The sequence below is a fragment of the Hirundo rustica genome, chromosome 12 (assembly GCF_015227805.2).
Source record: "Hirundo rustica isolate bHirRus1 chromosome 12, bHirRus1.pri.v3, whole genome shotgun sequence".
Classification (NCBI taxonomy): domain Eukaryota; kingdom Metazoa; phylum Chordata; class Aves; order Passeriformes; family Hirundinidae; genus Hirundo; species Hirundo rustica.
Window position 1 is genome coordinate 18,128,811 of NC_053461.1, and position 286,696 is coordinate 18,415,506.

Genomic DNA, 286,696 nt, shown 5'->3' on the forward strand with positions numbered 1-286,696 from the left:
TCTCTCAGTTATGACTGGGAGCTGTAATTTATCAAAGGCACAATGAGAGGTTATCAAAGTCTTGTTTCAGTAGAAGAAAGAGGAACATTACCCTCCAGAGATAAATCTTTCATTAAACTTTACAAAGACCTTAAGCAGTTTCTACCCTATTTATCTTCCCTGTCTTTCTTCCTCATGCTCCAGCTGCCAGTGTTTAGAAAGCAGCTCAGGGCAGAGAGCCAAAATAGGAGCTGATTTCTCAGTCAAATGGAGAAACTTCCCCTTCCACAGCTAACGTTCGACTTCGTACTTAAAATTGGCCTTCACTTTCAAAATTATTATTTTTTTCACACCGTGAACTTGTCCTGCACAGGACCAGTGTTTTTAGGGCCCAGAGAAGGTGAAAGAAAATATTCCTAGAACACAAAAGATGAATTTGGTGAGGAATAAACTCATCTGGGTTTTTTTGTTGTTGTTGTTGTTTTGGGGGGGTTTTGTTTGTTTGTTTTTGTTTTTTTTTTAATTTTTCTTGTTTAGGAACTTAATATCGTTTGCCATTTTGTCAGAGAGATATTGGAATATTAAGGAATTGGATGAGGAATTTTCTCAGGTGGATCATGTTGGAGAGGAATTAGAGAGGCAAAGTAGAAAAGTATTGAAAATAAAAACCTTCCCTACAGCTTCTGGGAAAAGACATTGATTATTTATATATATATATATATATATATATATATATAAAAATTGTAGTGCCTTTTTCTCTTCCTCCCTTTTTAAAAGACGTTATTGAATAAGAAGGAAAAGTACGAATAAACTAGACAAGAGTAAGGATTACAGGGGAAACAAAGTTATAGAGTTGTGACTTGTGCAATACCACGGTTGCGATTAAATAAGATTTTGATTTTTTAAGGAAAAAAAAGAGAGAGTATTTGTCCAGTCCTGACTCGGGCAACGCCAAAAAGCAGATTTTTTTTTTTAGGTCTGTTAAGTTCTCATCCCGTGGATATTCTCAGTAGGAAAAAAAGCACACGTTTCCTTTCCTTGGAGAGTGGTGGGATTGGGATGGAAATTGGGATTGGGATGAGATTGGCTCTTTCCACAAGGACCATTCCTGATTTCCCACCAGAATTCAGATTTCTGTGGGGTCCCCCTCGTTCCCCTTTGCACTGAATCCAAGGTGACTGTGCCTGACAGGGATCAGGAATTGCAGGAGCTCCCTCGCCTCTGCTGCCAGCTCTGCTCACACACCTGATCGAAATTCCCAAGCTAATGACCTTTCTTTGGGAAATATATCTCCCATCCCCTCCCCAAAAGATGAAATATCTCATGGATCTGTATCTTACCCCTATATGGGCTCTGTAACAAGTGTCTGAAATTGTATTTAGTTGATTAATTGGTTCTGTCATGAAGTTGTATGAAATTACATTTCTTTTCAAAGTCTCCTCTTTTTCTCTGTGAAACAGTGATTTATTTAATGGCTGTAATGTGCTCGGGCCAAATCCATTTTATGTTGTTATATCTATATTGAAATCCCCTAATTTATTCATAAAGAAGAAGGTGCTCTCCCTTTTATTCAAGAATTTCAGTCAGAAGACAAGCGAGGCTTGACCTCTGCTACTGCACTGAGCCTTTCCAAAATGTGTAATAAATTTTAATATTTAAATTCAGTAATATTTAGTTTTATTTTAAAAAAAAAGTTAGTAGGAGTTAAAGAAGAATCACGGATATTAAGTAATTTTCAGTGCTGGTGTGTAGAACAGCACATTTATTTCATCAGGGGGAATTCCAAGGGTCACGTTTCTGAAAAGGGAACCTTTTAAAGTGAGGGTTGTTCTTTGGGATTTCTCTCTCTCCATTTTCCCCAAATCCAGTCTGCTCAAGCTGTGACCTTGCAGGAATTGAGCAGCTCTGGATTTGCCCAGGATTTCGGGGAGCTGGGTCAGAGCTGGAATTTGGGCTGGGACTCAGGGCAGCCCCTCCGTGGGAGCTGGGTGAACTTTACCTCCAGGCTGCACTTGATGGTCCGGAGCCACAGGAGAGGTAAAATAATTCTGAGTTTGTTCACAAGCAGCAGCTGCAGAACGGTTCAGATGAACCCTCTCGCTTTTCCTTTTTTCTTCTTTTTTTTTTTTTTAGAGGCTTTAATACATTTTTAAAGTGTCCCTACATCACAATACCTTCCAAAATAACATTTCTGCCCTGGCTGCTGCTCTCCCTGCACTTGTCAGGATATTTCTGAGCTGGTTTTGGTGCCATGCAGACAAAAACATGTCATTGAGGGTTGTTTTTTTCATTTTCTCCTCTAGCCTGCCGTGTTTCCTGGCCAATGCTTGTCTCCTGGATGTCACTGTAAAATCTTTTCTCTGTCAGATATTGTCATGAGTGTTCCAGAGAGCCTCTCATCCCAAAGAGCAGTTGGGAATGGGGAGATTTCTGGAGGTGCATCTGTTTGTGGGAGATCCCGGTGCCAGATTTAGGATTCTGGGACTGGGAGCTGAGACAACAGTGCTAAAATATAAGATACTGTGGGGTGGCTGTCCTGGCTCACTGGATGGCACCTGAATAATGATGATTTTACTATTTTTTTTTGTCCCCAGGGAGTAAAAATCTGGGAAGAAGATCATTTGAAGAGGATTCAGGATGGAGGAGTGGTCCTTGCTGTGGTGGCAGAGGGCTGCAGTGGTTACAGCATCCTGGGAATCTGCTTTTTCCAGGAGAGGACACTCTGGATGGCACCTTCAGCTGAGAGCTCTGAGATCTGGATTTTGGGGAAGGTAACCCAGCTCTTGGCATCAGGGAATGGTGAATCTGGGGTGTGGAGGGAGGCACAGAGCTCCACGGAGCCTGGCTGGGGAGCTGTGAATAAAGGGGATTTCTGCAAACAGAAGGAAAGCGATTCTAAAAGATCTTGGGAGGTTTTCAGCCACATTGTGCCTCGTTCCCAAACTCTCACAACAGCTCTAAGGCAAAGCAGGTTGCAGAAAACACTAAAAATTTTGGTTTAATATTTTTCTAGTCCTTTACTCTGGGCAATGAGTGGCAAGGCAGCCCTGACTCCATCCGAAGTCACAGAGCAGGGCTGAAATTTTTGAAGATTTTTCCCCCCAGGAGCCCAAAGCAGGTGGAATTCATCAAAGGCAGCTTTGAGGTCGGGCTCTGTGAGGAGCTCCCGTCTGTTTTTCAAACATGAAGTGGTAACAAGGAGCGGAGCTTTGGCTGTCACTCATCTCTGCAGCCACAGCTCCTTTCCTTAATGACTCCCAGATAAACACAGGCGTTAATTCAAGCTCTAAGGACATTAAGGGCAGCATGATAATCCTCAGCCTGCTCTGAACCTTCTTCGGTGATGCTTTGATTTAAAGTTTGCTACTTGGAAATATATATATATATATATTTTTTTTTTTACTCTGGGATTGAATGTGTAAAGCTCAAATTAAAGGAGAAAGTCATCACTCCTCAAAGGAAGCTGACAAACTTCGTGTACCTTCCCCCTTTTTTTTTTTTTTTAACTCTAATTTTTAACTTAAATCCTTCTTGTCTTGATGCTGCTGCAGTGCAGAGTTCCCAAATAAGCTGAGAACAGCCTTATTAATCTCTGATTAGACAGGCAGCTCTTTAGTTTTTACCAGAAAGACTTAACAAGGGCAGGAAGGCAGCAAAAACTTCAGCTGAGCTCAGAGAACAACTCGAAAGCTTCACATAATGAGCTGCTTAAATAATGTCACACATTTTGCCATTGTCAAATTAGGCTATTTTTTTTTTTTTTTTTTTTCTTTCTGTGCCTTATTTCAATTGCAGGTACCTAAAATATTGAAGGTTTCACTCACTGAGTTATTTTCATTTCTTTTTTTCCCTTAAAAATGGAGAGGGGATTTACCTAAAATAGGGAGAAAGATCACAACAAGGTTAAAGGTCTGGAAGTTAAAAGTTACACAAGGGAGTGAAATTTCATTTATATCAATTAAACTTCCCTGACCTTTGAGGTCAACGCATTTACAGCTGGTTTTTTTTCCAGCTCAGGTGTTTTCTTCAATAAGAATGGATGTTGGGGTTTGAGAAAGCACGATTCCTTCTCCCAGTTTTGGTTGGCTGAGGTTTGTGAGAGAAGGATAAGCATCAATCCCTCCTATTTTCAGGATCACTTAGGAAATGAAGGCAAAGAACTGAAATTCCTCTGCTTGGCTCTGAGCACCTTGGTGTAAACCACCTGAACCCCGATCTTTATTTTGGGTTTCCTGGATCACATCAAGCTGCCACGGAGCTGTGGTGCTGCAAAAGTGGGGTTTGTTCTCCCTCTTGTGTTCATTCCCAACCCTTGTTCCACTCGGAGCCAGCAAAGCTCATTCCTGAAGCTCTTCCCACTCTAATTCTTCTTGTCACAGGTAAGAAAATCGAGTCAAAGTCCTGGTGAGTTACTTAAATTAGCTTTCAGAACGGGGTGTAGAAAACTTACAGGAGATTTTGATTTCTCTGCTGAAGGAAAAGAATAGAGAGAAGAAAGGGGAGGTTTCTCTCATGCTAAGAATCTGCTCTTGTGGAAATTTTCTGTCCTTCCTTGTGTTTTTCACTTTGTTCCCGCACCACTAATGGTTTGTGGAAGTGAGAATTCACACAGTAAATGGAGCAATGTGCTGCGTGTCCAGCATTTGTGATAAATAAAATTCTCCCAAATACAATTACTTGTATCATTCCAATTTCAAGTTTCCATTGATCATTTGGGATGTCTGAGTGCATCACTTCACCCTCATGTATTTTCTCCTGCAAAATCTGGCACTGTCCTGAATAATTATGGAAATGCAGCTTGATTTCCTTATTACAGGAGAGTGAACGTGGCAATGACAATAAAAAAGGTAAAATCGGAGGAAAAGTACAGATATGACCTTAGAGACTTGTCTGTAAATATTGACCAGGGTGTAGTTCCGTGTATGAAAATGAAACACAGCCCAGAGCAGTGCCTTGCTCTGCCAGCAGTTTACTGACCCCAGCCTGTAAAATGCTCTGGGGCCGTTCAGGGTCTCAGCTGATTTCCCTGTGCTCATTCCCTGAGTCACAACATGGATTTCTGCAGGTCCTCTCACGTGTGCCTTGCTTTTTACAAGCCTTGGGACACAATTCCTGTTTCCCCAGGTGGTGCAAGCCCCATCAGCAGCGACAGCTGGTTTTACCCCGTGCCCCACGCGCTGGGTGACTTTTCCTGTCGTGATGTTCTCGCTCTCCTACCTGCAGCCTGGTAGCTCTCAGGGCTGTGTTTGATGCTGCAGGTACCCATGGCAGCTGTATTTTCACGAGATAATCGGGTGTTAAGATGCAGAGGGGAACTTGCAGGCAGCTGTGAGGAAGTCCCAGCTGGTTCCTTCCCCACAAAAGGGTTTAGAAACCTCATCTGTTGTAAATTGTACCGGAGTGATGGGAGAGCACAGCAGGGAAAGTCACGAAAGGGCAAAGAGAGAGAGTTTAAAAAACAGCCAGTTCATCAAGTTTCTATTAATTACATTTTTCAGGGAAGACTTGCCCTGCTGAATTGAAGAGAGGTTTGATAAGCGCGGTGCAGTCGGCACGCTTGAGGTTATTCTTGCTCCTGGACATCGAGGGGTGGATAATTAATGACTCTGCATCGTTACTGGGCTCCAGCAGGGATTCAGGGCTGAGCTTGCCTGGTTTGGCAGAGGACTGGAGCAGGAGGAAGAGGAGGAGGATGATCTTTTCCTGGTGAATGACCTCTGCAGCTTGAGGAACTTGTGCTGTTCCACCTGTGCAGGTGTAGCACAAAGGTGCATTTCCCCAGTTACTGATCTTCCTAAAATCATGGAATGGTTGGGGTTGGAAGGGACCTTAAATCCCACCCAGTGCCTCCCCTGCCATGGCAGGGACACCTTCTGCTGTCCCAGGCTGCTCCAAGCCCCAGTGTCCAACCTGGCCCTGGGCACTGCCAGGGATCCAGGGGCAGCCACAGCTTCCCTGGGAATTCCACCCCAGCCCCTCCCCACCCTCACAGGGAACATTTTTTTCCCAGTATTCCATCTAACCCTGCCCTCTGTCAGTTAAAAAAGGCATTTTTAATTTTCTCCTGGTTTTCTGTGTTTCCTTTCCTGCAGAGGCTGGACCAGCAGCATCCCCAGGCCAGGGAAAGGCAGTTTCTCCATTTCTCTGCGTTCCAGCTGCTGTGATCGAGGTTCTCCTCCTCCTCTTTGCTGCCAGTGGTGCCAAAATGAATGTTGGAATGTTGGAAAAGAAACCAAAAGAGGGAAATTTTTAAATCCACGGTTCCTGAAATCATGGGTGGGCTCCTTGCATAAACTCTGAGGTGTAGTTTAGAGGAGCCTTCAAGCAGCACTGGATCACCAAATCACTTAAACACGTGCAAGTCATCAAATTATCTTTATGATAATTCCCCTTGATTCAAAGCCCACACCAGAAAAAAATAACCTATTATTAATTCTTTTTTTTTTTACTTTTGCAAACTGATGAGATATTTTCTTGCTTTAATTGACAAAAATATGTTTGATAGTTTTGAAGCATTTAATTATTTTGCTGCTATCTTTGAGCTGTCATTTGCTTGGTTACCTCAAATTTTGAAGGGAAAGGTTGCTTTGAAAATCTTCTTAGTTTAATTTTGAAAATGCCAAAAGAAGATATTTTGGTAATTTTACCAACTTAAGAAATATTCAGGTTTGCGGAACTTGCTGAAACTGCTTTATTTTTTTCTTTTTCTTTTCTTTTTTTTTTAAAAAAAATTTTTTTTTAGGAGCTTTGGTTTTGAGGTTTATTAATTTTTCATTAAAAAGGGATGTTTTTTTAATTGTTTTCCAGACTGATGACTTCTGTTCTCTTGCTGATGTGACACACTGTGAGGTTTTAGAGAGAGACCTCAAAAACTCTCTTTAGGGCAAGTGAACTTGAGAGTTTTATCAGAGTCCAACTTCCCGACAAATCCATGTCTTAGCACTGTTTTCCTACAATTTCCATGCAGTTATCTGGTTTGCTTTGTTCTCAGATATTCAGTGTACTCTTCAAACTCCCAGCGACTCTCATCAGATTGCCTTGCAGAAAGAGCTGAGGAACACACAGAATTATTTTTGGAAGAGAAACACTTTCTCTAATTGGTGCTGCAGAAGGGCCCAGGTTTATTAGCATATGATTGCATTTGGAAAGTCTGAAGTGCTGCTTTAATTGGAAACTAATTTGACAAAGAGGAGGGCAGACACGTTATCTAAATTAAGACACAGAGAAATAAATATGCCCAAAAGAAAGTTTAAATTGAGTGGGAAATACAGAGATATCCATCTCGGAATATTCCAAAGAGCAGGTATTGCTGTGAAGTCCCAGCTGCACCATAGAAATAAAACACTCTGTCATAGCTGCACATCTCAACAAAGAGTGAGCTGCCCGGAACACAGAGGCTTCATAAATTTGATTTTTAGAAATAAAACGGGCTTGATTTAGAAATAAAACCTACCATTGCTATGGAATATTTGCTTCTCTGGCTGCTTACCAGGCACAGCCTGGATCTCCCCTCCTCCTGCTGGGATCACTGAAGCTTTTTTTACTCTTGGAGATGTTCCAGGAGCTGCCCTGGGGCCAGGAAGGTGATTCCACCTCTGGGGTGCAGTGGGCACAGTCTCCCCATGGAGTTTATCCTATGGAATCAGGCCCAGATAAAGGAAAAAAACCAAAAAGCCCCCAAGTCTTTCCTCTGCTGCCATAAATCCATCGTGAACCTGCTGCAATCAGTGGGGTGGGAGTGATGGGAAAATGGTGAGACAAGCTGGGAAATTCAACGGCGTGGCCGAGAGGAATGTGCCTCCAAACCCTGGGGCGGGGTTCATCCAGCCCATCCAGACATGGGATGCAGGAATGCACCCCCACACCCCAGCAGGAGCTTCCAAACGAGGGAAAGGGGCTTCAGTTACACCCCTGAGCTTGATGGAAAAGCACCAGAACTTTCTGTGTTTCTCTCACCGTGGTTAGTCCAATGCCAGCACAGGGACACTGGCTGGGCTTTGGAAAGGTTTCTCAGAACCTGTGGCTGTTTCCAGTGACAGCAAACCAAAAGCCCCCCTTAAAACATTAAGTATTTAAGAAGGAGCTCAGAAGCGTTCAGTGCTTTTGGGGTGTCTTAGCCTGGTGTCAGATGTTTCTCCAACACCTGCACATGGTTTTGTTCTTTTGTTTCTGTATCGTTTGCTCTTTTCTCATTTACTGAAACCTTTTTTTTATAAAACACACCTGAAGAGCTCTCTCACAATATTATTGATCCACTCTGGGAGGTTGCAGGTCACCCCTCAGAGCCTGATCCATCCTCAGAGGGATCATTACACCCGGCCAGGTGTAAGGCTGCATCGATGGAATACTGGGATATTGTCCCTGGAGAACGGCACAGCCTGGAATGTCACCAGTACCAATTCACCATCCTCAATCCAGGTAAACCACCTCCACCACAGGGCTTTGTGGAAAGCTCTCCTGGAGTTTCTGAGCCGTGGTGGATGAGGAGATGTATATAAAATATATCCTCCCATCCATACATTTACATGTGGAGGGGTGTGTGAAGGGAAACTTCTCAGAGTGGTTGAACTATTCTGGTTTTGTTGTTCATCACACTGGTAACCAGAGCACACAAAAACTCAGGGTTTCCTTTAAAGTCTGAGTTAACTGGGTTTTGGTCATGTCGATATTTTCTATATTTGTTTTCCAGGCATCCAAAACATCAGACAAAAAGGGTGAGAGGCAATATTCAGAGTATTCCATAGGAGGGAGGTGAAATGAGGAGCAAGGTTCAGTGTCTTGCAGGCAGGCTCAGCCTGAGGCTGTGTTTGAATTTAGAAATTCAGTGTCCCCCATGGCTCTGGAGTGGACAACCACATCCTTCCCTCTGTTTTTAAATCTCCCTGAGACCTATATTCACAAATCCTCACACAAAGTTTCCTCACCACTTACCTTCCATCCATTTCCTCACCTCCTTTTTCTAGCCCTGATTTGGGTCCTATAAGAAGAGTTTTCAATTTTAGTGTATTTAAGTCATTTAATGTGAAAAGTTAACTTGAAAAACTGATTCTGATTCATCTTCTGTGCCCAAAGAAAATCTCTAAAAATTACCTAAAAGTAAAAATAATTGCCTTCTGCCTTTCCAGGTCTGGATTCATTAAAGGAATTGATTGACTTTGAGTGGCTGTAGAGCTGTCAGCATAGTCTGTTAATAGATTCACCCTGCAGAGGTCCTGCCCTCCGTTAAACCACCACTGCTGCCACTTGATGGGACCCGTGGCCTTGTCACGAGCAGCAAAAAGAGACCCTGGAAGAACAAAGGTCAAGTCAGCTCAGCAGCTGGGATGCAAATTGAGTTATTCCTCATAAATGACGCCGGTTCCACCTGCCAAAATCGGCTCTTGTGGGGCCGCTGCTCTTCCTGCAGGGATGTGTGGGAATCATTCCAGCTTCCAGTGCTGTTGGAGATTTGTGTGATGTCTTAATCCAGTAAGGAATAAGAAAATAGCACAGCAATGAGCTCCCAAGCGTCATTAGCAGAGGATAGGAAGGAAGAGCTTGGCCACCTTGGAAATGCCAAAGCTGGGATGAAGTTGGGTTGACCTTCAAGCTGCCATAACGGCTTTCTCCACCCTAAGATCCGCAGAAGGGACTGGAAAAGGGGCTCACAAACCTTCCTTTTCCTCCAAAGCAGCTGGCTGAGGTGGGGCTCAGTCTCTTCTGCTGTGGCACCAGAGGAAAGAGGACAGGAAATGGCCTCAAGTTGTGCCAGGGGAGGTTCAGAGTGAGATTTAGAAAAGGATTTTTTCACTGAAAGGTTGGTCAGATATTGGAGTCAGTTTCCCAGGGAGGTGATGGAGTCACCATCTCTGGAAGAGTTCAAGATGCTTCTGAATGCAGGTTTTGGGGAGAAGGTTTAGGGGTGGTTACGCTGGTGCTGTTGGACTTGATGATCTCGAAGGTCTCTTCCAACCTTGATGGTTCTGTGCTTGCTGCTCGTGGTTATTTTGGGAGCCCGGGCATGGAAAATATCATACTTAAATAATTCTGCATCCGCCCTGCAAATGCAGAGCATGACTGGATAGAGCTCCAAGGAGTTTGCACAGGAGCCAACAGCATTGCCCATTTCCCTGTTCCTTGTTTTCAAGAAAAGAAAGGTTTAAAATTTTCCAGATCTTGCAAACTTTATGAAGAATGCAGGCAGACACGGAATGCTTTGAACTCCCATAGAAGAAGGCTGTTAAAATCAGTCTCTGTTATAAATTTATTCTGATGTAGTGGCTGTGAATGTCCAAAGCCAGACTTGGACTAGATTTATGTGGAGTCATACATTATGTATTAGCTATAAAAAAAAAATAAATTAAAAAAAAAAAAAAAAAAAAGAAAAAAAAAAAAAAGAAAGGAAAGGCTTTATGATTTAGCACTAAATTTTTCAAAAATAAAAATTCTGCTGAAAAAGGAGCTGTGCAACATTAAAAATGCCAGGACTGTGATCAACACCTCCTCCTCCTCTCAGCTGTCTTTGATGCATTTCTATTTGGCCTCATGCTGGTAGGGGTTGTTAAATTTGCATTTAATGTCAGAGTCAGAAGTCAACTCCAAAAGCTGTGGAATTAGCATTTAATTACGAAACAGTTATAAAAACCAAGAGAAGCAGGATTTTGGTCTTAGCAAAATGGAAGACTAAAAGATCAGTTATTTGTGAAAAGTTGATTGCTTGGATTCCGTTAGAAAGGTGTTCAGCACTCGGAATTTTACACTGCATGAACATCCACCAGGATGGGCAGAGGGGTGGAGCAGCTCTGCTGGGAGGAAAGGCTGGCAGAGCTGGGATTGTTCACCTGGACAGGAGGAGCTTTGGGGTCACCTCACTGTGGCCTTGCAGAGCCTGAAGGGGATACAGGAAACGTGGAGAGTGACAGCTGGCAAGGGATGGAGGGATAGGAGAGTGAGAATGGTTCACACTAAAAGGAAATAGGTTCGGATGAGATATTGGGCAGGAATTGTTCCCTGGGAGGGTGGTGAGCCCTGGCACAGGGTGCCCAGAGCAGCTGTGGCTGCCCCTGGATCCCTGGCAGTGCCCAAGGCCAGGGTGGGCACTGGGGACAGCCTGGGACAGTGGGAGGTGTCCCTGCCATGGCAGGATGGCACTGGGTGGGATTTAATGTCCCTCCCAACCCAAACCATTCCATGATTCTGAGATCTTTGATTCCTGAGAGTCTTTTCTGATAAAGATTTTTTTTTTTTTTAAATAAATGCTTGAGAACATCATAAAAATACATTCCCAAACAGCAACAAGTGAAGATGCTCCATACATGGATCAGATAATTCTCTAAGTACAAACAAAACCATGACTGCTCATTTTGAACTTTAGGGCAGAGCTGGGAGCTGCAATGAGGTTTGGAAAGAGAAAAGTGTCTCTGCTAGGAGTTTGACTTGGGCTCGGAGTGCCTAGAAATAAATAGAAATCAATCACTGCTATAGGTCATGTTTGACAGCACTAAAACTTAATTAAATGGTGTAATTTTCTTTCCAAATTACAAAACAGCCCGTAAATTGGGTAATTGTGAAACATTTCTGCTGTGCTGATTAGGAAACTGAATACACAAAGGGATTTGTTTTAAGCTGAAGGAAGAAAAGTGGAGAAGGGTGAGAGGACAGCGAAAGTGAAATGCATTCAGTGAGGAGCGGGATGTGTGAGACTGAGCAGGTCGTGGTACCCCAGGGTTGTGTGGCTGTTGTGCTCTGCCAGCAGCACTTCCACAGGGTCTTGGATCTGCTTGGCAAATCTGGGATAACATGGTCTTACTGTAAACAGTGAAACCGGGTGTGAAAACATGAAAAAACTCAGCTTTATTCTGCAAACAGGCACCAAAACTCCAGGTTTTGCTTCGTCTCCACAAAAAACCCCTGGAATTTTCTGGGCATCATCATGTCGCTGTCTTTAAGGAATGAGCCACCGTCCTGTGGGCTGTTCTTTCCTGATCGTTTCTGGGTGTGTGCTCCTCAAGAAATACGAGTTTGAGGTGGGCCAGGCACCAGAGCGTAACTGCTCCTTTCAGGGGCAGAACACAGCCTCACTCCTGTAGGAATATGTGAAAACAAGCTTACCTTTAGAGAGTTAATTTTTTTTTTTTAAATTTATTTTTTTCTGAGTAGGACTGAACACAACGATCAGCACTTTATATCAAAAGGTTTGGATGATTTAGGTTCAGTACTAAAGCCTAAATGCAAAGGTATGGACTCATCAGCCTCAGCCCTGAGTCTCTGGTGACACCCAGGTGTCTCAACATCAGAGCTGCCGCAGTGGTTTCAGCCTTAATTTTTGAGGAAGGATGACCTGAGCCCACAAAAAAATGGGTGGAAATCTATCTGGAAAAAAAAGAAAAAAAAAAAATTGGTGCTGTTCATCTGTTCTGCATCTCATTTACCTAAACTGTACACAAGATGGGAACTTCAGGGAGCAGAAAACTGTTCAGAGGCTCTGATGAGCATCTGCACTTCAGGCAACCACTGAAATCCTGAAATCCAGATTTCTTTTGAAGCACTGGCTTTTATCACCAAAAGGACGTGATCTTGCCATCTTTTTTTTTTTTTTTTCTCCTGGAATATTGACTATTTATGTTACTCTGGGGTCAATTACAATTAAATAAGTCCGGTTTATCTTTGCCTCATATGTGCATAATAGTGAGAAGGTTGAAAATATTTGGATTAATGTCCCACCAGTTTTGTACATGAGAGATATTTACTAACAATGTGTGTAAATGAATACTAAGGAGAGTTTAAGCAATTTGTTGTGGAATTGCTTTGAAAAAGGAAAGAAGTAAATAACCTCAGAGTGTTATGCTTGGAAGCAGCTTTTCATTGGGAAGTCCTAGGAATCTTCCCTGCTCTTTATTTAACACAAAGGAAAGTTATGTTGGATTTGTGACTGTCTAGAAACTTAAAGTAATGAAAATAAAGCTGTAAAAAATTATGTCTCTCATATGTAGCTGTTGAAAACCTTAACTAATTTCCAGTAGTTGTTGGGAAGTTATGCCACAGAGCAATTACTACATAATTTAATGCTTGGTTCTAATTAATTTGTACAAAATATTACTTTCTCAGCCTTTTTATTGGTGTGGCAAATTTGCATTGCTTGATTTTTTAATTTTTTTTTTTTTCCTTGCACCCTGTATATTGCTCATGTAATTACTGCTCCTCCTGCTGAGCAATTAATGGGAAGGAGTCCCAAAATTAAACTAAACTGAGCTCTAGAGTTGCCTGTGAATTTCTGCCGGAGATTTTGAGCAGTGCCGTACATGAAGACATCAAATCCTTCCTACTAAAACTGTGGGCTTCAGTTTTAGAGTTGTCAATCAATTTAATTGATTTAATAGGCTGTTAATTGATGTAATAGGCTGTTAATAGGCTAATTATCAGCATTTCCTAAGCAAGTTGGGAGAGTCAAATCACTGCATTCCCTTTTAGTGTTCAAAGGCTTGGAGCAGCTTGGATGGTTTTTACTTCTTGCTCTGTACAAAAAAAAAACCCAAACCAAACCAAACCAACCAACCAACCAACCAACCAAACAAACAAACAAAAAAACCCAAAACAAAACAAACAAACAAAAAAAACCAAAAAACAACCCACCACCAAACAACAAGAACCAAAAAAACCACTTATTAGGCAGATAAAAATAGAGTGAGAAGTTCATTTTAATGTGTGTCTTTAAAAAGCTTGATTATTCTCTGCATGTTTACCGTTCAGCTTTATGGTCCTGTTTTCCCCAGTTTACTGTCTGACACCTCACTGAGCACCTCGTGCAAGGAATTTTATGGGTGCATAAAAGCAAAGCTGAACCATTTCAGTTCGAACTGGTTAACTAAACAGGAGCTGGTATCTCCTGGAAAGTTTCAAAATTCACACGCCTGTGAAGATCCTCATAAAATTTATTCTCTTATGTGTTCTCTGAGTTTCGTGGTGCATGGAGAAATCCAGGTTTCCTTTTGTTCCACCACATCATTCCATTTTCCAGCTGAAAGCCTCATCCCCATTTGTGATCCTGGGCTTCCATGATGATGCCCCAGACGGAGAATCGCTTTAAGGTGAACTGTACATTCTGAAGAAAGATGAACTCCACACTCCAAACTTGATTCTTCAGTGCTTTCAACACAAAAACAAATATTAAACCCCCAGAATACTTTAAGGCAGAGCTGCCAAAATTTTCCTATAAGGAATTCTGCATCTCTGTCATGTGAGTCAGCCCAGCTGGGTATAAATTTAATAAAATGCAAGCTTACATTTTGTTAAAACCAAGCTGTTATTTTATAATTAATACTGTCAATTGATTCCTAAAGATGTATTAAAAATGCCTCCTTTATGTCAGAGCAAAGCCGTGTATGAAAGTAAATTTATGGCATCTAATTTTTCAGTGGCAGTCACTGACGTTGGATTTTGGTTTTGCTGGGGGCTGAGATTCGGGAATATCAGGAACATCCATCCACAGCAGGAAGTGGCTGTTGGAGAAATTTGGGATAGGGACCCAGGGGTATGTTGATTGCATCTTGTTGTCCATGTTTATGGTTTCTTGATTTAGCTCCAGCTCAGGAGTTTGCAGCCCCAAGGGTGTGACCACACCCATCCCTCTGCCTCAGGAGGGTGTTTATTTGTAGAGTTTGATCTACCTGTACATTAGAAATTCATCATTCTGGCTCATTAACGATCGTTCAAAACCAGCCCAGAGTGTCTCAGCCTCTGATTAGAAGGAACATGAATGTTTTCATTCAAACCCCCTTCGATGTGGGGGAATTTTGGATTCATCCCCTTCCCAGTGAAGTTCTGGGGAATACAAAACTCAGCAGCCAGTTCGACATGGAGATAATAAAACAATGTATTACCCAACCAAATGATGCTGTTGCTGTAGAAGAGGAGAGCAGAGGGACACAGACACTGGGGTGAGGTGACCCGAAACCTGGAGCCAGCTCTCCTGACCCCTGGAGCTGTGCAGGCTTGGAATTATCCGGGCACCGGGTGCTGTTTCATCAGAGAGCGCCGAATCCCCTGGAGACAAATCCTTCGAAATTGCCCCGTTAGAACAGGAAATTGTTTTGTTATTGCCCCGATTTTCTCTGACAAACTACTTTGTCTAATGAAAAGGATCTGCTTTCTCGCTTAGGAGGGAAGTATTAATAACCTTAATTGCCACTTATTAGCAGTTTTACAAGATGCTGAGCACATAAGTTCACTTTCTAACAGTCCATAAAAAAAAGAACAGAATTAAAGACAATACCATCAGTACTAACGCTTTTCCGGCTGGAAAACAGGATTTTTACAGAACTGTTTGACCTTTTCACATATGGCTGTACTGGGATGGGGAATGAGATCAGCAGCATTGGTATTTTCAGGACAGAAGGGGAGAGGAATCATCTGGTACAACTAAAAATTCTCCCTTTAAGTTCTTTGCAGCCTCGCACGATTCAAAGTCAAGATTTGAGTGTTGCCTGGTGCTCTTCTTGACAGAAGCAGCTGTACAGACAGAAGCTGCAGGTAAATGAGTTATAATCTTTAGAAAAGCAGCTTGGCAGCAGTATTTCTGCAGGGCAATCTCTTCAGGAGTGTTTGCTCTTGTTTGGGGATGTTCTGGCTTCATTTTGCACTGCCAGGTTCCTGTTTCTTCACAACAACTCTGTAAAGAGGCTTTGCATGCAAAACTTGATTTGTTTTAAAAAATGTTCTGGATTGGCTAAGAGCTGTCGTTTTAAAAGTTCAAATATCTAGTTTTTACTAAAGCTGCCTGCTTTTGCATTGGAAAAAAGAGATGTAGTAATAGGTGTATGTATGTACACAGAGAATCACGGAATCACTAAGGAAGAAAAGGAACCGGTTCTGCTGCCACACTCTTCCTGATATTCCGTATTTATTTATTTCTCTCTCTCAGAACAGCAAACTCCACAGCACAATGTCCTCAGTGGATGAATAGGCTCTGATATAGATCTTTCCTGAATGGATTTACTTTTTCAGGAACAGCAGGCACGGGAAATTCCTCTGGACAGTGATGAGCACAAAGAAGAAGAAAGTGTGATCAACACAAAACCGCTCCTCTGCCACCAGTGAAGGGTTTTTGTCCCGTTTTGATCCAGCGTGTTCAGACCCGCTCCACTGATGCCCCAAACACTCCTGCACACCAAGTTTTGAGAGCTTTTCACACCCAGCCTTGCCTGGGTCTGACAAAGCCCTTTTTGTCTGCGGAGAGAACCCTTCCACTGGAACAGAGAGCATAAAGCACCGCGCTCGATGGGCTCTGAGAACTGATAAATGTGACAAAGGACACTTCACATCAAAATGGTATGGCTGTGTTATCATTAGAGAAAAATGTATTTTCCAACACTCCTTCAAGTCCAGGAGGGTTTCAGGGAACTTGTGCTCAATCAGATGGATGATTTATTCTGCGCCGCATTTGCATGGGGCATTTCCAAGGGGCATAGAGGAGGTAGGAAATCAGGCAGCGAGAGCTGAGTGCCTGGATGAATTTAGCCATTCACATGTCCACGAGTAGCTAAATGGATTACTTAGGAAAATCAGCGGCGCTGCTTGTAGGGATGGGTAATAAATTCTGTTTCATTACAGGGACTGGTATTTTAAGATTTAAAACGAGCACTGATTAAATCAAGTGAAATATGCACGTAAGTTGTCATTATGTGGATGGATACACCTGACTCTATTAAAATTGGATTTCAGATTTGCTCCACGCTTTATTTTGCAGCTCATTTCTGATGACAGTTCATTCCTCCCACGTCACATTATAAATTCTGCTGGATTTTAGCTTTGGATGGAACAGGGGGGTGTGTGTGGGGGGGAAACTTTGTTTCTCTTTTTCCCCTCCTATTTTCCTGTGTCAGTATTTCACACAAGGTCAATAACAAGCTCCAGTGTGTTTACAATTACCAAGAGGATGGGATTTGTTATTGTGCCCCGACAAATGTGCTGATGCTTCCATTATTTATGGAGAGGAGATAAAAATGGTGCAACGTTCTGAGACAGAAGTAAGATGTGTGTGGTTTATATCTGTATTTTTGATGAGTTCTCTTAATAGGCATTGGGCAATGCACGGACCTGTGACCGTGGGATGTAAATTTTTCTTCACAGTAAAACTGTCAAAGGTTTGTGGGGTTTTTTACGACTCATATTTATGCAACTTGAGGGGGGGAAAAAGGGGAAAAAAAAAAGAAATCTGACTTCCTGTAGTATTTAAAGCCAAAACTGATTGGTTTGTAATGGCTGTGGTCTCAAGAGGTGTGAACATAAGACAAACATATTCACTTGGTACTGAGGGCACTTTTAGGAAAATTTTATTGTGAGAATTGATTTTCTCTCTCTCACTTTTTTTTTTTTTTCTTTTTTTTTTTTTAAGGGACGCAATTCAGATTTTAAAATCCCCAATAATATCAGTATTCCTGTGTTCACCTGGAATCGGTGAATTACACCACGAGCCTTTGGCATGAGTCCCATGGAGAGGAACAGGATCCACCACTGGGCAGGGTTTTAGAGCCCCCACCCCACAAGGGCCGTGCCACAGCTTTGGGACTGTCAGATTGTCACCTCCTTTCCCTGCTGGGACAACGTGGGATTGGTGTCCCCTCACCTGTCCGGGGTTTCAGGAGCCATCCGTGAGTGTGTGCCCAGTGAAAAGCCTGATTGCCACTCCTTGGAACGGGATTTATTCCAACTCCTCCCGAGCTGGGGGTATCCACGCAGGATCCCTTCTCCTTGGTGCATCCCTGCGATGCCAGCCCCCGTTTCCAGCTGCCACCCTGCTGTGACAGCTCTGTCCCTGCTCCCCTGTTCCAAAGGCTTCATTGGGAATGAGCTGTGCCTCGGGCTGGCACAGGAGGGAGGGAGACCTGTGTTTGCCCCCAGCCCTGCTGTGGGGGCAGGGGGTCCCTGCAGGGCTGGCTCTGCTGCTCTGGGATCCTCCTGAGCGGCTCCTCATGGCACATGTCCCCTCCCTGCACACAGACATGTGCAGTAAAACCTCTAGTAAAAACTGCTGGTAGGTTTTCATCCACATCTTTGCACAAAACAAGTTTACAAGATGTATATTCCTTTGCTTTTTCAGTCTGGAAACTCCTTTATTCTTCTCTCTCCCCTGTCCCCAAGCTGTGACTGTGGAACCATTAAACCTGCAGATGCTGAAGGCTTTCGTTTTAACTGCTAAGAGCTTAACAGACCCTGAGTGTCAGCACATCCATCACACTGCTACTGTGTGCAGCAAACTCAGAGCTGTTCCACCTGGGAATGCCCAGGTGTGGGAATGGCAGCAGGAGTCACCTCCTGCTGCAGCTGGAGCTCCCAAAGAGCCATCACAGCAAGTGTTCCTTCCTAAGGGTGGCATGGGAGGGATTTTGTTTCGGGAGTAACTCAGAGCACCTGTCTGAGATTTTAGATTGCCCTCGGGGGAGGGTGATTAACCTCTCCCTTTTTCCATGAACTCAGGGGAGCAGAGAGTGCTTTGTCTCCTCCTGTGGCTGGAATTTGGGAGCTGTGGATCCCTGCTCGTGTTTCTGTGTGAGGAACAGCTCCTGAAACAGGTAAGAGTGGGTTTCTTCTGCTCTCCTTGGCTGAAGTCACTTGAATATGGATTTTTCCCCAAGGATTTGTTCCTTTACTTCCCTCCAGCTCTCGCCACAAGCTGCTGGTTAGATTCAAGCAATGCTGCTCTTTCTGTGTTTATTATGAGATGTAAAAGAATTTAATTTGTTTCAATTCTTTTCTTGAGAGAATTGATTTTTACTGTATTTTAACAGCTTGGTTTAGATGGAAAAACGTTTGAAAGTGAAATTTGATGGAGTTTTGCTTCATGTTCATCTCACAGCTCCTTTATTAGTTCTTTAGCTAACCTGGGTACTGAAAACCGCTTTGAATTCCAGACTGGTACAAAATTCTAATCAGTCTGTAAGAGACTCCTGAATGTTTTATTCCCTGGTGGGAAGGGAATATTTGCCAAGGACATCTTTGCTGAGGCTGGGAGAGCGCCTCTATGACTGAGCATGGGCCTTTAGTGGGATGTGAAGTCTTTTCTGTGGAGTTGTTTTAAAGGTCTTGAGAGCAGCAGCTTTTTCACAATTGGGTGCTAAGTGTGCGTTTTGTCTAGAACAAGGCTCTTTATGCACCTTTGTATTTTCTCTGCTGCCACTGCTGTGCAGTTCAATAATTCTATTCGTTTCAACACTGCCAAACTACTTAAATTTTAGTTTTTTAATTTTTTTTTTTTTCTCCACCACACACTTCAGATGTACCTCAAATGCCGAATACCTTGTGCAGGAGGGCTGGCAAAGTTTCCTGCTCACACACTCAGAGTTGTATTGTGGATGTAGAAATGATTCCTGAAAGCATTTTTGATGATGTGCTGCTCCTTTCCAGAAAACAATGGACTTTTAAACACATTATTAATAATTTCTGTGTTGCTCTGTGTTATATGTTTGGTTGTAGCTGAGATACGAGGGGAATTCTCGAGCTAAGTTTTGTTTGGGACAATCTCCGAAGAAATTCTTACTGAGGGAATGCAAATCTTTATTTCCTATATAACTTCTATGGACATCTTGGTGTATTTAGGATAGGGATACAATTGGATATTTAAGCTTTGAGTGAGAGGATTAGATTCTGCCTGGTGTGAATATGAATCACAGAGTCTTCAATAGTTTTTTGGGTGGGTTTGGGCTTTGTTTGTTTGGGTTTTTTTCTGTTCCTGGTTTTTTAATGCTCAAATCCCAGAATGGTTTGGGTGGAAAGAACAATCCCATCCCACCATGTCTCAGGGACAATCCCATGTCCCAGGCTGCTCCAAGCCCCAGTGTTCAGTGTGGCCTTGGGCGCTTCCAGGGATCCAGGGGCAGCCACAGCTGCTCTGGGTGCCCTGCGCCAAGACCTCAACACCCTCCCAGGGAAGAATTTTCCCCAATTTTCTCATCTGATTCTGCCCTTATCTCATTCTCCATTAGACATTCTTCTAACACTTTCTTGTAGTCAAAGTTCTGTTGGTATTTAGAGAAGCTTTGGGCAGCACTAGAGATGGCAAAGCAGTCAGAAAACCAGAAAATAGATATTTTGGATCATGGTTGCTTTTCCTTTCGGTACCGTGAGTGTTTGGATAAAGGGTGAAGGTGAAGCTGAATTAAGCAGCCATAAATGACAGGACAAGCCAGGTATAATCAGCACCTAAATTAACCTAAACAAATAGTCAGAATAATAAAGACTCTTCTGACTTGTTAACAGCTCTTAAAGTTTAAAGAAGACAAACAAAAGTCAGAAAAAAATCCGTAAACTGCTCTTCACTACCCAAGTTATTACCCAGATTCCACTTTTGCTGAGCAGGGATGGGACGGGCTCTTCGAAGACTGCCACAAATTCCATGCCTTTCACTCTAGGAAATGTTATTTATTGTTTAAGCCTTTTTTGGTGTTTGTTTGTTTGTTTGTTTGGGGTTTTGTTTGTTTGTTTTGTTTGATTTTTTTTTTTTTTGGTTAGTGTAGCAGCAAAAAGGGAAAGCAAATATTCACTGTAATGAAGTTCATTACAACTTTCTCATACATGGGAAAGTTAGTGACAAACTGCCAGGGGTTATAAATATCTGCTTATAAATATTTAAAAAAAAAATCAGCCATTCAAGCATCTCCTTGTCATCAGCAAAGCAAACTCTTTAAATTTACAAAAGCAATTCCTCTAATAAAACGATGCTTCAGAGCCACCATCAGCTCCTGCTGGTGATTTGTCACTTTCTGCTGATTCAGACGGTGCAGTGCTGCTGCTGACATTCTTTGGGAGGGAAATCCGGCCTCATTCTGGGCAGGGGGAATATTTGCAATGAATATTCCTCACTCCTGGGCAAGCAGAGGATGCCTGGGACTGGAATTTGGGAGTTTTATCCTGTTTTGCTTCGTGGTGAATCAGGTGCCAAGCGAGCCCTGCAAATTTCAGGGGTGGCAAAGAGTTTGGTACATCAGTGAGTGAAGTGGAATAAGAATCTGGGAGAGAAAAATGAGAATTTTTATTATTATTATTTATTTTGGGGGGTTTTTTTCCTGCACCTTTATTGCCATAGTGAAGTTTATGTGGTTTCAGAAAAACAAGGAAATTACCCTTGATGTAAAAAGTGGATGGAAATAGAGTCAAGAATTCCACTGCCTACTCCTCACCCCCAGAAACTCCCCAGGCAGCCTCTGCAGGCTCCTCAGATGGAGTTGAGCCCATATTGCCTTTAGAGCCGTTTTAAAACTTGGGGGCCTAAGAAATAACTCAGCTCTGTGGCTGTAGAACCAGAAAATACCTCTCCTCCAGTGCTGGGTTTGCGCAGGATCCAGCTTGGGGGTCAATCAAATTAAATCATGGAGTCATTCCTGAAGAAACCTGGGAACTGCAGTCCCAAAACAATGGTGCAGGAATCAGGTGCAGCTGCCAGAATTTCAGAATCATGCTCTGTGATTGTGCTCACAGGATGCTCCTGAACATCCTCATCACTGACCTGAACCTCCCATCCTTCCAGGAGCTCCTTTGGAACCACAAAGTTGCTCCAAAGCTCCTGCTTCCAGCTCTTGGGGCTCTTCCTTTCCCCCAGAAATTTAAAGCGATGGAATTATTCTGCTCCTGCAGTCTCTGCATTTCAAAACCCTCTAACAAACCCCAGCCCTGCCACGAAACCTGGGGTGGCAGAAAAACCACAGGGTCACCAAAATAGAATGGAATTTTAGCAACATTCCACAATGTTTGGGGAAAGTTCCTTAACAAAAAAAAATCCCCGGTGTCGTTAAGAAGGGAGGATAACTCCAAATATGGGGATTAATCCTTCAGTTTTAAGTATGGAGGGGTTGGAACACCTTTACAAATAACATCCAGCGTGTTGTTGCTGTTCCATAAAACATCCTCATTTTCCACACTCTCGCCCTGTTTCATGGTGTTGTTTTAATTTACCTGCTTTGCCCCTGTGTTCAGCTCACACACAGGTGTTTTTGGGGGTTCCTTTTTTTACTTTTTAATGTAGGGGGACCTCTGGATGCTCTATAAACCATAAGAGAGAGTGATGGGGGGAAATTAATATCTGGGGAAGGACAGGGCTGCTAAAAGGAGGATAAAAGTAAAATGTGGCACATTTGAGTTCCCAAATCCAGTAAATCTGGGTAGAAGCCGTGCAGCCTTCCATCCAATTTGTGCTGCCAGAGTGGCTCCAGCGAGCTTTTTCTCAACAAAATAAATGGAAAATCTTGGCAAATACTGGAATTAAGTGCATGCAGAAGATAAGATTTATGGAAAAAAAAAAAAAAAGAGATTTTACAAAAGTTGAGTCTGCAGTTGTTCGGCGCCCGGCAGGAGGGCAGAGGAGCTGTTTCCTCCTGGCATCACGAGAGGGCACTCAGCAATTGCATTTCAGCGCTTTCCGCAGTCACCGCCGCGCCGCGCTGCCCTCGGTCAGAGCGAAGGCGATTCCGCACAAAGGGCTGGCTGCCCCCGGCAGGAACGGGAAATAAATGCTGGGTGCGAGCTGCGCTGCGAGGCGGCGCTTCGGGGAGCCAAGGGAGTTTTAACTCCAAGGAAGAGGAATTGATTTGTGTCTGGTCAGGGGCTGGGGGTTCTCGAGTGGTGGCGATGCCTTCTGAACATTCCTGCAGCTCACCTGAGCAGGGCAAGGAGCAGCTCCGAGAAGAACACTCTCTGAAAGAAAAACAAACAAACAAACAAAAAAACACACACACACAAAAGAAAAAAAAAAAAGGGGGGGGGGGAGCCACACACAAAAACCTCTTTAAAAAAAAAAAAATCTGGTAGAAAAGAGAATTTTCAGATTTTGGAAATAGGGAATGTGTCGAGGAAAGATGAGGTGGAAGAGAGAAGCAGCCTGACTTTGGTGCTCCGTGCCAGGGAGGGCTGATCCCAAACTCCAGCTCTGCCCCTGCAGAGACAAACATAAACCTTTAAGTATAAATACAAACAGTTAAACGTAAGTCTTTAAGAAAACTATAGAGATACAAACTGTTAAATGTAAGTCTTTAAAAAAACTATAGAGATACAAACTGTTAAATGTAAGTCTTTAAGAAAACTACAGAGATACAAACTGTTAAATGTAAGTCTTTAAGAAAACTATAGAGATACAAACTGTTAAATGTAAGTCTTTAAGAAAACTATAGAGATACAAACTGTTAAATGTAAGTCTTTAAGAAAACTATAGAGATACAAACTGTTAAATGTAAGTCTTTAAGAAAACTATAGAGATACAAACTGTTAAATTTAAGTCTTTAACAGTAGAGATACAAACTGTTAAATGTGAACATTTAAGAAAACAGTAGGAATACAAACAGTTAAATGTAGACATTTAAGAAAACAGTAGGAATACAAGCAGTTAAATGTAAGTCTTTAAGAAAACAACAGAAATACAAACAGCTAAATATAAGTCTTTAAGAAAACAATAGAGATACAAGCAGTTAAATGTAAATATTTAAACATCAGTACAAATACCAACAGTTAAATATGAACCATTCTGGGGAATAAATGCAAAATCCTCCACCACTGTGTGTTTTCCCTCCTACCCAAGAACCACGGAATCACAGAACCCTCGATGATGGAAAATATACCCAGGACCACTGAGTCCTGCCAAGAGGAAAGAGAGAGGGACAGTGTTTGTCCGTCGGGACAAAGGTTTGGTTTTCATTGTGTGGCTGGAGCTGTGTGTAAGTGGTTTTGGCAATATTTTGTGGAGAGTGTGGAGCTCTCCAACTCTGCAAGGCTCTCAGGAAATCCCGGAGAGGATGGAGGATCCTGTGGGACACTGGAGCATCCCAGTGCTGAGGCAGCTCCCATAAACGCTGTGGCAGGACTTTGCCTGAACTCGTCTGTGGTTGTTTGGATGAACCAATTAATCCCGTTGAGATTGCCTTTAGAGGTTTTTGGGGGTTTTTTTTGCAGGTAAATTATTTATTGGGAATGCCGGCTGAGGTAGAGCCCTGTATCCTGCTGTGCTCTCAGCTCTGAGCAGGGCTCCAAGCAACTCCTCTTTGAGGCTTTCCAGCAGTCCACATCCATTTTCCAGCTAAGAAATTGGTACTGAAGCATTTGGAGCTTCTCTTATCTCTGGTTCCATGTGCCATAAGCTCTGTTGTTTAAATTAAGCCCCTCTATTTTCATCAGAAGCTTTCCCAGTGAGAGAACCGCCCTGGCATCCTCTGCCCGCCTCCTTCAAAGGGGAGTCCTGAGCAATTCCGTGTGATCCAAGCGCTTCTTCCCTCCGTGCTATCATCAGGGAACACAAGGCTCTTAGCAGATGAAAGGTTGGGAAGTTCTTGGCTGTTCAAGCCAGAAGCCAGACACAGCAAATCTCTGCACCTGCCTCTGAGCCTGGCTCAGGGTCCTTATGGAGGTGGCTTTGCTTGAAAGCAAAGCTGGAGTCACAAACCCAGATTTTCCTACAGGGATGTTTTTTCTCCTTCTGTTAAGAGTCCATAATTTGGCTGCTACCAAAAAGGAATCTGAACTTTATCACAAGAAGCCTGTTTTGAAGGAATTGCATCCTTCAGACGAGTGCATTCTAAAAGGACAGATATTCTGTACAACGTTCAGAAAGTGCTAAAAACCCGGGCCCTGACCCTAGAAATGAGCGTAGCTGTTTTCCTTGCTGTGCCATTCCTTTTGCTTTCAAATCAGCTGTAGTCAAAACAAGGATGTGGTTTCTCTTTTTAGGAAAAAACGGGGAGCAGGGAGCTTATTTATACTGAATGATGGTAACGGCACAAAACATTTAATGTTTTTAAATGACCTAAAGTGTTCTAGATCTGAGTTAGGGTGTTGTTCGAGGGCTCAAGTTTGTGCCATCCTAAAACCCACAGAACCCCGATGTCCTGCGCAGCTGCAGCATCACAGATGGATGAATATACAAAAGATGTTGGAACTGTAAGGTCATGAACCAGGAAAGTTGCCCAAGGAGAGCGCGGAGAACAGCGGGTGCTGTTCAGATCAGAAATGCTGTGGTTACAGCCTGGAAATGCCAGAGCTCTGATGGGTTCTGTCACGTGGAGTCACTTCATGCTGATGGAGGATGTGTCATTTTCTTCAGGGAGAGAGCCAAAGGTCAGGCAAATGTTCAGGGGAAAGGAACAATTCCGAGAGCTGAGTCATTCTGTGCCAGTGCTGAGAGCAAATGCTTTGTGCGCCGGGTTTGTAGGATTTGTACGGCAGAACATCAAACACAGGCACCAAAGGACAGACCTGGGGAAGCACAAAGGAAAGGAGATCAGGCGGGGAGCTGGCAGGGAAAGGCTCGTTCTTTTCAAGCCCCATTTCTGTGAGTGAGCTCTGCTATGATTTTTAATAGGAAATAATGAGAAACAAAAGCCAAATGTCTGAATCGGCCAGAGGAATATTGCTGTGGTTAGTTTGGGAGATTTCTCTTTGTGACAGTGGAGGAACCTCATTTGGTGGGTGAGGGAGAGTGAGTCAGACAACTGTGATTCTCCTGGGAAAAGGTTTAGTGAGAGTGTGAGGAGAAAGAAAAAGCCTAATTTGATGGTTTGCACGCCTTGGCATCTCTCCACATCCCTGAGATGCCACGTGTTTGGCGTGAAAAGTCTTTAAAGTTTGGAGTGTTCATTTCACCCATGGTCTGTGACTCTCCAGAAGGAGAATTCTTTTTTGAGATGCAGAAACTCATCAGCCCCTCGACTCTCTCCGATTACCCAAAGCTGGTTTTTCTGCTGTAGCTAATAATCAAAAAATGAGGGAGAGAACATTGATTAGGGAAAATGCCTCACGGAAAAATCTTACTGAGGCATTTGTGCCTCCCTCTTCCATGTGGGCTGTAGCTGCTAAAAGTAACAAGATAAAAAAACTAATTCCATGATGCACCAATGAAATTTCCTTTAGCTTTCCTGGGGATTTTGCCCAGATTTGACTTCTGCTGTAATCAGAGGTTGAGGTCTCACAGCACTTGTTACACCAAATTGCCTGATGCTGCAATTTGGCAGCTTTGGGCAGAGCTGTGGGGGCTGCTGGAGAAGGTCCCTGCCAGCCTGAACAGGGACACCCAAAAAGTGGATACCCAAAAGGCTTTCCTACTGAAAACAACAGAGAAACAGAGTGTTAGATTGCTTTAATAAATGCTGCTGGCCACTGGGCCATCCTGCTGTTAAATACAACCTGGGAATGTTTAATGCCTTCAATAAACAGATATTTTTGATATATTTGTGGTACCTTCTGCAGGCTGGAGGAACCTGGCTTTAGGTCTGCAGGCTCCAAGGCTTTGGAGCAGTTCCAATGAGTGATGGTGGATAATTTAAAGGAATATTTGCAATTACTATAACCCTCTCATTATATTGTGTTTTACATCCCCCAGCAACAAATTCCAGTGGTAGCAGCAATGAAGTAGCTGAGAGTAACATTTCCTAATAAAGATCAGGGAAATGAAGATGACAATTGCTTCCCATTTTTCCTGCATCCTGGCACGATGTGAAAATTTGCAGTAATTTCACTGCATAGAAATCTAATTAATCAATACATTGGAATTGCAGTTGCAGCAGCTACTAAAGCAGGGCTCAGGATTAATTTTTCCAGCTCTGAGATTCAAACAGCCTTTCTCTTTAATGCCGTTACGTATTTCAGCGCACAAAGTGCTGCATTTAAATAGGAGCTGGATTATTTAATTATTCAAGTTGATTAAGGTGGTTAATTAAATGCTTCTGCTAATATATTACTTATTTTACATTTTATTTCCATTAAGAGTGATTTTTAAGCACAAGCTGAAAGGATTATTTGAGTTTCCAAATCCACTTTTCTACTGCTTTCTCTGAATTGCCCTATTGCTCATCCCCCAGCATTTCCAGCTTTGAACCAAGAATCAGAACAAGTGTTTATGGAAGCCAACACGGGTTCCCACATTTGCAGCTACTTGTTTTAGTAACTCTTTTAGTCTGGCATTTTAATTGAACCTTTTCTAGTTGCCTAAAACACTGTGAGCAAATTCTCCTCAGCAAGTCACCCATATTTTCTAATTCAAGTAACCGTCTTTTGATGCGCCGCCTGTTTCTCGTTTGGGTGAGGGTTTTTGGTGTTTGGTTGGGGTTTTTTTGTTTGTTTGTTTGTTTTTTTTTTCCCCTTCATTTTCTGCTTTCAAAGTAAGACCATGGAAGTGTCCAAGGCCAGGTTGGACAGGGCTTAGAGCAGCCTGGGACAGTAGGAAGCATCCCTGCCCAAGGCAGGGGTGGAACACAGTGTAGCTTTGGGTTTATCTGTTTTTTGATGTCTTTTCTCTTCCTCAGCTCTTTGAGCAAAGCACCAGGATTGAGGGGTGAAGCTTCAGAGCAGTTTTTGCGTCTGGCTTCCCTCTGGAAGTTGGGAACAACCTGTTAAAGTCAAGCAACTTCCAGCCGGGAAATCTCCATGGCTACCAGAGGCTCAGGATGGTTTTCTAGGGACAGTGCAAAATTGGGATGTGAAAATATTGCAGAGATTCTTTGTGTCTTGTAGGTGGGGCAGTGAAATCCCTCCATAAAGAAATCAGTGTTTATTAAAAAAAAAATATATATAAAAACATAGGGTGGGATGGAGGGAGCGTTCCACAGAACTGGGAACAGTCCCTGGATCTGGTGTGATACCATCACCATCCTGATGTTTTCTTCTGGGCTTTTCCTGCTCTGGCAAGAGGCAGTGTGGTTTCCATCCAGGTCATTATAAAGCTGCCAGCCAGCTGCTCTTTGGCACTCAGGACCTATTTTGGGAAGAGCGTGGGAAGCTGGGTGCTTTCATTGGAGGATATGCTATGATGCCTTGGGATTTCAGCTTTTGTATTTTCCATACATTTGTACCCCTGCAGTTCTTTAGTGTGTAACTCCAAACCCCACACACAGTGGGAGCTGCTGCTTCCCCATTTTGGTCACACACAGCAATTCCTCTTCAGGCTGGGGATCAAGGACACCTCACTGCCTCAGGCCTGAGAGATGGAAACAAAAGTGAGTTGGGGCAGCAAACTCGGGGTGAATGACTTCATTACCTGGAGCTGTAATTGGGAGATGAACCCCAATGTGCAAATGGTCCAAACTGATCAAAGTGTGAAAACCCCTGAGCCAGGGTCCATTTTGTGTGCAGCCCCTGGGGGGCTTTGTCTGCTCTAAATGTGCCTGAAAGCCCTGAAATTAATAGAACAGTTTTTATTCCCTTAATTCTGCCTGGCCTCTGTTTTTAGGTTGCCCCAAAGACATCAGCTGTAGGACAGGTTCCAGAATCAATCCCCTCTCAGAGCATCCCAGCAGAGATCCCATCCCACCCTGCTGGTGTTTGCTCTGCCCTGTGCAGGGATCACCCCCTGGCTGACAGAAGCCCTGGTGACAGAATGGGCTCTCTCCAAGTTTCTGGGCTGATCTCTTGTGCATGAATCGGGTTTCTGTTTGAATTTTGGCCCTCTGCAAAGCTGGCTGCTCATTTTGCTGAGGCAAACCCAGAATACTAAACAGGTAATTAGTTTCTGTTCTTTGCCAGGAGTCAAAAGGCAGCGCTCCCCATTGAAGGCCGTTGAGGATTTTCGTGAAGCTGAGCATTTAAAAAACACGTAACTAATGCATTGCTAGAATTTCTATGCCGATAACACAACCAAATCTCGCTGATACTCACAATTTATTTTATTAGTGCCTGTGTTTTCCTTCTGGCTTATTTAAAAATGCTCTTTGTGGCGCAGTTGTGTTTGTTAAGAGGTCACAAAGCTCTCTAATGAGGTTGGGATGTCTGACTCGCTCGAAGCAGAGCGGTTTCCTTCTTGCAAGTGGAACGGAGGGAGCCAAGCAGGATTCGGGGAAGGCACTGCCCGGGGATGAAACGAGACCTCTGTGTTTCCCTGGGAGCAGCAAGGGGGAGATGAAGCCAGCCATTCCAGGCTGCCCCAAAAGCACCCTCCTGATCTCATTCCGGCTCTTTGGCTGTGTTTTTCTGTTGAAGGAGGGGAGAGAGGGAAGGGGCTGTGGCCAAGCAGCTCTTTGGAGAGCAGCTCCTGTTCTCTGCTCAGGTCGTGAAGGGAGAAACGCTCCCAGGCAAAAAGAGAGATCTTAGGGACCTCCAGGCTAGCAGGAAAAGAAGCCTTTGGGAGCAGAGCAGGAATTCTTGAGCTACGTGATGAAGGAAATCTCAGGCTGAGGCTGTGAGCTGAGGAGTTCTTTGCTATTCCCAACAAAAGAGTGGAGAGGTGCAAATAAAGATAAATCACCTTGTTAGTGTGTAATTGAGAACTCCAGCCCTCTGAAACGGGGAATTAAAAAGCCTGGGCTGGAGGAGGACTTCTTGTCCAACACACAACTTTGAAAAACTCGTTAGGAGCTGTCCTGGAGAGGAGCTCAGCCTCTTTCACTGATTCCTCCCTGATCTGGTTTTCCCAATAAAGCTTCCCGAACATCTGCCTGCTCCTCGCCATCTGAGCTGCTACACAGCCACCAGGCATGTGGGATTTGGAAGGATAAGGGAGACCTGGAAGCCCCAGACCTGCAAGCGCCCAACTTCCCACAATATTTTTCTGAGCCGAGCAAGAGGAGCTGACAAGACAAAGGCTCTTGGGAGCTCGAGGCATCCCAGAGGGGCTGTAAAACAAGGAGCCTTTGCAGGAAAATGGTAACTGAGAGAGCCCAGACTTGTTTTGCTTCTCAGTTCAGATGGCAGGCTGCTGTTTCTGAGGATGTGTCTCCACGTGCTTAACACTCGGGATGGTTTTGACATCCTCCAAGTGCATGTGGATATTTTAAGGGCTGTACTTTTTATCCAAAAAAAAAAAAAAAAGCTCCAGTAGGCATTTGTAGCCACCCTGGCATGAACTGCAGCCAAAAAAGAGAGGCAAAGGCAGTGCTGCAAGGCAGCATCACTCCAACCCCATGTGTTCAGGAAGCACAGCGGAATTTCAGCCAAACCCAGCTTACCTCTCACCATTTTAAAGCACTAAATGTCAGGAGAGCTTGGCAGCTGTCAATAGAAAGCATTTCCGCTTTCACACCGGCCATTATCTGAGTTTTATGCACACTAAATTATTTATTAATTTGCCTTAATAGAAAGAAAATTGCCTTTTTAAACCCCCCACTAAATACCTGATGGAATATATAAACTGAGTTATGTCCAATATTGATCTGATCTTGTGTATATATACCGACTTCCAGTCACTTAAAATGAACATAATTGACTATGGAAGTGCTGGGCACGTTCCTAGAAGGCAGATTAATGATCTGGTGGAGTGATCAAGCACTCAGTGGCTTTTGGCTGATAAATCATTTCAGCCCCTTGTTACGTAGGGCATTTAATTACGGTCATTTAACCACTGTTGACAGTGGTGCCACTGTATAAACTAAAGCAATCAAAGCATTAACTTGAGAGTGGGGCTGGAAATTATTGTATCCACAGCTTTGCAGCTCCTGTACGAGCAATGCTGTCAGTTAAACCTGGACAAATTTGGCTTTTTAAAAGAAGTCTCAGCTATTTCAGAGAACTTAGTTCTTATTTAGCTGTTAGTTTAAAGAGGGTTACTAGGTATTTTCATTTAACATTTCTCTGCACACAAAGCAGAGATGCAGGGCTGTGCAGCAGTACCCAGACTGCCCAGGGAAGCTGTGGAACCACAATCCCTGGAAAGGCTCAAAAAAGGCACCTGGGAACGTGGTTTAGTGGCGGATTTGGCAGTGCTTGGTTTTGGCAAGTTTGGTTGAACTTGAGGGTCTCAGAGAGCTTTTCCAGCCTTAAGGATTCTATGTTCAAATCAAATAAGGAATGAATAAATGCCTCCTGTCCCACTGGAGCAGCTGGGAGGAAGGGCTTCCCTGGGGATCCCACATCACATCCCCTGCAAGTGCAGCTAAACCGGTTGTTCTCTGGCTGCTCAGGTACGAATCTGGGAGCATTCCAATGTTTTCCCAATATTCTTCCTTGCCAGGGTCCCTTGCAGTGAGAAACCTCACAGGGGAGCCACAGGCCAATCAGTTTAGCCTCAGAAATAGTAATTTAAACCTGAAGGCCCAAACAAGATTCTTTTCCTCCCGCTGGAAATCACTTTTATCTGCAGAGCAGGGCTGGCAGCAGGTTTGGCCCTTCCCCAGGGAGAACCTGCTTGTGCTGGAGATGGAAAATCCTCCTTCCTCCCTGATTTCTGCATTCATGCTTGGAAAAATTGCCTGCCTGCTTAATTTTACTGTCTTCTTTCTGCTAATCTCCACCTTGGAAGGACTTTTAAGGGGCTTCAGAGGAATGAGAGGCTGAAACCAGCAGGCTGAGCCACACTGGCTCTGATTTTTGCTGTTGTTTTAGTAATAAATGAGACGAAACAGGGCTGGTGGCTGCAGGAGCAGCTTGGTGTGGGTCAGAGAGAGCTTGGGATGCTCCCATGGTTGCAGAACCACACCTGATCACCCTTCCAGGGCTTTCCCTGGCTCCACCTTCCCTGCTCCCTGAGTTGGGTGTGTGATTTTTGGGTGGGCTTGGGGTCCCTGCCATGGCAGGGGGTTGAGTTTAAATCAGATTTAAAATCTCTTTGTGCCCAAATCATTGCCATTCCGCCACTTCTCGGGTTTCTGAGCTCACACCCAGGGTCACTCAGCTCTCTGCACACAGCAGCCACACAAAACAAATCCTGCTCCTGCTGCACACCAAGGACAACTTTCAGCCCCAAAAGCACAAACAAGGGTGGCTGGAGGGAGGAACAAGAAGGATGGGAGCTCACAGCCTGGAGCTGGAATGGGACAATTCAACCCCAAAGTGCAAATGGACCAAAACTGATCCAAGGGTGAGACCTCGTGACCCTTTGTCCATTTGGGGTTCATTTTGTGCCAATTTTGGTTCCACCTTGGGTGCAGCCCTGGCCAGGCTCTTGTCCTGCCCAAGGTGGATCCTGGAGGCCTTTCAATAAATATCTGCTTTATTCTCCAGCTCTGCCCAGTCTCTGTTCCAGCTCTGTTCCCAAGGCATCACAGCCAGAGGGAATCTTTTCCCACTGCCTCAGTTCCCTGTTGGAGCCACGGCTGGGAGGATCTCCCTGCTCAGTCAGGGACTTCCTGACAGCCCTGGTGTCTCCAGGCAGCCACTGCCAGATCCTCAGTGTCCCTTTGTGTGGAGCGGTGGCCTCGGGTGACCCTCAGCGGTGGCACTGGGCTGTCCCTGGCTGTCACATCAAGGGGAAGAGGGGCTGCTCCTCACCAGCCCCTTGGCAGGGAATGTGCCCACGGAGCTCCTTTCCATGGGAAAGCAAACGCCGAGCGGCTGCAGCGGGTTCAAAAAGCACCCACTAATTAAATTAGGCTTAATGGTTAACCTACGAGACTTAATTTACTCTTTTCATGTTCTAGTCTGAGTGGAGAAATAGAAATAAAGCCAAAGAGGAAATGCCACCACAAGCTCTCACGACTTTGTGAGTCCAAAGCTGCTGAGGTTGGCCAGGAGGTTTGGAGGGCACCAGGGAGGGAGGATGGGGATGAGAAGGGGTCTGGCAGTGAGGCCTTAAAATGGGTTTATTTGGTGATGTCTTACACATCAAATCATGGATCTATTTGCACAACCTTCTGCTGAACAGGATTTTATACCATTTATGCCAGAAATGAGCACTTGGCACTTCAGTCCTGGTGATGTCAAGGTTCTCTCTGACCCTTCTGGGGACCCTCTGGGATCTGGCAGTGAGGCCTCAAACTGGGTTTATTTGGTGATGTCTTACACATCAAATCATGGATTTCTTTGCATAACCTTCTGCTAAATACAGCTTTATACCATTTATGCCAGAAATGAGCACTCAGCACTTCGGTCTTGGTTATATCAAGGTTATCTTTGATCCTTCTGGGGTCTGGCAGTGAGGCCTTAAAATGGGTTTATTTGGTGATGTCTTACATGTCAAATAATGGATTTCTTTGCATAACCTTCTGCTGAACACAATTTTATACAATTTATACTAGAAACGAGCACTCAGCACTTCGGTCCTGGTGATGTCAAGGTTCTCTCTGACCCTTCTGGGGTCCCCACAGAGATCTCCCTGTTGGAGTTAATGCGCTGAACTAAAGATGACAAATTACAATTAAACGTTTGATGATGGGAAAAAAAACCATCTCAGGTGCATCTTGGGCTGGACTGAAATCAGGAAGGTCAGACAGGAAAGAGGAGCTCTGTCCCCTTTTCTGCTGCTTTGGGTGAGTTTTTCATGGCTTCTCCTAAGTGGACTGGGAATTCCTGCTGGAAGCAAGGGGAGGAGCTGCAAAAAGAGCGTGACTTTTGCTAAAATGTCATCACAAGCTGTTCCTGGAGGAGGAACGAGGGAAAACAACGCCGTGGTGTGCGAGGCACTGCGACGCCTTTGTTCTGTGCCAGCACAGCTCCCAGAGCCCGAGCAGGATCTCAGCCCTGCCGCAGTGACATTTGTAAATGAGAACATGGCAAGGCTGAGTTTGGCCAGGATAAAATGCTCTTTTTAAGGGTGGGGGATGAAAAAAAAAAGGAAAAAAAAAAAATCTGGCTTAATGGAAAAGGGGAATCAGTCTGGGGTGGGGGGAAAAATATAAAAAGGTTTAAGAAGCAAAACAGAATTTAGAAAGAGCAGAGCACGAATGCCAAATCGCACAGGAGAAAGGGTCTTACAGAGGTAGAATGAGGAGGGCTGGGAGAGAAGGGACAGGGAGAGGGGGGAAACAGCTTCTGGAATGGCACAGAGGCTTAGAAAGCTAAAATGGAAACAAAAGGCCAAGGGGGAACATTGACATGGATATAAGGAAGAATGAATGGCTGTAAGGCATTTGAAGAATGCCTCTTAGAGTCTCCGAACTGAGGATCCTTTTAAATTTGTTTGTTATGAATTTTACCCTGTGTCCTGTTTTGGTGTTTGGTTCGAGGCTGTTATGTGAGAAATACAGTTCCAGGGAGCTGCCATTATTCCCTGGGATTTCATGGATCTTAGCACTGCTAAATGTGTCCTTTCATTGTGCCGAGGAAGTGACAGATTGACTGGGGGTATCTTTGACCCCCTGTTTGTGCACCACGTCCCTCTGTGCTGTAACAAGGGCAAACTCTGAACCACAACATTTAAAAAATGCTATTTGGAGACCGAGAGGAGCAGCAGAAGCAAACCCTGTCCCAGCACAAACCCTCAGCAGCAGCTGGTCAGGACTGGTGGGCAGAGGTGGGCTATCACCTTTGTTTTTCCATTTCCACCTCCTTCTGCCTCCTGCCTAATGAGGCACCGGCTATTTGTGAGCACAGAGCTGGAAATGTGCTGAGAGCTGTGCAGAAGGACGGTCAGCAAGGCTGAGGAGGAATGCCAGCACATCCATCCTGGAGGCCAGGGTACAGCCCCTGAGCTCCACCAGGCTCCACCTGGAGGGGGGAACACCTGAGGCTTGGTTTATCCCTGCCCTCAGCCTGTTCCCATCAGAGGACAGGGCCCAGAGGAGACTCTTGCCCTCAGGCATGGACAGAGGCACTGTCCAACAGCCCGTGGGATGATGGAATGGATGATGGAATGATCCGGAGGTTTCTGGAAGGACGTGGGACACAGCTTCAGGGCACCCTGCATCACTTCTCCATCCTTCCAGCCACATTCTCCCATGGTGGAGAGACGGGATTTAGACAGAAACGGAATTTTTGACATTTTTCTCTCTTAATGGGGATGGGAAGCCACGTCTTCCAACACTATATATTAAAAAAAACACAGGCTTTGACTGGCAGTATAATTATAGCCTGGATTGATTATTAAGCTATTACATTCTCTGTCATCATTTGATGTTGGCGTACAAGAGCTGGATGTGCCGGCAGTGGCTGGGAGATTCCGTGAGCAGCTCTCGCAGCTCCATCCCAGAGCTTTACACATTCACCCAACAACAGAGTGATTTCGTTAAATACGGGGTTTAAGCAAACCTGCAAACTGAAATTCATCTGCTCTGGCATCGGAACAGCGCGAAAATGAGACACATGGAAAACGGCGTGCGGATTGGGCTATAAAGAATAATTAATACCGAATTTAATTGACAATTACTTAGCAAGAGTGATATTTGGCTTTCAAAGGCCATCTACATTTATGGTGCTACACAGAACAATAAAAAGAAGCGATCTGTTTTAGGGAGATGAACATAAAGCGGGGGGAAATGCAAATGCTGTGCTGCTTTATCCTGGGCTGTGCCTCCTGGAGCAGAGCAGGTACACGACGGGAGGGGCTCACACCTTAATCTCAGCTTCAGAAGGCATCTCCTAATTGTTTCCACGCAGGTACAGGCTGGATTTTAATCCTTTTGGGAGAGGAGGAGAGAGCTGTTCTAGTTGGTGTTATTTACATATAAAAGATTCATCTGTTGGGTTAACGGGGCTGTAGAGCAGTGAGCGTTTACCCACGGGCAGGTGGCTCACAGCCCTGGATAAATTCACTTTTCTACTCAATCCCCAGTACTTTGTGGTGCCTGGGAGTATTTTTGATCTTTCTTTTTTTCCTGTTTGTAGTTTGAACGCCGATCTCCTACGCTCTCCTTTGTTCCCATGCTCATCTTATTGCCACTTTCTCACCCTTTAGGCTTTTCCCCCCTTCACTTTGTGAAGCCTTTAGAAAGGAAAGGGGACAGAAATGAACAAATTAGCAAAAGAATCTGTAATGGAATGAATGAAAAAGCCGTGGCACCATAAGGAATCAGTAACTAATGAGTAGGAAGTCCTGTACAGTATGTCATTCATTTAGCCCTCCCTGCTCAGGGTAGGAGCAGATGGTGCCCTGAGGGACTTGGATGTTCCCATCCATGCTCCAACACTACTAAAGAGGTGAGATGAGAGAAGGAGACGAGATGGATCACACCAATCAGCCCAGCAGAAAAATGATTATGATTACATAACTAATGACCCAGGGAATTAGGCGGTATCAAAAATAGGAAGGATGCCAATTTGTGCTGCGACACGTCTGAGCAGCCAGAGCAATATGGGGGCTGTGTAGTGAGAGTTGTGTGGTTAAGGAAAAAAAGGGGGGGATCCTCATCAAGCCTTCAAAAACAATCTTTTTATTTGACAAACCCTTGATGGTTTATTTACCCTTTTCTCTGGATGCTGAGAAAACCCCTCTACTGGGTACTCCTGCAATAATCCTCACTAGGTTGTGCACTTGCAAGTTCTCTTTTTGCCATATTTAGCTCAGCTGGAGACTTGTCAGAACCTGGTTTTGCTCCAGTTTTGTTACTGAGCTTTGCTGTAGGAGTGGGACTGAGAGCCCAGCAGTGCAGCTGAGGAGCAGCAGTTGAACAGGGACTGCCAGAGCGGTTCCTGCTCCTGCTGAGGGCACAGGGAGTGTGCAGCTCCTCCAGGGACAGCTGGGACCTGGAATGTGCCATGGAAGTGTCCTCTGTAGGACCAGGCAGAGCTCTTGGTCACACACTACGAGGATGGCATCACCACCCTGCAGGAAACTGAAACTTCCCTCATCTAAATACTCCAGGGGAAGGAATATTGGATGAAATCTGAATTTACTCAGGAAAAAAACTTTTGTTTAGCTGATCTCCCTCCCCCAGTTCTGATCTATTTTCTTTTTCAATTTATTAATTTCTTGATGGAAATGTCTGGGTTGAGATGGCAAAACTCTTCCTGTCTGTGCTGCAATCCTGATTCCAGGATCCTGTTGGTGGCTACATATGTGCCTGCCAGCCACTCTGATTGAAAAAGCCGATTTTGTTGTCCCACAGCTCAGAGGTCTGCCTACAAAACGTGGAGCAGCCCCACAACGATATGAAACGCAGCTTTTTGCCATCTGCTGGAAAATGTTAATGAGCTGATGATCTCATCCTCCATTTCAGACAGGTGCCCACATCCCCAAAAACTGCGACGAGAGATGACATCTTTGTTGACAGCCTCATCAGATTAATTGGGACTTGAGGAGCGAGCTAATTCTCACATCAAGAGGCTTGAGAACACAACTGTGGGAGCCGCGTGGAGAACCTTGAACTCGTGCTCCTTGTGCCGCCGCCAGATCAGAGCAGCTTTGATGGACTGGATTAGGAAATCAGTACCCACACACTGAACGTGCTTAATCCCTCCAGGGACGCTCATTAAACACCGTTCAGAGCCAGGGCCGTAACAGCGTGCGCGCAGTCAGGAGCGCCACGTTTCATTTGGGTGCTTTCAAACAGCTTCATGCAAACAGTTTAACACATTAAAACACGTGTGAAACTCCCCAAACCGTGGATTTGGGGCATTAAGTGGAACCTGAGGTGTTGAAAGCGCGAGGGAGGGTCAGGTTTTGGGGGGACACGTGAATTATTGGGGAGAAGCTCTGAGGAGTGGATGGGATCCGCTGGGTCAGGGGTTCAGTGCTCTGCAGCAGGAGATAGCTGTGCCATGGAAAACCTCCCGTGAGGTGCTCCAGTGCCGCTTGAAAATGAATTAGAATTTTCCTCCTCTTGGGACTCTCTTCTGTGACCTTTCCCCAGTAATGGGCAAGAGGCTGTCATCTCATTTCAGAATAAATCTATTCCTGGCTAATTATTTTTTCTCTTTTTCTTTTAAAATTACAAATCCTTTTCTCCTCGCTGAGTACATTTACTAGCAGGAATATCTGCTCTCTAAATAGATAGAGTCTTTTCCCTCTAAGGCTTGATTGCCACAGTTGGTGGATCTTGTCTCCTTGGAGCATTCTTGGCCTTTGCTTATCTCTGTATTCCCATTTTTTGCACTAATTCCTGCAGGATTTTTTTTTTGGCTTTTGGGCGTCAGGGTGATGCAGTGACATCACTTTTCCTGTGCTCCACATCACCATCATTCACCAGCTTCCATTGCTTGCCTTGCACAAACCTTCCAGTCCTGTTTTGGGACAGCAGATGTTTTTTCCAAGGAGCCAGCTGGGGAGGGGGCTGAAATCCTGCCAGGACAAGTGTTCTGGTGGTGTTACACTTGCCTGAGGGAAGGTGGGGGAAAAATAGTAATTAAAAAAAGAACAATATGAAATATCCTGAGTAAACTCATTTATATTTTGCTCTTTGGACTTGATTTTCTGTGAGAAGATGCTGGCCCTGTAATTAAATAAATAGAATTACTTTTGGTTTAGGCCATTCTAGCATTCTCATCAGAGATTCAAATCGCAGTCAATATTTAAATGTTTTTTAAAGAAGAAATAAAGCAGCAGCAGCATTTCAGGTTGGTTATTTTAACCCCTCAGAATATTTTTGTGGACATAAAAGTGTGCATGATACTGAATATATCAGTTTTACTCCATAAATCCCTTACTATTCTTTTTTTTTTTTTTTTTTAATATATTTCTGTGGATAAAGACATCACTTTCACAGCTCACCTGAAGCCCCCAGTTGTGGTAATTTGAAATTTTTAAGGATTATTGACCAAAGAGACCCAGCGGGGCTGCTGTTACCTCTGTTTAATGCTTTGTCTGGTAAATTACTTCCTGTGGGGTAATGACTACTGCAAACCCCAGCTGAATGAAAAAACAGGATTTAAATATTTTGGGAATCAAGCAGAAAAAGGAAGGCCAGCAAAAAGATTTTAGAGGTCTTCATTCTCGTTCTCTATCAAATCTCATGCTTGTGTTTATTACTTGAAAAATGTGATCAGCCAACAGGAATGATGGCAGAGGTTTTGGATTTGGTGGGCTTTTAGGTTGGTTTTGGGGTTTCTTTTTTTGTTGTTGTTTTGGGTGTTTTTTTGGTTGTTGTTTCTGGGTTGTTTTTTTTCGGTGTGTGTTTTGTTTTGGGGGATTTTTTGTGTATGTTGATTGAAATGTTACAATGACATTATACTGATTATTCTAAGTACTAAAAAACCCATCATCTCACCCATCTAGAAAAAAAAAAAATAGGTTACCCCAATACACAAAACACCTAGATATAAAATGAAATAGAACCATATTTCTTTCCAGGTTTTGTTTTTGTAGCTGTCTTCCACCAGATTTTCCTGAGTTTGCGAGATGAAATGAGACAAGGATACTTTAACTCCTTCTCTCCTCTGTTGCTCCCATTACCTTGTTTTACCCCATCGTGATTTGCTGCAGCTTTCACGAGTCAAAGGGCTGCTGTCTTCTCTTTCTTTCCCTCTTTTTTCAGTTTCCCAGGTCACTGAACCCAGACCCTGCTGTGGCTGAGGGTCACACCCAGTCCTGCTCTGGGAGTTTTTGGCTCATGAGGCTCAGCCTCATCCCTCCAGGATGCTGAAGTCCCTGTTTCGTGGGGTTGTGTTATCAGTTTGGACTTCAAATAGAACATCCTACAGAGTTTCCCTGACTGTAAATTATATTTTTTTTTTCTTCATTTGATCTCCCTGCTCTTTCTTGATCCTCAAAGCAGGCCTTGCAAGGCTCTGTTTAATTGATTATTTGGCTGTTCCGTGTTTCATCTTGCACGATTATCAAACGCTCTCCGGGCTGGCTTTGGAAGGTTTGTTAGCAGAGGGATCAGCTGGATCAATAGCACAGAACAGAGATGTTAATTGCTTTGTCTACAGCTACTCTCACTTTTAGTCCCCCTTGTCAATCCCGCACGTCACGGTGGCGTGAACTCTTGAGAGACTCCAAATACGCTGGAAATTCAAATTAATTTTGTTGTTTTGTATTAAGTGTGTAAGATTCAGCCTCAACTGACAGAACCTCTGGGAGAAAGCCCGGAGTTTCTGGGCTCTTTTCTGATGTAACAGGAAATTGGGCCGGTCCATGCCGTTGCATTCTGACTCATTGAAGTGTTGGCAGAAGGTTGTATAGAAAACACGTGATGCTTGTTCCTTGCAATTCTACCCACTCCATTTGTACAGGTCCCACAAAAATTGCTTTTGTAGGCTCAGAGTGGGTCAGAAAGTCTTGGTGGGTGTGGAACCCGTCTGACTCTGGGTTTAAAGTGACTTATTTTAATGAACAGCTAGGAATTTACACTTGTTTTCAACATGATGGAAATGAAAACCTCAGAACCTTTAGAAAAGCTCTCTTGGTTTGCAGATAAGTTAAAACTTGGAGGTTTAAAGTAGATATCAGGAAGGAATTGTTCCCTGTGAGGGAGGTAAGGTCCTGGCACAGGGTGCCCAGAGCAGCTGTGGATCCCCCTGAATCCCTAAAAGTGTCCAGGGCCAGGTTGGACATGGCTTGGAGCAGCCTGGGACAGGGGAAGGAGTCCCTGATCATGGATGGGGGTGGAATTAGATGATCCTAAAGGTCCCTTCCAACTCAAACCATTCTGTGGTACCACAACTCTACAACCTTCCTGCACGGATTACTTTCGAGGCATTTAAAAAAATATTAATTATACATATTTCATGTGAGGTGTGAGTGAAAAGAATTATACATGAAGTTTCTAGCAAGCTGCCATGTAAATCATAAAAGCTCGTTGTTACCACTGGTGAGAAGGATCCCTTTATGAAAGAGATTATTTTATTTATTTCATGTTTTATAAGGAGATATTTGTCTGGTGAGAATAGCAGAGCTGGGAGTGAAAACCAGCAGATTATTTCAGGTGCAGGTGACAGGATGACAGAGAATTACATATCATTTCATGATACAGAGAAATTTGTGGAAATATTAATGCAGAAGAGGAGAAAATAATGGGAAAAGTTGAAGGGGGAATGTGGAGGAGGAAGAACAGACACGTGGGTCAGGTCAAGAGCTTTTAGTGCAGCACCAGAAATGTTTTAACGTGTCGAACAGTGAGGCACTGGTGGAATCAAAGGGGAGGTGATGCAGCCATAGGACAAGAACGTGACTGGTTTGGCAGCTCAGGGGTCGGAGCAATTCTCCTTCTGTCTGGATCTCCTCCCTTCCACGCCTCGGCAGGAAGGAATTGAATTCTCAGGAGAAGATTTGTTATATTAAAAAGGATTGATTATGCTACAGACCTTATAGAAAGCAGCTGTTTGAGCTGGAAATGTTGCAGGATGATCTGATGCCCTTTGGGATGTTGGCTTGGACTGAGAAATGCCCCTACTTTGATCTTGCCTTCTCCTAACAAACCTGGGATCACTGTGGGAATATCAACACAGCCAACACTCCTCGTCTTTTATTATGTTTGTGTTGTTTAACCAACTTATCTTTGTCTGGATCCAGAACAAGAGGGAGCTTTTAAAGCCACATCATCTTCCCTCGATTTCCCCTTTTTCTCAAGCCTTAGGTTTGAATAGAAATGTGTAAATAATTGGTCAATAGCAGGAGGAGGCACTTACTGACAATCACGTGAGGAGTCTTCAAGGTCAGATCTGGAGAGCAGCCAGGGAGATCTCCTGTGAAGTTTGGTTTTTCTCTGTTCCAACATTTTTCTCCATTAATTTTTTTAGCTGTCGTGGGGAAAGGGCAGATTTAATGTGTTTATATATCTATTTTGTGTGTGTGTTTGTGCAGCACACTGGAGGCTGTGCATGTGCACACTGGAGACACATCGAAGGCAGTGATTGATTTGGTAGACAATGACCAAACGTGTTTAAAACACTCCTCGTTCTTGTAAATGATAATTGTTCCCTTTTTTTTTCTTTTTTTTTAATCTATCCTGAATAAATTGCCCAGACACAAAGTGTCATTAAATGCTCCTCTTTTACAGCTTACCGTTTCCCCATGTCCAAATTTCAATATTAACACTGTGTTCCTTTGTGAATTGAGCTTTTATTCATTATATTCCTTTTTAGACTAATAGTTATTATTATGCTGCTCATACTTTAGCTTCAGAGCTAATTATAGTCTTTGGCTTTCTCCTGCTGGAATATAGATACTGATATATATTAATGCCACGTACCTTGCTCTCCAGCCAGCACTTATTTCACAAGGATGCTGTGATTTTGTCCTCTTACTCTGACTAAAATGCCCCAATTTTATTTTATTTTTTTTATTATTTCTTTTCTCCATTATCATTTTGTTCTGCTGAAAAAAACATTATCTGGGAGAAATCTCTGCGAAGAGAGATCACACCCCTCCCTGCCAGGGTTGGAAATCCCTTAATACAGCCATGTACTGTCAACTCTCACATAATGAAAATGTCAATAGTGCTCAGATTGCAGCAGTTTAAGGCACTGAAACAGATGTAGCTCCACACAACATAAATCTATTGAGCAGAGATTGGGGGGGAGACTGCTTGGTCACACAGCCATTAAAAAAAATAGAAATAAAAATAAAACCCAGCCTCTAACTGGAATTAGCCCTGAGAATCCAGCCAGCAGCCACACTGCAAATAATGCAGAGGGACAGAGTCCAGCCCAGCAGAGTCGTGGTTTGGGTGGTGGATGCAGGGGGATCAAAGGGAGTGAGATCCCAGCTCCCTGCTGATGGCATTCCAAACCCTGCAGCCCCCACTTCAGCTCTCCTGGCTGTAACACAGCAAAAAAAATTATAATTTTGTTCAAGCTTCAGCTCGCTAAACCCTTTGCAGGCAGGGTAGAAGGGGGAGAGAGAAGTTCTGGTACCATCACAGACAATTCCAGCAGAGCAGCTATGAAAGCCTTGGATAAAACCCTGGAGTCTGTGGGATACACGCTTTTCTTGGTGCCTGTCCCTGAACCATGCAGCAAAACCTGAGCTCCTCCTTTCATTTGGCATTCCTGCTTTTGGACTGGCTTCTTCAGATTTAGGTGGTTCTCAGTCAAGGGGCAAAGGCAACATCCAAATCCACTCAGGAAATTCAGTATGCTTTAAACAGTGCTTTGAATTTTCATTTTTACTTCCTGTCAAGTCTTTTTGGATCAATGTGAGTAATACACAGCTTGTTAAGAACAGCAAAATTGTCACAAAATTACGTGAAAACTGCTGTTTGATAATCAGTGGAAAAAGAGCTGCCATGGAAGTGAGTGACTGAAAGGTCACACACATCCCAGGATTTATGAGCAGGGTAGCGTTCACACAATTTGTGCAATTTAGAAATTTCAGGGAGTACAGAGCAGACTCAGAGAATGGTGAAGCGGTTGGAAAATTTGCCTGTCAGTAGGAGACTGCAGGTGCAAAGAGAATATTAACAATTCACCCAACGAGGCTCTCTGCCTTTCCCTGTGAGAACCCAAATGTGGATAATCAGCTCCTTCAAAAGTTACTGTGAGATTCTTGTCAGGGGTAGAAAAAAGAGTCACAGTCTCAGCAGGCAATTAACCATTTCAACTGCTGAATATTTGTTGTGGATTTCCTCTCAACAGCATTTTCCTTTGAGAAAATTATTCCACCTCCCATAAGATCTGCTTTGCTCCAGCCAGGATTTATTCAAAAAGCTTCCAGGAGCAGTGAGAGCCTGTGAGGTAAAATTAATGACAGAGTGTAGATATCTGCAAGGTTTCTAAACTATCTGTAGTCCTGGAGAACTTAACAGCGCTCCTGGAAATAGTTCAGGCAGGACTGGAAGGACATCCTTTAAATTCCAGAGGATCTGGAGGATGCTGTGGTGAGAGGCATGGCTCGTACCTGTGTTTGCAGGGTTTTTACTTGACAGAACAGAGCTGTGATCAGCAGAGATCTCCTGGAATGAATGCTCCTCAGCCTCACGTCTTGGCATGCACTCAAAGGGAAGAGGGAACCCTGATCCCATTTTTCCACACGTTCATCATTTCCTCGCTTGCCTTGCCTGCACACACACACACAGATCACGATTTTCCTCTGCATTTCCTCCCTGAGATCTATGAGCTGTTTGTATTTACCTCCTCAACGACTTATTCTGCATTGTTTATGATATCTGCTTGCCTTTGAAACCGCTCTTAATTCAAAATCCCATTAATCCCGTTTGAGGGGTGGCCACTTTGCGTGGCATTGACATCCTGCAAGGACATCGAGGAAGGACGCGGGCAAGATCTCTATTAATGGGAGATAATCTTATTAATGAGTGAAAAGAAATCAGCCTGCTGTTCAAAAAGATGACAATGAGAAGGGAAATTATGCCACAAGGAAATGTAACCGCACTGGGGAGTTTTCCCTTGTTGTCTGGAAATTCTCTTTTTGAAGAGTATTTACAGGACTAGGAGACAAAATGCCTACAGCACCCAATATTTCAGTGCTGTGGGTGGGATTTGTTACTCTTAGAGCAACATTGTCGTAAATTAGTCCTTGCCAGATGCTTTGTCTTGTGGCCTAAATTGCTGTAAAACCCATCAGGGTGTATAATGCACATAAAAGGGACAGAGGAGCTGCAGAATCACTGCGATAAGGGATTATGTGTTCCTTGATTGTTATCCATTAAACAAAAGGAATTTCATCATCCCACTTGAATCTTGCCTTAGATGCTTGTGTTTGAATCCTTAATGAAGATTAAAGGCTGCAGCTGCAATCTGCCGATGGAATTTCTCCTCTCTTACGTTATTGTTCATTAAATACCAGTTATTCCTTTCTGCTGCTGCTGCTGCAAAAAAATAAGGTGCCAGGGAAGCACCTGGGGTGTTTTAAATCACAGATGCAGATGTTGGGGAAGGGGTGATGGGCAGGGAGTGTCCTTGGCCCTGCCCTCACCCCTGGGGCTGTGCCACTGTCCCCACTCCAGGCTGAGAGGGACACAGATTATTTATCAGCCCAGAAAAATGATGAATTTACTCTGAGATTGAAGGCTCCAGCCTGGCATACATCACATGGCCGTTCCTGCATTGCACAGGCTTCACTGCAGGCTGCCGTGGGCTGGAGTTATTGGGGAATTAGTGGGATTTAGGTATTCTGCCATCAGCTGAGTCAGATATCACTGCTAACCCAGGGTGTGTGCACCACAAAACTGTAACCAAGCAACAAGCTGCCCGTAGTATTTTATTTTTAGCGGGTTGTTTTTTTATTATTTACACTCTTGGTTTGTTTATCTGCTTGACGTGGACAGCAGAAATACAAAAGAAAATTTAAGAATAACTTTCAAAATTATTTCCCAGCACAATTTCTGTGGATATGGCCATTCTGCTATGAAAATCCGCGTGGAATACATCCTGTTATGAGTTTTGGTTTCAGAGCTAAAAAGCTCAAAGGATTGAATAAGTGACCTGTGATCTGTTTGCCTCAGCTTTCCTTCCATCAGTTCATTTTCACTCGAAGATTTAAAATTTCCTTCCTTACAAGCTTGGCACTGGGGATCATCTCAGGGAATTTTCTTTCATGTCAGCAGCTGCTGAACGTGTCACCAGCTGATTCTGAGCTGTCCCGAAGTCGGCTGAGCTCCAGCAGATAATGATGAGGAGGAGATGAAGGTCTGGCCCTTTGCAGGCTGTTTTTGAGGTCGCTTCTTTTGGTAAAAAAATCTGCTTCTGAAGCTTTGACGGGCTCGGATTTAACTCGTCCTACAGGCTCTGCTTCTCGTGTGTTCTGGTGATGGTGGAGAGCTGCATCTCACAGAATCACAGAATTCACAGAATCACCAGGTTGGAAGAGACCTCCAAGATCACCGAGTCCAACCCAGCCCTAACACCTCAACTAGACTACGGTACCAAGTGCCACATCCAGTGTTTTTAAACACATCCAGGGATGGTGATTCCACTACCCACCCTGGGCAGCCCCTTCCAGTACTTTATTATTCTTTCAGTGAAAAACTGAATATCCAACCTGTATTCCCCTTGGGGCAGCCTGGGGCTGTGTCCTCTCATTCTGTCAGTTTCTGCCTGGAGAAAGAGACCAACCCCAGCTGATCCAGGCACATTTCAGGGAGTTGCAGAGAGTGATAAGGTCACCCCTGAGTCTCCTTTTCTCCAGGATAAACAACCCCAGCTCCCTTGCTGGGGAGGTAATTGCCTTGTCTGGGGAGGATAAACCTCTGCTCAGCTCAGCCTGGGAGTCGCTGCCTCCACCAGGACTGGGGGCTCGAGTTCCTGGGTGATTCAAGGGTGAAGGATCCAGCTGGACTAAAGCCACATGCACAGACACCTGATCACATCACCCTGGAACAAGTGGGCATTTCTCTGGCCTTTTTTTCCTCCTGGAATCCCTGCTCTGGTTGGGGTGAAGTGCAGATACTGAGTTTAACATCCTGACTGTGAATGCTGAAGGAGATGAAATCTCATTTTTCTTTTTCCTATGGTTCTCTTCTTTAAACTCAATTTTCCTTCTCTCTCTATTTTTCATTAGACAAATTATAACTGCACCCTCCCTGGGGTACCTGCAGAGCCAGGTCTGGAGCTCTGACAGTGTCACCTGTGAGTCTTTGACACTGCTGCCCGTGAGTTTTGTTGTGATGGTCTTGTGTCACTGCAAATGGGAAGGAAATGTTGTGAGGAGAATGTAGATTGAGCCACCTTCCCGTTCTTTCAGGTAGAAAGCAGATAACACCTCAAGGCTTTGTTGTTATTCTGTTTTTCTGAAAGCAATATTCAGGGAAAGGTCTGCATCTGCTGAGCCCACCTCCTTTCCTTTCTTTTCCTAGCTCAGAACTCTGTTTCTTTGGGGAGACAACAGGAGTGTGAGGGTTGGTTTTAATATTAATTTCAAATCCCAGTGTGGTTTCTTTTCAAACAGAAAATTGCTCCCAGTGCTGAATGATGCTGATGCATGCAGGACTCAGAAAACAGCCTCGTGTCTTGTTTAAGGCTTGGAAATTGGAAAAATTTCAAGATATGATGAGTGTGTAGATTTCCTGATTCTTTTTTGTCGTGTAAGACCCTTGGAAGATGAGGTGCCGGAGTGATTTCATGCTGTGTAAGATCCTGTCATTGGCAGGGTCTCTTTGGTAATGGAATTTGGGTTTTTCAAAGCACAGAGGCTGCTAAATCAGCCTGAATGAAAAGCCAGGGTTTGGGGCTTGTAATTGTGACACTTCAATGAGAAACTTAAAACTGATGTTAAAGGTAGTGCTGCTGCCTGGAAGCGTCTTCCAGAATACAAAGGTGTAGGACAGAATTTTCCAGCGGAGGAAAAATACCTTAGAAATAAAATCTGGTTCCTCAGGATTTAAACCAGCTCCATCTATAACAGCAGGATAAGATCTTTCACTCCACCTGAATGATCAGGAGGTAACACTGGTGTCTATTCTTTATTTCATTTTGCTGCCTATTAAAAATCTTCTTTTTAATACAAACATAAACTCCTTCCAGTAATCTTTGATGGGCTTTTTTGCAAAATGAAACTTTTAATCAGAGTTTGGGCCCTTTATGATAAAGTTCCCTTTTGGGGCAAAATAGATTCCACTTCAACTTTCAAAGAGTTTGGAAATCTATTGAATGTGGAGACAGGTGACTTTTTTTTTTTCCCTAGTATTTTTCTCCCCAGTAAGGCACTTTTGTCAAAACAGCAGTGAAACTGCTACGGTCTTTCATTAATATTTTTGGTTCTGTGTTGATTAATCATGGAAGCTTTGATTGGTTTGGATTAGAAAGGATCTTCTCATCCAACTCTCCTGCCATGGGCAGGGACACCTTCCACTATCCCAGGCTGCTCCAAGCTCTGTCCAACCCAGCCTTGGACATTTCCAGGGATGGGGACTAAAAGCAAAACAAGCTATTATTAAAATAACTGCCAAAAAAAAAAAATCATAATTCTTAGGGATTTTTTCCTTTAAACAATGATTCGCAATGCCTTTGAAAGAGGAGCTGAGGGTATTAGTGTGTGTGCTCACAATGGAACCATGAGACAGAGATCCTGAGTTTGGCTCCAAGTAGAAAGAAAGAAAATTTGACTAAGAAAATGTTTATTTCTACCATTTTCAGGGCGATGGAATTCATCCACCTTCTCTTAAAGAAAAAAAAAAAAAAACAAAAAAACCCAAATAAACAAACAACAACAAAAACCCCAAACAAACAAACAAACAAACTTCAGTCTGAATGGGACGGGGTTTGGAATGCTACAAAGATGGAAGGGGTGTGACAACCCTGGCCAGTTTGGTGGTGGATCCATGGGGTTCTTGGACCGCACCGTGCCTGGCAGAGGTTCCCCATCCTGTCCTCGCCCCTTCTGCAGCTGAAGCTTCTGAACTCTGCACATCCAGATTGCACAAACTTGGATGTAGGTTTGGGCGTTTGTTCTCAGGATAAATATTTGTTATGGCTCCCCAAGGCCTCAGCCTTCTGTTTCACGCATCCATAAACTCTCTCTGCCTCTGGCTAAGGACGTGGGCTGAATTGGCTTTGCCCCCGCTGGTGCTGTTCAACTCCACGTCACCTGAGCTCAGCTCCCTGCTCCCATTCCTCTTGGTTTTTTTAATCTTCTTTTCTCCATGTTAAAGCCGGGATTAATGCATGGGAATGACAGTTTTTGTGTTCGGACTTAGATGTTTATTAATTCTTATCTAAATTACAGTCTCATGAGTTGTGAGCTCTGGCCAACAAGGTAGAAAATTGCTCCATCTCTGTCTCTTTCTGAGGTCTTTTAGGAACTATTTATTCAATAACAAGATGACACCTATATTATTTATACTTTTAACCCAATAATCAAATACTGCAGGTTGGCAGTGCCTGCTTTTTCATCCAATCAGGGAAAAAAACACCCAAAACCATGAGGAAGAAGGTGAAAGAAGAACTTAGCCAACGCCCTAAATCCTCCATATTGCTCTCTCTATATTACTGTATACTAAAATCTTAAACTCTAAGTTTTCCACCCTGCGATTTCACAAAATTCCATTCCAAATACACAACCCCGGTGCTGTCACTCGATTTTGGAAGCCTGTTCCACGGCCTCAGGCCAGGTGCGGTGCTCGCTTGAGGGTCAGTGCCTTTTAGCACAGAAAGCCTGAAATTCTCAGTGCCCAAGGTTCCAACACATTCCCACTGCCCATTTGAGCTGAGCCAGGGCTGCACACGGTGTTGGTGCTGCCCGTGGGATCTGTTTCCATCCCCCTGCTCTGAACCCCGAGCAGGAATCCTCACAGTGAGGAAAATTACCGCTCCCGGGAACACCAAGGCTGTTTTATTTTCATGGGGTTTAACCCGAAGCGGGTCTTCGTGGCTCTCCCTGGTGATGCACGGCTTTTCCCTGGGGGCTGTTTTACTTTTTAATCTTTTCCCATCTCCTGCAGATGGTCGTGTGGGCTTCCAAGGGGATGAGCCAGGTGTTTTCCTACACAACCACTGAGAGAGTTATTGCCTCGCGCAGCAAATGGATGTGGCTGGACTTATTTTTGCACTCTGCAGATGAAACCGTGGACTTTTTCTGGGCTGGTTGCTTAAGCTGAAATCCTCCACGAACCCTTGAATTGTGGTGCTTAAATATTTCTGTGGAGGGCTGAAGCGGAGGTTTTCTAGCATGTAAAATAACACTTGTGGGGTGATGGCACACCATCTCTGCCCCTGTGAGAGCAGACGAGAGGGAGAGGGGGGCAAAAGTCTGAGATCTGGAATATTTCTGTAAAATCCTGTAAAAAATATGTTAATCATAGGAATAAGAGAGTAGCTACAGCTTTTCACTTACACAGGACCCTTCTCCCCTGGGTTGGAAAACAGAGCCTGGGCCTCATGGGCTCTGAGAACAGGTGAGAGCAGAGCTTTGGGTGATGAAGGATGAAAAAAAAAAGAAAAACCCTATTAAACCCCTTGAGTTCCCTCTTTCCCCTAATAATTTCTGAAGGAGCCTGGCTTAGGAGAAGGTCTTGGCAGATGAACTCCTTGTCCTCCCCCGGAGGCTGTGCCGGGAAGGGGGGATGAGAGCGAAGCCTGTGGTTCATTTGAGGTGCCCTGAATGGGCGCTCACAATCCGCAGCTGAACGCACCAGTGCCCGCAAACAGCCTGGCCGCCGTCATTCACGGACTCACAAAGAGCCGCCGCCTCATTAACATTTGGTGCAGCTTCAGCACCGAGCCTTTTTTCCAGATTTCGGGGGCTGACTCGGGCAGTCTGTCCCTCTCCCCTGTTTGCAGGCTGGGGATGGATCTTTGGGAGGAGGGACGCGAGGCTCGGCCGCTTGGATTTTGCTTGGCACTGAATTCTCGCAGTGACCCAGCGGAGCTGGGATAACTCCGGTTTGAGGGAGCTGGTCCCGTGTTCCAGCCGCTGAACTCTGGGCACAGCGCCGGGCGAGGTGCAGCAGAGGGGAATGTCAATTTTAAATGGCTTCACACGGACACAGAGGTTTAATTCAGCGGAAGAACGTGGATAACAAACCTGCCCCGTTCACTGGCACCGCGACCCGTGGATCAGATGGATTTCATGTGTGACTAAATATTCCTCTACGAATGGCAATGGCCTGGAATCAGAATCCTGCCCAACACGGAACTACATCTGTGCCCTCTCTGCAAATTTGAATTAAATGGGGAAAGCAGCCATGCACTAGGGGAAAGCGCTTGTTCACAAATCAAATTAAACATAAAAAGATGCATAAATGCTAAAAATCAGGTTTTGATGAGACAGTTTTTTTTTTTATTATTATTATTATTTTTAACAAGGTCTGTGAGGATTTTGGGGATTGTGTTGCTACATTTCCTGTAATGAAAGCATTCAGGAATTGAGGCAATTTTTTGAGCATGGCCATTTATTTCCAATGAATGGATTAAAAAAAGCTTTGGGAAAGCAGAAGGTGTGAGTCTAAATGCAGAATGTCAGAATTGCTGCTGTGAAATCTATAATTCAATCTTGCTTTATCATCCTAAGAAAAAGATGGATTTCTAGTAATGGGTTGTCAGTTTTAAACCGCGCTGTAGCTTTTTGTAACAAGCACAAGTAGATTCTTGTCAACCAGACATGCAATATTTTTCCACATAAATATTTTCCCTTGTAACATTCTCTCCTGGTGCCTGGGATTTTTAACAAGAGACCCCTCTTTGGGAGGGCATTTTCTCACATCACCCAGCACGAGGGGTGAAGGACTGAGAGTAAAATCCTTTTTTTGTTTTTGCAATTAAAATTATCCAGCTTCGGCTGAAATGGTCCTTATTGATGCAGGGCATCCGCTCATCATAATTTATTCAGTGATTTCTCTTTCTTTTGTACCTGAAGACAGGCCTTGCGAGTCAGAGGTTACAACCCTGCAAAAAGGAGCCAGTAATTACCCCTGCCAGCATCTCCCCCGGCCACTGGCACAAACACCCATCAAGGATAATTGACAAGGAGCTAATGGGATAAGCTTTCTTTTCTTTGGGTTGTTTTCCTGTGTTTTCCCCCTGCTTAGCAAGGGGAAATCCATTAACCGGTGAGGCTCCACCAGGAATGCGCTGCTGGGCTCACAAGGACCGAGCCCTTGAAGGGATGGGGAAGGGACAAACATCTTCAAGAGGCGGAGAGAGATGTCTTTCATCTTCTCTCTGACGCCTGAATTCCCATCTCGCTGGCTGCTGGAGCTCAGCTCGTGCTGGGGCTGTCCCAAAGGAGCAGCAGCCATATGGGCTCCACCTGAGCTGGGCTGGGCAACAGGTTTTCTCTGGGGCCAGCTCAACAAGGCACAGCTCCGGGCTTTTCATCCGAGGAGCAGACAGAGCAGCTGTGTGTGGGCAATGGGGGGACAGGAGGAGCCCCCTGAAGCTCTGGGAAGCACAAGAATCCATACCCTGGGAGCTGAGGGATGGAGAGGAGCACCCAACATCCTTTCATTGCTGCAGCAGCATCCGTTCACAGCTTGGTCAGAGCAAGCAGCGCTCACTGCTCGAGGCTGTCACAGCAAAGATGCGAGTCCTGAGGGCAGGAAAAGGGTAAAAGTCGGGGGGAGAGGATAAATCCCAGCTCAGGACAGACAGGGGGATGTGGGGGATGAGGATATGCAGCTCCAGCACTAGCACCACTGACCGGGTTTGTGGTTCGCACCTCAGCCTGGCCCATGAGGCTGCTCTGATGCCTGTCAGGTCCTCCTCAGGCAGGGGGGAAAGGGAATGTGGATCTCTCCCCTCTCCAGGTCAGATCCACAGCAATTCCTCTGCATTTCTGTCAACTTCTAAAGATGAAGTTGAACCCAGAATTCCCCAGGTGAGGGAGATCTTTGTAGGTCAGAGAGCAGTGTGGTGTTCAGACAACGCTCTTGGTGTTCAGTGTTTGCTGATGGCTGACTGTAAACCCACCCCTCCCTCAGCCTGGGGAGGTTTTTAACATCTTTTACCAAATGCCTGATTCCCCTTCCTGCATTTCCCCTTCTAGAGGTACCTCTGGCAGTGCAGTGCAGTACAGCTGATGCCTTGTTTTATCTTTGCTGTGTTCCAGGTTCTGTGCTGCCCAGGGTGCAGCTCTGAGCTCACACTCAGGGTCACTCAGCTCTCTGCACACAGCAGCCACACAAAACAAATCCTGCTCCTGCTGCACACCAAGGACAACTTTCAGCCCCAAAAGCACAAACAAGGGTGGCTGGAGGGAGGAACAAGAAGGATGGGAGCTCACAGCCTGCAGCTGGAATGGGACAATTCAACCCCAAAGTGCAAATGGACCAAAACTGATCCAAGGGTGAGACCTCGTGACCCTTGGTCCATTTTGGGACCATTTTGGTTCCACCGTGTGGGAAGACAGAGATAGTGCTAAAGGCAATCTTGTCCCCCATAGATTGCAGCTGTGTTAATTATCCCAGAGTGGGAACAGCTTTGCCCTCACAGCTATGGGTGATAAAGAGTGAATTAAGTGGGAGAGGAGTCAGTTGGAGTCTGCTGGTTGTGCTGTGAGGAGGAAGGGACAGGGGACAGGAGGTTGTGCAAGGGACAGAAAGGGGAAGGCAGCTGTGCTAGGGATAGGAAGGAGTGAGCTGGAAATGCAGAAGGAAGGAAGAAAGAAGGGGGAGTGAAAGAGCCAGAGCTGTGTGGATTTACTCATGGGACTACAACTGAGAAAAGGTATGAAAGACTTTTAAATAAAAAAGTATGGATGCTTGGAGCCCCCTGAAGCTTTGAAGCAGCACTCTTGAGTGCTGTGGCCATCTCAATGATGACACACCTTGGGTGCAGCCCTGGCCAGGCTCTTGTCCTGCCCAAGGTGGATCCTGGAGACCTTTCAATAAATATCTACTTTATTCTCCAGCTCTGCTCAGTCTCTGTTCCAGCTCAGCCTTCCCAAAGCATCACACGTGTGGCATCCTCTGTTCAGCTGCGTTTACTGGAGTGCAGTGATGCTCTTTGGATCCACTTCAGGGCTCTCCAAAGTGCCACATCTCTGCTGTGCCTGTTCCCTGGGGATTTCGGGTTTGCCCTCTTGCAATCTGCCCTGCACAGCTCAGTGCCTGCGTATCAAGGTGTGTTAGAATTTCTGAAAGGGATGCTATTAACTCGTATTATTTGTGCTTAAAATATGCAAGCCCATTAAGTTGAATCACCTGCTGGTTTCCTGCTGGATTTTGTTTCCAGACCGAATCCTGTTACCTTTGAAAGAGCACAGAAAGTGGGTTCTAAATAGCTCCTGTTAGGAAAAAAAAAAATCAAAATTATGAATAAGGGTGTTTCAAACCCTTTAAACCATCTGCATGCTGCCAGCTTACCTATTGTGTCTTTAATTTAAAAGGAATGCTAAAATGAGTGCAAACACTGGAAATTATGGCTCTCTGCGGAATACTAATCCATAGTATTTGCATATTTCTGACATCTTAAAATTCCCTGGGCTCTCATTCCTCTGTGCTCCCATCAGGGCAGTTTTGAGGCCATTCTGTGGTTCTGGGTGAGGAGTGAGAGCTGAGAGGATCCCATCAGGGTGCTCTGTGTGACTTGGGGAGCCTCCTGTAATTTTGGGATTTGTCTGACTAAAATCAATACTCCACCCCTTAACATTTAGGGGGGGCTGTAAGAACCATGAGTCCATCAGGAATGCAATGGGATTTTCTTTCTTCATCCTCTTTCTGTGTCCTGTTTCACGCTGCCGGTGAGAAGAGCATTTGTCCTCCAGCCGGTTCCTAAAGTCAGACGTGGCCAGCATCAGGCTGAAGGTGTGCTCAGCCCTTTATAAAACACCTGGATAGGATGGGCTGGATTCCATAAGGAGAGAATTTTTGGAACAACAACTTGGAATTTGTACTTAAGGCTGGATTTTCCACAGTTTCTTCTGCCTCAGGTGACTTGACTGAAATGCTCTTATCTATGGGTGACAGAGAACACAGATTTTCTAACAGGAATGGGAAGGATTGTTCTGCTGCTCACCTGTGAATGTGTTTTGAGGTCTGTTGCTGTAATGTGCTAATAATTTTGGTCCTGGGAACTGTGTTTTGGGTAGAAACCAGTGGTGCCAGTCATGTTTTGTTCTCAGGTCAGCCCTGCCTGTCTGCACTGAAGAATCTTGCCTAAAAATCAAGGCATGAATAAATCAGGTACATAAAATAAAAATCTATGTACACCTGTTTCAACTTCCGAATTGCTATTTTGGATCTTACTCCAACACTAATTCCACACTGTTGCAGATATTCCTCATTTTATTCATTCATTTCCACTGCAGAATTACCAAGGCCCAGGACTTCTGCTGGGCTTTATCAGACCTTATCTCCATCACCCTCTCCACTAGCTCAGAAGGATGTGACTGCAAGCAATTAACATTTTGATGCACTTCACCACGCAATTGCCAGCCTTTATTTTCTTCCCATTAAAATCATTGGCTCAGTTTACAGCTGGCTTGGTTCTTAATCTGGTTTTTGCTATTCCTATGGTAATGGAATCCATTCAATTAACACTCTGTTGGCTGGAGGGGAATACCAATCATTAAGCAATGCCTATTTGCCCTGGCCAGGCCTGGAGGAGGGGCTGCTTTTTGCTCTGTCAGGAATAAAAAAAAAAAGCAATTTGATGCCGTTAGGACTTCACTTTGTGAGGAATCCAGGTAATTTTTGGGTTTCACTGGGCTGTTAGTGTGGGGAACCTCAGTGTTAAGATACCTGAATGTAAAAGAGAAACTTTGGCTTTGGGCTTGTATTTGCTGGTTTGGGGTTTTGGGTTTTTTTGGAGCGAGAGCATGTAATATTTTGGAGGTTTGGGGTTTTTCTGGTTAGTAGTAGAGTTTTGTTTATTTTTTTGTTTCTCTTGGATTTTCACTGGGGTTTTGTTGGGCTTTGGGGATTTTTTTTAATTGAATCAACCTTGTTTTGTTCAGCAAAAGAAGCCTGGAGAAAATGTGTTTGAACTGTTGCATCCCTGCATTGTGAGATGAATAGCATGTGGGAACAGAGCAGAAACCAGTGAACCTGGGGTAGACTTGAACTTTCTGGACTTCTTTTGTTGTAGATTTCTCTTTATTGCCATGGGAGGCATCTCACGGTTGGCCAGTGCTCCTGAACTCATAACAACCCCCCTGGGAGGCGCCTGGAATTGGGGCACAATTCTTTGGGGTCACTGACTGTCACCCAACAGGTCTTCTCTGGCTGCCCCCACATCCTGTTCTTCGCTTCCCAACTGCTCCAAAAAGGATGAGGATCATGGCCAGTGTCCCTTCTTCATCTCTAATAGTTCTGTTTTGCAGAGAAAGCAGATCTAGAGGCTCAGATATTCTGGTTATGTGTTCATTCAATGGTTGGACTTGATGATCTCAGAGGCCTTTTCCAACCTTAGTGATCCCATGAGTCTGTGAAAAGAGTAATAGGCTAGACAGGAATAAATCTGCCCTGCTTGAAATCCTACTGCAAATCATGGTGTGATCCACTGTTTCAGTAACCATGTGGAAATTAGGATTTTTTTTTTTTTTTTTTCCCCTTGGGGAAGAAAAAAAACAACAGCCAAGCCTAAGAAAATCGACAATGCAACATAAAATGCAAAGTAAGTTTTGTTTTCCCAAGTCCTGTTCTAGAAAACCTCAATGCATAATTCACAGCAGTTTCACACTCAGACCCACCACACAACTGGTGTGTGTTTCAGGAGGAAAACACACCAAATGTTTCCTGTTTGCAAATCTCACTAAATCCGGGGTGAGTTTCAGTTTCACCACAAAAGAGGAGAGCCACACTCCCATGCTCTTGAATTTTGTGGTTGGAATGTTTCACTGCCAGAGGGAGGAGGGGAAAAAAAAAAAAAAAAAAAAGCTGAACAGCCTGTTCAATTAAAATCAATGGAAATTTTCCCAGGGACTTCAATGAAACAGAACGTGGGCACCAGATCTGTGAAGATGGCTGGAAATGGTCCGTGGAGAATTCCAAGGCAGGCAGCTTTGAACTGGATATGAAACAAATGGGAAACCAAGTGCAAGTGGCTGCCAGTGGGGCTGTGATAAGGCAATGTGCAAAGCCTTCCTCTGATAGCCATGGAATTAGCTGCAATTAAGTGTGAATTTTTTTTGATGAGGAACGCATGGAACAGCGCTTGTGCAAAATTCCTGCAGCAAACTGGGAGTCTCTGCAGGCATTCCCTGAGGCTGGCTGTGTGTACAAAGGCTGTGGAAATTCTGAATTTCCAAAAACTGGAAGAAGTTGGGGCACACTGGAGTGAAAGATTGGCCAAATTGGAGTTTAATGAGAAACTGGAAATGGAGGCATCAAACCTTCATGAGAAACAGAGAGAAGAAATGTGGAGGGCTGCAGACTGAAATGAGGAGTGTCCTGAGCCACCTCCTCTCTCAGCTGGATGCTGTTTGCAGGGCAATCCCTGAGCTCACCAGGGTCTATTTTGCTTTTATTTTCAGAATTCTGCTCTGGTTCACTTAGTGGAAAAATCAAGGATAACAATCAGGTAGCTGCTGGGGCATTTACATGCACCATAAAGCTGGTGTACACTGTAAATATGGTGCTAAAAGAAAAAGATTTTCATCTCACTGTTCCTTTGTTTCTTCTCTTCCATCTCTGTTATTTTGAGCATAAAAACTCTTGATCTTTCCTATTTCAGCATGTGGAGGGGCTGAGCCTGTCTCTGAACATCCCTATATGTGCTTGCCCTCATAAATTGTGTCTGTGCAGAACATTTTCTCCATGATTTCGCTTCAGGAGAGGGCAAGAAGCACATGCACTCAAAACCAGCTCCAGCCCAGAGCTGACCATCACATCCTGGTTTTCAGACAGCCCCACAGAAAGAGCCAGGGCATTTGCAGGTGGAGTTTAATCCAAATGAAAGCAGTGGAAATGTGCAGTGTGAACGAGCCCAGGGCTGGCTGGGCAGAGCAGGGGGGAGCTCGCCCAGCTGCTGGAAATGATTTCTGCCCTCAAGGAACTTGTCAGGAAGTGCTGTCAGCTGCCTGTGCTTTGCAGTGACAGGATTTGTCTTTATTTCCCCCAAATAACAGGCCTGCCTGCTTTAAAGTGGGGTAGAGGATTGTATTTTAGCTCACAATTGATAATTTTTTTTGTTGTCAGGATGGTGTTTTGTTTTGTTTTTTGGATTTTGGGGTTTTTGTGGGGTTTTTTTTGTTTTTTTTTTTTTTTTTGGATGAGGAATACAACAACAACGATGATGTTGTTTTAGCCCAGGTTAAGCCTCTGGGCATCAGGCGCTCTGGAGCTGGGCTGTGACCACACTCCCGCCAAGTTTGGGTTTGATGAACCTGCTGGCATCTCTGGATGTCCTGTGGGACCAGCAGCTCTTCACTCTCTCTGCTGCTGAGCTGTGTGGTGGTGCTTTTATTCAGGAGGGGGGCTTTTATTGAGAGTGTTTGCTGGTTTATAGCTCTGTTTCTTTTTCCTTTTCCTTTCCTACCCATGACAGTGCCTTTCCCTTGCTCCTGTCATGCTGGAGGTGAGCTCTGCTGTTAATTAAGCATGGATCAATGCAGAATTCCCTCATCATCACCCTGTACATTTCGACATGAGGACAATTTCTGGTTCGATTTGCCATCAGCTCCTGCAGCTCAAACCGCTCCAAAGGTGGGAACACTTACTGTGGTCGTGGCCTTGATGGACTTGACGTGACATTTAATTCTGCAAATGGCAGAAGTGCTGAGGAATTTGGAGCTTGGGTGTGCCACAGATGGAAATCTGCATGTTTGTACTGGAAAAAGCCTTCATGTAAATGCACTTATTCTTTAGTAGGACTTAATTTGGGCAGCTGAATCTACCTGAACTGGAGCTGGGATGAGCCATATCCCTGCTAGGAAGGTCTTTTAGCAAGGTTTTGTACTTCAGACAGCCCTTACATAAAAATGATGAGTTAATAGCATTACCAGAATGTCATGCCTTCATGCCCACAATTTAATCTACAATTTATGGTGGGATCCAAACCCTGCAGCTGCTGCTGGGAGAAAACCTTTGTTCCTACTTTAGGAATTTCTCAGCATTTCCCTTTTGTAACTCAGCGGGGTGAAAACCACTGTAGGAAGGTTCCTTTATAAAGGGCTGGAGAGCAGCGTGGTCACTTTGGTTCCTCTCTGCAGGAAGGGAAGCAGCACCCCACGTCCGCAGGGTTTTTGGAGTTTTTGTAGAGCCATTCCAACAGGAGAGGGGCATGGAGGGTCCTCAGGGAAGGTACTCAGCACTTTACCCCAAAATTCCTTTCAGGGATGTGTAATGAGGAGCTGGATCCCACTGCTTCGACTCTGAGGTTACTCAAGTGAGTAAGAGCTTTGAGATTTATTTTCCTTCCTTTTCCATGGCAATGGAATTGTATCTGTGGCAGGAGATCCATGGGGCGACATTCAGAACAAGAACAATATTCCTAGACTGGAAATATCTTGGCAATAATTAGGAAAAAAACCCCTCCAAACAGAAAAGTAATGAATGGTGGTGTCCTAAAATAAAAAAGAAAAACATACACATTTTTTGACAAAACTCTTCACTTAAGCCATGCAAAGGAGAGGGAATGTTTGTCAGGAGACTTTTTTTTTGGGAAACAAACGTTTCAAAGAGTCAGAGATGAGGTCACCCATTAAAACTGGCAGGCTGGCCATGTAATTTCGGTGCACTCCATGCACACCTTGCTTCTCAGAGATGGATCACTCACTCTTCCGCAGCATTTCATTTTCCTTGGTGTAGAGGTGATCCCAAGGCAGACGTGAGGGGCATCCCTGTCTTGAGCAGTGTGGAATTCCATGGGCTGTGCTGCTGGGAGGGTCTCATTTGCTGCTTCCTTAGGGCAGGATAAATTCCAGGTCCACCTGAAGGGGTTGTGCCAATGGGAAAAATGTACAATGGTCACTGCTTTGAGAAGATGGATGATAAATTATAGAATGAGTTATTGGTTTGTGTTGGAGGAGACCTCAAAGATCATCCAGTCCCACTCCCTGCCATGGCAGGGACACCTCCCACTGTCCCCGGCTGTCCCCAGTGTCCAGCCTGGCCTTGGGCACTGCCAGGGATCCAGGGGCAGCCACAGCTGCTCTGGGCACCCTGTGCCAGGGCCTCAGAACCATCACAGGGAGGAATTTCATCCCAATATCCCATCTAACCCACTTCTAAATGCTTACACCTTTCCTTTTCCACCAGGGATATTGTAGAGAGTCCTGTTCAGAGCCAGAGTTCCCCCTAATAAATTTTAGAGACAAGGAGCTGAGTCTCTCCTGGAGAAGATGCTGAGAAGATTCCTCAGAGAAGGAGAACATTGCAGGTATTTCTTACACTTCCTTTACTCCCTGTGAAACGACACAGAGAAATTTATGGCCAAACCCCCCAAGCCCCAAAATCTGATGGTGTGGGGATGAGAGCAGGCTGAGTGTGTGCAGTGGGGAATCCCAGCACTGAACTCAGTCACGCTTTTCCAGTGCAATACTTTGGATTCCCTTAGCATGAGATTGATATAAAATGCTTCTAGAGAAGGAAAATCAGCTGGTTCTCAGAGCCCCAGCACATGGCATCCCAACAATTTGTACTGATAGCTCCAGGCTAACTATATTTTTTTTCTTGACAATTTATGCTGCTCAGCCCAAAGTAGGAGATGTAATTTGTCTGTAGATTCATGGGCAGAATGAAAAGTGGCTTCCAACTGGATCTCAGGGCTCCACAGAAGGACCCTTGCTGTGGTCTGGTGCAATGTTGTTCTTTTATCATCAGATTGGAGCTCTAAAACTCTTCATTATGAGAGGCATTACTTCGATTTCCATTTTCAACGTTATTTATTGTTATTTCTAAGGCTATTATTTGGTGCACAACATTATTCCTTAGGCAGTCAGCAGGTCTGAACACGAAAACGTTAAGGTGCAAACTGCTGATATCTGGCACTGAATGTGTGTGTTTGAAACCAAAATCTGCTACTTGTGAATAGTCATTACTCTTAGCTCTCCGGTCTCCAACTGTTTCAAAGACAAAGTTCATTAAGTTAATTACAATTTCTTGATGGCAAAACATCTTGTTGGCAAAGTCACTCTCTACAGGAAAGCAAAAAAAGCTGCGATATAATCAGATGCTGCTGCAGAAAGCGGTTTAAAAAGGAAAAATGATTGAAATTAGTGCATTTTTAAACTCAGGACAAAGGCAGTGTGTGGCAGTCCCAGGTTGTCTGCGTCTTTCCTTTAGTCAAACAATTGATTTTTGTGTATTGTTTTTAAGTCGGCCACGACAATGGGTAATTCATCATCACTGGGAGATAGAAACTCAAGCAGTCTCCAAAAATAATTGAATTTTTCAGAAATTCTCTAAGGGGCTGAAAAATCCATAACAGCCATTAAATCCTGCTCTTTGTAGAAGGAATATGAAATACTACAATTATGTTCAAGAAGAAAAAACCCTCTTTAATTCCAGTTGCTGAATCTAGAAGGAATAATTCGGTGTTTTGCTACGCTGCTCCACAGTTTCAATGGAATTTGAATGGAAAAATGTGATAACAATATCAAAAGATGTCATTTATAAGGGGAGAGAGGAAGCTGTTTGAGAATTCCAGACTGAGAAATGCAGGAGATGACAGCCTTGATCTGGAGCTGTGCTGGGATCTGCACATGAATTGGTGCTCCATAAGTGAGGAAGCGTTTGGTGCCTGCCCTAATCTGGCATTTCTGTGGAATCTTCATTTTTAGGACATTTCCAGAGCTCCTTTTACCTCTGCCCAGCTGTGATTCCCAGGATTCACTGTGAAATTTCAGGCCGTGGGAAGGAGAAACATCCACTTTGGAAAACCATTCTCCCCTTGGCAACATCACAGCACAAAAATGGCACCGAGAGCACGAGCAGGATGTGGGTTTGAGCTCTTTATCGAGAAGACATTTCAAGGCAAGTACTATCAAGGAGGTTTCCAAAACACTTGAGGGGAATTAAGACAGCTTCTCGAAGGTATTTTGTTTGTCGCTTTGTAGCTGTAGGATTTGAGTTGCCCATCATCTTTAAATATAGACCAAAATTCTTTACAATTCTGGTGTTTATCAGCAAGACTTGAGATCTAGTGGTCATACACCGAATATTTGCCATCCAGGAGAGATATCACAAATACCTGTGCTTATAAAGGGCTCGCAAAGATTGGTAGGGGGATCCATGTTTTTGGAAATGGACCTACACTGCCATGGGTTAAATGGGAAAGGAAGCAAATATTGAGGAGTAAATAGAGCTGTGATAATTTATTACAAGAGATTTTTTTCTATATACATAATAGCATGCTGTAAAGCAATAGATCATGTGAGATGAAGCCATAGCATGACAAGATGGATCATTTAAGATATTAAATGGTGTTTTTCTGTGTGCTGTTGCTATCCAAAGTCTATTAAAAAAGTATCGGACAGGGTATTTTTTCCCATCATTCTTGCATGCTTAGGCCTGGCTTAGTAAATACATTGCATCATTAGCTCCTGCCTGTGTTCAGCTTTTAGAACAGTTTACAGTTCTGAAACCACTTCATTGAAAATTGTCATTTTATTGGTGTGTATTAGGGAAAAAAAAATCATTTGGGAACAAAGGAGAGGAGTGTCATGCTGTGTTGTAGGATCCATACCCAGATCTAGCTGGAAAATGGCATTGCTTGAGTACAGGTACAGAGATATGATTTTATGCTGGCTCTTGAGATGCTTCCCCTGGCTGCTGTGGGGGTTTGCTTTCTCTCAGAGAGGGCACAAACCCCAAACAGTGTGGGTGGGGTGGGGACAGGAGCCCTGCTGGGGGTCTGCCCCAACAGAAGGACGAGCAGCTCCCTTTGAAGTCCTCTGACAAAGCTCCAGGCTTAGTTCTCAGTGTGAACACACCTTTAAGGCAATAAATCGCAGAATCCCAGAATGGTTTGGGTTGGAAGGGAAATTAAAGATCACACATTCCACCCCCTGCCATGGGCGAGGACACCTTCTACTATCCCAGGTTGCTCCAAGCCCCATCCAGCCTCGCCTTGGAGACTTCCAGGGATGCATCCAGGACATTTATTTTAATTTACACCCAGAGTTATTTCTGTGGTAGCCGAGAAACTATTCACGGTGTTTGCTATTGTCTGTCAGATTTTATCTGAACCCGTCCCTGCCAGTGACTCCCAGCTCTGGTTTGAGGCACTGTCACAAAGGAAGGGTCACTGAGTTGCCACCCTCGCTATCCCCCTTGGAGAAAGGGAAGAGTGACTGCCAGTAATACCCTTGGCTTTATGAAGTGGAAACATCTTTATTTGCAAAGGGCACGGGGATCATAAATTCGAGGCAGGGTTGATGGGGAGCTGGGTTATTACCCGAGGGGGGAAAGCGCCGCTCACTTCCAGCCACCCAACACCCAGCTGAGCTTGGCTCTACGACAGCCAATCTTTGCTCTTAATTAAACTGCGAGCCCTCATTTTTTTGGCTTTTCCCAGATTTTGTTTGGAGGTTGTTTTGCACTTTGTTTTCCTGCTTCTTGTGTCTTGCAGCATTTTTGTGTTTCTGAGGAGCATTACGAGAGGCTGGATTGTCTTCCAGTGAGGAATTAACTACTAGCCAGTGTTGAAAGAAGGATATAGGATTTCATGGACCAGCGGGCTAATACGATGTGAAATCCTATTTTCCTATCATCCAAGTGTCTACAGAATTCCAAGTTAATGTACTTTATATTATATCGTTGCCACCTGTTTATATTATCGGTAGTTTGAATATTTAAGCATGACACACTCCATTTCCTACCAGTTTGCCTGTATTTCCAGAATGGATTCTCCCAGTGTTTCCACACTTAGTTTTTGGTCTCCTTTTTCCCCTTCAAAATGAGTATTGTGGCCTAGCATGACTCGTTTAAATTTTCATTAAGAAATTATATAGTTCACAGCACGGATTTAATTGATCACACCCTTACCTGGTGTAAATCAACCCAAGCAGCATTAATCCTAACAAGGTTTCTCACCAGCTGAGGATCTGCTCCGGTGGATTTTTTGTGCTCTCAAAGCTGAGGAAGAGCAAATCATCAAAAAAACCCCCATCTTTGAAGATGGGCTCCCTTCTGGCCGAAAATCACATTTCGCCATCGTGCGCACATTGAGGGAACATCGTAAATCTCACGTAAGCAGCCCCCTGGTTTCGATGCATACATTTAAATATCTGATGATCCCGGAGCCCGTGGAGCACAGCCGGGTGGGTGGGTGGGTGTGGGCACCCCGACCCACACGGGGTCGTTGGATCCTTCCCGCATCTGGACTAATAAACGACAACTGCAGTTAATGGGGAACAATGAATCTTGGAACAAAGGGGGGAAAAATCGCGCATCTGCTGAGGGGAAGATGTGCCGAATACTGATTAGGAAAGAGATCTGGGAGTTGTTGGGGAAAAAAATCTCTAAAGCATTCAGCTTAATGTGCAACTGCAGAGAAAAGGGCAAGCGGAGCGCTGGCTTGTAGTGCTGGGGGAAGGCAATATAAATCAAAGCAGCTGCCTTTGTTTCCATCAGGCATTGTTTTGACATCACCCAAAGAACTGAACTTTATTTGCTATTGGCCACTCTGGCTTCAGAAGAATGTGTTTCTTACCGGAGGGGATTTGCTGTGCCCTAAAGTAAATTACCATCTTCTGCATTTTAAGATAAGGCAGAGGAAGTAACAGAACAAAAATCAGCTCATTAAGAAGTAAAGCCACCACTCTGATTGGGGCAATTGCTGTCAGAGAAGAGCGGTCTACAACTTGACCTGAGGTTCAACTTCAGGAGAAAGAGAGGATGTGGAAATATTACCTAAAACATGGTTAATTCAGATTGAGAAATAAGTGTTTTGTTGAAAATCTCATTTTGTGCAACTCTAAAATGATGTGAGCTACAAAGACAGCAAACGATAGAGGGAAATGTGACTGCTGGGGAGTGAAAAGACCAGAATAATGAGCTCAGTGCTCTTATCTGCTTACCAGAGTTTGGATCTTGTCGTGTTTTCATTTTACAAGATTCCCAGACCAAAGGAGGGACGATGCTTAACCCGAAACTTACAGCAGGACCTGCTGCAGATTTTGGGGGCCATTCCCTCCACGTTCCCATCGCAGCCCCTTGCACAGAGGAGTTGTTTATTCAGCCATAAATAATCCCTGCTGGTTGGAAACCTGGAGTGCAAAATTCCAGCTCAAATTCAGGCACAGGGGCTGTAAAATGGGGCATAAAGGAGGTGTTTTAAACAGTAAGAATTTGTCCTGTCTATTCCTGCATTCAGTGGGGGGATATGGGAACCTAACATGCTTTGTTACAGCCTCCAGGAGAATTTTAGATATTAGGAAGAATTTCTTCACTAAAGGGAAGCCAGGCATTGAAACAGCCTTCCAGGGAAGTGGTGGAATCACCATCCCTGGGGGGATTTACTGGATATGTGGATGTGGGGGCATGGGTCAGGGGCGGCCTTGGCAGGGATGGTTGGACTCAATGATCTTAGAGGCCTTTCCCAGCTTTAATGATTCCTTGAATTTTATTGGATTTGGGGGAAAAAAAAAAAATCTAGAATATTTATCTTCTTTTCTCCTTGATACACTTTGAGCTTTAAGTCCCTCCCACGAGCTTGTTAAAAATGACTCTGTTTTCTCCAAAACCTTCTTTCTCCATACCAAGAAAACTGAAGGTGTGGTGGGAGCAACATCTCTGAGCACCCTGTGTGGTTGTGCTGTGCTGGCAGTGGAGATGTGACAGCTGCCCTGATGTGTCCCCCCATCCCTGGGGAAATTCTCACAGAATCCCAGAATCACTGAGGTTGGAAAATCCCTCCAGGATCATCGAGGCCAAGCTGTGTCTGCATTGAGGACTGAGTGTGATGTCCAATTCCTTGGACACGTCCAGGGATGAGCACTGAAAACCTCTCTGAGCAGTTCCAATTCCTGAGCACCCTTTCCATGGGGAATTTCCTGCTGCTGTCCACCTTGAGCCTCCCCTGGCCCAGCCTGAGGTTGTTCCCTCTCCTCCTGTCCCTGATCCCTGGGAGCAGAGCCCAAATTCCCCCTGGCTTTCCCCTCCTGTCAGGGAGCTGAGCAGAGCCACAAATCCCCCCTGAGCCTCCTTTTCCCATTTTCCATTTCTATCCAGCCCCAAAACCTCCCAGAACATCTCAGTATCACCAACCAGGCACTTCTCACCTTCCCATCTATCCATCCCCTGTCTCAATTTCTGACTCTGATGTATTATTTTTCAGAATTATTCCAATTGAAGTCAAACAACAGGAATAAATTAGAGAAGAGTGGTGAGCTGAACAGTTTTCACTTTAACAGTATTTTAATAATCAGCAAAGTCACCCAAGTATAGTAATGATAAATTGCTTTGCTACAGGCTAATATAAACTTTACAAGTATAATAAATATTTCTGCTTGTCCAAGAAAACTGAAAAACTGGAAACTGCTTAAATGTGTGCATCAGAACGGATGAAGATGAAAAACTGGGGAATATTTTAAAAACAGCTTACGTTTTTCGTAAATTAAATCTCAACCTGTCTTCATGGAAACAGGGATTTGGCTCCCTGATGTGTTTATGGTCTAGCTGAAATCAAGGAGATTTTGGTATCACATAGGTACAAAACTTAGATATATTTCTTTTCATGTTGTTGTTATTGAGATGGGATTAAAAGATTCAGGGTTATTTAAAAGAAATATGTCCATTTCAGATTTTTCAGCTAGAGATTTGCTTGTGGCACACTGTGTTGTTGAGTCAATAAAACCCACTTTTTAATTTTTTTTTTTCATAGGAGAGCCCTTTCTTTGGAGAGCTACAGATGAGATCCATACCAAAGACAGTATTTATTAGAGACAGAATGAGATTTTTATAACAGCCCTGCAAAATTAGTTTTTAGAAGTTCCCACTTCCCATCGGCAGCCAAGGGATGAGGGGACTTCATATTGTGGTACCAGGAGCAGCCTGATGTGAAAACACAGGTAATAAACGCAGAAAATGGTAATAATTTTGTTCGGTCCTTTAACCCTGTTTATGGTTGGTTGGAAGGTAACAGGGAGAAAAGGAAGAGTTTCACCCCACTCAAAAACTGGGATTCCAGCTTTGTTGTCAGTGCTTGTGACACCAGCCTCTCACTCATTCCACAGAGGACAGTTTCCAGCTTTATTCAGCTTTCTTTCCAAAGTTATTACATTTCTCTCCTGCTAAGAAGCATCTCACTTCAATCAGAGCATCCAGCTGCAGCAGCCTGGTTTTCATCTGTCTCTTTCTCCCCTGGATATTGTCAGTCACTTCCATCTCAGCAACCCTTCACATCAGACGTTTCATCCAGGCTTTCCTATGTTTTAAAGAGGGATGCAGTTTTTGATATGACTTTAGAATAAATGCCAGGGTGTTCCTGCACCTCCCTGTGCACGTTACCAGCGTGGGTTTTTTTCTTTTCACTGGCTTGTATTGATTTTTTTTCCTGTGCATATTTTGTTTTGCTTTGTTGGGAGAACTGGCGGATGTGGGGGGAAAAAAAAAAAAGCTTTCCAGTTTCTGCTCCTGATTTTATTTCTTCATCACCTCTTTCCCTTCTTTCTCTTTGCATCCCAGCTCTGTCTCCACGGGAGTGACAAGGCACTGCTGAGGGTTGATGTCACCAGTATTTGCACTTCCTCTGTGAGGGACAAATGTCACGGAAACAGGTGCAGAATAATCTTCTGCCAACACCATAATCCCCATTGTGAGAGATCTTTGCAAGGTCAAATCGTAACAAAGGATTTGTATATTTTCCAGATCTGGCCCTGGAGAAGAGTGGCATCACTCAGCTTATCCTTAGGACAAGGAGAGCTGGAAGTCTGAATTGACTTTTTGGTCTCAACTGTAAGTTTGAAACAAAACCTTGCTGATGGTCTCCTCCAATTTTGTTTCATATTTCCTTCTGTATTCTTTGATATATGGGTATGGCTCCTGGAAGTGCAACTCCTGCCGGGAATAAGCAGCATTCTGTCTTTGCCCCAAATAAAGGGAGGATGCTGTGCTGCAGGAGGGTTTTGGGTGTCATTCTGGTTCATTGCCCTCTTCTCTTGACTTTTCAACTCTGCTGAATAACTTGTTTCTGATTTGTGTAAACGCTGGGGACAAAAAATATTCTCTGAGACACAGCAGCTTTCCAATTCCTGTGTGGGTTTGCGGCAGATAAGACACTCAGAGCTGGGAGGATAAAGATGAGAGCAGGTTTGTGTGCTGGGGTCACAGCTGGGCTGACCCCTTTCCATGGCCCTTTTGGAGAGCCAGTGTCCCAGTTTGTAGCTCAAATTGACTCCAGTGCAGGAAGGAGCACATTCAGGAGCCTAATATCCAAATAAAGATGATTAAAGGGAACAACTGCACCCTGTTGACTCCCTCATTTTGTGAGAGTACACACAGACTTGAAGCTCGATTGCCAGGGATGCTCAAGGGGCACTTACAGCGCTATAAAATGGTCTGTGCATGTCATTGATGCTCCAGGGATCAAACCAGCTCCCTGCTCCTCCCTGGGCAGCCTGGAGGTGGCTGCAGAGGGAACCAGGAGGTCCTGCCAGGTGTGGGGCAGTGGTGGTGACCTGATCCTGCCCCTTCCGCCCAGTGGTCACAGCTCCCTCCTGCTCCATGCCTGGAGAGGTGTGGGGAAAACCCACTGGAATTTCAGTTTGGGACCAATTTTGATGCGATTTGCGAAGAACACAAAATTCGGTCAGGAAGATGAAATGATTTTATGAAGTTCTCATTTGACATAAAACACAGGGAACTGAAGTTTTTTCTTTCTGTTTTCTTAGCCGAGAGTGAATCCACGGCTCCGTTGCTCGGAAGGGAGGTGGGTCACACCCTGCTCTCTCTAGAAAGGCCTCTGATGATTCTTCCAATTGTTTTTCTGCTCAAAACACTCATTTCATTGCTCTTTCTGCTTGGCACAGCACAAGCTTTTCCTGACGGGGCAGCAAGAGATTCCCAGAAGAAGGAATTCACAATTCCCACCCACGCTGGGAGCACCTCACGTCCCTTCCCTGTGTGCACAGGAGAATGGTGCGGGCTGTGGGGATTAATTAGGATTGATTCCTGCTGTCTCAGTGGCACACATGGATTCTCCTATAATTGAGAGAGATTCCAGCCATGGAATTGAGCTGATTAGGCTGAACAAAGTAATGTTGCATCCACATGCATGCTGCCTCTATGTAATTAGAATTGTTGGTCTTCCAAGAACAACTGGGAGAGGAACACCGGGAGCTAAGGGATCCTGTTCAGAACTTTAGGAGCACATGGTTCCTTCTCCAAGGTCCTTCTGGTCTAAAAGGAGAATTAAGAGGTAAGAACAGCAAGGGAAAGAAGGAGGTGAAGGATTTTCCTGAGGTTGTGTCACAGGATAGCTGCTGTACTGGGTAGAATGGAAATATCCAGGGTTTTTGCTCCTGCATTTTTCTCGCTGTGTTACGTTCAAAGGCTTTAAGCCACTGGAGCACAGGAGGCTTTTAATTTTTTATTTTTTATTTTTTTTTTAAGTTCTCTGTGCCTTTAAAGCAAAACTAAAACACTAACTTGTAAAGGAAGGGAAACTGAGAGGATGTCAAGTACCCGTGCAGGTGCACCCAGCCCCACATGACATCACCTTGCTTTGAAAATCAGCGAATTGTCAGTGGAGCCATAATGGAAGCACACAAAAGTTGATATTTTATTTGCAATTTGCTGTCCAGGAAAATTCTAACAAATCTCTTTGTTTATTTATTTTTTTTTACCCTGAAGAGTGCTGTCCTCAGTCCTGGACTGGTGAAATCTCATGGCAAGCCTTTTTAAATTACAAATTTCTTTTTTTCCCCCCTCATGATTTATTGAGGTATTTGAAAGGTTTATGGCAAAAGGAGCTCTGCCATCCCACATTTACATAAGCTTCTTATGTCAGACAATACCTTTGTTTGTTCCTGAATACGCCACGTATTTTTTCCTCCATGTTTAAATGTGGATTCACATCAGGGGATGATAAAAGCATCTGAAATTAAACAGTTCCTGAGTTAACCACAGCACCTTCTTTCAATTAGGCCTTCCTACATTATAATAATCCCTATTTTGAGATTATTCTGCTATGTAAATGGAAGATTATAAGCAAGAATGCTGAGAAAACCCTTTCCCCCACCCAATTAACAACTTATCCTCTGAATCTTTCCATGTAACACCTTTCAACCTACTTGGATCCTGTTCTGCCTTTACTGAGTCTCATAAGTGTTGCACCCTGATGAAAAATTTCTGGGCACTGATTTTAAAACAGTTGGGTTTTGGCAAAATATTTCAGTCCTCGTCAACACCTGGGGTTCAAGATTCAGTTGGATGAACTGTTAGAGCAAGATTTGTCATGAGCAGCTGAAGGGTGGGGACAGGGCTCCCTGAGGATACTTTGATTTTTGTCAGTGTTTTCTGGAAAATGCTCAGACCTGAATTTACCCTGAATACAAAAAGGAGTTTACATGCAATACCAGCCTGTGCATTAGTTTTGGTTCGAGTCTGAGTGATAAAGGCGAAAAAAATACGTATTTGTTAGAGATACTGCTTGGTAGTCACGGCCTTTCGGAGCCCTGCGGAGGGGAATAACGCTCTGCATCACCTCGGATTTCTGCTTTGCTAATTTATTCCTTCCCTGCATCCCAACAGCTCTCGTTGGAGCAGCTGTAGACTGGAGTCTTGCATCCCCTGATTGGTGCAGGTGAGGCTGGGTGTGCTGGACCCTGAGGCACTGCCCTGCAGGGGGAAAAAGCTGCAGGGGATGCATGAAGTTGTTCAGGGTGATGAGAGCTCCTCGTGGAATCTGAGGGTGGCTGTGTGTGAGGAAGGCTGGAGGAGTCATGGGGAGGGGATGAGACCTGGAGGGTGATTTTATTATTTTTTTTTTTCCCACAGACAGGCAGTGATGGATAACAGGGAATGAGTTAAAACTAAAAAGGCAGAGATTTGGATTAGAGGCTGGGAGGAAATTCCTCCCTGTGAGGGTGGCACAGGGTGCCCAGAGCAGCTGTGGCTGCCCCTGGATCCCTGGCAGTGCCCAAGGCCAGGCTGGACACTGGGGACAGTGGATGGCAGAAGGTGTCCCACCATGGCTGGGGTGGCACTGGGTGGGATTTAAGGTCCTTCCAACCCAAACCACTCTGGGATTCTCGGACTCTGCTCTCTTCCAGGTGTCTTGCTGACCCAAGGACTGGCTGATTGTCAGCAGAGCAGCAGGACATTCATCCCATGCCTTACAGGCAGATTCTTGGGAAGGCTCAGGTCACTCTGAGTGACACGAACGGCGAGGAGATCACGAAACACCGCACATCTTAAAACACCTCCTTGTCTTGTGCACAGCTCTGCCTCCCCAGCCCTTGGTACTTTTTCTAAATATCTATTTAATGTCAGCTTCATTTGTTTTAATTCACTCCAATATTCCAGACCAGCAGCAGCTGAAACACCTATTTCTGCAATTAGTGCAATCTTGCTCCTGCATGATAATCTTTTCTCCAAGCTGCTGCCAGCTCTGAGAAGTGCACTTAGAAGAGAACTTGACTCTCAGTTGACTTCAGGATAACTGGAAGTGATGTAACCTTCAGGAGCAAATGCTGGTGGAAAAAACATCATGTAATTTAATTTCCAGGTGGAGGGGCAGACAGTAGAATTCCAGATTTCACCTTTTCTGCACTGAAATTCGAGGTTTGAGCACTATTCAGTAATAAAAAGCTGTCTGCTCATCACAGGGCTTTGTTCTCTCACTGTGCCAAGGTGACCCAATGTTTTTTCTTGTGAACTCAGGAGTTATGAAGAACTCAGGCTCTTAACTGATCACACCAAACCTTTGAACCATCTCCAGACTGAGAACACTGCTCGTGCGTCCTGTAGGGAAGGACAATTTTGCAAAGGAAAAATCTTCTCTGGGTTTTGTTTTGTGCCCCCAGGACAACTCTGACACTGAGATCTATTCTGAAGGTCTGATCAATGTGGATTGATTTATTTGGGAAGCTCCCACAGTGACTTTGCCCACGGAGCCAGGTCTGCTGTTCATGAGACTCCTTCCACAAGAAAGGGCTTTTGGTTTTATCCACCTCAAGCGATGCAGGGCAGCACAAAGGAAGAATCCAGCTTGACATCCAAGGAATTGGTGTCAGCTAAAAATCTGAGACGATTTCACAGACCAGGATGTGTGGTTGTGGTGCTTCCAGAAGAAATGATGTGCTCGTGTGTCCCTGCAGCATCACTCACAGCCTGGCCAGCCCTGGCACAGTGACACATCTCGTGGGTTGGTGTCATCCCCACTCTCCCAGCGTGTGAGCTCTGCTGGTTGAATTCCGAGTTTTCACAGACACATAAATAAACGTCGGTGCCTGGTGTCAGTCCAGCAGCAGCCAGACCATACTGGTGGTGCCACTGCCATGGAGGAGCTCTGGCACCGGGAGAGGGCATCACAAGCCCTGAACCTCTCCCAGTGTGGCCCAGGGCTGGGATTTCCTGCAAGCCAAAGGTTTCTCTTCCTTCATTCCCATGTCCAGCACTACCTCACAATCTGACTTGGGAACTCTGGGGTTCTGATGCCTTGGGAAGGCTGAGCTGGAACAGAGACGGACAGAGCTGGAGAATAAAGCAGAGATTTATTGAAAGGCCTCCAGGATCCACCTTGGGCAGGACAAGAGCCTGGCCAGGGCTGCACCCAAGGTGGAACCAAAATGGTCCCAAAATGGACCAAGGGTCACGAGGTCTCACACTTGGATCAGTTTTGGTCCATTTGCACTTTGGGGTTGAATTGTCCCCTTCCAGCTGCAGGCTGTGAGGTCCCATCCTTCTTGTTCCTCCCTCCAGCCACCCTTGTTTGTGCTTTTGGGGCTGAAAGTTGTCCTTGGTGTGCAGCAGGAACAGGATTTGTTTTGTGTCCCTGTGATATTGAATGTGAGCTCAGAGCTGCACCCCTGAGGGAGTGAGATTTTCCTGCAGGTGTTACTGAGTTGACAAACACTCCTCCAGAGGCTGCCATCCCAGGCTGGCACCACCCAGAGCAGGGATCAGCAGAGAGCTGAAGAGCTGCCCGAGAGAAGCAAACCACGGACAATCCTGCACAAAGGTGTGAGCGTCATTAGGGAAACAGCGTCAGGGAATTTGCCTGTCCTCTTTTCTCCTGCCCAGACTGTGTGAATTAGCTCGCGGTGGTTTTTTGTTCTCTGCTCAAGTCTTGCAATCTGATTTACAGCCCTCGAACAGGCTGAGGAAAACTGAATAAAGAGGGAGGGAGCAGCGAGCGAATGGAGGACGGAGAAGCAGAGAGGAGCTGCTCCATGGATGGACTGCAGAGAAGGTGGGATAGAAAGCCCCTGGAGAATTTAATCATCTCTTGCCCTTTTTGCAACCAGACACATTTTCCTGGCCTGTTCACACCAGTCCATGTGTCTGCCAGCTGCCTCTTGCAGGCTCTGAAAGAGGGCATTGAGCCTCTCTGAGAAAATGCCTTGGCTCACGGGCTCAGAGCATCAGACTGGCTCCACACAGGGCTGGAGCTCCAAAAAAACCGGTCTGGTGTGCCAAGCAAGGAACTGGGAGCAGAGGTTTGGAGGATTCGTGTTATCCCAGGTGAAATAATGCATCATTATCTCCAGCCTTGGAACACTGAGAGCTGTTGAATTTCCTCAGGTGTCCTTCCCCAGATCACCACTGTCATCCTTGGCACGTGTTTATATCCTCATGTCTTTGATCCTGCGACTTCAGGAAACGCATGAAATGAAATCTGAGAAAATGAAATAAATTGCAGAAGCACAAGGAATGTCCTAACAAAAGGTGCACCGGGTGAAATTGGGTGTGATGAGGCGTCCCCTCAGGCAAATCCTCGGGTATTCCCTCAGCAGGGTGATGCTGCCTGCAGGTGGGGACAGAAATTCACACCAGCAGGCTTTCCTGTGGATGTGGCCATCCTGGGAACGCCTCTGTGGCAGCGCTTTTGGCTCTCTGTGCTTATTTAATCTGTCTCCAAAACAGCGTCCTCCTCTTTATTCAGCTTGGAAGCTGCACGGAGGGGTTCCCTGTCTACCTGCCCTCCTCGCACAGCCAGCGTTCAGGAGCTCAGCAGCCCTTGGACAGCTTGTTTCCATAACAACAGAGGAGGAAAAACCTGACGAGTCCCTCGGTAACTGCATGCGGGGCTGCCTGGAGCAGCCCCCCGAACCCCCAGAAAATTCCCTTTTCCTCCCACCAGCCTCTCCTCCCACCTCCCTTGAGGGAAACTGAAATTCTGTCGAGGTGGGAGCTGGGATGAGCAGCTCAGCTCTGACCCTCACGCTGGCATCGTGGGACCACGGGACGGAAGCACAGCCTGGTGAGAAACCCTCCTCAGCCCATGGAGCACACACCTGTGCTGCCAGCATTCCCATTCCACCGCCGCTGTTGGCACCAGCCCCTGCCTGGTCTCTGCAGTTTTGGATCTTGTCTCAGGAGTGAGCACACAGCCCACGCAACACTGAACTCGTGGTCATCACTGCAACAGAAATAATAACAATAATAATAGATTATCCTGCAGGCAAAACAGACCCTGTGCAAATTGGACAGCCAAGATTCCGCCCTAGCCGCTGGACCTGAAGGCAGTTTGGTGTTTTTCTCCTGGTTCAGAAGTGACTTGTTCCCCTAACGGGCAGGGGGCTCATCCTGACCAGCGGATCCCAGTTTCACAGGGCTGTCACTCCCCTGCCCAGCAGCATCACTCCTGATTTATCCCAGCACCCAGGACACGCTCCTCTCTCACTCTGTTGTCCTTTTTTTATTAATCCCAGCTTGTCTCTGCCCTCTCTGGCACTCATAACTCCAGAGGCACGAGTGAGAGCACTTACTCAGCACAGGTGAAAAGGCAGCTGCCAATTAAATCCCTGCACTTCATTGTCATTCCCAGGCCAGGCGGAGCCCTGGAGTGGGAGCAATCCATTTATCCTCTCCTTGGGTCACACTCCAAGCCAATAACCTCATCAGTGTAAACACCCTTAAGCTTCCTTATCCTCTCCATCACACTTGAAGCCGTATTTCACTTTCTCTCGCCTTCTGCGCGCTGAACTTGCAATTTCCCCACGGCCTTGCCCGACTTCTCCCACCGACTCTGCAGTCACCCCACAGCATGAGTGGGAATCTCTGGCTTCCCACTTTTCCACCCAGTTACCTCCTTTTCTTTGGTGGAGCAAAAATAGGTTTTTTGGGTGGCACATAAGCTAAGGTTCCCTGGTCATGAAGGGAACTAATGATTAGGACAAAGACAAATATTTATCTTGAAGGATAAATACTGGCCATAAAACTGTAGGGAAAATATTGTATTTCACCTCTTCCTATGTCATGATCTGTTTCTAATGAGCTAATACACAATTTATTTTAAAAAGAAAAGAGTTTCTATCTAAAATGACTCGATTTTGAGCTACATTGGTCAATTAATATGTTAGGAACCATCACAGGTGCCCCATGGGTTTATCTTGGCTTTATTACAGCAATTTAATATTTAAATATGATTTATATAATATTTAAGAATTTATAAAAATTAATAATAATGTTTAAACCCAGACTTGACTGGTGTGTGACCACATCTAGGCCTGGTTTAAAAGAGGCTTTGTCAGCACCAGGCTTGTCACAGCCCTCAAAACCCTCTCTGGAGATCCACAGCCATAAATCTGCTGCAGCCTGCTCAGGCTTTTAAGTTCAAATAACAGCTTTTAATGAGAAAACATGAGAAAACATGAGTCAAAACACTAACAGGTAAGTATTTCTCTCTGATTTTTGTGGGGTTTTTGTTTTATTTTTTCTTCCCCACTTTATGAATCACTGGCAGCATTCACACCTCCAGCCATTGCTTTGAGTATTTCAGGGTTTGTTTGTTTTTTAATTTGAAGACGTGATTTTTTTTTTTTTTTTTTTTTTTTTAAATTCTCTCTCAGCTGCTTTTGACAAACACAACTCCTTATCCCTTTTTACATTTTGATGTGGAACATTAGAAGTGCTCGAGTGTTTCAGGTAAGTCAATATTCTTTTTAAATACATAACCTGCTTGGAAATTCCAGTGTATTTCCAACTGCTTAAAGTTTTTAACCAGCGCTGCTAACATAAAATCAAAATTTAAATAACATTAAACAGCAGATCATTCTCTTGTGAATTTCTTGTGCCGTCACCACGTCACCTTTGGACACCTGGTGACATTTTTCAGGCCATGTTGAAGTGGCACCTAAGGGTGGCACAGTGGGGCAAAAAAACCCCACCTGGGGTTGATTTGCACCCCCAGCCCGGCAAAGCACCAGAAGGAGCTGAAACCTCCCCAAATTTTCCCGACTCGCTGGTGTTTGCGTGCCTGGCTTGGAGGGCTCGGAGCTGTGCCAGGGAGCAGCGGTGGCAGCAGAAATCAAACTGCAGCACGTCCCCGTGCCCATCTGCAAACAGCAGCTCGGGCTCTTTCCCACTGACCTCACCAGATTAATTGGCAGCTGATAGATTTTATATTCTAATTTTCCACCTAAGGGCCCTGTTGTGCTTCGGCCGCTGGGCCTGAGGAAGGGCAGCTTCGTGTGGAATTGAAACTTGTAGGAGCGAAACAATTCTGGCCAGGGGCACCTGCTTGTTTTGAGGTCTTGTTTTGTCCTTTCGTCCCTGATTACTCCAGCTTTGGGAAGGCAGGTTAGCTCACATGGGTTTCCTTTCTCGGTGGTTTGTGTCAGGGGTTTTTGGCTTTTCTTTTGCTGCAGCTGCATTATTTAACATCCTTCTCTTGCTTTTCAGTCAGTTCAATCTCTTGGCAATGAGGGCGGAGGAAAACAAATTGATTTTCAAGAGCTGTGTAAGATTATACGACTGACTATTGCAAGAAGAGAAAATACAGTCCCTTAGTCCCTCACAAATTAGGAGATAATTAACAATGCTGCAGCTATTTAGACTGGAATGAGATGTAGTCAGGTAGAAAAGTCAGAAAAAAGTCAAATTTGAAAGAGACTTTTGTTTTGTTTATAATTTGAAAGAAAATGATAACTTCAGCCTTCCCGCTCCCCCCACCAAGAAAACGTGTAAAGCTTTCAATTTATTTTAGATGGCACAAGGAAGGAATCTCATTTTAGCAAAGATAACAGAAACATCAAGGGTTGGAGTGGCCAGAGCTTTAGAGAGGATTGAATATCTCTGTCTGGAAACGATTCCTTTCAGAAAAGTTCCTTTGGTGCAGTGGTGATTAGTGTCATCCTGGGAAAATGATGCCTGGCTGGCATTCCTGCCCAGAGGTTGGAGGTTGGCATGGGGATTTCTTTCTCTGCCGCTTCTCTAAGGGATGTGTGCAGCTCCTCGAGGGTGGATTATCTGCAGGGCTGTGCCATGGACCTTGGAAAGGCGAGAAATTTGTGGCCAAATGTAGATTATTGGATCTGCCATTTGTTTTAATCGTTACCCATTTGTGTTACGCGCGCACTGGGCTCCCAAGGGAGGCAGGACACTTTTGAAATGTCCTTTCTGTCACGCATTCCACTGCTTTAGTGTGTTCTGCACTGCCAGAGAAGCTCCTGGGAGCCCAAGGTGGCAGAAGGACTGAGAGCAGAGTCACCAAAGCTGGAATCTGGGAGCTGTTAGAGGTGATAGAGACACATAGGAAAGGATCCAGGATGAATTTCCAGCTGATGGCAAGTGTCAGAACCAGATTAACTTCGAGGAGCTGGAAGTCAGCTCAGCTTGGACTTCACAGTGACTCTAAATCATTAAATCAGAGTGTACCTTAGCAGGAGCCTGAACACAGGTGGATTTAGCAGGGGCTTTTTCCTGGTTTGCCTCCCCTCCCTGCTGGAATTACCCAAACAAGGATTCATCTGTAGGATGACATCTATCTACCTCTGCTGTCGATTGCTGAGGGAGCAGATGACCTCCCTGAGGACAATTTGAAGCCCCCAAGCAGGAGGTGGCTGCTGTAACAGGACTTTTCCTGCTCCATCCCAGAGCTGGACTGTGCAGCGGGAGCAAGATGGGAAGTTTGCCACAGCTGCAGCCACTTCAGAGTCAGAAAAAGTCTCAAACTCAGTTTCCTTTTGCTGACAGCACTTGGATTAATGGGCTTCTTTTGGGGTCACCTTTGTGCATCTTTGGCTCATTCCAGGCTCCTCTTGGCCTGGATCTTGTGCTGAGTTGGGCTTTTGCCACTGCTGGGCATCAACTTTTGTGATCAGCTGACAGGAGCTTCTCACATTCTACATCCCCAATTTAATCTTTTTTTCTTGAGCTAAAAAAGCATTTTAAAGAAAAATATCTGGTCTTGGTGTCATAATGGCCTGCCACAAATGATTTACCACAAGTAGGAAAATTTTGCTGAGGGGTTAATTAAACTCTCCGCTTTGAAATGAAGTCACAAAATACAAGAGCAATAGAGATTTTTTTTTTATATACCTATTTCATATTCTCTGCTCATTCAGTTGTGCCTTTTGTAGCCTTCACACAGATGAGGTTAAACCTGTGGCTTTTAAATCCCCCTCAGATTTATGTCCCACTCAGAGCTCTGCAGGGATCCCAGTCCATGACTTGAATTCCTTGCCCTTGCTCCATCCCGTCACATTTTCAGGATACTCTGGAAGAATCTCCTGCTTGTTCACAGCCAGCTGACCAAGGGGTGAAAGTCACCTCAATACTCTCAGGTTTGATCTGAAAGTTTTGGAAGTATTTATCTTTTTTATTTAAATACTGGGAAAAAAAAAAAAAAAAAAAAAAAAAAAAAAAAAAAAGGGGAAAAAAAAAAAGCTGGACTACCTGCACAGTCTATTGAAACTATTGCTATGTATTATCATTCTTTACAAATATAATTCTGAATATTTGGGCAATCCTCAGCACTTTTAGTCCTTACTTTCATTCTTGCAAGAACATATTTTTCGACCCACACTCATCATCTTGCCTTGGTGACAATATTTTCAGTATTTACTGAGTGATTCTTATTTTTGATACCGTTTCTTGGCTTCCCATGATGTGAATTTATACATATGCATTAAAAAGTTGAAGCGTTTGCTTTTTTAACAGTGTTTTCCCAATTATTCTATTTGATATTCCCATTACTAATTTTATTTTTATTTAATTTTTCTCACTGAATGTCTTGTCTGAAGGACACTGAAGAGGGATAAATAATTTATGTGCTCTGTTACGTGAAAATCGCCAATATTTTTAAAGAAGTCTCGCGCTGTTGGTCAAGCTATCACTCCCCTGCTTGCATAATAATGTTCTATAACTGCTCATAGCTGGACTGTGCAAAAAAAAAGAAAAAAAAATCACTTTAACATTGAATTATTTGTATGCCGTTGTTTCCTGAGCCCTCTAGACTTCCATAACTTTGTCTGTCTGGTGGAATTTAAAAGCAGTCTGGGTCGTAATTGGAAAATGCGTATCATAGCTGGTAGCGCTGAGAGGCGAATTGTCTGGGCAGAAATTGCTGATGCAGGTGACCCATGGAACACCCAGCCACATTACATTGGTGAAGGAGCACAGGCAGCGCCAACGGGTTCAGCAAACACCCGGCTATCGTTTTGTTTTGTTTTTAATCTGGATTTCAGTGCAGGTTATTGTAATAAAACCAGCTCCATGGATGTAAACAAATGGGAGAATACAAATGAGAGCGTTCGCCAAGCCCGGGTTTGTCCCTGTCTTAGGAGATCAGGGCCATTTCCTCCTCTCTCATGAAAACCAAATGAAGCCCAGGGCAATCATGCTGTCCACGTGTCTGCAGGATTTGGGAGGGGCTGCCCGGTGATTCTGATTTAGCTGTTGATGTTCACAACTGTGACCGCTGGGTTTCAAGGGTAGCTGCAATAATTCTGGAAACGTTTGTTCTCGCAATCCAAGCGGGTTTGATTCGCAGCTAAAAAAAGCGTGCACAAACCATCTCTTTACAATCCCTGATTTGATTTCCTGTGTTGTACCAGAGTCGGGGTTTTTGCAGTAGAGATTTCGTGGAATTCGTGTCAGTTGACCTTGACGGGAAGAAAGAAAAGGAAAAAAAAGTTAAAATTGCCACAAAGCATTTTATTCAGCAGTTGGTGAGCAATAGGTCACTGGAAAAACACGACAGCGCTCATGGATTATCCAGGCAAAGGCTCCACTCTCCACATCCCACCTCCACACCGGGCAGGGATCAGAACCACTGCGGGACCTCGTTGCTGAGGTTTTGTCCAGCGAGCAGCAGCTTTTGTTCAAGAATAGGAAATCTTTATTCCTGGCGCCCTTTCATCTCTCCCACAAACGAATGAGATCGATGCCGTTGTCCTGGCATGAGTCACGATTCCATTTCTCTAAATATTGCAGCTTCCTCCTCCTGGGCTTTGTGCCAGCTCTCGCAGGGACCGCAGAGGCGTTTTCACACAGCTGTTTTTGTGAGGTGCGCTCGCTTTTCCTCAGAACTGCCCTCGTTCCTCTGCATGGACAGGGGCTGCTCTCCCACCCTACCCTCAGGGTGGTGAGCCCTGGCACAGGGAGCCCAGAGAAGCTGTGGCTGCTCCTGGATCCCTGGCAGTGCCCAAGGGTGGCTTGGACTCCCCTGGGACAGTGGAAGGTGTCCCCGCCCATGGACTGGACGAGCTCTAAGCCCCTTCCAGCCCAAACCATTCTGGGGTTCCATGGAAAACCAGGAATGTTCTGCTGTGCCACCACTGCAGCTCAAACCGCCCTTCCATAAATTCTGTAACAAAAATCAGGCCCAATTTTGCCCCAGCTTGAGTCCAGGGAACCTTCAGTTATTTCCTGCCGGGTGAAATGGTGAAATGTTCTCCAGAGCTCAGTCTGTCTGTCCTGAAGCACGGCACAAACCTGTGTGGAGCTTTCTGGTCCAGCTGGGAATTAAACCGAAATCCCCATCTCCAGGCTGAGCTCTCTCATCTCCTGCTGTGCCTGTTTTTCAAGGAAAAGAGACCACGACCTCCTTTTTTTGATGGAAGCATATGGAAATATGTGGTTGGCCAGAGGATACCCGAGTCAGCCCACTATGTGAATTGTTTTCCATGCTGATGCTTTGGAGCTGAACCTGTGGATGAACCCCCTTGCCTAAATGATCTTTCAGATGCACTGTTACATTCGTGCTCTTCAGGGTTGTGGGGTCGTTTGGGTTTTTTTTTTTTTGGATTTGTTTTCAACCTAGCTCTTGCTGCTTTCTTTCAGAAGGACTGTAGGAAACAAACTGGAAAATAAGAACCAAATATTTCCCTGAATTTGAGCCTAAATCTCTTTGTGTTTGCACAGCAGACAGACAGCTCGCTGTATTTTGGTGTCAGATTTGTTATTACAGATTAGATCAATTGTCTGGCTGAAGTAGCAAACCCCCCCTTGTAATGCACTTAGTCAGTTGTGAAATCATGGACTCGGTGGTGGGAAAACCAGAAAATTCTCCATAAACCCTCCAAGCCATCAATTTATGCCCTGAAGCATGAGATTTGATTACCATTGTTATTGTCTTAGCTTGCATAGTTACAAATGTTATTAGCAGTCATAAAATCATCCAGCCTTAAAAAAAAAATCAGATTAGGAGGGAAAAAAAAAAAAAAAATCCCAACATTTCACTCTGGGTTCTTCAAAGCCTGAATTCCTGGGATTGCTTTGAACTGGGAAAAGTGGTCATTCCTTTAAATCACTTTAAATCTGCTGTCCTTTGATCACGTGGATTTCTCCTGGACCCTCATTAGGAAGGGATAGATGAGCATTTTCTGGCACGTCTGGAGTTTCTCTCTGGTCAAGACCCATCCAAATTTCAGCAATTCAAAGCTATGTGTTGATGAGGTGTGTTTATAATCAGATCACTCAGATCTGTGCTCAATAAACCATCAGCAGGTTACGCATCTCCCTCTCTCTCATCTATGTTCTTCCCTCAATGGTTCAAATCTTTTCCTGTGAGCTCCAAGCTCCTAAAGCAGCTCAGTTCTTCTCAAACTGCATCTCAGCTGGTATAACTTAAATACTCTAAAAATTCAAAAGTTAAGGAAAAGGCTGCAAAATATTGCAGCAGGGCCTGATTAAAAAATGGCATCATGGCAGTTATTTTAGCCACTTAATTTGTCCGGGACCAAAACAGATTCCCAGAAGCTTATCCTATTTAATTATCTTTTTTTTCTTTACTCCACATCAAATTGTGGTTCTTTATTTTCAAATGCATTCCCATTTTTGCATATCTACCCTTTCAGAAAATCACAGCATCTTTATTAAGGGGTTCTGCTGCTGGGATATGTGCTGGCAATTACAAGCAAATTGATTTCCTCCACAGAAAATCTGGCCAATCTGTTCTTTTGTCCTGAGTATTTCACGTGTCTTAAATGGCATTTAGGGTAGGATTGGGAATTTTCTGAGCCTGCCACCAGACTCTGCTCTGGGTTTAAAGTGGTGGGTGTGTCTTGAGAGATAACGTTCAGGGAATCAGGTAACAAGTTACAGTTGGGGTTGGCAAAACATACACGCAGTTCTTTCTGACTCATTCAGTCAATGCCCAAGATAAATATTCTGAGGGGGTTTTCTCACACTTGATTTCAGACAATATTATGCATTTAATGTGTATTTTAAATATGTGATCAGTACCAGCCTGGAGAGAATTATTTTTTTCCAGCATTTCCAGCGGTGTTGCTCTCTCGTTCTCGCATCGAGCAGAGGGTCTGATGAAAAGGGCCCTTGACTTTCAGCAGGAAATCCCAAAATAAAGAGCAGTTTTGTGAGGCACAGAGAGGACCACACTGAGCTTCTCTGTCCTTATTTTTGTTTGGTGCAGACTCAAGTGCGGTGACATTTGCCCCATTCCGTTGCCCAGTGAAATGTGAAGCACAATTGATTACGGCTATTTACACTCGACTTAAGGCAAACCCTATTCTCAAATAGATTTAGCTGGTGCCATGTTATTGTTATTAACAGGAACATGTTTTATTGTGAGTGTGGAGCAGCTCTGGGGAAGCTGCTGTACTTGGGCTTTGCCATCATCTGGCTCCCTAGCAGGAGCAAAATTTCTGTGCAGGATTCTTCATGAAAAATGAAAACCATTTATTGCTTTCCATATTGTGAACATGGGGGAAGACCTTGGGAAAATCACATTGACGGAGAGGATTTAAGGCCAGCTGAGCAGGGAAACGAAGGTCTAAGGGGTGGCTGCACTTTGCAAGCCCAGCTTCCCTCTGTGGCACAGGGATGTAGGGATGGGCAGCCTGGGACATGGCTTTGGCAGTCCCTGGAGGTCGTTAAATTGGTGTCTCTCTTCCTCCTGTCAGAGGCCTGCAGAAATCAGCCTGGAAACTCCTGGCACTGCCGAGGCATCCCGGGTGGAGCTCAGGATGGGCTGGGGAGGGTGGGAGCCTCTGGCCCCGTTTTTCATCCCCCTGGCACTGGCAGGAGAGGCAATGCCAGCTCCCCCTGGCTCTCCCAACTCTCCTATCTCTGCTCCCAGACAAGCAGCTTCCCAACCTTGGCACTTCCAGTTATTGCCAAGGCTCCAGTGAATTTCCAAACTTCTGGGTTGGAGTGAATCTCGATGGCCCATCGCTGCTGGATCAAATGGCTTCTCAATCCATGGGCAGCCCTCAGCCTTTCCTCTGGAGCTACCTCCATGTCCATTCATTTCCCAAGTTTCTGCTCACGGGGCACAGGTCCGTTGCTTAGCTGTCGGTTGCTTTGGAAAGCAGTGTGCTGCAAATACAACATTTTATATTTACTGTCTTGGGATGGAAAAGTGCCTCTGTTCAGGATCTGGGGTGGAGGGCAGGATCCAAAGGGAACATTCCCAGTCCTCTGCGTGTGCTCTGGGCTGGGTGTTTGCCACACAGAAGTCTGCCCAACTTCCGAGCATCCTCAGCAGCTTTCCATGCTTTGCTCCATACATTGGTGCCAGTTCACTTATGCATAGTTTAATATAAAAATTCTATCTTTGCATGACTGCGAACTTACCATAGTTTTAAGTGTTTTGCATTTACTTATTTATTATTAAGTAATTTATTATTACTTATAATTTATTAACAAATAAAATAAACTCTTCTGCCCTTTTCCCTTCCAGTTTTCAGGTCTTTTTTTTTTTTTTTTTTTTTTTCTTTTTTTTTCTTTTACCACCATCTTTATAACGCCTCTCCTTAAATTTAATTACTCACTTCCCATCCAAAAGGCAAGCTCACCTACTTCAATCTGATGGAAATAAACAACACCGGTGGGCCGGTTCATCCACAAATTCCAATTGCCACTGTCCCAAAAATCTTTAAGCCGAGTGCTAATGATCGCCGGGAGTGCCGCTGTGATTCGGTAGGGTGGATTTACGGTTTAATGTCCGTGAATTGTTACCGTGCGATTATCGTTCATCGCATCAGGCGGGGCTCGCAGGAAAGCAAAGCACCCAAAGGTCAAGCAGCGAGACAGAAACGTCTGAGGAGTCCGAGCCCTCATGGAAATGATTGTCTGGCCTTCCCCACCTCTCGGGATGGAGTGCTTAAGACGATGACTGGCAGGTTTGTGACGACTGTCTTTACCAATCACTTACAAAATTTATCCCGTTCCAGGCGGGGCTCAGGGAATGAAGCAGCCGGGCAGGGTCCGGGCGCTCGACCACACGTGAACCTGAGCTGGTTTTGTGGCCATGTGCAGCGAAAATCACACAGGGGGGCATTGCCAAAAATAAAGATCAAGGAAAAGAGGTTTTTCTGGGCTTTGGTGTTGGGATGATTGGGTACATGAGGGTTTAGTAAGGGGGAAGGGTTAAACCCAGGTGCGGCTTTCTTAATCTTCATCCTTTCCCCTGAAAAGCAGCGACAGTTCTGCACCCGAGAGAGGGGCGAGAGCAGGCGGGGGCCGTCCCTTCCCCGCCCGGCAGCGCCTCCCTCCTCCTTGCCTGGATTTTGGCGGAGCCCGTGCCCGGCGAAGCGAGAGCATCCCGGCTGCTGCCGGGGCAGCGCCCTCACTTCGGCCATTCCTTTCTCCTCCTCCCGCCCGGTCCTGGGCTGGCCGGCACCGGGGGTCCCTCTCCGGCACCGAGGGTCCCTTTCTAACACCTGCCCGGCTGCGGGACGGCCCCCCCGGGCTGGGGGCGGGCAGGGGCTCCCCTCGCTCCCTCCTCTCCTCCCTCCCTGCGTCCCTCCGGCTCCCGGCGCATCCCCAGGTGCCGCCCGGAGCAGCGGAGGTGTCGCTGGCAGCCGGCTCCTGCCGAGAGGATTCGGATCGGGCAGGTGGGAGCCGGAGCGGGCCCGGGGCCGGGGCGGGGGTGGCCGTGGCCCGGGGGAGGCTGCGGGGAGCGCGGGGGCTCCCGTTGCCATGGCTCCCCGCAAGCTCCGCCGGAGGAGATAGCGATGCCAGTCACGGAGGGACCCTCTCCCTCCTCGTGGGTGTGGAGCGGGGCTGGCTTTGGGGTGGTTGCGTTGGGTTTTTCCGCTCCCCCTCCTTCCCTACTCCCCCTCCTTTTTTTTTTTTTTTTTTTTTCTTTCGGGGTGGAGCGATTAATTCGGAGCTCCGGGACGGGGCTGCGGAGCCGCCGCCGCCACCGGGACCCCTCCGCCCGCCTCAAGGGCTCAAGGTAGGGCGGGGACACCGGGACAGGGGAGGGGGTCCGGGGGTGTCCGGCCTCGGGGCTGCCCTGCCACAGCCCCGGCTCCCGAAGCGCTCTTTAATTATTCTCGCTCTGATGTGAAAACTGCTTCTCCTGCTTCCCGGCGCCGCACCTGGTCCCTGCGGAGCCGTGAGGAAGCGGAGCCCGGGGGCAGCTCGGGGGGTCCCGGGGGTCCCGAGGAGCCGGTCCGGCCCCTTTCCCTGCCCAGGGAGCCGCTGGGGTCCCGCGGGCGGAGGAGCCGCTGCCCGAGGAAAGTTTCGGGGATGCGGAGCCGGGGGACAGGAGGAGGATGCGGGGGACAGAGCCACGGCCCCGGGGCTCGGCTGGGCACCGGCGGCTCAATCCCCTGCGCCTTTAGGTGGCCTCAAGTTGGCGAGCCCGCATGTCCTGCGGCAGTGGAGAACACTTGTTTGTGCTTTCCGAGCCATTCGGGCTGGTTTCGCTGCAGCGCCTAGATAAATACCGAAATCCCCAGGGTTTTTTGGTGGTTTATTTTCGCTCGTGTTCCACTGCTGGGGTCTCCGAAGCTCGGTGTCTGAGCTGTGTGCTGCCGATTTGTGTCTCACCATCAGAGCATCGGTGAGCTTGGCAACGCGACGCGAGGAGATTCTGGGGTTTTTTTTCCGGTAGTCAGACACAGCAAATAAATGTACGTGGGCTTTTCATCTGCCGCTCCTACTATCAGCGACGCTCGGCTTCTTTCGGGGTGGAAAGGGTCAAAGCTGTGTTTTGTTGGATTGTGGACAGGAACTCAGCGCTATCTGGGAATAGTTTTGCTCGAAACGTGGTTTTTGGGAAATTTCATCCGAGCGGTGACAGGTGGCATTTCTGTGTCGTTGCCAAGGGTTGGTTCGGTGTGATCCGGTTGATGTGCGCTCTGTAGCTCCCCCAAATCCCATTTCCATAAGCAATAAATAATAAGTGTGATAATTTTAGCTACAGGTCCGGGGAAAGGAGAGGAGGTGAAAAAGCTGTGCTTTAAATAAGTATGTGGGGTTTGGCCTTTGATGAACACGAAATGTTCCCTCGTTGGAGCTGTGCTTGCCATCCTCTGGCCATTGCTTCCCACGTGCCTCTGCTCACCTTGTGATTGAATTATCAGAGTGCACAACTCCTGCTGTGTTAACACTTCTCTCTTGCTTAAAAGTAATAAATTTTCTTTACCTTAAAAAGCCACTTTTTTGAAAAAGCACACCCAACCAAATAACCCCCTGTCTCAATAGGTCATTAAAAATTAGGAAATTAGGAAATTCTGGTTCCCCAGTTTCTGGTCCTCACTCAGGCTGAGCATCTGCTGTCAGTGGAGTCTGGCTTGCAGAGGAACTACAAGTCCAGATCATGTGACATCAAAATAACAGGCACAGGTTAGGACACCAGGATGTGCAGAAGGGAATTACTTTAGAAATGTTGCCCGGTGTGTGTGAAATTATCATTAAATATCTTTAGTTTAAAAAAAAAAAAAAAAAAACAAAAAACCACCAAAAAAACCCACAAAAAACCTGACAGCAATCAAGAAGTTGGAATTTTGCCATATGCAGCACACAGCTTGGAAACCAATTTGTTTCTAAACTCTTCCTGTTTATTATTGATTTTTTTTCGTCAAAATAGGGATGGGATGACTCTTGAATATGAGGCTGAAATAAAGAGACTGTACTGCAGTAATATACATTTAACTCAGAGAGTGCAATTGTTGTGGGCATTTAGTGTGAGTTACGTCGGTATTTAAACTTCGTGAGTGAAAATACAACAGTCCACTTCTTTAGCCCAAGAAAGCCAACAGATAAGCCTTCATTTAAATGAAAGATTACATTATTCACGGCTTGCTTGTGTACCTCGAGTGGCTTGGACCGGAGCCACCTTGTTTACCAGTTAAAAAAAAAAAAAAAAAAAAAAAAAAATTACTTTATCACTTCTGTTTGTGAGGGGGAAAAAAATGGAACAAAAAGGAATCTCTTTACATAAAACGATGTTGGGGACAGTTGCTTCTGTGATAAGAAAGGATCTGCTCCTTTCCCCAGTGGGAGAGGACAGGGACTACTTTAAACACTACTAATTAGTTCAGTTTATCTTGCACTCATTACAATGGTGCAGTTAGTTAATTATAGCTTTTGCCATTAGCAGTACGTTAAGAATAATGAATTAACATATCACGCTGATCAAAAGAACATCCACGAAGTTTATCTTGGGGGAAAGAAAGTGTTTTTGTGTGTCAGGAAGTCCCTCTGGCTCTCCCAAGGCACAGATTTTGTTGGAATTCCTGAGCTGGTGCTTCAGAGCCCTATGAATGACTTGAATTGATCACAAACAAGTGACACTGGAGCTCTTGGTTGCTTAGCAACCCACCAAGATGCCACGATTTCTTTTGGTATATTTGTCCAGTAAAGTAGAAATTCGGTTTTGTTACAGGTCGTGGGTTCTTTGCTAGCACAAAGCCCACCCTATAACGACCCTGAATCACGGAGAAGGGAAATTGATGTCCCAGCACGGGGTGTGGGAGCAGCAGGGGCATGAAAACAGAGCAGGAATCTTGTAACCATCTTCTGGTGGTGATGTGCTCAGGGTTTTGTAACAAGTTTTAACTGTCCTTTCTTGGTTGGACTCCTAAAAAAACCCCAAATCATTAATGGGACAAGTTCTATCAAAGCAACTCATCTAGCAGGTGCTGTTTGAACAGTTCCTCTCATGCTCTCACAGGCTGTGAGATCTGTGGGTGCGAGTGCAGCCTGGGATGTGTGGTGTGACTGTGGCTGGAATCATCCCATGGCCTGAATTATCCCATGGCCCATGGGGCTGGGGAGCTCTGCTGGCCTCTCCCCACAGCAGACTCTGGCTGCTCACCAGATCTTTCTGTCTGAGGGAACAACAGGTTTAGTGCTGGAAGATAAATGTTGTCACGATTATCTACCTGAAGTACCAGCATCAGCTTCAGGGGATTATATTTTGGTCAGTGAACTCTTTTTTTTGTCCACTTGTGCTGTGCCTTAGCCCTGGAGGGCATCTTGGGAGGGAATCCTGCATCAGCCCATCCCCTCTCTGCGCTTTTGTTGGGGTTTCAGGGGACCGGCAGGGTGAGTTCGGGCTGAACCTGCGCCAGGATATTTCAGTAGCTCACCCTCTGCACTTCAGCTGATCCTGGGCTCTCCATCCGAGGCTCCTGAGCTGGAGCAAAGCTGTGCTGTGTGTGTGGGTGGACCTGGGGCTCCCAGCACTGTCTTGCTCTAATCCCCACCCTTCTGAGCTCTGCTCATTGCTCACAAATCCTCATCCTGCTGAAGCTGTGCCTAGGAAAAGCTGGGAGAGCTGCAGGGTCTCATGGCATTCATTCTTCTTAAACAGCAGTGGCATTCTGGAAGATTTCTTCCCTCTGGATGAGAAAAAGGGATCCAGGTTCTTCTCTTTATGGAGCTTGAGTATTGAATAACTGACCATGTACGGGGCTGGAGGGGGATGTTCTAGCAGTGCCCACAGGAACTGAACCCCACTGACCCAAATCCCAGCTCCTTGTCACTGTTCCCAGGCTAAGATCATTGTAGTTCATCATCTGTGTACTCACAATTAATTACCTTCCTAGGCTCAGACAGACTTAGGTGAAGAGCTTAGGTGAAGACCTGTGAGCTTGGCTGACTCCGTTGTGATTTTTATTTTTTTTCTGCTTAACAAAGTCAGCGCTCAAAACTCAAGGTTGTTGTATTTGTATGTATTTTTTTTTTTCCTCTTCTGTTTTATCCACTGATTTCTGTAAGTGCATTTGCATTCCCAGATGCTGATTAGTGATTGCCTCTGCACAATAAACAGATGAAGGTGCTTGGTGATATTTGGTGCCTCGAGTTTCTTCTCCCAGCATGTCCAGGCTCCCTGAGTGAAGCACACAGTGTGTGATGGTTGTGGTGATGTTATTTTCTGGGGTTTCAGCACTCCCTAGCAGATGTTTCCTTCTTCCCTCATTGCACCTGGACGCATAAAAATCAAAAAAAAAAAAGATGCAGATGGAGAGCAGTTTGTCATTAAAAGTAGTGTTTATTGGAACAGCTTAAGTAGCTTGTGGTTTTCAGCGTGATTTCTGAGCGCAGATCCCGTTCCACGTAAGAAGGATGAGAAATATATTGCTTTCTTCATTAGGACTTATCTTTTTACCTTGCTAGCCCTCTTTTTTCTCCATTTATGAAGAAAATGACCAACTTCGGGTGATTTTCTCCTTTTGTTGGTTTTTTTCTCTCTTGCAAACAGGGCGGAGTTAAAGCAGAGGTGTGGTGAGGATGAGATTCAGGTTCAGGGAGGGTGAAGAGGAGCTCGAGGAGGACAAGCCTGCTTGGATCCATGCCCATCTTTGCTCCTGGCCTGTGGCACAGCAGGACTGAGATGTCTGGGTGCTGGAGCCTGGGCAGGGCTGATGTGTGACAGGGCAGCTTCTGAGGGGGTTTTCCCCAGCTGGTTCCCGGTCTGGCTGTGAGAGCTGGGCTGAGCTCCAGACAGGTGACCTCAGCCAGCTGCTGTCCCTGTGCCAGTAACGGAGCTCCCAGCGTCCCTGCTGAATCCTGCCCGCGTCTGCAGCCAGGGAGGTGAGGAGAGGTGGCACCTGCCAGGATCTTTGTCCTCAGTGCAGCACCAGGGAGCCTTTGTGCTGCTCTGGGGGTGCTCTGGGTCCCCAGCCTGGCCCTGTGTCACCGTCCCCTGCCTGCTGCAGCACTCACTGCCTCCTCCTCCTCCTTAGAGCATCGAAGGCAGCACCTGAGCTGTGGATTTCTGTGTCTGAGGGGGTTTCAGAGGTGGGATGAACCCACGTGAAGGGGCTCTGATGGCTGGGGAGTCTCTGTGCCCTCCTGGGGAATACAAAGTGTAACTACAAACGAGCCAAGCACTGAGAGCACGAGGCTGCAGTCCCAAAGAGCTCTGAACATTCCAGCCAGCCAAAGCCCTCTGATCTCTCAGTACAGCTTAGATAGAAGATTTTTAGTGCTTTCAGAAACCTCATTTCGAGCTTCTGCCTGTTTTTGGGAGGCCCCACGGGATGACTCTGCAAGGTTGAAGTCACTACTCAGAACAGCATCCTGGCTGGAATGAATGGGAAGGGCAGAAATCCACTCAGAGGAGTAGGGAAAAGAAAAACAAAAAGGCAGAATTGGGCCCATCCACCTTCCAGTGTGTGTCTGCTTTGGTGACTTCTGGAGTGTGACACAAGCAATTCCCTGTCAGCCTTCCCCGCTGGCTGACACAGAAGAGGTGGCTTTGAATGCTGCCTGCTGCGCTTGTGTGGTACTTGAAAGGAGAGAGGGCTGCCTTGAAGGAGAGTGTTCCCACAGTTTAAAGGATGTTTGAAAAATGCAGCGCTCCGTCCCGTCACGTGCTGCTCCAGCGTGAAACCCGACGGAAACCTGGAACAATGTCTCAGTAAAAACTGCCTGGTGCATCCCCAGTGCTTCTTTTTTTTTTTTTTTCCTGTCAGAAAACAACCCAGCAATGCTTCCAGCTAAAGGAGAGATTAACTTAACGGCTTTTTTTCTTTAACATGGTTACAGAATGCGTCATTATTTTTTGCAGTTTACTGAAATCAGAGAATGGCTAATAAGAGAAAATTGTCTGTAGGTCTGGAAGCACCCATGTGTTTTTCCCAAGGCTGATCTCGTAGGTCTGTCTGTCCATCACTAAAATCCTTCCCTCTGGGGCAGTTTCTGTTGGTTGAGTCAGGTCTGTATGTACACTTGCATCCAGGGCTGTTTGTCTAATTTTTTTTATTTTACTTCTTCGTAAGCAAAATACTCCAAACCACAATCTGTTTGCTGAGTTCGGTGAACTTATTACCAAAAATTTGGGTTTTAGCTCAAGTGCTTTACTGAATTAGGGCCCAGTGCTTTATTTTTCACAGGTTATTCTTTCATATCACTCCACGGATGGGTTTGTTCCAGCAATATTCCATTGAGAGGATAGATTTGAGAGGATTTCTGTTGTAAGTCAGAGGAGGTCCTGTCTGATTTTTTTGTTTGTTTTTAATTCTTATTACTCAGTTTTATGGGAATAAACTGTATTCAGTGCTTGCTTTGAGTTATGCCAAGGCATTCTTGTCAAAGCTGCAGCAATATTGGTCATTCCCATCCACATTCCTTTGGGATAAATATTCCTTTTGTTGCATGTGGGCAGAAGAAAACGGCACAGGACTGAACCACTGCTATCAGCCAGTTCTAGTGGCAGATTTTATTTAAGGTATTTCTCCAATAAACCGTGGTGACTTCCAGGCTGGATGCTGCCCAGGCAAACCACTGGTGAAGTCATGGCGCCGCTGAAATGGATGCTCAAACTCCCAGTGACCTCAGCAGAGCCAGGATTTTGTCCCGGGAGTGATGAGAATCTAATTTACAGCCTAAGCAGTTTGAGGAGGAGGCGTAATGGCTCGGGCCCTTGGCTGATACAAATGAGGGTGGTTCAGCTGAGGGTGATGGAGTTACACCGACTGCAACCACCGGGGATTTTGGAGAATCCACCATCCACGCAGGCTCTGCAGGCAGGAGAGCTGGGAGCTCTGTGGCTCTGCCTCCTCCCCAGTGCCGTATCCCTGTCTGGTGTTTCGACTGGGAACAAACAGGCAGGAAAGAGCAATGAATAATTCCTGTTTTCCGAGCCGCGCCGACGACATCTGTGGCGTGCAGGGTGTGGAGGAGCAGTGATTAAAGGGCTGTCCCAGCTGCACACAGCTAAGCCATACCTGCTCCATTAAACTGACACTGAAACCCACGGTAATTGCTCAGGGTTTTCCACCTGCATGACAAATGCACCTTTCCCTTATTGACTGCGTGGGGCTGCACTCAGGCTTTCGCCTAAATCTGGGATTTTTGTCATCTCTGCTGAGCCTGTGGAATTGCAGCCTCCCTGCTGTCCGTGCGTGTGCTCGGCCCGGGGTTCTGCTCATCCTGATTTTTGGCTAATTCCTGCCCAGACCGTGCCTGCCTGCTGGGAGAGGCTCAGCTCGCCTTTTCTGCTTGGCATCATATCCCAGGGAATTGCTGAAGATTGAGCTGTTTGAGGCGTTTTAGGGAACAAAGCTTTATTAAAGGTGGAGTGCAGTCAGTGCGGCGGCACCAGAAGGTAATCACAGAGTGGCAGAGTGGTTTGGGGTGGAGGGAATATTAAAGATCATCTCATCCCACCCCTGCCATGGCAGGGACAACTTCCACTGTCCCAGGGTGGATATTCCAGTGTCCAGCCTGGCCTTGGGCACTGCCAGGGATCCAGAGGCAGCCACAGCTGCCCTGGGCACCCTGTGCCAGGGTCTCCCCAGCCTCCCAGGGAGGAATTCCTCCCCAATATCCCATCAAAAGCTGCTGTTTCAGTTTGAATCCATTCCCCCTTGTTCTGTCACTACATGCCTGTATAAATAGTCCATTTTTTTGTAATAGTTATTTGGTGGTGCAGCCCCTTTAGAAAAGGGAATTTCTCCTTTTTTTTCCCCCTGTGAGCAGGATGCTGCCTTTTGGAGCATTGTACCTCATTATCCTGCCAGAGCAGCACATATTCCCTGTCAGCCATTCCCCCTGTCAGCCATCCCCATGAAGTGAAACCTCACAGAATTCCAGCTGCATACCAAGGGGAAAAAAAATCATCTTTGGTGCATTAAATTATGCCTCAGTGTTTATTAAAAACAAAACAAAACAAAACAAAGCAACCATGAAAACCACAACAGGCAACAAACCTGGAGGGTTATTCACAATCTTATTAAAAAAAAGGAATAATCTTTGCATTCTGCAGATAAGCAGTATTCTCCCTACAAACCTATTCCACTGTGATCCTCCAAAATGTATGCTGAGCTTGTCTGTGCACAGAGCTCCCCAAAATGGGTGGTTAGACCAAATTTCTTATCCCTGGCTGGGATATAGTCAGGAATGTTTTGTGTTTTCCCTGCTAATTACATAACGCACTCACTGAAAGGAATAATGTATGCAAAGTTTGGATGCTCAGGCAATGACAATTCATTTAACCATTTATAGCTTTATGTGCTCTATAATCCCTGAACCCAAACGTCCCCGGAGAGGGAACGTGCCCTTAAAAATTTTAGGCCTTCAAATTAAGTGAATTTAAATTCGCTCATTTGCATATTTTCCCTTTCTTTGTTCTGCCCGAATGAGATATTGCTCCAGTAATTGAAGTGTAATTTCAGCACAGGTAAATGATGTAAGACAGGCGAGGTTCCGCGGCGCTAATCCGGCGATTTGCAGCACACCTTGGAGAGGAGAAGCTGTCCAGGCCACTTAGGATCACCCAGCGTGGGGCTGGCGCTCGAAAGTCCAATCAATCTCTGATGCTAAATGTGCTCTTGGAGCAGGGACTCGAAGGGATGCGGTGTGGGGAGGGAATTCCTGGGAAACCAACTTCTCAGTGAGCCGGCATCAGACAGAATTCCAGAGGGGTTTGGGTTGGAAGGGACCTTAGAGATCATCTCGTTGCAGCCAGGCCAAGTCCAAGCTGGCTTTGGGCACTTCCAGGGATCCAGGGGCAGCTACAGCTGCTCTGGGCACCCTGTGCCAGGGCCTCAGCACCCTCCCAGGGAACAATTCCTTCCTGATATCTCACCTAAATTTCCCCTCTTTCAGTTTGAACCCACTACTCCTTGTCCTATCACTCTGGTTTCTGATGAAATACACAGATGGGTCAAAGGTGAATTCTCAAAAAAATAAAATTTTTCAGCTGAAACAGAGCACTGAAGCTTCTGAAAGGGTTTTCATGAGCAAGCTCTCCCTGGTGATGGCGTTTTGGTGTGTGCTGTTTGGTGTGTGATGGATCTGGCATGTCTGAACCTGTGGGACAGATAAATTGGGATGGGTGGACAGGAGCGGTGTGGGAGGGAGAGGTGACACTGTCAATATCAGTTGGAAAAAGTCTTGGTTATGATCTTTGGGGAAGATGGATGGCAACAAGGATGGCAGAGTGGTTTTGGCTCCATTATCCTGCTGTAATGGCGTTTTCCCCTCTTCACTGACTGTCACCCAATGCAAAACCCAGCACACCTGTGTAACTCCTGCAGGAATACAGGAGAAGCCCACGTGCAAAGGGGGAAAGCAGAAGAGGTCATAGATGATTGTCTGGAGAGCTTGGCACCAATCCCAGGAAAAATAATGGAAAAGTTGATAGAGGACTGAATTAAAAAAAAAGGTAGAGATAATTTAGGCCTCTCTGGAAAGGGAGGAGTTACAAGTTTGGTAAATGAGGGTAACCGACGTTTGTGTCAGAGTTTCCTGGTGTTAGAAGTGGTAAGTTGCAAAATCTCAGTTGAAACCAAACAATCCCAACAAAGCTGCTGCGTGGAATTAACAGCAATCTTGTTTTATAGAATTATGGAAGGGTTTGGGGTCGGAAGGGACCTTAGATCCCATCCAGTGCCACCCCTGCCATGGCAGGGACACCTCCCACTGTCCCAGGCTGCTCCAAGCCCTGTCCAGCCTGTCCTTGGGCACTTCCAGGGATCCAGGGGCAGCCCAGCAGGCTGAAGGACAAATGGGATCATTTCACACAGGGATTTTATCTGAATCCATGAGAGTGCTGGAAAGCCAGGGTCAGTTTTGGTGTCAGCAGCTGAAAGAAAGGGTTTACAAACCTGGAGAGTGAAGGAAATAACCACAATATTGATTTGGAGAGTAGAGGAAATTCCCTGCAGTGAGAGATTTAGAGCTCAATCTGCTTAGCTCATCAAAAAGAGGATTGAGAGGGGACTTGATTACAGGGACAAGTATTTTCATGGGGAAAGCATATCCAGCTTTTTAATCAAGAAGAAAAAAGAAAAATCAGATCCAGTAGCTGCGAGATAGAGACAGACAATTTTAAATTAGACATTAAAGACATTTTGTTGCTGTTGTTGTTTTATCTGTGATTAACCACTGGAATGAACTGCGATGTGTTCAGACAGAGACTGGATACCTCCTGTGACGCAAGCAAACATGAGTTGATGGATATAATTTGCAGGGGATAGGGAAAAAACCCACAACAGAATGTGCTGTACAGAGAGATGAAAAGGCCTTAAAATCCACAAGTGCTGAAAGGGCTGATGAAGAAAAAAGAAAGGAAAGTGAGGAATCGACATGGGCAGCACAGAAAGGAGGGATAGAAGCACTGAAAGGACAAAGAAAGGAGCTTCAGAGCTTCTGTTTGGGAGCATATGTGTGAGCAAAGTGAGTTTTGGCATTGGGAGCACCTTGGGTGCTGGCAGAGCTGGAGTCATCTGTTTCCCAGTCAGAACAGCAATTTTGGATTCCGGGCTTTGTTGATGATGATAAAGCAACCTCCTATTTGTGTTCTGGGCTTTTGGCAGCGTGGTGGTGCTGGGGGAGAGGCCGGTGCTGCCAAGACGGACCCGAGGGTGGGATCCCACCAGGAGAGCTGTGCCACCTTCCCCTGGAGCAGAGGGCACGTCCCCTGTCCCTGGGCATCCTGTGATGTCCCACTGCAGCACCGAGTTGTCACCGTGGGCTCTCATCTCCCACCTGTGTTACACACACAAGCGTTAACAGGAATTAACGACTTCATATTTCTACCATTGAACCAAATTTTCAGGAAATCCCACAGGGAAATCTCTGTGGTCTCAGGATTTTTGGTGTGCTCTCTCTGTGTGTTTGTCCTCTTCAAGTTGTTTCACCAGAGCAGTGACTGAGACTTTTTTTTTCCAAGAAGCATAACTCTATTACAGCTGCTTACAGTGCCTAATAATGAGATAATCATTATTTTAAACCTAATATTGGGGGTTTTCTGTGGGGTGGTGCAGAGGTTCAGTCATGGCCGTGCTCCGGGTGACTTTGTTGCTGTTTTGTTTCCCGTGCATCTTCAGCTATAACAGAAGTGAAATAGACGCCTTAAAGACTGTCGGTAATTTTGCTGTCATGGGAGCTCTTTAGCCAGGACCGGAAATCACTTTTCCAGCTAAATTTCCAAAACTCTTCCATAGCTCCACAGCAGAAAATATTCTGTCATGGTTATGTGGAGGGAAATCACTCACAAATCCTCTTTTTTTACAACTCCATCCCAAAGGTGTTGCCTTTGTTTAGCAACATTTCCTGCATTGTTTTTGGACTGGAAGAGAGTGGCTGTTTTGGGATCTTTTCAGTGGAAATAGGAGCACGTTTTCTTTGGACTGTTTAACAAAACCATAAACTCTTTGTGATCAGTTAGAGCTCCAATTACCTGCAGCTCTGCTTCTGCCTTGGATGGCCGTGGAGGTTTTGCACTGCCAGCAAACTGAGTACCAGAGCGTCGAATTTGGGCTGGTTATGGCCATATTGTCCTTGGAGCTAGGAAAGCTGATACATGGGAATAAACGGATTTATTGGGGGGAAAAAAAAAATACAAAGCAAAGGATGTGTGCCCTACCTGTAAGAACTGGCTGAGTGGGCAGTAATTATTCCAAAATCCTGTTGGAATATATCACCTTGATGATCGCTTTCATTCTCAATGGACATCCCAATAATGGTCTGTGCCTGAGGATCCCCTGCAAGCTGCTCTCAAATCAGAGCAGCCCTTCAGCATTTAACTCCTGACACTGTGACATCCATTAGGAGTGAAGAGAGGTAGGAATTACCCTATTCAATCTGATTAAAGATCCAATTAAGCTGGAATCCTCTCTCTGTTAGTAACTAGGACCACATGACTCAACACCCCGGGAAAAGCCCCAAACCTTCCTCCCTCCTCCCCTGAACTCTCATCACAATTAAGGGGTAAATTGTCCCTTAAAGATTATTTTATTTAATTTTAGTTTAGTTTAGTTTCGTTTCCCTTCTTCCCAAGCATTTCCAGCTTGGCTTCCATCCTGAAACCTGAGATCAATAACCCTTATAAACTCCTCTCCTGCCTTGGGAAAGCATTATTATCAGCCCTTTAAATACCTGTTCATTCTCCTAATCATCCTGCCCTTTGTATCAATAACTTTTTTTTTGTGTCAGACAGGTCGCAGAGTTAATTATGGTGTTTTTCTTTCTTGTTTTAAATGTGCCGTGTCTTAATTCCAGTGTGATCACTGGAGTGGCTGTTTGACCTTGGCTCACCTGTTCTCATGAATACTTGTGTCTGTCATGTCCATTCCTTGAAGCACTTCATCTGTACATGAAATCCTGAGGATTCTTCTCATTCCTTTCTTAAAGGGACTTCTAATGTTTTCCTCTGTTGTTTTTTTTCCCCCCTCATTTAGTCCTTTTTACATCTCTAATTTTTGAATGCAGTTCTGCTTGGTGTCAAAGGCAAAAATAAGTCAGCACATCTCAATTGCTAATAAATATTATTAATAATTATTTTAGCCCCTTCTAAGGCGTTCTGTACAGAATCCTCGTCTCAGCTGCATCTTGAGCACCTTGGGCTGCCGAGCAGATGCTTCCTATTGAAGTGATTTTTATTCATTTTTGTGGAAAGCAAACAATCCAATTGAAGCCCTCCTCTCCTTCAGCCTCCTGAAGGCCAGGGGCTATTTGGTGAATTTAACTTCAGTTACATCAAATGAAACAAATCCACTGTGACCCTCGAGGAAGCCTCATGTTTTAGATCACAGGTCGCTTCTAAATATAGGGATGGGAAATAATTGTCTCCTTGGATGGATGATCCTGTAACTGCCTCCTGCAAGGGTTTTTGCAATTTCCTTTGAGCTGAGTGGCCTGGTCATGTCTGAACATCCTGAAATTTGAGTGGATAAAATGCTTAAAATATATATATTTATGTTTATATATACGTGTGTGTGTGTGTGCACAGGAAGTTGAATTACTATATTTGTATGGTTTTGCACAGAATTGTTTAACCATTGTGGAAGTTCACAGCAAATGAAATAATTTGGGAGATATATCTTTAAATAAATGTCTTTATTTTTATTTCAAAACCGTTTTGTGCAACAGGCAGTAGCTTTAGCCTTGGGCTTTTGAATCTGATACTACATTTATCTTCCCTGAAAATAATCAGAATACAGCAACATCTGATGTGCCTGAAAGGGAAACAAACTCAAGTGAAGCAGCTGAATACAGAGCAGATGAAATATTTCAATTTATTCCTGAGCTGTGAACTTTGAAATTTGATATTACACACCTATAATATGTTTTCACGAGTGTCCCCATACAAGTGCATTTATACCTGCTATTCATAAATAAAGATAATGGGGTTTTTGCCTTGTGTGGGCACATGAGGAGTGATGGAAAGCTCACACACCGGTGTTTATTTCTTCCTAATAATTAATAATTACCCGAGAGCTGGTTCAGATTCCCTCTATTTTGGGATACTGTTTTATTTGGGTGCTCCTCACCGAGGAACAACTTCATCCTGTCTTTGGCACTGGCACTCTCGGTGGCAGATGTTGTGACTCAGAGCAGACAAGAAGATTCAGATTTATATTTTCTTCTTCTTCTTCTTCTCTTTTTTTTCTTTTTTTTTTTTCATATGTGACTTGCCCTGCAGGCGTGTTTTGACAGGGAAGATATAATTTCAAATTAAATGTGGAGGCTTTCCAAAGCTCCAAATTGCAGAGATTTCTCAGCATGGCTCAAGGAGAAACAAAACTCTCCATGCTGATGGGCTGCTGCCATGGGAGGGGGCAGCTCTGCTACCAAACCCTGGGTTTATTGCTTTGGTACAAATTTGGACACCAGAGAGGCCCTGTCCATCACTGAGCTGCTTTCACTTCACTCTTCTAACAACCCTTTCCCTTCTGGAAACTTCAGGAAGGCACAGCTGGATTTTCCCTTCTGCCTTTTCCCTTTCACCTCCCGATGGTTTAACATCTTATTTATCAGTCTCTAGCCCCAGTGAGCCCAGGTGTTCTATTTAAGAGGAAGAATTTGGTGTCTAAGCAGGCTCTGCAGAGGGCCAGGAAAGGCTTTTTGTCCCTGCCAAGGTGTTTGCTCTCGTTTTGGATGGGGAGAGGTGCAATGAGGAGAGGATGTCCCTCCTCGTTGTGGTGGGGTTTTTTCACTTGGGGTCTGTCACTGATTTTTGTGTCTTTTGAAGGAAAAAACCCCATAACACTCCAGATCTAAAATGTGTGAAAGGATATCCCAAATTTAAGAGCCGAATTTTCTTCCTGATGAAACGGAGCACAGAGGAACTTCTGTGTTCTTTGCGTGAATCTCCAGATTTCTGTCCCAGCCCTAACGAGGTCAGGTTTGCATTGTCAGGAGCTGCTCGTCTTTGTGTGGGCTCTGCCTCACTGAGGATGTGACATCTCGGTTTGCCTCTCATTTCCCCACTTTTATTCTCTTTCCCACCTTTTGTTCCAGCTTCTGGACAGTGTTTCATCCCTTGCTCTGCTCCGGGAGCTCTCCATCGCTCCTGTCCCCACCACTGCTGGCTCTCAAGCAGGGGGTGGTTCTGCAGCCCCTGGAACTTTCCCCACCAGGATGTTTTGGGATCAGAGTGGTTTGATGCTGATCAAGGACGGTTTCCATCAGGCATCTGTTAGTTCAGGAATTCTCCTGGAAATTGTGGAGTTACAGAAATGAGTGTGCAGGCAGGATCTGTCCCTCCGCTCCCTCTGGAGTCCCTTTTGTGGGACATGGCCATGGATTTCCTCTGTGCCTCCACCTTCAGGAGGTTTCTCCTTCCGTGCTGAGGATCCAGCCTGGGAAAGGAGTGAGAGCCAACTCGGAGAGCTTTAACCCATAATAAATCTGATGTCCTCGGGGAGGAGGGAGATAAAAGAGCCCAAATTCTCCGGGAGATTGTCACTTGGCTAATGATGATCGTAGCCCATGGCAGTCGGGGATGATAGGGCTGACACTTAGCAGAGGTTGTGAACCAATTAGTCTGCTCAACAAAATACTTGGTCCATTGGGTGCAAATGTTAGGAATATTTATAGGGCTGGCTCCGCAGTCAGCTAATCAAAACTGCAGAAGAAGCTCCTTAAGAGCGTGTCCCGGGCTCTACAGAGGCCCTGAGATTACACAGCTGACAGATAAACAAATGTTTGCCCATGTAAATATTGCGACTCAAAGACTGCGTTTGAACCCTTTCTCAGTTTCCTGGTGGTGTAAAATCAATTAGGGGTGATTAAATCACGCTGGAGAGCCGCTTCCCTGTGGAGAGCAGGCTCTGATGGCTCCTGGCCATGGGCAGTCTCCTGCTGGCCTCTCCCAGCTTGGCTTTTGGGGTGTCCCATGCTCCAGGTGGGGATGTCACATCGGCTGGCCCAGGAAACAGCAAGAGTTCAGCGTGCTTTGCGCTCATTAACTGCCCGGTGCTTCAGCCCTGAGTGCTCCTATCCACTCCCGAGCCTGCTGATTTTCCAAAATTGGAAATAAACGCTGGTCTGCACCTTCTGCTACTGAAGCAGAGATTTGGTCCTTGCATAAAGTCTAATAGTAGAGTTGGAGAGAAAATAATTAATCTTAATTTACAGGCTGGCTAAAATGTTTCCAAGGGTTTCTCCGTTGGCTTGTTTGTTTATTTGCACTTCATTTCAAATTTTCAGGGTTTTTTTTTCTCTCTGATCTCAGGCCTCAGTTGCAGAAACAATTCTGTAAAACAGACGAGAGTAAGAAAAATCCACAGGCTTCCCTGGAAAAGCTTTTTGAAAGCTGAGAGTATTGATTGCTCAGATTGAAGGCATGACTGTGGTTATACATGTCTTTACAGAGAATCTGCAGATAGAAGAACAGCTTCTAGCCCTGCTACTCAGCTCCTCACCAAAATACTCTGCCTTGCTGATTTCCAGCTGCTACTTTGCAGCAAGTGATCATTTTGAAATACAGCCATGTTGGGTTCGAGGCTCAAGATGGTTTTCTCCAGTTTATTTGAAAAATTACATGTTAAACTGCGGCATTTATTACACTTGGCAAGGTCTACACTAGGTCTTTACTTAAAGAAAAATCAAATTTAAAAAAAAAAAAAAAAAAAAAAGGTTGCAGATTGTTCTGGCCAGCACAATGTGATTTTGTTATTTTTATTATTATTACGTTTTTTTACACCTCCCGTGTGAGTAAAAGCTTTCTTTATGCTGCTGCTATTCTGGCTGCAAATGGCTTTAAGTGCACTGGGGTTTAATATACAGATGCTCTTTCTGGTGACTCCTATATGTTGAAAATGACATAATGTCTTTTTTGAGCTTGAAAAGCACCATTCTCATTGGTCCTGGTAATTGTGTTAACACTGCTCTTTATTTGTAGATTTTCTTCAGGGTTTGGGTTTTTGTTTTTTTTTTTCTTTCTTTCTTCCTTTTTGTTCACGTGTATATCAGAGATGCAACACACTGGCAGTTAAATGGGGTAAAAATGATCTTTTGGAGAGGACGGTCCAAGTCCATGGAGACTCTCCAGGGATCTCATTAAAGCATTCTTTCCTAATCCAGTGTGCTGCAATATCAGCTCTCCGAATCCCCACAGTGTGGCTTCCTGATAGGTTAGTTTACACAGAATTAATTGTCTAATTTTGCAAACAACCAGTACAGTGCACATTGATTTTTTTTTTTTTTTAAATTTATTTATTTATTTAGCTGCCTGGTTTTAATCTGGTGTGTTGCTCTCGTGGATTCTGCTTTGTATTTCAATTTTTACGACACTTCTCTACTCACACCAGTTTTTCATGGCCCATATCGCATAGGAATCATTATTTATCATTCTTCTTTTCTTGTCCTTCCCATAGATAAGAATTGCTGGTAAATTTAAGCAATAATTTTCTGCATTAAAAAAAGCCCAAGTGTAAGGAGGTTTCAGAAAAGCAAATTGAGGTTGTTTAAGGCTTCAGTGGTTTAGATGCTCCAGAGACCACTCGTGAATGAGGAGCTTGGATTTTCCTTGTCCTCAGAGGTTACCTGGTTGCTTTGGTGGCACTGGAATAGCACAGGGAAAATGAGACTTGCCCAGAACAAAGGACCAGCAAGAGTAAATCAGTCGACAGAAACACAGAAAAATGCATTTCAATAAAATCTCATGGGCTGGGCTGCGAATTTGGCTTGAACAGTTTTTAAAATATGTTTGGAGGATCAGTTTTAGGCTAAAGTTCTTGAATTGTAACTTGCTGAGAGAGGATTTTTGCTTTAGAACCAGAGGATTATTCAGGTTGACAAAGACCTTCAAGATCATCAAGCTGAACGTACTACCTGTGGTTTTTAACCACATGAGAAAAATGAATTTATTCACAATATCCTTCAGCTTGCTTTGGCCAGGGTGGCTGCTAAAAACCTGCTGCTCCCAAGCACCTGCTCCAGACTGCTCCCAGCTTGGCTCCTCATTCTGCTGCCCTCAGGAGACAGATTCCTTTTCCTTTTTTACTTTCCTTTTTCCCTTTTCCACTTTCCTGGGAAAGTTGAGCTCTGCTGCTCCCCCAGCCTGCTGAGAGCTGTGCCCTGAGGAACAGCTCTGCTCTACAAAGCTCATCACAAATACAAACCCCTCCGTGAGGCTGGGGCTCTCCACTGGCATCACCAGTGGCTGCAGGAGTTGGTGGCTTCATCCTCAGCTGTTGTAACCTGGAGATGTTTTATCCTAAATCCCAGACTGGTTTTGGGAGGGACCTTAAAGCCCATCCAGTACCACCCCTGCCATGGCAGGGACACTTTCTACTGTCCCAGACTGCTCTAAGCCCTGTCCAGCCTGGCCTTGGACACTTCCAGGGGCAGCCACAGCTGCTCTGGACACCCTGTGCCAGGGCCTCAGCACCCTCTGAGTAAAGAATTTTTCCTGATATCTGATCTAAACCTGCCCTCTTTCCATGTGAAGCCATTCCCTCCTGTCCTGTCCCTCCATGCTCTCACAAATAGTCTCTCCATCTTTCTTTCCATGTGGGAAAGGGAAATAGGCAAAGGGAATAGGAGCGAAAAGGTGCAAAAATGAGATACTTTGGTTTATGTAAGTGAGGGAGATCAAGGCAGTAGGATGAGAGGAAGGACAAGTCAGGATAGCTTATTTGGAAGGGAAAAAAAAAAAACAGCAGGAAAATTATCCTTAAATCCTTCTGTAATACAGAAAATATGTTAATTGAAACATTTGCCAGTGAAAACTACAACTTCTTGTGTAAGAAGAGGACATCTTGGACAATGTTCATGTTCTCTATGTTCCCTCCTTTCCTGGCATGTCTAGGACGGTGAACAGAAAAAACGTCAGGGAAAGTTTGCTTTGCCATCTCATTTATTGTCCTTTTAACTCTTGCTTCTCTTAAAGAAATCCAGGAGCAGCGTACAGTGGGGATTTATATTGCCACAGCTGTCCCAAACTCCTTTTGCAACAGGGATTGTATCTCCCTGTTACACACTGGATCTGAAGAATGCAAAAGGTCAGTGGGATTTCTCCATCACCCCCCAAAAGTCCCCAGGAACTGCACACCGGGCATGAGCAGACCCGAGGCTGTTCCCTGTTAGGAGGAAGGGTGGCACGACCCTGCCTGGCCCTGTGACAGGGCTGTGACAGCGAGCAGAGCCCCCGAGAGCCGTGTCCCAACCCGGCCCCACCGGCAGCACGCACGTTCTCCTCCTGTCCGTTGTTATCTCGGGCTGTTGGTATCATACACTAAATAACACTTAAGGCAGGTCTCTTCCCGTTCAAAGATGAATTCCCAGCACAACTGAAATCTCCGGGGCCCTTTGTCACCGACTTCAATGGGCCCCAGCTCCCACCTCGTGGCTCCGTGGGAGGAAGGAATAAATTGCGGCGGAGAAGGCGGCTGTCGGTGCCGTGCGGGGGGAAAGGATAATTAGCAGTCAGTCGTGGAGCTGCCGTCGTGGTTGTTGTCTGATGAATAATAGAACTGAGTACAAGTGAAACGCTGCCTTTCCAAGTGGGTAAAGTGATTTTAGCAGATTAACATGAGTGTAGGCAGCCAAGAAATATGGCATGAAAACCAAGTGTGAGAGGAGTTCTAGACAGAAGACATCAACTTTTCCTGCTGTCTGGCGTCCAAAACAGGATGTGGATCTTTATGTAAATACTGCTCCAGGAAGTTGTTGGGGATCAAGAAGACAAAGTCTTGTGCAACTAGGATTTGTCTTTACTTTTTTGCGGAAGTGGGTTGATGGAGCATGAGGGAGATTCCAATGAACACTGTTCTCCCTTTTTGCTTCTTGTCAAAAATACCTTTGGAACTTGTCAGAGGAGCTCCTTTGTTTTGTAAGGCGTTCAAGACCAGCTCGGATAGGGATAGAGGCAGCCTGGTCTAGTGGAAGGTGTCCTTGCCCATGGCAGAGGCTTGGAAAGAGTTGAACTTTCAGGTCCCTTCCAAACAAAACCATGCTGTGATGGCACGGGAATGACGGACCAGGATTTATTGGAAACCCTGGCTTGGAAACCGATTCCTGACAGAAAGATGGTGAGACCAGCTGGTGCAGCGAACCTGTGGGACACAGATAGGTGCTGGATTCGCAGATCTCTTACCTCTGAGCAAAGCAAGCAACAATTAAAGCAGAAGAAACGCAGCCCAGTGTGGTTTTAATCATTAGTCTCAGTTTGTCGTTGGTCTTAACGCTGCGTGAAGCTTTGTGAGAGCATAAAGGCAGCTCTGTAATGCCGAGCCTTTTAACCAGCCCTGTTTGTGCATTGTGATTGGCAAAGCCATTGACTTCATATTCTTTCATGTTCTTTCTGTTCCCTCCTGTTTTGATGTTATCCTGCAGTCATCTTAGCTGCGTATTAAACAAGAGACTACTTCAATATAAAATGATCAAAGGGCTGAGGGAACACAGGGCCATAAAGAATATATGGAGAGCTCGGGGAGAATGGTGGGTTGAATTTAAAGGCTTTTTCAAGCTGCTTAATTCCTGCTTAGATTTCTGGTGTCACCAATAGGCAACAGTCCCTTTCTTTAAATCTTTTACTAAAGATTGACTGGCAGAATCGCTGTTTTACATGGGGTTTAAAGAGTAAAAGGCCACCCTGAAGGTCAAACCCTCAGAGATTTCCTCTGAGAGCTCATTGATTCTCCTAGATTTTTGACTTGGAGAGAGACCACTCCTTCCTAGATGTGCAGCTTGGATACAAGTGCCTCAGTATGCCAGCACAGAAGGCAGGAGCCAAAGTGTAAGGGCAGGAAGAAAATTAGAGAGAAAGATGCTGTGGGGCAGACAGACAATGATCTCAGTCTTGTATCATTCAAACTGGTGACATTATTAGCTACTGGCCCATGAAAAAAAAAAAAGGGCAGTATTATTTTATCTGTCTCAGAAATGGATTATGTTAACAATGAAACTGGGCAGGATAAAGATTTATGGGCCCATCCTCAGCTTGAGTAAACAGGCAGAGGACCTGAGCATGTGGGGATGGAAAAGCTGGGATTTAAAGGCTGGGGATCTGGTTTTCTTCACGCACAGACACAAATTCAAGGGTGCTGTGACTGCACAGTCAAGTAACTGTCTCTTTTTTATACCAAAAAATTCAGATGAGCGTGTTTTGCCTCTCTAACCTCATTAAAGTGTTGGCTTTGTGAGCTGCCCAGTGCTGTGGTAGTGATTAGCAGAAGCCTACCCCATAAGCAAACTCTGTATTTGTGCTATTACCTACTCCTGTGATATTTCAATCTGATTCATTAGAGAAATTAGCATTTTTATGGACTAATTAGGGGAAAATGTACCCTTCCTGATATACAGAGATTTTTCACGTAACAAAGCCACATAGAAGAGAAACATGATTCCACCCCCTCAAGAAAGGAAGAAAAGCAAAATGGTTATCCTAATTAACACAGAATATTGGGCAGGTTTGAACTTAAAACAGGAATTAAGAGAAGGTTAGATTGTTGCACTACTGGCGGCTTGTCCAGTCTTTTTGAATTCGAAATTCCAGCTCTCTTTCAGCTATTTTGGTTCTCGAGGCATAAAAATATTTTAAAAGCTGTCAGTCAGTCACTGTATTTTTTGTGACAGTTGCAAAATGCACAGTAATGAGAACGAATAGTAATGAGTGCATTATTCAGCAGCTATAAATACCAATTGATTTCCACTGCAAGTTCATATATTTCAGTCAACATGCATTTTTAGCCGTATTTTTTCCTTCTCTCTAAAACCAGGCTCAGGTTTTTATTAGACTGTAGCTAACAATCATTCAGACACGTCTTGGTTTCCCTAATGAACTGCTTGCTTTTGAAGTTTAATTCTAAATCTGCCTGTGTGTCGCTTGCTCCTGCTCACGTTTTCTGTTCGCCAGGAGGGTAAAAATGGGTGTCTGGGACAAAACATCTGAGGTCAGCTCTTTGCAAGGGAGGTGGGTTTTTTTCTTCTTTTCTGAGAGGGTGGAATAACATTTTTTAAATCAATGCAGACATCCCTTGTTTTGATGGTTGTGTTTTGATAATGATCTTGCTTTGCAGAGGCTCAGAGCAGCGAACCCCTCATTCTGGGCGGCTGTGGAGAAGGCAAAAATCTCCATCTTGCACAGAGGGGAGAAGTTCAATTAGGCCTTCTGGTGCCAGGGGAGGCTGATCAGGCTTTAATTGGCTCCAGCTGACTGGTTTTTAGGCCACGCTATTCCTCACCTGCAGTTGGATGCTTCTCAAATATGTATGGAATTTTGTATTGCGTTTGAAGGCGTCGCACAAAGTCAGAATAATTATTTGAAATGGTGCTTTGCATTGAACGCACTCTGATGAGCACAAGGGAAGGGGAAACAATTAACATTGTGGAGGAATATAAGTAGGAAGGGACCTTTGGAGGTCCTCCTGTTGAATGTTGGCATGGCTTTGAACTTAAATCAGGTTGCTCAGGGCTTTGTTGGGTTGAAAACAGGAACTGGGCTTCTCTCTCCAAGTTGGGCAAACCCAGCTCTCCTCCTAAGCCATGTGCTGCATCTCCCTCATCATCCTTCTCCCCTCTGCCGAATTTCTGCCTGTTTGTCGGTGTTTCGTCACAGGAAAACCCAAACTGGACGCTCTGTTCCAGCTGCAGGCTCACAAGTGCTGAGTGAGGAGTAAGAATCGCTGTCCGTGACCTGCTGGCTGTGCTCCTGCAAGCAGAGCCCAGCCTGAGGGTGGCATTTGTCACCATCGCTGCCAGCTCCTGTTCAGCTCCCAGGCTGTGTTCCCTGGAGCTGCTTTCCGCACTGTGGGCTTCAGTTTGTGTGTTTTGTTGGAATGCTGGAAGGTTTCTCTCAGAGGCCTTCTCCCTCAGGCTCTGTCGTCCCTGGATGGCCGCCCCACTCTGTATTTCTGGTGTCACCTGGAAACTTGCTGATCTCATTGTCCAAGCTGAAGATATGAAGGGGTTAAACAGGTTATAGAGAGGAAGATTTGCTCCACAACTTTTGGGATTGAGCTGAGAGTCACCAAGCAGTCGGATGTGGGTGTTTCCTCCTTGCCCATCTGGAGGATGCACATGGCAATTGCCTTTTCCAGTCACCAGAAGGATCCACCAGTTGTCCTAGCATTTCAAGGACACAAAGAGCAGCCTCAGGATGATGCCAGTGCGTCTCCTGCACGCCAACAGACCTAACCAAACTCACAGCTTGATTAGGTGATTGCTAACAATGGCTTCTATTGAATATCAGACTTCCCTGCCCCACACAAAGACATCAGAACCCTGGGGCTGGGCAGCCTGAGGTGAGGCCTTGCCAGTGAAGACTGAGACAAAACCCTCGCTCATCCCTCCCTTGTCCCCTTTGTCAGTAGTCTTGGTGACATATTCACGAGTGACTCGCATTTCCCTGGTTGTTTCCTGCAGCTGTAGCTGTGGGTGAACCTTTCTGACCAGCCACAGCGTCCCTTCAGCTCCACCTGGGATTGGATTTGCCTTTCCTCTTTTTTTTAATCTCTGCAGTTCAGGCCAGGCTTCTGTAGTTTTCCTGGACAGTCCCCACTTCCACCTTCTGTTCACTCTCTTTCTGCCTTGGAGCTCGGTCAGGGATTCCATGTGCAGCCAAGTCAGTCTTCTGCCGCGTCTGCTCCGCTTCCCGCTCATCGGGGCGGGTTGTTCTTGGACTTTGAGGGGGTTTTCCATGAAGATCACAGAGCTTTGTGCCCTTCTGCCCCCCGGGCAGTCAGCCATGGCCTTACAACTCCTCCCTCCCCGAGCAGGCCAGACTGCTCCCCTGAATTTCAGTATTGTCAGGAAATCTCAGTCACTGGTGCATCACCAGTTCTCGTATTTTGTGAAGGCTGACTCAAGCTTCATGCACTTCCAGTTCTTAACGGGCTGATAGGCAGCAAACCCCCAGCAGTATCTTCCTTGATGGCCTCTCATTCTGGCCTTCGAGAGTTAACCCCAACAAACCTATTTAACAGCATAAAATCCCTGAGAATTAACCCCAACAAACCTATTCAACAGCATAAAATCCCTGAGAAATAATTCTGACTCACTGATCTCTTCTGAGGAGAATTCTGTTGTCTTGGCATTGGTTTAAACTCCTTTCAATCCTACAGAATTCCTTTTCCAGCAGAAACATGTATTTTTCCTGACAGAAAAAAAGAAAAAAAGAAAAAAAAAAAAAAAAAAAATTCCTTTGGACTCCAAATACTTGGAGTGCCATATTAAATGAAGCATCTTCTTGATGACCCTCCTTGCTGAGGGATTGTTGGTGTGAAGTCCTCGTGCACGTCTGTGGGCACGCTTCAAGCCTCGAGTGCCAGTGTAAAGCACTCGTTGAACTGATGGCTTTTTCCAGCTGCACGTTTCCTCCTTGTGCTTCCAGCAGTTCAGAAGTTGGGATGCTCAAATTGCCCATCTCGACCTCAGCTGTCTCCTGTGTTAATAAAATGCCCTGTGCTGCTACTTAAGCCATTAGCTGGGACTCGGAAGTTTTATTTCTGGCCCTGCAATTATCCCACTGCTGTAATTTCCTTATCTGGATTGGGGATAGATAACAAAGATCTCCTTCTTCGTAGAAGGCTCGGAGATTTGACGATGAAAAATGCTATATAAGGGTTCAATGTTGTTATGGGAACAAATATCACTTTGTTTGCATGGCTTCACCATCTTAACAAGCAAGCAGAGAGTTGATGACCAAATCAAGATAAGAATTGAACAAATGAAGGATAATGAGCAGCTTCAGACTACAGGCTTCATTTTTCCCTTCTGCTTGAAAGTCATTCACTTTTATGTCTGTCTGTAGAGGATTTTTTAGTCTGTAAATCATTTGCCAGTTGGGTGTAGAAATCTTTCAGTTTGCTCGTTTCGTGATTTGCTTATCATTTTAGATGCCAAATAAGTTACTTATTAGTTGGTATGATCATTAGCAATCTCAGCATAGAATCACATTTTATAAGGTTAGATTTCCAATTTTAATGTTGGACAATTTTCAAGTGCATTTAAAGGGCATTTCCTGGTGGGGGGGAAAAAAGTGAAAATTATAGTTTACCAGTGAACTATCATTATAGTAGTAAGAAAACCATCCTTAAAACTGTGCTCTAAATCTGTTATGAAAAGGGCAGCAGAAAACTGATAATTTGAAAAATATTTCCAATCTTCTTTGCCTGTTATTTTCACTCAGTTCCATGGGTTAGGTCCTTCTGGTCTTTCAGAGTTCATGCTCGTGACAGCTTGCATGGGATTGACTTCTGGGTTGTAGAGTGGAAAAAAAAAAACCTCCTCAATTCAGTTTGTATAAAAATTTTAACCAGGAAACATAAGGTAATGGTTTGTCAGGTGGGGTAAAGAAATTTAACCTCAAAAACCTACACTGATTTATTTGAGTTGAAGACTACTTTACCTTCAATCTGAGAGAAGGTTTAGATGGGATATTGGGAAGGAATCCTTCCCTGTGAGGGGGGCAGGCCCTGGCACAGGGTGCCCAGAGCAGCTGTGGCTGCCCCTGGATCCCTGGCAGTGCCCAAGGCCAGGCTGGACACTGGGGACAGCCTGGGACAGTGGAAGGTGTCTCTGGATTTGTCTTTAAGGTCCCTTCAAATCCAAACCTTTTGGGGATTCTGTTTCTCCATGCTGAAAGTTGCTCCAGAGTGCCTGAGAATGACCATGGCTTTGGGTGTGAATAGCTGAAAAAATCAGTTTTTTTAAAGTTTTTATATCTTCAAAAATGGAGTGAAGTTTCCTGGCTGCTTTCATCCCCGAAACCCCAACATTGTGATAAGATTCCATGGGTCTCCTGGAAAATGGTGGCTGTCTCTCAGCTGGTGTGCAAACACTCAGGATGCTGCCTCCCCACTCGGAGAAACCCTTTTGTCAGCCCATGTGCTTCCACATCCTTGGTGATGAGGAGCTCAGAGCGGGGCTGTGAGGAAGGTTTGAGCAGCAGGAGGCTGTTAAACCCAGTGTGAGCGCTGCCTGTACCTCGGGGACATTAAATCCAGAATGATTCTAACTAACAGGCAGGTACCGAGCGTGCCAAATTTTACCCCGAAGGGCTCGCGGGCTGCTGCGCGCTGTCGGTTTTGCTCGCTGACTTTTATGGGCTATCAGGATATATTGACCCAGCGAGGGAATATTGACAGAGGTGATTCTGCTCCGCTCCCAGGTTCCCTGAAGGGGCAATAAGAACACCTGGTGTGCGCTGTAAATTTAAACTCAACTCGTGTGTGTCGCGGCACGGGGTTTAACTGCTGAGCGCTCGCTGGCGGCACGAGCATGAAACCCGGGTGATTCTGCACAGACCTTGACATTTTCTTTAGGGAAGAAATGGCTCTGCTGTCCCTGGGTAATGACAAGGCTCAGAGAGAGACTGTGCAGCAATGAGGGTGCTGGAGCCAAGGTGATTTTCTCCTGGTAACTATTCTAACAGCTTTTAACGCCCTACATCCAGATTATTAAGTTCACCACCTGAATTATGTACTGGCAAAGAGCTATAACATTTCTTATGCCTGAGCAGTCAAGGACCCAAATCTGGCCCAATAGACTCGATTTACAAAAATTTGTTCACGGCTGCCTTCTTTTACTGGTGCAGTAAATCCCAGGAATTGTCAGCCAGCATCACGTGATGGGCCCAGACAGCTGTGATTAGTATTGCAAGGCTCTCTTCATATTCTGATGGCACTTCCAGTAATAAATAAACAGATATTTGAGCAACTTGTAGCACTGTGCTTGAAGTATTTATCAGCCACCTTATTCTATATGTGCCACAGAGTAGAAATATATTTTTATTAATTTCTTTTTCCTGGTGGGAGAAGTTGAAATATGGGCAAGGAGTGTCTACTAAATGAGACTTCTTCATTTTTATCCCTGTAAAATTAATACCTCCTACTGTTGCTAAAAAGAAAATAATCATATTAATTAAGGAACAGAAAAATGCTTGTGCTGACTCCTCTCAGCACACTGCGTCTTTGCTGGGTTGTGCTCAAAATGCAAGTGGGTAAAATTACATGGAGAATGTTCGTTTCCTTGTTAAAGAGTTCCTTTTCTCTCTTGCTGTTCTTTTACTCAACCCATATTATTAATTTCATGCACTTGGTGTTAGTCAGGAGACACCACTGTAAATACTCCCCTTAGCACATTTGCATTGATGTGGGATCCATAGGCTGTGAGGACCTTGACCTTTCGCTGGGGAAGTTCATCCACTTCATCCCGTGCTATTTTCTGAGCTGGTTAAAGCATCCTTTTATTGCTTGACAGAACCTCCTCCTTGAAAACCCCTCAGCTGTTACCGCGCACACGTGCAGCTCGTGCCTCGCTGCTGCTGCTGGAGCTGATGGGGACAGTGCCCAGCCCTGCGTGCTGGGATTTAGGTCCTTTCATCCCTTTGCCACCCACACCTCCCTGAAATAGGATCAACCTTCGTGGTGTGCACTGAGAGCGGCGTCAGGGCAGGTTTGATGTCCAGAGCACGGTGCTGGGGGAGCAGGTTGGCTTCAGGAGCAGCCAGAGCAGTGCCAGGGCTCCACCCTGGCCCCCATTCCCCTCCTCTGATGCCATTCTGCTTCCTCAAGCCCTCCGGGACAAATCTGCGAATTACCTCCCTCTGTTTCGCAGGGATCTGCAGCAGGCACCATTCAATTGCCATTTAAATATTTATTTGTCCTTCCCAGAGCATCATCAGAGCCTGACTGGCAGGTTTTTCCTTTGTCATTTGTGCCTCTGTTCGGGAGCAATGCACGGATGGAATGTGAAGGTCACATTGCAGCAGGGGCTGCTCATCCCTCTTTGTTTGCTCCTCCTGTGCCATCCGGAGGGGCAGGAGCCTGGGAAGCTGCTGGTGCCATCTGTGGCATGGCCAGAGGCAGAGGGTGATGCCAGCCCTGCTCCTGGCCCTGCTCAGACACCGAGCAGCCCTGTGGCATGGTATGTTTCCAAATGAGGCAAAGGGGCTTCAGTTACACCCCTGAGCTTGATGGAAAAGCACCAGAACTTCCTGTGTTTCTCTCACAGTGGTTGGCCCAGTGCCAGCACAGGGACACTGGTTGGGCTTTGGAAAGGTTTCTCAGAACCTGTGGCTGTTTCCAGTGACAGCAAGCCAAGTTGTCCCTCCTTGATAGCTATATACTTACGAATGAGCTTAGAGGTGCTAAGTGCTTTTTGGAGTGTCAGCCTGGTGTCAGATACTTCTCTGGCACAGCTTTGTTCTTTTGTTTCTATATAGTTCTTTTCTCTTTCATTAAAACCTTTGCTTTACAAAACACACCTTAAGAGCCCTCTTGCAAATATTAGTAAGTCACTCTGGGAGGTTGCAGGTCAGCCCTCAGAGCCTGATCCATCCTCACAGGGATCATTACACCTGGCCAGGTGTAGGACTGTATCCCAGCCCCAGCTGGACGTGGGGATGAGGGATGTGCCACTGCCATCTCTGTGCCCTGCTGTGCCACACAGAGCTCACTGCCAGGCAGAGGCGGAGGCAGGAGTGAGCAGCTGGCTGTGTGGAAACGTGAACTGCATTTCCTCACCTGCCAGCTCCCTCTGCCCTTTGGGGAAACTGAAGGACAGAGTGGCTGTATTTGTGGCACATCAGAACAATAAAATGCCTTTGCAGCACTGGGAACCCGGAGACTTTGCCCATGTCCACAGGGGAAAAGATTCCATTTTAATTCCTCAGCTTTAAAAATCCCAGCAGATTTACCCCACTAGGGCACCTAACTTTGATTCAGGCCACAAGGTTTCTAGGACAGCCATAAATCCCAGTTAGGAAGGGTGCAGGTTTTCCCCTTGTAATACTCAAGGCATGAAAAACCAACAGCAGGCTGAGTTTTCAGTCTGGAGACAGGTGTTCTCATTAAGACAGACCTGCTTCCAGTTATTCCTCTGTGAAATAAGCCCCGTGGTTCATTTTTAAAACTGAAGGAACTTGCTGGAAGCAGAGAGCCCCCAGCAAGGGAGGCCAGAGCTGGCTGTACCTGGTTGTTCCACAGGAGGAATGATGGTCCTTCCCCTTCCCCTTCCCCTTCCCCTTCCCCTTCCCCTTCCCCTTCCCCTTCCCCTTCCCCTTCCCTCCCCTCCCCTCCCTCCCTCCCTCCCTTCCCTTCCCTTCCCTTCCCTTCCCTTCCCTTCCCTTCCCTTCCTTCCCTTCCTTCCCTTCCCTTCCCTTCCCTTCCCTTCCCTTCCCTTCCTTCCTTCCCTTCCCTTCCCTTCCCTTCCCTTCCCTTCCCTTCCCTTCCCTTCCCTTCCCTTCCCTTCCCTTCCCTTCCCTTCCCACTGCAGGGAGCATTGGATTGGAGGAGGAGGAGGATTCATGGAGTTCTTTAAGGAAGGCAGTGGAAGGTGTCCCTGCCCATGGAAGGAGGGCTGGAATGAGATGACTTTAGGGTCTCTTTCAGCCATTCTGTGGTTCCATGGTTCTCTGCCAGCCCTCAAAACTCTGAGCTGAGGCTGCAGTGGGTGCACTTGAGCACAGAAATCAGCTCTGCCCCTGCTCTGCCTTTGTCATGGGAAATATTCCCAGTGGTTTGGGGGAATTCTTGTTGTTTGAACTCAGCCTGAAACCACAAGAACTGCTATGAATTAACTGGCTCTAATAAACTCAGGGCTAGAAATCAGCTGATTGATACTTGTAGAAAGCTTGTATTTTTTCCCCCAAGTTTTCCTACGTTTTTCACGTGAAATGCTCTTGACAGAAACCCTTCCCTTCAATCTGACAGCTCTTTTTTTGCCTGTCCTCTGTCCATACAGTCCACTAATAACTTCAGCCCCACAGACCTTCTCTCCAGGAAATGCCATTAAGATTTTCTTCTAGCAAAAGTGAGCAGCCCTTCAGAAATCCTCCAGGCCTGGTTTTTCCTGTTGTGGTTTACCTCTTGCCTTTTTTTTTTTTTTTTTTTTTTTCATGGATAGCTGTAGTTTAAAGCTTATAAAATCGATAAGTCCAAGATGCACAGCATAAATGGGAGAAGCAGACAAACCACTGGTAAAGATAGGAGACAGCTGATGAAAATGAATTCAGCTATAAAGCATTTGAGTTACTGTTCTCTGCCGTGATTTCTGAGAGAGATTAAAAAATAGGAGGAGGGGGAGATACAAATCATCATTACCTCCTCCCTCAGAATCTTACGTTGAAACAGTGTTGGATTTCTTCTTTTTTTTTTCCCATGCCTCTAAGTAAACAGGAGATTTTTATTTATTTGAAGAAGAGCTTCTAATCAATTGCAGGAGAATTGGCTTAATCCAGAGCTGACTGGGGGCAGTGTAATGGCAGGAAGTCTGGAGCTGATGTAATAACAGCATCTTGTCCTGAGCTCCCCGAATCCAGCCCCGTGACAAACTGAAATCCTGAAAATGGCCTCTGTTCCGCCCTGGTTCGTGGCAGAAGGATTTTTCCACTCTGCTTTGCAGCCCTGGCGATCCTGTGTGGGGCTGGGTTGGGTTTTGCTCTGTTTTCCAGCCCAGGCATGTCTTGCAAACCTTCAGCCAGGCTGGCAGGGCTCAGTTGGGCAGTGCCCAGCTGGCACAGGCTGTGGCTCAGGAGATTTGCATTTGGCATTACAAATTGCAGTCACATTGCTCTGGGGAGGTGGAGGCTCTCTGAAAGGCCGGGTGTAGTGCCAGCAGGAGGGCAAACATTGCTGAGCTAAAGCCTCAATAGAAGTCAAGAAGGATTAAGGTGCAGCTGAAAGGAGAATCGGGGTTCCTAAATCACCACAGAGCTTTAGAAAATGTTTTCTGTTCACATCAAAACCATAATTTATCGACAGAGGGCTCAAACTGTAAAATATATGTGCTAGTGACTTATGTTCTAGTGAAACTGCAAACTTCTGTTGATGGGGAATTCTTACAAATGTTCCCTGTGCGCCCATGGCCACAGAAACTCCCTGAAAGGCTCAAGATGTGCGTGGCAATAAGCACTGACATTTTCTGTGTTTGCATCTGTGCGTGCTGAACTTGCCTCTGTTTACCCCGAAAGATCAGGGGCACTTTGCAATATGAATTTGAAATGCTCGGGGAAAGGAGGTCCAGGTGCACATGGGCACCTCGGAAGAGGGACTGGGCCTGTCCGTGGGGAAATAAATCTGTCTGCACCTGGTGAGATGAGAGCAGATAAAGAGATTATCCAGCAGTGACAAGAAAGGAAATAGGTTAGCTGAATTCCTCTTGATCGCTTCTTCTCCCTCAAGACGTCTCTCTGAATATTTTGTCATTCATATCGAGAGGCTGGGAAGAAAATCACTCTTAGAGGTGACCCACAGAAGTAAAAGCAGACCAAGATGGTGCCTGAGTGCTCCTTTTGCTCCTGGGTGATGCAGGAATTGGTCTGTTGTTCACACTGTGTGGGTTTTAACGTTTGGGAGAGCAGGAAAAGTGGGATTGGAGCTCCAAAGTCTTTTCCATGCTTTTGCTGCTCCCAGCACACCCTGGAGCATCCTGTGATCCAGCTAAGGTGGGAATACCGAGGTCAGTGGCAGAGTTCTGTCCTGTCCTTGTAGTAAAGATACAGAAATGCAGCTCTTGGTCAATGTGTTTAAAACAGGTGGAAAGTATTGGAAAAAAACAAAACAAAACAAAACCCAAACAGTTAAGGGATCTGTTTCCTCTTGGTTGCGCTTTTCTTTCAAGAGCCTTTTTTATTTCTTTGCTTTAAAGGAGAGTAACTATTGAAAAATCACTTTGAAACGTGTTTCATGTTAGGAGAGCAATAATGTAGGTGGTGATTGATAAGATTTATTGTTTCTGGGTTGGTGTTATCTTGTGATTGTGAGGAAAGCTGAATCTTATCTGTTTGGTGCTGTATAAACACTTAGCAGACTTCAGAGAGCTTGTACTGTAAGCAGGCAAGAAAGGCAAAGCAAGAGAGGGAAAGTGTGCAGGAAAGTGCCTCGTTCCAAGACCACAAACCAGATTTAGAATAGAAATCAGATCTTCTCCCTTCAGCCCATTTTTTTTTTTTTTTTCTATTCCATGGGGTATGCTGCTTCTGTTATTCAAAAATGGAAAAACCTCTCCGTTTCCAGGTAAATGAAGGGCAAGGAGAATGAGATCAGACAGCAACTCAGCATACAGGGGAAAAAAATAAATAAAGCGAAGGAATTGCACTGATAAAGGTGCTGATTTTAGATAAATTCAACGTATGACATGCCATTACTCAGTTCACAATTCTGTCTTTATTTCTAGATGCGCTAACGTGGGGAGAAGGATTCAGATGTAAAAACCACAGCCTGGCCATGCACTGATGAGGGAACAGCCACAGGTACTGGTTAGAAAAATGCATCTTTTTCTGCTTAATTAAATCTTTGTGCTTTGGATGTCGATTTTATTTGCCTCTCTCTCTGAATCATCGCGGTCAAAGTCGTTGTAACCATTTTGGACCCGTTTGGTGCCATCTCTGTCTGGAAAAAAAGCTCTCTATAAAAGCACAGACAGGTGTGTGAGGATGTGTTTGTGCACGTAGGTATGTTCTGGAATGATTCCCTGTGGTTTTAGTTCCTTGGAGGATGTTGACATGCTTTCAGAGCCTGACAGCTCCGAGGTCAGACGGAGCTTGTTTGTCTTCTCTTTTTGCAACTCAAGCAAACATTCATTTGTTATTGTGCGTGGGGCTGCGCCCTAAGCCAGGCTTTATCCTCTTGTAGCGACTAATTGGTGAGGAAATTGTGATTTTACATTTAAAAAAAACCCCTCAGTTCTGGAGAGAAAGGTGCTGCGACCATTCCACCCTGATTGTTTCGAGGTCAGTGTCCCATTCTGCTCTCCAGCAGCTGCTGGTGGCCATCAGGGCAGGGAGGGGCTGGATGGATTTCCTTGGATTTCCTCAAAGTTGAAGAGAAACAGCGGAAGAGCAGGGCCTTCGTGGTGGCACTGCCAACAACTGTTCAGCAGGGAAAAAAGGCTTTGGAGCCCTGGAGTTATTTATGGCTTGGGCTTCTCGAGGACAGCTTGTTTCATGGGATTTTAGTGCCCATGGACCCTTCCTGTAGGGAGATGTGCCTGGAAGGAATAATCACATTGGCAAGGTTCTGTCTATTTATTTAACTATTTTAAAATCCTATTCAGGAAAAAAAACCCCAAAACACAAATCCTCCTGTAATTCTATTTTCTTTCTCTTTGTGGCTGCTCAAAAGGGAGTCTCGGCTACCGATATATTCATTTCCCACCAACTTTTATTACCAGGAGCTTCAAGGTGAAAGTTTTGCCTACAATGGGAATTATTTGCACCATAACTCCCATTTGAGCTGCCAGTTTTTAGGATTTTGTGTTCTGCTCGCCGGCCTTGATTACTATAGAGAGCAGACTGCTTTGTATCTGCTGCTGAATTTCATTTTGTGAACTTTTGTGGTCTGTGAAAATCAGGATGAGAAAGTTACTGGCAAAATGTAGTTTGTCTGAGTAGTGTTTAACATGTTTTAGGAATTTTTCAAAAATTCTTTTCTTATACCCACGGATAAATTAATTTTTTTCCATTACAGCCAGCGATTGTTCCAAGTAGAAAATAATAGACTAATTTCTGATTAACCCCAGCTAATCAGGCAGGCAGTGGGAAACCAGCTGCTGTCTAAGTCCAGATCTCCACAAAATCTGGTTATATTTTCATTTATCTCATTGTGGGAGCAGCTCTGACCTGACAAGCTGACTTCCTTGTGTGTATGTGAGTTAGCTGATGAACTCTCCCTCTGTCAAGACCATCCAGCTGGAAAGGCCACCATGGAAGGCTGGCTGGTTTTTGGGTACAACTGAAAAAGAAGAAAGATTTACTCTGCTTTTCTTGGGGGACAATCTTCGTTGTTTCCTCTTGCAGACTTCCAAAACCTTCTCCTACCATTTATCCCCCGAATCTTCTCTCTGGGAGGGTGACCCATGGGCTGAGCTCTTCCATTTCCAGGGAGGAACACTGGAAAAGCAGGTACAACCTTCCAAGTGCAAACTTGGAGCAGCTTCCTGCATGGAATCACAGAATCATTTAGGTTGGAAAAGACCTTTAGGGCCACCAAATCCAGCTGACTGCTGCAGCACTGCCGAGGCCACCACTAACCCATGTCCCCTTGTCCCCAGGCGCCACATCTCCGTGGTTTTTGGATACCAAGGAAGTCCTAAAGTGCTGCAGCCTTTAGAGCTGGAGCTGGGCTGTGCCTGCAGTGTGGATGTTCGGAACTGGAGCATTTCTTCCCTTTGGATCCCCACCCAAACCACCCACTTCTGTGTTTTTGTGCTGTTTCCTCTCTGACTGAACCCTTTTCAGGGCAGGGATCAGCCTGGTGACCTCCTCGCCCTGCATGACCAGAGAATGAACCCAGAGCCATTCAGATGGGGCTCCAGGCTGGAGTTCATCTGTGCTGCCCCACAAATAACTGCATTTGCTCACACAGGGGCTTTTTATTTAAATGCGTTTCTCCTCTTTGTCGGAGGGAGGAATTGTAATTAAGATTCCATCGTGTGATGAGCTCCCTATATTTAGAGCGTTTTTGGTGAATCCGTTACCTTTTAAAAGATATTTGTCAGTGGGGAAGTTGGTAATCATTTTCATTTCATTTTCATTTAAAATTCAAGGCATGATATGTTTATGAGGAGGGTACATGGTCCTGTCATTTTCTACTTGCTTAAAAGCTCCGTAAGTGGTTGAGGAAGCTCCCATCCTGAGGAGAAGAAAGGGCTCATTAAAAAGATTAGCTCATAGGGAACAAATTAAACTTCAGTGCCCTGCATAAAGATTATAATAACTGTAATAATAAATGAATTAATAATGCATTAAAGGAGAATTCCTCCAGTCAGCTTGTCACACGCTTATCCTTGAAAATTGACTTCAGTGAGTTGTGTCACATGAGCTAATGACCTTAACTGATGGATTTGGGATTTTTCTACACTCCAAAATCCGCTCAAACCTGTATTTTCTGTATTTTTGACAGTTAGTATGCTGGATAGACGTGCAGTATGGTGGGTCATTTGGTGCTGCAAGCTGGGGGAAAGTTCTAGTTTTAACCTCAGGTAATCAGAATCGGTAAATCCTGAGAACTTGGAAGGGGAAAAAATCCTGAGGAAGGGGGGAAATTGTTAATCCAGTGCTGGAGGCCGCACAGCTGCTCCAGAGGTGAACATCTTGGGCTGATGTGGGATACAAAATTTATGTGGAACTGTCAGGGAGTAGGTTTAGATCAAATATTAGGAAGAAATACTCTCTCTGAGGGTGGAGAGGGCGACCCAGGGTACCCGGAGCGGCTGTGGCTGCCTCTGGATCCCTGGAAATGTCCAAGGCCAGGTTGGACATCGGGGCTTGGAGCAGCCTGGGACAGTGGAAGGTGTCTCCGGTCATGGCAAGGATGGGAGAAGATGTTTTTTAAGGCCCAGTCTAACCCAAACCAGTCTGGGATGCTCTCTGGGGAGCTTCCATAAATTCGAAGGTTTTGTTCCCACTGTTATAAATATGAATTTTTCAGGATTTAGGAATAAGTTAGAGGGCTCAGCACTGAAGTAAGAGGCATCCATAGGGGTTTAGCTGAGGAACTGTAGGTGCTCAGGCATCTCTAGACAGCAGAAGAGTGAGAGTTTGGGGATTTCTGCCGTCTCCCCTGTGTAAGGGCTCAGTTTCTAATGGTTGTTACACTGGGGAAAAATTGAATTAAGGGAATTGATTATCCAGACATGGTAAGCCAAAGCTGGTTGTAAAATGCATCTTTAGGCACCTGGGTACCTTTAAAATGAGTCCATTATTCACTCCTGAAGCCCAAACCTGCTCTTCTAAACCCAGGCACTGCTGAAGATGGAGTTTACGCGAGCCATGAGGTGGTTAATAATTAGAATCTTGAAAGAATTGAGGCTGGAAGGGACCTGGGGAGGTTCAGAAAGGAATCTGTGGGCTCCGGCGATTTTGGGGAACGCTTTCCAAGTTCCTACAGAATCAGGGAATGGTTTGGGTTTGAAGGGACCTTGAAGATCATCTCATTCCAACCCCTGCCACGGGCAGGGACATTTTCCACCAGCCCAGGTTGCTCAGATTACAATGATTATGTCACCCTGGTGCTTCTCTGTGTCCTCAGTTACACCTGCACACAGGTATTTGTAGATGTTGATTCAACACTGAGTTTCTCCTCTGAAAGACAAGGAAGCAAATTCCTTTTGAGATGCTTTTTTTTTTTTTTTTTTTTTTTAATTTGAAAATAATCGAAAATTCATCTCTAGTGTTCTGTTGCTTTTATTGGAAGGGAATTTTCATTAAAAATCTCATTCAGCATAAAAAGGACAACATCAGTGGGGTTCTTATCAGTGCTTTGCATCATGTTAATACCATAGCCAACAAAGAGCTGTGCAGGTATTATACCAGAACAAAGGAAATTATTCCAGGGATTTTATCGGAGGATATTTTGAGTTTGCTTGTCAAGCCGTGCAATATCTCGCTCTGCTTTATTTGCTGGCTGGTGTCAGAGCAGCTCAACAGTTGCTGGAGTTTGCACAGGGATTCTTTTCTCTCCCTGCACTGGTTTGCTTTGGCACATTATTTGATCCACGCCGGGAAAATAGTGAGATATCAAATAAAAGTGATGCTTTAATACCTGGAATTGTTACAGCTCAGAGGAGCGTTGCCTCTGCATCATTTGAAGTGGTCACTCGGGGTGCTGCAAGTACAGCCCTCTTTTTCAGCCTTCCCAGCAGTGAATTCTGCAGAATTTTGGAGCAGAGCAGGGAGAGCCTGGGGCTGGCTGTGGATAACGAGGGAAGCACAGCTCTGCCTCCTGGGCTGGATCTGCTCCTCCAAACCTCCCTGACTTCCCTCCCAGGGCAGCAGAATGCTGGGGTGTTCTTAAATTTCCAGTAACAAGGCTGGGCTCATTAGCACTCTCATCAAATAGCTTTCAGTTGCTATCGGTCTGACTTGGATTTGAATTGATGACCTTGAGATAAAAGGCTTTTTATTCTATTACCCATCTCCTGAGCCATCAAGTCTTTAATATGCCGTGTAAAATCAGTTTTCAGATGGTGTTTCTTTTATATAATATCGTCATTTGTTACTAATGATGTCTGATTTTGGGTGCTACAAGCTATAACCGTGCACAATGGTACTTTTGTTATTCCTATTATTTCAGATTTATCTGCTGTATTACCAGATACTTGTAGACACAGAGAAAATAGATTGGCAATATTGTGTAATCCAGTTTTATATAAACGAGTTAATAAAATCACATAAAAAGACAAAGTTAAATTCAGCATCAGCAAAGCTCATTTGTTACTTCAGTAAATTGAAGTATAAAATTCTGCTTTGATGATGAAATAAGCTTTGCTGCAAAGTGCTGGATGGGACCAGCAAATGTATGGAGAATCAAGGAAAGATGAGGAAGAATATGTTGTACAAATATCACAATGAGGGAGGTTTATTACATGCCGCCCCTTTCCCCCTGAGGGCTTTTCCTTGAGGATAACATGGAGAAGATCATGTTAAAAACCCAATGTTTGGGGGTTTTTTACCCCAAGTGTAACAAGGGAGCTTTTCCTAGTTTGTTTGATGCCACTGTGTCTGTTTGGAAAAAACAAAACTGGGAGCACTGGGATGAAGATGTGCTTTTAGGGGGAGATGCTTTGGGAACTCTCAGGTGTGGACAACAACAAGGCTGGGCTGGCTCGAAGGTATCCAATATGAATTTGAAAAGGAAGATATCACAAGGCTGGTGCTGCAGCAGTTAATTGTGCCAAATTAAATGGTTTTGTTCCAGAGGAGACAATAATGTTTCTATAAGATGTTGTTTATTTGGGTTTGACGCTAAAAATAAGGGGTAGAATGCAAATTTGGCACAGATTTAAGGGGTCAACCAGCTGAGCCCTCTGGACCCCAGTGCATCCCCTGCCTCCAGCAGAGGTGGTGGTGTCAAGGTCATTTTAGGAGCTCCCAGCAATGGGTCACAGCAGCTTTCTTGCAGATAATTTATGAAAATGATTAACTGTATAGCTCAGACAGCTTTCCATATTATCTGGCCTCAATTTCCCTCTCAGTGAATTAAGGCAGCCGCTAGTGGTGTTCCCAAAGTACAACTGATTGGAGCTTTCTTAATTAAACCCTGTCACGTGTTGGAATATTGCTGCCATGCCCCTTTTCCAACCCTCTCTCTTGCTGGAGTGAGCAAACATCCTCCTTTCTGGGTCATGCTCTCTGAATTTCACGTGGATAATTACCTCCTGTGTCCTGTGGTTAACATCTGGTAATTTTTCCCCAAACACCACTTGTGTCTGGCAGCAGCCTCTCCTTGCTGACTCACGCTTGGATTTTATCCTTTCCAACCTCTGTTCCCGCTGCCTGTTTGAAAAAAACCCCCCCACATATTTTAAAGCTTGCCCTTGGTTATTCCCAAAATAAGCAGGACTATGAATATCTTCTTATTAAATTGTCTTCATTATTTCAGATTGTTTTCCCCCGTAAGTGTTGTCCTTTAGGGTCCTGGTGAAACCCTCACACTGCGTACAACACATGAAAATACGGGGCCAAGTCAAAAACCTGTGCAGGTGTGCTGGTGTGGGCCCTCAATTTGGAAGTGGACGGACAAAAAATAATCTTTGAGTGTGTTTATTGTCAGTGTAATAATATTTGAGAGTGTTTATTCAACCAGTTGTTGAATGGACCTTACTGTGACAAACATATTCTGTCTGTCTATTCAAAGTATATCACAACCAATTCCCTCCTGTGATAGGGTAATTATCCTGATTTAAAAAAAAAAAAAAAAAAAAAAAAGCCTGGGTTGAGGTGATTAGAACTTCACATCTTGGCAGTTTCTTCTCACTTTATATTCCTGGAGGCACTTATAATTTAATTGTTTATCCATTTGCTCCTGTGTCTTCCAGTGATCTGAATTCAGACTTAAGGAGACCTCCTTTTTCCAATTTGTAAAAACAGCTGCTCTGTTTGACCATCCCTTGCTCTCAGTCATTCCAGAGAGCGCTAAAAACTAATTCCTGGTAGTTCATAGAGAACTTCAGCAGGTTCAGAAGCATTTCAGGAGGAATTTAACCCTTAATGACTCATCCAGCTGTATCTTAGCCGCACAGTCCTCAGCTCTCTGCTCAGATTGTGGTCCAAGCTCCAAGTTAAAATGAATCCTCTTGAGGATCTGGTCACTGTAAAACATCTTTTTGCGAAGAAAGAGGTTAAAAAAGATGTAGGAAAAATACCAGCCTTTTGTGAATTGCAGTTCTTTCTCAGGTAGATAATGGACTAATGTTTCCCTTTACCTTTACAATTCCTTTTTGCAGGCAAGGTAAGATGAAGGGATCTGTCACCAAAATCAAAAGGTTCCTTTGTAAGTGACCATCTTTATTTTTTTTCTGATTAATCATGGTTAATTCAACTACTGAAGGGTTAGAAAAACTCATTAGGATTTATATGAACGACTTCTTATTGCTTAATTAAGTCTTCATTAGGTGGTTTGGAAGACTTGAAGATCCACATTTCTGCATTACTCACCCAACCCACGATAACCAGGCAGCTTTATTATTGTTTTTACAGGTGTGGTTATGTTCTCCTATAGCATTTCCTGCCCTTTTTTGCTGTCCTGGTGTCTGATCCTCACTCAGGTCAGCCACTCTTGGTGGAGCAAATCCAGTTTAACAGCAGCAGCAGGGGGAGGAAGGGTTGGTTTTGGGCAGCTCAAGCATCCAACACAGAGGACTTAGAGGGGTGGGAAGGGTTAAACTGGAAATCTTACCCATCTTGGCGAGCACTGGGATTTTTAGAGCTTGGTAGCAGTGCACTGCTTCTCATGATGATGGCAAAAGGCATATTGGAACAATAAATCCATGGTAAATATGATAAATGTATTAAAAAAGGGTGATAAACCACACGTTCTGAGATCTCAAAAAACTGCAGCTTGGGGGTTATTTTTGTTATGCTTCAATAGTTTATTCCAAGTCCTGCCCCTGCAGATTTGGAATGTTAATGCATTTCATTCTGCTATGAAGAATATTCCTCTTTTCTGCAATACCACCTTCCACTTAGGGATTTCTGAGACAGATGTGATATTAAAGTACCTTCAGTCCTGTGCTTTGGAATAAAAGAAATAATTTAAAAGCACAAAACAACGCAGTACCCTTCAGAAAATGGAAATATAATTTCATTTTCTGAAAGTGACTGAGCTACTATTGAATTATTTTCTAGATTTGTTATTTGACAGAATAGCATAAGGGAATGCCAGAGAATGGAAAGTGATTAAAAATGTAAGAATAAGTAGCAAAAAGTAGATAAGCAAATGCTATGTATAGAGATTTGGATCCTGTGAAGAGGATTAGAGAAATAATTTACCAATGGCATTTATTTTGGAAGCCAGTTCAGGTAAATAACACAGCCCTAACTAAGTCAGTGGAGCAAACCCAGAAATGTTGGTTGAAAAATAAGAAAGAAAAAAAAAAAAAGTATATTTTTTTCCTTACTAGGTAAAATATTAAGTTAATAAAAATTAGGAACTGACAATCAGTCTAGAAGTTAGAAAATGAGAAAATTTTGATTTTTCTCTGAGGTTGTGGTAACGTGGAAGCCGCAGAAAGCGGCAGCGTGCAGATGGGATTCTGTTGGCACTGCCAGTGTTCCATCTGGAGGCAGCGGTGACTGGCGTGGCTGTGCAGGAGCTGCCTCCTTTCCTGAGACTCCGAATCCCAGTTCTGACGCTCTGACCCCTCCCGGATTCCTGATCCCCACGGGATTCCCGGAGCGGAGGTTTCTCCAGGAGAGAACAACCCAACCGCGCGTCTCCCGCCAGGGCAGAGGTGGCGTTGGCCATTCCGTCCCTGCCCTGGGGAGGTGCCAGCTCTGGGCAGCACCAGCCCTGCCCTGCTGTCCCCAGCCAGCGCGGGGTGCAGTGTCCGTCTGTCCTGTCCGTGACAAACGCTCAGGGTGGTGACGAGGACACGCTGGCACAAGTTGCCGCGCGCTGTTGGCGCCTCTCCCCGCCCCGGCGTTGGCTGCTCCTTAGGGATGCCAGGGATGGATCCCTGCTTTCTGTGCCACACCTGCGGGCTGAGGAGGCTCCCAGGATTGTGCCCTGCCCACCCAAATCAGGCAGCTGGCAGCAGCAGGAGGCTGGAAAGCCGCCGCAGCTCCCGTTTGTAAGAGCTGCTGTCTCCTCACGGAGCGCCTCGCCCGAGTCGGGCCTGACAGAGACGAGACAAATGACTTGAGGGTTTTCTTTAAATGCTGCTGAGTTATTGACATGTTCTCTCCAAACCCTTCCTGTCGGGCCACATCATAAATTGCTGCTGTAGAAGTTGTTCCTGAGCAGCTCTGAGATGGATCGTTGTTCAGTCGTAGCGACAGCCCGTGGGTTTTAATCTGTTTATTTGGTGGCACCATCTCCTGTGGCTGCCTGGAAATAGGATTTCCAAGCAGGCAGACATCTCTTGGAGAATTCTCACTTTGCATATTTCCTCACTGCTCCGTTTGAAAAAAAAAAAAAAAAAAGAAAAAAACCAGTTTCTTCTTAATGTTTCCATGCCAAGCTTAACATTTTTTATCCTACCAAATCCATTGGTTGTGTCTGGGTATGGCAAAGCAGGGCAATGAGTTATTGCTCAGTGCCCTGATGCACCTTTTCCCCTCAGTGTAGTTGTTCCTCTGTCCCTGCACAGGGCAGGGGCTGTTCAGTGCCTGGGATGATTTGGATGGAATTTATTATCATTAGAGGAAGGGCAAAGCCAGTTGCCACAGAGTTCATTACAAGGGAATTATTTCTGTATATACATTTAGGAAGAGTCAGCCCTAAGTGCTGTTGCCTCATTAAATTCAAGGACATGAGTCCTTGAATTAAGGCTGGGTTAGGGTTAGGCTTGGGTTAGGATTAAGATTTGGGTTAGGGTTAGGCTTGGGTTAGGGTTTGGGTTAGGTTTAGGCTTGGGGTTAGGGCTGTTCTCGCTCTCCCAGACTGAACAGCCACAGCTTTTCCAAAGGCTTGTTTCCCTGGAATCTGCTGCCTGGCAGGCAGACACATATTTTTATTTTTTTCTCCAAACAAGTGGAAAAACAAACCACAAAAAAACCCCTCTTGTCATGAATCCACTCCATTTCAACATTATAACCCGTATCTCCCCAGTCAAGATGTGTGGTTTTTTCCAAAGCCCTGTTCATCACCCAGGATTTTCATCTCTAAAGGGTTTATATTTGAATTTTTATCTTTGAGAATGTTGGTGACTTCCCAGAGAAGGGCTGTTTTGGGGTCTCCCAACACCTCTGGGTGCTGCTGGGTGAGGATGGGTCAGTCCCCAGAGCTGCTGGGGCAGAGACTGGATAATCCAGCATTTTTCAGTAAAACTCTGAAATACAGACACTTCAGTCGGAATCCTGGGTGAATCCCTGCTTGGGCTGAGGCTGGATCTCTCCTGCCTGAGGGAGAGGAGCTGCTGGAAGGTGTGAGGGCACTGGGATGGGGCCAGGGCGGGTTTTTCCCTGGGAAGAGGCTGCTGAGGGATAACCTGGATCCTTTCTGGCGGTCAGTTTGCGCTGGCTGGAGCTGCCCACGAGGTCTCTGTGGTCACAGCACAAGTTGTGTCTCGGGGACAGGGGTGAGGGGACACCCACTAACGAGGGACTCGGCTGCGAGACAAAGGGACACTGTCTGCGCTCGTCATCCCTCATTTGGGAATTAATGAACGGGCCAGCAGCGCCATGAAACCTCCTCCGCTGGGCAAGGAGAGCTCTTCACCGAGTTCTTGCTGCTTAATGATTTCATTTCGGGCTTGAGGGGCTCTTTGTTGCTGTGCAGTGGTTCTGGGCAAACTGGTTTTGTGGGGGGGATCGATATTTTCAAGGATGCCTCATGCTTGCATTAGAGAAATGCTTATTCTTCTTAATTCTTTCACAAAATCCTGCAGATAAATGATGCAAAAAAGGCTTTTTTGATCATCTATTGAGCTGCTGCGTGTGTCCCCACAGGGTAGTTGTTTTCATTAACCAACTCGCGTTTGCAGCTCTACAATGCAGATTTATGTTAAAAAAGTTCCTAATAACCCTAGAGCACAGAATAACAGGGAAAGCAATTCCAGGTAATTAAAAATTGAGCCTTTCTTACAAAACAAGATGTTCTGTAACCTGTGAACCTGAAAGGCAGTCTTGCTTCCTTACTGCCTGCACGGGGCAGAGCTGGTGGCCGTTCTGCCCTCCCCAGCAGGCTCCTGGGTTACTCACAGCCTGCCCGGGCTGCCAGCAAATGCGCTGAGATTTGCCAGTCAGCTGCTCTCCAACTGAATTTGCAATGTCTTTTTTTCTCAGTGGAAGCACTGGCTGGGGTTCCTTTCCTTTGCAGCTCCCCCGATGGAGGGGTTTGGATAGCTGGGACAGGCTGCACAAGCGTAAAGAGCCTCATTTCCTCAACAGGCTGTCCCAGAAAAGAGCATTTCTTTTTTTTTCCCTTTGCCAAGGGAAAAACAAAACAAAACAAAACAAAAAAAACCACCCAGTTCTCATTAATCCAGTCGTTTTCAACATTATAACCCGTATCTCCCCCGTCAAGATGTGCGGTTTTTGCCAGAGCCCTGCCCGTCACCCAGGATTTTCACCTCTGAAGGGTTTATATTTGAGTTTTTATCTTGGAGAATGTTGGTGACTTCCTTTAGAAGGGCTGTTTTGGGGTCTCCCAACACCTCTGGGTGCTGCTGGGTGAGGATGAGTCAGTCCCCAGAGCTGCTGGGGCAGAGACTGGATAATCCAGCATTTTTCAGTAAAACTCTGAAAGCCCAGCCTGGCACTGAATAAACCATTATTTCATCACAAAGGTGATAACAGAGGCATTTTTACTTTCAGAAACATTTTATTGGGAAGCAGTGCCTTTACCAAAGACTTCCCTATTTCAGCCTTGCCAAGGCACTCCAAACACCAAAGCAGCCACACATTCAGAAAGCACTGGCAAAACTTGTTACTCGCTTTGCAATGAGGAGCAGTTCTCGATGCCACTCACCAAAGGATTTCTTCAGCCAAGGGGCTGGAACACGGACATTTGTTTCCCTCAGGGCTGCTGATGCTTTTGACAGGTTTTTTTTTTGAAGTTCCCATCACCAGCCTTTGGACTCCCTGAGGATTGCTGGCCATGGCCAGCCCTGAAACTTTATTTTCCCTTCTTGTAGGCAGTATTAAAGAGCAGTGAGAGAAGGTTGCCTGATGTTAGGATGAACCTGAGCTTGGGTCTCTCGTGGCACTGGTGCTGTTCAAAGCCATTCTCCCACTTGCAGGACAGGTGAGCTGGGATTTAGAGCTGTGTCTGAGGGAAAAGTGCCTCTCTGGATCCCACAGGGGACAAGAACCAAGGTCTGGATGCTGCTGATGGAGGATGATTGTGGCACCTAGGGCAGCAAAGGAGTGTTGTGCCACCATTTGGGGGAGAAATACATCAAGAAAAGAATCAATGTGTTGAAGGAATTGTTTGGTTGTTTTTTTTTTTTTCCTGTGTGTGTGAAAAGGTAAGGGAGTGTTTTGCTGCAGAGTGGCAGAACTGCAAAGAACAGAGATTTTCAGTATTGAAATATAGAATTAACATCACTGATTCTTCACCTTGCTGTGAGTTAAGTGGCCTTTACAGACCGCAGATGTGTATTTATCTGTAGAAAAAGTAAATGTTGTGTTCCGTGTGCTCAGGTAGGAGATCTGACAGCCAGATCCTGGGCTGGCACCCTGCTCCTCAGGGACTGAGCTGGTGCTGATCCCTGCTCCGTTACTGACCAGGAAATATTTAATAAAATAATAATTCAGGAATATTATTTTGGTGTTAATCTCTCCAGACTTCCATCACACCTCATTGAGAAGTCTAATATAAGGAATTGGCTTAATTAGCAATGGAGGATGTTAATTTGTGACTTTCTGTGGAGGAGGTCATCCAGTTCCCAGCTGAGTTCTCCAAATTAGTGACCTGGATGCACTGGATTTATTTATTTGTTTTACAGCAAGATATGGGGCCAGATCTCTTTCCTTCCTCTTCCCATGGGTTTGGATGAATCATCAGATTTCTCTGACTCAGCTGGGTTGGGGTTTTTTTTGTCTCCAAGACTGCCACTTTCACCCATCTGCAATCCATTGAAAAGATGGATAAAAGTAGTTCCAGGCTTTTATCTCACCAGGAAGTTGCAGAGGAGCAGCAGCTTGGTGACGTAGCAAAGGCAGGTGCACACTGACTTCTGCTAGAAGATTCAGAATAACCAAAAATGGTTTACTGTTTGGAAATGTAATTGATAAAAAAGCTGCCATACATCATAAATTGGTGCAGGGTCTTCTGGTGAATCCTGAGACCCTCCTGGTCCTCGCTGTAATTTGCAGGTTGAGGGTGGGAAAACGAAGGTGTAGAAACATTTCATGGTGATCTAAGAGAAATTGTGTGAGAGGCCTTCATAGCCTAGCTATGCTGGTAGTGATCTTACTTGAGTGTTAATTATTTACACACTAATTACTCAGAGTTTCATGTTGCTTTCAGTAGTTTGGCTGCATAAAATTTATTGTCAAGCTGATCTTAACAGAACACCCCCCAGAAAATGAAAGCAGGTGTGGGGGATAGGATGCTGGTAATTGAAAACAAACAAACAAACAAACAAGCAAAAATCTTTGGAAAAGTTTCAGATAGCTCTGAGAGTCAGAGACAGAAGTGAGCAGAGTTGAGGAATTATGTAAAAAAAAAAAAATTAAAATGTCATTTGCTCAGCTGTGACAGAAGAGAGAATTTATGTCTTCCTTGGCCAAGTTCAGCTGCCTCCCTTTAAAAGAGGAGTTAATTGAGATAGGGCAGAAGGACAAACTCAGATATTTTAGGATTGCCCTTTGCAAGTGCCACATCCAGCAAAATCTGGTGCTAAACGCTTTTCCCCTGATAAATGTGGTTCTGCTGCCATCTGATCCACATTTCCAGCTCCGGGATGTATCACCCCGCAAATTGCAAAACTCGGGATTAAGAAACGCGCCTTGAAAATGTGCCAGCCCAGCTCCTTAAAAGGCTCCCAGAAAAGATGAGTCACTGCTCGAATGGCCACTCAGTGCATCTGCAGAGCATTTCAGGTTAAACTCCCTGGAACTGTCAGGGTTCCTTGGGGAAGCTGCTCCGGGGGGCAGAGACAGCGGAAATCCTGGAGGAACAGAGGTGGCATCAACCCAGGAGGAGCATGAGGGCACGAGAGAGGTCCCAAAGCCATCCAGAGCAGTGAGGAGGAGGAGGACCACAGAGAAGGTCTGGAATTTCTGAACTGCTTTGGGGGTCTCATGGCTGGTTGATGGCTGGTGTCCCCAGAAAGGAGCAGATGTGAGATCTTGTGGGGTTCGTGGTGTGCAAGGCAGGGTTTGGGAGTTGTGGTGGTGTCAGAGCACCTCGGGGAGATGTTTGGGATGTGGTTCCCCAAGATTGAGTTGGTGTTTTCTGGTTTTGTCTGTCTCCCCACCTTCTCTTTGTCTCTGCAGTTGTGCAGCTCAGAGCCTTGGTTGTTGCACAATCTCGGTGTAAGGTCAGGATTTTTGTCTATAAAGTCGGGATTTCTGAATTCCGGTCTTAGCCCAGATGTTTTGTGGGTTTTGTTGTTGCTGTTATGATTTTTTTTTCCCTTTTGTTTTCTTTTATCTCTTGACAAACGCTGCTTTCTCAATCTCCCAGCTGTGCCTGACGTCCCCTCAGAGCTGCTGGGCAGAGCTGAGACATCTGAGTTTATTCTCAAGTGTCTGGTGCTTTCTGCTTCTTACAACACAACTTTTACTGGAACACTTCCTTTTACCTTTTCTGTCTTCTGGGTCAGAGAGGAATGAGATTTTTTTAGCCAGATGTTTGCTGAGCAGACGCACTGGGTTTCCTTCGCTGAGTGTGTCTCTGATACATTTGAGCTTTGAAAAACTCGGGCTCAGGTGTTTGTGGGCACCTTTCAGAAAACCCTCGACTTCCTCTGCTGGAAATCAGGTTCTCTTCAGCACTGCTTGGATTTTTAGAGTATCCTTCCACAACCATTTGGGCTGAGCACTCCCAGCTGGCAGGAGGAGGTGCAGTCCCCAGGAACTCCCAGCTAATGAGCTCCAGCTTTGGCTGCTCTGGGATGTGCCAGGTTTTGCCTGGCAGTTTTGTTTTGGTTTTTTTTTTTTTTTTTTCTTCTTCTTCTTTTTGGCTCCTTCTGAAGAAAGGCAGCTTCTTTCTGTCTCTGTAATAAATGGGGACAGCTGCACGTCGAGGCAGCGCCCTTGCAGATCCTGAAGATTTATCCAGACCGTGCTGGAGTTTCTTGCAATTCCTTCTAGAGGTGAGAGTCAAACTCTGCTGGAATCTCTTGCTAACTTTGATGTTACCTTGGTGGTGATTCTGCCTTTGGCTCTATATGGACAGTAAGCAAATGTCGATTATTTCTTCAGACAGGGGTCCTTGTAGGGATAAAAGTTTCTGATTTTCATCGGGAAAAAATAGTGATAGGACAAGAGGAAATGCTTTGGACTGGAAGAGAAGAGGGTTAATGGGGTACTGGGGAGGAATTCCTCCCTGGGAGGGTGGTGAGCCCTGGCACAGGGTGCCCAGAGCAGCTGTGGCTGTCCCAGGCAGTGTCCCAGGCCAGGTTGGACATTGGGGACAGCCTGGGACAGTGGGAGGTGTCCCTGCCATGGCAGGGTGGCACTGGGTGGGATTTAAGATTTCCTCCAACCCAAACCATTCCAGGCTTCTGTGCCACATTTAATAGGACTCTGTCCTAGCTTTTTGTCAGGAAAGCTGAGACTGAAAGAGCATAAATAAAAAATATAATATTTTAAAATATTTTCTATATCCATTTTTATATCTTGTTGATTTTTGTTCCTTTTCTGTTTCTTCTCCACTGTTACTTTGTGTCTCCTTTTTACTTCTTTTTTGTTTCCCTTTTTTTTTTTTTCCCCTTTTTGCCACAAAGTCACAGCTTTCCCTAATCTGTGAGGTACAGACCAGAATGTTCAATTAATTTACTTTTCTCCTTTGCCACCTGCATTATTTTTTGCCAGTTGTTATTACCAAGTTTTGTTCTTGCTCTTCCCTCCAAGCTTTGCTCCACCAGAACTTCCCAGCCCGTTCAGAGCATCTCTGCTCTATAATTACTTTACATTTCTTTATGGCTTCTCTTTAGGCAGGGGAATTGCACAAGTTAATGTGAATAATACTAATTATTTTGGATCTGCCACTGCACGACTGATGATGAATAATGCAGATACTGCTCTGCTGCTGGATGCAGTTGTTGGGGAGTTTTGCCTTTTTCTCCTCATCACCTCCCTTGAAGTATTGTGACATTGGATGACACAGATAAACCCGGGTTCTGTAATTAAGGTTTCTTTTAATGATCCTGGAAAACACTCAGCTTTGCGTGTTCTCCTGGTTTAAATGTGGTTTAATCAGTCCTTCAGTTTTCCTTTCTGCTCAGAGCTCTGCTGACATTTCTCCAAAGGAACAACAGGATAAATATTCTCCACAGGAATATCAGTAGGGTGAAGTTTCAGGATGTTGGATGTCCAGAATTGGTATGTTTAGGTTTTCATATTGATGGTGATCATTTTGTGAATTAGATCAATGATTTTTTCCCATCTATCTGTGGAAGGCCTGGCAGATACCACTGAGGAGGGAATTTTAGTGCCTGTTTGACTTTCCTAATAGAATTCACCTTCTTTTCCATGAGCATTGGGGTGATTGGGATTTTTTTCCACTCCTGCTTCCATAAAAGAAGCTTTCATTCTCCATGTACAGGCTTTTGCAGCTGCAAAAAAATGAAATTTGATGAAAGCAGCAACAGGAGCCATGGGTCCCTCACCCCCTCACGGCACACTCTGCCCAGAATCCATGGAATATGTACAGGAAAAGCTCTGCTTGGGTGGGATCTTATCTTCCCCCACAGTTTGCCAGCAGAGCTGCTGCTTGCTGGGCTAAAGAGGAGTCATTTCTGAGTGGTGGGTGAGGAATTTGTGACTATCCAGCTCATCTGTCTGAGCTGACACTGAGCTCTGAGAGCCCTGTCCGTAACTGGCCAAACTGATATTTTCAGACTGGATTTGATCCCTTTCAGGCACCGAAACTCAAGAACTTAATTTTATTTTTTTTTCCCTCTCATGCCCTCCCTCTTTTTCCCCCCCTGTTGCTGTTTAATATTAAAATGCTGCATCTCTTGGTAGGGAAGTCAGCAGGGATGCTCCAGCTCAGGGGGGATGTTAATTATCAGCGGTGCAGGTTCCCAAACCCCTCTTGGATAGGCACAGAAAGCTCAGCCTTGCATTCAGAGCTGATTCCTGGAAAAGGAGGGCATGGGAATGCAGCTCTTTCTCAGAAGGATGCTCCTGCAACTCCAGAAAGGTGGTTTTATTCTGTCTCAGGCTTGGAAATAAATCCGAATACATCTTTGGGTCAGCCAGCTTTCTCGGAGTGTTTGGGAGTAGGAATGGTGCATTTCCAGCTGTAGCTTTCTTCCTCACTTGCAGGTGAAACCCTGTGGAAAAGGACCAGGGAAAAAAAAAATGGACTGTTTGTTGATTCTTCCTATAGCAGAATCTTTTGAAATTTAGCAACTCAGCTTCCCAAAGTCACAATTCCCACTCAGGGATGATGTCTGTTGTAGTAAAAAAACCCCACCTTGGTGTTCCCAGAACACAATGAACTCAAAATGAATTTATTGACTGTATGGCTTGAATTCAAAGATCTTTAAATGAGAAAGAAAGAAAGAAGCAAGCCAATTTTCCCAGCAGAAACATTTATAGTGGGAAGAAATAGTTTGAAAAATTTAATTTTTCAGCCTGAGGCCAAACAGAGCAATCACATATAGGATGAATCAGATGGATTCCATGTGCAGAATGCTGGGAAATCTGCTTTGAAGCATTAATCAACACTTTCATGTTGTGATTTTTAACTTTGTAATTACAATCATGCAGTATTTACCAAGTGTGAATACTTACATTGCAGGGATTTGTTATCAAATTGGACGTGGGGCTTAATTTAGATTAAATTCAGGAACTCTGTGTCTGGAAATCACTCAGTACTTTGCGCCTTGTAGGCAAAAGAAGTTCAGAGGAAGAAGGTGAGAAGGAGGAGAGGAAATAAACACCCCAGCTGCAGAGACAACAACACACTGATTTTTCTCTTTTAATTAGCAAGAGGGGTGCAGGTATGAGAATAGAAACAAATCAGCTTGATGTAAATTCATGGCAAATCAGAGGTGCACTGCAGATACCAAAGGATTAAACACTCCAAGCAGAGTCCTGTGGAAGCTGGGTTTAGGAGCTGATTATTGCGAGGCTGAGCCTAAGTAATAAGCATGAAATGTTAATTAGGCTCCTGGTATCTCATGAAATAAAGGTGCTTTAGCATTAAGAAATGAAATTGAACCAGATTTAGAAGAATATTTCAAATTGTTTTGCACGATAAGCTAACACAAATATTGACTCCCTGGTCCATTAATGCAAATAAATTAAATTATTAGGGACTAATGGCTGGTTTAAACTGGAGAGGATCCAAAGCAGGAAGCTTTAACCTTTTCCCTACTCATCCCTGACGCTTGGGATGAGCAGCAGTTGTGTCTCCTGCACCGGAGCACTGCTGCTCTCCAGGGAAGTCTTTGGTCAAATCAGTCCCTAATCTTTGATAATGCGCTCTCCAGAGGGGCCTGTGGCTAAATGCTGTGATAAGTAATAGGATATGCAAATCAGATCTGCCCTGGTGGGGCCTGGATGTCATAAATGAGTGAGTTACAGCAGGGAAGCTGAAACCTCGGCTGGTATAAGAGCGTTCTCTGGAACTCAGGTGTGTCCCAAGGCCTGGTTATCCACACCTGGCAAGGTCAGGTTTGAGATTTGCAATCCACGTCACGCTGCCCTGGGCTCCTGTTCCTCCTCCACAAACGCTCCAGAGCGCAGAGCAGTGCTGCTTTGTGACCGAGGCTGCCAGAGCCCCAGCCCAGGCTGCCATGGCCCTCAGCTGCCCGCTCCTGCCTTGCTTTTGGCCCAGCAATTTTCCTTGTGCACCACAGAGATATCACTAAGAACCTCTGGCCCAATTCCTTGTTTCATTATGGATGACAAAATAAAACATTAATGGGTTTTTTTTTTTTTTTTAATGTGAACTGGGAGTTAAATATTCATTGTTTCTTATTACTTCAATGTCACTAAGCCTTTGATGTGCTGCAGCTCACAATCTCTTCTCCCTGCTCTCCGCTTGTACCCTTTTAGCTCCTGAGTGTGAAGGGCTTTGCTTGTGGCTCCTTCCAGGGCTCAGCAGCTCCTGGGGCTCTCGCTGATGGATCTGGGATGCATCCTGAGCTGTGCCTGGCTCCTGGCTGAGCTCTGGCTCTGGGCTCACTCCTCTCCAAAGCCAGGCCACCTTTCTGTCGCTGTTTGTGTCAGTGTCACAACAGTGCCAGCTCCTGGGCTTGGAAGGGACATTAAATCCCACCCCTGCCATGGCAGGGACGCCTTCCACTGTCCCAGGCTGCTCCAAGCCCGGTCCAGCCTGGCCTGTGTTTAAAGTTCATGGAATACTGGGGAATGGCTGTGTTGGGAGGGCAGAGAGAGGCCCTGGGCGCTGAGTGTGGCATGAGGGGGATGTCCCATCCATGCTGAAACAGCAGCCCAGGCGAGAGGGATGGCTTTGCATTTTGTTTCGTGGAGCTGCGTGTGTCCTCTCTTTCACCTTCAGAGCCCCGTTGTGTGTCTGGATTGTTGTCTTGCTCCTTTACATCCCAAATCAGCTTTCATGCAACTCGCCATCCCGAATTCCCCCTTCGGATTGAATACTTCTGTGCTGTGATGTGCTCATAGAATCACAGAATGCTTTGGGTTGTGAGGGACCTAAAGATCATCTCTTTCCACCCAGGGACACCTTCCAGCATCCCAGGGTGCTCCAAGCCCCATCCAAGCTGGCCTTGGGCACTGCCAGGGATCCAGGGGCAGCCACAGCTGCTCTGGGCACCCTCAGGGCCTCCCCACCCTCTGAGTAAAGAATATTTTCCTAATATCTAATCTAGCCCTGCTCTTTCCCGGTTTGAATCCATCCTCCTTGCACTGCCTCCACATGCTCTTGCAAACAACCCCATTTGTTTCTAAGCGAGTGTGTTCAAGCGTTGAGTGCCCGCTGTCCTTTAATGGCAAATATTTTCCAGAAAAATGACATTTGAATGGGTTCCTGTGGCAGTTTCCCCAGAACAGGAGCAGAATCTCTGTAACTGTGTGTGAAATATTTGTGTCTTGTCCTTACTCAGAGCTTAGTTCACACCAAGGTGCCACAGTCACCAGATGTGTAACTCCCTGAGGGCGTGATCTAAGTTCTGTTGAGGGAAATAAGCAATAATTTGAATATCAGTGTTGAAAAGGGATTTTTTAAGGCGGGGAAAAGTTGTAAAAGTTGATTTTATTTATTAAGTATAACCGTTAATTATGAGTTTTGTGTACATTGGCCGGTTATTATAGATTCTTGTCATGGAAGTCGCATCCTATGGGTCTGGGCATTTCCAAGTCCAAAGTTCCTCACAAGCAGTTTAAAGAGAATTCTTTGTCAGAGACATGATCTCCCCTGAAGGAAACAACACATTCTGCTTTCTGGGTGATTAAATATTTTGCAAAACGATTTAATGTAAAGTTTAATTTGAAAGCAGCTGTTAGGTTTGAGCGAGGGCAGGTCTGCAGTGCAGCAGACACCTGGGGAGGTGATCACTGTTCTCTAATGGACCGGAATTTGGCTGTCAATAATTGAAAAAGAAAAAACAATAGAGGTTGAACAAGTGATAGAGTGAAAGATATTGTAATTTCATTCAAAAAAAACTTCCACAAAGTTCCAAATTCCTGCCCCAGATTCTGATTTCTCACTCCTGGGTGTTGTGTTTACATCCTGGAGCAGGGTGTGGGTGAATTCGGGGTGTAGGGAGGAGCTGGAACAGCACCAATCCTAGGGACAAACTCCAGCATTTGATGAAAAAATAATACAATCAATTAATAGATAATCAAGTGTTAATAATTGAAATTGACTTGGCGATGAGGGTTTTTAATATTTAAAGATTTTTCTGATAGATGAAAATGAATCACGGTATGACCTGTCTGTCTGGAGGGAGGGAGACAGAGGATCTGAAACCCACTTGAGCCTCAGCTGATGTTTTGTGGTTCAGAAGAGGCTCAAAATGTATTTCCAATGTGTTACCTCCATCTTTACAAGCATTCAGGGAAAAGAACATCAATATCTGCAATGAAATACATTTGAAAGGAGTTGGGGCTTGCTTTTCGTGGGGTTTTTTTTTTTGGTTGGTTGGGTTTTTTCTTTGTTTTAGTTTGGTTTTTTGTTTTTTTTTTTTGTTGTTGTTTTGGGGTGTTTTTTTTGCCTTTTTTCTCCTTTCTTGTTTTGTTTTGAGGGTTTTTTTTTAGTTTATTTGGGTTTTTTAGGGGGGTTTTTTGGAGCATTCAGAGAATGTTGCTTTTATGTTGCTGCTTCAGGTGAGAGGGCAGCAGCAGAGGCTGTCCTTGGCCATGACCCCAGGAGATTTTGGGGTGCCTGGGCCAGTCTCAGGTGTTTCTGGTTCTGATCCATGGCAGTGCATGGAATATTTTTCCACCTGCTCTGGCTGTTTGAGCCGGGATGAGCCAGGCGGGCTGTGACACCTGAAATCTCAAAGGAAAGAAGAGCAAGTCTGCATGAAGTTGCTCCTTGAGGTGTAGGAACGGAATAGTTGAAAGATGAATTTACAAAGTGATGACTCTTGGTTATTTGTGCTATTTCTCCAGAGGTTCTTCAGCCAATGTTCATTTAAAATTAGCTTCCTTGCAGCTTTTCAGTTCTATAAACTGCTTCAACTAACACTGCAAAAAATTGGAATTAGAATTCCTCACTAGACTCGTTTTTTGCTGAGGGCAATGAACAACTTTGGAAAATTCAGTAGGTACCAGGTCACCAAAGGAAGCAGAGCATAAACTACACGAGATTATCTTGGAATAAAGAGTAAAGAAGGAAGCATCTTAATCTTAGATTCTGCATTTATACGTGCATGACTTCTCCAGATAATTTTAGCCTCATAAATTCATAGCAATTCATATATTTCAGTCTCGAAAGTCAAAGGTTTTCCAACTCCTTAGAAAAAAAACTGTTTCTGTTGTCCTTGGCCCCTTTCCCAGTTCACCCTTCAACTCTAAATTTATTGGCAGCACTTTGGCTTCCAGTAGCTGGTGCTTTATTCGGTGGCTCTGCAAGAAGGTCTGGGATAAAAATCTGGACCCAGGAGAGAATCCAGAGGTTTTTATCCCCCTCGTGGACAGGAGCACTACACTCCTTCTTGGAGAGATGCTCTTCAAGACATCTATAGGAAAAGGTGGTAGAAATAGTTTGGAAATGAGGAGTGTGGAAAAGGGGGAAGGGATCTGAATCTCTGGGAAAAAAAATCTTTATGAAATGCTACCCAGTTTTGTGTTTCATGTTTTCTCTCCTGAGCAGTTTTAATCTTGTTTTAATTTTGTTTTAATGTGTTGGGGTTTCTTTTAGTTGGTTTCTTTTAGATGTGTGCTAATGGAGGCGAGTGTGTGGCAGACAATAAACCGCGTAATGACTGTGATTAACATTCACAAAGGTAATTCAGGTGGGAAAAACCTCGGCAAGCCTCATAAACGCTTCCAACAGGAGGATCTGCCTCTTCAGTTCTTGAGGGGAATTGCACAAACCGCAGAAAGAAAACCCAAAACCCACTCTGGGATTTTCAAATTACCCTCGGAGATCGGGCTCAGAGATTACTGGAGGCATTAACGCGAGCAGAGCATCCACATCCCTGGGAATGTTGGTGCCCATCATCCCAGATGCCTGGAGAACCCGGTGTCCTGCAGGGAGAAGCTTCTGCCGGGCTCGGGGACTTTGGGCTTTCATCCTGCCGAGTCCCGAGGTTTGAAATGAGCTGTGCCCAGTGAAATTTGTGAGCGAACTGGGAATCAGGGAGTGTTTCCTGCGCTCTGCAGGAGGCAGGGCTGGGATGGGGAGGAGGATGGGCTCTGATGTCCAGACAGCTTTTAGCAGGGCTGCCCCTGTGCTGGCTTGTACAAAGTCACCTCTGATTGCCACTTCTGGGCACGTCATCTGTCACAGCTGCGCTGTCTGCTGGCCATCGATGTCCTTTTGGACACATTAATGTCACACCCCGTCCCTGCGCCGTGACCAGTATCGTAGGAAACAATGAAGGAAGCAGATGCACGTTATTTCTTAATTATTATTATTTTATTGCCGTCTATAAATAATTTCTCTTTCCCCCCCCCTCCAAAACCAGGTTCCTATTTGTTTTCTTTTTTCCCCTTTTCTTGTTTTTACTCTAATGGGCTGTCTCAGCTCCATAGCCATCAGAAATCACGGCCTGATGAGGCTGCTATGAAACATTTAAAGGTTTAAATTATAAACTCACAGGAAGAAAGCCAGTGATGCATGATTAGCTGAAAATTTTAAAACATAATGGTCGTATTTTTCATCTGCATGTACAGAAATGGCTGATGCCAACTGTAATGTGATTTTTAATACATATTAATAGAGTCTGTTGCAGTGTGGCTGGTTTGAACACCTTTTGGCAGATGGCTGTGGTATGAGAGAATGCACAGTATAAATTTGTCTTTTAGGGAAGGAAAACAGTGCAGGAGTGCTGAGGGTAACTCTGCTCAGAGACGTGGTTCCAGCACATCACTCCTGCAACCAGAGAGACCTGAGGCAGGATTAAATTTGCCAGGGAAATGAAATAAATGACCAGATAAACTCCTGTGTCAGAAAGGAGCTGGCTGCTGGAACAGCTTGCTCATATCCCTGGCCGTGTGTCTGTCTTTCAGGTCCTGTCCCTTTGGAGGTCAGAGGGTGCAAAGCCATGGCTGGGGCTCAGTTCAGCCCTGGAAAGGTTGGGGTGGAGCTGAGCCCCAAGGCTGGGAGCTTCAGCTGTGTTGAGGGCTGGAGCAGCTCTGCTCTGAGGAAAGGCTGAGAGAATTGAGGTTGTTCGGCCTGGAGAAGGATTTGTGATGACCTAACTGTGCCTTTCGGTGCCTAAACGGGCTCCAGGAGAGCTGGAGAGGGACTTCTGCAAAGGCCTGCAGGGACAGGACAGGAGGGAATGACTTCACATTGAAAGAGAGTAGCTTTACATGGGACATTAGGAAAAAAAATTCTTCCTGGGCAGGCCCTGGCACAGGGTGCTCAGAGAAGCTGTGGCTGCCCCTGGATCCCTGGCAGCATCCAAGGCCAGGCTGGACATGGCTGAGAGCACTCTGGGACAGTGGAAGGTGTCCCTGCCATGGCAGGGGATCAAACAAGATGGTTTTTAAGGTCCCACCTAGCCCAAACCCTTCTGTGATTCTCTGTGGAAGGCAGTAACCACAGTCTTAAAACTGATGTAAGGTGTGAAAGAAGTTGATGGCTGAGCATTTTCTCCTTTCTGTTTTGTGCTGTTCAGAAAACAGAATTAGCCGGTGATGAATCCGCGAGTCCTGTAAGTGTATTCCACTTTCTAGGTAGTGGCCTGACAAATGGCAGGGGTTTTGTAGGAAATCACTTTAGCAAACGCTAAAGGGCACTCATCTCTGAGCCAGAGTGCAGCAGCTGCTTGGGCAACTTATTGCCGTGCTCAGATTCCCAATCGAGGCGCTTGTTTGTAACCGCTCTGCCTGGTAACCCTGGCACGGCTGGGGGAGCCCAGAAAGAGATATTTTAAAGAAATTTGCATTTTCTCCCTTGGAAATCTTGGGAGCCATTCTCATTCCTTGAGTTTCCAACAAGAGAGGCAGTAGCTTTTGGCTTCTGCCATATCAGGATGATTGTCAGGGTGCCTAATGAGCTTTGTGCAGAGCCAGCGCGAATTCGGAACATATGTGTGCAGCAAGAACCTCGCTGCTGCTGCCTGGGCACGCTGCTCCACAGGCAGCCTGCCTCTCCTGAGCCTTGGAGCGTTGCAGTGCTTCCAGATTTGCAGTCAGGGCTGCTCACCCTCATCGAGCTCATCCCTTTGAACATCTCTCCGCGGCGAAGCCGAAGCGGAAACAAATCCTGGCGCGAATGACGGGGCGTGAGCAAACCGCCTCTTCTTGCTGGGTAGGGCTGTGTTGTCTCTGGACAGAGAACTGTGCTCCAAACCTTCCAAAAGCAGCTTTGTGGGGTGAGGTGGTGGCTGGTGTGAGAGCACAGTGACGGGCTGACAGGTTTGCACTGTGCTCTGACACGTCGTGGAGATGGAGCCCAGCTCTTTGCTGGAGATGCGGCGATTGCGGACGGAGCGATGTGTAATTTACCGAGCTGCTTGTTAATTCCGCCAGGTGACGAAATCTCCCGGGCATATAATTACTACAAATGTTTACTCGACTCTACCACATCGCTTGACATTATACCCCACAAGTTTGTACCCCACTGAAATTACAGCCTGGCTAAAAAACACCGTTAGGCAGCAAAAAAAAAAAAAAAAAAAAAAAAAAAAGGTACGGATGAGACTAAAGGCATTTTAAAAATGCCTTCTACGCCTTGGGATGGCAGCCATTCATCCCATCTCCTGCTGGTTACACACTTTGTAACAGCTATTGTTTCCACGGCTGGGGTGTAATTTTCCTCAGCACGTTGGCAGCGCTGGCGATCTCAGCAACAATCCTCCCAGCGAGGCTGCGGGGCCAGCGCGGAGCAGCCTGCCTGACAGAGATTTGAAACCCTTTTGTGCTTCAGGATTAGTGAAACGTTCCCAGGCAGACCTGTTGGAGTGGGTGATGTGCGGGATCCTGGCTCTGTCACCTGCAGGGGAGCTGGGCTGGCGTTGGGGTCGGGTTGTCACCCTGCAGGTGACACTTCAGCCCGTGATCCCTGTGGAGCCTGGGGCAGAGGAAGTGCCAGATTTCCAATGAAATTGAAGCCACCCTCTCAAGGTTCATGGCTGAATTGCTGCTCAGGGGCTTTTCGATGCCACAGGTCACCCCCAGAGCGCAGAGCTGAATATTTTGGGGTGTAGGGGTCACCAGTAGGTGCTGGGTGAGGCTCTGGGATGTGTTCTGCAGCACCATTGCCATCTACACAGCAGCCACAGAATCACTGAGCTTGGAAAAGCCCCCCAGGATCACCAAGTGCCCCATCCCCACCCTGTCCCCAGCCCAGAGCTCTGAGTGCCACGTCCAGGCGGCACCTCCAGGGATGGGCACTCGGAACCTCCCTGCCACTGCTTCTCCGCCAGGTCTAACAACAGGTGAGCCAGGCTTTGCACCAGTCTGGAGGTTTTCTGGAGTCCTGAGTTGTCCCTTTGGATAGAGACAACATCCAGCTCCTGGGAGGGTTCCTCCTCACCTGCAGATTCCTTTCAGCAGCCCTGGAGCTGATTTTGCAGTGAGTGAGAGCCGCTCCCAGACGCTTGGGATGCCCAAACTTGTCCTTGGAGTGCAGGAGCTTAAAGTATTTGTTGAAAACACTGATTTCTTCGAGTGTGGAAGTGGTATCCCTGGTGCCCAACAAGCTTCTGTGAGCCCATTTAAACATCAGCCAAGCTGAGAATGGAAACAACTTTCACTCTAACAAAGCCAAAGTTGCAAAATTAGAAATGCTGTTATTATGAAAGAAAAGCAGACAAAATTAGGAAACAGAAAGCTCATGTGTACCTGGATTAGGAGCTGCAGAAGGTGTTACCTCCAGATGAGGAATCTTTGCTTTGGTGAGTTCAGCCTGGCAGTGCTTGGATTTTGGACAGGTCTCTTGGGGGTGGAAGCCCACCTGAAGCTTTCCCTCTTTATTGTTTAATTTTCTGGCTGCTCCATAATGTAAGAGGCATTTTGGAGCAGCTCTCAGGCTCCCCAATTCCTGCACTGATCTGAAGGATCTGTGTGTGTTGTCAGCTTGGATTTACCTGCCTGGTGCCCAGGAGAGCACCAGTGACCTTGGTTTATGGTGAATGGACCTGAGGGAAGCAGAGGGAATGGGGAATTTTCTGTTCCACACGCTGCACACAGCACTGCAGTTCCTTGGTGATGTTCATAAACACGTGAATCATATTAATAAATCCCCCCCAGAAAGATTCTCTTGAGATAGGTAACCGAGAGTGGCCCCAGCCCTGTTTTTGTTCACCAGTTGCTCCTGTCACCGGGAAGGCGGCGAGGTGTTGTGTTGCTGAGTGGAATTTGACAGGTTTCCCATGGAAACAGGAGATCAGATTTTTGTTTCTTTGTCAGTGAGGCTGATGTCAGTCAGGAGCATCTGTGCTGTCCTCAGAGGATACACCCCGGTGTAGACTGGAGTAAGTGAGGACTGAGTCCTCCTGTGCCCATGTGCTGAATAATTTGTACAGTCCTGTCTGCTTTAATGTATCTTATTTATATACATTTTTAAAAATTGCTTGGTGCTGCGATACTGGTATTTCTTTTTGAAATAAATTCCCGCTGTGGCTCCAGCCTGGGGAGTTCAGGCAGGTTTGAGACGCTCTCAAATGCAGATTTTTCTGCTTTGCTCTCCGATCCCCCCAGACTGCCGTTGCCATCTCAGGCTCCCCAGTTCCCTGCTCGGGGCTTTCACGCCCAGGCTCTCTTCCATCCCTTCCCCAGTGAGTTGCTGTTCCAGCCTCACAAATTCTCCCAAGTCCCTGTGCTGCCTGTCTCTGCCCAGCACTGAGCCCAGCTGCATTCCCAGAGTTTGCCAGAGCCATCCCTCTCCCAGGATCTGTTTCCTCTCTCCTGGGTGTGGAACAGCAGCTGCTGTGAGGCCACAGCCTCGTGTGCTGCCTGCTCTCCTTTCCTTATGTGCTCCTCCTGCTGCCTCCTCTTTCCTGAAACCTCCCTCTCTCCATCTCCATTTCACCCTCCAAATCCTGTGCTCCTCTCTGCTGCTGCTCCTCAGCACTTTTATCCCTCCAGCCTCATGGAATCATGGAGTGGGTTTGGGGTTGGAAGGGATTAAAGGCTCATCCACGCCCTGCCATGGGCAGGGACACCTTCCACTATCCCAAAGCTGCGTCAAGTCCTGTCCAGCCTGGCTTTGGGCACTTCCAGGGATCCAGGGGCAGCTACAGCTTCTCTGAGCATCCTGTGCCAGGGCCTCAGCACCCTCACAGGGAGCTCATCCCTCGCTGCCTCCTCATTTCTGCATGGAGGGGGACCCCGGCTGTCTGTGCCAGCTGCTGGAACAGCTTTGTTCAAAAAGCATTACAGTTTTTGTTTCCCTTTCCCACCTCCAGTGTCAAACTGGATTAGGAGCTGCTGAAGGTGTTACCTCCAAAGGAGGAATCTTTACTTTGGTGTGTTCAGCCTGGCAGTGTTTGGATTTTGGACGGGTCTCTTGGGGGTGGAAGCCCACCAGGAGATTTCATTCTTTATTGTTTAATTTTCTGGCTGCTCTGATGAAGAGTTGTGTTTGGGTTTTATTGACACTAACCTGGCTCTGCTGTTTGCAGTATGGAAGCAGGTGAGAATCTGAGTCACACCTGGACCAGGTAAAAAATGAGTCAAGACACATCTGCTTTATGAAACATCAGTTGGAGCTTCTCCTCAAGCGAGTCAAGCCTTCACTGGCGTTGGGTCAAACCTTTAATGCTGTTCCCAGGGTTACCTGTTTTAGGAAAAGAGGGAAAAATTCCGTGCAATCCAACAGCAGAGTAAACCCCAGGCTTCCCTGATCCTGGTTGGGAAATAGCAGAAAGCATCCCAGAGGCATTGCTGGACCTGGCTGCTGACGAGGAAGAAATTCTGAGAGCAGCAAATGCGCAGGGAACCTGTTTGAAATCCGGATTTCTCAAGAATTCTCTCATGCACGTCACGAAACTCACCTCCATTCCCTGCCTCTGTGTAAATCTGCTTACTATGGGTTGTGATATCATTTACCTGATCTAAACCTCTGTAACTGGTGGGAGAGAAGGGAAAAAAAAAAAAAAAAAAAAAAAAAATCTCTTTATGAAGTGCTCTGCCAATTTACCATGCCATAAAACAGGTATGCCATAGTTAGTACCAAGGCCTAATTATGTTAATGACAGAATTTAATAATCATTATTAAATCCCAGCAAACTTTATTTCTTTTCCTTATTGTTGATGGTTGTCCTTGATAGGAAAATGTGGCGATGCCTATCATAAAAATTAATTTTTGTTGGGATTTCACACCCTTGCAGGGGCTTGGGGTGCAGGAGGCCTCGCAGGCGGAGGCGGAGGCTGATTGCTGTAATCTTTGCAAGAACAAATGTGGTCCACAAGGAGAGCAGGGAGGGGAGAGAAAACTCTCACAGCAGCAAACATTTAATTAAAAAAAGCTGCCTGGGCCAACTAGTCATGGCAGCAGCTGCTTAAACAGAGCTCTGTCCTCTAAATAACTTCAGCTAAATAAAGGAAAAGAAGAGTGGAAGGGAAAGCTCCAAGGGCTTGTGCTGTAATTGCAGAAATGGGTTTCATTTTTTTGCATGTTGGTGTCTCCAGTAGCCATGAGCTCCTTCTCTGGCTGTCTGGAAAAACAGGATGCTGCGAACTCTGGGAGTTTTACAGAGGAGAGTGACAAGAAAGCCAGCTGCCTGTATTTGAGCAGTACAGGGTCTCATGAGGAGGGCTTTTCAGCCATGTAGAGTAAAACAGAGTTTGGTGGGTACAGAATTTGTTCTTTTCTAGCTTCAGGGAACTTTCCAGGTTCTCTGGCTAAAGGAGAGGTAGCTGTGTGTCTCTGCTACAGCAGGGCTGTGCCCTGGTGCCAGGGAGCTGCCCCAGCCCTGGGGAGTTTTCTGCACTAATCCCGCAGACTCCTGGTGAGTTCCCTTTGCACCTTCTGGATCTGCCACGTCGTGACCTGGACTTCTAAAGGGTCCATGCCATTTATTTAACGTGAAATGTCATTTATAATCACATAGTCCCATTTTTCTGGGAGCACCTCAGAGCATCCCAGCTGCAGCTCAGTTCCATATGGGCAGGATAGAGGAATGTGAGTTGTCCATGCATGGTCTGTGTCAGGAGAAACCTTTGAAAGGCTCAGATCCATGAGGAGCAAATCCATGACTCTCTTCCATGCTCTGGGGACATTTCCAGGCTCAGGGCTGCAGGGAAGCGTGAAGGAGCAGAAGTTTAGTCAGAAATATTTGAGAGACAAGCGTCTCCTTGTGCATGACTGGCTCCTCTCTGTGATATTTTTTAGGGGGTTTTAGCCACTTTCTGGTTTGTCTTTATCCAGGAGCATAATTAGTTTTTGTGAGATAATGACTTGAGAACATTAAGTTTATCCATGATGTGACACAAATGAGATATAAACAATTTAACCAACAGCATTGACAATTTCTTCTTTTATATATATATATACATTTAAGAAGGAGGCAGATCAATGTCTGTGATGCTGTAGAAGCTCTGGATGAAGTCTGTAATGCAGTTTTCGTGCATTGGCGTGGAAAGCACTTCTCCCACTGTGCAAATCATTGATTAGAGCAATGCTTCTGCAGGTGGGCTGGGGAGCAAAGGCCACCCTTGTTCTGCAGAACTTGGTGTTGTGGACAGGATGGGCAGTGAAATCCCGGTTCTGCCTGCTTGACTTTCAACATGAAGCTTCCCCTTGCAGTTGTACGCAACTTTAGCAGAGATTAATTGTTCAGGCAGAACTTTCCGCTCCTGATATTCGCTTGCTGTGCTTCTAATTTGATTTGATTTGCTTTCATCTCCAGCAAGGTGGAGTGGAATTTTTTTCCAAAACTGGGGGATGATAATGGTGGGTTTGCAGCAGCAGCTCCAGATTTTGAAACAAAGATTCCCTATTCAGTAGTGGGGTTTAGGTGAGTGGATTTTGCTCTTGCCACGGAAAGCAAAAGCCAAAAGTAAAGGAAAAGCAGGCACCTAAATTGCCCTCTGGTTAGTGGACACTTCCTCTGGGTTCTTTCCAAACCTTGTGTGGCTTGGCAGATACTTTACCAACCCCTCAGGAGCTGAGGGGATAGATTTTGTTTTGCCCAATTTCCTTCAAAACCTTTTCCCCCCAGTCCTGGGTAAGCAGCTAAATCATATTTTTTTTCCAAACAATCACATATTCCCGAGGTTTTCAGGCTGTTTGAACAGTGTGTTTTGCTGCCCGTGTTGCTTCCTCATTGTTTTCTGCTCAGCCACCTTGCTGGAGTCAAATCGTACCTCTAAAGATCAACTGTGCCTTAAAATACACCCCGGGCTTGTGATGTGCCCGATGGAACATCTCCCGTGATCACCTGAGGCTCTGCAGTCACTGCCAGCTGCTTCCCTGCATCCTGCCAGTGCTGAAAGGGAGGATGGATGTGGATCCTGAGGAGGGAGAAAGCAGAATTACAGAGCCTCTTGCCTCTCTTTCACAGCTACAGTGGATATATTCAATATATTGTCAGCCAGCTGTCTTCAGTGCGGTTGATGGATGTTTTGATTTCGTGCCTTGGGAAAAAAAAATGGATTAATGGAGAAAAGCAACTGTTGCAGGTAGAAAATCGTTGGGGTTTGGGGTGTTTTGAATGATGCTTTTCCCTTACAATGGTAAAACTACTGGGGCAAGCACAGAAAATTGCTGCTGTGCTCAGAAATGATCCTCACCTTACCAACAACTTGATTTCCCTAGAAGCTTTGCCAAAAAAACCCTACTTCCATTAACAGGAGCTATAGGAACAAAATGATGACCAGAGAAATTGCAGCATTATGCTACTTAGGAGAATGTCTCAGGCACTCCTGGTGTGATTCTGAGCTCTTTCCTCCCTTGGAGATCCTGACAAAAATTTGTCCCACCTTCCTCATGAGTCTCCTAAAAACGAGCCCCTAAAAAATGCAGGTGAAACAAGAGTGTCTCCCCTGGGTGGGCTGGGCTGCTGAATGTGTGCTTTTATTTAGGTTTATTGGGGGTTTTATTGAGCTGTAAAACCCTTCATGGGAAAAGGAAATTGTTATAGATTCTGGGTGAAAACAGGGAAAGTAGGAAGTGCAGAATGAGGATGAATTATGTCTAATTCCACCCTTTTTGCTCAGGTACTCCAACTCCTAGTGCACAAACTGGGCCAAATCCTACAATTATTGCCATAAATCAGTTCCTGCGGGGTCCTGCCTTGGCAGACTGTGAGTCCCACTGGAGCCTCCTGCAGAATCAGACCAAGATTCCCAAACTGAGATGTGCTGCTCCCCATCCAGACAGGATTTCAGATTTCTGCTTCCTTGCAGTGCCTGTGTGAAATCACTGCATTTCACCTGATTTATTTTTTTTTTTTTCCCCCTAAGTAATCCCTTGTATCTCTGGCAACGTAGAAAATGTTGGAAGCTTAATGGCCTTGACTTATCAGGAAAAGCAAGTGTTGGGAGATCCTCCACGAGGCTGAAAGAGCTAATCTCTGTTTTTACACGGGGGGAGGAGAGTCAGAGGCAGGCAGAGAGTTCGGAGCCTGCTTGCTGTGAAACTCTCCGTGGTCACGAGTCAGTGGCTGCAATTTAAATTAGGAACACGCAGAGTTCCAGTGGCTTTCACTGCCGCTGTGCTGAGATGAGGGGCAAAACTGAGACAGGAGGCTTCCTGCAGTTTTGGGGTTGGCTTTTCTTGGGGTTTAAGATTTTTTGTGTGAAGCCTGGCAGGATTTTTCTCTCTTGGGAACAAACTGAGCATCTCCCGAATCCCTGAGGCAGAGAAGCTCTGTGAGTGTGCCTTTTTCCTGGCACAGACAAAGCAGGGAGCTCAGATTCAGGGGTTTTGATGTCTGACAGCATTGCCAGTGTTGTACATCGTGAGTGAGTTCACCTGCCTGGGATGCAGCAGGAGAAAGATGATCCTTAGTGGATGGAATGGGAATAATGGCTGTTTTCTGCTGTTTATTTGCAGTTCAATCCCCTTTCCCCCCCGTTCATGTTGTCACCTCGTTGCCAGCACAGGGAGCTCTCCAGCAAACACTAACCCACGCTGTGAGAATCACCCAGTGCAGCCCTCAGTGCCCTGCCCTGCTTTCTGCCACCCTCAGGTGATTTTCCTGGCTCTGGGATGGTTCCTGTGCCTGGAATGGAGCCCATCAGGGGCTGAGTGTGTAAATTCTCCCCCTCCTTTGCTACCTGAGAGGGTTCCTCCCGTGGCAGGATCCTGAGGAGCCCTTGGCTCTGCCTTTGCATTGTGTTTTGTGCTCTTCTCCCTGAGCTTTCTGCTGACTGAACAATCTCATCGGCCCCAGGCCTGCCAGAGCCGCTCCTGGCACATCCCTGCCCACGTTTCCCAGCCAGCAGAGCTCTCCTGGCTCTGTGTGTGCCAAGGATGTGCTCCAGGCAGGAGCTGGAGTGGCTCAGAGTGGCTGTGGCATGTGCTGGGCTCCAGGAGAGCCTTTCCAGGTGAGGCAGGGCTGCTTGAGGGAGGAGTTGCTCTACTGTAACTCACGTTTGTTTGTATTAACAGGAGAAAGATCATGATTTCCCCATTATTATGTGCTTTGAAAGAGGCAGGGTGAGCATACAAAAAGAAGCAGGCACCTTGGCAAACCTGTTGCAATTTTGGAGAATTTGCATCACCTCTCTTGGCAGAGGCTGTCATGGGCAGTCTCATTGAGCACATCTGCAGGGAGGAAGGGAAGGAAGGGAAGGGAAGGGAAGGGAAGGAAGGGAAGGGGAAGGGAAGGGAAGGGAAGGGCAGGGAAGGGAAGGGAAGGGAAGGGGGAGGGAAGGTAAGGGGACGGGAAGGGACTTCCTTTCCTTCCTTTCCTTCCTTTCCTTTCCTTTCCTTTCCTTTCCTTTCCTTTCCTTTCCTTTCCTTTCCTTTCCTCCTGGCTGCCACAGCCTCGTCCCCATCTCCCACCCCACCTGCTGCTTTCTGCTTCATGCTTGACCTGTGAGCTGAAATGTTAATGGCTGTTGAAAATTTCAATTAATATCAAACTCGTTTCGGCCAGAAATGTGCTAAACCCGTTCGGGAGCCGCCGCGTCTCAAGGAAATGCAGAATGGCAAAATCCTCAGACAGCAGCTGAATTTTTAAGGGGCTGTGCTCTCAGGTGTGTCTGCAGAGCTCAGCTCTGGGCTGAGGGCCATGGTCACTGTGTGTTTGTGGGTCGTGACATTGCTCTGCTGCGGCGTGATCTCCTCGTGCTGGAATAATTCCTGTGTTTTCATTGGTGGAAAAAGGAGTGGAGTGTGGCCAAACCTTCAGGTGAAGGGCATAAACCAGACAGATGTGGGGGGATTAGGCTGCTCTTACATCTGTAAACATGCACATGTGAAGCCAGACCCTTATTTCATTCAAAATACGCTTTATAGTGCAGGGAAGGAGTACAGTCGAAAATTTCAGCGTGGTGTTTTTAATTCCGCTCTGAATACCTTAGAAACTCGCTAATTAAATACTTGTGGGCTTCTCAGAAGTCTGCACATCATCTCCACGAGCAATTAGTGGTCCATACGCCTCGAGTGCACTACACTGAGTCCAGATTTTCTCCTGAAAGAGAGGCTGGTGCCACAGTAGAACTGGAAGAAGGCTTAAAGGAGATGAATGTAAAAATATGGATTGGTTCCCACTCAAGGAAAGATTGTGTCTAGAGACCTAAACTTGTCTGTCACAGGAGCTGCTGCAGTGGCTCCCAGAGCTGCTGCCCAGTTTACCCAGTCCAAAAATGAGCTGGAGAAGGAGCAGTTTTATGTGCAGTGAGGATGGGCAGGGAAGCAATTTAGAAAAAAAGAAAAAGGTATTTAAATCCCTGGAGGAGAGACCTGTTGGTGTCAAAGAGCAGAGGTTTGATCAGATCTGGCCCAGACAGCTGCAGGAGGATGGAAGATTTTTGTTCTCCCCTGGAGCCAGGGCAGCTGTGGGATCACCTGGTGCCCCACTTCCCTGCTGCTCCCCTCTACGGATCACTACAGGTGTTGGTGTTTGCTCACATGTTTAAGAACATCCATGAGGGGGAATTTGGTTTGTGTGCTCCTGCTGGAAGGAGTGACCAGGTGGCTGATTATCTCAAATTACTGGGAAGTAAATCACTAATTTCATCACTAAAGTTTACTGGGGTATCCATCACCGGCAGTGGCCCGTCCACAGTTCACATTTATCCCTTTGGGCATGAAGAGGCTAAAGCAGGTATTGATTTCCACCCTGGATTTTCTTGGGAGTCTTTATTGCAAGTGCTGCTCAGAGGCATTTTGAGGTTCCAGCAGAGCAGGTCTGGCAAACCTGGGCTCCTGAGGGCTTTTCGTGGGTTACAAAATGACATTTATTCAGCTTTCCCTCCATGCGTGTGTGTAAAAGCCATGCAAAGCTTTAAGAAACATGATCCTGGTACTCAGTGCTTCAGCTGCCAGGTGGACAAAACCAATTAAATCAGCTCTCCCAGGTGCTGGGCCGTTATGTGGGCAGAGAGGTGACCAGGAGAAATCATTTATTGCTGGCTTTTCAATTATTTCAGAGCATAGGGTGTGATCTGAGGGGACTCGAGGGGATTGCACCTCAGGATTTTGTTGGGAACAGCTGGGAGCAGGTCAGGGAGCATTGGTGAGGGTGGATAGCTGGTGCTGGCTGCCTTTTCCTGGGATCACACACTTGGATTACAGGATACTCGTACACCTCCTGCTTCCCCTCAGCTGGGGGTGGATCTCCAACAGAAACACCAGAAATTGAGATTCCACAGGATCAGCACAGGTATCAGATTGAGCTCGGGACAGCACCAAGTGTCACCCTGCCCTGCTCCCCCAGACAGCCAGGGCCTGGCAAGCTGGGCTCCCAAATTCCTGATTTATCCCTGAAAACTTTGGCCCAGGACAATGAATTCTATTGCACTCTTCATTGAATTGAATGTTTTGCTGCTACATTGTGCTACAGCCTTGAATGAGTATTTCTTTTTTAGTTATATTCATTTTATTTCCAGAGTGTTTTTTTTGGTTGGGAAATGGAAAAAAAAACTGATGAGTCACAAAATTGGGGAGGTGCAGAAGTTGCAATCATGGTTGAAACACACAAATTTTGTGAAATAATGCTGAAGTTGTGTAGCTACACTGAAAACCTTTTCCTTTAGATGTGCTGTCTGATAACGTTCATGAAGTCCTTGGCAAGATAAATAATGCATGGTCTTTTCTCACTAAACCTCCTGAGAGTGGAGCTGCATCTAAACCAAAAATATCTCTGTGCCTGTTGTGTGCTGCAGAGTGTTTGGAGATTCTTTGCCACGGAAGGAAGAGCAGCTTTCTGATTTGGGTGATTATTTTAATCACCTCTAGCATATGCATCATGGGCTGCTTTTTTCAGAACTGACAGCATCCCAAAATAGGTGACTGGGGAAGAGTCAAGTGAAGGTTATCTTCTCCTCTCCCTGGTGCTGACATTGGGATGGCAAAAAGCTTTTAGGGGAAAAGCAGTGGGTAGCGTTGACACCTGAACTAAAATGGGGTCCTTTTGAATATTCCCCCTTTTTTCCAAACTCTTGAGTGACTCTGCACATTGTGGGGGATTTTTCTGGGGAAAAAGGAGAGATCTATATCTGCATAAAACCTGGTGCTGGAGCAGTACGTTTATAGCTGAAGTGCAGCAGCAATCTCCACCTTTCCCAGCTCCTTGGTGAAGCAGGGAGCTCCTGGAGGTGTGGAGAGGCTCAGAGGTGATTGATTCATTCTGTGAGCCCCCCAGGCCCTGCCTGCCTCCCAGGGCTGCCATCCCTCTTCTGGGAGCTGCTCTGGGAGCACTTCAGAGCTCATTTCCTTACCTGGTGAATTTTCCATTCTCCACTTGCTGGAAGGCTTTGCAGTGTCTGTAGCTCTGTAGCACTGAACTCAGCTTCTCCTACATTAACAATTCCATATGGAATCGTTAAACAACCAAACTTTTTTTTTTTTTTTTTCCTACCAGAAAGCAATTTTTTTTTTTTTTTTAATTTTTTTTTCCCCCCTCAGAGTTTTTCCCTGTTGTTCTGTAACTGGGGCCACACTGGAGGCTGTTAGCTCTAATCACAAATATTTACCAACCCTGTAACATCCATGTCACTGAGAAATTAAACTGGGTTCTAGCTAATGAAAATCTCAGCCAAGGGATGCACCAGCGCTGAGCACCATTACTTTCCTCAAGATTTGTGCTGTGCAGGACTTAAACAAGGGATATTTGAAGAGGGAACCAAGGAGCTGAGTTGATGCCATGTTTAGTAGTGCATTATAATTTCTCTTGGAAGCGGCAGACCAGTAATCTGGGAATTTTGGCTGTCGTCCTGCTACTATTTATGAGCATTTTTAATGCAGTAATTGCATGCAGGGAAAAAATTGTTCGCTAGGTTGATGAGATAAATGGAAATTTAATCTTTTTTTTCCTCGTTTTGTTGTCCAGTATTTTTATGGAATCCTTCTGGAAGCAAGGGGGTATAATAAAAGAATCTGGAACTCGGTTGCTCCTTGGAAATACTGATAGTTTGAAAGATTTGCTCAGTGTAAGTTAAAGGCAGCTCATTAAACAAACAAATGAGCTGTCCTTAGAGCAATCAGTATTTACTATTAACTGAACAGCACAGTAAATAATGAATTGCAGGTAAGGAACTACAGATAAGTATTTGCAGTGAATTCAAATTACTTGACTTAAGCCTGAGGCGGAGAAAAGCAAATAAAAAGATAGAAAGGGAAGGAGGAGGGGGAAAGAGGAAGGGAGAGGAAGGCTTGCAAATGTAACATTTCTTGTAGCAATCCGTGTCCATTTGTTGTGCAGAGGAAAGGGGTTTTTGGGCAATCTGGTGCCCCCACCCCTGGGGCAAGTAGTGCTGCAGTGAGAACAAGCGAGGATGTGGAATTCCTGGGAAAGAGAAGAGAAGGCTTGGGGGAGATCTCACAATTCTTTTCCAGTACCTGAAGCAGGGTTACAAGAAAGCTGGAGAGGGACTTTGGACAAGGACATGGAGTTCCAGGATACAGAGAATGGCTTCCCACTGCCAGAGGGCAGGGATGGATGGGATATGGGCAGGAATTGTTCCCTGGGAGGGTGGGCAGGCCCTGGATCCCTGGCAGTGCCCAGGGCCAGGTTGGACACTAGGGCTTGGAGCATCCTGGGACAGTGGGAGGTGTCCCTGCCATGGCAGGGGTGGCACTGAATGGGATTTAGGGTCCCTCCCAACCTAAATCTTTTGGGGATTCAGTTCACTGGAGGTGTCCAAGTGTCCAGCCTGTGGCTGCCCCTGGATCCCTGGCAGTGCCCAAGGCCAGGTTGGACATTGGGGCTGGGAGTAACCCGGGACAGTGGAAGGTGTTCCTGCCCATGACAGGGATGGAGAAGATGATTTTTAAGGCCCAGTCTAACCCAAACCATCCTGCAATTCTGTGAAAAGCAGGGCTCTGGGCCTGACCCAGCCTGGAGAGCGGGGCTGATGTTTTTCCCAAGGTCAGGATTTTGCAGGTGGGTCCCTGGCACTCTCCTACCCCAAGGACAGAGCTGAGCTTTGGCAGCAGAGAGACCCAAACCTGCCCACGGCTGCCAAGTGCCTGCACAGCTCCCTCAGTCATTTCTACAAATTACTTAGACAGCGAAATTGTTCATTTGCTGGGGACTGGCACACGCTGAGGAGTTTGGGTTTGGAGTTTAATCGGCGATGGAGGGAGGGATTGTGCTGCCTGAAGTTTGGGCTGTGCCTGAAGCCAGGATGGGTGGGCTGTCTGGGGGATATTGCTCATTGAGGAAGGGGCTCAGGGTGTTTTGGGTGCTGGAGGTGAAAGGGAAGGTCGGGGATTTAATCAGGGTCTCTGCAGTTTCATCTGGTGGGACACCAAAGGCGTGACAGGCATCCTGAACGCCTAAAGCTTGGCAGCGCTGCCTAAATGTCACCTTGAAAAGGTGAAGAGCTTGGCCCAGGTCTCTGCAGGGAGGATGTGCCTCACCTGGCTGCCTGCTGAGCACCAGCAGTGCCCACAACAGGGCACAGAGGAGGGAGCAGTGAGTGGGGCACATCAGGGGAGGCGTGTATGGAGTGTTGGCATCCCATAACCGCTGTCACAGCCAGGATATTGCCTCTGCTGCTCCATCAGGGATAACAGACACAGGAGCAGGAGGATTACCTTGTTGGTGGTGCCTTGGGAAGGCTGAGCTGGAACAGAGACTGGGCAGAGCTGGAGAATAAAGCAGATATTTATTGAAAGGCCTCCAGGATCCACCTTGGGCAGGACAAGAGCCTGGCCAGGGCTGCACCCAAGGTGGAACCAAAATGGTCCCAAATGGACCAAGGGTCACGAGGTCTCACACTTGGATCAGTTTTGGTCCATTTGCACTTTGGGGTTGAATTGTCCCATTCCAGCTCCAGGCTGTGAGGTCCCATCCTTCTCGTTCCTCCCTCCAGCCACCCTTGTTTGTGCTTTTGGGGCTGGAAGTTGTCCTTGGTGTGCAGCAGGAGCAGGATTTGTTTTGTGTGGCTGCTGTGTGCAGAGAGCTGAGTGACCCTGAGTGTGAGCTCAGAGCTGCACCCTGGGCAGCACAGAACATGAAACACAGCAAAGATAAAACTGAAGGCATCACTGGGAGGTTGTCACAAGGGAAATATCTCCACACAGAGCCTCTTGCTTCATTCACATCACCCCAGGACTGCACCTCCTGGAAACCCCTCCAGATAAACCAGCTGAGGTCCAGCACGGCTGCAGGGAGGTTTCCAAGTGGAATTATCTGCTGGGTGTGCACAAGTCCACCACTGCTGGTCCCCCTGTGCTGGCTGCTTCCACATGCTGCTGCTGTCAGCCCCAGCATTAGTATTCAAGCCAGGGAGCAGGAGTGAGGTGCTAGACGGGCCGACTAATTACAGCAGCCTGCGGAGGCAAGTCAGGCTGCGCCACATGATGAAGGATATCCTGCTTGCTTGGAACGTTGCTGCTGTGCTCTGGCACTTCGCTGAAAAAAAAAAAAAAAAATAATAAGGTGTGAGCTAATTGGTTCAGTTAAGGAATCGAGCTGTGCTCTTGTTTTTTTTGTTTTTTGGTTTTCTTTTTTCCTTGAATTTAATCTGAATTTATCCAATGCTTTGTGACACTCATCTAGAACAAAACTTGCTGTGTGACCTTAGCAAGGTGTGCCCCTCCTGTAATCCCAGCTCCCCTGCCTCTGGCTGGCATCCTGACCTGCCTGCTCCCGTCCCCAGAGCTGGCAGCAGATGGGGGAGAGGCGGCTCTCGCTGCCACCAACCTCCCATCTGCAGTCAGCCAGGCTGGTCAGGCTTTCGTGAGCCTAAATTGCATTTCTGCATCCAGAGGGTTTCTGTCAGAGCATCTGCTTCGCTGCCAGTGACACAGATCTGGGGCTGAGCGCGTGCCAGGGGCAGGTGAGGAGGGGGGAGCCCCATCCTGCAGTGACAGCAGCCATCAGGTGGCTGCTGGCTGGGGCTGCTGCGTGTCCTGCGTGTCCCCTGCGCTGTCACGCAGCCCAGGTTCTGGCAGGCTGAGCTTTGGAAAGCTCCACCACTCACAAGTCAGAGCCAGGAGAACTCAAACTGAGGGAATATCGACTGCCACAAGCAGAACTACTGGTGTTGACTGATTTACACCCAGGCTAGCCTGGGGGTACAGCTGAGGCTGTCCCCTGTCCCCTCCAGTGCCCTTCTGCACAGCGGGGCACTAAGCAGATTAGTCAGCTTCTTCCATCAGCAAATACTCCGGGCCTAAGATACTTAAAAGACATCTGGTTTTTAGCCTCATTTCTAAACAAACGAGGCTTATGTGATTACAGTGTCTGTCGCTTGCCCCTCGTGGGCCAATTTCAATCCTCAGCCGGGGATTTTGGTCCCACAGATGTGAACTTCCAGGAAGTTTTCGTGGGCTGGCGAGCTGGGAGCTCGTCCGGAGAGAGGACGGCAGCATGAGCGGTGCTCATCTCGGGGCTGATGTCAGAGGGAATGTGCTGGGGGAAAGGGAGATCTCTGTTTGTAGGGAAAGGCAGCCGTGAGGAGAAAACCCCCATGGAGTGGGGGGTGTGGGCTGTGTGGCCGAGCACCGCTCTGCTCCCGCGGTGCCACCTCCCTCTGTCCCCGCGTGCCAGCCGCTCCTGTGATGGCGGGATTGCTTTCCCGATCGCTGGGTTAAGGGGCTGGGATGTGCAAAGATGCAGGAGCTGTGCGTGAGGCAGGCTCAGCTTGGCAGGGGATTGCCCTGGAGCAGCTCTGTGGGCTGGCAGCCGTGGGGCAGAGCCGGGCTGCCCAGTCAGGCCCTGCCTCCCGCACAGCGGCCTTGTCCTCAAAATTGTTCTTTCCAATTACCCTGACAACTGAGGTCCAGATTCTCCTGATGCTGCTGTCCCTTAGCACTGTTGGAGGGTGCACAGGTGAACACAGCTTGTGCTGGTTAATAATTCACTCGGGTGCCGTGGATGGTGACAGGAATCCTCCGTGCACACACTTGTGCAGAATCACAGAACCCCAGAGTGGGTTGAATTGGAAGAAGCCTTAAAAATCATCTTCTTCCACCCTCTGCCATGGCAGGGACACCTCCCACTGTCCCAGGCTGCTCCAGCTCCTGTCCAGCCTGGTCTTGGGCACTGCCAGGGATCCAGGGGCAGCCACAGCTGCTCTGGGCACCCTGTGCCAGGGCCTCAACACCCTCTAGGGAAGAATTTTTTCCCGATTTTTGATCTAAATCAGAATTCTCTCCTTTACTTCTCTATGAATTTCACTAAAACACTTGTTAGAGCTGGATCTGTCTCCTTTCTGCGGACACACAATGTTTCTGCCTTGTAATTCAGAGCCTAAGGATGTCTAATGGAATGTGTAAAACCCACGTAGAGTAGTTCCAGGACTGTGAAAGCAAAGGTTTCATGTTCTGGTTCCTAATAATGAACTAAATGAGACTGTGTCCTTCTTTGAGCATAAATGAAAGATAAGAGACAGATGAGATTTATGAACAAGGTCATTAGTGTACCAAATTTCTTTCATTAGATCTGTTACATTGCTTTCCAACTTACACAACTCTCATTAGAAAAATTTATGAACTGGAATGATTACAAATACGCCGTACTCTAAACCATCCCTGCTTTTAATTGCCAAACAGCTAAAACCAAAAATAATTATACTTCTGTGCTACAATAGAGCTGTACTTTTGTGCATTTGTTGGTTTTTTTTTTAATTAGGATTTAAATAGAGGTTGTTTTTGAAGCCAGGGGATGGGGCGAGAGGAAAACAGACCATTTCGTGCAGTTTAGCTGCAAACCTGAAGCATTGCTTTAATTTTATAACCCAGGTTGATATTGTGGGCTAACGTTGCTGTTCGTTCTCCCCACCAGACTCCCGCTTTCACATCCCTGTGCCTGATTTGAAGTGACAGTGAGAGGAAGCATAAGGTATCTCTCATTCTGTTTGGACTCCTTGTTCACAGAAGAGTGATGGAGATGCTATTAAGCACAAAAGGCATCACCATATGCCTGTTTTTCTTTGTACTGAGCTTGGCAGCAGCTATTGAAATACCGTTATCAGGTGAGTTGGAGCTATTTGCTGCGTGCACTTTGCTGTTTTGTTTGGTGTTCCTTTGCAGCTATCCCTGAAGGAAAAACATTAAATCCTCCTTTCCAGCTGTGTTCCATTTGGAATTTAATCTGGCCACAATGAGGCCTTTGGGAAATTCAGGTGTTATCAAAATCTGAGTTTTCCTGTTTGGGCCTGCCTAAATGGAGCAGTAAAGTTGTCTAATCACATCTCTCTGGTGCTTGCCATCCAACACAACGCTTAGCTCCGAGGGTTTGGGTTTGTCCTTCACTTCAATTCCTCATTTTGGCTCTGAATCCCCCTGCAGCTTGTTTGATGTGCGTTTATCCCTCCTCACTTGTCGTGCAAGCTGCCATTCCAGCCTGGGGAAGGAGCAGGTGGATGTCTCAGGGCAAATGTTGGTCCCCAGAGAAGGATTTCACACTCTGTGTCCTGCCCTGGGGAGCAGCTCTCGCTTCCCTGGCCGGCTGGGATGAATTCAAACTGCTTGTTTAACATGGATCAGGAGCTTCCAGGACACGTGTAAAATATGGGATGAGGCTCACAGGGAACAATCCAAGGAAAGCCAGAGGACCCCTCCTGCCTGGAGTACAGCCCAGACCTCCTGAGCTTTGCATTTTTCAGACATAAATGGACCAGGAGGTTCGAAAACTGCATTTTGCTTTGTTTTTTCGGTTGCAAAAAAACCCCCAAACCACACCAAACAAAAGAAAACTGAGCAACATTAGGGTTTATGAATTATGGTGGGGAAAAGTAAAGAAGTAAACCTAAGGAATAATAAATTTAAGCTCTTTTCAGGGTCTCAGAGTAGGACATGGGCCAGTTTCAGGGCATCCTGTGGATCTGGCCATGAGCTCTTAGCACTCTGGAGCCTGCCAATAGCCCTGACTGCAAAGAGGAAGCCAGCCAAGCAGGTTTATGGGATATTTTAGTAAAACTATCCAAATTTGCATTGGGAAGTAGAGGTTTTGGGGTTTTTTTTTCAGGGAGGAGCTGCAGTGGCTCCTTGTGTTTCAATAAAGCCCAAGTGGAGCTCTGACTGTAAAAGCACAGGCAAACGCTCTGGGCATCCGCTGCTTTTATGAACCTACCCCAGGGAACCACCTAACCCCTAATTAACTCTAACGAAGCATTTTATATTATAATAAAAAGTTATTTCTGATCAGCGGAGCTGGTGGGCTGGGAAGTGTTCAGCTTTGAGACCGTGTGGATATGACAGGACACCTCGTTTCACTGCGGCTTTGAGCTCGCTGGGCTTAAAGCAGCGCCCAAAAAGCATTTTAATTCTCTTCCTGGCTGTTCATCACAATGGGGTGATCCTATTATCCCAGCTCCACTGCAGGGAGCATTCTCCTTCCCCTGTTACACAGGCTTTTGCAACACTTTAATTCCCTCAGAAAGAAAAAGAAAAGCCGGTGCTGCCTCCGTGCGTGACCACCCTGGGGCAGATATTAAACCAGCCTTGCAGTCCATGGGTTTTCCGGGTAATTTTCTCCAGGATGGAGGCAGCAGTTTGCTGCTTCGTGTGTGTGCATCTGTGTCTGGATTAAATCCAGTTGCTGACTTCACCTATGAATAGATTTGCCAGGCCACAGCCCGGTGCTTTGGCTTTGGTCCCAGCTCCCCTCTGCCCCGGGTGGGTTTGGAGGGGAATGAGGGTGGGCACTGTCCCTCTGCCAGGCCTTTCTTTGGCCACAGAGGCTGTGACAGTGACCAGAGGGTGTTGTTCATGCCAGGGAGGTGATGATCATCTTTTTTCCCAAGGCAAGCCTCACTTTCTGCGGGAATAATGCAATCCTGCCATTGTCCCTCTCCGCCCAAGGGGAGCCCAGTTTGGCTGGAACGGTGTTTTAACCCAATTCCCCTCTGTGTTCAGTTTCCCAGCTCCCAACCATCACGGAGCAATCCCACACCCAGGTTGCCTACCCCTTTGATGAGGACTTCACCATTAAATGTGAAGCCAGAGGAAACCCCCAGCCCACGTGAGTACCGCTCGGAGAAGCAAACGGAAGCCGAGTTTGCTTTTAACCTTTGCCAAGCATTGCTGTGTCCGTCAGGAGCTGCTGCACAAAAACCTGCTCATCATCCTCAGCGGGGTTAAGGTTTGGCTTTGCATTCAGCTTTTGTTGCTTCATCACTTTCCCCTCACCCTGTGAATCGGTATCAACACGGTTTTTCCTTGCTGGGGGATGTTTGATTTCTCTGGCACGTGCCAAATTCACCCCATGGTGTTTTTTTTAAAAAGATAATCTTGTCTGGGTTGTGCTGCAGAGGATGGGCTGTGTCATGGTAATCAAAGGAACCCAGCTGTTCCTCTGCCCCCTCCACAGCAACCCTAAAAATCCCAAACACATTGAACTGGGTATTCAAACACCACATTTGCATTTTATCTGATACCTTGTCTGTACCTAAGGTCAGCAGGGCCGTGGTGATGGTACAGATAGAAACGTAACGAGTTATTCAGATAAATAGCCAAAGATAAGCTCTGTGCATTTTGCACCAGTGTGGAAAAGAAGAAGATTTTTAATGAAAATGTGATTAACAAGAATGTAATAATAACACAGTAAAAACTCCTCCTGAGGCTTCCACCACTGAATGGTGTTTGGGCTAAATTAATAGCTACTTTGAATGGCATTTTTTTTTCCTTTTTAATCCTTCCCTTCTCCTTTCTTTGCAATACAATTTAAACTTTAAAAGACATCCTTTTATTTAGATCAAGGTGGTTTGGTAAGTTTAAATTGAGCTCTGAATGGGGATTTGTAGCATGATAACAAATTCCCTTTGTTCCACTGTTTGTCAGTGCATCAGTGAAAAGTTTCCTGGTGTATTTAAATGATGTGGTGGTGCCTGTTAGGTGAGGGGATCCCATATTCCCCCCATCCTGGAGCAAAGATCCCGTATTTTCTCCATCTTGGAGCAAGGCAGTTTTGCCAAGAGCAGTGAAGTGCCCAAACAACAGTTTTGTTGCCATTATTTATTCTCTTAAAAAAAAAAAAAAAAAAAAAAAAAAAAAAAAAAAAAAAAAAAAAGAAAGAAAGGTACATCTGCCACTAAATTGATGTGCCACTGTAATTTCTAGCTGTCTGATTTTAAATCAGTTTAGGCAAATTTCAATCCCCCTGAGAACCGCAGGTACAGGAGCTGTGACAATTCCTTCAGCATCCATCAAAATCACCCCCCAGCAGCATCAAAACTACAAATGGCTCTGCAGAAAGGAGAAACTCGATGGAATCATCTCAGTTTCTTCTGATTCAGCCATGGTGGAGGGTGGGAGAAGCTCTGGTGGATCTTTGCCGTTCCAAAGCGGCAATTCCACTCCAGCCACAGCCTTTGCAGACCTCCAGCTCCTGTCAGTGTGTGGCACCCTCGGATTCCCTGCCTGTCACTCTCCTAGCTCCAAACTCCGTGCTCTTGTCTCTTGTCACAGCCAGTTGTCCAAAAGCAGAGTGTGTGGAAGGAGGGATGTGCCCAGGAGGCAGCACGAGGCAGAGGAGCACGGTGGTCATTGTGCTGTTCAACTCTGCTCTTACATCGAGTTTTTCCTTTTATTTTGATAAAACCCTCTTGGCCCCACCCTGATTAATACCAAAATGTTGTCCTGGGGCCTGCCCACCGTAACACTTCCTTTTATTTTTCAGCTTTAACTGGACTAAGGATGGGAAACCATTTGATTTGTCGTCTGACCCGAGGATAGTTACATCTAACAACTCTGGAACTTTTGTGATCCAAAACCGGGGAATCATCAACAATTTCCAAGGGAAATATCGCTGCTTTGCATCCAACGTGCTGGGAACTGCCATGTCAGAAGAAATTGAGCTGATTGTTCCAAGTAAGGGCTTCACTCTTGGTTTCATTTGTAAACTATTACATTTATTATTAAGATGAGAACTGTCTTTCCTCAAAGTAAATGGGAAATAACCGCTCACTAGGGTGGCTCATGGCAAGACATGAGTTGTTTGTTTTTCAGTGAACATTCAAGGAAAAAAGTCATATTTTCTCCTTGCAATGATTTGATTTAATTCCTGGTTTTTGAGGACAGAAGCCAAATCTGGATGCAGGATTTCAGACCAGTGAACTATCAACTCCCACAGGTTATTACTGCAAAATAGCAATGGATGCAAATGTTTGAAATCTCCAGGGGAAGTGATTTGATCAGCTGTGAGTTCATTAATCTGATGTCAGCAGCATTCAGGGTTTGGGATAAATACTGATGGGGAGAAGAGTAAAGACCTGGAACTGAATGGAAAACAAGGTTAAAAATAAAGCAGGGAAAATCACCCATCCTAGAAATTTGTGCTTCCACTATTAACATGTATGGAGGGCAGAGGGGGAAATGAGGGATCAAGGACCAGGTTTGTAGAAGCGGGGTGGAATTTATGGATAGAATCTAAGAATCATTAAGGTTGGCATAGAACTCTTAAAATCATTGAGTCCAACTCTTAACACAGCCCAGCCAGGTTCAACATTCAGCCATGCCCCAAAGCTGAAACAACTGGTTTGTACCAACCAACTTCATCGCCTGTAGTTTGGAATATGAGCACACATTTTGGTTCTAAATTCAGGATTGAAACATACGAAATGAGAAGAGGAAGATCAGAAGCAGAATCTTCCCAGTGGGAGCAGAAAGGACAAGAAAATTCCCCAGCTCCATGATGGAGCAGGGTAAGAACCTGAAGCAGGTTTTATGATGCAGTTCAGTGGCAGAGATGGAGGAAAGCAGCTGTGCAGTGGATTTTTTCAGATTGGATCCTGCATTTCCAAGCTCCTGCAGTATTTTTTTAGCAAATATCCAGCAGCTCTGTGCTCAGGTGGAATCCATGGGGCAGGGGATACATCCGCAGCCTTCTCAGCCCCACTGTGACAGGAGGTGGCTGCTTTTGTACAAAAACCTCTTCTGGCAGATCAGTGCTGGTGAAATGGGCTATGAGAAACACAAATATATATTTTTCTCCTGTCCTCAGCACAGGAAATAATCCTGAGAAGTGTTCAAGGCATAGCCAGGGCTGGGAGAGTTGTGGTGCTGTGGGCACATTGAAAACAAGACATGGCAAGGTTCCTGGGAGGGAGCTGCTGAGGGCGCCATGTAAATGTACTTTACGAGTGCTCCTCATGAAAGACAGGCTTTGGTTTCCCTTCCATCCAGTTTTATGGATTTCTTTTTTTCCTTGGGAAATCTATTTCATGTTGCAACGTGCAGCACAGTAATCCCTGACGCCAGAGCTTGGTGTTGGGTGAGGAATTAGCAGGATGCCGGGGGTTGCTCTGTGCTTCACTCTCCACCACCTTGCAGCTGTTTTAAGGGAAGAGTTTTCCAGAGCAGAGGAGAATTGCAGAAAGCTTCAGGAGTGAGCTGAGCTTTATTGAACTGTTGGCTCTGCAGGTGGGACAGAGCAGCTGATGGCAACTTCAGGCAGGGACAGGAGAGTGATGCAGTTAAATTTCAGACAGGATGCAGTTTTTCACTTTGGAGTCTGGCCAGGGCAGTGGGGTTAATGCAACTTCTCTCAAGCAAAATATCTCAAACTCATTACATCTGAGAGGAGCTGAAGCGCCCAGTGTCATGTTTGTGCCTCCAGCAGCAGAATATTCTGATATTCCATTGCTGCTGAGATAAAAAGGATGCTCAGATGGAAAACAAGGAGTTGATGTATTTGGGATTATTAAATCTGCATTCAGAGATTTTTTTTGCTTCTAATGAAAAACTGTCTAGAGTAGCTTAAGTGGATATTAAATATATTGGGAGTGGATGGCAACAAATCTATGGAGAGGTTACAAACATGGTTGTTATCAAAAGCAAGGGGAATTTTAGTGTTAATATATGCAAAGTCCTAAACCCAGCAAGAAAACTACACGGTACAGCTAGTGTATTAGAGGGATTTACCCAACTCACACATCTCCTAAAGCACGTTTGCTGCTATTAGAACTCTTCTGCCATCAGTTCCTTCGTTTGCTGGTGCAGCGCAGAAGCTGCAAATTAAATCGGGGATTCAGAGAGGAGTGGAGGGCACCTTTGATTTTCTGGAGTGCTGGGTGCTCTACAACCGGTGAGAGAGCTGCTGGTGCACAGAGCCGCTGTAAATCAGGCCCTGCCACGGAGGGGCTGGGGATCAATGACCCCTCTTCATCCCCAGGGTTTGAAGCAGGGACTGGTACATGTGAGATCACTCCCTGCATTCACCGAGACCATGCAGAGGTGGCAGAGCTGTGCCAGCTGCATTCAAGTCAGATGTAAAGCTCCTTGGCAAAGTCACCGTGCCAGGGAAGGGAAGAAAACCCCAGCGAGGCAGAGCAGGGCAGTTTCTTTCATAAATTACGTTTCCACTGCAGAAGCAGAATGCTGGGTCTGTAAGGCTGCTGCTGAAAAGGAGAACAAAAGAATGTTTACTCACAGTAGTCATTCCGGGGAAGCAATGGAAATGTCAGCAGAAATGATCATTAAATCTCACCTCCATAATGAAAGTACCCCACCTCCCCTATGTAGGATGACATTAAGGAGAGGGGGAAGAATGGGCTCTGAGGATCTCGATGTGTTTGCAGCTCGAACAAAGGCCAGATTGTTACAAGATACATTCAGCATGAAAATGAATTTAAATGGTGAGAACACAGACTTCAGCTCCCCTCCTCCAGCATTTCAGGAATCTGCTGCTTGAATTAGTGAGCAGGCCCCATGCCAGAGGAAGGAGGAGAAGTATAGTTTAAACTTCTTTAATTAACTGTGCTGTAAAAGACTCCTCATGGCACACTGAGTTAAGATTTATGCTCAGTATTTCTAAAGCTGCTGCTCTGAAAGACCAGAGACCTGAGGATGGAAATATTGGCTGAATGTAAAATTATCCCGTGGCAGGCTGTGCTCTGCCAGTGGTGTTAGTGCAAGAATTCCCAAAGAAAGCCAGACCTGAATTAATACTCAAACGCTCAGGTGTGAATATCCTGAAATCAGTAAGAGATACTGAGCTGGTATTGAAGTTGGAGGTCTCAGTTTTGTGAAGCCTGTAGGGAAAACAAGAGAGCAATTCACAGAGACTTTGCAGGTGATGGGAATGAAATTTAACCCTCCTGCCCCCTATGCCAGTGGCCTTCACTTCTGGCAGCTTTTCTGGCCACTGAAATCATTGGGCTCGCTCTGATTCTTGCCTGTAGCCATCATTTTTGGGAAGGATAACAGAGATTTACCCAGAAAAAAGCTGTCACTGATTCCATTCCTCCTCTCTGGGAGCGAGCGGACTCCCAGCCATGCTCTCCCTGACAGCCAGGCTTTGCTAACATTTTCAATTTAAGGCAGCAATTAAAAAAATCCATAAACAAGCAGGGTCATATCTCATAAACAGTTCAAAGGCTGCAATGGAAATTACAGATTTAACTACTACTCCTGCTCCATGGATCAGAATATCAATTGAGGCACGGAGATGAGCCCTGGAAACTTCCCAAGCTTCACTCAGTGCAGCTCAACATCAGGGGCTGCAAGTCACGGTTAAGATTTCCTTAAAATGTTGGGCTGCTTGTTGTACAAGATACAGATCTGAGTGAAAAATTATAATTCAATACTAATTAAAGTGTCTAAGGAGCTGGAAGTTTCAAGGTTATAGAAATTCCTTGACTATTTCTGCTTTGCCTCACTTCTACATCCTTTAAGGAAAAATATGAGACTATCCATGATGGATCAGGATAAGTTCTCCTTTACCCCAGGATATCTTCAGTAGAATCCGCAGGGACGGTTATAAAACCAGACCTGGGTTACAGCGATGCTTTTCTACGATAATTTCACAAGGTATTTGCTAATTGCTGATTTGCCATCCTGAATTCACTCCCATTTTACACCTGATATTGGTAGAAACAAGACACAGGGATCTCAAGGACAAATTATCTGGAGAGATGCTTTTCCTCTGATCAGTTTCTCAACACTTGACCCCAAAACGTGTAAAATACCCGATGGGATGGGCTCCATTCTCACATAAACTGGAATAAATTGCCATAATTAATGCAGTTTTAATGTGAGGTCACTGTGATCAGCAGTAGGACAAAACTTGAGCTGGAGGACTAAAACTGAGCTGTAGGACAAGGTGTCCTGAATGGATCCCTGAGTAAATCTGGAGCAATGTTGGGGACTGGAGTTCCCAGCTCTGCTTGCTGCATCTCTGAATCTCTATTTCTGCTAAACTCAAACTAAGCCTTTCTATTGCACCCTGTTGGTCTCCCTCCTGTTTGCCTGCGGCTGAGAAACTGCATTTTCTGGAGGGATAAGGAGGAGAGACTCAGGCTCCTTTCTGGATTTTCTCCCAGCCCCCCCGAATTTGCCAGGGGTGCTTCAGCCTGGTGTCAGGCACAGCTCAGTCATTAAACTTCGATTCACCCCAGGGATTAAGCAGATCCCGGCTCCTCGCACAAATGACTCTGGCCACTGATAATCTTCCATTTCCATGGTTCACACACTGTCAGAGCGCTTCAGTTCTGGTTTTTGAGTGCAGCCTTGTTGGGGAAAAACCTTGGTCAGCAAAGCCTTTCCCAGGAGTATTTGAGGAGGTGTCATAGTGGGATTTTAGGAGATTCTCCATAGCTGGAGTTGGGAGTGCAGGTTTCCACCTTCCCTGAGGCTGTTCCATTCACACCCCATGATTTGTGTGTGCTGAGCCCTCCTGGCCCCTCAGCCTTTCTCAGAGTCACCAAATCCCACTGCTCTCCCCCGTGCCCTGGAAATGTGGGAAGCAGCACCCAGAGCTGTGCTGGATTCTCTGTCTCTTCTCATCGCATTCCTTTTTTGGGCATTCCATGGAATATTGACATAACAGCTTCAGTGCTATCACTGCAGAGACATCAGCTGGATTTTTCAGTGCTGCACTGAGAACTCTGTGCAATGTTAAACACTTCCAGGGCAAAATTTATTTTGTGTGATGCTGTAGATTTTAACTCAGCTACCTTGGTTTCTGTGATCAGCCACAAATCAGTGGTGATTGATTCTGGAATATCCTCTAATTAGAAGATAGGAGCCCTGCAAAAAGATCCAAAATATTGTCTGCATACACATCCTGAAGATTGATGTGCAAAAGGCAAAGTCTAATGTGATGGAAGCTCTTTATTTTTAATAAATCTGAATTCAGAAGCAGATATTTTTCTAGTCTTTGAGACCAGTGGGACCCCGGCAAAAAAATTATGCTTGTCAGAAGGTTTGGCTCAGGAATTTATCATCAGTTTTCATCTCTTGCAAAGCTTCAAGGATTAAACTGTTCAAAATTATTAATGATGAGGATAAAAATCAAAGTTTTCAATGCTTTTCATGGTGAACTGAGGAAAAACAGCATGGAAGGACCCAAATGACCTGATCACCTGTGGTGCAAGTACTTGTTGGAGGTGGAGGACATTTGGGGTCAAATTGCTGCTTCCCCCAGTGAAGTCCAGCTGCCAACATCTGGGCCCATGCTGGAGATGAATGTCTGTGCTGCCAGCTAATGACACCAGGGCTGTGGCTTGTCGCTGTCTCCTGGTGGGACTCAGGAAATTTCTGTATAATTCTGTAATTAGTGGCCACAGAAATTCACTGAGAAGCCCAGTGGTTATGGCACCCAGCTGGGATATCAGAAACCCAGATTTGGTTCTGGTAAATGAGGCAAAAAATGGGTTTGAACAAGGGGTTCCAATGTCCTAAATAAGTCATCCCCTATTAATCCATTTGCTGATCTCATTGCTTTGGTCAGAAATCCCTTACCCTTCACCTGATCCAGCTGATTTAAAGTTTTGTTGTGAATGACGTGCTTTGGGGAATAAATAAGCTTTAGATCAAGAAATTGGTTTTTCCTGCTGGAAAAATATCCCACCTCTGCAGTCAGCAGATGTATTTCCCAGGGCTTGAGGATTGCAGGTTACTGGAGGTACTGGATATGAATATGCAGCTCTTTTCTTTTTTTTTTTTTTAACCTGAAATTTCACCTGCAGGGTGTGTGATGCTCATTAGCTGCATTTTGCCTCTCCTAAGAATTCCTAGCCCATTAACAACCCTCCCGGAGATAAAATCTCTGCAGCGTCTGCATTCAGGCAATCAGCACAGGAGTGATCGCTTCTTTTCACGTTTACTAACCCCGAGATGTGTGGAGTGTCCTCAGAGCCCTGTCCCTGCATTTCTCCCCCTCTCCTTTCCTTTGCCTCCTGCACTGTGACGTTGCAGATTCCCTGCTGGACCACTGATGTCCCAAGTTGTGGAGCTGCTCCCTGTCGTGACTTGGAGGTGATGTTTGCTGTGCCAGTTTGACTCTGCCCAGCCTCTGTTCCCCGTCCTCGGCTGTTTAATTGCTGCTCATTTTTGCTGGTTGATGCTGGTCTGAAGTGAAACTTTGGCCAGTTTGAACTTGCCTGAAATGAAAGCGGGAGGCGACGTCAGCCCTGAAACTGCCCGAGCCCAGATCCTTCAAGGAGTGGTTCCATTTTGCAGGCTGCTTTCTCTGTGATCATCTCCCAGCTGAGTCTGGGGTGGGCTCCAGCCCAGCTCTGCTCCTCATTTTCCCACGAGCTCCAGCAGCATTTTGGGCATCCAGATTTGCCCAGGTGTGCCAAGCACGGATCAGGCTTTGAACTGAATGCTGGCATCAGGTGCTGTGGGTGATGAAACATTGATCCATTAACAAATTAAGCTTTGTTTAAGCCCAGCTAGAGCAGCCCTCATGCAGCCCTGTGAGCTTTGTGCTAAACCTGCACTCTGAGCCTGCAGGAATCCATAGCTTGGCTTCCATGCCTGAGGAGGCAACAAAGGCTTCACTCCAGCCTTCCTCTGATCCTGGGGATGGAGAAGTGATGCAGTATTACACCTGGCCAGGTGTAATGATCCCTCTGAGGATGGATCAAGCTCTGAGGAGTGACCTGCAACCTCCCAGAGTGGATCAATAATATTGTGTGAGAGAGTTCTTCAGGTGTGTTTTGTAAAAAAAAAGGTTTTAGTAAATGAGAAAAGAGCAAATGATACAGAAACAAAAGAACAAAACCATGTGCAGGTGTTGGAGAATCATCTGACACCAGGCTAAGACACCCCAAAAGCACTGAACACTTCTGAGCTCCTTCTTAAATGCTCAGTGTTTTAGGGGGGGCTTTTGGTTTGCTGTCAACAGAAGCAGCCACAGGTTCTGAGAAACCTTTCCAAAGCCCAGCCAGTGTCCCTGTGCTGGCATTGGACTAACCAGGTGAGAGAAAGACAGAAAGTTCTGGTGCTTTTCCATAAAGGTCTGAGGTGTAACTGAAGCCCCTTTCCCTCATTTGGAAACATCTACCTGGTCATGGGGAGTGCAGTGCAGCAGAGGAGAGCTGGGACAACTCCAGGCACTAACCTGATGTCTGTCCTCACCTGCAGTGATGTGCAGTGGGTCCTTGGGAACCAACCATGTTCTATCCAAGGTTTCCCAGAACATCCCTCACTTCCCGGCTGGTTTCTGATCCCCTGGGAGCAGCTGGGGCCCCAGCAGTTCCCGGCCCTCTGTGCCAGGCTTGTCCTTAGGGACCCTGTGGCCTTGAGTGATCCCTTCCACACAGCACAAAGGAGCTAAAGAAAGTGTTTGAAAAGAATTGCGTTAAAGTAAAGCCCAAGCAAAGCACAGGACATCACAAACAAGTGTTAAACGTCCCCATTCAGTGCCTGGCTTTGGATAGGATGCTCCAAGAACTTTGTGAATGATGGGATTCCTGTTCTGAGTGTCCCAGAACACAGGGATTTCCTGCTCTGGGTACGGCTCATCCTTGCTCTGTGCCTCTGTGGAAATTAAAACTAGAATTAAAGGCAGAGAATGCAAAGGGTGATGTAAAGGTAAATATTTTATTAAAACTGCGTCAAGGGGAAAGCAAAAGGCAACATTTCAAAAGGTACCAATAAAAGAGGAACTTCTTTGCTTTTTTTTGTGCAGGTGTACCAAAATTCCCCAAAGAAAAAATCGAGCCTCTGGATGTGGAGCATGGAGATTCTGTGATCCTGCACTGCAACCCCCCAAAGGGAATCCCCCCTTTGCATATCTACTGGATGAATATTGGTGAGTTAATGGTTCTGGCACAACTCGCACAAGGGGGCTCCCAGTATTTGTCTTTCAGAGCAGTTTCATTGCAGATTCATCATGGATAGGAATTGTAATTGTTCAAGTGCTTGGGAGAACTATCTGGATATTGAAGAACAAAATTTAAAAAACAGAGGATGGAGATCTGGTTTTACACGAGCCAAAGTTAAATTGTTGAGTGCATTGATGCAGCGTCTCATAAAATATGAGAAATCAAGTAATTTATTTATTGGTGAGTCTGCCGGTGATGAGGAGTCCTGCATTTAGAGGAGAGAGGATCTCACGTGTCAATATGTTATTTCTATCATCATTGTTTTCCTCCTTCCATAAGCTGATGGTTGATTTATGATCCTACAGGAAAAATAATCCACCAGGTTTCTATGATTAGTTCCTTGGGATTTCTGGTGTGTTATTCTGCAGCGTTTGTGCTCTGCAGGAATTTCTGGCTTTTGGGAAGCAAAATAACTCTGGTTTTCAATTACCAATTTTTCCTTATCAGTTATATAGGTATATATTACTATATAATTTTTTTTTATTTTTATCACTTGCGTATTGAACATTGGCAAATAACCCATCGACTCTGCTGGATTTTCTGCCTCTTTTACTTCAGAGCGTAATTCTCTCTCTGTATCTGTAAGGAAGCAGGGGAGGGGAGCGTTTGGTGAAACAGCCCCGTGTTGTCCCCACCTCACGATTCCTTTCCCTTGCCAGATCTGCAGCACATCCCACAGGATGAAAGGGTCTCCATGAGCCTGAAGGGAGACCTCTACTTTGCCAACGTGGAGGAAAGCGACAGCAGGAGTGACTATTGCTGCTTTGCCGCCTTCCCCAGGCTCAGGACCATCGTGCAGAAGATGCCGATGACGCTCAAGGTTTCCCGCTGTAAGTGTGGGGCTGAGCTCTTTGTTTGCTGCTGGTTTCTGAGCTCCCCAGGCAGCGGTGCATGCAGGTGTGCGCCCTGGCTCTCTCAACAAAGGGCACCTTGCTGAGCTTATTCCCTGCATTATTAACCTCGTTCTTGGGGCCAAATTTCGCTGAGGAAAGCTTCTTGCTCTAGACTGTGTTCTAGGCAGCCCGTCCCAGGGCATCAGATTGTCCTGTCCCATCTGGGTCGCCAGGAACTGATGCCTTGGGATGGATGGGCACCTGCAACAGAGGCTAGACAAGATTAAGAGAGTGAAATCAGGTATTTATTAAAGGCCTTCAATAGATGCACCTTGGGCAAGCCAAAGCTACACCCAAAAATGGACAATGGTCATGAGTTTTCACACTTTTATGTTTGGTCCATTTGTATGTTGAAGGTTAATCTTCAGCTGATGAAGTCATTCACCCCAAGTTTGCTGCCCCCAACTCACTTTTGTTTCCATCTCTCAGGCCTGAGGCAGTGAGGTGTCCTTGATCCCCAGGCCTGCAGAGGAATTGCTGTGGCTGACCAAAATGGGGAATACAGTAGCTGACTCTCCATGTGGAGTTTAGAGTTATACACTAAAGCAGTACAGGATTTGAAAAATATAAGAGCTAAAATCCCCAGGCATCACAATCAGACCCCAAAAGTGCCCTGTCCTTCTTCCTGCTGTCCCCACAACGAAAGCCAAGGATGCATTTGGGAAATCTGCTGCTCTTGAGTCCAGCAGGTGCCCCAAGGATGGGACTTCACTGGGCTTGGGGGATTTTGTGGCCACCTCCTTGCTGGGCAAGGCTTGATTTGGTCCTGCTGCAGCAGCGAGGTTGGAAGGATGATGTTTTCCAGGTTTTTCCAGGCAGCCTGGAGCATCAGAAACACAAGAAGTGTGTCCAGTTCCTTGAATAAAATATTCCAGTTGTTCGTTAAAACCTCTGATCTTTCAGGCCTACACATCCCAGAAAGCCAAGGAGAATTTTGTGTACAGGAATGAAACCCTCATGTTTAATATGTGATTTTTGAGAGTTTTCTTACCGGGATAAAAAGATGAAGGATTAATAGTGGCTTTGTGTGTTTAATGTGTGCTTAGACGGCATCTTGGGATAATAATTGTGAGAAAAACATCCAAATTAAATGTTGCTCTCTGTGGCTTTTCAAATGGGTCCAGTCCCTCACACATGGACACAGAGATTAGAGAAAAGATGGGTTTTGGCTGCTGGTAGCCCTGGAAGCGGCCCAAAATCCCACTTCAGTGTGTCCACCTTGTCATCAAAGCCACGGGACTTGGGTCAGGAAAAGATGAGAGGCGTGAACTGAAAGGGTTCTGTAAACTCAGCTTGACATTGCCCACTCCACTGTGTGCCAAGTGCCTGGCAAGGGACGGCGTTAAAAATAACCAGAACAAAAATAAGCAATGGGAAACGAGAGAATGGGCACATTTTAGAACATTCCTCTTTGTGGATACTTAGTGATTTTTATTATTGTAGATAGCAAGGATGAAATGCTGTTTATATCACTCATGAAGCACTTTTCAGAATAACACAAATCTTTAAGGCATTTTCATTGTGTTTTTAAAACTCTGTTGCTCATCTGTTGCTTTCCTTTATATTTTTCATCCATTCTTTCTTTCTTTTGGGGCAGAAATTGGGAGGTGGGGAGGGGCATGGTATTGTTTTGGTTGATTTATGGTTTCTTTTGATTCTGTCTCAACCCTGCATGTTTGTTTGGTTGTCATTTTTATTTATTTCAGTAAAGCATGCTAATGACTCAGGCTCACCTAACGCTGCCGTTACTAAGGGTGAGTTGAATGCATCTGTTTTTAGCCTTTGAACTGAGACTCCACCAGCTGAGGTGAAATGGGAGCTGCTCAAAAACGCATCACAAAAGCCTCTTGATTGCGATGGGGTGGATTTAAGCAGTCCAGGGAGCACAATTGGCTCATCTTGTAGTTTCTGAGAGCAATCTGCAGGGTTTTTAATAAAAACGGCAGTTTTTTGGTTTGGTTTTTTTTTTTTTACTTGGGAAAGGAGCTTTGTAAGGAGGTGGAAGTGAGGGCGTTGATGTTCTGGGTTTCTCATGTTATCAGTTCAGAGCAGGATGCTCCAAATCTTTTCCTGGCAGTCAGGAGGACTCTGAGATGAGGCAGCTGGTTTGACACCATGAATTCAGGTCCCAGGGGTCACCCAGGGGCTGCATTGCTCCGGGATGAGCTCAGGGTGTGGATTTACGGAGCTGGCTGTCCCCATCACCTCGGTGTAGATGGGAGGTGGCTCTGTCACCAGCATCGGTGACACCCTGTGGGTTCCCATCTCCCCCTCCTTTGTGAGTCCCTCTCTGTGTGCAGATCCTGAAAATGCCCTGCGTTTCTCCACCTGGTTCCTTTGGTTTCAAATATATGAAATTTAGAACCTGTAGCTCTTGACCCTTCATTTCTTCCCTTAAATGGCTTCTAAGAGCCTTTTTTTTTTTTTTTTTTTTTTTTTTTTTCTTCCCAATTTAACCTCCTCTAAGAGATTTTTTTTATTATCTTTTGCCAGACGAGCACCGAGGTTTCTGAAAGAGGGTTTATTTTGGGATGGATACCTCAGAGCACTCATCACTCCTGTGACTTTGCCCGTGGAGCTGAGCCCCGGGAGCAGGACAGGCAGTGCTTGTGATGCTCCAGGAGCAGCTTTCCCCTGGAAGGGATGTCAGAACTGGTGCTGGGAAGGGGGCCTGGCTGCCTTTGGCAGCAGGAGGTGGAGGGCAGATGGGAAATGTGTGAGTGTGTCCAGAGGCACCAGCGTGTTCTGCTGCAGCTCAGAGCACTCGTGACACAGATCTGTGGAGATACAAAGCAAGGGGAAGTTAAAATTAAAAGTGAGAAAACGGTTTGGGGAGCTCTGTGTGGTCCTTTATCAAATCATCCATAACTGGGTATTTTTTTAAGAACTATCACCATTTGGGGACTGATTCATTAGTGTGCTAATTGTTATGATAGTGATAACTGGGCAGCCACTGAACCCTGCATTTTTCATCCTAAAACCCTTGTTTGGCAGGCTGGAACAAATGGGATGTTAGAATCAAACATAGGTCAATCTTGTTTTATTATTTTTACAGTCTTCCTTACAAATTGTATTTCCGTTACTGTGGATTTAATAACTGGAGTGGGGGGGACAATTCCGTGGGATGCTCAAGCCAGGAAAGGGGGGGTTTCACCTGAGGTTTAAAAGATGATGGAGCCAGTGCAGGAGAAATGTGAAAAGAATGGTGGAAAATCAGCAATTGAGAGGATCAGACTGTCTGAGGGGTGATAGGAAGGGCCAGTGCAAGGAAAAAAAGATCAAAAACTGTAGGAAAAGGAGTTTCCCAGCACTGCTGCCTGTTTACATCACCGTGCCTCCCTTCTGACCATTATCAGGGGAAATAAGGGTTCCTGGATTAGTCTCAGAGTTTTATTTATGTATAAATAAAAGAGAAAACCCACAAATCGATGTCAGAAACTTCTTGTCAGCAGTGATGTTTGTGGCATTACTGAAGAGCACCCGAGATCCCCCGCCTAACTTCTGTTTTGTTTCATCTTCCAGCGAATTTCCTCAAGGAAAGGAAGCCCAAACTGCTGATCCCTCCTGAGTCTGCTGGCAGCAGCTCTTCAGTCACTGTCATCAAGGGAGGTGTCCTGCTCCTCGAGTGTATCGCTGAAGGGCTGTGAGTAATGGAAATGCTGCGCAAACTTAATCACCTTCGGAGGTAGAAATGAGCAAAGAAGGAGGGATATTGCAAATTAGGCAACAGTTTTAAATGGGACTCCTGTGCTGAGCTTTTTGCACCTGTAACTCAGCACAGAGTGCACATATTGGTTATTGCTGTAGCTTGTAAACCAGTAATTAAAACCACAGTGTGGTAAGTATATATATATATATATATTATTTTTTTTTACTGTTCTGTTAAAAAGAAACATTGAATTTTTTTTTAGTAGTGTTACTTTTCAGACATTGAGAAACTAGATAATATCAGCATCAACTTCAGTGCTTTCATTCACAACCTGTAACGGGTTTGGGGTTTTTTTTTGTTTTGCCAATTCAGTTGTGCTTCAATGCTCAAAATTCAAGATTTTCCAGGTGTAAGAGCACATTTAAAAAAAAAAAAAATAAAAGGTCTTGAGTGATGCAGCACAAGACATCCTTTAAGGAATGGGAAAAATCATCCATCTCAACTACAGCAGGAGATGCTGGTTCAGGAGTGGACGTGAACCTGGCTGTTTTCTGTGTCCATTCCCCAGCATCCAGAACTTCCATAAAAGGTGTTAATTCCATGGTGTCCTCACAAATGACAGGATATTGAGGAACAAATCCATGGCTACGTAGGAGTGCAGTGAACCAGCATCAGCTGTATTAGTTTGATCCTGCTAAATCCAACAGCAAAGGGCAAACCTCAAACCTTGGACACTTCCAGGGATCCAGGGGCAGCCACAGCTTTTCTGAGCACCCTGTGCCAGGGTCTGCCCACCCTCACAGGGAAGAATTTTTTCCCAAAACACCTCCAAAATGCCCTCTAAACCCTCTCTCAGTTTGAAGCCATTCCCCCTTGTCCTGTCACTCCAAGCTCTTTCTAAATTATCTCTCTCCGCCCGGCTGACTCCCCTCAGGTAGTGAAAGGATTCACACAGGGAAGGGTTAAAACAGCTGCTTTATGGTGGGAAATCAGGAGAATTTTGTCCTTGTAAATGACACGGGACAAAACGAGGGTAAGGAAGGAAAGGGGCTGGGGAGTAGACATTGAGTGCCACCCTCACAAGGAGCTGTGGTTCCCTTCTCAAGCCTGCTCACTCAGCCACGAGCCCGGCTTTGCTCTTCCCGTTTCCCAGTTTGTCCCATGAGCCCATCAGCGCAGAAGTCGAGCTGCCAGCAGAGAAACAGGGAACCTGTGCCCCCAGTAAATCCCCAGTGAAAGCAGAGTCCCCTCTGGTTTGGCTGGGACAGAGCTTTGTTCAGGGCAGAGCTTTCAATCACCATCCCCCGGTGCTGGACGTGGAGCTGCAGACTCTGCTTCACATCGAGATAATTCCCATTAACGGCTCTGCCATTGCATCCCCTCCATAAAATTCCAAAGTCAGGATATTTATCTGCCTGCACATGTTTAGGGCACTTTGGTTTTTTTCCATATGGGCTTGAAAGGGCATTGCTGGTGGAAGCTGGCAAGGGGTTGAGTTGGCATTCCTGAAAGGAGGTGAATTACTTGTCTCTGTTGGATTCACTCCAGGTATCTGCGGTGAGTTTTGCAACACTTCCTTGTCTAATTCACTCCCCGTCAAGTGAATCTTCCAGCCCACGAACCTCCCCAAAGCCACAACTCCAATTTTGGAGGGTTTTCAAGGGGTTTTCATAGGGAAATCACCTTGGGAATACTCAAATATGAATTTTAATGTGCAAGCATGAGTATCAGATACAAGAGAAAGCCAGAAAAGTCTTTCTGTCCCTTTGGAAAAAGGTAGAAAGAAAGAAATATTTTTGTTTCACTCAAAATTTTCCAGGAAACTCTTTAAAAAATTAATTTTTTTGAACAAAATGGTTTTTTTTTAAGTGGTCACTTTAGAAAAAACACAAAGTACTTCTTTATCTTACCACCAAACACATATTTTCATTGAAATCCCTCAAAAATGCACCTTTTAGAATAAAATGTTGGTTGCCTTCTCTAAAATTCCCATTTTCAGCAGAAAAATGATCAGCTTTGCCTACATCTCTGCCAATCCATCCTGCCAAATGTCCACGGACCATGGAAGAGGATTTCATTGAACTCAGATCAGGGGCACCCGGCTGCAAAATAGGGAATTAAGGGCATTTCCAATCTGTCACTTTTTAAAGATTTATACCCTGAGCAGCAGCGGTGGCAGGAGGGCATGGCCTGGGAGCTGGCACTGGGACAAGAGCGGGATGAGGGCTCTGGGAGGGAATAATGGGATATTTGCAGGGCTGTGCTCAGAGCTGGTGGAACAGCAGAATTCCTGGGTACCTTTGTGCCTCCTGCCTGGGCATGGAGCCACAGGGACAGATGGGCACAGGAGGGAGCAGCTCTGGCACTGCGGCCGTGTGTCCCGCGCGGTGTCGGGGTCACCAGCAACGTCTGTCCCCAATTCTCTGTCACTTCTGGCGCTTTCCAAGGATGGGAAGAGCCTTTCAGCCACCTCCAAAGGGGCAGGCAGGGAGGGGGGCACTGCAATGGAGGCTGGCTCTTCTTGGCTGTCCTCAGGTGCCCTTTAGGAGCAGGATGGAACGAGCTCCGGCCCCTTTCCCGCTGTCCATGCCAAGACACATCTGAGGAATGCAGCTTTGCCCCGGTGAAAACCCCACTCACAGGGGCTGTGCAGAACAAGGAGCAGTAGAGTAGCTGTGTAGTGTAACCCTTAGGTAACCCCAGAGTTTTCAAAGTTTTAAAAGCCAAAAATCCTCTGAAAACACCTCTAAGGCGCCGGGTGTGAACTCCAGCAGCTCTGCCACCTGAAGCATCACAGCAGCTTTTTTTTGCTTTCAACTCAAAACCTTCTTTTTTTCCCTTTGCTCTCAGCCCAACTCCTCATCTCAGCTGGGTCAAGGTCACGGGAAACATGCCCAAGGACGAGCCAGAGACAGAGAATTTTGGGAAGACCCTGAAGATTGACCAAGTGACAGCGGCTGACGAGGGGACGTACCAGTGCACGGCCAGCAACCCCATGGGCAGGGCCAGGCACGAGTTCCACGTGCGTGTGGAAGGTGCGCAGAACTCTTTACTAAATTATTTCGGGACAAAAAAGGTGGGAAAAGGGAAGCGAAGGAGGCTCTTTGTTAATGTGACTCAAGCAACTCCCATCAATTTATGCCAGCCTCTTGGGTTTGGGAAGGTTTGCACAAAGCAGCAGCTCTAAAACAACAACAAAAAATATAAATAATGCTTTTTGGTTTTTTCCCCTCAACCATGAAGGCCTTAAAAAGCAGGGATCAATTTAAATATGTGAGCAGGTTCAATAGTCTAAAGATGGGGAGGGAGTCAAGCAGAGATGTTGATGAAATGCCTTGTGCTGAGCTGAAGGTCAGAAAAAAAGATCTAATTATTCTTTTTGCTCTTAAAAACTGTGAGAGTGGCTCTGCCCGGCCGGATCAGAGGGACATTTAGCTCAAGTCCTTTCCTGTGGTTTCCACCACAAGTGATTTCTTAGGGAGGGACCCCTATGGGAAAATGTGAAAATGCAGTGAGCAGACAAGGTACCACCCCTCTCCTCCTTCACCTTTGCTGTGATTTTTCTACAGGCACAACCTGAGCTGGGAGTGTTCTCTCTAAACCCTGAAAAGTATCATAAAACCTGTGGGACAAAGTAAAAATATGCTTTCTACTGTTTTTTAACAGTTAAAAATACGGGAGATATGACTCTTTTTGTCACTTCACTGAGTACCCAAGGTTCCTTTTTCCCTTCTCCTCCTCCCCAGACCCCAAGGTGTGCCTCAGGTGGAGATGCCGTTCCCCAGGAGCCAGCAGAGCTCTGAGAAAACTTTGTTGCAGAGCTGAGAACTCTCCCTGCCACTTTCTTTGCCCGTAAATGGCCACAAACTGAGAACCCTGAGGCCCAGCTGAAAAACTGGCTGAAAACATTTGCCTGATGAAAAACGCTCCAACCTCTGCTCTGCACTTAAAAAAAAAAAATAAAATAAACCCCTGGCAGTTTTACCCTGCTAGAATCTTCCAAGTGCTTTATTTTCTTCAGGGCTCCTCACCCCTCTGTGGTCACTGGATTTCTGATGAGAGAAAAGCACTTTGAGCTCCCTGGCAGCTGAGGAAATGATTTTCTCCCAGCGGCTGAGGAGCTCTCTCCATTCACTCAGCCCAACCTTGTTCCTTGCACTCCTCTTTCCCTTTGCTGGGAGCGTGGCAGAGGAGGATCCCAGGGCATGGCGAGTTCTCAGCTGTGGTGGAGGGGAAGTGCTGACTCCTAGAAATCCCTCCAGATGGTTTGGAGCATCTCTCTGCTGTAGCAGAATATTTTAACAATCTGGCTATGATTTTCTCGGCTGCAAAAATCGATTTCCTTCAAAGAAATTGCAGGAGCTGCAAAAACTAAAATACCAGAGAAATGGCATTAATTTTGCAGTTTAGAATATTGACCTTTTTTCTCCCAGAGCTTCCAGAGGAAGGGAAACTTCCTGGCAAATTGTTATTCCCGTTTAACAAACAAGCGCTCAGAAAAAGAGAAGAGAAGGAAACGATCCCACTGCAGCCATTGCAATGTAAAAAAAAAATTCCTTTCCCAATTGCTGTTAAATCCATTTTTTTTCCATGTGTGTAACTAATGGTGGCTCCTGTCAGCAGCAGGGGTTCTTCCCGTTAGGAGTCACCTCACATCCAAGGTATCAAGGTAAACCTGAGCCCAGACCCTGCTGTCTTCTACAATTCCCGAGCAGCAAGTGTCGCTGCCGTTAATCAGAGCTGGACACGTTCATCACTCTTGCAGGAGCTCCTGTGAGCACACCCAAGGGCAGATCCTGAGCATCAATTTCAGGAGGCTTCAGGGAGCTTGTGCTGACGTGGGGCTCCTCACACCTGACAGGTTCCTCTCACAGGAGGCATGCAGGGAGAAGAAAATTAAATATGGAAGAAAAATTATCCGTTATTAACCTGCAGCCATCCTCAGCGGAGTAAATCAGGATTTTTCTGTCACTCTGACGTGTTTTCTGTTCTGCTTCCCGGTATTTGAGGACCTCAAACCAACACCCCATCCTTCTAAATACCAGTTTTAATGATATTTGCATGCAGCCCACTTGCTAATCCTACCGAGTCTGAGGGCAAAGATTCAGGCAATCATTACCAAGCATATGAAAATATTCAGCAAGCAAATTGTTTGACTGTTTGAGCATTTTAATCTCTCTTTGCAAGGGAAGGTGTAGCCTGGAATGCCTGAGCAGACACAAGAACCTCACTGTTGTTTTTAAAATGAGAGAGAATTATTTTTTAAAAATATATATATATAGCAAAGCAAGCCCACAAATTGTTCTGAGTTCAAGTGTTTATTTGGTTGTTGTTTGCAGTTCACCGAACCCGACAGAAAAGGAAAATATAACCTACAAATCTTACAGGACCATAATGATCTAAAGTTGCTTTGATCTCGATTGAGGCTCCTAGGTGGGGTTTAATAGAAATAATTGTTACAATATAATGATTAATTACAGTAATAATGTAATAGCTAAGGGCCTTTGCAGTTGTGTCTCGTAATACTTTTATTACTCAGGCAGAGCAAAAGAAAAGAGATTGAATTAATGGGAAGCAGAACTGGGTGTTTCAGTCAGGCTCAAACTTTCTGTTTCACTGGAAAAAATTGCTCCAAGAGGGATGGAGAGCCCAAGGTGGTAACAGCAGCTGCTGCTGGCCCTGGAGTGGGACGGATTCCCAGCCTTTGGGAAGGGGGGAAGAGAGTTTGAAACAAACCTCACAAATTGGGAAAGTGGTGTGGGATAAAAAGGATGGGCTTCAGTAAGCACAAGTGAGGAGCAATGCTCACCAGGCAGCACTAATTGGCTTCATCAGCACGGGCTGGGAAATGCCTGCTTGGGTTTATTGGGAGAACCCACGGGATGGCAAGAGCAGCATGGCTGGGAAGTGTTAGCCTGGCAGAAAAGGGAAAAATCATCCTGGAAGATAGGAATAAAAGTGCAGTTGTTGCTGAGAACAGAGAAGGCCTCACTCAAAGTAAGCAGATTGACAACTTTACCTTCTTCAGGAAAGGTCAGGAGAGCGCAGCAGGGGTGTTCAGGGAGCTCAAAATCATGGCATTTGGGGGAAAAAAACCCAAAAAACATAGATATCTTTAATTTAGGAGAAATCACACCTGGGAAGTTTCTCCACCAAGTTCCCTGGGGAGGATGGAAGACAGGGAATAGCTAAACTTCAGCAAGGAAGAAGCTGGTTAGATGTCCCAAATTTGTTCTGCTCCTGGGAAAACACAGTGGGAGAGGCTGAAGGGAAGGTTTGGATCCTTTGTGGGTGTTTTAGATGCAGATGATTCTGCTCTGCTGGAGATGCCCATTTTGGATCACTTTCATTTCTGGATCTGTCAGTATTTCCCATGAAGACATGAATCAATCAGGAGGAGCAAATTGGGAACTCTTACCAGGAAGAATAACTGATGCAGTGAAATATTTGCCATTCCAGGTTAACTATTTGATTGTCCAACCCCTGGATTGTGTAGTTGTTAAAAAATATGCGTGTGTTTTGTTATATTTTGGGTACTTTAAGTGGTATAGCACATCTGCCAAGTGGAAAAGAGGTTCTTCAGCCTCTCTGTAAAATTGCATTTCACACCTGGCAAAATCTCACTGCCTCTGACTTCGCAGCCTCTTCACTTCCTTGGAGCACTCACAACAATTCCAGGGCTGAGAAAGGAAAGCAGGGACATCAAATATCAGCTCACACCAGAGTGTAGGCACAGGTGGAGATGGGCAGGGACCCTTCAGGTGGTTTTTATATTTTATTTTATTTTATCTCCAAAACAAGGAAATATCCTGTCTCAGTTCGTGGCAGATTCAGAGGAAAAGTTCCAAACCCACAATTTAATCAGGACTGCTGCAAACCTTTTCACCTCCATGCCTTTGACTCATCTCTTCCTGATGAAACCATGAAGTAAATGAGAGAGAAGGAAAAAGATCTGCAAAACCAAAATACGCTGGTGTTTGCAGAGCTTCTTTTCCCCTGGAGCCAAATACCAGGAAGCTTAACAGATGTGGTCATGTCACTGTGGGATGGGAAGCATGGCTGAGTGAGGATGTTGGTAGAAGAATCCCTGCTGTGTGAATGAAATGGGATGATTTTATCATTTTAAATAAGCTTTAGTGCCTTGAATTTGACTTCGTTCTTTATATGTTAATGAAACCGTTCCTGGGTGCTCCCCTGCGGGAACACTGGTCTGGGTGTGGAAATGCATCCCACTTTAGGGCTGTTTATTTTTAAAATATCTGTGTGAATGTGAGCAGTGATGTTTTGCTTTAGCACATCTCACTGATAACATCTGTTGCTTTATTACCAGGCAACAGCTCTGTTAATCTTCAAAGCATTTTATGAGCATTAACTAATGAATCCTCGCGTTTTCCCTACATCAGCTCACCTTTTTAACAGGCAAAAAGCCCCCCAGACCTCCCCAGCACTGGCAGAAGAGGCAGTGTCAGATCTGGTGTCAAAATCTCTAAGTTCGGTGCCTTCCAAGGGGAAATGATGAATTCAGGGCTGTGTTTCGGGTTGAGGCTGCCCACTGAAGGCTCAAGGACCTGCGTTCAGTCCGTGAATTACGCATTTATGAGATGAATCCTCTTTCTCTCCCCTTCAGTTCCCTTCCCTCGTTTTGGATGTCTATTCCCAGGGAGGTTTGGGTTCCCGATGCTCAGGGGCTGCTGTGCAGAGTTCTCCCAGAGCTTTCCCGGAGCAGCTGGGAAAGGAGAGCACAGGGAATGCAGCAGCGCATGGCTGCTCCTCTACCTCCACCCTGTGGGCACCCGAACCTCCCATCCCCGGTGATAACAGGGTGCTTCACCCTTCCTAAATGTGTTACGGATCAGCCTCTGCCCTGAGCACACGATGGGAATTCAGGAAGTCAAGGTGACGGTGCATTTCCTCAGCACAGGGAGAGGGATGGATCAATCCTGTCCTGGAGCTCTGCCGCTCCCGGGAAAGGCGATGAGCGCCACGTGCGCGTACCTGGCGAGGGGGATTCGAGCTTGTTTGGGATATTCACACCTTGTTTGTCTTGCTGAAACAGCCTCACCTTAATTCATAAATCGCACTCACCTCTGAGGATCCTTGTGGAAATGCCGGCTCATTCCCTCCTTCCCTCTCCCCTCTCGTTATTCCACCCGGATAAACGCTGCCCGCTCCTGCACCCTGCCTGACACTCACCAAGGCTGCAGGACAGGGTTGGCGTGTGCTGATGCTGATTGTGCCATTCCTTTACACGGGAAGTGTGAGGAATCCAGCCCAGCCACGGGATGGGCTGCGAGCAGTGCCTGGGAAGTGTTGGTGGCGTTTGCCATCTCCTGGAGAATCCCAGCAACAGCAGAGGCACACGATGGGCTGCGACTGTGATGCCTGGGGATTTCAGTTTTTATATTTTCCATATATTTGTACCCCTGCAGTTCTTTAGTGTGGAACTCCAAACTCCACACACAGTGGGAGCTGCTGCTTCCCCATTTTGGTCACACACAGCAATTCCTCTGCAGGCTGGGGATCAAGGACACCTCACTGCCTCAGGCCTGAGAGATGGGAACAAAAGTGAGTTGGGGGCAGCAAACTTGGGGTGAATGACTTCATTAGCTGGAGCTGTAATTGGGAGATGAACCCCAATGTGCAAATGGACCAAACTGATCAAAGTGTGAAAAACCGTGAGCCGGGGTCCATTTTTGGGTGGCTTTTTCTTCCTTAAATGGACTTGAAGGCCCTTCAATGAATAGAACAGCTTTTAATTCCCTTAATTCTGCTTGGCCTCTGTTTTCAGGTAGCCCCAAAAGGCATCAACTGATCCCTGTCCTGTCTCTTTTCCCAGAGCCTCCCCAGTGGCTGAAGAAGCCCGAAGGTGGCGTCTACAGCGTGGGGACAAACCTGGTGCTGCTGTGCGAGGCCATCGGGAACCCCGAGCCCAGCATCCAGTGGAAGCTCAACGGGATGCCCATCGATGGTAGGTGCAGGGCCTGGGGTGCTCCTCCAGGCCCTGTCCAGGTGGGATGTGCCTCTGTATCACCCACAAGTCCTAACGAGCTGAGCGATGTCTGGTTTGGAACCTCTTTAGATGCGAATTGTTTATCTGCTTAGATAAACTAATATTTTAACAGGATTCTTGGGGAGGGTAGTGGTGAACGGGACACATGTGGAGCAGTGGTACCTTTGGGGTGCTGCCTCTGCCTCACCTGTAACTCTTCCCTCTTTTTTGGATCTGGAACAGCTTGAGGGCTCCTTTGTGCTTCTGAATAAGCCCAAGTGGCTGGGGAACACCAGTGCAGCAGTATTATTATTGGCATTTTTAAAAACTCTCTGTGGTGAATTTACTGGAATTGAGTGCTCTGGAGCACTTTCCTCAGGCCACAGCACTGCTGGCAAATGCAGAGCCCTGCAAGTCACCAGCCGTTGGGCAAGGTCTTGGCTGGATCCTCAAGATGTTCTTTCCTTTGGCTTCCAAGCAGTGAGGAGAGCCTGAGAGCTCCCCAGATACCGTGTTCCTCCGGCTCCTGACACAATCTGGTGTTTTCCAGGCAGGACCTTCCGAGGGAGAATCTCCACCAGGGAGATCAGCCTGACCAACCTGCAGCTGCAGGACAGCGCCGTGTTCCAGTGCGAGGCCACCAACAAGCACGGCACCATCCTGGCCAGCGCCAACGTCAACGTCCTCAGTGAGTCCTGGGGCTGTCCCCTCCCAGAGATCACATCCAACAGCCCCTTGCAGGGCACCCTCACACCCTAGCAGGAGTTCCCAAATTTGGAAAGGATTTGGGTTTCATTCTTTGTTTCACTCATAAGGAAAAGAACCAGAAGCTTCCATGTGCCTCTCACCGTAACTGGCCCAAGGGCACCAGTTGGATCCTTGAGTTGTTCCTCAAGAAATGTGGATGTTTTCTATTGGGCGGCAAGCCAAAAACCCCTCCTAGATCACTGAACACTTAACAGATACTGAAGAGAGAGCACAGAATCTCTCAGTGCATTTTCAGGGTGTCTTAGCAGGTGTGAGGATTCTCCCTGCACCTTGCAGGTTTTTTATTTTTCTGTTTTGTATAGTTTGTTATTTTCTCTTTAACTGAAACCTTTTTGCTTTTCCGTACACCTCTGATAGTGCCGTCTCTCTAATTTTTCATGAGCCATTTCTGAGAGGCTGCTGGCATCCCTCAGAGCTTGATACACCTTTGTGGGGCTCATAACACCCTGGCTTCACCCAGAGACATATCTGTTTCTGCCCATCCCAGAGACGCCAGTTGTCGGGGGCTCCTTTTTAGGAGCTTAAATTCCCCGGCATTCAGGTGGTTTTAGACTTCTGGCCCTCTGCAAAGCTTTGTGCCAAACGCAGGAAAAGACGGAGTCTTCAAGGTTACATGCTTCGTTTATTAGTTCTTATCTTACAAATTTCTCAGTGTCCAAAAGATGTTTGCCGCGGCTCGGACATCTGGTGACTCCTCCTGTCTCTGGGCTGTCCTTATCTTTTATACTAATTGCTACGTATTTCTTATTTACTACTTATTACCAATGTCTATCACTATTACTAAAAAGGTCATCTTTACTCTGACCCAACCCTCACTAACTACTTTGTGCCACCGTCACTGCAGAAATGGAGTGAGGGAGCAAGAAGGAAGAAAGGGACAACACCCCAAATTCTCCATCTTGCCCCATTCACTTCAATGCCAAGAATCCCAAACCCACTGTTTTTCCACCCTGTGATGTACTAAACTACAATCTTTCACACTCTTGTGGCCTGCAATGCTTCCTGCAGTGCAAGAAGCCTCCCCCATGGACTGAAATCAAATCCAGTGTCTCTCTGAGCTCTGGGCTCTGGGCTGGGGTCCCAGACCCCCCTGCCCAGGTCCCTGACCCTCCAGGGCAGCCAAAGGAATGCCCTGGACTCCAACACATATCAACAGCCCAAGGCTGAATCCTCAGAGCAGCCTGGGGCTTCTCACATTTCCTTTGGACTGGCCCCACATTTTAAGGAATATTGTCCAGAATTATGCAGCATGGTTTTATCATGGGCAGTGTTATGTGTTTAACACAGGCACTCCTGAGCTTTAATATGTTTTAGAAACATGGTGGTGGTTGGGCTCAAAACTTTGAATTCAAACACAGTGAAACCACTGGGGACAGAATTGTGACCACAACACTGGGTTTGAATTATTAAGTTTATTTTTAATCTTTGATTTCAGTTGTGATTCTTGGTCTGTTCTTTGAAGAAAGGGAGTGAAGAGAATATATTTAATCAAAAAAACGGGTCCAGAGGCAGCAGAACTGGGTCTATTTTCTCTCCTGGGTGTTTCAATTTCTGACATGTCCAGCAGTAAACCTGTTATCTCTGCCAATGAAGCTTCTGAGAGCTCAGCTGCCCGGTGCAGCTCTTCCAAACAGCCGTGAAATTCCCATTAAACACCTCAGCCTCTCACCCTTGCTGGAAAAGGGGAGGATGCAGGGCAAATATTTTTATTCCTAGTTCTGAAATGCAGTGCTGCTCAGCTTGCATTCTCTCCTGCAGACATCGCCCCCCTGATCCTGACCCCGGATGGGGAAAACTACGCCTCGGTGGTGGGTTACAGCGCCTTCCTGCACTGCGACATCTTTGCCTCTCCTGCAGCAGATGTCAGATGGTGAGATACTGGGAACTGGGTTTTTGTCACGTGAAACAAGTTCCTGCAGGCTTCACCAAGTTTGAAAGCTCTCCCAGTTATTATTTCTCTGGAGTTAAGAATAGAAATTTGCAGTAAAGCTGTATATAATGTAAGTTTTCAGTGTTTAGATGCACTTTTAAGAATTCTGACGAACTGGTTTGGAAAAAAAGAGTTCCTGGAAGCACCCAACACCTGTTTGAGACAAATGCCAGGCTATACATTAAGCAAAACCATCCTGTTTATAGCCAAATCCTGCTGCAGCTTCATCAGTTTAATGTTGGCAACTCTTCAAGTTTGGGCAGATTATTGGGGTGGAAACTTACAGAACACATTTACCTGGACGTGCTTCCATAGGTTTGGAAATCACAGGATTGTCACAGCAGGTGACAGATGCAATAAAATTGCAGGTGGCAGCTGTAGATTAAGGACAGAGTATTTTAGAGAACTTTTTAGACTCTGTCCCTTTGGGTTTGGTGTGCAGGACTCTCAAGTCCCTTTATGATTTGCTGCACATGGATAAAGTGCCTCACTAATCCTGACTTTAATTGCTCAGGGGCAAAGCTGAGTCCCAAAATTGCCCTGCAATAACCCTTAACAGTGAACTAACACTTCCTGCAGTAACCCAGGCCTGTTTTTATCATCTTTAGGTCTAAGGATGACAGCATAGAGCCCCTTTCAACATTTCGCTATGAGCTGAACAAGAACGGCACCCTGGAGATCAGGAACACCAAGAAGGAGGATTCGGGATCCTACGTCTGCTGGGCTGCAAATTCTGTGGGGAAAAGAGCAATCACTGCTAGTCTGGATATAAGGGGTGAGAACAGAAAAAAACAAACAAACAAAAAAAAAAACACATAAAAAGAAAACCAACACCACTTTCACAGCTGCTAAGATTTTATGTCTACCATTTTTCAGGAAGTGGTAAATATTCAGTCCACGGTACAGATTTATTCTGTGACTTTAGGGATTCTCTGGATATCATGGCCTGAAATTCTCACAGGTCTCATATATATGTTGCCTTGAAAATAGCCCCAACTTTTTGGCCGGATTTCTCTAGCTAGATATTTCCACATGGTGCTCATTTTCTTCTGGATGCTTGCAGAAGCCGAGCAAGCCACCAAAATTTTGCATTTGCGCATTATCTTGGAGGATTTTCCCTCCTTTTTGTCCATGCCCTGTTACACTCAGGGCAGGCTCTTGGCTGACTCTTGGGAGCTTTCCCAATGCTCCTGGGTTTGGTGGGGTCCTTGTTGATCCAGATGTGTTCCTGCTTCTCCCTCAGCTGTGGGATTCCCTTCCCCAAAATTCCTTCCCATCTGTTGATCAGCACATCCCAAACTGGATTAACTCCCGCGGTGGACACCAAACACGTTGCAGGTGCTGCTTGAAGGACTTTGCACTGGGCTTTTGCCTGTTTGTTGGAAGTGTTTTTAAACAGAGCATAAAAAAATCCTCAGATGTGTTTATTTATAAATTTTAGATGTGTCCCTTGCACTGCAGCTCTGCTTTAAGGGATTTGTCTGGTTGCTTGGCAGGAGGGGTTTTCCCTGGGGGGTGTGATGGCAGTGGGCAGCTACTGTTGGGCATTTAGTGGGTTTTCTACAAATTTGCTTAGGATTTAGGGCTTGTCAATTTAAAAAAAAAAAAAAAAACAAAAAAAAAAACACCTTAAATACTCAATTAGCAAAGCTCTCTGATATAGGTTTGCTGTGACAAACCTGAGGAAAAAACCCACTCTTTGTTTTTCATTTCCACCCACTCCCTTGGCTTTGGGAATTTTACAGTGGTAATAAACATGAAAATGTACAATGAAATTCTCACAGAGCAAATTTCACTGCAGAAATAAATTCAGCTAAGCACTCTCTTCTTACTTATTCATCTGTTTCTGCATTTAGATTACAGTCAATTAAAAGAACAAACTTGATTGCAATAATTTTTTCACACTTGACTTTAAGAAGCTTGTAATTTTTCTTGGATCATTGCCAAAGCTTATTTCAAACGGCAATTAGACATAAAAATTATATTCAATCCTTTTTTTTTTATCATCCATTTCATGACAGGCTGCTAACAAGGATTTTCACCTGTAACCTTTCGTTTTTTATGGATTTTTTTTTGTGGATTATTTTTTCTTTTTTCTCCAGCTCTTTGGTTAAGAGCGAACTGAAAAAATGTTTCAAGATGAAAAATGTTTGAAGATTAAAAAAATGTTTCAAGATAAAAAAAAAAATTGAAATCCTGGCAAATATCTATTTCAAACCCCTCCATCCTTCACTTGAAATGTTTGTGTATATAACCAAAAAAAAAAAAAAAAAAGACATGATTGTTGCTCCTGAAGTTGATTTGTGTAGATGAAGTGCTTGGTGAAAATTTGATGTAATAGGCCCTCTCTCACCTAATCAAAGTGTTTTTCTGTGATCAATCAGATGCTACAAAACTTGTTGTTACTCCGAAGAAACCCCGAGTGCTGAAATCACATTCAATTTTATTGAAATGCCAGGCTGAGTATGATTCCCACTTGAAACACAGCTTTAAATTATCCTGGAGGAAGGATGGGGATGAGCTGCCAGTCAACAGCACGGAAGGTGGCAGGTGAGTGGGGAAGGGACGGGGCTGTTCTTGATCTCAGCTGGATAATCTGGTGTGGTGCTGGAGCGGGAGTTTCATTAAACATGAGCCTTAATAGCTTGAAATGCAAATTCGTGTCTGCAAAGAATTCTTCATGCCATACGTGAATAGATGTGCATTTTATACGCGTCTCAATATAAATGCAGCAATGCGAGTTTTGAGCCAAATGGGTTTGGGTTTATTAACTCCGCTGCCATCACAGCGGAATATAGAGTTATATATTAATATATACATAATACATAAATATATTTTTATGTATAATGTAAATGTTGACCCAACCCAAAACCACAACCCTGACTCCAGTGCAGGTTATTTCTCCACTTTAATGGAACCAGTATTTTCCTATAATTTACACTTATTTGACCAAAAGAAAGTCTTTGCAATGTTGAAGTGATGTTAAACAGGTTTCAGGGATTCTGCCATGAATTTTTCCTACATATAAGCTTAGGATTTGCAGGTCCAGGCTGAATTTTGCCCTATTTTTGGGTTTCCATTGACCTCAAGGGCCTGGAGCTCAGCCTTTGCTCCATAGAGGGGCCCCAGAGGGGACAATCACATGTCTTTATTAATTACCACAGGAGAGAGATGGCTTCCTAAATTCTGGAGGGACTGAAAATCCCACTGGATGGCGAGGCAGTGCCATGGAAATTCCATGTCTGCCACGGAGCCCATGGCCTTGGATTCTTGGCAGCTTCCCTGGTGCTCTGGAGATGACACAAGTGCCTTGGGAATGCTCAGTTTCCCTCAATCTTTCAAAAATTCCATCATAAACCCCACATATTTGTCACATCCTATATCCCAGCCGCTCATCCAGCACATCCCAATGTGGTTCTTTTCAGAGCAGGACTGACAGGCCAGCCTCCAGCCACGGAGGCTAAACTGCCAAAAAATACAATTAATAGTCCTCAGCACAGCGTAGAGCAGAGCCACAATCACATTTTAATGTAGCAAACAGCTATTTAATGAAAGTGTCCAGTGCCAAGTTCTTTTATTAACAGTTTTTCGGAGAACAATGTCTGTCATACTCATTTTACAGGTTTTTCTCATCCTTATTACCTAATTTTTTTTTTTTTTTTCCTTTTTTTTTCCTGCAGGATAATTCTGGACAGGGATACCCTGTTCATATCCAGTGTGCTCCTGGAGGATCAGGGAGTTTACACGTGCGTGGCCAGCACCGCCTTGGACGCCGCCGAGGCCGAGGCGCAGCTGATCGTTCTGGGTAAGGTCGATTCTCCCCGCTGTGGAAACAGCTCCTTGCAGCAGGAATTGCCCACTGCAGCACTTCTGCTTCTTTTCTGCTTTTCACAGAGCCTCAATAACCCAATTTTCACAGAGCCTCTCACTCCTTAAGCTCAGCTGTGCTGTCCCTTATCTGCGGGAAGGGCGATGCTGACACAAACTGGATTTATTTTCATCTTTGGTATAGTAAGATGAGGCAGCATTTTCAGTTCAGTTGCTGGAGCTGCCCAGGCTGGAAGGTGTAAGAGCATACTAAGGGTGTTTCTGCTGCTGCTTTGAAGTTCTTGGCCAGCCCTTCACTTTACTGAAGAAAGAACTGGACTATTTTTGAAGGCCTTCAGGCCAGTATTTGGGTGTGCAGCTCCTCAGAGGATCAGTGCGAGTTAAGGACCTAAAAGGAATTAATATCTGTGAACCTGAGCATAAATGATTGTCCAGGGGCAAAGAGCAGAGGAGCACCTTGACCACCTGGATCTGAAACTTGGCCTTGTGAGAGTCCCCTCACAGCCTGGATCCCACCCTGAAGGACCTCTTGGAATTGAGGGATGAACTTGTGCAGTGCTGTGCACCCGTTGCACCCAAGGGCAGCAGCCAAAATTCAGCTGTTTTATCAAAATTCACGATTTTGGCCAGCCTGCTCTAGGTGAAGGTGTCCCTGCCCATGGCAAGGGGCTGGAATTAGATAATCCTTAAGGTTCCTTCCAACCCAAACCCTTCTGTGATTTTATGATTCTCTGACAGTTTTGCATCATTTTAATTGCATTTATTTTTGCTTCATTTTACATTTTTATTATTGCTGGCAGTGATCGCAGCAAGAAATAAGTCAATCTGCCCTTCAAGATGTTTTCCCACTTTAAAGGAGTGATATTTTTCAGTAAATAGTAAATTAGGAAGATGCTGCGCTCATGATTTATGGTGCTGTGTCCTTCAGTGTTGTATAATTCAAAGTGTTTGTAGGCTATTCGTTACTTCACTTATGAAAATTTCATAAAGCACTTTATTCCTTTTTACAAAGGTGCTTTGCAGAAGAAGAAACACAGCTTTGTGCTCTTTCCCCTTGTTTATTTCATACGAGAAAGGTCTTGGTGAATTAACAACATCAGCTATTTTCCAAGTGAAAAATTCAGGTTTTTTTGCAATCAAGGACTTGTGGGCTGTCCATCTGGAAATCAGGAGGTGTTTCACCACCATCTTCACTGACTCGATTGTTCCAACCCTCTGGAAAATGCCAGGACAAGCACCTTGCTGTGCTCCTGACACTTCTCTTTTATTTCTCAGATGTTCCCGACCCACCTGAAGACCTCCAGCTCTCGGATAACCAAAACCGGAGCGTTCGACTCTCCTGGAAAGCTGGGGCCAGCCATAACAGCCCTGTTAATGGTAGGAAGGGGTTTTCAGCGCGATTTTTAGGGCTGTTCAGAATTCTGACACGTCCTGGTTGTCCCAGGACACAAACCCTGCTGATGACCAGATTTAATCACTTCAACTATGACAGTTTGTTTAAGTTCATTTCTACCAGCGCTGTTCACAATAAGTTGGTGGGTTTTAAAATATTTTTTCCTTTGTTTTATTTGTCTTTTTTTCCTGCCCAGAGTCAATTATAGAGTTTGAAGAGAACCACTGGGAGCCGGGGACGTGGCAGGAGCTCAGCAGAGTGCCAGGGAATGGCACCACAGCCCTGCTGTCCCTGGCTCCTTACGTGAATTACCAGTTCCGCGTGGTGTCCGTGAACGCCGTGGGCAGGAGCCAGCCCAGCAAACCATCCCTGCGCTATGCGACACCCCCAGCTGGTAAACCTGCCTCTGCTTTCCTAAATATTGATGTTTTCTGTGCTTTTTTTTTTTTGTTTAATATCTGTGCTCGCTGGTGCTCCAGAGGGTGTGAAGACATCAAGGTTACCTGCACTGCTCAGTGCAGCCTCAGGGATTATTAAAAGTAGATCCTGTGGTGGGAATTACCCCCAGGTGGTTCAGTGGACTGGAATAAACCTGGAATAATGATTTTGGTGGGGCAGGTGACCATTTAAACTGACTGCATTAACTAAAGCGGTGAATTTTCAGAGAGGTAAAATCAGCTGGAGGATGTCTCATGACAAGCCATATTCTGATATTTTAGGTATTAATGAGATGGGAACCCTGCTGGGAGGAATTCTTCAGTGATTGGTAGAAAGAGCAGCCCAGCATTTGCACATCAAATGTCCAGGCGTTGTTTTGAGCATTTGATGTGCAGTTAGAACAAATCTAAATTTCAATGACCCAACTTGCTGTGCTGCATAAAATTCCCAAGGATGCCAAAGGGAGGAGTCCACGCTGCTGGGTTTCCCTACGCCTCCAGCACCTCTCCAGCTGATTTTCCACCTTTTGCAGACCTTCATGGACAAACAGTTCCTGGAGAAGGGCTGGGTTTGCAGGGAGTCTTTCAGGAGCACTAAGCTTGTCAAAAATCTCCATTTACAGAGCGTTCACTGGGGCAGAAAATGTTGTCTCCTTGAAAGTCATTTTAGAGGCCAACTGTTCAGCACAGCATTTGTATTCCTTGGCATTTTCCCTCTTTTTATTTCCATTTACACCAATTTCAGGTCCTCCTTCAGCTTTCCAGCTGTGTGTGTACCTCTAATGATGCACCTTCTGTTTGCTATCCCCACGGGGAGAAAAATCTCTTCCTCATAATCCCCCCACATCTGGTGCTTTCAAATCCAAAAGTCACAGTTCCACCTTAGCTGGTGGCTCCAACCAACAGGGGCACTTAGGAACCCAAACTGCATAAACGACGTGTTTGGGTCCCATCAGCTTTGTAATTCGAGTAATTCATCTCATGAACGTTTTTTGTTTAAGCATCTGTCACTAATAGGGGAATTTCCCATCCCTTTTTGGCACTTAAATGCTAAATGCAAATAAAAGGCATGTGCAAATTAACCTTGTCACCTGTGTGGTTTCAGCCCCAGATAAAAACCCAGAGAACATCCGAGTTGAAGCTTCTGAACCCAACGAAATGGTGATGAAATGGGAGGTAAGGCAAGATTAGCAAATCCTATAGGAATGATCCTTTATTCATCTGAAGGGTGAATTTGGCTTAAAAGTATTCTGGATTTTCAACCCCAGTATCATTTTTGTTTCAAAAACCATTTTTTTTTATGTCTGACTTCACAGGATATTTAAAAATACAGAATTCATGTAAAGCATAGGGAGAACTCGCCAACATTTGCTCTTCTCTGCTTCTTGTATGCAAGAAACTCCTTCAAATAATTGTGGTCTTACCCTGCTCTGCAATTAAAATTACCAGCCAGGCCCAGGGAGGTGATGGGTGGCTCATGGCTTCTGCCCATCCAGCCTGGAAATTTAAAAACGCCACAGATCCCTTGCCCAAGAGAACGTGAGCTTGAATTTTTACACCAAGAACTAAAGGGATGTGGATAAACCTCCAAAGCCTGTGATGTGCATCAAAGGAATTATGTAAAAGTCTTGAGGATGGTTTCCAGACTTCAAATTTCCTGGGTTTTAAGCCTCGAGCTTCTGTGCCAGCAGTTGAGTTATGTATTCCTTCATTTAGCACAAATATCCACAGCCGTGGAAGGAAGCAGTGTTTTGTTGAGGTTGGAATTACACACAATTTACATGAGATTTACTCTTCAATCTGCTGCTCCCAGCAAAGAACAGCAAATGTTTCCCCATTGGGAAGTCGTGGTTTGGGATATAATTGCATCCAAAAGGAGGTGGCCCTCAAGATCCATGGGCTTGGAAATGAATGGGATTTTTAGCCCAGGGTCAGGGGAGAAAATTCTGCCTCTCAGAAAAGGTTGGATGTGATATTGGAGGTCTTTTCCAACTTTAATGAACCAATGAAATGCAGATTTTAGTACCCAGTAAGTTTACTGGGAAATACTGGGATGGCCAATACACCTTTGAGCACCAAGAACTTCATAATTGCTGCTCAGACAGGGCAAGAGTGGAAGGGAAGACTGAGCCTGAAAGGAGAGAATGGGAAGGAAATGTTCCGTTAAATCTTGTTGAATCATTAAAATGTTGTTAAACAGGATATTCATTTATTTATGACATTTCCTGTGTGCTTTTCAGAGGAACTGCTGGGCACTGCACGTGCTGTTTCTGACAGACAAAGGCTGCAGAATGGTGTTAATCTGCCTATTTTGGATTAAGAGACCAGCTGAGCTTTAGTGACTGGGATCTTCAGCCAAGGATTTGCAGCTTTAAGGGAGATCCAAATAGGAGTCAAGCAGCGCTGAAATTTAACTCTGTACAAGAAATATATATGTATATATATATATTTAGGAGGGTTGTTTTTACTTCTCCAGCTTCTTTTGCAAATCCCATTCCCTGGGATCTTTGCCGTGGAGGTGGTGCCTGTGAGAGAGCTTCCCAATCTCCCAATTCCTTTGCCACAGACATCCCAAAGGTCCTCACAGCAGGGCAGATCAAAGGGAATTTTTGCAGATCCCCCAAATTTACGTCTCCCCGTGCATGAGGAGCATCAAAGGGGAATCACTTTCTACTGGCATATGATTCTATTTCCTGTCAGACCTCTTGGATACAAATCAGCCGTTATATATTTCATATTTCCCTATATTTAAATATTATTAGAAGCAGCTTATATGGTGAGAAACACCCACAGCTATTTCAGTGTGTAGCTTTTTTGGTAGGGTGGGTGACTGTTTAACTTTCTTAATTAAAGTAGTGCATTTTCAGAGAAATAAACTCAACTTGAGGATGTCTCATGACAAGCTATTGCTGTACATCTCCTAATATTTTATAAATTCATGTTAATTAGCTGGAAACCCTGCTGGGCTGAATTCTCCAGCCGATTGGTAAAAGCAGAGCGGCCCAGCAGTTGCACATTAAATGTCCAGGCGTAATTTCAAGCATTTGGTGTGCAGTTAGAACAAATCTAAATTTTAATGACCCAACTTGCTGTGCTACATAAAATTCTAAGATAAAATGCAAATTTTATCTCTGCTAAAAGGCACACACAGCCTTATGCCAAAGTGTGCAATTCAGTCGTGCTGAAGGCATGTGGTTTCACCTCACACAGGAAAACCTGTGGCAAAACAAAACCTGATGTGTGTGGGAGGCAGAAATACGGCTCCTAGCAATTAATTTGGATTTTAATCCAAGCCTTTCACCTTGCTTTCCCTTGAAGTCGAGACGCTGTTGTAGTTCCAGTCATCCTCAAATCAAAATGACAGCAAAAAGTCAAAGCTTGGGGGTTTTTGCCCCTTTTTTCTCCCAGCGTTGTAACGCACCTTCCAGAATTATCCCCCCTCCCCTCATCTCTGTGTGCTCTGCGATCACAAAAAAGGCAGACAAGATCTCTTTTAACTTTTCCCCAGCCACTGAAGCCCATGGAGAGGAACGGGCCGGGGCTGGAGTACAAAGTCAGCTGGAGGCAGCGGGGTGTGGAGACGGACTGGAACGAGGAGCTGGTGAAGAAGCACTCCCTGAGCGTGAGGAACGTGCCCACCTTCGTGCCTTACGAGATCAAAGTCCAGGCAGTGAATAACTTAGGATCTGGCCCGGAACCGAACGTCACCATTGGGTATTCAGGAGAGGACGGTGAGCGACAGGAACTTGCCTGTAAAAATGCGGGGTTTCTTGTGCTGCAGAGCGCTGGGGTGTGGAGTGATGGATTGGGCAGCTGCTGGAGGGCCAGTGCTCAGCCTGATGGGCTCCACGAGGCACGGACATGACCCGTGCTGGGTGCCTGGATGCCAGCCTGCAGGAGTGTGAGGGGTTTTTTGGAAAGGTCGCTTGGCCTCTCATTAATCTCAGTTGTTGGCTGAGTCTGGGTACTTGTTTGAAGGCCATGGTCCGTGAGAAATCTCTGAAGTGTAGCAGTCGTGTCGTACTTGGTAGGAAAAAGAAAATCAGTGGGCTCTCTGAGGCTTGACCCAACAGTTTAATGCTGTCAGAAGCTAAATACTCGGACAGTTAGGGACAAACTCGCAGGCACTGGGTGTTTGAGTGAATTCCCACATTCCCATGAGTGCTGGTGTTACCTTGTTCATGAGCCCCTGAGGAATGTGACATCTTCTCCAGCCCCATGGTTTTCCATGATTCCCAGGTGGACTTTCAGTGCTGGAAATGGACTCAGTGGTGGTCAGACAGGAGAATCCCCACTGCCCACCCAGAGGTGGGAACAGAAAAGTCTGGTGGTGCAGAAGAGGCGGTGAATTGCGAGAACAAGAAGAAATAAACTCCACAGCATGTTTATTTTCTTTGTCTCTCTGTGATAAGTCTAGTTTTACATCTACCAGTGGAAAATCCTCCTCGCAATTCAGTTGTCAATGGATCAAGGCCTCCTTTTTTTCAGGCGCTGTAATAGCTCTCTGTGTTATGCAGTGATTAAAATCCTACTGTTTAATGAGCTTAGTTGTAAAATTAAATTGATTATAAAAAAACCTTTATGATTGCCTTCTTGAGTGCCATGTTAATCATTTTTTTTTTTTATTCTTCTCACTGCTGTAAGCACTGCTTGGAACAGGAAATCATAAATACTGGTGCAGAAATTCATGTGTCCCAGTGCACATGTATCCCAACCCTCAGCAGAAAAATACAGAAAAATTATGTTTATTGGCCCATTCCACCCACTGGATGCAGGTGGAATGGTTTTTTGTTTGCCTGCAGTGAGACTGCATGAAAGCGGCACAGCTGGAGCTGGAAAGCCAAGCCCTGGAGCTGTGAACAGTGTGATTCTTGGAAGTGTTTTTAACACCTGGGACTTTTGTTTTTACAGTTCCAGATGCTGCTCCTTCGGGCGTGTCGGTGGAGGTTGTGAACAGCACCCTGGTCAAAGTCTTCTGGTTTGGAATACCAAGGGACAGAGTTCGTGGGCACTTAAGAGGCTACAAGGTTCCACATTTCTCTATAAATATTTATATATAGTTGAATAAATTATTAAATGAGTCCTGGATTGCAATCTCTCATTTTTGGGAAGGTGAGAGATATCACGACTGTTCTCATCCCCACACAATATAATTTGTTATAGAAATCCCAATCTCCTCGCAGGTCAGCTGGTGGAAAACAAAAAGCATGCTGGATGGAAAGAGGCATCACCCAGAGAAACACTTCCTGACGTTTGTGGGAGACAGGAACTACGGGATGATTCCTGGCCTGGATCCCTTCAGTGAATTCCGCTTGACAGTTTTGGCTTTCAACTCCAGAGGAGACGGACCTGAGAGCTCCCCCGTGGTGTTTGAAACTCCAGAAGGAGGTAAGATGAGAGGAAAATATGGGATGGAGGGACATAAGTTGACATTGTCCTTGGGACAAGGTGAGTTGATTCCCTTATTTAAGGGGATAGTAAAAACTCCACTGTTTGTAGAACACTTCACTTGAAAGGGGAGCTGTGGGTGTTGAGTTCAAATTATATCCTCATGTTACAAGAATTTGTAGGGATAGACCTGTTCACTCTCCTCTGAAAGCTCATCCCCTGTGTCTTCCAGTCCCTGAACAACCACGTTTTCTCAGGATCCTGACCTTTGACAAGGACTCAGTCACTCTGTCCTGGGGACTTCCCAAGAAAGCCAACGGCCACCTCACTGGCTACGTTCTGCAGTACCAGATAAGTATGTGCCTGGTTTGCTTTGAGCTCAGAACTGAAGCAGGATTAGTTGAGGAAACCTCCCAGGTGTGATGTGCGCAGAGGCTGCCAGAGGGCAGGCTGCACTCAGCTCCCAGAGCTGAGAGTTTTCCATTGCACTTTTTCCCAAGGAAGCTCCCGTTGCTGCCGTTCCCTGTCCCACATTTATGGGCTGATTCAATTATTTCATATTGGCAAATTACACCTAATGTAGTGGTTAAAAGGACCCATAAATTGTAGGTGCACTTTACTGGAGTGAAAGTCATTTAATACAAATTAATTGTGATGAGGGCACTCTATGAAGCCACATTAATGTAGATTATTATGTCAGGGAGCTTCTCCCCACTAAGGTGCCTCAGCAGAAACACAAAGAACCACCTGAGCTGTGGTGTTGAGGAATCACACTGGAAACAACACAATTCAAGGGTATTTCTTTCTTTCTGGCCTAGGAAAAAGTGAGAAACAAAGATAACCTCAGGCAAGACCCGGTACTTAGCCCAGACTGCCACAACACCAGCTGTGTGGTGTGGTGATAATTCAGTGTTATTTTATATGGTCTTTGAGGGTGGAAAAGGATGAGTCTGTGCCCTATTTATCAAAAAAAAAAAAAAAATCACCCATGCACTTTACACTTCTCTCTGCTGATGGCATAACTGCTCAGATGCTTTTGCCAACAGATGCCTTTGGTGTCTGGATCTTCCCTTTGGTTTTGCTGATTACGGGCAGAGAGAGGATCTCTTTACAGAATCCCAGACTGGTTCAGTTTGGAAAGGACCACAGAGTTATCTCGGTCATCCCATAGTGCAGGAGTGTGTCGGGTTGGCTCTGGAATATCCCCAAGGAGGGAGACTCCACACCCTCTCTGTTCTGGTGTCTGTTCCTGTGCTCAGTCACTGCACAGGGAAGTTCTTCCTCACGTCCAGGTGGAACTTCCTGGGCACCAGTTCCTGCCCATTGCTGGGCACCACCAAGCATGGCCTGGTCCATCCTCTGACACCTCCCTTCAGATATTTCTGTATATTTATAAGATCCTCTCTTCATTTTCTCACAACCCCTCCTTCAGCTGCCAGCTTTGAGGAGCCAGAGCAGCTCACAGCACACCAACCACCCTCTAAGTTGCCAGAAAAGTTCACAGATGTTTGGAAGCAAAGCAAGGAGCAATTCATAGACATTTAATGATCTAGGAGACAGCCATTCTTACCTCCCACTCAGGCTGTGCGTATGTGCAATCAGAGAGCTTCTCATGAGCCCACCGAGCCATTGGGAGATGGACACGGAGGACACAAATCCCATTTAACACCGACAGGAAGGGCGCAAACGCTCCCCCAGCCTTCCTCTCCCCTCTCCCTGCCGGGTTCTCCCCCCTGGGGGTGCTCAGGACACGTTTCCCCGGCTCTCACCGAGGTGCTCTTCCCTTGCAGTCAACGAGACGCACGAGGTGGGCGCCGTGAACGACGTGAGCGTCGCCAACCGCTCGGTGCAGAGCTGGCGCCTGGCGGGGCTCAGCCCCAGCACCAAGTACAAGTTCTACATCAAAGCCTGCACGGCCAAGGGCTGCGGGAAGGCGGCCACCGAGGAGGGGCTGACGCTGGCCCAAGGCAGTAAGTTCCGCAAAATCCGGTTCGGTTGTGGAGGAGCTCTAAGAAAAGCGGGAAAATGTTGTGTATTGGTAAAAACCGTACAGAATAAGGGCCTTGGTAGCGTTGTAAAATCGTGGCTCAGGCCTGTTACTGCAGCTAAGTAGAAAAGGACTATGGGAAAGTGAGTCAGCAGAAAAATGTTGTGTTTTGGTAAAACATTACAAAACAAGGGCCATGATGCAGTTGTAAAATCGTGGCTGAGGTCTGTTACATCGGCTAAGTAGAAAAGGACTATGGGAAAGTGACTCAGCAGAAAAATGTTGCGTTTTGGTAAAACATTACAAAACAAGGGCCATGATGCAGTTGTAAAATCATGGATGAGGTCTGTCACATCAACTAAACAGAAAACGAATATGGGAAAGTGAGTCAGCAGAAAAATGTTGCATTTTGGCAAAACGTTACAAAACAAGGGCCATGATGCAGTTGTAAAATCGTGGCTGAGGTCTGTTACATCGGCTAAGTAGAAAAGGACTATGGGAAAGTGACTCAGCAGAAAAATGTTGCGTTTTGGTAAAACATTACAAAGTAAGGGCCTTGTTCCCTTGTAAAATCGTGGCTCAGGCCTGTTACTTCAGCTAAGTAAAAAAGCACTACAGGAAAGTGACTCAGCTAAATTGGAGGTGGGAAAACGAGTTATATAACCACGATGTGCTCACTTTGTGGCTTATGGTAGTTGGTTGAATTATATTTGTTATACTTAAATGGAATGCAGCTGAAACCAGTGTAACTGCTTAAAAAGGCCTGGTTTTTGCAATAAAGGGCTCTCCTTTGCACCTGCCTGGGGACTCTGCATTTCCCTGCTTCATAACAGAAAAATCCATTGGGAATAATCCAGGCTTGACATTTCCTTTGTAATTAGGGGAAATAAGTTTGTTTTCTTTGCCATGAGAGCAGTCAATGGACTTTTTAATGTGGCCATGGTGTTCTTCAGGGAAGCAGAGCTCATCTGTTCCATTTTGCTGTGCAATCTTGTTTCTGTTCCCACCCATCAACTCCTTAAGCCATGCTGGAATACGTGAATTGCATTCAGGCACGAACAGAAAATTGAAGATGCAGATTATCTGTTCTCAGTAATATTATAAAAACAAGTTCTGCCCGTGCATGCAGATGGGGGTCTGCCAGCAACATTAGGATCAGCTGTTTGACATGGAAAATCCAGATAAACATCAAGCTGACTGCATTTTCTCCATTATTTATGATTATTTTATCTGAGACCAGGAGTTAGCATTTGTGTGCCACTTACATCCTGTGCTGAAACACTGATGTTCAGTGATTTAAAGGAAAATCCCAAGCACTCTATGATAGCTCATCTTTCACTTTCAGCTGAAATGAAATAAAATGTACTGTGCTCAGCAAGTCTGAGAACTCCACAGTACTGAGGAGCAGCTCCTTGCTATTAATCAGAAACCGTTGCTGTGCACTTACCCCAGGGAAAGAGAAAGAATGTGATAAGCAAAAGAGTCCTGGCTGCATCATTTTTAGCAAAGATAACAGTCTGCAGTAATGTTGATGTAAAATAGAAAAATGGCCCATGTGCTGCTGGACTTCCAAGTTGCAGAATTCTTTTCAGTTACCGGTAAAAGAGGTAAAAAGTGTTTTAAACCTTCATGTCCCAGTTCCAGATCCAGCCAGGAAATGCCATTTGTTTTCCCAAGTAGTAAAACTCCTCCTCAGCTCTCTTTTGGCCTTCAATCTCACTGTAGGATACAGGTACTTACCTGGTAGCAACTATTAATCACCATGATGTAAAATTTATTCCTTGTTAAGAAAAGAAAAATGTATTTTTTTCCCCAAGATAAAATTACCCCATTTTCCCTCATTAGTTGCCTTTTTTGGCCTTCATTTGACAACCAGAATAATATGTTTCAACTCCCTGAAATAACCTTGTCACCATTTAGAGATGTTGACATTCATTTTGTTCTCATTCTCTGCTTTCCTAAACTCTGTTTCAGCGGTGGCAACACCTGATTCTTGTGAAATATTCTTAGACTAGAGTAGCATAATTAATGAAATCTACAAGGGTTCAGTTCTACAATTCATGTTTGCTCCTTGCTGCTTCTCAAGCCACCCTAAATTAGAGCACTGCATCTGTCACTGAGATGCCATTAGAGTCCTGTGTCATTATTTGCTGGCTAAATTGTTCAGATATTTTTCACCTAAACATGATAGGCTGAAAAAAAAAAGAAATAATCACTCTTTCAGTGACCTCCTTGGGGTTTTAAGCTGTGGTTTGGGGAGCGAGGAAATTGCTCAAAATTAAAACAATCTCTCTTTTTGAAGGAGGGGAGTGATTTTGGAAGTCAGAGTTTATCGTTTCCAATGACCCACGTAAATGACAGATATAAAACGTGGTGCCCTCTGAAATGAAACTCCGTGATGGAGCACTCCACGTTTCTTTGGGGGTTGATTCAGTGATTCTATAACCACTCTGTTTCAGTTTAATAATAAACCCATAAAGCTCTCGTTGTTCGTTTTAAGGCTTTGGAAACTTCCGCTGCTGCAGTTCAGCCTTTGCCGTGGGTATTTCAGAATTTCACAATGCAATCTGCCAGGAAAGTGGAGATGTTGAGGTGGCAGCTCTGGATTCATTGAGGTTTTTTGTTTGTTTGTTTTTGTTTTTTGTTTTTTGTTATTTTTTTAGTTGGTCTCCATCACTGCTTTGCCTTAGATTATTTGCAATTATCCCTGCTGCTGTTGTCTGGAATTAAAAAGAAAAAGGATTTTCCTTATTTAATATGTGTGAAGATTCATGTAGCACCACTGAAAACATGTCTGTACAGGGAAAATAATGCAGATATGAAACCCTGATAGGCAAGCTAAGATCTTTATCATTTCTTGATAAAATGATTCTTGAACCTCAGCAAAAGGGAATTTGGATTGTACAACAAAATAAATAATAGCTTAATTCCTGTGGCTTCATTCCACAGAAGGTATGTTGTCCTTAGAAAATTACTATAAGCTCTGTCTTCATATTTTCAGGCAGTATGTCTTAAATGACCTCCAAACTAATTAATTTTCCCCTTGAATATGTCAATTTCCCCAAGATCATTAGCCCTCAGAAACATAACATAAAATGACATTCTTCCAGAAGTGAAAAGATTAATTTAATGTAGCAGCCCTTCTTTAACACAAAGCTCCTTTTCATCTTGTCACCAGTGTTGCTCGGGGATTACCAAACACATATTACATGTTGAGAATTATCATTGTGTGTCCAGAAATCCAAGCATTAATGAGAAATTCATCCACATGAAGCCACACAGTTGTAGGTTTATTCTCCAGAGAAGCTGGGAAATAAGAGTTCACCAGTTTCATTATATTCCAGTGGCTGTTGGCACAGTATTCCCAAAGGCTATTGGAAAATCTTAGGGAGAGGGTCCTATCCTTCAGGATAAATCATTGGGAACATTGTGGGTTTAGCTCTCTTTTGCCATGGGCACAGTGGAAAAGGAACAATAAAATACTTTTCCTATACCAGTAACTACTGGTGCTGTTAGCAGCAAACCCTATTTGCTCACAATCAAGAAAATCTAATGAAATTGGTGCAAATTTCTTGATCATCACCTCACCTAGAAATTTCCCTCAAGAAGCTTCACGTACAACAGGTTTGCTAATCTCTGTAGTCTAAAATAATCCAAATTTAACATGAATTACCTCCTGCACTGAAAAGCCCTTAAAAATGAGGGATAGTTGTGCTGCATATTTATACATTTTTAATAGCCAGGCAGCAGGGGAAAATTAATGGGAGTTCAACTTTGCATTTATTGCAGCAGATGTACTTAGACAGGTATGGTTATAAATTAAGATGCTGCCCACAATTAGTACTTAGCTCTCAGGCTGCTAGGTTTGTTGTTTTGTTTTGTTTTTTTAATATAAGTATATTTTATAACAGATGTGCTAACTTTTGGAGAACACTCTGGAAGATCTTTGGGGGTGGTTTCTATTGTTTTTCCCTTTATACCATAAGCTTCTATAAAAAATGTGTGTTCTGTTCTCCTCATAAATCCTGGAGCCCTGTAGGAATATTGTAAGATTGCAGTTCAGTGTTTAATGTTCATGCAAGTCCCATGGTGTGGCTGATAAATAGTGGGGGAAGATGAGAAGTGCTGGTGATATGCTTTTATTACTAATGTTCCTTCTCCCTTATTGGAGATTAGAAACCCGACCCAACTGCTTTCAATTTTCTGCAGCTAATTCCTGCAGCTTTCAGGATGCTCCTGGCCTTCCAGACCGTGGAGCTTTGCCTCATCTGTGTGTCTTTGCTTTTATTTTTCAGGAGGCCACAGTGCTTTTTCTATGCCATCAAACCCACCCCTGTTAGCAAAGCTTTCTCCTCTGTAGGGCCTTTGTTGGCTGTGTTACACAGACCAGGAAGAAGTGGTATGGAAAGAAACCTCATCATCACCCAGGACACCTGTTCTGAGTTTTAAAGGGGGGAAAAAAAAAGAGTGTTTTGGGATAGGAGATGATAAACGGAGAGCTGTTGGTGAATCCCCAGCACCAGGTTAGGCTGGGCTCATCCTCATCCCAAGATGTCCATCCCAACCCTGAGCTGCTCCATGTGCCAGGGCACTGGCAGCTGCAGCATCAGACAGAGATGAGCAATAAGTGGGCAGAAAAAGGGATTTTTTCAGCCATCTCACTTCCGTCTTTCTGCTTCTCTAAAGAGCTGATGGTTTAGAAGGAGGCTGCCACAAACTGGGAATAAATAGGGGACAGAGAGGGACTGGTAAAGTTGGTTTAAGAATGTGCACCACAAAGCACCTGCCAGGAGCTCAGGTTTAGGATTTGCTTCCCAGGAATTTGGGAGAAATTCTTCCTTAGGAGGCTGGTGGTGTGAACACTTTGGATCATGTGGTTATCATGTCGTGCACGAGTGTTACGTGGCATTTAACAGATGTTGGGTTGGAGGTTCACGTTCATTCCCATTCCTTTGTGGATTATATTCCCGTTTTTCTGATGCCTTGATTTTAGAGCACGTAATTAAAATGTACCTGCAGTATCCTGTTGCCTAATTTGCGGTATGATTAAAAACTATTGCTGGGTTTCACATACTTCATTTAGCAAAAAATCACCGATAGATGGATTAATTTGTGCTAACGAGCTGTGCCTCAGTATCAGCAGTGTTTCAGCTGGATGTGTTCTCTCTGGGTCCCAGCAGTCTGCTCATTTAACTGCTTATTGTAATACACGGAGAGTTGCCTTGAAAAACTTACCCTGAACTGCTGCTTTGACTGTGCTTGGATTTATCTTAACCTTTTTTTTTCTTTTTCTCCCTTCAGCTGTCAACTCAGCCTTTATCTCCAGCAGCTTCTTGCTTTGCTTATTTACTAGTTGAAGTATTAATGAGCATTGTTGCCCTGTCAGCGCTAATTGGCCGAGTAGTTTTCAGATTATACTCTGTGCTCAAGCCTTAGTTTAGGTGGCTTTGGACAAAACAGGCAAATCAGGCAACCAAGAACAATTCAAGAATTATTTTTATTAAGTGCAGCCCACCCCCCCCACCCCCAATTTCTGTCCTGCCATCGAGGACAGGGACATTCCCATGTTTTAAGAGATCCCTCCATGTCACACACAGTTCTGAATTTGCTGAGCGGGCTGTTCATGTCCAGGCAGTGATTGTCAACTCCTGTAATGTCCTTTTTCCTCATTCCCACAAGAGCTGCTCTGAAAAACCTTATTTAATGCCCACAATCTGAATGTAGATGGGTTTACAGGAGGTGTTTTGCCACTAACAAGGTTCCATAACCAGAACTACTGGAATTTACCTTCTCCTAATCGAATATTAAACTCATCAGCCACATCTAAATTCCTAAATATCCATTTACAGCCAAATTGTTGAGTTGTTTCTAAACCAGTGCTTTGTGCAGGCGTTGTGGAATTTCAAAGGAGACAGAAAATCGCTGTCAGGAGAAAAGCAAGGACAAATCCTGCTGTTAATTTTTTTTCTGGGAGACATATAAGAATCCATATCCAGCTAACAAGCTGTCTGTGCTTCCCTGCTGAGTTGAGTTCAATGGGAGAAGCATCAAACCCCAGATTATCCATACAAAGGAAGCCCGTTCGCAAGTTGTAATTTTTTAAGCACGCATTAGTTAAAGCAGATCCATAATCCCCCATCAATATTAACTTTCATCCCTGGAGATGTACAAACTTCCTTCCTAAGCATCGGGATTACTCCAGCCTGCTGCTGATTTCTTCTGACAGAACATTAAAAATTAAACATAGGGGATGTTTAGGGTGTTTTGTTTTCTGTTTTGTTTTTTTCTTTCTTTGGAAAATCAAGTTGCCTGATGGCAAATGTTTAAAACTACGCGTTGTATTTGTCTGTTACTTGTAACTGTGCATTTCCTAGGCTTTTTTGTCCATGAATGCCATTAATCCCTGTGCCTTGAATGTGTGCATTCCGTAGGTAAAGGGAGCGGCAGGATTTCAGACGCAGTAAAGCCCACCCCAAAGTTTCAGCCCAGCGAGGCCCTTGAGCCTGGCACTGAGTACACAATCCGCCTAGTGACTAAGAACTGGGTGGATAACAATAGCATTTTTGAAGATGTAATTGAGACCAGGGGGAGAGGTGAGACACGAAGCCCTTCGAGGTGCTGAACGTTTGTTTTTCCGTGTGAATCGATGCTGAGGTTCCGTCCTGTGCCGTGTGAGTGTCCCAAACTCATCCTTCCGTGCCGTGGGGTTGAGGTTGGCCCTTGCAGTTGAATCCCATGGCAGCACAAACACATCCCAGGTTGTCTGCTGAGCCCTGTGTTCTACAACAGCCTGGAACGACCCCAGACCTTTACAAACCCGTGCAATGTGAGAGGGCAGCCGTGATCAAACCCATAAAGCGGCCAGTTTGGTGATCTGCACGTGCTGGGGGCACTTCTACCTCTCCATCTTTCGCAAAACTGCTTTTGCATGGGAGGCCTAACAACTCTGCGCTCAGCTTTCCTGTGTGGTGCTAATCCTGTGAGTCAACTGCTCTCTCAGAGCCACCTTGCCCAGTGTCTGTGCTGTCCCTTGTCACCCGCACGCTCCCCTCCAGCCCCAAATGTCACATTGGTCACATTCCCGTCTCGCGCTGGAGCTGAACACCGTCAGTAGTGACAGACCGATTCCATTGAGATCCAGAGAGGAACCTGATGTGTCCGTGTTATCGTGGGGTGCTGTCCCTTCCTTCTGATTAATTTTCTCCCTTCTTCCTCCTCTCCCGCCTCCCCAAGCCTACGCTGGCATTTACGAGGGGATTTCCACCCAGGGCTGGTTCATCGGGCTGATGTGCGCCATCGCCTTGCTCACCCTGCTGCTGCTGACGATTTGCTTTGTCAGAAGAAATAAAGGAGGCAAATATTCAGGTAAATGGATTTATTGTCCTTTCCCTGTGCTCACATGCTAATAACCACCATCCTTCAGAGGTTTCTCTCTGGGGGACGCAAGGCCGCCAGCACAAACATCCAATTAGGATTTGTAGCTTTTGATAAATATCCACGGAAGGGGTTTTAATGAATGCGAGCGGAGCTGCGCTGTGTGCTGGTCACAGAGCCTGCAAAGGCCTTTCCCAGCACTCCCGGAATATTCCAGCATTTCATCCAGCGCGATCCTTGCTGGCAGGGCTCCCTGATCGCTTTCCACCTGGGAGCTGCTGCTGGACACATGGACAGAACTCCCAGAGGCAGCTTAACAGCAGAATATTTTGCTAAAAATTACCTCTGGCATTTTCCAAGCTGTGAGTTAGGATTCAGGTAAATGTATTGAAGTAGAAATCTGGTTGCCCAAAGAGGTGTTGGATCCATCTCCGAAAACATCCAGTGCCAGGTTGGAAAAGCTGGGACAGTGGGAGGTGTCCCTGCCCTTGGCAGGGGTGGCACTGGATGGGCTTTGAGGTCCCTTCCAACCCACACCACTCCACATTTCTATAAATACTGGCTTATAATCAATTAGGGAATGGTCCCAAACTCTTGGCAGCTCACAGGCTGTGTCCAGCCAGCTCCAGGCCAGGCTGGAGGTGATTGCAGATGATTTTCCCATTGCCCCTGGGAAAAGAAAAATCCATGGCAGAACACAACACAGAGATCTGTCCTTTATTTTATTTGCACAGTGAAAGAAAAAGAAGATTTGCATCCAGATCCTGAAGCTCAATCAATAAAAGATGAAATCTTTGGGGAATATAGGTAAATAGGACCTGCTTTCACAAGCCTTTGTGTTTCTTGGGGTTTTGTTTGTTTCCAAATGCCATCATTATTCGGGACATTTTTATGGCATGTAATTAATGCTGTTTTTCATTTTCAAAGCAAACCACATAGGAGTGGATGAGAGTAGGAACATAAAGGTATATCCAGTGTATTTCAATCCATCCAAGCTGGGATATAAGGAAATGTCGGTGTATTGGTGGTTATTTGTCACTTTTTTTTTTTTTTTTTTTTTTTTTAAATTAACATTGTATGAATAATGTAAATATATATGATAATTTGGGGTGCTGCTGAAAAGCCCACTGAAGTCAATGGATTGAATTCTGTGTCTTCAGTGGGTTTTTGAAACTCAGACCCAAATTGTGTAATATGGGGAATGGTCATTTTGGGGAAGAAAACAAAGAAATCTTTGGAATATAGTAAAGAATATTGAAAACCCAAACCTCTCTCTACAGAAATCCCTGTAGGAGAATTGAAATAACCACTTTGGCTGTTTTAAAATAACTAAAACTTCTAGCAATATGTAATTGTGATATGAAAGAAAATGCATAATTATAAGAACCATGCTGGAAAACTGGTGTTGCTGCCCTTAAGAGCATAAAATTGCTGTTGAAATCCCACTTATATATACTACATTATTTGTACTGGAGTAGGGCGCTTTTTTTTTTTTTTTTTTCCTGCATAATTTCATCTTTATTTAATTTTTAATGCTTTCTAATGGGACAAATATTTAGAAAGGTAAGAAAGCCCTGAGGTTTATAACTTTGACCCCTTCCTTTCCCCCTGAAATCCAAATTTGTCTTTTTTTCTGAGAAGAAATGACCCGTGCAGAAAAGTAACGAGTTTTTTTCTGTGGTGTTTGTGCACATATTGAGTTCTTCCTGAAGAAATGAAGCTCAGGTTCATTGCTCTGGCAATTTTATCTAAGGAAGGGCAAAGATTTGACACCGAGCTGCCATTAACAGCAAGGGCAATACTTGAGTAATTATGTCCCTAATCCAGAGGCCTAATTTAGTTTTTTTTTAATATAATCTTTTAATGTTTTTTTCCCAATTCCACCAAATGTCCTGTTCAGACTGTTCTTGTTCCTCTTCGGTGGTGCCATTAGGAGGAATGGATAGCAAAAATCCCCTTTTTTCCCCTGAATTTTGGTGGTGGGCCCGTCCTTTTTCCAGGAATTTTCCCGGAATTTTCCCTGAACAGAGACTGCAGATGCAGATGTTGATTCTGCTTTGGTTTTTCCCAGTTCTTCCCCTTTTTTCTGGAATTTTCATTGAACAGAGACTGCAGATGCAGGCTTTGATTTTGGGTTTTTTTTAATTCCACAGTTTTTCCCCTTTAGCAGAGGCAAAATCCAGCCAGATATACTCAGACAAAATAAAATAATAGCAGGAAAATAAAGGGGAAAAATAAAGGGGAAAAATAAAGAACCACCTTTTTTTGGTCCTTTAAACTCAAAGACATGCTCCTAAAGCAGTGAGGTGTGACCCACTGATGTGACATCAACTTCATCCACCCACCTCAAAAGGAAAATGACATAAATTGGCCCTGAATGTTGCCCAGTTTTTTGTGAAATGAAAAATGCCTCTCTGTGAGGTTTCACATACTTGACAGCAGCCCTGGTGGCTGGAGCAGACCCCTTCAACCCTTTCCAGCATTCCCTTTCCCTTCCCCTTCCCTTTCTGTCCATTGTGTCTGCCCAAGGCAAAAAGGGGAAAAAAAAAAAAAATGATAATACAATAATAATACAATACAATAATAATAATTAAAAAAAAAAAAGATAATGCCCATTAACCAATTAATATGTTGGAATAATGATGAAATCCTGTGTGGGGGAGCTGGGGTATGTGGACACCCCCCAGGGCAGCACTCAGAGATCCGATCATCCTCGCCGATATCCTCATACCACCCACGTGTCCCTCACTCTCCCCTTCCCCGGCCAAGAGCACCTTCCCTCCGTGCCAGTGGAAGGCGGATTTTTGGAAAGACCTCTCTTTATTTTGTAGTGACAGCGATGAAAAGCCGCTGAAAGGCAGCCTCCAGTCACTAAATGGGGACATTAAAGCCACTGGAAGTGCTGATAGTCTGGTAGATTATGGAGAAGGGGAGCATGGCATGTTCAATGAAGATGGTTCATTTATTGGAGCTTACTCTGGATCTAAGGAAAAAGGATCAGTGGAAAGCACTGGGAGCTCTACGGCGACTTTTCCTCTCCACGCCTAAAATGCTTGGTGTTCAATTGTGGTGTTTATCCTGGTTAGCTCCCCACAGCCGCCACCTGTGTGGGAGCAGGGTGCCAGCTGAGCCAGCCAGGGAAATCCTGGCACCCAGGTAACACGACAACGAGTCACTGCCACTAAAAGATGAATTTTTTTTTTCCATCCTGATTTCTTTGTGTTTTCTTCACGACAAAGCAGGATAAATCTCTGTTCTACACGCTGCGTCAGTCCGAGCGAGCCGGAGTTTCTCGGCGGTACATTGCTGTCCTCACCTGCTGCCCCGGGTGTTTCTTAGGCTTGGAATATGTTTCTCTGTGTAGTATTTTTGCCCTGTATGGCTGTGGTCATGGGTGTACGTGAAAAATTCCCTCACGGCCTTGGTTATAACCTTGAGGTTATGGCACCGACAAAACCAGGTCGCTCTGCAAAGTGACACGACGAGGAGAATTCGATTTTAAAATACCGGAGAAACATATTCCATATATTGTGTAATTTTTCCTAAAGAATCAAACCCCTTTGTGTATGATATTCAAAAAACTGTTTTAGTGGTTACAGCTGACTTCAATTACCAATACTTAGAACTGCAGCTTTTTCCCACAGGAGAGTGTGGGTGAAGCTGCTGCCCAGTAGCTGGCACTATTTCCTTAAATAAGTGAAGCTGCAGCTCTTTCCTGTGGCAAGGCAAAACAGGGTTCCCATCCACCATCACTCGAAATATTCTTCATTTTTCTCAGCTGCAAGCTGCGTTTCTAAGCAAACTCCTTGGTGTCTGTCTCATATCTGTATATTTGTGAGCTAGCCAACATTTCATGGAGACGTTGTACATATGATATTAATATTGATACAAGTCCAGAGCAGCCTGGTTTTATTTTGAACTGAGACACGTTGCTAGCATGGGTCTGTATAGCTGCGTAGGAATGAGTAGAATCGCTTCTCAGTATGGATTTGGACCAGCAAAATTAGTTTTCAGAAGGAGTTGTGTGTACAGGAATCATGCAAACCTCACACCATTCAAGAGTCGCCAGAACTAGACCTACCTGACTTTCAAGAGTTCATTTCTTTTCAGCCTATTCACTGTTCAATAAACAAGAAGAAAAGCAAAGAGAAAATATTATGGTAGAGTTTGGTTTTCCTATTTTGTTGACTAAATGCTGGTTTAAATCTGGTTCTTTGCCTCTCTGACACTAACTCAGCCGAGCTGTACAGCACATTTTTTTGGTCTTTTTGTATTGGAATCTCCTGAATCTCTTTTTACTAGCATTTTGTATCTTTGAATCTGCTTGTTTGAGTACAGCATCAACCGTGGCTTCATTTCTTCTGTCAATCCCATTGTAAAAGTTTTTATTTAGTTCCTGCAGGAGGAATAGATCCTAAAAAACTCTTTGGCATCCTGATAGCAATTAGGCAAATATCCCCAAATGGCTCCTCCGTGATTTCAATGGAAGAAAGAGAGGAAGCAAGAATTACTCACATGGTTCTGAGTTTCCAGCAAGGGCTACAGTTAAGCCCAGGAAAATGCAGATTTTTCCCTGTGGATCCCACACAGCTCCCCCCAGGCTGGGGCTGCTCCTCAGAGCTTGGCAGTTTCTGGAAGCCTTTGGTGCTCAAGCTTCTTTTATCTGTGCCTCTCTTTGGGGTTTTTAATTGGAGCTTTTAAGGGCTTTTTTATGTATCCTCTGTTTGGGAAAAGCAAACCCCAAGCAGCCACATTCAGGCTGTGCCGATGAGTATAAAATGGTGAGTGGAAATCTGCCCTCAATCCAAAATGATCCCATCCCACATCAGTGACCCACATTATCCACTTTTATTTAAAAGTTTGATTTTCTGTATTATTTTACTTAACCTAAACACAGAAGAAGTCCAAAAGCCTTTTAATTTGGGGGGAAAAAAAGTAATTTTCCAAAGAAAGGAGTGCACAATTAGAGAAATGTGAAAATTGGCATCTCAACAACAGAGACATTTCCCAGCAGCATCTTTATCTGCTGACTCATGTCTGCTGCAGCCCAAACCAGATAAAATCTAAGGACTGATCGGGTTTGTGATAACCTGCTGCTTGCTTTGGACTGGTTTTAATGTATTTCTTTTGGGAATCATCTGCAGGTCTTTGAAAATTAGGGAATAAAACTGGGGTGAGCTCCCCCAAATCCTCCCTTTGGGCTGGGGGTGGCTGCACTCACCCATCACATTTTCCTGTGGGTCTCTGCAGATTAAACCAGACCCTAGAAAATGCCTCTGTTAAACAAAGTTAATTTTTACTTTTTTGGTTTTTGTTTGCTCGGGTGCTGCTCAGCCTTGCTGGTGGTGATACTTTTCCCACTCAGATTTTAATTTGCAGCCTTAAATCTTAGTGTTGGTGTCCCACGATGCCTCAGGTCCTGAATATTGAACAGGGAGGAAAAGATGTGCAGCAGAACACGGGTTTTGAGGGTTATGCCCAATGAATATTAAAAAATTGGCTCAAACTCCCAGGAAATCTCACTCACCTGAGCTGTTTCCTCTTCCTCAATCATTTCTTTCCCTTTTATCTCTGCATTGGAATTTTATTTTCTGCTGTAAAAGTACTTAGAAAGTGCAGGATAGTGATGGGTTTTTAGATTTTTAATTTTTTTTCAAAAGTAAATTAATTAACAGAGCAAGCTGAGGTTTTCCTGAGGAGTTTGTGGTTTTTTTGCCATTGTAAGGAGCTGGGCTGTGTTTTTGTCTTGGTCTGTGACAGGTGAGAAGTGTGACCATGCAGCTCAATAAAAGTATCACCCTCTGCACTGCAGTTTGTGGAACTTCCTGAGTTGGAAGGGGCCCACGAGCTCATCAGAGTCCAACTTCTGTCCCTGCACAGGACAGCTCCCAAAAAATCACACCATACTCTGAAACAGAGTATTAAATCTTTGCGCTGCTTTGTTCTGCTTTGTTTGGGATTTTTCTGGTTTTTTTTTTTTTTTTTTTTTTTTTCCCCTGTCCAGGTGTGTTTATTAAAATTAGCGGCTGGAAACCTGTGGTGATTTCATTAATTAACACCTAGCAGGGAATTCCAGCCTGCCTGCTGGGGGGAGGGAGTCCAGCCACAGGAGCAGAACAGGGAATTTTCAATTATCCCAGGCCATGGCTGTGGTTGGGTTCCATTTGGCCCTGACACATTTTGCCTCAGTACAAGTGTGAGAGGGGAAATGGCACTTTCAGATTTGATACCCGAGTCGAGCCCGGGTGAACTTCCAGAGTTTCCCTGGCCCCACGGATCCAGGTCTGGGGATTTAAGCAGCCTCTGGAAGAAGAGAGAGATGGGGCTGGCTGAAAAAGTTGTGCAGTTTTGACTGTGCATAAGATTAAACAAATAAAATCAGCTCTCCCTAAATAATGGGAAAAAACCCCCCTCTGTTCTTTATCCCAAGGGAGCTGTTTAGATTTCTAGAGCAGCATGATATTGATTTGGTGTGGGTTTATTTTCCTTTAATTTTTATATATATACATACATATATAAATGTAATTACATTATCAAGAACTTGCAGGAACAGCCCCAGCTTCCTTCTCTGGCAAAATTTGGGGATCCAGTCTCCAGAAACCCTCGTGGCTCTGCACTCCAGCAGGATGAAAGTACAGCACTGGGCATCAAATCTCTCCTGGGCCTGGGTCTTTAGGAAGGGCAGAATTAGGAATCAAATCAGAAAATTACTTTCCCCGTCTGGATGAAATCGTTTGTTCATGTACCAAAAAAAAAAAAAAAAATTTGTTGTAACTCACATCTTAAATGGATCTAATTAGCAAATACTGTAATGGTTGGTATTTGCTCTGCTGTGTTCATGTCACTCGAATTCCAGTGAGGAGCTCTTTTCCTGGTAACTGCTTCCACTGACTGAGTGGCTCCAACCCAGTGCACGAGAGGTTTTCGTCAAAAGTTTTCAAGCCAATATTATTTTTGACATGAAAACAAATAGCAGCACAATCTTTCTGTATTTTAAAAAAAAAAAAAAAAGTGAGTTTTTTAAACAGTGATTCCACATTTTGTAAAGACAAATTAGAAGAACATTCCCTGCTCCTTGAGCTTTTGAGAGGGAACCCCAACGTCATTTTTCACAGCCATTATTTTGCAGATGAGAAGGGTATTTGGGTTCTTCTGCTTACCTGTAGGAACAGATAGAAAGAAAGGAAATTCTACATGGAGAATTCCCTTTGTTTGCCGATGGATCACACCCTCAGCTGCATCCCTGTCAGCGTTTATGGCAGACAAAAACAAAGGTACAAAACCACGCTGGAGGAGCAGGACATGTTTACATTGCAGCTCTGGATCTCTCATGTCAAATCTCAAGTGATCTGCACTGATTTGTTCTGTTTCCAGGCAGGAGCCCCTGGGGGGGTTGAGCCAAAGCATTCTGTCTGTTCATTCTTGTTTTTATTATTATTATTGTTATTGTTCTGACTTTAAACAAGAGACTTTGTAATTTCATGAGGAAAAAGATCAAAGCAAATGTGGTGTCGCCATCACAACGTGACTTTTTTGGGGGAGCTAAATGTTAGTGTGCATTGATTAAAGTTTAGAGAAACGTGTTGTACTGTAGTTGCTGTTTGTACCACGCAGATGTGCACGTACGGTTCGAAAAGATATTTTCATTTTACATGAAATACAACTTTGCTAATAAAAGTTTGACTTGATGTAATCTTCAAAAGCCTCGGCTGCGATCAGCGAGTTTCTTTTTGTTTGAGTTGGGGGTTGTGTTTGATTCTTTTTTCACTTGATGCTGTTTATTGGCTGGGAATCTGATTTAACTGTGACCCACAGCCCTCTCTAGGCTGTGACCTGTGGGGTTTTTTTTTGGTTTTCACACCAAGGCTGAGCTGCCCTTGGCTTTCACTGGGGTTTTTGGACACCTTGGATCATCAGCCCTCTGTGACACCAGAGCAGGATGAAGCTGGCCTGCAAACAGCCCGAATTCAAATTCCTCATTGGTTCCACGTGATCCTCTCCTGGGCCAAACTACCACCCTGGGTATTGTTAGCATCTCTCACAGGTTTTATTCACCCTGTTAGCAGCACAAAACCTCCCAGCACACAGAGCTTCTACTCCCCTGCATTAGAGATCACCAGAATTTGGTAATCTTATAAATATCCAGGTGCAAAACCCAATTAAAACTTTTTGTTGTTTTTTTTTTAAGGAAAACCACACTTGTGCCCAAAGTCTGAAATCTATATGTATTAATTTTTTTTTTTTTTTTAGCAAATGGGCTTTGTTTGCCAAGGAAAATACCTTGGTTCTCCAGTCACTCCCTCCCCTCTGCCCATCCCCAACACTCTGTCCTAGGGTTAATTCTACTTTGTCCACGGCGAAGGTTCTGCAGGTGAACGCAAATTCACCCTCCTGATACCCGGAACAGCCTCATTAAAGGACACCAGACAAATCCATGGCAGCTGATACTGCTGAAAATCCCTTTTTAAATGCATTTAACAGGAATTTGGAAGATCTGGTTGCTGCTCAAGTGTGTTGAGCATCACCCTCGATGCTGGTGTCACTTCTGTGCTATTCTGAGTGTGTTTCATTGAAATGTTCTGTGCTGTTATGAGTGTGTTTCATTGAAATGTTCTGTGCTGTTATGAGTGTGTTTCATTGAAATGTTCTGTGCTATTCTGAGTGTGTTTCATTGAAATGTTCTGTGCTGTTATGAGTGTGTTTCACTGGATTTCAGTGAAAGAAATTATCCTTTTTTTTTTTTTTTTTTTTTTTTTTTTTTACCCACGTGTTTTTTGCTGCTTCACTTCAGCAAGAAGGGCTTCAGGACTTTTTTAATGCATTCTTCACCTGCCAGAACTGAATACCCTCAGTGGGAATGCAGGCCTGTGCTAACAGGCATTCACCTTTTGCATCCAAGGGCATCCCAAGAAGGTTTTATTATAATTCATACCCTGGAATAATGAGATTTACACTTTTCTCAGTAGCATAATGGGGAGGAGAAAGTCCTACAATCATGTGCTTCACTGGAGTGAGAATAAAGGTGCTGCTGCCACCAGCAGGTGTGTGGGAGCAGACCTCACAGAAGTTTGAGGATAAAATATGGGATTTCTTTTCCTCTAAGAGGCAATTTTTATGAGGCATGCATTAAATTAATATTTCTGGACTATTTAAAATGAGAGTGGAGTAACAAGTTCTACTGGTGCTCTGGTTAATTATGTATCATTTCAAAATTCTTGATATTTTGCTTTTGGAACAAAGTTGTTATTAGCGCTGTTTTGGGGGCAGAGCATCCCTCGTAATGCTCCCACATTTCACTCTGCTCTTCAGCCTCACGAGGAGATGTCACCACTTTTCCACTCCAGCTTGTGTTAATGCAGAGGAATCCCTCAGCCCCTCCCAGGGAAACGCCAGCAGCCTCACTCTGCTGAATGTCTGAGCTCTGCAGGTTTCTAAACCTCATTTAACAAGACCTAGGTGTTGTTTTTACCGTGCTTGGAGCACACATGATGTGGCTAAACCCACCCAGGGGAGCTTCCCCCAGCCCTGGATGTAGAAATGGACATTTCTGTTTAAAAAAAAAAAAAAAAAAAAAAAAAAAAAATCACCACTCTTTGCAAATTTTTTTTTTTTTTCCTTGTAGAGTTTGTACTTCTATGCCTCATATCCCTCCCAGCCCGGGGGTTGCTGCATGTTCTTCATCATTTCTTTGGAACATTGGGGCAGGAACATCTCAAACCAGAAAATAGCCAGAAGCACCCTGAGTTTGGGTGGGTTCTTTTTTGCTTTTAACACTTGGTTTTGTTCGGGAGTCCCAAAACTTGTTTGCAGTACTTTTATTGAGTTGAAGCTCTAAAAATCGATGGTTTTGGTGGCTGTGCTTCACCTGGGATGTGATGAGGAGTGGGAGGGTGGGAAGCAAGGGCAGCTGTGGCTCTTAATTCACCCTGTTAGCAGCACAAAACCTCCCAGCACACAGAGCTTCTACTCCTCTGCATTAAAGATCACCAGAATATTGGCAATATTATAAATATCCAGGCACACAAACCCACTAATACCTTTTTTGTTGTTGGTTTTTTTTTTTAAGGAAAACTACACTTGTGCCCAAAGTCTGAAATTTATATGTATCCATTTTATAGGAATTTAGCAAATGGGCTTTGTTTGCCAAGGAAAATACCTTGGTTTTCTTGTAATTCCCTCCCCTCTGCCAGAACCGGGACATTCCCAATTGCGCCTCCTGCAGCAATTGAGGTTACAGGAGCTACCTCTTTGCTAATTATCTGGCTGCCAAATCAGCTTTTCCATCCAGTTTGGGGTGGAATTCCCTTCGTGGCTGAGAAGTGGCTTTCTCTCAGCGCTGGTGTGACAGCTGTGGGAACAGGAGCACGCCTCCCACACCTCTCCTGGGCTGGGGATGGAGCTGGAGCTGCTGGAAGCCCCGCGGAAATGTGGACCAGGCGAGAATAACCAGCAGTGGGAGGAAGGGTTTGGTGCTGCCGTACCTGGAAGAGAATGTCAGAAGACCTTGCAGAGGAGATCTGGGGGGCTGTGATCCCTCCCAGGGGGGTTTGCCCCAACCAGGGTTGGGTTTTCCCATTTTTTTCCTCGGCTGGATGATGTGGCTGCTTCTGGAATAAGTTTTGTTTGTCCCTGAGGCAGCCAGGCTGCCTCTCCTGCACAAGCTTTGTTGTTTCTTCCCCCTCCTGACTCTATCAGGATTTGTCTGTGTTGATCCCTCAACTCCTGCATTCCTTGGATAAGTTCCAGCCCGGTTTTGCATCTGTGCTGCGCTGAGGCTTCTTCCTCTCCGTGAATATTTCTCATCACCTGTAACCTCCCTCATCCCTCTGGGAAGTTGTATTCCATTGGCAGGTTCACCTGGGATTTTGAATTTAGCGTGGATCGGGGTGTCTGAGCTTCCAGCATTTTTGGTACTTAAAAAAAAAAAAAAAAGAAAAATTAAAGTAAGAACACAACAGCAATTCCCTTCCTTTTGCTCCTCTGGGTGATGAAGAGAAGGTCTGGGCAGGAGAGGGTGCTCCTGGGGTGGGATTTAACCTGGGAATTGCTGGTGCTGCTCCCTCCTGTGCACCTCTGCAGGTGTCTGGACACATGAGGCTGCTGCTGTTTTGAAACGAGTCCTTTTTATAATTATTTATTAAATAATGAGAAGCATAAATGCAGTTTCTAATAAAAATCACCTTGCTATGTGTAAGCCTTTATGACTTCAGGCAGTCACCGTTCCGAACATTTATTTTCCCCTAAGTGGCAATTTATATGAAACATGCATTAAAAAAAATAATATTCCTGGACTATTTAAAATGAGAGTGGAGGAACAACTTCCAGCAGTGCAGGAGCTCTGGTTAATTATTTATAATTTTGAAAAGTACATTTTCCAAGCTCAGCATGGAGCCCGGAGGCCACTAAGTAAATAAATTTACATAAAATGCAGTGAAGTCGGAACATTTGACACCGTAATTCACCTAATTTAAAAAAAAAAAAAAAAAAAAAAAAAAAAAGGGGTTTCTTGAGGAAAGAAAGGTGCTGCAGAGGGTTGTGGGAGCGACAAGGGGAGTGGGAATAGCTCTGGAATACTTCATTGGGAGATGGGGAACACCATGGAAAGCTGCTAAAGCCACTCATTTTCGTTGTTGCCTCATCAGGATGAGGATGAGTTAAGGAGGAAATTGTCTCCTGGAAAAATATTTCCTTTGTTTCATTTCCCACAACCATCAGTTGTTGCAAACTTAGAATTTATTGGTTTCTTGGAAAATGTTCCCTGAAAACCCCAAAATTCTTCACTTCCTTAGTGCATTTTTTTATGACTCCAAGGCTGCAGATTATTTCCTGTCCTGGGTTTTTCCATTTTTCTGGGTGTTCTTTTCCTCTCCTGCCAAGGTTTTCACTCTTCCAGGGCAGCAGCATCTCCTCGGCTTTACCTGGATCCCACTGTTCTGAACTTCCCAGCTCCTGGAGTCCCAGAATGACTGAACTAAGAATAAGAGGAAGAATTCGAGTGTTGTGCTTTCAGGTTGTTTCAATTAGGAAAAAACCAGAAGTACAACCTACCTCAAGGAATACAGGTCACCAGGTTTAGTCGGATTTATTGAGTTTTACATGGCAGTTCACACTTTTAAAAAGGGAATAGTTACAAAACCTCTTCCTTTTGACGACAAAATGCCATGGGGAATGGAAGGAGAATGTGCTAATTCTTTAAATATTCAGGAATGTTACTCTCACTGCCTTTCGAAATTGAGCATTTAAGCATTTGAATAGCCCACATTTGGACTCATTTTGGCAATCCTCACAAAAATGCGTGTTCCTCAGTCCTATTCTCTCCCAGTTTAAGTTTCTCCACATCTCTCCTTGCCCAATGTTAATTTTTTTCTCACATCTGCCATGGAAGCTTCCAGTTGAGGAAATTCCAGCTCCATGGGCTCTTCTCAGCTCCCTTTGTACCTGGAGTTTTCAGTCACCCTGAGACAGAGCTGAAGCCGTTTCTTCTTCTAATCAAGATAATAACTGCAAAGAAGGGATGGATTTTGCTGCCGTTGAAAATGCAGACTAATTCTTGCCATAATTATTGAGTCTTTAACTGGTAATTGCACACTGTTCCCATCTATCTGCTGCCAGATTTATTTCTGTAATTGACCTCCTGGTCCAGGAGGTAGAGACAGCCTTTGATTATTGGTTCAATTAGTCTTAAAGCATCATCTTTTTTTTTTTTTTTTTTCTTTTTTTTAAAGGTATTTCAGCTCTCTAGCCCATCAAAGGAAGTATAAAAAAATGTCAGTAAATATTTCTTACCTTTATCATTATTAGTACCTGCTGAGTCTCATTTTATTCAGTCTGTACAGATACAGTGAGGAGGGTTGTGATGAGAAAGGATTGACTTTGTGCTTTTTCTTACTTTTAACCTTTAGGGGCACTTTTTTGGGAATGGTTTTCTGTGGTGTGGATGTTGAGGTGCTACATCCCCACCTGATGTGTTTGTGTGGAATTTAAGAATTGGACCTAAGCTCAAGGGAAGTGGTGGAATTAGCCCAAGTCATGTCTGAGAGCTGGCCTTCAGTCAATCCATTAATTAGATTATTAGAATATCATAAGAGGTCAGGGAATTCAGAATTCCCCCTCTCTAACTTCACCACTGCATCAGAGTTGCCAAATATATGGATTTTTTTTTTTCTTTTCCCCCATACAAAACAACAAGCTTAGCTGCTTCCCTGAGACTATTCGTTTTCACCACATCAGGAACTTATTAATTCTTGATGAGAATTCAAGCATTAATCAATTCTTGATTGAATTCTCCCCAGAGGGAAAGAGGAGAAACTGGGCCAGATTTGCCTTTTGGCTGCCTCGAGTTCTGTCTCTGACTGAGCACACATGGAGCAGTGGGATAATCAGTCTGCTCCGTATCAAACACATCTCCAGAGCTGATGGGGCGCTCTGAAGACAATCTCCCTGTACAGGCGAGGAAAAAGGGGTCAGAGACCCTTTTCCTTTGTAAAAATCATTTAAAACCTTAAGATAAAAGGGATTTATAAGTGTTGCTGATATTTTCTCCCTCATGCCAGAAAATAAGGAAACCCGAACATACAATCTTTATGAAAAATGCACAAAACTGCAGGGTGGGAGGGGTGCAGGCGCTCTGCTGCCAGAGCCAAAGGAAAGGCAGGTTCAGGAGGAGCCTGGGACAAGGACTGAGCGTTTGGGCGCTGCCTCAGGGCTGGAGCAGAGAGCTGAGCTAACGCCAGGTCCAGCTGATGGGAAGGCACCGATCTGGAGCAGCTTTTAAGCTCCTTTCCTCTGTTTTTCAGGTTTTTAGATTGTACAGGCGTGGTCCTGGCTGCCCTGGGGAAAGCAGAGGGGATGGGATCGGCTCTAACCTCGGTGCTGGGGTGAGGATCAGAGCTGGAGGAGTGGAACCAGAGGGCTCTTGGCAACCCAGGAGGGCACAGCTGCCCAGGGCTCCATCCTCTCTGGTTTGGGGCTCAAAGCAGCAGAATTCTCTGCTGTAGTCCGAGTTTTTGCCGTGCTGGGGCATCACCAGCAGTGGCAGGCTTTGGTGACACCAGGGTGGCAGTGATGGTGGTTTCTGGAGAGGGAAATGGCAACACAGCCTCTGGTTTCAGCTGTGAACGGCTCTAGTGGGTTTAAATGGGTAAAAAAAGGGAAATATCGAAATTTTCTCTTCAAAGACACTTCATGCTCAAAGTGTTAAGGCAAATCCCGTGGCAGTGATGGCATACAGTGGGATTGGGGGTTTATGGATTGCTGTCCTGCCTCTGAGGGCAAGAGAGGACCTCTGCTTCAACCAGTCTCAGCTGGGCAGGAAGGATAGAAAACATCTTTAAAAGGTCAGGAGGGGAATGAGGGAGCACTTAAAAGAGGATGTCAGCAATGAAATGGAGATTTATCAATTCAAGTGACCTGTATAAACAGATGAGCGGAGTTATAGCTGGTCACTTAAAACCGTGTAAATTTAATTAAATTGGTATTGCTTGCAGGAAAGAGAGAGTATCGGCTATAACAATTAGCGGCTCTTTGTGCCCTTTTGGGAGCAGCAAGGAGGAAGCAGATCCAGGGAAATGGCACTTGGAGCAGCCTGCAGTGCCCTTGGCAGTGCCGGGCAATTAACACAAATGAGCCATCAGCATTCCAGGTCAGCTTTGTGACAGGTGAGATCCAGCGCGGGGCACCTGGCCACGGCTGCCAGGAAATGAACCCCACAGGATGTTCCTTACTTTGGCTTTGCAGGGGGAAGGAGCTGGCCCTTGGGGGAGGACCATGGAATTTTTTTGGGAAGCCAAGACAGAAGGTCTGGAGCAGCTGGTGGGAGATGGCCCCGAGTGTTTCCTAAAAACTGTGGCTGGTGTTTTCCTAATTCAAGGTACATCACGGCCAGCAGGATGGGGCTCTAGATTAGATCCCACCTCCACAGCGAGAGAGTGACTGATCAACGCATGGAAAATTAGTGGCTGCTTGCTTTGATTGTGTCTGGTTTATGCTGATGGGAGAAAAGAAAAAAAAAAAAAACAAAAAAACCCCACACCTCTCTATTTATTTACTGTTCTCCAAAAGATCCAATTTCACAATGAGGAAAACCATCCAGCTCCTCTAATTCCTCCACCCCTCTGCTGTGCCTGACAAAATTCTGGAATAAATGGAAGGTGGGGTGAGCAGGAGCCCAGGGCAGGGAATGCAAGTGAGGAGTTGGGTAAGGCAGAAGACAGAGCGTGGAAAAAAAAAGTATGACCAGCGGGTTTAAACTTGTTTTATAACGTCCTTCAGGTGTGCTAGGAGTGAACAGAAGTGCACCAGCCCATTTTCAGCTGGATCCAGGGCTGCTGGTGCCTCTGTCCTCTCCCTGGGAGGGAGGAGAGTGATGCTGCTGCCTCACAGGAGGGAATAATTTATCTCCCAGCAGCGATTAAGAGGCAGTTAAACAGCAGCTCCTCTCATCAGACTCTGTTCAATCAGTAAGTCTGCCTAACCGGCACCTAAAATTTTTAAGAGCCATCCGAGCTACTCTTTGGATCGTTAATGTTTATTTTTAATAAGTCCTGGCTGGCGGGGGAAGTTCCAATAGGCTGGAAGAAGGCTTTGTGCTCTGCCATGATTTCGAGAGGGTAAATGGGCTGACCCGAGTTAATTACGGGGCTGTCAGATGAGCGTTCAGTCGATAGGTGTTTGATAGCACCGAATGTGAGGTCGTCTATCCGGGAATAACGGATGGAGCTGGCGCAGGCTGGAGGGGAGATCTCATCCCGAGGAGCAGCAGGGGAATACTGAGCAGGGCTGGGGAGAATCCCTCGCTCTGGAACGGGGGAATCCATGAGGGGATGCCGCTGGCCTGGTTTGGTGTCTGCCATTCACGAGGACTCTTGGGAATTCAGGGAAAAGTCACCAGAGAGAGGGAAAATTTTGCAGTCCACCATATGAAACTGGAGTCTGCTTAAGCCACAGAGGAAAGGTTTTATTCATTTTATTTTCTCTTCAAAAACTCACAAGCTTCAGGATTTTAAAGCAACCATCAAAACCTCGTGCTGTCTCTAATTTTTTTGATTCATTTCTTATATCTGCCTTGTTTTTCACCTTTAATTGGCTGCTGGATCTCCTGAATGAAACTGCTGTTGGATTCTGGGGACTTGGATCGTGCATTCCCAAAGCACATTAATGTTGGGTTTGTAAATTTTTTGTGTTTCAAAAGAAACTGCCAATGTCTTTGTGAAAAACAAGACATTAAAATCCAATAGTCCAGTAAGAACTGAGTGTGGAAGGGCTTCTGGAGACTGCAGAGCAGTTGCATCTTCTTGCTCCCACCCTGATTTCTCACCAGGAGTTAAGGAAATGTGGAAATAAATGGTGTGGTGGGAAAAAAAGCCGCTTTGGGCAAATTTCCCTGTTAAAAACCTATATTTTTAAAGTAGAGCTTGACTTTGTACTTAAGATCTGCTTCTCAGGGTTTAAATGACACCTTCTGTTGGGAAATTAAATCCATCTTTTGGAAGATGAAACCTAAACGAAGTCCATCAAATCATTCACTAGGGGAGAGTTCCAGGCTGCGATGTTTGCAGTGCAACTTTCCCGCTCCATTTTCCCCCAGGTTAAGTTTTTAACCTTTCATTTCATTCCTCAGCAGGTGAAATTAGATATTGATATTTCTCACCAGCTAGGCCAATATTTATTTCCTAGACCCGGCTAGGAGTGAAAACCCCTTGGTGAGGTGCAGGTCCCTGGGAGCAGCAGACACTCAGGTTGGGATGTGGATCTCTGAACGAGGGAATGGCTCCCGAAGGCTTTGCCAAACCCTCCCCTCCCTCCCCTGCTGTGCTGGGCTTGCGTCTGCTGCAGCCTCTAGAATGTACCGATTTCCAAAAATTCACTTTGTCAGAGCCTCCTTTGACTCTTTCTTTCCCTCCCCTCCAAATTCCAGTTTTCCTCCTCTCCAGGGAAATAATCCTTCGACGTTTCCTCACTTGATTAATGGTAAGGTTATTAAAATTTTTATTGGGTTCCTTCATGTGTAAAAATTCTCTGAGGAGGGTTCCAAGTATTGGGAGTCTGGTTTGGCTCCTCCTCCTGCCTGGTAAATCAATTTCTGCTCATTTCAAGTTAATGAGCCTGATTATCAATGTTCCACCGGCAAGTAAATGGAATTCTGCTCATTTGGATGGAGCCAAATCAGATTTCTAAGTTAACTTTTAATCCACAGGATCCAACTCAATGGGACACAACTGGCAGGATAACACCACTTTTTAATCCAAATCCATTATCAAACACCTTTTTTTCTTTTTCTGAGTACTCACCAGCCTACAAATCTTATTTTAATGTTTTTCTTAATGTGCTCTGTAGCTCTTTAGTGTTAAAATTAAGAAAACAAGCGTTCTTTTAATTATCTAACAGTGGTTGGTTTGCTGGCTCGGTTTTTTAATGAGCGTTTCTTTGTTCTTATCACTAAAGGAACCTCTGCCAAAAGTCAGTGCCTTTGCAAGTGCAGCATTTCCCAACAAAACATTCAGGGATATTTTTGGAGAGAATTTTGTCAAATTATGGACACTTTGGGTTACTGTGGACAAAAAAAAAAAAAAAAAAATCACTGCTCAGCTGACAGATTTTCCTCAGTTTCTAAGTCCTAAAAGAAGAGAAAAGGTACTCTTTAACTCTTAATATTTCCAAAGGTGATTCCCACAACTGGGCAAATGCACCATCAGTGAGCACACATCCCACTTTTTGTGAAGTATGTAGAAAGCAGTTTTTATAGGGTGTCTAATGAAGCCTTCCTTATTGTGATATGTCCATATTTTGGGTGTTGTCAGGCTGTCTTTCGCTGGTGTTTGTGCTATAAAACATTAGCTGCCAAATGGCTGTGAATCCCAGGGAGCTGTAATTTTAGTTAAGATTTCTGGTTTCCACTTGAGCCACTTGGGAGGAAATTATCAGGAACTTAATATGGAACTTTGATCGCGCGACCTGTTTTAGGTTTGCTTATTTATTTGTTTGGGATTCTGTTTGTCCTTATGGAGAATTACAGCCCAGAGAAATGAATAAAATATAATTATTTCGCAGGGTGATCATCAGGAAGGGATTTCTAGGGAATGCCAATCCTGCGGCATCTCTGTGTCATTGCCTGTGGAACTGTGACATTTTGGAGCTACAAACTGGAGAGCAGGAGTGGAGGGTTGTAGGATTGTCTGGCCAGTGTCCTGGCCATCAGCAGCACATCCCACCACGGGTCCTCTGCTGTGCTGAAATGATCAAACTCACCATCTCCTTTCAGCTGAGAAAGAAATGTGGCATTAAAAAGAGACAGAGCAAAGACCCCCAGGGCTGGGATGCTGCTGATCAAAGCACACCCAGGGACGTGAACTCACCTCAAAGGCTCCAGCCACAGCTCTCATTCATCCGTGAATATATTCCTCCTACTTCATCCTCTGCTAGTTATTATTTCTGTCATCCCTGTTTTCCCTAGGAAGTGGTCTTCATTTGTTTCAAGGTGGTCCTTATTCGGTGGTGGTCGTTTTTCATGGTGGTCATTATTTCATGGTCCTGCCCCAGTCATTATCAATTGATGGCATCGTTCCATGTTCTTCACAGAAGAATTCCAGTCAGGATCTCTGTCCTGCAATTCCTGTTTGTGGCCAACACGACAGCAGTGAGGGGGAAAGTGTGAAGGCAGCTTTAGTTTGTTTGGTTTCAGTCCAGTCACTTCCCCAAGTTGCGTTCTCCAGCATCCCATGGATGTTGTGGCACAGGTAAAATAATGACACCGCCTGAGTTTTGGGGGTGTTTCACCTCTATGTTCAGAGAGGATTTGCAGCCCAGGACACAGATTCCCAATCCATGCTCCCATGAAAATTAGGGGTGTTTTAGGAGAATCTTTCCCTGCTTGCCCTGGAGGCTGAAGATTTTGTTTGTTTGTTTTTTGCTGCCTGTGTGTGGTTGTACTGATCTTCCTGTCTCCTGGGTCGTGAGACAGTGGAAGCTGATCAAAAACCACTTGGGGTCATCCCAATCTTCCAAAACGCCTCGTGCAGAGAAAATACCTTTCCAATAATATCTTCAGCACAACTCCTGGGTTTTTGCATGATGCAGAGGTGTCACCACGGGGCTCAGCAATAATCCTAATATGGATTTAGAACCCCCAGATGTCGGACAGGGAGGAAGAACCAGTTATGTGCTGCCCCTTGTTTCCAGGAGTTAACTGAGGCCTGCGAAAGGAAATATTATTGATTATCTTTCAGGGTAAAAAATTAGCTGTGTTTGCCCAGATATGTTCAGCATCATTGTATATTGACTAAACGTATGAAAGATGGATAAGATACAACCGTGACAGGCACATCCTGTCTGGAGCAATGGCCTTCATTAACTTGATTATTAAAGTGAACATATTAACACCGAGTCCTGCAGCCCCTCTGCCTCCCTGTGCGAGCAGCAGCGTTTCAATCTTGTGTTCACTGGGCTCTAATTCCAGTTTTCCAATGACACAACCTTCGGGATAACTTTTCCCATGCTCTTCTGAGAGACGGGGAGACAGAGAAGGAATGAGAACACCACCCCGAGCAATGTGGGCTAAGCGTGAGGAAAAACCTGCTTCCTTCACGTTGAAAATTAAGTTTATTTTCACAATTGGTTTGAAAAACGGGAAAATCACTTCATTTCCCAGATAACCTGATTCATCTGCTATTTGCAAGGTGCTGCTTGACATCCAAAAATGAGCATTTAAGCAGCAAGGATGTGGTCACTGAAAGAAAAGCAAGGATGTGCTCACCCTTGGTTGGACTCGCTATGCTGCTCTGAGGTTGCCTGGGCCAGCTCCATTTATTCCAGACTCCATGAGGAATTTGGCTAGTTGCTGTGATGAATTAAGGGGCCAAGAAGATGGAGTGCTTTAATCATAATTGCCTGTTCAAGAGCCAAACTTCAAGGCAAGGATTTAATATCTTTAAGTGCATGTGATAATAATAATAATAATAATGGCAAAAGTTACACTGTAAGGAGTAATTTCAGTTTCTAAAATAAGTCTCTGGAATAATACTCTACCAAGTAATTTGTGTAGCTACATAAATATTCCCTGTGTTCCTTAAAGCACCTCCTTTTTTTCTTCTTCAAGTCTGCAAATTACCCTTTTATGAGATGCTGTACAAACTAACTACTATATCTATTCAGAGTATGATAATATCTCCTTGCCTTTGAATGAAATATTTGGCCCTTGAGGATATGCCAGTAGCTCTCCTCACAAAATACCTGGAAATTGAATAAGATCTGCAGCTTTATTATGTACATATAATACTGGAACCTGTGGGATTATGTGTAGTAACCTTATTCACAGAACCAGGAGATGTATTTGCAGAATATATTTTAGGCTGGGACAGCTCGGTAACGCATTTATAACATCCTTTGCTCATGTGGATTGCTCTCAGAGAAATGCCAAAGGTCTGAGCTCGGAGAAGGGACAAGGGTACCCAGTCCAATCTGAGTATTTAAAGTGCAACATTTCAGAGTATCTTTACCTGACACAATAATAAAAAATCAGTTTCTAAATCCTTTTGGCTCAAAACGCAAAGGCCTTGTAAGAAAATGCAGCTTTTCTCTTGTAAGAAAGGCTCACAGGTGGTGTGTCCACAGATACTCTTCTTTTGACACTGGAATAGGGCCATGGATTCTCAGGCATCAGAGAAATAGCACCAGTGACCTCATACTGCTGAAAATCCTTTAGTTTCTTCCAAAAGTGGATTCCTTCCCCTCTGGCAGCAGGACTTGCTCTGGTGAAGGTGATTTTCCCCCAAATACATGAAATTTCCCAACATGAACTCTACTTCCTTTGTGAGAAAGGAGGGGAAAAATATCCTGCCTCTCCAAACAAGAAAAGGGCCCACGTTTGGAAATTGTGAGTGAGTTCCACGCCTTTATCTTTTGAGAAGAAGCTGGGGAAATGTAGAAACATTCCCTTCTCGGAAGTGTTCACCTCAGCTACTCAGAGGGCTGGAAATCCTTCTTGACCAAAATGTGGACACATTAGGGCTTTGCAAAGCACTGTTGTGGTTTTAGCCATGACGCCAAAAGCGTTTGTAAAAACTTCCGAGAAGTCAAAACACAGGACAAACCATCTTTATCTGAGTTGAAGGAAAACAGAGGTTTCCACACTCCTTTTTTTCCTCCCGATCCTCTTAAGCAGTTCCTTCACCGATGAATAGTTCCATTACATTGCTGTCTGAAACATGCAAGCATGATCACTTTGGTGGCTTCAGTCATTCTATTTTTTTCTTTTCTGAGCTGTTCTTTACAGGCTTTTTGAGGCACTGGAATCAGCTCCATGTCCAATCAAACCGACCAGCATTTTTGGGCATGACTTTTCAATCACAGCATGAGGTTCATTCATTTAATGTAACTTCATACAACAGAGCTGTTTGGATTATTCCCTGAAGATTATCTGCAGGATCTTCAGGAGCACTCTGGATAGCTCAGAAGTTTCAGCACTATATAGAATTTTCATTACTTTCCTGCTGTTTCTGTAATGTTCCCAAAGTGTCAGTGCTGGGTACAGTGACAGGAGAGTTTGCAGTTTCCTTGGGTGAGACGGCGATGCTGTCTAAGGTGAAATTAAAATAGACTTCACTTATTTGCGGAATTAATTATTAAAATGTGCTCAGGAATCACTCACATCAGCTCTCTGTGCTCACAGGGCCGTTTGTCCCCTCGTGCAAATGCCACCAAAACAATGAGAGGTGGTGCTGGGTTGCTTTGCATCAGTGATGTCCAAACCTCCTCCTGCCTCTTGTATTATTTAAAATGTGCTTTTCAGCAGTTCTTCAGTGCAGCGCATTTGGGAGGGGGACAAAGAAAATCCCAATTCATTCATCAGCATCTAAACCTGGACACATCGGTCTAAAAATAACAGGTTTTGGACTATAATTTTCATTTTGGTTCTTTCTAGTTGTCAGTTTCTGAGTTAGACTCAGCTGGTTTGATTGTGGTTTTGGGTTTAGGCCTGATTGGGTTTCTGGTTCTCCATCTGGATGGCTGGGCTGATTTAGGAAGAGCCTTGTGGAGTCATCAGGGAGTGCCTCCGTGAGCTGTGGAGTGGTCTGGGATGGAAATGACCTCAAAGATCACCCAGTGCCACCCCAGCCATGGCAGGGACACCTTCCACTGTCCCAGGCTGCTCCAAGCCCCGGTGTCCAGCCTGGCCTTGGGCACAGCCAGGGATCCAGGGGCAGCCACAGCTGCTCTGGGCACCCTGTGCCAGGGCCTCAACACCCTCACAGAGAATATTTTCTCTCCAATATCCCATCCATTCCTGCCCTCTGTCAGTCTGAAGCCATTCCCTGTGTCCTGTCCCTCCATCCCTTGCCAGCTGTCTCTCTCCACGTTTCCTGTATCCCCTTCAGGCTCTGCAAGGCCACAGTGAGGTGACCCCAAAGCTCCTCCTGTCCAGGTGAACAATCCCAGCTCTGCCAGCCTTTCCTCCCAGCAGAGCTGCTCCATCCCTCTGCTCATCCTGGAGCCTCCTCTGGGCTCTCTCCAGCAGCTCCAGCTCCTCCCTGGGGCAGCTCTGCAGGTGGGGTCCCACCTGAGAGGGGCAGAATCCCCCCTTTCCTGCCGGGATCAGCCCAGGGCTCGGGCAGTTCTGGGGGCCATCCCCCCCCCCCGCTGGGGCATGAAGATGACAAAAGAAAAACCTTATAGAAGTTTCCTGAGATTCAGCCTCATTAAGAACCCCTGAAATTAATTTTGCCAGTGGCTCTCAGAAATCACATTTCCATCACTCAGTGGCTTCCTTTAAGAGCAAGTGTCTGTGTGTGAGCACAGCCTAAGATTGGGGAATTTGGGAGTGGATGTGAAGCAGGACATTCAGGATGTTCTCTACTGTGTAGGAGCAAGGTTAAAGGTCTGAAGTTGTGGTTTTTGGTTTTGTTTTTTGTTTTTTCTTTTTTTCTGTTTTTCAAAAGAGATGATCTTTGAAATCTTTTCCATCATTTCTCTCCACATTCCAATTTCAGTTTTATAACACCCCTCACTGTGCACGTCTTGGCAGGAAGCTTGCCCATCTCGCAGAGCCTTGCGTGAATAATTCATGGCAGTGTCATGCTGATTCTCAAAAGGCTGGAATATTTCTTTGGAGAAGATGTTTAATAAGATTCTTCCAAACAACACAAACTATAGCTTTGCATGAATTTTATGGGGTAGTAGCTCTCAAAAGGTTTTGCACCATCAAGGATTTAATGAGCTGAAACCCCAAACATATGGTAGCCTCTTCCACCTATTTGTTTCCTGGGTTGAAGCAGGGAGATGAAGCTGCTTAATTGGAGTCAGAAACTTGAATTTGCCACATCTGAAGGCACGGAGAGAAGTTTCAAGAAACAGGATACAGCTCTTATCTGGTTCCTTCTATTTACATCTTCATTTGTATATGAAATTATATATGACAATGAGGGGGGATTGAACAGCTTTTACACTTACTTTTTTTTTCCAAGCCAACAGCAAATATCACACAGCTCCTTCAAAAAGTACTAAAATTCTCCCAGCTGCACTGTGTCCCAGAAACTGTGTTCAACCAGGTGTCATTTACCTCAGAGTGGGGAATCGAGGCATTTGCAGTCTTTGGAAAGAAGGATGAATTCCACAACAAATTATGGACATCTAGACCTTCCTGAGGCTGAAGGTATTTTGGCTTTGTTGGTTTTTCCTTTTGAAGACAAATTTTAATCAGGCTTAGGTGATCTAAGAGGCTGGTCTGAAATGGGCAATCTCTTGAAATATTTCAATATAATTGGTTTTTTTTCTTCTTTTTTTTTTTTTTTTTTTTCTTTCCTTGGCTATTTTAGAATTCTTACAGTTTTTAGTGTGGGCTACTTTGCCAGGAAAAAAAAAAAATAATAATAGGAAAGCCCAAGTCAAGAACCAGTCAATGTAGTTAAAATACATCATCACATCAGTCTTGGTGTTCGCAGGAAGATATTTTGGGAGGTATTTGGCAGCTAAAAAATTGGGGTAAACATTTGGTGCTGTTCTGAGGATGGGAGACCATAGGAATGTTTGAGAAGGAAAACTCACCGAGGAAATATTGGTGATATGGAATTGGTTCTCCTTATTGAGGTCCCCAGTTTAGGAAAGGTTGGGGAGCCCTTCCTCCAAATTTTCTCCAGCAGCTCTGGAGCCGACTGCCCAGGGAGCTGCAGAATCTCCATCCTTGGAGATTTACAGAATTTAATTAGAAAAAAGCTGCACTTTACTTAACCCAGCAGGAAGAGCTTTATTTTGAACGGGGAAATTGTGATTTCCTGAAGTCCCTTCCCACCATGATTTCTGTGAGTCTATGGGATTTTAGTGGCAAGAGTAATTTAGGATTTCAGTGAGACTTTGCATGAAAGGCATCACAGAGCCAGGAGCAGGGTATAAATCAAATCTCCATGGATTTCAGTGCCAAGATTCCAGCAGAACTCCCTAGATCACCGGCCTGACTGTGCACCTGTGCCTGGTCCCCGCCTCCAGGATCCAGCCCATTTTCTGCTCAAACCCTGTGACTCAAAAACCTGCACACTCATTCCTACTGAAATGTATTCCTTCCTTGCTCCTTCCAGGGAGCTCATTTAAAGATTATATTGGTGATTGGTGGTTTTCAGTGCTGAAGTTGTTTCCTTAATCAGGATCTAAGAGAACTCCTTAAACCAGCTGATTTTTTTTTTTTTTTTCCTAGTTGTCATTTAGTTGAAATTAATATTGTAATTGCTTTCTCTGGAGAGTCTGTAACTTTGTGCACTTTCATTTAGGGAGAGAAATATGGATGATGGGTGACTAATGATGCTTAGTTGGGCAATTTTTAAAAATAAATACAGAATCTGTCAATCTGCTCTCTGTCAGAGAGAGAAGCAGCTCCTGTTTTCACACAGTATCTTCCTTGAGGGGATTTTGTCTTGGGAAGCACTGTAATAGGCAGAAGTGGATGGGATTTGACTTTTTTTGGCAGTTTTCACCCTTTCCTTTTCAAACACCCTTCCAGTTTTCCCATAACATTTATGAGGGTTGAGGGTGCATTGCTGCCAAAGAGAGAACGTCTTGCAATGACGTGGACCACAGCCAGCCAAGTCCTTATCCTTCAATTTTATAAACAAGGATGATGAAAGTTGGACAAACAATACCTTTAGCAGGAGGAATTCAGTTTAGCTGTATTGAGCAGGATGTTGTTATGTGGATTTAAATTAGCTGGTTGTGTCCTGGGGATTTAGACAAGGCGGACGGGTGTGTTTCGCCCTCCCACTGCCTCCTTTGCCACCAACTTACTGATAATTTTTTTTTTTTTTTAACCTGTCAGTAGTCTGGTGATCGATTAACTCAGTTCAGATTCCTCTGCCTGCAAGGCTCAAAAGGACACATTCACGTTTTACTCGTAAATATACAATATTTTATTTCCTTCCTATTGACTCCTCACGCTTCAAATGTTCATTCCTCTACCTTTTCTCTTCTTGTGAAGAGTCTTGTTTCCTGCTTCTTGAAAAAGAAAGGGAAACACTTAACTTTCCAAGCCTTCCTAAGGGTCAGCCTCCCCTCTTTTTAAAATTAGTTGTGTGCTGCAGGGAGCAGGGGAGCAGAGGGTGGAGTATGGCAGGGTGAGCAATCAGCTTGGATCCAAACAGAAAAATTCATGACCTAAATGATGCATCTCCCTCCAGATGTCAGAGCAGCAAATAAATGTTTCATAAACTTTGCTTTCCGGGTCAGCTCCAAGCCATGATTTTATGTTGGTGGTTTAACCCTTCATGTTTAGAGAAAGCAGCACGAGGAGAATGGACAAGGAGCAGGGAATGTTCATGGACATCTCTGCTCCTGGGTGTAGTTGTGGCACTAATGCCTCCAGCCAGGAAAAAAGATGTGCAAGACTGATGCCGTAATCTTGAGGTTGAGGAATATCATTGCATGGATTTACCTAACAGGAAAACCTGAGGGAATGGTTTCCCAACCCTGTGAAAATACATCCACGGCAGGTTCAGTGCCCTGGGACAAGAGGAGTGGAGGCTGGTCCTAGAGGAGCCACACCAGCCCCCAGTGGGGTCCAGGACACCTCTGTCCACCCAGGAAAGCTTCTGTTTGTACAGTGGGATGGAGGAAAGTAGGTGGTGGATGACTGAGAGGAGGAAGTGAGGGCACAAAGCCAGAATTACGTAGTTATGTTCGTAGGATGAACACGTTTCCATCGACTCGATCCTCACAGCTGTAGAAGCACTGGGGGCTTTATTGGCAGGTGAAGGAACAGCTGTTAGTGCTGCTGCACCCTCAGAAGAGCTCAGATCCCACGTGCCAGCCCCGTGCTGTCGAGCAGAGGTGCCTGGCACCAAAGGCCCTGCTCTCCGTAAGATCCATCCGCGCGCTCCGAACCCCGCGATTTTCCGTGGGACAGGAACCCTCCCAGGGCAAGCTGGGCCTGCCAGCCCAGCCAGAGCTGGCTGTGCCTGTCCTCAGGAGGCCAAACGGGGCTGCAAACCCACCGGGGCACGGAGATGGAGCTGCCAGCAAACTCCGCTAACAAGTGGCAGGATTGATGCGCTCCTGGGCTGCTCCGACGCCGGAGATTGATGGCGTTCTCCCTTCCCGCTGTGCTGCTGCTGCTGCTTCACAATTAGAGGGAAGCTGGCATTAAAAACATCTGCTGCCCATGCTGGCCCGGAGTTGCCAAACTTGTGGCTCTCCTTGTGCCAGCAGCACGGTGGTGTTTAAATGTTAGCTCCCGAAAGCGCCACTGAATCAGCGCTAATCCTGACATTTCGCTTAGGGAAGGATCGGGGAGGAGGGAGGCACAGCCAGGAGTTTAATTAGCATGGAAGTGCAGGGAAAAAAAGCGGCATGTTGTACAAAAGAGCACGGTGAGAGGTGATTTCCTGTGTTTTCCCGAGATTTCCCAGCAGCTGCTGTGGATGTGTTGCTTGGGAGCCGCTGGCTCGGCTCCAGGCTGTGGTCCTGCACTGAGGTTCCTGCTTGCTGGTGACATCCAGGACACTCAGAGCCAGGTGTGGCTGTCCCATTTATTCCCAGAAGTGTAAGATCTGTTCCCTTTGTCCCTCCAGCTGTGTTTTGGTGAGGTTTCCCTGCGGTGCTGGGATGTTCCAGGTGGGTCAGGGCCTGCTCTCTTTGTGATGTTCAACCAGGCACTGAGACTTGTCCCTGCATCCCAATGTCCTTGCTGCTCTATTTAAAAGGATTCCTGGCAGGTAAAGAAGCTGTCAGCTCCCCATTTCCACCCCTCACTCCAACGGTCAGTGATTTTTTTTTTGTTTGTTTTTTTTCCTGATTGCATCCCAAGCAATATCAGCACCCCACTGGAATAAGCACGAGACATTCTCGTACCACAGAAGGGAAAACAGTGACAAAGCGCTCAGGAACCTGCACGGGAGGAGTTCAGAAGTAGCAAAGCTTGGGAAAAGCAATTAAGAAGACCCTCTCTATTTTCTAGATATGTTTTGCAGGGAATTACAGAATTGTTCAGGTTCAAAAAGCCCTCTCTAGGTCATTGAGCCCAAGTGTTCTTTCAGTACTGCCAATCCCACCACTAAGCCATGTCCTCATGTGCCACATGTGCACATCCTTAAAAACCCTCCAAAGGCAGCCTTTGCCAGCACTTAAAAACCTTTTTGGTGAAGAAATTTTCCCAAATTTCCCATCTAAAGCTCCCCAAGGTAGTTCCTTCTTGTCCTATCACTTGTTTCCTGGGAGAAGAGCCTGACCTCCACCTGGCTACAAGCTCCTTGCAGGGAGCTGCAGAGAGCTTATGATCTGAAAATTCAACCTAAAGAGAAGGAATGAAATATAAAGTTTATTAATAGACTCCAATAATTCCTAGGTGCATTTGTACTCTTTATGTGTTCCTTCTTCCAGTCAGTGTTTAAGCTCAGGGTGCTGTCAAACTTCCCAGTTAACTATTTTTTTTTTTCTCTCTTTTTGTAAATATTATGGTTTTTTGTAGTTTGGTTTGAGGGTTTTTGCTAATAGAATCTTCATCATTTTCTGTGACTTTTTCCAGTTGTGACATCACTCAATTGCAGATAAGACCTTGGCTGTCAGTAAGAAGTGCTGAAAGCAAGTTAGGGACCATTTCTTTATGAATCCACGAGCTGGTTTTACTCTCCTGAAGAAATTCCCCACTCCTGTAGCAGCCCAGCCTCATGGCAGGAGCTGTTTGCAAAGTTTAAAAGACAGTTCATCTCAATGTACAGCTGCAATATGAACACGCAAATCACTTTTTCATAACGCATTAAAAACGTTTCACTTGATCAAAAAAGGAGAGGAAGATGAAGTTTAGCAGCAACCAGAAGGGGTTTGATTTCTGACATGAAATGATGAGATGATTTTATGATATGGAGAGATGCTTTTATTTCTGGGCAGTATTGCCAGGAGAGGCTGTTGTTAAATATCCCTGTTGCCTGTATTTCCTTGGAAAGGTGGTGTTGAGGACACAAATCCCTGCAGGGTTCCTCCCTCAGTGCGAATCCCAGGCTGTGTTTCCGTGGGTTTGCGCTGTGTGCTGCAGAGTGGAGCTGCCAGAGCCAGGCACTGAGCAGCAGAGGGCACTAATCCGACAGGAGTGGGAGAAAAATCGTCATTTCACTTCAGCGCAGTCTAAATGGCCCCAAGATTAATCTGTTAATATCCTCTCATTCCTTTCCCTCCTATATCAGTGTTAATTGCCAAACAAGTGACAACTTTCCCCCAGTATATTATACTGGTCCATTATACACTGCTGCTGCAGATACGGTTATTTGCAAATTCGTTACACACTCCTCCACAAACTCCAGAGGGTTTTATGTTGCTCTTGTATGTATGAATACAAATAAATAGAGGCTGCAGTTCCATCTATATCGAATTTAATCTGCATGCTGTTTGAAGCAGTCTAAATATTAAAGCCAGATTATTGGAGTTTTCCACCGGAACCATTTTATTTTTCAGAGTTTACTTTCAAATCAACTTGTCTCTCTCCTTTGGGTTTGTTTGCCCCCAAAAAAAGACACTTTCTTCTCAGGATTACACTCTTTCTATTGGCTCTGCCCTCACAAGCGTATTTAAGGGATGGTTTATACCTGTTGTCAGCCGAGCTGATGAATGCACCCAGCACGGAGACTTGGCATAAATAGCCATCGTAAAGCCGGCTGCGCAAAACACAGGGCGTGTGATCCAAAGGGATGTGCTGGGGTGAAGGAGAGGGCAAACAGGGGCAGCAGCTCCTGCTGGTGGTGCCCAGGGCAGGGCTGAGGGACCCCAGGGGCTGCAGACAGCGCTGGACCCACAGGGTGTCAGCAGCCCCGAGCGAGCTCGGCGTGGTGCCTGAAAATCGCTCTGACAGCCAGGGGCCCATAAAATTTTAATTTGAGGGATGAACCCGCTCTAAAGTTTGCGAGTCAAGCCCTGCAGCTCATGGCTTGGGCAAGATTTGATGATTTTTTTTTTTTTTTTTTTTGAGGAGATAAATGAAAATGGACTTAAGGGCTCTGGCAGCAGTCGGTGGGCAAGGCCCTGTCTCGAGTCTGACAAAGAGCCCCGACCTGTGTCACGGAATTGGGGTCAGTAAATAAACATCAGCTGCCGTAAGCACGTCTGCAGTGTCACAGCATTATTAAAAGCCTTTTCAGGGCCAGCAAAGCACGCTTGTGTAGAGGTAGCCTCGAGGTCTGGCCACCTACAAGTGGTGGATTATTGTCTGTTCTGTGTTGGACTTACTGAGAGCATTATGTCAGATATAACTGCACCCTGCAGAGCTTGCTGAGATTTGGCTACTTCGTTGGTTTTGGAAGAGTTTTTGGTGGGAAAAAACCCTATTACTAAAGGTGCATTTTGGTTGTTGCCGGATATCAAGGCTCAAGCCAGGAAAGGGATCTCACCCTGAGCTATTTAGGATGAAAACCCAAAACTAAATGCAAATTAAGATGCTTAAGCGGAACCACTAATGACAGCTGCTTCTTGCTGTTTCCTAATTACAATTAAAATGGAAAATGTCTCGAATAGCTGGGAAGGGGTTACCCCCACCTCCAAAAACATGCTAAAAGGAACATGTTCAGGGGTTTTTTGGGAATTTCCTGTCTGAATGCAGGTCAGCCTGTTAGCAGGCACCAAACAACTGTCAGCTTCAACAGAACAATACCAAATTAGCTCTCTCCAGCTGAAGACAGGTGCCCACTTAATATGTTCAAACATATTCTTTTCAAATATAGATGTAGCACCTTCCCAGCTGATGGCTAGTGAAGCTTTGGGAGCACTAACTACTTTTCAAAATAGTTACGTTACATGGTAATTTCTTTAAATAACTTTTTTATGTATTAACTGCTTTAAATGTAAGTTTTGGGCCAAATTTTTCTGTCTTTTCCTCCACTGTCTGCTGTTTTTTCCCCTCAGTATGAAGGCAGCTGGATTTTGTGCTTAATTACATTTTATATGTGGCTTAGCAGTGCCCATTTGACAGAGAACTTATTCAGGACTCTGGATGTGAAGCAGAATCTGGCTTTGGTTCAATCTGAGAGGCAGCAGGTCAGACTTCAATATGTGGTGGCTTTCTGATTTGTTTGTTTGATTTAGTCTTGTTCAGCAAATGCCAAAAAAGAATTTCCTCCACTGTGTTAGGTCATCTCCAGCGAGGTCAGTCAGAGTGGGCTGCCCAGAAAAATCCCTGATTTTAAGCTGTGTTTTACTTTATTTCTGGCAAAGGGAGGCAGCCCAGGATTTGCTGCTGCTACAGCTGCTCTTGGGCTCTGGTTCTCTCCATGAATTGCTTCCCAGCTGAGGTCACACTGCAGGATGCAGGCTGGACTTGCCCAAAGTATGTTTGAGATAGCTCCTGAGATGGATTTCCGTATTTTATTAGTGTGAGGGAAGCAGAGAGCCCAGCTTTAGAATGCCTGAGCAGAAAAATTAATGTAGACACTGCATGAAATCCTAAAGAACAGAGATGTGTGGGAGGATTTTATCAGAAACCACAGAATCCTGGGATGGTTTGGGGTGGGAAGGAACCTCAAAGCTCATCTCATTCACCCCTGCCATGGGCAAGGACACCTTGCACTAGCCCAGATTGCTCCAAACCCCATCCAACCTTGAAAAGTCAGCTACTGCAGAAAGAGGAACAATATTCTGTGTGTCAGAATCCAAAATCAAGACAAGTTCTTTGTTATGATCCAAAAAGGAGAGAAGAACTCGGTGTTTGAGGTATGGGAGCCTGTCCTGGTGGAAGCGCCAGATGGGTATTGGTTGAAATACCCTCATAACATCTGAAAGGAAAGTTAAAAAGGAGGAAAAGAAGGCAAAAGGGCATTTTACAGCAACTGTAGGAACGCCACTAGGTTAGGGATGTGAAGGAGGTGTCCAAAGAGGTCTCACTGTTGGGAGATCAGTGGGATCCCCAGGGAGGTTTGGGGTCCCCATCCCTGGAGGTGTCCAAGAGTGCTGGAGGTGGCACTGAGTGCTCTGGGCCGGGGACAAGGTGGGGATTGGGCACAGCTTGGACTCTCTGGATGATCTTTGAGATCTTTTCCAACCTCACTTCTTCCATGACTGAAGGGGAGAATCGTGGCATCCATCATTTTCAATGGTCAGTGCAGAAAATTCGCCAATTCCTACTGTGCGTGATTTCCTAAAAAAATAACTTAGTTTTCCTCACCAGCCCTACTGTCATTTCCCAGAAAACAAAGATACAGCCAGGAATAATTGCTTTAGCCTTTAGTTTTGAGTGGAATTTTTTCTTTTCCTCTGCCAAACAAATAGAAAAAGCAGTTGGTTTAACATATACTCCTATCTAAGGGGAAAAAAAAAAATCCAATAGAGATGAAGATAACTTTATTTCTGTCAACAAAGAAAAATATATATTTGATCCAATCTACCCTAAACTTTCCTTTGCGGTTCTTGAGAAATAAAAATGAAAAAAAAAAAAAAAATCTATATATCACATCCTTGGCCAGTATTAGATGACATTCCCCTTCAGTTTTTCCTTCTGTTTTCTTACTAACGACAACAAAAAAGGGAGCGCGTAAGCGTATGTACCACTAAAGGTAGAGCAGCAGAGTTCCCAGGCACCTCATTTTACAATTTGCTTTGACATGAAGCGAGAAATAACTGAGCACAACCTTTACTACAATAATTGGATTTTTGCCATCAGGAAAAGCTTGTTACGTTTGTGTCCTCTGAGAAATAAGACGCTTTTTTAGGCTGAGTTTTATAGACTCCACTCTCTGTAACCTTAGAGGGATGTGATGCGCGGGGTTTGGATCCTTCCCCGCCCGAGCTGATCGTTCTCTCATCGTTCTGTCAATAGTGGGGCTTGGTTTACACCACCACAGCCTCAAGATCATTTTGTGAGACATGGCTTAGAACACAGGCTAATTTTAGAGCAGGCTCCTCTGTCTTCCTCTTTTTATTTTGCTCGTTTTTGCTTCTGCGGTTTCGGGTTTTTGCCAGCGATTTTTCGCCCTTTGTGCAATTTCCTTGAAGAATCACAGGGAAATGGAATTAATTATGAAATCCTCATGGATGTTGCACCTGGAAATGTCAGTTAGGTCAGAGCCCAAGGATGAGTGAGCTTTGTCAGCTGGGGATAGGAAAATCCTTTAATTTTAGCATCTCAAGTGTTTTGAAGTTGCCTGTGGTGTTTCTCTCCATCACATCTGGGCTCCCCCAATCCAAAAAACTGCTTAATTTCATGCATCTCATTAAGCATGTGAGTGATTTCATAGATTTAATTAGTGTGACCTAGAACTTTACCATAAACGTTGATGATCGTGTACAGTTTTGTCAAGGATTGCTTTTGTCATTCTCCAGCCTATGCTTGGAGCTGAAATGAAACAAATATTGAAAAGAATAGAAAAAATTGTGACTTCAGATTTTTTATGATACAAAATTCCAAAATAATTGTGCTTATTGTGATATTGTTTCAGTACTGTGAGTACATGAGCAATGAAAAGATAAAATATGAATTTAAAATATTATATTTTGATTTTTTTTTTAATAGTGTAAGAGAAACAACAGGAGCATTGCAGATGGTGAACCATTCCTGACCCCAAGAGACTGGCATTTCAGCATCACCAGGACTGTTTATCCTATGAGGAATGTTAGATTTGATAAAAGGATGAGATGTTAGGAAGAAATTGTTCCCTGTGAAGGTGGGCAGGCCCTGGCACAGGGTGCCCAGAGCAGCTGTGGCTGCCCCTGGATCCCTGGAAGTGCCCAAGGCCAGGCTGGACAGGGCTTGGAGCAGCCTGGGATGGTGAAAGGTGGGAGGGACTGGATGAGCTTTAAAATCCTTCCAAACACACTCGTTCTATAACATAATGTGATCTGAACCTGTTTTATTTAAATATAACCAATGTGAGATGGGAAGTGTGAAGTGGTAAAACACCATTTTAGGAGCCAGAGATGGATATTAAGTTAAAGTGCCGTGTACTCAAAATCAATTTGAATTTACTTCAAACTTTGCATAACCTTCTCCTCAGAGTTATACAAATGTCTTGATAGACTCATTAAAATCTGGGAAATGGGAGAGAAAAATCTCAAGATATGACACTCCTAAACGAGTGGAAATAAAAATCTATAACTGAAGTGTGAAAGGAGAGTGGATCAGTGAGAATTTTAAGTTTCAATTTCTTTCACTTTGTGGCTTTATCACTCACTGTTACTTCACCACTTTTACGGAGCAGAACGTACACGTTACAGTCCATTTATTCCAATTTATTTTTGCAGGGTCTTCCATTTGGGTGTGTCCTCATTCAGCTTGTGGAGCTCAAGGTGGAGACCCCTATGGTAGAGAGAAGAACCAATGCTAGAGAATCTATGAGAAATGATGATTTTTTTTAGCTTTTCTTTCATTACCTTGGTGGCCAAAAGAGGAGAGGTTCTGATTAGGGATCCTTTACAACCTCTCCTCCTTCTAGAAACAGATTTCAAATGCAATTTACCTCGTCAGGGGATGTGCATGAATTTTTTTTTCCAGAATGTTCTGACTTGTTACTGAGTGCCACGTCTTGTATTTCATGTTCCTGTCTCCCTCCAAACAGCACAACTGGCAGCATTTTATTTAGTCTCACAAGCCAAAATTGTTTTCTCATATCTGCTGTTCCATGTGGCTCTTGTCCTTAAGGATACCTTGAAAAGTGACTTTAATTCTGACTACAGTTTTGGGTTTTTTTTACTTGAGACTCCCATTTCCACTCCAAATTGATGGAGAAAAATTGAGATTTTTCTTTATCATGATGGTACAGTACGAAACCAATTGCTTCAGATTATGATTCCCTCCAGTTTAAATTGTTCCATTGTTTAGACTGGAGCTGTCTGACAGTTTCTTCATTTATCTCTCTTGGCTAACGCAGCCCTGGACGAATTTGAGACATTAGGCTGGGGCTGCTTTGTCAACCTTGACCCTGTGCCACATTAACTCCTTGCAAAGCTGACACTCTTCATTTCTCAGCCCTACATTTTGTTCTAAGCCCTCTGAGCCAGGAGTAGCCGCAGCTGCTTGTGAAATTCGTATGGGCAGGCATCGAAAGCCATCAACGGGGTTTTCCTTTTCATGCTCCCTATTTTCACCTGCTTGAGTTCTAGATCAGAAACAAAAACCTCATCATTCACACCCCATAACAAAATTTAATTGCTCTTTGTCTTAACTCTGATTTATTTTATAGACTTGGCCTGGCTTAAAGTCAACTTTTACACTTGAAATCTCGGCCATCGAAATTAGCAGTGAGTTCCTGCTGCTCCGTGATTAGAAATTATTTGTGAAGGACATCCTGGTGGTTTCCTCTAAAAACTGGCTTTGGTCAACTTAATCTATAGGCTTCATTTTAGAAAAGGAAGCAGCTTTGGAGCTGAAAAGTTGAGTGACTTAAAGCTGGTACAATTATGTATGTTCTTCCACAAGTTCTTGGAGTTTATTCCACATTCACTTCAAATTGGATAAAACTAACCCCTGTTCCAACGCCTCCTGGAGAGGCAGCCAGCATGGTCTCATCTCTTTCTTTTCACCAGGAAGGTGGCCTCGCTTCTTCACAACAATTTCTTGCAGACTTTGCATGTTCGAAAGTCTGCAATCTTCATCTTTGCTCCTAATGGGAATTAATAGCACCAGGAAGTTCCAGCAGCAGCTGTCTCTTCAGAAGAATGATGGTGTGCCTTACGAAAAATTGCCTGCCCTGGTTTCCTTGCAGGTAGGAACCCATGGGGGAGAGGGAGAAAAAAAGCCACATTATTCAAGAAGCATATAAACCAAATTCACAACGACCCTGCTCACAGGGAGTCCCAGGCCAGCTCATCTTCTGCTGGAACTCACAAACTTTAAAAGACACCTCGGCCTGAAAAGGTCTCAGGTAAATTGAGCAAGCCCAAAGCATTTGGGAATCAGCTGCTGGGGGAACATGAAAACAAAAACGTTGATTGCAGGCGCTGGGAGCAAGCAGGAGAAGCTCATCCCAGCAGGGAGATTGATCCATGGCTCAGCTCCAGGGTGAAGAGCAGCCCGTGGAGGAGAGGGAGCTCTGTGGCACCCTCAGCTCATCCCTGAGCCCACACGCAGCTGTTTGGCTGCCAGATGCTCTGGTTTTAATGGGTGAATCACAGCTGCAGCCCTGAAAAGGCAGCACTCCACTCTCTCCACTCTCTGCTGTTCAGTCCTGGTGTCTCATTCTCACTCTGCAGATTGTTTTCAGGTCTTTATATATATAAATATTTTATTTTTTATTTATTAAGCTGGTACTTTCTTTTTGTTTTGTCCTGTGTTGTTAGAGATCTTTGTGAGCCACCTGATTCTGTGTGGTTATTCAAGTACAGCTTAAAACAGTTGAAGTCAAAGATATTTTAATATGTTTAAATATTACAGAATACAGCCCTAAATCAGTCAAGTTGAAAACTGTAAGAAACTTAAATCAGCCATGCGGGAGGCCCTGGAGGGCTTTTTCTGTCCCCAGGATAAGTGTTTGTGTTTCACATGGTGACAGACATTCAAAACGCAAATAAGGCTCCCCTCCTAAATTTGGATTGTTCCACAGATTACTTACCCTTATGGTTCTTCATCTCTAAAGGGATAAAGAACCAAAACCATAAAGAACCAAATGCCCTTGTGGTGAATCCCAAATAATAGAGGAAGGTTATTGAGCTGACCAGGAGAGATCTGAGTGGGAATCAGGGAACAGCTGGCCGCGTGCAGGAGCCTAAACTCGGAGTGTCTGTCAGAGGGCACAAGGTCTGGGCACGTCCAGCAGTGCACTTTCTCATGACTCTGCCCTGACTGTGAGGATAAAATGCTGATCTTTATCATGTCTAAGTTATCTGCATCATCTCCCTGCCTGACTGCTGAGCTTTCTGAACAAATCCTGCAGGAGAGGCACAAAAGAGTCCTATTTTCTAACCTGTTTTGGGAAAGATCCATCCCACCCAGCACTGCAGGCTTTGGAGAGGGTGACACCCAGCAACTTTTTGCCTTCAGCGGAGCCTGGACTTCATCTTCACGCTGGAGCAGGAGGAAGCTGTGAGTATCTGATAGAACCATGTAAAGTTAAAGGGTTGGAAGTTGGAATGGGCTTTAAGGATTATTTAGTCCCAACACTAATGGGCAAGGTCATATCCCACATGTCACTTGTTTACACGTGAGAAGTGAGCATGATAATTCCCCTCAACAGCACTTTACGTCTTTTTTTCCTAACTCCAAACTATATAACATATTAATTTTTATTGCCTTTTTATGTCAAGTAAGACACGGATGAGGCTATGCACCATTTCACTTATTTCTCATCCTACAGCAATGATAATTTATGTCAAGAGCTGCAAATTGCCAGACCACAGGAAACGGCATGAAATAAATATTTCCTGAAATGCTTTAATATGAGAGCTAATACTCCTAATGTGTGTGTCTTGTAACTCGGTTTGGTCTAAACTGAGAGTTAATTGGATTGTCATACTTACACGGGCAAGTATTCAAACATGTCTAAACGTCATGAAATCTCCTGGAAGGAGAGACAGGCAGAGTCAGAACAAAATCAAACCCAAACTTTTAAGCTTGTTTGCACAGCAAGCTCCATAAGCACTTTTGCTGATCTGCCTGAAACCTGGACAATTTCAATGCCATTATTCTCTTTGTCAATGCTCAGGCAAGTTTTGGTACGAGTGGGAAACCGAAAAAATATAAAGTTTGCTTAATAAAACGTATTTGAAATGGGTGGCATGAAACTGAATTATTTCAACTGGAATGTATACTCTGGGGAAAAGCAAGATCTTGAATATTCACATTACAGCTCATTGAAAAGGCAATGGGCTATGCAACAAGATTGACAACAAAGGGAAAAATGATGAGGAAAATTGCCTTACTTATCTGCTAGAGTGCTCTTGACTGCCAACTGTAATTTTATGGTTCATTATATAAAAAAAATACCATTAATGTTAGTACTTGTGTATCATAATCATAGGAAGAAGGGAAAAAGTTCATTGAAATGTGCTCCATTTTTAATCAAGACACTATAATTGTGTATTTTTCAGGCATCATCAATTTCCATCAATTTTACTGCTGCACAAATAATGTGCTGCTATAGCTCTTCCACAGGTCAATTCCTGCACGAGGTACATTGACTGCAGGGATGCAAACTGTAAATAAACAGTGGCATAATTTATCTCCTCCGATATTACTTGGTGCACCACCAGCTTTTACGTTGATAAGGGGAGCAAATGGAAGGGCCGGGTTTGAATTGCGTGGCGCATCGCAGACCTCGGAAATTGTTATATAAATGTTGTTATGTAAAATGTCAGGCAACAGCCAATATTAGCATCACAGAGCCGCTGTCACACAGCAAATGTGTCTGTCAACTTAGCTGGGTGTTTTCGTGAGTTCTGAAAATCGCAGATGGGGTGAAACTGTCTGGAACTACAGCAGGGACGTGTCTGTCCCCAGCCCTGCGGGTTGGCCAGCTCAAAACAGCTCCGGCCAGGGGAGAATTTGGGTTCCTCACAGCCAAGGGGAGGTGAAGGTGTCCCTGATCCACCTCTTTTTTGGAAAGGGAGCTTAGTGCCATCTTTGAGTGCACTGAAAGGTTTGTGCTGAACACGTTTTCTGAGTTCACGTTGCTGTTATTCCATAGGATGTCAGGGAATAAACCTACAGCAGAGCCTCAATCCCAGAGCAACCCCAGAGCAGAGGAGAGGCCTGTCCCAAGGACTTTCTTCTTGATAAAAGAGAGACGAGTCCCAGATGATGTTTTCCTAGATGGAGGATACTCAGACTTTCTTTATTCCAGGAGTCCGTAGTTGAGACTGACCTTTGGTAAGAGCTGCTCCTTTCTCTTGGGAATGTGCTGAGTTTGGAGGCCTGGGTAAGTTAATTTTTTTTACAAAACTGAAGTTTTAAACCAAGTGCAAAAGGTTCTTTTTTAGTGTGCTATCAATGTTTTTGAAAACTTTTTTGTCTACTGGTGCAGAATATTGACAAAAACTGATTATCTTTATGGGCAACCTTCGTGGTATCTGATCCTTAATCCCATGGAGCACATCCCCTTCTGGAAGAATCCATCATGGAATCACAGAGTCATGGAATGGGTTGGATTGGAAGACACCTTAAAGATCATCTCATTCCAACCCCCTGCCTGGGGCAAAGGACACCTTCCAGTGGCCCAGGGCCAGAGCTACCACCAGGATTTGTCTTCCTGCTCGCTCTTTCAATCCCAGCCTGAGACTGGGATTCTAATTCCAATTAGAACCGGGATTTTAATCCCAGTCCGAGATTTCTGGCAGAGAAACCTCCATGCAGATGCCTGAGAAGGGAGCAGGTTGTTGCACCCCGTGAGAGCAGCCCTGGCACACATCACAGCCAGGAATAAACACATTTTCTCTCCCCGCCCCTCTTTTGAAAGCTCCCTGTCCTTAAATAAAGGAGGGAAAGCTCAGTACAGGGCTGGTGCTGAGTAGCTCGTGTCAGGGCAAACAGCTCATAAAAGTGGCATGGTTTGGATGGTGTGTCCATGTAGTGTTTCAGCTGTATTGGTGCCTGACACTGCTGGATTTGTGGAGCTTTAATTCTGAATTACCTGATAAAGTCAGGTCAGCTGCTGGAAGCCCATTCCAGTGTCTGAGGCACTCCAAGTTCCGTTTGGGGAGGGTGGGGACGAAAAGAGCAGTCTATTTTATTCCTGAAGAGTCTGGGGAAGTGGAGGATGGTGAGATGGAAGCTGAGGGGCTTTCCTGAGGCTGACAAGCCCTCCAGAAATCCTCCAGCACTCTGCCAAGGCAGCACCATCCAGGGAGCAAACTGCTGCCAGCTGAAGCTCTCCTGAGCTGAGCGATAGGCCTGAAATAGCCGAAATAACACCGAAATTTCTGCCTGTTTCCAGCCAAATGTCAGCGCACACCTCACGCGTGGAAGTGGGATCCTCCCGCAGAGGATGCTGAGCAGCCCCTGCTTCCTCCTGCCCCCAGCAGAAGGGAATGTCTGGGATAACACTTTGCAAATCTGCCCGGAAAAACACGGCATTATTCATAGTGTATGATTAGTCTTGCACGCTTTCCTCGTTATAAATATGTAACACATGCTCCAGCGCAGAATGTGATAATGTATTCCAACATGATCTTTATTGCTGATATTTAAAAACCTGTTCCCTGAATATGCACAGTTTAAATTTCACATGAATGTACATCTCCCATTTTTCCTGGTTTGAAGCATAAAGTCTCTCAGGCAAAATGTAGGTTTTATGTCAATCCGTTTTTACCCCTTTCCTCAGCTCGTTTGTCTACAGTTAAATATTTTTTTTCATCTTCCACAGGAAAATATGAATTATTCTAAAGCACCAAGTGCTGCAGTGTGTGTGCATCTGTGTTTGTTGGGAAGTCAAAATACAAACAGTGGAGGAGATATCCTCATTTGTTTTCCATTCCAGTTTTTTAAGTGATATGTTAGGAAGCAATCATAATAAAGAGGAGCTTGAAGGAGCCAAAGAAATTATTTCTCAGTGAGACAGCGGCCTGCTGTTATCTCTAATCTAAGAGGCACTGGATAGAGGTCATCTTCTGATCAATGAAGTGAATTTCACTTTATGGTGCTGCAAGCAGACAGAGAATGGTACAATCAAGTGCTTTCTAAGAGAAAACAGAAGCAGCCAGAGAGCGAGGGGAGAACCATAACAACAATAAACAGATTTATTGCTATACAGGGCCTGTTTTACAAGGGCCCTGTAGTGTAGGAAGCTGTTGCCCCACTTCAGCACCCTGGAAATTCAGTGTTGCCAAGACCTGAAATCACTTTACCTGCTCAGCACAGTCCTCTGGACAAGCAGAATTAAGAATGTGCTCTGCCACATCCAAAAATTACCCCTCTTAAAGGAAAAGCAGTTTAGGTTCCAAGCTGAACACTTTAGCATGGGATGGAATGTGACTTTCTGGAATTCTGAACAAGGAAAGCTGACAGCTTTTGTTCCACAGTCTCCACACACTTCAGGGCCTGGCTCTCTGCTTTGCCCATATTTTGCTTTTCAAGAGGAGTTTGACTCAATCAGGTCTTACAGCACTGTCTGGTATGATTTTGGATCTCTAAATAATATGGATTTCAAGGCCTGATCAAAATGTTTGCTGCTGAAGTTTTATAGTTTGGAGTATTAAGCATGGACATGGTAATTGCGCAAAAATTGGACGTGTGATGCAGCCTCTGCTACAGGAAAACTTTAGAACAGTGTCTGCTTCTTTTTTAATTTATTTTTTTTCCCCTAGACCTTGCAAAATCAATGGAAAGGTAACAAGGGCCCTTGCTGTCAGCATGGATTAATCTGGAATTCCCTGGCACCTTCAGATCCTTGTGGATCAAAACACGAGTTCGTATCAAAAGTTTGAACAGGGGCTCAAAGTGCTCAGGAGTTCAAAAAAAAAAAAAAAAAAATACAAGAGCCAGCGAACTAAAACACCTCCAATCTCTATGGTTTGCAAACTTCAAAAAGTGTGACTGTGCTGGGAGGCTTTGATCTCAATATTACTTTTTTACTGCCTTTGAAGTCCAAAGCAAAGGGCCATTGCAGCGGGATCCGGAGGTGCCGGGTGTTAATTCCCTACAGCCACGTTCAAGGTACAGCATATTAGCTACTGACCACTGGGTGCTAAAGAATGTACCCATAATGGAGAGGATTTTTATTAAAGAAGGTTTCACACTCAGCAGTGTTGGTGCAGTTTGAGCTTTCCCAACGAAGGGGTCGCCGACATTCAGGACCTCGGGAAGGCGTTTTCTGGAGTATTCCACATTTTTAATAATCGGCTGTTACAGCTAAGCAGGAGTTGGAATTCTGCCAAAATTATCCAAACAGGAGCTCGTGTTATTTTTGGAGCTGGTGAGGGAAACCTCCATGGGGGAGGTTGGTGAGGGGCTGGAATCTCTGCCTGCTCCAGAGATGGGAACTTCACTCTGAAAACCTGCACCGGCGTCTGCCTTTGAACAGCAGAACTGGAAAGGAAAAATGGAAAGGGCTGCATTTATGTGGCCTGTAAAATATTCATTTATGTGCTGTGCTCGGGGAGAATTGATCTCTGGAGAGCAGAAGGTTTCTCCATCTCAGTCACATTGCATTAGAGGGAAGAGCTGAGTGGGGTGAGGTGTTGTGGGGACAGTGATGGGGCCAAAGAGGGCAGCACGTGCTGGCCCTGAGCTCTGGACGGGGCAAGGGGGCATCAGGGCAACAGGAGAGGGACGTGAGCTCGTCCCTGTGCCTCTGGGCTTTGATTCCACTCAGTGGCAAATTGAAATGTTTTTGTAGATTTGGTCTTCAGTGACTCTTTTTTTTCTGCCGAACTATAGCAAGGTTAAAGAAGGAGGTAATGGTTTATTCCTTTTATTCCTGCTGGGATTCCTGGGGTGGCCTGTGCAGGGCTGGGAGGTGGGGTTTGATGCTCCTTGTGGGTCCCTTCCAATTCAGAAAATGTAATGAATCCATGACTGTGAAAACAAATCTATTTTCAGACGGGGCACAGCAGGTTTTGTTTTGCCCCTCCAAAGTTCCCTGCTGCTCCCAGACACCGGTTGTGCTGCAATATCCCATGGGATGGGATCTGTGCAGCTGGACTGACTTTCTTACCGTGGCCTCTTGAAATCACTTCTTGAGTAGTTTCCTCATGATTTGAGGAAATTCCCATCCTTCGGATTCTCCAGACCCGCCAGAGCCCCAGGCAGGGCTGTGCAGAGAACGTGAGATGTGGCGTGGGCAGGCACAGCTGGGTTTGCCGGTCACCAGTGCCACCAATCCGGCGGTTTTTTCCAGTAAAAAATACCCACTCAAGGTTTTAAGTTAGGCATTCCATTGTGAATTGGGATTCTTCCCCAATTTTTCCTGATGTTAAGGACTCGTAAAGATTTTTAACAGCAGACTTTTACGTAGTTAAACTGAGAAATAGCTTCTCTAATGTTTTCAGCTACTCCTGACAATAATGTCTTTACCTCGGGAGCAAAGTATTCATGCTGATGTCAACAAAGGCAGCGGTTTTGACAGCAGTTTTATACATCAGCATAGATCTGGAGTGCTGAATATTACCTGTGTTATCAATTGGCTAACACTTTCCACGAGAGAGATGTCTCTTTAGAAATCTGGTCCTTTTATGAGTGTCATCAACTCCTGTCAGCCCGACACCACTGCGTTTGGCTGGGTTTGAAGTTCTTGTTGTTGTTTAAATTTTGTGATAACATAAGCGAGCAGTTTTTTTGCGGGATGGATGTTGAAAAACGCTTTCTGTTCGCATATAAACGGCTCCATTCAGCTGCTTTTTTTGTGAAAGCTCTGAGATCTGTGGAGGAAAATGCTTAAGTAATGGGGTGATTTGCCGTGCTTTCGGCGCTAAAGCAGCACAGGTGTAGCTCGTGCAGAGGCAGTGACTTATTGCAGCTCTGAATATCTCAGTTCAAAAGCTCTGGGGTTTAAAGTTTTGTGCAGAATCTCCTTTGGATTTTGGATAACTCAGGGGCAGACAGCCTTGGGAGCAAAGGGAATGTACAAGTGCATAGTCGCACCCCAACGCTGAACCCTTTATTAGCAAGTATCAGGAATATTTATTTTCCATGTTCAGGAAAAAAAAACAAACAAACCTGACTTTTGTATTTCTAACAGTGCAAATTGGTGTGGATTCACAACAGGCTTGCTGACAAACTTCAGTTTTTCAGTGCTAGTGAAAGGAACACCAAGAAAACCAGATGTAACCTCTGGCACAGCTCAGCACCAGCCTGTGTCTGGGACTGCTGGTCCAGGCCACACTCCTGAAGAAGACCAAGGAGCCATGACTCCAACAGGTGACACTGAATCTTCCCAGAATGATCACTGCCAGCTCGCAAGGGCCTGGTATCAACACAGAATCCCAGAATCCCCAGAGGGATTGTTGGGAGGGACGTTAAATCCCATCCCATTCCACCCCTTGCCATGGCAGGAACATCTTCCACCATTCCAGGCTGCTCCAAGCCCCAGTGTCCAACCTGGCCTTGGGCACTGCCAGGGACCCAAGCTGCTCTGGGCACCCTGTACCAGTGAAGGATTCCTTCCCAATATTTAATATATTGTGCCAACAGGGTGAAGTTGATCATGGATGGAGAGCAGGGAGCAGCTGCTTTCATTATGGGAGGCCTCTTTCTGAATATTTACATCTGAGATGTATATCACCCCTAACGCATCACTCAGTGTAATAGGTTCCTGTAATTAAATGAGAGCTTTATTGAATAAATTGCACACTGTTAATTATACGTGTAAGAATCTCTGGCAATTCCTTTGACTTTATTGCAGATAAAACAATGACCTTGTCTATTTTCATAGGGCTTGATAATTTAAGAAGATTGAAGAAGTGTTAATTGTGAGTTGGCCAAGAAGCCTTTTAAAACGCTTTAATAGCTGTAATAGTGTTAACTCAATATTGAGATAAGATTATTCCTTGTACTTTCTGTGTACTTGCAGTGCCAGGCATTGCTCCTCTCACTTCTGGAACTCACCTGTGAGAGCAGTGCGGCTTGGGGTGGGGAGCAAAAACCGGGAAAATGTTGATTTAGTCTACAACATCCACAAATCGATTTTTCTCGATGGAGTGGAGAGTCAGGAATTATCTGCATCAAATCAGCACAGACTTTATGCAAATGAATGCAGAATTAGAACAGCAGAGTGCGACTTGATGACATTGGCCTTATTTTTTGAGCATTAGTCAATAGTTGCTAAGTTTACAATTTTCCCCTTCATCTGGAGTCTTTATAATCAAGCTATTTATACATGCACACAAGTAGAAACTCACCCATTGGACACTGAAATTAAATCTCAGTGAGGCTTTACTTTTATTTACTGCTTCCTCCAATAAATGCACATCTTTCAAATCTCTGCAGAGCTGCATCGATTCCTGAGCTATCATCTCCCACTTTATTGAGTACAAGTGGTGACTGATTGTCCCCTGACACTTCAGCAAGAACTTCAATACACAAGAAACAAGTTTTAAGTAGGCTACGACTTTATTAAGATACCACCACATCTGGGAAGTTATTTGGGATGGTTGGGAATTTCTTTTCTTTTTTTTTTTTTTTTTTGCCACCACCCACTGAGAAAAAACCTGCTGTGATTTGCTCAAATCCAGGCTGTTTGCTAAGCAGAATTTGATTCAACAGATCCAATTAAGAAGAAAAAAGAAGCCAGAGCAGTAGCAGGTTGACACTGTTAACAGGAGATTGTGCTTTTCCTTGTGATGGCAATTTTTCAACATTTTAATGAACTTCCAATTTAAAAAAAAAAAAAAAAAAAAAAAAAAAAAAGTTGATACCAATTAATTTGAATGGCCTGACCAAAAAAAAAAAAAACAAACAAAAAACCACAAAACCAAAAACTAACCAAAAAACCCCAGGGGGAGTGGGGAGTGTTGGTGGGTGGCAATGTGAGATCACAGCTTTACACCCTGTCTCGTACAGAACTTCCCTGCAAACTGCTGAAAACCTGTAGGCAAACCAAGCTCAATCCACACTCGGTGGGGAACTTCCTTGCTGCTCTGCTGATATCCTCCAAACTTAGGGAAAACTTGGGAATTTAAAGGGAAAATCAGCACTAACATCCTGGGTTTTAGCTTTTTGGCGTTTTCTGCTCTCCTGAGAGCAGCTTGTCTCCATCACCAGAGTCGAGCTTGGGGTCCTGCTTATCTCTCATCTCTTCCCGGCAAATTCCAGCCCATCCCCAATCCTGCTTAGCTCTGCTGGGATCTTCCTGAGGTTCTCCTTTTTGCCTCAATCCTATTGAGCACCAAGTTGTTGTGCTAAACAATATTGATCCCCTTCTAATCATGACTTTGCTTGAAATTGGCATTGCTGCAACACCAGGATCCGGTCAAGTTAGTTTGAAATCACTCTGCTTCACAGAAAACACTTGAATTTAAAGTTTGAAACCACCTTCCATTTAAAATAGCATTTTTAAAAATTAATTTGCACCTGTGCTCTATAGGGCACAGGAAGAACAACAAAGCTTTTCACCAGGGTTTGAAAACTACAGCAAATAACTTCTCCAGTCAGAGAAAAATAACCTAATAGCAGCTTTCTCTGGGAACTCACAGGATTTCTCTATTCAATGGAGCAGGAAAATGCATGTGCTTTGTATGAATACAGAAATGAAGAAATAATTTATCAAGCAAAAATATAGCTATTTCTTCAGGGATTTCCATCGCTGTGGAAATATCTTTTTTTTCCTTTTTTTGACAGAGTTTTCCTGCTCTGCTGTCTGATGGATTGATCTCAGATGGGAGAAGAAGTGCTTTCCTTCCTTTGATGATAAAGAAAAGGGAAGAAAGAAAAACTAAGCATTAAGATGCCAACATGTGTTTCATCTGCTTCAGTTCTGCCCGAGACAACTGTTCAGCACTTTCTCCCTTTGCAGAAATTATTGCTTCACCTTCTCTGCCTCTTTCTACAGGTTTTCCTATTTCTTCCTTAGTTTCCTAAATGTTCCTTTGTATTTTGCCATTTCCAAGAGAGTAAAGCACTTGCTCCCTAAGGTCATCCAGAAATGTCCCACCTCGGTGGGTGGGTGAGGGCAAAACTTCTGCTTTGCTGTTGAGACTCTAAATTTCAGATTTTTAAATTAAATTAGAGCACTTTACCCGTCCACTTTGAGAGGAATATTGATCAGTTCTCTGTCTCCAGTATTATTCTTATTTCTCTGAGACCTTTTTATAGAAAAATGGTGCCTTTCTCTGAATGCAGAGCTTTATTTATTTGAATCGCCTTCCCCAATTACTGAAATTAATATAAAGGTATCAGCTGGAGGACCAGGGGTATTTTTCCTTGACTGAGTTTCTTCTTGTATATGTCCCAAAGCAAAACAAAAATCCAGCTTGGAATTGAATTAAGGGGGTTCACACCACGTTTTGTTTTGGTTCATTTAGGAGATATAAAATCCGCCTAATTTAGTTAATTCCATGCAAGGTATGTCACTTTGGAACTTGTTTATGTGTTCAACCAGTAACGGGTCTCTGCTGTGGGAGTTGTGGTTTCCTGAAAGATGATGAGTTTTTAAAATTGTGAGCAATAATATCCATGTTCTTTAAGCAAAATCTTCTTTGCCCACAGTTTTGGGGATTTTTTGAGAAAACAGTTTTGGATGACTTGATAGACACCTGTCAATGGAGACATTCCAAATCACTTAAAATATTTAATTTTTTTGTCTAATTTTACAGCTGGACTCTTCAGGTATCTCCAGAAATCGGATCACCAGCTCTGCTGAACTTCAGTTTGAGGAGGTTCTCTAAAACCTGCAGGAACTTCAGATTATCAGTAGGATTAGGAAAATTATAAGATTTCATTAATTTTAGGATTAAGAAGCATGAGAAACGTGTTCACTGAATCCTGAAAGCCTTGCTGTGATCGAGCATAATTTTTCTGTTGCAGTTCTGGCACTTATCAAATGGAAGAAAGAAAAAATAAACACAATCAGATAAAAGAAATTAAAGCCCTGAGTGTAACGAAGTGTGATGTGAAACACTCCCAGAAAACCAGGATGGGTTTTGCTCCTGCAGAATTCCTCAGGTAAGTGAAAAACACCTCTTTTTATTCCAAGACCTCAGTTTTTGGTGGAAATCTCCTGCTGTAGAATACACCAGGAAATCTCAGCAAGCCACCAGTTCCACCAGTTCAAATCCAAACCCATTCCCCACTTAAGTATTTAAACATTCAAATAATTAAATATTTGAGTATTTAAATATTTGACCTCAGCAATGGCAGCGCGGGCAGCAAGGCCAGGGGAATTTCCGTCTGCAGTCGTGAACAGAGCGGTGACAAATCCCAGCAATGCCACAGGGAAGGTCGGCACTGACCACAAATGACCCTGCAGCCTCCGGCTGGGGCCTTGCTCTCAAAGCAGGAGCGATTGGAGGGTACCAAATTTCAGGGTGTGAAGTTATTTAGCCTCAGCTCGACTCAGTGACAGACAGCGGCACTGAACTCCTGAGCCTGCAGCTTGATTGCAGGCCATAAATGGTGCCAAATCAAATCCACCACCTCGTCCCTGGGGACTGGGAATACAGCAGAAATAGGAAATAAAGAAATTCAGGAGCTTTTTTTTTTTTTCCTTTTATTTATTTCCTGGGGAAGGCAGAGGAGGACGCCGTTGAAATAAAACCTCATTTTGTGCAAATTTCTCAGCTTTGCTGGAAGTTTCAAAGCCCGGCTCTCCCATCCATGCTTTCACAGGTTCTGCTTAAAAGATAACATCCTCAAAACGGGATAATTTTCCTGGATAAGGTGGGACGGATCTATTTTCAAACTCTTGCTGTGAGTCAAGCCAAAGAAAGACTCCAAACCACCAAGCACAGACGCAGGCTGCACTCAGAGCTGACAACACCATCAGCTCGGGAGCGCTGCAAGGATAGTCATGGGCAGGTAACTTCTGGGTCATTTTTTTTAACCAATATTGATTGGCTGGCTCTGCAAAAACGCTGCAAACGCGGCAGGAGAAAGCCCTGCTGATGTTCACGGACTGCAGGGTGCCGGGGTCAGGGAGCACCACGAGCCAAGGGTGCCCAGAGCACGCTTTAATGAAGTCTGACATCGAAATTCAGCGTGACCTTGTGTTGTACAAGAGCAGGAATATCGTGAGCTACATCAATAAAACCTGAACAAGGCCTTTTTTTTTTTTTTCCCCCAGCTGAAAGGAGTCTCTGACACCTGAGCTGCAATAAATATGCATTGGGAAAACAGGCCAAATGGTATCGAGGGTTATTTTTGGTAGGACCAGGGGGTGCATTTGGGTTTATGCCACAAGAAGCGGAATAACTGGGGATTTTATTTATGAAAGTATGATATTAGTAGGAGTAGTTTAAATTAGAGTTTCAAATGGGGGTACAGGAGCTTTTCCACGTGCATTTGCTGAAGATATTTAAAGAAGCTGGACACAGATTTGGGTTCACTAGCGATCAAAAAGTCCTGAAGTGTTTTACAGAGCACAGGTGCAGGTCTTGATGAGATTATTTTCCAAGGCCTGTTCTCTATCTAAATTCTCATTTTCCTTTGAAATATCCCAGGATATTATCTGAGACAGGAGAAGTGCTTCATCCTTTTTGAAGAAGAGTTCTCTGAACAGGGGAGAGCGGTTCTTATTGCTTCAAAATAACATCTGCATCGTCAAAATAAGGTAACACACCCTTTGAATACGCTCGTATTTGGCTTTTGTAAGCTATTATCTTGTTCTTCTCTGGACTGTAAAGATCTGGACCAAAGTTTATTAACTTCACTTCTGCCCCATCTCAGCTGTGGGAAGCTTCTCCAAGGTGAGCAGAGGGATGGAGCAGCTCTGCTGGGAGGAAAGGCTGGCAGAGCTGGGATTGTTCACCTGGACAGGAGGAGCTTTGGGGTCACCTCACTGTGGCCTTGCAGAGCCTGAAGGGGATACAGGAAACGTGGAGAGAGACAGCTGGCAAGGGATGGAGGGACAGGACACAGGGAATGGCTTCACAATGACAGAGGGCAGGGATGGATGGGATATTGGAGAGAAAATATTCTCTGTGAGGGTGTTGAGGCCCTGGCACAGGGTGCCCAGAGCAGCTGTGGCTGCCCCTGGATCCCTGGCGGTGCCCAAGGCCAGGTTGGACATCAGGGTTCGGAGCAGCCTGGGACAGTGGGAGGTGTCCCTGCCATGGCAGGGGTGGCACTGGATGGGATTTAAAATCCCTTCTCACCCAGACTATTCTATGTATCTATCTATCTATCTATCTATCTATCTAGATAGATAGATAGATATATTTTTTTATATATATATATAAGCTATATATCTGTATATCCATATATAATCTATATAGACATATAGTTATATATCTATATATAATCTCTATAGAGATCCATATATAAACTATATATACATATATCCATATATCTATATATCTATATCTATATATTGATATATAGATATATGGATATCTAGATATATATCTACACTTCTATCAGCTGCACGTTGAAATACATCTGCTCATCTGGCTCATTCTCTCCAGATAATCGCAGCAATCAGCTCTCCTGCCCAGATCCCCCGCACAACCCCTGCCTCAAGTGCTCTCCTGCAGGAAGGCAGCCCAGCTGCTCCACGTTTGGGGACGTGGAGGTGGCACCTCCCGAGCCCAGCAGAGCAGCCACTCCCGCCAAAGGCAGGCCAGGCTCTGCTCTCCCGTTTATTAACCGCCATTCATCACGGCACGCTTCCCGTGCCGCAGCTGCATGTGGAAATGCTGGCGCTCGTGCAGCAAAGAGATCTCCTCGAACTACTTTTTCAACGTTATTTTTAGCCTTTAGCTATTGCTCAAACTTCAGACGCAGGCATTGTGGTTTTAGGGCCTTTTTAACGTTCTTCTGGCTGCACTGAAATCAAGAATTTAAAGATATCTGCTTATTTTAAAAGAAAATTTGTAGCTGTGCTTGCTGAGCTCAGTGGCAGCCACAATCTGGCTTGCCTTTTTATTTTGCTGCTTCGCCACCTTACAGCTGCAGTTTCCACGCAGATTTGATGGGAGCTCTGTGCACGGGAACATGGTTGGCAGAAGCTCTCTGTTCCACCTTTATGAAAAAAGGAACCCCCGCATTTGTAATGCACTTAGTGAAGTATAAATGCATAAATACATTTGCGTGGTGCGTTACAAATACACATATTTCTGTATAAACATGTAAATAATAATAAAATAATACATGCATTGTAAGCTATCAGAATTCTGCTTTTTCGTGATTATATTTTTTCCAGCTCTTCACTCAGGGGCATTTCTGACCCGTCATGTGCTGATTTACTTTTCCAGAAAGCCATGCAGTGGTTTTATGGTGCTCAGCTGCCTGGCTTGGTGCTGGGAGGGCACAGAAAGGCTGGGATGAGGAGATGTGGGAGGAATTATGTCATATTTTGTATTCAGGCAACCCACAGCTGGAATCCTGACATCACTGCCCATATGTTAGGAATTCATTGCAGAAATGGGAAAAATATCCCAGGTAAAATCAACACGACTTCCAGGTTTTCCCAAGCGTATGTAATTATTTTAAAGAGAACAGTTTTTCCCTAAGCCTGCTGGAATCACAGGCTGGTGTTTTATTAATACATCCCCCAAACGCTGATGTGGTAGCGTGGTAAATCCACAGCGCAGGACGATGGGTGTTTGAGGAGAAGCAGTGCTCCCCTCTTGCAGCCATCTTCATGCTGGAGAGATTTAGATAAAATCTAAGGAAAAATTTCCTCACGTAAAAGCTGCCAAGGATTGGAACAGACCACCCGGGGCAGTGGTGGGGTCCCCATCCCTGGAACTGCTCAAAAAACATGTGGATGTGGCACCAGAGGACATGGATTAGGGTTGATGGTTGGCCTTGATGAGCTTTGAGGTCTTTTCCACCCTTTAATGATTCTCCGGTTCTGTTCAAGGATTAAGAATTTAAAAGGCTCCCATCCTTGATGATGTTCTGATGTGCCTGTAGAAGAGGCCCTAATTTACTGATCAGACACAGTGAAGAACAGACTCTCTAGAGAGAGAAAAAGGGGGAATTTAGCCCTGAAAAGGGTGGAGAATAGAAGGGAAAATTATTAAAAATACAGGAGATGCAACCTAAGTTCAAATAAAATATCCCTGCTGGTCTCAGGGCTGGTGCTCCTCCTATTTGATATGCTGTGCTGATCCCATGGAGCCCTCACCACAAAAAAGTTGCCCAGTGGTGCTCAAGAAGCTGAGTAAATGTTTGTCAGCAGGAAAAAATAACACTCCCATGCAAGGATGATTTAAGATTATTTTTCCCCACTTCTACACGAGATTGGATCTACTGTAACCTTCCTAAACCTTTGTTACCTTTGTAATTTAAACTGACAGGTTAAATGCTAATGCAATTGATGGGGGTGAACAAGTGGTCAAGGAACAACCTGATCTGACTGTATAACGCGTCAGAGAATTGCAAAAATATGCAGGTCAGATATAATTTTGACAGAAAATGGCTCGCTGCAAGGGTTTATGTTTCCCTGGATGGCCTTAAAAAGAGTTGGACTATGGTAAGTACCACAGCGCTCGAAAAAAACACCGAGTTAAACTCGATGGAAAAAATCCAAGTTCTCAGTATCCTCAGGTTTCATTATCAGTTTTTTTTTATTGGAGCTGGGATAATAAGATTATAGAATTAAGAGAAAAGTTATACCCATTTTCTTCAGCTCAGCAGCCCTAATGTGCAGAAAGGAAGTGACACTCATTTCTCACCATAAATACTGCAGAAACTGCCTGGAGAAAGGAGCCTCTGACCATGTACAGGTCCTTACTGAAAATTCTGTTACTTCAACAGGCACTGGGGCATGGAAATAGCCCTTAAGGATGGGTAAAAAGGTGGTTTCTCATCAATTAATCCTAAAGTTGAAGGCTTTCCACATGGCTGTGGAGTGGGACCAGGACGTGAGCAGCTGCCCACAGGAGGAATTGAATTTTGCCTTCCTGTGCCAGGGGTAAAATGTGCAAATGAGGTGAAACAGCAGAGAAAGTCCAAGGCAGCTCAACCCAGGCCTCTTTATTTTCAGTTTGGGGATCTCCTGAAAAATAAGAGACGCATTAAATCCCTCTGCTGAGTGGTTGAGATGATCTGAAGCAGAGGGAAAGGGAAAGCTGGGCAGCTTTCATGTCCACCAACACTCTGTGATTCCCACCTTTATTTCCTTATATTAATAAATGTGCTTAGAAAAGCGCTGGTTTAGAGCACAGATTGTTTTCCATTTTAGGGGCATGATAAGGAACTGGTCACTCCAGTCTGAGGATTACCAAGGATATTGGAAGTATCAGTTTTTCCCTGGACCCTTTCTGAGCAAGAAGAGAGTTAGTGACTTCAAAATTTTTCAGCACTGACATTATGGCAGTGGATTTTGGTAGCATATTCCCTAAAAGAGTGTCAGGGATTTTAACTCTGAAAACCCAGGAATCCCTCAGACTTTTCCCACTCCCAAGCCCTCCTCACTCCAAGAAGCCACCAGCAGGTGCTAAATAGATCAGAACAAAGACAGAAAATATAGATATAACCACTCCCTTCAAGAATTTGACTTATTGTCAATATTCTCCTGATTTGTTTACTACTTCAGCAGGTTGTTTTATTTTTTTTTCTTTTCCTCAGAGGACATTTCAGGGTTGAATCTGTCCCCCTGCCCGCACAGGCGCTCACTGTATTCTTCATCTATATAAGTGTTTAGAAAGGAAAATTGAAATGTAAATTGACTCAGTGCTTTTAAAAACCTTAAAAAAATAATAACTCAGAGCCCACTCTATGAAATGGAACTCTCCTGGCTGCTTTAACCTGCCGAGCGGGTTAGCATAACATGAAATCAATTATTGTACACGCCATATAAAAGCTGCCAGGTTTAATGCTTAACTGCGGTATCTCCCCTGAATGTTTGATTTCCAATCATCATCCCTGTGAAGCTCCAGAAACACAGGGACATAAGGAAGATTCCGGGCTAAGAAATTTATTGGACTACCCTGAGTTATAAAAGTGAAATCGGGAAAGAATAATACACCCTGCAAACACGGCTCCCTTTTTAATCAAACACTTCCCAGCCCCATAAAACAAAGCAGAGAACAAACTGCAGAACAAACACTGAATTTCTAGCCTGGATTGTAATAATTGTGACTCCATCTTGCTTCTTTTTCAGCTTGTCTGGAAGCAGCTTTCACTGGAATATTATTCCCATTCTTTTCCATCCTTTTCCTTGAATTTCTTTTTGGGTTGTTTTGGGGTTTGGTTTTGTTTTTTTGTGGTTTGGTTGGGGTTTTGGGTTTTTTTGGATGGGTTTTTGTTCTTTTTTGTTTGATTGATTGATTTGGTTTTGGGTTTTGTTTGAGTTCACTCTGTTTTATTTTGGTTTCTTTTGGTTTTGGTTTGGTTTGGTTTGGGGTTTTTTGCTTTTATTTTTTGGGGGTTCTTGGGTTTTGAGGAGATTTTTTGGGGGGTTGTTGTCGGGGTTTTTTGGGGGGAGGTTTTTTTCCTACAGAGGGAGAATCAAATAGAAAAAATGTTTTGACTTTCACAGCTCTTCTACTGCTGAACTTTATTCTATACTTATAACACACAATGCAAATAATTATTGATCTCTTTTCTGGTCTGGGCTTTATTGTGTGACCTTGCTGTGGCTAAAATTGCAATCTCAGATGTTCCACCTGTAGTGGTGACCACAGGCAGCAAGTTTGTCATTTGAGAATCCTAAAAATGATGAATTAAGGATTGTGAAGCGCTGGTGCTACGACAAGAGCGGTAGTTGTCTGTAGCAGAGCTGGGACAAAGTCCTGGTGTGGTGGGGAAGGAGTGAAAATTGTGACTCTGACTCCTTCCTGCTGAATTCCTGCAGGGAAGGGGAAGGTTTGGACTTTTGGGAAAGCTGAAAATGCAGGAAATTAAGTGTCAGGACACAAGGAATGGCTTCAAACTGCCAGAGGGCAGGGTTGGGTGGGATATAAAGAAGGAATTCCTCCCTGTGAGAGTGGACAGCCCTGGCACAGGGTGCCCAGAGCAGCTGTGGCTGCCCCTGGATCCCTGAAGTGTCCCAGGCCAGGTTGGACACTGGGGCTGGGAGCAGCCTGGGACAGTGGGAGGTGTCCCTGCCATGGCAGGGGTGGAATTGTGTGGGATTTAGGGTCCCTCCCAACCCAAACCACCCTGGGATCCTTTCCCTCTGAGCAAAATCACCTTGGAGCCCGTATCCTTCCCACCGAACCCCCAGCCAAGCCCCAAAACCAGGGCAGGCTTCTGTGAGCTGCTCCTTTGTCTGTTTAAAGCATTCCAAGGGCAAACCCCAAACCATCTGCAGGGTCTGGTTGGAAGCTCTGCCACCTGACAGCTTTGGGGGATTGCTTCAAGCAGCAGAAACATTGCCTGCCCATGGTCCAGAACAGCTTGGAACAAAGAGCTATAAAAGCAGGGAGCAGCAGACAGATTTATCTCGGTGTGTTTCAAGGAATGATGATCCTGAATTGATTCCTTCTCCGAAATACAAACTCCATGTTTAGCTCTTCTGAAATAGAAAATAAAAATAAAAAGGGGAAAACCATAAAATAAACCAGGATTTATCCTCAAAATCACCTCTCACTCTCTCTCAGAAATTACATTCTAGACAATAAGTGATCATTATGTGCCAACAGAGCTGAGAATCTGATTTTAACTTCCAGGTAACGTATTAGGGCCATAACCAAATCTGAGAACTATTATCATAGCCAAATGACTGTAATGCTTCAAGGCTGTAACAGTCATCACCTTTTTATCATTCAGATTACCAGCCAGCCCTGAAACAATGAATTTCTTTAACATTATTCTCCCATAACCTTTAACTGTATGCATTATTTCAAACATCTGAAATAATCCTTTATACGACACAGTAGAATAATACTTTTGCCACTCACTGCACACTGGAATTTGTTAAGCCCAGAGCAGTGCAAAAAACTCCAGCCTGTTCTGTCTGCCGTGGAAATACATTTATTTCAATTGTGCTGGAATGATGTTTAAGTGATAAATAATTCGAAGGAGCGCTGATAGGAAGCATAAGGTTCATAAAAGCCCAGAAATGCCGCTGCAGTTTTATCACCGTTGTAAAAGTGTCCTGCTTGCCTTGTTTTGGGAGGGCTTTACTTGGCCAGCTCTCACATATTTCTGGTGGAATGTACAGCATAAATATTCCAGGGGTTCATTACAGAGCTGTGCTTGTGATAAACCTTCCCAGAGTCCTTTCAGGAAGTGTTTATTCCTGTTCTGTCAGGTGGGTGCTAATGCCCCACGCCAGCTCTCTGCATAGGCCGTGCTGATAAATAATCCTGTGTATGCTCCGGTGATTCTGTGCATAAACTCTCCTATATCTGAGTTACTGCGGCTCCAGGCCCTGAAGGAATCAGATTTATAAACACAACGCTGTGTTTCTTGCCTGCGTTGAGGTGTGTTATGATGGTAGAACTGGCATTTATCTGGACTCTTGGTGTAAAAAGGTTTCCAGCCACGCAAGCAATGGGTGAAAATACAAAAGCAACCACTTGAAGTATTGCCAGGGAGAGGGGTCTTGAAAAACATCCCAGGGAGCCTCGAGGCCATTGAGCACAGAACACTTTGGATCAGGCCCTTGGAGAGCACAGCCTCTAAAATAACAAGTATGCAGAATTAATTTGTGTCTTCTTCAGCCTCCTCACGATAACTGGGTGCCCCAGAAAGGTCTCAGCAATACAGAGCAGCAGCTTTTTCATGAAGCTCAACTGCTTCCAGGAACTTGAAAGTGTGGGCTTAGAAAATCTGAATTTATTGAAATATTTCTAAACAGAATTAAGGAGAAGGGATTCAGATACAAAGGATTCAGGCTCTGGATAAGGGGTGATTATTCTTGTGCTGAACAAGCAAAAAGGGGTTGGACTTTAGGTCCAATTCTTCTGTGATTTCTTGTGTGACCTTTCACGAGCCACACACAGCCTGCCCAGGGAAGCCACAAAGTGATTTCCGCTGGCTTCAGTGGAGGAGAGAATCAGCTCCTAATTTCTCTTTGAATCAGTTTTCTCATTAGTAAATTACCGACCTCAGAGCTTAATGCTTCCAATGCTCTTCAGTATCCTTGAAGGGGAAGTGATATTGGAATGTTAACTGTCCTTGCTGCCAGCAGCCAGGGAGCAGAAAATCCAGATTAATGGGGGCCCTTCGGTGGCCATGGCCACCACGTGGAGCCGTGTTCCCTCCACCGCAGAAGAACTAGGCAAGAGTCAGAAAGTTTAAACTCTTCCTGCAGGTTTTGCTGTTATTTTAGGTGAGAATTTAATTTACTGTCATCTCTGCACTGCACTAAAGCCCTTATTTCATCCACAGAGTTAATGAGCAAGTTCACATCACCTGGACTGGAAATTTCTGGAGCTGAATATTCCCTTTTTTTCCAGGACTTCAGGGCTGACAATGTTCACGCAGAGCTACAAACTCCGAGCTCAAGGAGAGGTAGAAGTTGTTCATGCTGGCAGAGCTCAGCCTCACACAGCAGCACCTGGCAGGAAAAGGTGACCATTCCAGGGGAGAAGAAACCAAAGACTGACAGCAAACTTGCTGGTAAGTATTTAAAATAAAAAAAAAATAAAGGTCAGTCCTGAACATTAAAGAGGGCCAGCAGGAAATCATTAAATCTGAGTGGTAACGTGGGTTTATTTTAATTTGCTCACCGGGATTTTCATTGACAAGGAACGGATGGTGGAAAATAAAATAAACTCCATAAAAATGAGGAGTTGTCTACAGCTTGCAGCAGGACTTAGAAAATAACTGTAATAACCCAGCCCGATTCCATACCCCTTTCTTCTGGATTAGTTTTTATCTAATTGTCTATTACTAGCATCACCAAAAGAGTATCGTTTATACAGTTTAAGTGCCACCTGCTAGAGGAGGATTTCAATAATTTTAACTGTGGGTTTTGATGCAAATATTTTAATTAAAGCCCTCAAAGCCTCAGCTCAGATGCCACCAAGCCCTGGAGTCTCTGGGTTCTACGTGGCCATGTAGATGAGCCCGAGCCAGAGCAAGAATCCCCCAGCTGTGATTCCTGGAGGATCCAACCCAGTAGTACATGGACTTCATGGGAGGATGGAATTCCTTCCTCTGGATGTCCTCCATGGACCAGGACACCATCAGGGACAGCTTCTCAGGGATCTTTCAAAGTTATTCAAATAAATTTATTTGAATAAATTATTTATTCCATTAAATTCAACTGCTACAGAGCCTTCATAAACTTCATAAACTCATTGGAGGAGGGGCAAAAAAATATTTTATCGCTTCCCAACGTGGCTGCTTGAACCTGTAGTCCCTGTGAGAAAATTTGAGGCTGAAAAGACCTTCAAGAGCCTCGAGTCCAAGCCAAGGGACTGTGCCTTTTCAGTAAATTAAAAAAGAACCATCCATCCCTGCTGCAGAGGATCACCTGGCCTGCCTGCTGATTTATTTAACTAATTTTTCATCCCATAATTCTTCCAATCCGTGTTCAAATGATCTCATCCTGCATTTCTTTGCAGAAGGTTACCAAGCTGGCGGAGCCGTGTCCTTCCGATGACGGATCTCTCCGACGCTCTGTTTACCTGCCTTTCATCTGCTCCAAGGCTAACAGAGGTTTATTTTTTGTTCTCATCCACCAGGAATTCAGGAATGCCCTTCCTGCCATCCCCTGCCCGAGCAGGAGGATTTCTGCATGGCAATAAATCCTTTCCCTTACGTTATTTGAACTCCTGAGCCGCTGGCGTTGTCAGAACAGCTCAAATTGAGTAATTGGGTATTTGGCCATGGGAATCATCTCAAACTGGTACCAGTGGCCACCAGCACCTGCTCAGCTCCACTCTTTGTTGTCCCAACAATGGTGCTGGATCCGTTCCCAGTTCCAGGGGCCAGCAGGCACCGTGAGGAGGGCAGAAACGTTCTCCAGTTGTTTGAAAAGCCATCAATTTTCCAAAGTGCGCTGTGCTGAATTAAAGCTTGTCCAAACTCCTCACCCTGGTCATATTTCTTGCCCATCACGTTGGATATGTCAGCTGTTGTTTCGCCACCTGTTAATCCGTCTGTGCTCCGGCTGTACGTGTGATTTATGGAGGCTCCTGTATTTTACTTGTTGCCTACATGTGACCAATGCAGCTATTTTTTTCATCATTCTTGTTTGGTTTGTTTTGTTTTTTTTTTTTGTTTTTTTTTTTTGTTTTTTTGTTTTTTGTGGGTTTTTTTTTTTTTTTTGGTTGTTGTTGTTTTTGTTGTTTTTGTTGTGGTTTTTTTTTTTTTTTTTATCCACCTATTAGTCGCAATTTTAAGATGGGGAAACATGTAAATTTTTATTTCCACAACATTCACCGAAGTTTTCCTACCTTTTCTATCACGAGCTATTGAAGTTGTATTGACACAACAGCTCGGGTAGATATTTTAATTTACGATTTTCACCGCCCTCATTCACTGCCATCAAAAGTGAATTTTAACCACGGGTGATACATAAATGAACCTGATGATTTGTAATCATCAGCAGCTCAGGTTATAAGGAATCTCCTGCTGGGGTTACACATCAACACAGACAGGAGCAAAATTGCCTTGCTCATAACCTGTGATAGTTTTAATAATTTTATTTCTATTTCTTTCAGAAATCTGGGAAACATTAGCCAGATAATGATGCCTTTTGATTACCAAGCTTGTTCCCTCTTTCAGGAAACAGCTTTGGACTGCAAGCATCACCTCAGATTGGGTTCTTTTGTGGGCTGGTATTGTGTATTTTTTTTTTCCCAATATTATCTTTGTGCATGAGTATTCCTGTTTTTCAGTCCTCATGCTCTGCTCCAATATGCTCCCAATATTTTTGCTTTTACTGGCTCATTAACCCTATGCAATAAAGATGCTTGTCATGTCATAAGGTAAGTATTTTCCCTAGAAACTGCTGTAAAACTTTGTATCAAACTGGACGTTTTTATTGATTTTTGAATTGATATTTGCAGGTCTCTTTCTGCTTTCTTTTTAACAATTGACTTTTAGACCCCCACATTTCTTGAAAGAAATATTGCTGTAAATTGCAGTGATCTTGACCTGCTCTTTTTCTCCTCTTATCCCTTGGAGCTTTGCTATTCTAATAGCTTTTCTTATGCTCCTTGCAATTAGTTCACAGAAAATTAGAAGAGATAATGGTTAATGAACAACTGCCACTCACTGTCAGTGAAGTGCTGCAAAGGAAAAGGCACTTTCAGAAGTTGGAGAAATGAGAAAATATTACAGAGACAATGAGCATCCAGAGCTGGGGGGGAAACTATGAGGAAAATGAAATTTTCCTTGATCAAGACCCTTTTGAGAATATTCATCTCACATCAAGCCCTGAAGGACTTTCCCAACCCTCCAGACATGCAGTGAAATGACCTCATTGCCAGTTTAGGCCAGGGGTATTTTTAAAATATCTTTCGTAGGCTTGTCTTGGACCCTTTCAAAGACACACAAGAAACCCCAAATATGGTTGTTAAACCTGTGTAACATAAAGCACCAAGATTTATTCTGACTTTCACCTGCAGAGAAATCCACAGTGTCCACCTCATTGGGATAATGATTTTCCTTGTAGGATTTTTGCCTTCCTTTCTCCAGGGTGAGAGCAAAATTCCCAGAGTGGTTTGGGTTGGAAGGGACCTTAAATCTCATTTAGTCATGGGCCTAAATCTCTCTAGTACCCAGTGAAACAGGGAGAACTTTTTATTCTGCTTTTCTTCTGTACCTAAGCTCAATCACATAAAATTTAAAGTAAAATCTTCTTATCTTCAGGATAAGATCCCACCCAGGATAAACCACTCCAGCAGGATATTTCCATTCCTTATTTCCCTAACCAAGCTTAGTCACAAACACCCCCAGATGTGGTTCAGAATGTTGTTTGTCTTCATCCCGGAGAAAGATCAATTCTGTTGTGGAAACAGTGCACAGCACGGGATCTGTCCAATCAATTTGAGCAGGCCTTGGTAAAACAATCTGGTAGTCTGCAATCCAGCAGCATCAAAGCTAATTAATACTTTAGTCAGCTTAATGAATGTATTAGTGGTTAATATTTGTGTGTAAGCTCCTCATAACTCAATAATCCTATGCCATTTGCATTATTAATAGCACAGGTATGAGCTGATTGATCATAAAACCCATTAACTCAGTTTGGTGCTGCCTTCAGTTCCCTCCAAGGAAGAGCAGGAATCACTGAGGATTGCAGGGAGCAGACTCTGTAAAGGCCTTTTCAGATTCCAGGTGAGCGGGACTGAAGAATTGCAATGGGAAGATGCATTTGAAACCAGACATGAACTGATCTAGGTGGTGATGGATGTCTAAACCCAAGGGCACAGTGCCCTGCTTTATGAGATGCCCAAATTCCTTCAGGTCAAAGCCCCTCTACAAGGCAAGAGAAACAGCCAGGAAGGAAGGGGAGGGAGAGGGAGAGGTATAATCCACTCCACAAAACAATTTCCCTTCATTTCCTTTCCTCTCTCTGCCCCACTCCTCGCATAAAAACCGTGGAGTGGGAGCTGATTTATTGAAATGAAGCTGGAGGTTGGTTCAGGTGGGAGACGAGTGAATAAACCAAGTGCTTCCAACGCCTGCTAGAGAAGAACAGTATTTTGCAATTTCCCTCCTACAGGCTTTGTGTTCTACAAAGAGAAATAAAAACGGGCTTCATCCTCTTCAGCAGCCCCAAAAAGCTTTTGCTTACTCACAGGCCCTCACAACAGAGGCCAGATAATCCTCTGGAAGAGGAAAGCACAGCTCCAACGCTGCGGAGAGAGCGTGCAGGCAGATGAATTCCATTGGAACAACAATAAAAGAAAAGAGATGAGGAAAAAGCAGCTCATTCCTTTGGAGACTCATCTTTTTAATGCACCATTTCCACAGGATCTTCTAATTGCTTCTTGTGGGATCGGAGTGTTTTCTCTGGCAGCCTCGCTTTGGAAATTTGTTGCATTTCCTGGTACGATGTTCTCCTGCTTTTTTATTTTTCGATTTGAAGAACTGTTTTCTTACCTTTTTTTTTTTTTTTCCCTGAGATATTTTCCCCACCTCTCCCATTTCCATGTTCACGTAGTTGTTATTATCAGTGAAATTTAAGCTTCTGTGGTGCTGTGAGGCTGATTCCTCTTTTATTGCCACGCTTCCTTATGTGGTGGGACGGCAGCGAGAGCTGCTGGTTAATCACTTCTGAAGTCCTACATGTGGCAGGGAGATGTGCTGTGAATTACCCAGGGAGCTGTACCTGCGTGATTAACGAGGATCCATCCTCCACTCTGCGCTCCAGCGCTCCTCCAGTTGCAATCTCTTTGTTAGAACCGTGTACGAAGGGGATGGGAGAGGAGAGGAGACAGGAAAACCTCGAGGAAAGGAGTTTGTGGCTAAAAAAAGGAGCGAGCAGCAATGCCACTGCTCCCAGGGCTGGCCAGATGTTTGCTCATCTGTTCAGGCACGGCTCTTCATTGTCAGCTGCCACACAACAAATGGCAAAGTTAAAGCTTAATAAGGAATTAAGACAGTCTGCCATGAGAATGAGAAAAATGAGGGAAACAACGTCTTTCACCTCTTCTCATATGATTCAGCTGGTTAAAAATGTTCCTCTATTTTGCATAGAGCTGAGCAAATCACTCATTATAAATAATGTATTAACCTAATTTCATTGCTTTTACTCTGTGAAATGCTCCTGACTAGATTTATAGCTATTCCTCCTCGAAAGGCACTGGTACCTGGAAGCAAATCAGCAGACGTTTTATCTGCTCATGATACTTCCATACAAATAGGTAGTGCTGTAAATTGAGAAAGTCTAATATTACCTCTCCAGGTAGTATTTGAGAAATATTTAGGAAATAGCTTCAGAGAAAATATTTATAGCTAAAAGTGTGTGGGGAACATTTTGTGCACCTGAAGCTCACTGATGTGCTTGAGGAGAGTCATTGTGAAGGACTCAGGGCCAACTAAAAATTAAATATTTCTTAATATGCCAGTAAAATGATTGCTATCACCACATCTGCTTAAATTAACAGAGTCATAGCTTTGTGAGATAGACAATATCACCTCAGGTGTACAAAATATCCAGATACTGCAGTGCTCCAACACAAACTGTCGATCTTTAGCTAAACTTGTCTCCGGATTATGGCATATCTTTTATTTCCCTTGATGCAATTCCACTTTTTCCTTTGAAGGTCTCTGTGCAGGGAGTTCAAACTGCAGGGAAAACAGGTCCTGAGGTAATGCAGGAAGACAAAAATATACAAAGTGTGTCCAGCTCTCTGTTTTGGAGAAGAAATTGCATTTCTGGCAAGCAACAGAGATCAACTCAGGCAGCAAGAGCCTGGCTCTATGAAGGGCAATGAGAGTCGAGGGAGGATCAATAAATTTTGGGTAAGGCCTTGAAAGAGACTTTTAAATGTGCATAATTAGCCAGTCTTGGAAGTGTCACAGCAGCTCACAGCAAAGCTCTCCTGTGGGTGTGAAAGTGTGGGGATGCAGATTGTACCCCCTGAAAATGGGGGCTGGCCACCAAGGGCCACCATAAAACCGCGAGAATCCCAGCTAGAACACTGAATTTATTCTATCAGCCACTCAGGACTTGGAACTGGGACAGTCCAAAATTTCATGTGAGGGGCTGCAAAGCAGCTGGCCTGGCCTTTGGGGTGGGAAAGGTTCTTCAGAGATCTGTTCTGCTGTAACCACACCTCAGAAATCACGTCCCCACTGCAGCTGGACAAGCTTACACTGAATTTGAGTTTTAGGATGATATTATCCTGTAAATAAGGACAGGCTGCCACCCAACAGGGCTGTGCAGGCTGTAAGGATGAGATCCAAGCAAGCTTTTACCATTGGCTCCTTCCCGAACCAGAATTTTCCCTGCCAGGTTCTTTCTGGAAGCTTGGGGTGCAGAAGTTTGGGATGTGTTGGGTTTGGGCCCCTGCTCCAGTCCACTGGAAATGGGATTCTGCTTTTAGCATCTGGAAGATGTCACCAAGAGGGATTTTGTTTTGCAGTTAATGTTCACCCTGTTGGTTTAAGAAGTGTGGCTAAAACTCCATTAATTCCAGGCAAAAATCATTTTTACAAAATTTCTGGTGGTCTATTTATTGTCCTCTTGGTGTTAGTTCCTAACTCTCAGAATTCAAATCAAAATGGGATGGAGGGATGGTTTACAAATGTTTGTAGTCCTGGCTGCAGCCACTCCAAAAACACCAACACAAAAAGCAGATCCTGTTCACCCACTGCAAAATTAGCTGTAACTTTGCAATTAATAATCCACAGATTTATTCCCTGACTACCTAGCAATCCTCAAACCAGCAATTTTTCCTGGTTTAATGATTGAAGGAACTAGACTATGTGAATAGATTTCCTCCTTTTTACTCTCTTGTGACACTGGACTGGCACGTGAGAATTATCGTTAGAACTCTCTGATGCTTGTAGAGCTGGACCCCAGGAACGGCAGGAAACCGAAAGATGTAAAAATCCATTTTCAGGGTGGGATTGTGCATATCCTCTGCCACAATGTACAGACAGAACACAGTGCCTCTGCTAGCACTGGCTGCTGCAGGATACACTCAGACTCTCTGTCTATTTATTAAAGATCAATTTTTGTGGTATCATTGATCCCCTGCACACTGGGATTGTCATCCTCGCTCAGGAGGAGCTGCAGGAGGAGCTGGAATTCAATCCTTTCTTCTCCATCCCTCTGTGGATTAAACCCTGGGACACACATAATAGACACTCTCTGGGAACATAACGTGCCACTGGTATTAGACAAAAAAAAATGACAATAATGAAGGGACATGTTGTTAAAAACAGTGAAGAATAGCAGCCCGATCACTTCCTGCTCTGTGCCCGGGAAGATACCAGGATAAACAGTCAGCCAAACTATTTAGGCACTCAGAAGATAAAGGATGATGAGAAAAGAACCTGCATGGATGTTCTGAGAAGAAATCAGACCAAGCTACCTTCTGCAGATAGGGTGGACGGGGGAGAAGGGGAGATGTGTGCAGGAGCTGTGGTGGGGGGTTAGCAACAAAGGGAACCCGAGAGAAAATCAGGATAAACGAGCAGGAACGGCACATCTTCAGTGTGGAGCAATTCTCCAAGGCTGCTCCTCAGTAACTCCACAGTTGGAATATCTGGCTTGCCTTGGACTGGAGGGAATTCTGGGGAGAACGTGGCCAGAATTCCAGAAAAAATGGAGCATGAAGAAAGCCTGACAGGATGCAGCTGGGTTAATCTAAGGGGGAATGGAGAGGGAGGGGAAATATCTTCACAAATGGAAAACTCCTTTAGAACCTCCATGGCATCAATTCCAGCTCTGTCCTCCGTGGGAGGAAGGCTGGGAAGTGTGCTGCCATCAGTGAGGGAACAGGAGAAATTCCATGATGAAACTGCAAAGGAAATTTAGGTTAAACACTAGGGGAATGTCCAGCCTAAAGGCCAGGTAGGTACTGGAGCAAACAGTGTAGGAACTGTGGAAGGACAGGTTAAGCAGACACCTGCCAGACACAGTTTAATTTTGGTTTATGTCATCTTGAGATAAAAATAATGTGGCTGACTTCACCAAAAAATCTTTTCCCATTATCCCTGATTTCTACGCTTTCATTTTGTCTCGACATCCAGCTTAAGCTTGGAGTAATTAAAATATCTGAGGCCAAATAATAAATCTAAAATTTCTGGTGTTTTGTATTTTGCCTGGGGAAACACAAGAGACACTGTGTTTATTGTTAGTTGTAAGGATCCAACCTCAATTAAAGATATTGAACTTATTTATTATTTTTAGAGCAATGAAGGCTCAGGTATGATCTTGCACTGTTAATTCCATGGACTTAACTCATTCTGCAGAGGCAGAGCCAAAGGTTTCTTTAAATTAGATGCCCAGTAGCCAACAAATATTTTTTACTGTTTGTTTATGAAGTGCTGTTCTCATGAGATCAGAGGCAACTTTTTATTTTCCTTTGTTAAATTAATTTTATGAGCTCTTCAGGCTTGGTGTTGTTTCCTTGCTTATTCTGTGTTTTGCTTTTCAAGATTGTTTTCATCCAATTGTCCTTCTCTAGATTTACAGTGAAAACAACTGAGGACACTTTGTACATAACCCTTTCATCCAAAGTGATTGAAAAGTTCAGCTGAATATGCTCAGTGCATTTTTACTCCTTTTTTTTTTTTTTTCACTTGTCATCTTTCACAGCTTCCCTTCTTTACATTCCACCTCCAAATATTGTTTTGTTTAAGGAGGGAAAAAAAAAACAAAAAACCAAACAAACCAACAAACTCATCCTGGTGACAATTTGCATAATATGTTAATGCTGATATGCATCCAGACATCTGGATGGCATTTTAATATCTCATTCTCATTCAGACAAGTAGGAACCACACAGATGGGAGAGACAAATTTAAGAGCATTGTTGTAAACAAATAAGGCAGCCAGGAAATCAAACACGCTCCAGGATGGGCTCTGTGTGCGAGGATGTGCCCGTGACACGTTGTGACTGCAGCAGAGAGCTGCCTGCTCCACTCCCAGCTACGCCAAGAGGTAAATGCAGGGCTGGAGATGGAGATTTGGGATCATTCCACGGGAAGATCCTTTCCCAACCCAATGAAACTCACCTCAGATCACCCTCAGCGCTTGTGAGATGGGGTTATTTGGGGCTCTGCTGCGGGGTTTGGTTTATCTTTTTTTTTTTTTTTTTTTTTTTTTTCCCCCTCACAATTAGCAACAGAAACATCAAGAATCCTGATTGCTTCAGGAAGGAGACCTGGAAATGGTGTTCTCCTGCTCCACATAATCACCCACCTCCTGTCGGTGATTTGCTCCTGCTGTTAAAAATTCATCTCCATGGAGGCCTCGGTAATTCCCTGCAGCCCCCTTTAATCTGCTGCTTGTTTGTAGCTCTTTACAGGAGTGTAACAGCTCTGAACTCCAGCATCCACAGCCAGAGCTGATATTTCGGGTGTCTGCTCCAGGTGCTGGTGCAGGAGCCGTAAGCAGCCTTCGCTGCAGGTGGAGCTGACAGCTCAGCAGACGCTGCACATTGGTGCCTCTCCCAGGATTGCACTGAAAGTCACAAAACCACAGAGCATTCCCAGGAATCTGAGCCCCACAGGGATCATCCCAGTCCAGCTCCTGGCCCTGCACAGGCCAGCCCCAAGAATTGCTCCTGTCTTTCCCAAATAACACCATAAACTGATTATTTACCCCTTCACCTCTTAGCAGCCATGGCTACAGATCCCACGCAGCCAAATTCCCAGAAATTTTCATGAATTCAGGTTTGTTCGGTGAAATATGTGATAAAAGAGTCCAGGACCTTCATCTCCTGGAACACAGGTAAAAAGTTATAATTTGAATTCTACCCCTTCACTATGGATTTGGGACAGGGCTCTGAGCAGCCTGGTCTAGTGGAAGGCATCCCTGCTCATGGCCTTTAAAGGTCCCTTCCAACCCAAATTATTCTGCAGTTTTAATTATAAATAGATGAAAATATGAGGAAAAACTATTGATTTTACATTACCAAAATAGACATCGAAGCCTTTACTGGAATGTTTCGGGTGGTGAAACATCAATGAGCCATTCAGGAAACCAGATGAAAATTTGTGCCTGGTTCAGTCTGGTGAACTGAAAACCAGGGGACTCTCTCGAATAAAAGAAAACGTGGGTGGGCAATGACCTCAGAAAGCAGTTCAGCAAGGGAACTTGTGAAAACAGCAGTTCCTTGAATAATTCTGCTTTTCCTCTCACCTCAAAGCTGCAGATTTGCATGTGGCAAATGCTAAGGAGGGGTGGAAGACAACTCCCAGGAATGAAAGACAGAGGTAATGGAAACACAGAGGAAGGCCGTAATTCGTGTCTCAAAGCCAGGAATAAAAACAAGACTGCAGCATAAAATCACCTGACAGGAGTCTTTCAGAGTGAATGGTGAATAAATCAATTTTCCTTACGTCCTTATTACAACCTGTTCCCTCTGTTGTAGCAATGATTCCAGGGGACCACTCCCATCCACCTGAGGATGATTTCCACCCCTGGATCTTCCTTTTTTCATCAGTGAAGTTTCCCTCATGCTCCATCTCTCTCACTTTTCCTTTTTCCCAACTGAGTCTGGATGCTGTGTCCAAGCCGTGAGCCAGGCAGCAGCAGATTGAATCTGTCACCAGGATTGGGATCAGGAGCTCCTGGCAGCAGACCTGGAAGTTGGAATCTGGGCCAGGAAGTCTTCTAATGCAGCTATGAAACCCTGATGTGCCATATCTTAAGTTTGCCTTAAAATAAACTACAATAAAAAGTCAATAAAACTTTAATCCTAAGCGCGCAAACGTTGACAAATTTAGTTAATGTCTGGCGGAAAAGGGAGGATAAAAATAGTCATTTAATTTTTAGTCTGCAAATTGTGAGACTGCAAACAGCGCTTGCTCTCCAAGAGGATTCTGTACTTTGTTCACACAGCTGGATCTTTGTGATGGCTGGGACAGGCTTAAAGAAAATTAAGTTCTAATTGTTCCTCCTTCAAGGCTGGTGATGATGAAGCTATTGTGGCAACCAGAATGTCTGGGGAAAAAAAACCAAAACATTAATAACAAATGATTCTCTGATCACAGAGTGCTGGAAAGCAGGAAAATGATTAAATTATGATGGGAATCATCAGGAAACAGGAGACAGAGGCTTTTAAAGCAGAGACTTGTTTGTTTAAGGCAGATGGGGCTGGTTCTCTCACCAGGCTTAGCAGGTCATGCTCATTCCATGGTAATCTGTCCACCTTCCCCTGCTTGGAATTTCCCCCTTCCCTGAACTAAGGAAGCAGCTCAGAGAACCCAAAGTCATTTTTGAAGTCAATCATTTCCCCAAATATCAATCTTCTTGCACCTCAGCATCCACCAGGAGCCGGCATTTTTATAGGACTGCAGGAGCTTTTGGTGAAAGGTTTCCATAAAATATGTATGAATTCACTGTATACACACAGCAAAAGGAGAGCAGATATATCACGGCAGATGATATTTTTGTGTCATCTTTGGTGAGAAAATACAGATCAATCGATTCTAAACTGTTTTTCTGGGACTGGAACAGCACAAAAAGCACTGGGTAACTGATGGTGACAGCGCAGGAAGAGTTACTGTCTAATGAGTCTTCTCCATTTGGATCTGTAACATACAATTCCACCTTGAATGGAATTAAATTTGTTGTCTCCTATTCTTTACCAACGTGTGAAAACCCGAGAAGCAGTTCCAGCTCAACGGTTTAAAGCACAGCCACATCAAAGCCCTTCAGCAGAAAATTTACAAGAACTTTTTCGTGTGTGGAGAGTGTGATGTCTTGCTCCTCAAGCCTGTTTCCAAAGTGAATGTCTTTTCAAGAACGCTGACATGTCTCCAAAACAATGAAGCTGCTCGTTCAGGCTGCATGATTAAATTTGGGGATTTGAAAGCAAGTGAACACGGAGTATTAAAGCAGCCAGTATTGATCTGCATCATGAACATAATCCCCATTGCTGGAAGAGGTGCAGAGGAGCAATCACAGCGCCTGGAGATGACTCAAAGCTGCTCTTAATTTGTGCAGCTCTGGTTTGGTAGCAGAAGATCAGTCAGTAAATTGAGGGATCATGAGGGCTGATCTTTTAAAGGATTTTTTAACAAATATTCTCAGGAATTTGGATGCCTTGATTCCTGTAAAGAAGCTCTCAGTGCGGGTGTGTTCCACGGCAGCATCAAGTGGACACAGTAAACTTTCTAGTGGTGATTTCAAACTCTACATTGTTAAAAAGAGGTTTAATTAAAAGGGAAGGGGCTCCTTTCAAGTTGCTCCAGACTTTTGCTCCTTACCTTAATCAATTAAAAACAAAAAACAAAACAGAAAAAAGGTGGGATTGTCTCCTCCAACAGATCTGCTGGAGTTGTTCCAATACTCTGTAATTTTAGACGTAGGACAGCTCCTCATTCTAACCAAGACAATAAAATTCCTTTATTTGGTTTTGTGGACCATGTGGCAAAAGCCCTGCTGCTCCTCTCTCCTCTCTCATCTTCTGTTATCAAAATTTCCTTCCATCCTCGATCTCCATGCAAAACAGGTTGTGTCCTAAAATGGTATCAGCTCAGCAAACTCATCCTGAAAGAACAGGGAACACTCCTGAGCATTTTGCAGAAAAAATGTGGATAAAAACTGTGGGTTCATCCTCTGTCCCTCCAGCTGGCAGGAGAGAGGAAAGGCTTTGTTTTTATCCCTGTATTATGTACAGTTTTCATAATTGAAATGGTAATTTTTAATGTTCTTGGCTGGTTTTCTTCAGAGAGATCCATTTCACCCTCCTGCCTTGGGAGGGGGATATCTTAATCATATTTATAGCATCTGTAAAAGTCATTCAAACCTTATATTTTATGAGATCTGAGGCAGGTAGTGAATTTCTACTGAGAATCCTCTTTTTTTTCCCCCACCCTAACAGGAGATAGGGCTGCATTAAATTATCTGAAATTTAAATGCATTAGCTGTTAGCCGGGGCGAATTTTCATATAAATTAATATTGTTATTGTATTTTAATAAAGCCACGGCATTTATGGAATTATGCAGACATCAATTACTTGGAGATATCTTGGAACAATTATTGACTTCATGCATCAGCTATTCCCTCCCTTCCAAACCAGTTGCACTCTTCAGGAACACCATCCATCAACAAGCCATAAACCAGATTTTCAAAACCTTCCAGCCCATCACTGTTAGAAAAAGCCCCGCGAGCCCACGACATCCTAATGTGTGGCTGTGTAATTAAAATTTTTGACATATGCAAGGAGTTGTAAGATGGATAAAAGAGCCGGGGTTGTAAATAGAAGTTGAAAGGCTCCCAGCAGATGGCTGGTTTGTGGGCAGAGCCAAGAGATGACAAACAGATGGTTTAGGTGCGAAGGACAGGCTGGGAGATCTGGGGATGGAATGGGCGACAGCTCCGTGGGATTTTGCTCGGAGAGGAGGTTAAACATTTTACATGCTTCTACTTGCACCCACAGAAAAGTGGCGGTGGAAAACGGCCAACAACGCAGCCTGAGAATAATAAAAATAATGATCGGTATCAGGTCATTCCAGACAGGCTTTGGGGAGGCAAAATCTGCGTGAGCTGCAGCTCTCCCTCGAGTGAGAACACAGCCACTTTCCACCCCAAGTCCTGTGTGTGGGCTGGGTTGTCTTAATTCAAACAGAAATACTCAAAATTGTGGCAAAATCAGATTGCCAAGATTTGCAGGTGCCTGAAAAGCAGATTTAGCCATGTCGTAAATGAACTGGAGCTTGTGGGCTCCTTGCTTGTCTCTAAGTGTTGTGTTGATTGCGTGATGAGCGAATTCTCTTCAAATTTAGGTGATTCTGCACCCAAATCATGACCAAAAGGAAATCTCTTCTGGGCAGAAAGACAAAATCAAATCTTACTTATTTTCTTTAAACAATGACAACTCTGAAATCACAAACAAATTAAAATTACAATGCTGTTAATCCTCTCCTGGAGTTCAGTTCCCTGTTATGTTTTGACTCTCTCCTATTTGTCAGACAAGCTCAAAAAATGCATCAGCAGCTACAAAATAGAAGAATTTCTGCACAAAAAGGGGCAAAAGATTCTTTTTAGTAACCAAAATCAAATTTCCTAAGGACAATAAAGGTGCAGGGATTTTGAGGGCACTCTTTGACCAGATTCTGTGGGAAAATTTGATCCATGTATTAAAAGGGATTTATGAAAAATATTCAATCAATATTTATTCTTTCCTCTTACTACAAAAAAACTATTTACATTTGAAACAGCATTTCCATTCACTAGAATTGAATTTCTGCAAAGCACTTGTTACATGGGAAGCATCTTTTAGGCCTAAGTAAGTTTCAACTTGCAAAAACCCCAATATAATTGTGAGTTTTGTGCAGGTTTTAGCTCAGTATTAATAAGAAATTGTAGTTTTACTAGTAGGGGAACACTGGGGTGCTGATGAAACTGGTGCATTTTATAAAGGCTTGGAGTTTTTTCTCACAACTATTCCAAAGATCGGCACAATCTGCTGCTCCAAGAATCAAACCCAAGTCTCCTGTAGTAAATATTCCTGGGAGCAACACCTGCTTGTCTTTGAGGAGTTCCCACAAACTGGTGAAAGACAATTCAGAAAGATAACTCGTGTTTTCCTGCCTTAGGGAGGTTGTTCCAAGGTTGATCTGGGAAGGAGGCGCCTTGGGAGGTGCAGGTTTAGCTTTTATCTCTGGCCACAAACTGGTGAAAGACAATTCATTAAAATAATCCCTGTTCTCCTGCCTTAGGGAAGTTGTTCCAGCCTGACCTGGGAAGGAGGCGCCTTGGGAGGTGCAGGTTTAGATTTTATCTCCGGTTTAGCTCCACCTGCATTCACTCTGCTCGCTGTTCAGTCTGTTCCATCCCTGCCAAGCTCCCTTTCCTTGCTCTTTTGCGGCTGGCTGTGCCTGGTGGATCCTGGCTCAGCATTTCTCAGGCGCTCCCAGCTGTCACCACTCCTCAGGGTGACAATCCCTGCTCCTGCCAGCTTCTCCCTGATTTTCCCACTCCAAGCTCTGCTCCCCATCCCTCTGGCACTACAATCATGCAGCATCATCCCCATCACTGATCCACGTTTATATTATCCCCAGGATGTTGGCAAATTTATCTTCTTTTCCTGCCTGGAGAGGAGCTAGGTATTGGAACTATAAATTATTCTCAATATTAACTTATTTGACCTCCTCTCTTTTTTTTTATTTTGGCTAAGAGACTGTCACTTGTGGTGGTTTTCCTTTTTTATCTCACTCCTGTATCCCTGGTTGTTCTCTGATTTTTTTTTCCTCTCTGCCAGGTATCATTGTTCAGAGGAGGTAAATTTTAGTGTCACTGTTTGTGCTCTGACAGCTGAGGCTGTGTCACAGAAATACTACAAACTACATCCTGCACATGTTTTTTAGAGCCATAAACTCTAGAAATCCATGTCAGATTTTGTTGAGGATATTATTTCCATAAATCTGGATGATATTTATATAAATACTTATTAATAATGTGCAAATAAAATATACTGATACAATCTAAAGGCCTAATAGAAACAACAGAAGCACAAATGTCTAACAGAAATAACAGAGGCACATAATAAATGTGAGTACAGATTGGTCTTGTTTTCGTGGGGGGATTGTTCTCATGTAAAAATGATATTTGAATATCAAACAGCCAGACCTATTTGGGGATATGCATTTTTCAATGTATTTAAAGCACTGAAATTATATTTAGGCATAATATATGTTTATATATTCACAGAGGGCATAAAATACAGGGGGTATAAAGTACAGGGTGTGTAAAGCACAGGGTGTGTAAACTGTAGGGTGTGTAAAGTACAGGGTGTAAAATACAGAAGGTCTAAAATATAGGGTGTGTACAAAGTAGGGTGTGTAGAATACAGGGTGTGTAAAATATAGGGTGTGTAAAATACTGAGGGTGTAAAATATAGGGTGTGTACAAAGTAGGGTGTGTAAAATGCAGGGTGCGTAAAATACAGGTGTAAAATACAGGGGGTGTAAAATGCAGGGTGTGTAAAATACACTGGGTGTAAAATACAGGGTATGTAAAATTTAGGGTGTGTAAAATGCAGGGTTTGTAAAATACAGGGGGTGTAAAATACAGAAGGTTTAAAATACACAGGGTGTAAAATACAGGGAGTCTAAAACAGGGTGTGTAAAATACAGAAGGTGTAAAATACAGGGGGTGTAAATTGTAGGGTGTGTAAAGCACAGGGTGTGTAAAGCAAAGGATGTGTAAAGCACAGAGTGTGCGTAACGTAAGAGAAGATGCACATCAAGGCACAGAAAGAGCTGGAAAGTTTGGGATTTGGGGAATTTATCCCGCTGCATTTGGGAGAGAAAGCCCCAAAACCAAAGGGTGAGCCCCAGCTCATCCCCCCTCACCTCCTCCTGAGCCTTCTCCAAACCCATCCCCTCACCCAAAGGTCCAATTCCATCTGGATCTTGGCAGAGCTGCCTCAAAGGATCCGATTTTCTGACCCTGCTCAGCTTTGCCGCTCTGTTCTTGGCCTTCCCCAAAATTGTGCTGTGAAATTGTACACAAACATTTAAATCTGAACATATGTACAGGCCACTGTATATGTATTTATATAAATATGTACATATTTATGCAGGTTGAGATTGCAAATACACATTGAACCAAACCCAGTGTAATTTAAAAGAGAACAGAAGCTTTTAGCAAATGAAGGTTAAAGAGATCGGGTCACCAATGAAATAGAAAAACTCCTGTTAAAAGGCAAATAAAACAGCGCTGCGTACAACCACTGTGATCTGGTTTCTGATACAACATTAGAAAATATTTTAAAAACCTTAAAAATATTTTAAATATTTTAAAATAATGTAATATTTAAATTATTACAATATTTCAATCACAATATTTAAATTAAAGTATTTTTAAATATTAAAATATTTTAAATATTTAATTTTTTTAATATTTAAAATATTTTAAAATCATGTAATATTTAAATTATTAAAATATTTCAATCAAAATATTTAAAATAATGATTTTTAAATATTAAAATATTTAAAATATTTTAACTATTTTGAATATTTTAAATATTTAGAAATATTTTAAAATAAGGAGGAAGCAGAACAACCTGTAGTGCTGAAACAAACTGAATCAGCAAACCCCACAAAGCACAGCTCTCCTCAGAGCAGAAGCACATCGTGGTGAGAGGTTGTCTGACCATTCAATTTCTTGACAAAATTATCAAGATCGCTAGGCTGAGCAAGGAGATGAGATTTACAAGAAAAAGGAACAGTAACGTGGAAAAATAGAGGTGAAGGGTTTTATTTGAACTGAGAAATTGCATTTATTATTCAAACACTGTGATCATCAATTCTCTGGATGCCAGAAGTAGCCTGGAAAGATGAGCTTTAAAAAGAACCTAAACACGAAGCTGGAGAGCAGATCAGCACGAGGGCAATGAAAACCAGCCCAGAACGCTGTACACTGATAAACGTTTGGATGGGACATTGAGAAAAATCCTTCCCTGGGAGGGTGGGGAGGGGCTGGAATTCCCAGAGCAGCCCCTGGATCCCCGGCAGTGCCCAAGGCCAGGCTGGACAGGGTTTGGAGCAGCCTGGGACAGTGAATGTGTCCCTGCCACGGCCGGGGTGGGATGAGATGAATTTCAAGGTCCCTCCCAACCCAATGTGCCTGTGCCATGAACGTTCTCCCTGTGCCGTGGGACCAGCAGCAGCGACAGCCTCAAAATACCCAGACGCTGCATAATTTATAAATTAAATAATATATAACGGCTGGAAATGCAGACTCAGAAAATGCCTTCTCATCCTTACTCGGAGTTTTGAGCACACACACACACAAATGCTCACACATGGGGACAGAAATGCATTTTTCCTGATGGCAGGAGTTTTTCCTGTCTCCTCCGCGAGCACGAAAAACCAAAATAATTCAGCGTCAGGCTGGAACAGATCTGTTGTGAGCAGCAATGCATCTGGGGCTGTGATAACATAAACAATCCCAAGCAAAATTTTATTTCTCCAGAGAACTTCCCTGTTTAAGCTGCTTTTCCTTATCCTTCAAGGCTACGGCCTATATTCATCTGGAGATAACTTCCCTAACTCTAAAGCACATTTCTGAACTTCACTCAAAAGCCAGGGCTCCTCTGAGCTATTAAACCATTAATAGCTCAGAGCCTCTGTCACTCCCAATATCAAGGTCACTCATCAAGTGATTAAAGCAGCCAAAGTTCCAGGTGCAGCAGGAAAAACACAGCACCCATTCCGTGAGATCAGGAACAATCCCCGGCGGGTTTTGCACGTCAGGACTCTGTGGAAGTGCTGCTAATTAAACGGCAGCCAGTGGAAAAGGAATTTAAAGTGCTGTTCCTAATGCTATGAAAAGAATGTTGGTTGATTTTTCTTTGCACTAAGGAAACTTACCTTTCATTTCATTTAAAAGTATTAAAACCCCTGCATTAATTTGATTTAGCCGAGTTCTTTCAGGTTTGGAGGCCAAACGTGCTTCCAGGATGGGGAGTGACAGATCGAGAACAACGCTGCTTTTGCTCTGAGCAATCAGCTTTGATCCTGGAAAGCTCTGAAACCAGGGAGTACAGAGTCCCTAAAACAATCCAATTCCATACACATTCCATGACTTTTTGACTTGGGACTTTGCCAGCACACAGGGAAGGGCTGGAGGAACAATCCTCATCCGGAACCGAGCCTTGAGGAGGATGTGACTCCTGGACTGGACCCACCTTGAGTGAAACCCTTGGTCTGTAGAACATTTCACCTGCCAAGAAAGGTAATTAAAGCATGGAGCACCCCAACATCATGGAAAAGACAGAAATTTCACTTCCCTCTAATTTCTGTGGAGCTGCAACTTCAGTGTTGGTTTATTTGGGATTTTTTTTTTAGCTGCTCAAGGCCTTGAGTGAACCTAAGAGCTCAGATTTACCAAATCTTGCTTCTAGGAGCAATCTAGAAAAAAATCCCTCATTTTGGGCTAATCCTCTTGGAATTTTCTGTCCCCCTTCCTGTTTTGTGGAGGGTGACCACTCAGTTATTTGTAACCCCACCAAGTTAATTACTAATTTAGTAATGCTCACTCCTGCTCCAGCTTGTTACATTCTGGATTTGGGCATCCTTAATTAATTTCTGTATTGCAACCAGAGGAGTTATTCATGTGCTTATCTGTGTGTCTGAGCATTTGGCTGCTCAGAAACTTGATTTTAAAATGCTAACCAACAGCTGGAGTTAATGCTACATGAAAAATATTAATTCAACTGATATTTTCCGTAACTCTTCACCTCCTGAATTTCTGTGTTTGGACTGGGATCATCCAGACTTGATTTTTTAAGTGCAAGCTACTCTAACAAAAAGACAAAAAGTGGATTGCTCAACAATTACACATAAATGCATGAGTGTGTACACATATAAATATCATATTTGCAAGCTGTTTTTAATGGGCAGTGGAAAGCTGGAATTGGCTGCAGAAACCTTTTTCCTGGAGGAGAGATGTGCTAAAATTCATTCAAGAAATCCTGCTGACAACCTCAGAGAATTCCACCGCTGCTTCTATTTTTGGGCTGGTTCGTGAGGGATTTATCAGGTTTGTGAACAGCTACACGAGGGTGCCGTGCATTGTGTGGTGACACAATGAATTCAGCCCTCCTGGTACCACTCAGACTGGCGCAGAATGGTACAGAACATTCCAGCTTCATGATGGGCAGCACCCGAGCTTGGTTTAGAGAATGAAAAAAAAAACAAGTCACATCTCTGCGTGGAAATGAGGTGTGGGGGCACACCAAAGTAAAATTGTAATTAATGTTATTAAGATCTCTGGTATGTCATGGCAAAAAAAGAAAAAAAGCCTGTTTGGTAATAAACGTCGTCACTCGTGCTTCCAGATTAAAAAAAAAAAAATGATCTCAGAAAACAGGAAAGGAATAGAATAAAAGAATCCCAGAATTGTTTGGGTTGGAGGAGCCTGACTGTACCAAGAGTCAGCCTGGCCGTGCAAGAGAAAATCATCCACGTCTCTGCAGTTTCCTCAGCAAAGCCCTCCCAGAGAAAGAAATAACCCCAAACAGCATAAAAAACAACTCTTCCTCCCCAAACCCCGAAACAAAGCAACCACAGGGCTAAAATCTTGTTATCTTTTATAACTCACAATAATTACGTTTATGATTGGCTTATCTTAATCTTCTTTACACACACTAGGAGAACATTTTCTTTTCCAGCTGAACAAAGCGTAGAGTTTTAGATTACTCGTATTTATGACAGGAATTATGTGATGTGATGTGCCAGCAGGAGACAGGATATGCCAGCCCAGGAGATCTTTTCCCTCTTCTATTTCCCTTTCAGTGCTGCTGTGTTCCTGCTTAGGAGCCTGCCATAATAAAAGTGGTGCTCATAATACGCAATAAACTTTTCCAGATTACTTTAATGGTGCCAAAAAGATAAACCAATGAATAATTGTAATAAAATATATGTAAAGGGGATCACAAATCTCACTGATGCAGAACAGGAAGAATTTATTATCGAAGTGTTGCTAATGACTTTCTGCCTGCCCCTTTGAAAATGGTTCTGAGCTTAGCACTATCCCTTGGAAATCCAATTCATAAATCCACAAGCAGCATGAAATTCCAGTAGGAAATAAAGCACTTTTATCCCAATGCACGTTAATGCTGTTTGTTAGAACATAAACTGCCGGAAACACCGAGACACAAACGAGGAGTGACCTCAGCGAGGGGGCTTAGAAAGTTCTGGGGTTAAAAGCCAAAGCTCAGCTCACAGACAGCTCAGGTTAGGAAAAACCAGATCCAGAGGAAACTCCCAATGCAATCCAAGTGCTGCTCCTGGGAGCAGAGCATCCCTTCCCTGCGCTGGGAATTGCTGCAGGAGCTGCAGGGACAGGAGTGACAGTGCTGAGCACAGCCCCGTGCAGAGCAGGTGCTGCAGGCCTGGCAGCAGGGCTGAGGCATCCAGCAGCTGCTGATAAGGGATCATTTTTCCCAGGAGCTCTTTCCAAAACCCCTCTCCAAGTGCCTGCTCCTCGTGACAGCCTCTGCTCCCATTTCCCTCTGAGCGCTCCTCTCCAGCACACTCAAGTGATCTGCTCTGCCTGGAGAGGGAGAGAAAGCTGCTGAATTCCTGAATATTGCCTTAAAACACGCTGGCTGGTAACAGGACTCTGGAAATAACTGGAAGTCTCCTTGTTTCACATTCCCATAGCTCTGCTGAGTATTTCTGCTTGCTGCAGCTGGAAAAGGTTTCTTGTGCTGCCCTGCATTGCCAGGGCAGACTTGGCTGCCTCGTGTCAAGAGCTGCTCATTCCCTTTTCCTCTCCTCTGTTTTTAAAGGAAATCAATCAATATTCTTAGAGAGCCACAAGAGGAAACAATAGAGGTTTATGAGTGAGAAAAAAATGGGGGGTTCTGAACTCCAGAGAATCCCAGAATGGTTTGGGGTGGAAGGGATCTAAAAAATCCTTCAGTGCCACCCCTGCCATGGGCAGAGACACCTTCCACAGTCCCAGGCTGCTCCAAGCCCTGTCCAACCTGGCCTTGGACACTGCCAGGGATCCAGTCACAGCTACAGCTGTTCTGGGCACCCTCACCACCCTCACATGGAGGAATTTCTTCCCAATATCCCAGGCAGACCTGCCCTGTGTCACGTGGAAGCCATGGCCCCTTTCCTTCCCACGCTGGTGACCCCAGAATCAAATGGTGCCTCTTGGGGAAAAAAAAATAAATTCCAAAAATCCTTTAATTACAAATCAGAGTAATTACCTCTGAAAAAAGAGAAGTTAATTAACAGCAGCTCCTGTAGGTCCTGGCAACGGGAGGTTGTCAAAGTAAGCTCAGTTCCTGAGACAAGAAGTGAAGGATCTGGAATGGCACCACCAGGAGAGCTCCAGAGCTGCCATCATGCCTTCCATGGGAAAACTCACGTCTCTCCCAGCTGTAGCCCCCTCAAAACGTGAAAAGGCAAATTAAAGTGACCTCTGCGGAGCACAAACTTCTTCAATAACCACAGACTCCCCCTCTCCATAGTTCACTTTTAATTGTAATTTCATATTTTTAAGTAATTGTGTTAAGTGCCTGATAAAGGAGAAATGGCAGCTTCACCACGTGGGATTATTGGATTGCCGGACTGACAGAAAGAGGAAAAGAAGGGATGAAATATCAAGAATTGGCTGATTTGGGATCAGTGCTCAAAAATCTATATGGATCCATAAATGCCCTCTTAATATCTCCACAGCCACATGATTTATCTCCATTATCAGCGTGTGCATTTATAAGAAAGCAGGTTAAAGCTGCTTGTACTCCTAAACAAACATTTCCATCCCATCCTTAGCCCTGGACTTCTCTTCCCTTTCCTTTTGAGCTGCAAAACCCCAGGGTGAGTAAAACATCATTGTGACCTGAGAGATAAAGGAGCAGAACCTGCAGCAGGACCTGCCCAGAGCAGCTGTGGCTGCCCCTGGATCCCTGGTAGTGCCCAGGGCCAGGTTGGACACTGGGGCTTGGAGCAGCCTGGGACTGTGGAAGGTGTCCCTGCCATGGAAAGAACTGGATGATTTTTAAGGTTCTTTCCAACCCAAACCATTCTGGGATTTCAAGTTCACGAGCTGAGAAAGAACCCAGACGTTCCTGTCCCAGTTTGATGGCAAAAGAACAATTTTTGTGTTTTCCACTTTGCTCTTTCTTCCATCTCCAGGAATGCAGTGATGAGGATGAAGAACGAACACTGCTGCAGGGACTGATGGCCTCTCCTGTTGTATCTGCTGTATTTGGTATCCCTGCTCTGTAGCCCGAGAAGGGTTTAGTCCATTATTAAACACAATTCCAGCTCTGTCTTGTCAGGCTTAACGCAGCTGATGCTGTCTTTGAAAATCAGGGCTCAAGACAAGCACCTGAACGTCTCGTTGCTTAAAATCAGACATCTAAATCCACCTCACACATCCAAATTAACCAGGGGAGTCCTCAAAATGCTGAGAATCTCTAACACCCAGAGCCCCAGGGAGACCAGGTGACACCCAGCATCTCTAGAGACAGAGAACTCTGAATAGTACTGAAAAGTTGTGAAATATCTTCTTCAGAGAACTCTGTATTTCATCCCCCGAAATGTTTTCATTTCCTGGAATAGCTGTGTTTATTACTTTAATAAACTGAATTAGGAAATATGGTTATTGGCTTCCTAACTAGGCTGAATTAAGTTTCATTAAAAAATAAAATCCGGGATTCTAGTTTATACGTGGTATAAATGCACTTAAAATGTTAGAACGACCGTACTCCTTTTTCTGTTACACGTAGATTTAAAAAAAAAAAAATAATAATAAAAAAATCCTTCCTGCATTAAACCCAGAGCTATTCTCACCATTTGAAATGGACTACATATCATAAATAAAATTTTTAATTAAAACACCTAGTATATAATATTTGTGGACTTACTTGTGGTTTTGCTGTTGCTGGGTGTGTGTGTGGGTGTGTGTGTGTGTGTGTTATTTTTGGGGGTTTTATTGTTTCTCTTCTGTTTGCTGTAGACCACAGAGTAAGATATGTAAAATATCCTTGCGAAAGCAGCAGGGTGATGCTCCAAAGATGTCACCTGCTCTGGTGGTGGTGGCCACAATCCCTTCTCTGGGGAAAGGACAGTGACAGGGGTGTGGCTGCAATGTCCCAGCAAAGTAAAAACCAGGCAGGACCAGGATGGAGGCAGTGCCATGCCCTGAGCAGGGATAACCCATCCAAACCCTGGGATCATCCCACCCCCGAGCTGGAGAACAGCAAAGCTGGTGGAGCAAAGCTTTTTTTGGTGGAAATCTCACAGTAAGAGAGAGTGTCTCCATTAACAGCAGCCCTCCTGTGACGCGGCTCTGCTCCCACTGAACAAAGTTCCTGCTCTTGAAGAGCTCTCAGCTTCTCACCTCCCTCACAGGCCACTTCCAGCTGCAT

The 286,696-nt window shown here is 44.8% G+C and overlaps 1 protein-coding gene and 4 long non-coding RNA genes across 16 annotated transcripts; all 5 read left to right on the forward strand.

Moving 5' to 3' along the window:
* The first annotated feature begins 18,362 nt into the window (after positions 1–18,362).
* LOC120758320 (uncharacterized) lies at positions 18,363–37,407 on the forward strand. The gene is made up of 2 exons (XR_005702858.2): positions 18,363–18,527; positions 36,723–37,407. It is a non-coding gene; the product is annotated as an uncharacterized LOC120758320 (long non-coding RNA).
* Positions 37,408–52,315: 14,908 nt separating this feature from the next.
* Positions 52,316–74,203, forward strand: LOC120758503 (uncharacterized). 4 transcript variants are annotated; one of them, XR_005702914.2, is made up of 17 exons: positions 52,316–52,497; positions 52,682–52,892; positions 57,259–57,416; positions 58,047–58,098; positions 58,971–59,091; positions 60,494–61,435; positions 62,284–62,902; positions 64,993–65,040; positions 65,539–65,725; positions 66,342–66,433; positions 66,525–66,611; positions 67,547–67,584; positions 67,685–67,793; positions 67,969–68,073; positions 69,408–69,459; positions 69,929–70,117; positions 70,539–74,203. It is a non-coding gene; the product is annotated as an uncharacterized LOC120758503 (long non-coding RNA). The 4 variants fall into 4 exon arrangements; XR_009208264.1 differs by having other exon boundaries at positions 69,929–74,203; XR_009208265.1 differs by lacking the exon at positions 66,342–66,433 and having other exon boundaries at positions 69,929–74,203.
* Positions 74,204–74,307: 104 nt separating this feature from the next.
* On the forward strand, positions 74,308–77,378 carry LOC120758279 (uncharacterized). Its single transcript, XR_005702831.2, has 3 exons — positions 74,308–74,492; positions 74,672–74,747; positions 75,504–77,378. It is a non-coding gene; the product is annotated as an uncharacterized LOC120758279 (long non-coding RNA).
* Positions 77,379–83,609: 6,231 nt separating this feature from the next.
* Positions 83,610–214,057, forward strand: CHL1 (cell adhesion molecule L1 like). 9 transcript variants are annotated; one of them, XM_040075819.2, is made up of 28 exons: positions 83,610–83,902; positions 115,605–115,680; positions 157,449–157,638; positions 159,524–159,629; positions 161,286–161,476; positions 169,524–169,646; positions 170,379–170,549; positions 172,319–172,366; positions 174,135–174,255; positions 177,112–177,296; positions 183,098–183,229; positions 183,801–183,938; positions 185,777–185,888; positions 186,557–186,723; positions 188,333–188,498; positions 189,629–189,753; positions 191,052–191,153; positions 191,366–191,563; positions 192,712–192,782; positions 195,115–195,337; positions 196,518–196,633; positions 196,790–196,994; positions 197,227–197,349; positions 198,785–198,964; positions 205,413–205,574; positions 206,215–206,346; positions 207,090–207,162; positions 209,187–214,057. In XM_040075819.2, the coding sequence occupies exons 3-28, from the start codon at positions 157,548–157,550 to the stop codon at positions 209,401–209,403; spliced, it is 3,678 nt and encodes a 1,225-aa protein (XP_039931753.1). In that variant the 5' UTR covers positions 83,610–83,902; positions 115,605–115,680; positions 157,449–157,547; the 3' UTR covers positions 209,404–214,057. The 9 variants fall into 9 exon arrangements, with proteins under 9 accessions (XP_039931753.1, XP_039931755.1, XP_039931760.1 ...); XM_040075821.2 differs by lacking the exon at positions 83,610–83,902 and adding an exon at positions 84,165–84,246; XM_040075824.2 differs by lacking the exons at positions 83,610–83,902; positions 115,605–115,680 and adding exons at positions 130,398–130,634; positions 146,604–146,721.
* Positions 214,058–220,844: 6,787 nt separating this feature from the next.
* LOC131378635 (uncharacterized) lies at positions 220,845–226,834 on the forward strand. The gene is made up of 4 exons (XR_009208275.1): positions 220,845–220,996; positions 221,092–221,224; positions 223,798–223,986; positions 224,404–226,834. It is a non-coding gene; the product is annotated as an uncharacterized LOC131378635 (long non-coding RNA).
* Positions 226,835–286,696: the final 59,862 nt, after the last annotated feature.

Excerpts from the sequence above, each read along its gene's own strand:
- CHL1 (XM_040075819.2), top strand. The coding sequence starts at position 157,548 with ATGGAGATGCTATTAAGCACAAAAGGCATCACCATATGCCTGTTTTTC. Across the intron at positions 183,230-183,800 it reads CAACGGGATGCCCATCGATG|GCAGGACCTTCCGAGGGAGA; the intron begins GTAGGTGCAGGG and ends GGTGTTTTCCAG. Across the intron at positions 185,889-186,556 it reads CCTGCAGCAGATGTCAGATG|GTCTAAGGATGACAGCATAG; the intron begins GTGAGATACTGG and ends TATCATCTTTAG.